The sequence below is a fragment of the Macaca fascicularis genome, chromosome 12 (assembly GCF_037993035.2).
Source record: "Macaca fascicularis isolate 582-1 chromosome 12, T2T-MFA8v1.1".
Taxonomy (NCBI): Eukaryota; Metazoa; Chordata; class Mammalia; order Primates; family Cercopithecidae; genus Macaca; species Macaca fascicularis.
In genome coordinates this window covers 129,830,633-130,118,990 of record NC_088386.1, presented here as the reverse complement: position 1 = coordinate 130,118,990, position 288,358 = coordinate 129,830,633, and the positions used below count along the sequence as shown (strand labels likewise).

Here is a 288,358-nt window from a genome sequence, read left to right as displayed (position 1 = left end):
ATAGGTACGGCAAGAATCATCTCCTATTCTGTGATTTCTCAATGATTTCGTTTACACTGTTCTTTGATGAATGGAAATTATCAATGCTAATGTAATCAAATTAATCACATTTCACCTTCCGGCTTCGCTTTTGAAGTTTTACTGATTCAACTGGTAATGACAAAAGGAGCCACTTTTATATTTGCACAGTTGATTACTTACAGACGGAAAGAAAAAGTGTTTAAGTCAAAGGTGCCAGCATCCCTCAGTCCTTATCCCATACACCAGAAGGGTGACAAGAAAACAGAAAAGGTCAATGACTGCAATGAAATTATGGGATACCTCACTGGTGAGGAGCAAAGCCTAGACCACAGCTGAGTGGGTGGTTTATCGTCTGCAGTTCTGTAGGAGGCGCAGGACGGGCGGGGGGTGAGACTGGAAGCCCCAGACCTCATTAGAACCCAGAGAACCCAGGAAACCATGAGACACTGTCTCTTGACAGCCTCCCAGGGGAGACAGGGCAGTGGGAGGGCAATGGCCTCATAGCAGCTACTCACCAGTCTCTTATCCTCTTGTGTTCTGGGAGGAACACAAGGCATTTTGCCAAGACTCAGATTCAGCTGCAGTTCAAGCCTTTGCCTGCGTGGCCAAGTGGCTACGTGCAAGGTTGCCAGTAACGATGTTCCTTGCTCTTCCAGGTTTGTTAGAGTTCCATCTTAACAAAGGCTTTTTCAGCACATTGGAGATAATTGCGTGATTTTCCTCCTTGAATGCATGAATGTGGTGAGTTACACAGATTCATTTTCTGATTTGAAATGTCCTCGTATCAGAGCAACCTTCTTCATCACAATGAATGAGATGTGCTGTTGGATTTGGGTAGCTGACACTTTATTTGGGCGGTTTGCTCCTACGTTCAAATATATAACGGGCCTATGGTTTTCATTTCATGAATTGTCCTTATCTAATTTTAGAATCAAGATTGCAGATGACTTATACAATGAGCAGTAGCCTATTACTTTTTATACTTTCTAAAACAACTTGTGCAATACAGAAATTAACTACTCTCTGAAAGTTTGTCAGGATTTACATGTGAAACCATCTAGATTTGAGTTCTGGGGAAGAGGGAGGGTCTTCAATGACAATTTCAACTTTTTAAATATTGCCAGTCTATTCTTGTTGTATTTTTTCTTTTTCCAGTTTGGCATTTTATTTTTTTCTGGGATTGAATCCAGTAGCTTTTCACATTAAATGTATACATGCTCCCAATAAAAAACTTATTGCTAGACTGTACTTATTTTTGTTGTTTATTTTGATTATTTGCCTCCTCTCCCTCCCTCTCTCTTTCTCTTTCACTCTCTTTCTCTTTCTCTATCTGCCTTGCCAGCAATTTATTTATTTTAATAATCATTCCAAAGAACCAGCTTTTGGTTCTGTTAATTTTTCTCTGTTGTTTTCCTGTTGTTGTTTCTCTGTTGGATTTCTGCCCTTGCCTGTATTCTACCTTTCTATCTTGTTTATTTGGATTTGCTCTATTGGTCTTTTTTCAACTTGTTGAGATGAAAACTTCATCAATTTATTTTTAACATTCTTGTTTTCTGATAAATATAAATTGATGAATGTCGTCTTCGGATACAACGTTTTGGATACAACAATTTGGACATGAAATGTTTTCATTGTCGTTCAGTTTTAAATATGCCTTAATTTACTATTTCCTTCTTAACCCATAGGCTCTTTAGTAATAGGTTAGTTTCCAAAGATATGGGATTTAAAAACCAGCCATTTGATGTTAATTTCTAACTTTCTTGTGTTGTAGTTAGAGAACAGAGTATGTAAATGTTAGTCCCTTAGAGCTCCCTTTATGATGGACTGTGCATTTTTCTGAAAAGTTTTTTAGATTTAGTTGAAAAGCACATGCAGTTCTTTTGCTTATTTGATACTGAGTTCTATATATATATAACATCTCAAGTTTATCAGTGGTATTGTGAAAGTCTTTGTATTTCTGCGTATCATGGTTATTTCTGAAAATGTTGCATGATTAATCTATTTCAGGGAAAGATGAGTTAAAGTCTCTCATACAGTTGATTTGCCTATTTCTCTGTCCTTTCATCAATTTTTGCATCTTATATTTTGAGGTTGTCCTGTTTGATACTTATAAATTTGTGAGAGAGATATAATTTTCATTCTATTGCACCTGTTACAGACATACAAATGTAAAACATCCTTCTTTGCTCCTTATAATTTTTTAATTTAAATCCATTTCATCAGATATTGAAGTTTCTACTTCAGCTTTATTCTGCCTTGTATTTAACTGCTTAATTTTTTTCTAATCCTTTCATTTTCAAGCATTATGTATCCTTTTCACTTTAGGGTCTTTTGTAGACAACATATTGTTGCAAATACCAAAGGCCAAGCCTTCATGACCTACTCAACTTATGGAGAGATGAGGACTGACTTCAGAGTGGACAGTCCTGAGCCGCCCAGGCGGTGGCATCCTGCCTGTTGGCACCACAACCTTCGTTTGCTCTTCTGGTCAGGAAGAAGCAGTGGAAGGTGCAGTCCCTGGGGTTGAAATTGATCAAGTCTGTTGACTTGGAGGAGGGTGTGAAGACAGGACTGACCAGGAGAGGCTGGGCAGCCACCACCTGTTCCCATGAGTCTCCTCAGCACCCACCCAGCAAGGATTTTGCCTTGCTCCATGGTATCCTATCCTTATACAAAATCAGCTGAAGATGGCCTCTGTGTGTTGGCCTCAAGCTTGTTTATTTCTTCACTACAGGCTGAGACCCGTTAGCTCAAAAGCTTGTTGGTGCCAAACTCAGATTTGTACACATCCAATTACTTTAAAAACAGCCCAAACAAGCAAATTTTTAGCCATGTAGAACCTGCCTGCATTGCACATCCTGTGGAACCTCACCAGAGCTTGTTCTTTATAGATAGAGTTACAAGGCCATGAGCCTATACTGCCCTTCAGACGAGATCAGGCGCGTTCAGGGTGTTATGTCCGCAGACCCATGCTGCTTTTCAGAGTTCTCTGACCCAGGGGATCTGCTGTGCTGCTGAGCAGCATCACCTAGACATGGAGGCCCTCTCTTCCACCCCCTTCTGCCTTAGGAGTTCCTTCGCCTCCCTCCCCTTGGGAGTAGTGACCCTGCAAAATCCTGCTGTGAGGGGCGTTCTCTACATGCAGAGTTGTCAAAGCATCCCCAGACAAAGCTTGTGTGTGCTGCTGCCCCATGTGGTTATATCTTTTTCCTTGATTAGCCCCTAAATCCCTCGAACTCTTATTCTGGTCAACGCTGGAAGCAATGGCTGAGACAGTGGTTACAATGCCTGCAGTAAAGTGGCAGGTAGTGACTGTGCCAAGGGTATGCTAGCAGGATTTGAGAAGCTGTTCTCTAAACCATCCTCTTACTGCTGCCTCTTCCCAACTTCCATGCCAGGCTAAGACTTCCACCTACCCCAGACAGTAGTTTAAGGAAGCATCTGCCCTTCTCCCCAGGGGCTTCTCTTGGTTTCACTGGTAATGTTAAAAACATTATTTATTTCTGTGCTTGTTCTCTGGCTTTTACCAGTTAAAAGAACATGTTTTTTTCTGTTATCAAAGTAATATTCAGTCTTTTTTTTAAGTAGAGAAACTTTAAAAAGTGGAAGAAAATGCAAATATTTTTATCATCCAAGACATGCACAGTTAACAGTTGGGTGCATTTTTTCAAATCTTTTTTCTATTCATTTTTTGTTTTAAAGTTATTATGATCATGTGGTACATTCAAAATTGTGCATAATGACATTCAAGTCTATTTTTCCCTGCTTGTAAAGAAATTGCATGCTCATCACAGAAAAACTGCTTCTTGGTGATGTATTGACTGTTCTCATCTAAAAAATATCCAAAGATTCAGGCCCATCATTATGAGTTTTGAAGATGCAGAATCTCACCACCCTAGTTTTTGGCAGTGAAAATGGCCATTATGTTGTTCTATGCATTCATGCTGTTTTTGGAGTGGAAAGAAACAATCTTTTTGTTTAGCTGTTCTCATGGCACAACCACATATAGCTTGGCCATTATTAGCAAGTATTAGAACAGAATGGTCATTTTTTTAAAGTAGTCATCAACACTGACAAGACAGTCCATCTGAGTTGAGAAAACAAATGGAAGATGTGGAGTTTTTGTATGTTTCCTTAGACCAAGGATCAGAAGTATCCCTCCCCTCACTATGCCTTGGTAAGACCCCGTAATAGCCTTGACAAGACCCTGAGAAGGGGGTTGAAAGACGCAAGTTAATGCTTCCACCAACCAGGAAGAATGACTGTTCCGTCAGAAACTGACAAAACTATAGCAAACACCTGTGTGCCTGAAAGGAGAGTCACAACCACAGCAAACACACAAGCCACCTGGAGTCCTGAGTCTGTGAGACCCCAGAGGGCCCTCCCTTTTTCAGTGATGTGCTGGAGGTGACTTGTACAAGTTTATGAGACCTGATTTTGTGCAAATCTGCCTAGCTCCATGTGCAGTGAATCGGTACCTCGAAATTGGCTATGGTGGTAGTAGTTACACTACAGAAATTGGCAAATACTACAAGTCAGCTTTTTTTTCCCACTCCCAAAGCCAATTGCTAATCATTCATGAGCAACACTGCCTTTGATGCTCTGAGACAACAGAATGTAGGAAAAACAAGTCTCATATGATGCGGGACTGGCAGAGTCCTTTGCTATACTCATGTGAACTGCAACTCCCCAGGTGCAATGCGCCACCGAGAAAGAGCCCACCTCCATGTCTGCTCGGTGGTTTCCTGAGTCTGGTACAAGTGGGAAGGGAGAAGGAGATGGAGGTGGGAGGTTAGGGGTGGAACATGCTGACTGCCTTAAACAATCGCTCCCATGTATTAAAGGAAACGCTACCAAATTGTTTTGTTTGTAAAGAAAGTGTCATTTTCTTCTTTTTTCTTTGCTCTGTGTCTGAAATCTATCTTATCAATTCATGTCTTAAATATTTTTGATATCTACCAGGTACGAAGCACTGTTCTCTGTACCCGCAATGCAGCAATGCACCAGACAGACAAATCCCTGCCTTTACACAGCTTATGCCCCAGGGGTAGAAACCATCAATAAACTCACAAAAACAAACAAACAAACAAAAAAAAAAACAAAAAAAAAAACACAAAAGCAAAAGGCAGCAGAAGTGCTCTGCTAAAAATAAAGCCAAGTCAGGTAACTGAGAGTGAGTGGAAAGGCAGCTTGGCTCAGTCAGGATGGTGGCCATGGAGATGGAGAGATGGCAACAAGTTGAGAGTAAGTGCCAAAGACACCTGACACTCCTGTAATCAGAAAAATGTAAAAGTCAATGTATTCATCCATTTTCATGCTGCTGATAAAGACATATCTGAGACTGGGTAATTTAGAAAGAAAAGGGGTTTAATGGACTTACAGTTCTACGTGGTTGGGGAGGCCTCACAATCATGGTGGAAGGCAAGGAAGAGCCAGTCATGTCTTACATGGATGGTGGCAGGCAAAGAGAGAGAACTTGTGCAGGGGAACTCCTTTTTACAAAACCATCAGATCTCATGAGACTTATTCACTATCATGAGAACAGCATAGGAAAGACCGGCCCCCATGATTCAATTACCTCCCACTGGGTCCCTCCCACGACACATGGGAATTGTGGGAGCCACAATTCAAGATGAGATTTGAGTGAGGACACAGCCAAACCATATCAGTCAGCTTAAAAAGAATATGTAGAAGGATCATCTACTTAAAATATGGAGCGTGAATAAGTAAGGAGCACCGAGATGAGCTATCAAAAAATAATGGAGACTTCTAAATGTCCTAGAAATATTACCAAAAACACGAAAAGGAGGTGCTTTTAGAAAAGCCACATTTATTAATTAATAATATTACACTGTATTCTTATTTATTTAGTTGTATTATGTTATAAATGCCAGCTTATATTATCCAGACAGCCTGTGTGTGGCTGAAATGATTTAACCACAACCCATCAGCTCACTCTGGGGTCACCTCCTCTATGTTCCTTTCATGCGCTCAATTCTGGAACTCAGTTTACTCTCCAAATGGTGGTGGCGGCAAAGGTGATGTAGCCCTTCTGGGAAGCCTTCCAGACCTCTCTGATCCGGTCATAGCCCTGCCGTGGACATCTGTGGCACTGCGTATCACTCCTTAGTAGTTAATTTCACTTCGTTTGTGTCATGAGATGATTGATGCCTGTCTCCTCCATCAGTCTGCAAGCCCCATAAGGACAGGACATGTGTTTACAGAGCCTGCCCTTACAACAGGGACTCCACCAAGATATCTTGATTGAATGGTAACTGCAGAAATTCTGAAGCCACATTTATAATTTCAATTTCCTGCCAGGCAGTCTCTTAAATACAATAAATAATGGACTTTATAAAAAATTGTATTAATTTACTGATTGAACAACTATATACAGAGCATCCACTGTGCACCAGGGACAATGCTAGGGGTATATGGCTGTGACCACCATAGTCACTATCCCTTTCTCATAGAGCAAACAATCATTTTCTCATTGTATACAATTTTCTTTTCAGCAGTATCTCGAGTGTGAGTTAATAATCTGCCCATGCCTTCATAAACAGAGCATGTTTAAAAAGCTGGTTAGAATTCCTTTGCACAACTGCTTATGAATTTTATGGATGTAACAACATATCTCATTTTCTTCCTGCATTGGAAAGGCTAGTCACTGCATGATGTTGCCTCTGCAATTAACATGAAACAGAAACCTTTGTTTAATTAGTGCAATGTAATTTGGATCAACTCTTTATTATAACTCTTCCCCCCAATATGACCATCAGGAGGTTCCTATGGTCCTGGCTTTGCCATGTTGGTAAAACCTTATAGAAACCTAGCTGAACCCTGTTGTGTTTATAGTCCAGGAAAATCAATTGAAAAATATCTATATTCCTTTGTAAAAACTATATGTCTGAAATTTACATCCTACTATTGTGAATTCCTTTGGAAGGTTGACAAACTTCACATTAGCTTAAAACTAAAATGTCCTATTTGTCAAGAACTTGGAAGAATGACTTTCTCTATGACTAGCTAAAAGAAAAACAGAGCACATGTTTCTTTATATTGTTTCTCTGGACATAAATTAGGTTTACATGAGAGAAGGATGCCTAAATTTGTATTCTAAATAATATAGGAAAGAATTCCAAAGCTATTGCACAGATTGGAGCAATATCCACAGCCATTTTTATTATCAATACATAAATTCCTTCAGATAAAATGTGTCTCTATTTCTTTTTTCTCTCTCTTTCTCAGTATATCTCCTTTCCATTCCTTCCACTGTCAACCTCTCCCCTTCTCACATCTTCACATAACCACACATGCATGGACACAGGCACAGAAACATGTCACAACATCAAGGGAAGAGGAAGCCATCCTGTGAGCACTGCAATCAACATTTTCCATCTTCGTTTTCTCTGAATGCATTTTTCTAGAGCAGAAGACTCACAGAAATAAAGGACAATAGGTTCCAAATCTGCTTTCAGCTCTACAGTTCCCAATTCTAAAAATGTCCATCAAAGCACGTAAATGGGACAAATCTGCATAATCATTGGAAATCAAGAATAAGTTCCTTTTCATGCTGGAAAGCCAGAGGGTTTCCAGACCCACGCCAGACTCAGTTTCCCGGTTGTAGCACATGCTCATTTCCGACAGCTGCCATAACCAAGCACCACAAGCTGGGCGGCTGGAAACATCCAAAATGTATCCTTTCACAGTCTGGAGTCTCCGAGGGAGAATTCATTCTGTCCTCCTCTCCTGGCCTCTGGTGTTGCCAGCAGTCCTTGCTGCTCCTTGATTTGTGGATGCATCACTCAAATCTCTGCCTCCATGGTCACATGGCATTTTCTCTGTGTGTCTGTCTCCAATTTCCCTCTTCTTGTAAGGACACCAGTCATTGGGTTAGGGCCCATGCTAATCCATTATAACCTCATTTTAACTTGATTATGTCTACAAAGACCCTGTTTCCAAATAAGATCATATTTACAGTCATGTGATTTTTGGGGAGATGCTATCTGATGCATTACCCAACACATGGAATGAGAACTTTGGGGGTGGTCATCATGGCTACCTCCCAAACATCCAGCCCACCACTAGGGAAGAGCCCTTTGGTTTGGTGGTACCATTCCCACACACATCCAGTTATTTTTTGTTGACAGTTGATACAGTTTCATCCTCTTTGTCACAGTGATTGATTCAGAAATCAATATGTCGTGAATCACTAATTAGTGATTAGTAACACTGATTAGTTTAGGAGTAGATGAATGACTCCATTTGGTTTCTTAAAAGGGAAGCCAAGACTTGTATCGATGGTCCAGGAGAGAGAAGTCTTTTTCCATCTCAATTGCCAAGGCACAATGATGCAAAGCATAGTGCTGCGGAAGCTGTTCAGCCAACACCAGGAACATCAGCCTAACAGTGAACCCAATGCAAAGAGGGAAAAGTGAAGCATCAGGGAAATGCATCTGGAGCTCTGATCACACCCGGCTGAACTGCCTCTATTGCTGGACTTCGTGGTTACTGGAGACAAGACTTTTGCCTTTGATGGTTTGTCAGTTTGAGTGGATTTTCTTTTTCTTTCTTTCTTTTTTTCTTTCTTTCTTTCTTTTTCTTTCTTTCTTTTCTTTCTCTCTCTCTCTTTTTTCTTTCTCTTCTCTCTCTCTCTCTCTTCCTTCCTTCCTTCCTTTTTTTTTTGACAGAGTCTTGCTCTGTCACCCAGGCTGGAGTGTGGTGACACAGTCTCAGCTCACAGCAACCTCCGCCTCCCAGTTTCAAAGGATTCTCCTGCCTAAGCCTCCCAAGTTGCTGGGATTACAGGTATGCACCATCAAGCCTGGCTAATTTTGTTTTTTTAGTGGAGACAGGATGTCACCCTGTAGGCCAGGCTGGTCTCGAAATCCTGACCTCAAGTGATCCACCCTCCTTGGCTTGCCAAAGTACTAGGATTACAGGCGTGAGTCACCACGCCCAGCTGATTTTCTTTTATTTATAGATGAAAGCATCCTCTTTGGTAAATTCCTTCTAAGAAAGAATACTTTCTACTGGAATATTCCAGTAGAAAGGAGAAGGGGCCTCCAACAGACATCCACTAACACCCTGGGGATATAGGACTGGAGGGAGGCTGGGATGAGGTCATTAGGAGTCTGCCCTGAACCCCCACTTTGTTGTTTTGTTTTGTTTTGTTTTGTTTGAGACAGAGTCTCACCCTGTCGCCCAGGCTGGAGTGCAGTGGCACGATCTCAGCTCACTGCAACCTCCACCTTCCAGTGAACCCCTTTTTGCTTCTGCAAGCAGCATAAGAGACCATGACAGTACAGGCAAGGATTGAAATCTTATGCACATGCCAGTGGCCACACCAAGCAGATAATTGGTCCAAAAATGAGGAGAACATGGTTTCCTTCAGTAGGAAATCCTTTCAGGCAGAGACCTGGGTGTGATATTTGGGAGATCCCCAAGATTTGATTCCTCTTATCAAAGAGCAGTGTGCAAAACCCAGACACATCTGGTGGTGGTAGAATGCGGGGGTTGAGCTTACTCATTGCACATAGTGAGCACTCAATAAATGCTAGCGATTGTTACTACTGCACGAGAAATCTCTTCAAGACATATTGTTAAACTAAAACTGCACATTATTGAACAATACACGCACCAAGATTAGTTTTATAAGGAAAAAGAGGAACCCACAATACATTCTGTATGTACAAGCATGCTGTAAATTATAAATTCCCCTAGACCGAGAGCAAGAGGAATACACACCAAAGTCAATAGTTGTTATCCCTGGAAAGTGAAGATGGAATGGGGGCTGGGAAGATGAAGAAACACTCTCACGTTTTACTACTGTTCTATTTTAATATACACAATTATACTATTTTACAATAAAATATGTACTCATGTACTTCCTTGGGTAATTAAAAATTATTTTAAAATGCTCAGACTCACTAAGAATTAAAAAATGCCTATTGGAAACACAGAAAGATGTTATTTTTGTCCGTCAGAGTGGCTAAAGTTGCAGCAATTTGTCATATCCGGGGCTGCTAAGCATCTGAAAAATGAACATTCCAATATTCTCTGAGTAATAGAATTGGTACATAGTTTTGGGAGGAAATTCGACATTATCTTTCCAAATTTAGATGTGTTTACATTGTAACTCTAAAGTGTCTGTTCTGGAAATTTATTCTCCAGAAACCCTCCCCGTTACACAAAAGATGGATGTTCAAGGATGTTCTTCGGAGCATCTATGATAGTGGAAAGTAAGAAAGAGTCTAAATGTTCTTCAACAAAGAATGGTTGAGGAAACGTTGGCTCATATGTAGTGCAGAGCAGTGCTGGGCAGCAGAGCTTCCACAGGTGACGGAAATGCTCCCAGTCTGCTCCCTCTCGCACAGTAGCCACTAGCCACGTGCGGCTGCTGAGCACTTGAAATGTGGTCATTGCAATGGAGAAACTGAATTTTAAGCTTTATTTCATTTTAATTATTTTATTTTATTTTATTTTATTTTATTTTATTTTTGAGACAGAGTCTCGCTCTGTCACCCAGGCTGGAGTGCAGTGGCGCAATCTTGGCTCACTGCAAGCTCCGCCTCTGGGTTCATGCCATTCTCCTGCCTCAGCCTCCCAAGTAGCTGGGACTACAGGTGTCCGCCACCACACCCGGCTAATTTTTTGTATTTTCAGAGAGGGGGTTTCACCGTGTTAGCCAGGATGGTCTCGATCTCCTGACCTTGTGATCCAGCCTCCTTGGCCTCCCAAAGTGCTGGGATTATAGGCGTGAGCAGCCACGCCCGACCCATTTTAATTATTTTAAATGGAAATAGATCCATGTAGTTAAGGAATACTATATTGGGCAGTGTGGGTCTGCAGACTACAGCTCAGCCTATAAAAAGGAGATAGATATACAAAAATTGATATGCAAAGGGATTTTAAAAATTGTTAAATTTTTAAAAAGCAAGTGCTGAGCCATTTTATACATCATGTATGTTTTTTGTTTTCAAATATTTGTGTAAGTACAAATATATGTAAGTAAATGCATAGAGAATGTTTTGAAATAATACATAGCTGCTAATCTTTGGGAAAAGAGTAGAAATGGGAAGTGTAGGCAAAGGAACTTTTATATTTGACTTTATATTTTATGACAGTGTAATAATGTGCTACTTGAGTAATTTTTAAAATAATTTTAGAAAAGCAAGAGATAAGTAACATTGAATAAATCACTGTGATGCATATGTAATATTTTGAATGTATTCACACAGTCCATTTCAAATGCCCCAACTTCTTGACATCTTTCTTGACTCTCCAACCAAATCTACTCTCTCCCTCCTTCAAAACCACAAGCTAGGACTCTCCCCAAGGCCCTTGTCATATTCTGCCTTAATTGTTCTCAAGTCTGTTTCTCCCCACGAGACTGTCAGTTCCTTGAGGGAAAGATAGTTTCTTCCCTGTCTTATTCATTGCACAATATCCCCCAAGCACATTGCCCTGCATGTTATGGATACTCTACTTACTTATGCATGGAATTGGATTTTGAAAGTCTTTTATGGAATCCAGTAATCATTATTCATTTTCTCCTTTTTAGCAAACATCCTTTTCTTTCCATGATTATAATCAATACCACTTTCCAGGGCAAATGTGTATTCTCTGGCTGATGAGCTCAGCTAGTTAGAATTCTGCATTCACAAGACCGTAATCCTGGTGAGTATCTGTCCTCTGTTCCGTGGCCACAAATGGTCCCCTAATTCCAGCCAGCTGTTACTAAAATGCCAGTTGTATACAATAACAAATATTAGACGGGAAAGCTGGTGGAATCTGCCTAAAACTGTCATGACTATTCTGGGTAAGGAGATATATTTACATAAGCATGCTTCATGAGGGTGATTTCTGCTCTCATCTGCCCTTCTCACTGACTGCAGACCTCATAAGGAAAGGAGACATGACTCGTTCATCTTTGTATCTGCTTCAGTGCCTTGTGTTACTTAATGCATATGTTTAATAAGGGCTTTTGGAATTGAATTCTACTAAAAATGAATATTTTGCTGGTGGTGTGTTATTGCAATACATGATAGCTAAGTGGAAAAGCAGCCAGAAAACCAATGTTTTTATGTGCCTTCTATGTTATAGTTCCTATAGTGGGCTTTGAATCCACACTATTTTAAACCTATTAATAGCCTGGTAAATTATTCCATCACCACTATAAATTTTTAAAATGAGGCAAACAAAGTGTAAGTTCAGGGACACTTGGATAATAAAAGGCTGAAGTGATATTTAAACTCATTTAGGATCTAAGCCCATAAAAGTTATTGTTATGACATAAAAACACTCAGTTTTGTAAGCCCAGATTATCCTAGTCTATAACGAGGTATCTGCATGGCCCAATATACCAAGATAGAGTCCATATAGTGTGTGCAAGTCCTAGAAGTGAATCAGCCACATATGAGGTAATTGGATTTGAATTGTGGTATAATTCTGCTTGTGTTTGTTTAAGCATTGCCTGAAATTATAAGACTATAACATTGAGAGGGTTGGTATCCATAAGATAGAAAAGGCAAGCCTAAGGAGAACAGAACTGTCATTCAAAGTACTTTTTTTTTTTTTTTTTCCCAGAGAGAGTCTTGCTCTGTTGCCCAGGCTGGAATGAAGTGGTGTGACCATAGCTCACTGCAGTCTTTAAATCCTGAGCTCAAAGTGTTCCCCTGCCTCAGCCTCCCTAGTACCTGGGACTACTGATGTGCACCACCTCATCTGGTTTCCTTCCTTCCTTCCTTCCTTCCTTCCTTCCTTCCTTCCTTCCTTCCTTCCTTCCTTCCTTCCCTTCCTTCCTTCCTTCTTTCTTTCCTTCTTTCTTTCTTTCTTTCTTTCTTTCCCTCTTTCTTTCTTTCTTTCTTTCTTTCTTTCTTTCTTTCTTTCTTTCTTTCTTTCTTTCTTTCCTTCTTTCTTTCTTTTAAGACAGGGTCTTGCTATGTTGCCCAAGCTGGTCTTCAACTCGTGGCTTCAAGTGATCCTCCCACCTCAGCCTTCCAAGTAGCTCACAAGACTATTTTAATGAAGTGGCACTGAAATATGGATGGCTTCCTTTATAGGATTTAGCAAACACAAATATGGGAAGGTGAGTTATGTTTTTATTTTCCACTAGTTCCAATATGAGAATGTTGCATGATACATATTCTGGGAAGATCTTTAAAACCAAATTAAACATCCAGACCCAGACAACCAACAGCCCATGCCATGTCTCCTCCAACTCCTGCAGACATATGAATATGAAAATCAAACTTCTTATTTTTCCTGAAGAAGCTGTTATGGGCGGCAGAAAAATGGCACCCAAAGGATGTCCACATCTGAATTCCCAGAACCTGGAACCTGTGGATATGTTACCTTCCATGGCAAAAGGGATTTTGCAGATGAGACTAAGTGAAAGACCCTGAGATGGAGAGATTATCCTGCATTATAGGGAGAGGAGTACAATATACTCACAGGACCCTCATAGGGGGAAAGCAGGAGTCAGAGTTGGAAATGGTGACATGGCTGTGGAAGCAGAGATTAGAATTTTGCAAGGCCATGGGCCAGGGAATGTGGGCAGCCTGGAGAAGATGGAAACAGCAAGCAAATTGATTCTTCCAGAGAGCCTCCAGAAGGAACGCAGCCCTGCTGACCCACTATAGGTTTCTGACCTCCAGAACTGTAAGAGAATAAATTCGTGTTGCTTTAAGCCACTGAGTTTGTGACAGTTTATTACAGCAGCGGTAGGAAACAAACACATTTGTCATCCTTCTTACAATAGTCAGAAAAGCTGTAGGAAACAAGTAGCTCATTCAAAAAGGGTACTTGAGGAAAATTTTATGAAAGAGTCATTTTCAAGGCGTGGGCGAAGTTGAAGAAAACCAGCAAGGGACAGTGAGGCGCCTCTGCATCTGTCACACCAGGGTTTGTGAACTGTTCAGGCTGGACAGTTCTTGGCACCCAGAGTGCAGCAGGAGAGCCTGTAGCCGCTGTTTGCCTGCAGCCTGGCACGGAGGCAGCCAGGGATAAGTGGCCTCACCTCTCCCTCCTCCCGTTCTTTGATCCTTTGCTGGTGCTGCTGCTTGGCCAAACCCAGCCAGAAGCCACAGCATTAGGGGCCCAGTTGAAATAGTCCAGAAAGATCAGCCCCGCAGGGCACAGAGTGGAAAGGGAAAGAATAGAGGACATATCTGGTCTTTCTCTACATTCCAGATCGTGGTGAATGGTTCCATCATCACCCAACCGCCCGTTTGGCAGCCTGGAGTCGCCTCTGCCTCCTCCTTTTCCTCCCGGCTTCAATAGGAAGATTCAGCTCACACAGTCACATAGATTCGCGCTATTTCTCTTATCTCTCAGTGCCCCTACTCAATCACAATGCCTGCACTGCCCCCTCTCAGAACTAACCACCCGCATGAATGGACAGTTATCTTTCTTCTCACACAGTTCTTCATATCATGACTAGATTATCCCTAAACAATACAGAGCACTATTTCACATGCTTTAAACTTACTACAAAAATGATAAAAGAAGAAAAATGATACCTTACTGGAGATGATATTCAGTAATTTGTGGAATTTTTTTTTTTTTTTTTTTTTTTTTTTTTTGAGATGGAGTCTTGCTCTGTTGCCAGGCTGGAATGCAGTAGTGTGATCTCGAGTCACTGCAACCTCCGCCTCCTGGGCTCAAGTGATCCTCCTGCCTCAGCGTCTCCAGTAGCTGGGATTACAGGCACACGCCGCCACGCTCAGGTAATTTTTTTTTTTTTAATTTTTAGTAGAGATGGGGTTTCCCCATGTCGGCCAGGATGTTCTTGATCTCCTGACCTTGTGATCTGCCCACCTTGGTTTCCCAAAGTGCTGGGATTACAGGCATGAGCCACCGTGCCCGGCCAATTTGTGGAATTTTGGCATACACTTTTGTTTTACATAATTGCATAAATTATATTTGTGAACCCCATCATATATATATATGAACATATACAAACATATTCCCGGATGGCAGATCTAATTAGTCTATTGTCACTGCTGTGTAGGACCCAGCTGTGAATTTTAAGAAGCGATGCTTATCATGATGCCCTGAGAGGAAAGTGGCTCAACTTTTCAAAGCGGGGAAAAAAAAAAAGTCAAGGTAGTTCCAAAATCTGTTGTAACCAGAAGCCAAAGTAAAAACCAACAAACAGCAGGAGGGTGAGTTGAGTGTCATGGCCACAAATCTCCATTTATCTCACTTTGCACACCTCAGTAGCATTCCTAGGATTTTACTTTTTTCACTAAAGATGTGCTGTAATTCTCCACTTGAGAAAACCTGCACATATTCTCGGTGCTTGGCAAGTTTATGGGGTGGTGATTTTGAGATATGGGAGCATTATAAAGCAGGACATTTGCTAGTACTGTTGTCAGAATTGGGAGAACTTTTGACAATAGAGCTAAGGCCAGAAAACAATCCTATGAGGAAAAGAAGTTGAATCGATAGGCTCCTCTGCTTACATCACTCAAAAACACAGCGGTTTAAAATGACATATGTGACGCGGTTTTCCTGATTATAAAGCAATATCATACGTTGGAGAATTTTAGAAAGCATATAAAAGTGTTTAAGGAAAAATACTCTTCAAAAAACAGCATGATAGAATTCTTTCCAGAATTTTTCTGTAAATACACTTACTTGAGATAGGGGCCTATTCTCTCTGTTATAATTTTGTTTCAATCAGTTCTTTTCATAAGCCATCATAAGTATGCCCCATGCCACCAAAACCCAAAAATCTCACCATAATTTCAAACCAATAGGGATTTTTTTTTTCTTTTTTTGAGACGGAGTCTTGCTCTGTTGCCTAGGCTGGGGTGCAGTAGCACAATCTCAGCTCACTGCAACCTCTGCTTCCTAGGTTCAAGTGATTCTCCTGCCTCAGCTTCCCAAGTAGCTGGGACTACAGGCGTGCACCACCACACCTGGCTAATTTTTTGTATTTTTTGTGGAGACAGGGTTTCACCATGTTGGCCAGGCCGGTCTTGAACTCCTGACCTCAGGTGATCTGCCTGCCTTGGCCTCCCAAGTAGCTGGGACTACAGGCATGTGCCACCACGCCCGGCTAATTTTTTGTATTTTTAGTGGAGATGGGGTTTCACTATGTTGGCCCGGCTGGTCTTGAACTCCTGACCTCAGGTGATCCACCTGCCTCAGCCTCCCAAAGTGCTGGGATTAGTCATGAGCCACTGCACTCGGCCCAGTAGGGATTTTTAAAAATGGCTTAATAGGTGGTGTCAGCACAATTTATTAACCAGTAGGAAGAAAAGAAAAGGCCGGGCGCCGTGGCTCACGCCTGTAATCCCAGCACTTTGGGAGGCTGAGGCGGGCGGATCACAAGCTCAGGAGATCGAGACCATCCTGGCCAACATGGTGAAACCCCGTCTGTACTAAAAATGCAAAAAATTAGCCAGCTGTGGTGGCATGTGCCTGTAGTCCCAGCTACTTGGGAGGCTGAGGCAGGAGAATTGCTTGAACCCAGGAAGCGGAGGTTGCAGTGAGCCGATATCATGCCACTGCACTCCAGCCTGGGTGACAGAGTGAGACTCTATCTCAACAACAACAACAACAACAACGACAAAAACTACAATACTACCACTAGTTCTCTCCTTACTCCAAAATAAACTCTAGATTTTAAAAAATTTAAGTATTAAAAAACAAAAATATAAAAGTACTAGAATCCAGCTTTAGGAGAATATTTATGATTTTGAAGTGAGGAAGTGTTTTCTAAACATGCCACAAGACCAAAACTCATAAAGGTTAAAGTTGGACCATAAAATATTAACTTCTTTGTGGAAAAAAAAAAAAATGAGCCAAGCTGAAAGAAAAAAAAATGACAAAAGAGGGATAAAGATTTGCAGGGAATGGGTTACTATGCAAAGAATACTTACAGTCAAAATTAGTTAAATGACTTAAGGGGTCTGTTCCCAAAAGGTTAGCTACATGTTCAGTATGACATAGTTCAGCTTTATCAAAAAGAGAGAGCGAGAGACAACTAAAGAAATCAAAGAAAGACAACCAATGAAATGCAAATCTGTGTTTGCTATCAGATTGCCAGATTGTCAATGGTTGGTAATATTGATGGACCCAGTGTTGATGAGTGTGTTGGAAAATGGGCACAGTCATGGCTGCTCACATTTCACTGGCCAAAGCAGGTCCCATGACCACATTGAACCTTAAGTAAGAGGGAAAGTCCCATTTTATTATGTTCAGAGAGAGGGCCGGTGAGTTCATCAACAGCCCCAATGACTACCATATTGAGTGTTGGAATACTTAACGTGATTTTTTACTTTCACCTTTGTACCTTTCAGTACCGTTGATTTAGTTCTACAATTAACATATGCCTTAAAACAAAAAAGTTGGTGGGATGGTTTGGATATGTGGCCCCACTCAAATCTCATGTTGAATTGAAATCCCCAGTATTGAAGGTGGGGCCTGGGGGAAGGTGACTAGATCATGGGGGTGGACTTCTTAGGAATGGTTTAGTAACATCCCCTTGGTGCTGTCCTTGTCATAGTGAGGGAGTGACTTCTCAAAGGATCTGGTCATTTAAAAGTGTGTGGCACCTCCTGTTCTTTCTCTTGCTCCTTCTTTCACCCTGTGATGTGCTGGGTCCCTCTTCGCATTCTGCCATGATTGGAAGCTTCTTGGGGTCTCCCCAGAAGCTGATCCTGCCATGCTTCCTGTACAGGCTGCAGAACTGTGAGCCAATTAAACCTCTTTTCTTAATAATTTATCCAGTCTCAGGTATTTCCTTATAGCAATACAGGAATGGCCTAATACAGTTAGTAAAACAGCATTATAAAAATAATTTACCAGCTATTCAGGAGGCTGAGACAGGAGAATCACTTGAACCCAGGAAGTGGAGGTTGCAGTGAGCTGAGATCGTGCCATTGCACCCCAGCCTGGGTGACAGAGCGAGAGTTCATCTCAAAAAAAAAAAAAAAAAAAAAAATTAAAATATTTCTATAATAACTCATTGTGTGACAGAATCATAATTTAGTAATCCGGTATCCTATCTCGGGCATTTGACCTTTTCCAAAGGTTTTGCCATTATACATAACACTATGACAAATATTGTATTGTAAAATAGCTTTACTTGCATTTCATTAAGATAGATTGCTATCAGCAGAATTAACAGACGAAATGGCATCTATATTTTCTGACTCTCCTTTTCTTATCTTTCACACAACAAAACATAAACTTCATGAAATAAAATGAAAGACAAGGGGAACCAGGAAACTGATATCTGGAAAAAATGCCTCATATGCTTCAGCAATCTGTAGTTTTTTTTTTTTTTTTTTTTTTTAATTTTGCAGATAATTGCAGTTTTACAAACTTTATGGGCAATTTTACAAGCGGTAGGGAAAGAGACAAATGAGACATAGTTAAGTGCCCTTCATCTTAACCAAGAAATCAGAGCATATACCCAGAAGTCTGGCGACCTGAGCCCCTTTTATCAGCTCCTCTACTTTGGAAGCACATCTGTAACTTTGGGCCTCTTGCTTAAACTCCCCAAGCCTCAATTATTGACTGCAAAAGAGAGATTAAAATGCTCACCACTCAGTGATGAAAAATAAATATTTTGGAGAGGTCTATTAAGGGCTAACTCTCAGGCAGGAATTGTTCCAGCTGCTTTTTTTGGTAATTTAATAATGTTGGTTTAAGAAACTGTTGCCAAGAATGGAGAAGGTTGTGAGTTCCACTGGACAGAAAAGAAAGAGAATCAATGCATCGATTAGAACACATTACTGTGTACGTTTCAGAACAACCTCCTTCTTACTTCCCACTCCCCTCCAAAGCCCAGGGAGCCAACCAGTGCTGGAAAAAAGGTTCTGAAAGGGACAAAGATAGATTCAAGATTTGCAAGTTTCCAAATTCGTCTTTGAGCAAGGATAGACCTCCTTCTTTCTAAATCACTGGTTTTCATTCACACAATTTGGACTCCCAGGAAACAGTTTCGGTTGTCACACATGGGATGTAATGGAGGGCGTGACACTAGCATCTTTTGGTAGAGACCAAAGCTGCTGCTAAGTGTACTATGATGCACGGAACAGTCCTCCCCCACACACCACACACAAAATCATCCATTCCAAATTGTCAATAGTGTCGTGATTGAGAAATCCTATTCTACACTGATGTAGTCTAAAATTTGATTCCATTTTTTCTCTGTTTAGCAGAGAATTTTCTCCAAATTTATACATCCATACTAATAACTTCATAATTTTGTTTAGATGTCAAGCTTGACCATAGGTTTTTCTTCTTTTTTTAAATTTTATGTTTTATATATATGTATTTTTTGAGACAGAGTCTCATTCTATTGCCTAGGCTGGAGGGTGATGGCATGATCTCGGCTCAATGCAACCTCCACCTCCAGGGTTCAAGTGATTCTCCTGCCTAAGCTCCCTGAGTAGCTGGGATTACAGGCACCCACTACCATGCCCAGCTAGTTTTTGTATTTTTAGTAGAGACGGGGTTTCACCACATTGGCCAGGTGGATCTTGAACTCCTGACCTCAGATGATCCACTCCCCTCGGCCTCCCAAAGTGCTAGGATTACAGGCATGAGCCACTGCGCCTGGGCCATAGTTTTTATTCTAATTTCTCATTGGTTCTAGCACTTAAGGCCTTTATTGGCACTGGCATTTTTAGCAAAATTTTAGAAGTAAAACAAAAACCAGGTGAAAAAATTTTTAAGTGATGCTTCGATTAGTGAAAGGAGTTATCTTGTAGTTACAATGTATTTAGAAAACAATACCCATGGAAATTTTGCTTATACAAAACCATACAATTTGGATGAAGCTATCCCCAGATGAAAATTCTGTTTTAAAAGCTTTTATTATGTGACAAAAAAAGAGAGAAAAATATCAATAAGCCAAGGATTTCTCTTTAGATCTAGAAAAGGAGGAAAAAGAAAAAAAGCAAAATCCCAAAGGAAAAAATAACGATGACAAAATCAGAAATTATTAATTACAAAAATGAAATAAAATTATTAAATAAATCCAAATTAATTGTTCAAAAAGGCAATGACAATATGCAAGCTTCCCAAACCGAGAGGATCATAAGACAACCTCAGATGATTGGTAAAATTGAAGTTCCCGGTCTTCCTATCACCCCAAATTAAAATCCAGAACATTCGGGGAGAGGCCCTGAAATCTGTATTCTTAGCCAACACTCCAGGTGATTCTTAAAAATGGATATCCTTAGGAAACCCTGAATGTAGTCACTTTTTAGCAAGGCTAATTAAGAAAATAGGAGAAAAAGTCCAAATATGGAGCTTTACACATGCAAGGTGATTCAGAACTGCATTTATGGAAAAGATTTTAAAAGTATGAGAGAATGAAATGTCATCTATTACCGGAAAACCCTTCTATGCCTGCTCTGAGCTTTGCTGCCATTTACATTCTGATAATGGATATATTGAATCTCCTAAATTTGTCCTCCTTGTCACTTATTTATCTCTACATGCCTGTCACTTATTTGTCTCTTCACTTTTGCTTTCTTCATTAATCTCTGCAGACTTTTCCTCTGAGAATTTCAGGGAATCTCATCTAACCTTCTCTGCCTCCACCGACATTTTTTCTTTTAACTCACTAGTTGTACTTTTTGTCAGGACGCCCTTTTTTTCTGCTCTTGTGTCATTCTCTACTCACAGAGACGGTATCCATTGAAAACACAGATTGAGAGCACGCCAAAGCTCTCCTCCTGCTTCCCGGAATAAGCCCATGTCATGCCCAGGAATTAGGGAGTCATGATAGGGATAGTATTTGCTCTGAGTTCCTAGACCAGTTTCTTCCAGAGCCATCATCACGGGGCTTTTCGATGTCCTGTTGCTTTTCTTAGCTTGCTTAGCATGCCGAGGGGTTCTGATCTGTATCCAGGGAGCACCGGCAGTGAAAGTGGCTTCCGTCAGAGACCGGGCGAGATTGTGCAGGATCCTGCTGGAAGTGTCTCAACCCAGATTTACCATGCTTTTTACTTTGGCAGGTCAGAGGTTGTATTCTCTGCAAAAGGCTTCATAGCTGTAATGAGGCAGGCTGGGTCAGTGGCCACTTCTTTAGCGGCTGTGGAGCCTCTGGTTAGCAGCTGGTGGTGGCAGAGCCCACAGTGTTAGCTCACTCCCGCCTGTACTTGGAGACACTGTGATGAGGGCCTCCATGGACACCCTGCTCCGGTTGCCAGATCCAGGACACTTACTGGGAGGGAGAGTGGCTCCTCCTCGCTGCCATGCCATCACAACATCTCCAGGGACACGCAGGGGCACTGTAACACTATGGGCGCTGCCACCCCTGGCTGCTAACCAGGGGTCCCACAACGGCTGGAGAATGTCCGGTGACCCAGCCTTCCTCGGAACAGCCATGAAGCCCTCGGCAGAGAAGATGACCTTGCTTCTTATCTCTGTAGCATGGACCACAAGGTACAGATGGAGGTTGCGATTGCCTCCCCAGGCAGTGGGAGACACACACACCTCAACATGTCCCCATTCCTTTCTCTCCGTCTAATTTCCCTTACATGAACATTTTGCGAAGTTTCTGGCATGCTGTTGAAATGCACCCTCCCCGGTCTCCAGCGTTCACGTATGTTCTTCTCTTCTGGGTTACTTTCTGGATTTGACATTGGGATGGGGGAGGCATGTTAGAGGCATATGCTCCCTTCGCTATTTTAACTGAAAAGCTTACAGTGTTCTACTAAAAGGGAGTTTTCTTTTTCTTGCTAAAAGTGGAACCAAACAAGATAGACACGGCACAAACGAGTATCTGAGGTGAGAAACAGCAGATGGCAAGGAAGGCAGCTTCCAAAGGTCTTGTGGCTCCACTGCAAGGGATGGCAGAAGGAGCCCAGGACAACTCAACCCTATCCCCTTTCAGATGGCGACCTCCCTTCTCTCCACTCCTCCAGGCGACTGCCCACCTTTCTGCGAACAGCGCGGTGGGAGGACCACCTTTCCACAATTCGAGTCTTTAAAGCAGAAGCCTCCCTACTACGATTTCACTTTACAGGGTCGAGGTCTGATTTTCACGGGAAACTCATGTCACAGATGCTTTCCCTTCAACCCAGATCCAGTTATTGGAAACAAAGATGTACATGTCACACACACACAAAAACAAAAAACCAGAAAATAGTTCAAACAAAGGGACAGGAGAAAATGAAAATCTCTACCATTTGTCAAAGGGCCCATTAAGCTCATTATTTTCTGAAAGGCAATCTTTCGGCCGTCTTTTGTCAGTTCCAAGTTTAGAATCGCACATTCAGGATGTGAAGGTGGAAATGAAGCTAAGAGGGGCTTGACTGTTGCTATTTTTAAGCCAGTCCACGTGTTCTCATGGGATGGGAGGGGAGATGCAAATATTCATTAGGAAAGGAGCACCTCATTGGCTGGAAGCTCTGCTTCTGCTGCCTCTAGCATTGGCACAGCTCGAAACCATTCCATAGCCCTCCCAGCCCCAGAACACCTCAGTGTCCATGGCTGGCTTCCTACTGTGGCTGCAGCTACTTCTGAACACCTGGCAGGGCTTCCCTGGCCTTACTACCTACAGTTCCAAGGGTCCCTGTTCAGTCCTCCCCTCTTCTCCATTCTTCAGCTTTTCCAAGGTTTCCACCTTTCGTGACATAGAAAAACGAAAAGTGAGCTCATTGTAACCCACAGGGCTGGGTATTCTTGATCCCCTTGACTGGGTAAGCAAAGCACTTTTGTTGGTTTTTCTAACCTGTTGGCCTCTGATACAAACAGCCCCTCTAGCAGTAGAGCTGGTGTTTGCAAGTGGGGCCCTGGAGCTGGAGTTCCTGGCTTTGAACACCTGCCCCACAATTTCCTGGTTGTATGACCCTAGAAAAGATAATTGGCTTCTCTAAGCCCCAGGATGATCAACATACTTACCCCAATAGAGTAATTGTGATGATCAGAAACTATTATTCATGGAATGCTGCCTAGAATGAATACTGTGCTCCAAAAATTCATGTGCACCTGAGATCTGTGAAGGTGACCTTATTTGGAAATAAGATATTTGTAGCTGTAATCAAGTTAAGAAAAGGTCATATTGGATTAGGGTAAAAAGAGGGAAATTGGGACACAGAGGCACACAGCGGGAAGATGGCTATATGGTAACAGAGACACAGGTTGGAGTGACCCTATCATAAGTAGCTATTACTTAGGACCAAGTGAAAGAATGTCAAGAATTGCTGGCAACTACCAGAAGCTGGAAAGAGGCAAGGAAGGGTATTTCCTTAGAGTCCTTAGAAGGAGCACAGCCTTGCTTCCAGCCTCCAGAGCTGTGAGGCAATGTCTGTTGCTTAAACCGCCAAGTTTGTGGAATTTGTTACAAAAGCCTTAGCAAACTAATTGTAGATCCTTTCATATAATACCTGGTACATAGTAAGTGAACAATCAATATATAGGTGTTTTTTATTAGCCTATCAATGTGTCTAGACATAGTAGGTGTTCAATAAATGTTTATGGAATAAAATATGTAATGTTACTACATCTCCTTGAAGTGTATGTTAAAATATATTTCTAAATAAGTCTTTATGCAGAAAAAATTATAATATTAGGATATTTAGTGTTAACAGCTTTTAAACAATTTTAAACCTAAGATTAGCACAACAAGTAAATTATGGTATCTCCATATGGCAGAATTATATATATTCTGCAATAATTAAAAAGCGTTTGTGGCCGGGCATGGTGGCTCACACCTATAATCCCAGCACTTTGGGAGGCCAAGGCACATGGATCATGAGGCCGGGAGTTTGAGACCAACCTGGTCAACATGGTGAAACCCCGTCTCTACTAAAAATACAAAAAGTAGCCAGGCGTAGTGGTGCATGCCTGTAATCCCAGCTACTCAGGAGGTTGAGACAGGAGAATTGCTTGAACCCGGGAGGCGGAGATTGGGGTGAGCTGAGATCGTGCGACTGCACTCCAGCCTGGATGACAGAGCAAGACTCCATCTCAAAAAAAACAATTTGTAAGGATTTTAATATTATTAAATATTTTGAAATAAAATATATTATTTCAATGTAGAATTTTTTAGTATCATAGAAAATAAGTTGTGATGAAGTTAAATGAAATAATAATATAACCCTATTAGGTTAATCTATATTAAAATATACATTAAAAGGTTAGAGTAGTTACCTATAGGTCATTATAAGTGATTCTTTTTCTTTTTTTGTGTGCTCATTTTCATATACATTTGCTATAGTGAGTGTGTCTTACACTGATAATAAACAGAAATTTTACCTTTAAAAAAAACCAATTCAGGTAGCAAAATATACATGTAATGTAACAGTATATACCTTCCCATTCTTCGTTATATTGTGCCATGGATTTTATAAACCAGAGTGATTTGTGCTTGTGTGTCTAAAAACAGTATTTGCAAAATGAATTACTTTGGACCAAGTTTATATCTACAGCATGAAGAGTAATCATTTGTTGGCTTGAAATGGCATTGTATTTTGCAGAGAGCTATGTTCCTGTGAAATATTGACTGAGGCCCTGTCTCAGCTTGAAAATATAAAATGTGTGAAATAAATCAATCAATAAGTACTATTTTAATGATCATGATGTGCTTGTTATTGTACTAGGTACTGGTGGTTGAAAAGAAATTTAACCAGAGAGTTTTAGAGTACAAAGAAGCATTAATGATCACTCATTTCAACATTCTACCCAGAAAATGAATGTTCTCTATTATAAAGCTAGTTGGGCATTGTGATAAAGCATAACTTTGGTGGACTCCAATGATGTGTTCATGTTTTATGTGGTTCCCTCCCCTTGAATTTGCTCTGGCCCAGTGACCCTTTTGCAACCAACAGAATGTGGCAGAAGTGATGCTACGCCAGTTCTGGGCTTAAACCTTAATCAGGCCTCGCAACTGCTCTTCTGTCTGGATGAAGGTAGATATAACATAAGAACTACTGGTGACCATCATGCTCTGAGAAGCCAGCCTAACCATGTGCAGAGGCCACATGGAGGAAAACCGAGGCCGCCAGCCGACAGCCCCAGCTGAATTTCTAGCTGCAATCAGCACTAACCTGCCAGCTATGAGTGAGGCCATCTTTGAGGTGGATTCCTCAGCCCCACTCAACCCACCCAGATGATGCCACATGAACTGCCCCTGCCGAGCCCTGCCCAGATTGCAGAATCATGAGAAAATAAATTTAAAAGGCTTTAAGTCAGTAAGTTTAGGGTTAGTTTTTCTTTGCACAGCAACAGATAACCAAAGCAGATATCTCGTCTCAGCTTAAACACTTTTAGGAACAGAAGACTCCACGCCTCATAAAGTAATCCATTCTGTTTCTTAATAGCAACAGTTATTAGAACACTGTTCTCTATATTTAACCAAAATCTGCCTTCCTGTCACTCACAACCTGTCTCTATGGTAAAGTCAGTCTGTGTGCCTGCCACATGGCAGCTCTTCCAGTTTTTTCAAAGAGTCATGGTCTTTATTCCCCACACCTCCAGTTCCCATTGCACCCCGCACACCCAGGTTGCACATGGACAAGTCTTTTCTTTCTAGACATAAACATCTCCAACTCTCTCATGTCCTGATTCTTTCCCTATACAGCTCAAACTCTTATTAGTAAACCAGATGCTACCTAGAAACACATGTGGGACCCACATCACTGTATAATAAAGTGATACCATCTAAAAGTGTTCCAGAGTGAAGTCAAGCAATCTTCTGTACGCATCCAGTTTGTCTTGTGGGTGGTAGGTATGTGTGCACATACATAAGGTTATTTTTGCTCTTGTTCTAAAATATTTCTGAGAGCATGGGAAATGGAATTACTCTGGTAGAACCACAAATTGAATAACTAGACCAGAATAAGTTATGGGCCTTGCATGTATCTGAGAGAAAATGGGTGGAATGTTCAATGTGGTCTCCCACAGCTGTAGAATGTGAGCCTTTCAATGTTTTCTTTGCCTTTCAATACATGGCTGCTCGGAAATATTTTTCTCAGATATTTACTGACTAGGCTGAGCAAGGGGGTTGGGTTGATTGGAGGCAAGTATGGAAGCAAGGAGAAGAGCTAGGGGCTTGCTGAAAGGAAGGCTGAAGCAGGCTGAGAACCAGAATCACAGGCACAGGGAGGCCTAGGGCCTGGGTGTCCCAGTCCAGCCCTGGGGCATCCACAGAAACAGGGCCTGTGATGCTGCCTCCTGGAGGGGAAAACAAGCAGGAGGTGGGACTGTGTGAGCAATGGAAGTTAAAAACTAACACAAGAACAGAAAAGCAAATGCCACTTTTTCTCACTTATAAGTGCGAGCTAAGCACTGAGTACACGTGAACACAGAGAAGGGAACAACAGACATCGGGGCCTACTGGAGGGTGGAGGGTGGGCAGAGGGTGAGGACTGATAAACTACTTATTGGGTACTATGTTTATCATCTGGGTAATGAAATAATCTGTACACCAAGCTCCTCCTACACGAAATGTACCCATATAACAAACCTGCACATGTACCCCCGAAACTAAAAAAATAGAAAGGGTACCCGAGGGATGAATGCAGAGCCTCGGCTGCTTGCCTATGATCTTCATAGATCCTCGGGGACTCACCCATGGATCTCCATGGACCCTCGGCTGCTCGCCCATGATCTCCATGGACCCTCAGCTACTCACCCATGGATCTCCACGGACACTCGGCTGCTCACCCATGATCTCCATGGACGCTCGGCTACTCACCCATGGATATCCATGGACCCTCGGCTGCTCACCCATGATCTCCATGGACCCTCGGCTACTCACCCATGGATCTCCATGGACCCTCGGCTGCTCACCCATGATCTCCATGGACCCTCGGCTACTCACCCATGGATCTCCATGGACCCTCGGCTGCTCACCCATGATCTCCATGGACCCTCAGCTGCTCGCCCATGATCTCCCTGGACCCTCGGCTGCTCACCCATGATCTCCATGGACCCTCGGCTGAGTCACCTACTTCACCCATGGATCTCCATGGACCGCTGAGTCACCTACTTCAATCCATCGGTGTGCAGTTGGCAATGAGATTTTAAAGCCTCACCCCCAGGCTTTTCTCAGCTCCTGGCTTTTAGGTTCCAGTTCAGGGGACCGCAAGGATAGTCACAAGAGCAAAACAGCTGAAAAAAGAGGTGAGATAAATCTCAAAGGGGACCTGAAGTTTCTTCCTCCCCCTTATATCCAATCTCTGCCTGACAACCATCCCTTGAGACCTGGCACTGGCCTCAGAGGAAGCAGGAAACCCGACGCCAGCCATCACCCCAGTGCCGTCCTGGTGCAGTCACGCTGCAGCGGCTCGTTTACACCAGCACCAGACTCTCAGCTGAGTGCTGTTAGCCCAGTAGACAGATGAGGAGGCAAAGGCTCCGAAGGGCCATGTGACCTGCTCATAGTGGCAGAGCCGGGTTTCAAAATCAAGCCTTTCTTTGCGCTGCACCACTGGGCTGCTCTGATCGGACGACCGCCTCTGCGTTGTGTTTCAGAAGCTAAAGGTTTTGCCCAAGGCCTGCCAGGGGTGGCCTTTCCCTCAAGTCATCAAGGCCCCAGGAGATCTTCAAGGCGCCTTGGCTCTCACCTACATGGAGAAACTCACAAACCCTCCCCCAGGACACGGCCAAGGTCATAAGAAGGTCACCATGTAGAGAGCCTCAGTGCCTTGGCATTGGTGACCCAGGTCTCACCATGTAGAGAGCCTCAGTGCCTTGGCATTGGTGACCCAGGTCTGGCTCACAGCTGCGTTCATCCCTGGGTGGGACCGGTGCCCACGAGACCGAAGCCTTTGCCTCCATGGCTTCCAACTGGATTTGGTGTTGCCCGGGCTAGTCTCCCTCAGTCTTCTCCCCTTTGTTCCTGAGGCTCCGGGGCTCCCCAGTGGGTCTTCAGGTAAGATAATTTAATCCTTTGTTGTAAATGAAATAGGAGAAGAGATGGGCTCCATCAAGCAGCAGCTAGCCATTGTGGCTTGCATTATTTATGCGAAAGATACGAACATTTCTGCCTCTAATCCTAATGAGATGACTTCGAGGGAGAACCCTGGGATTCATAAATTTGTCTACAGAGCAGAATTCATAATAAAGCCAAATGTGAGTGCAGAGTCAGGCATTTCTTTTGTGTGTGCGATTGTTACTTGAGAGACAAAAAGCTTCAGATATCAGGGAAAAAGAAAGAGAAACTATTTAGAGATGAACAGATGCAAATGTAAATAGTTACTGGAAGATAAATGGAAACGCCGGAGCCATAATGCATAGAAGATTTCAGGGGGAAAATTACAGCTCAGATCCAAAGAGGATCAGATAAGATAGACGATATTGCACGTAATTGTATTTTACACTAATCCTCACTGGGAAAGAGACGGAGAAAGCTTGACTTCATGTCTCCCTCCCCGGGTCTTCAGTTTCCCTCCGGTAACACTCAATTTGGAGTTACTTCTTTGATGTTGATCCCCAAACAACTGTCCACTTTTCAGCCGTCCCATGAGCCTGCCCGTCATGGCCCTCACCTGGACAGCTGTCGTCAGTCTTCTGGAGCTCTGCTGTTTACCCCCATCTGTTCCCGGGCTGCCAGGACCACCTGGCTGGACACATATCACATTCTACCTCTCTGGACTGCCTGTCTCCTTCACCTTGGGCCAGTTTTACATATCTGCTTTAACTCTCTCCCCCAACAAGCAGACATATATGTGTGCACATGCCCATCCACACAACACCCAGATACGCACAACATCTGTATACACACACACAACAGACACACACACACACACACACACCCCCCATCTTTTTTGGTACACTCTGGAATGGTAACCTGATCCAGATATCTGATTTCTCCCTTTGCCTGTTTATGACCCTGGAACCTGGTATGAACCACCCTGCCTTGCAGGTTTGCAGAGATTCTTCCACCCCACGGGCTGTCTCACTGTGCAACTGTAAACATGTTCCTGTCTACAACTGGGGACGCAGAAAGGTTGAAGTCAAGCTCATTCTGAATAGTAGAGACACAAAGCTGGAGTATTTTGAGCAGTCTGAAGAGAGACCCCTTCCCAAAGACAACTCACCTAATGCTTGTCGTGGAGTCTGAAATTGCAGCATGAATGAATCACAACACTGACATTTTAATCAAAGAGTAAATCTATGTGTGCATAACATAAAATACGTAAAAGGGATTGTTGACATTTGTCTGTAGGGACTTCAGCAACGTGCTCTTAGATGATGCGTTAGGGCTCCGTTGTGGCCTCCTCACTCAGTGACTCTTCAGACCTGTCTGTTGGAGAGGGTTCCGGCAGCACGTTGGTGGGAGGGGTAGGACCGGGTCACTTCCTCATAGATGTGAGTGCATTGGTCACTCACATCTATGAGGACTGGGAGGACAATGTGCTTTTTCAGCTACGGAGAGCTTGAAAACTCTAGAAGCTGGACAAATTCAGTTCGTTTCTCTCAAGGAAACAATGGCACAATGTCTAGAATATGCAGTGGCAGGAGTTAGCTTTTACTACATTCACTCAGATCATTTGTCAAGACATTCATGGGGCTCCAGAGAGCACCTGGTGGTTCTCAGTAGTGTGATCAGCGTGGGGGCACCATCCCTGTCGCAACAGGAGACAAGACGGAGAATGGGATTGGGAGTCAGCAAGAACTGGGTTCAATTCACTTAATGGTATACAGTCTTGAATTAGTAACTTAACCTCCTGACACTCGGTTTTCTTGTCTGTCAAGTGAGGCTGATAACAGAGCCTACCTCAGTCATTTGGCCAATGAACCCAGTGAACAGAGTGCAATCATCAGCACAGCACGCAGTAAATGGGGCCACACATCGGCAAACGCGCTCAGTCACTAAGTTTCCTGAATCATCCACAATAGAAACTCTCCCCAAATCGATCATCTTAGGAAATTGATGAGTCAAAGGCATTAATAATATTACTAATGACAAGTCATAGACAAACACCTTGGAGAGGCTTCAGGCTCTGGGGAACGGAACAGCAGGAGGAGCACAGGCTGAGGGAAGAGGGGGTCCCCAGGGGGATACCGACACCCTGACACCTTGTCTCAAGGTGAGTGGTTCTCACTCCAGTCAGGGGGGGATGAGAGTGGTCCTTCATATTTATTTTAAGAGATTTATTCTATGGGAATGGTATTTACACTCTTTAACAGTGGACTTTCCAACCACATTTTGGAACTCCAAGGCAAATAGCCTAACTTAGAAAGGTCCCGGGTGCCTGGTTTTGAATACTGATCTGCCTCTTCCTAGCTCTCTGCCTTTGGCAAGGAACTGGGCCACCTCAGCACCCCATCTGTGGAAAGGGGGTACCTGTCACTCCTGCCACATAGGACCTTGTGCGAGCTGGACAAGTTCACCCCTGCAGAGTGCTTACGACAGCACCTAATGTTCAGTGAGTGGCTATCATTATGATTGCTGTATTGTATTCGTTCAAACAATATTTTCAGAGTGCCTATTTTGGTGCATCAGGCGCTGGGCTCAGTGCTAGGGTGGTCCTCACTCTCTGCCTCCAGGGAGCTTGCACTCTTCCAGGCCAGTGCCTCCACTTCTGACCTGGGCCTTGTCCCCACTCAGGCTACTTAACGACACTCGGGGCATTCTCTCCCCTCTGCGTGCTGCATCATCCACTTTTCCCTGTCTATGAGATTACTCCCATCTGCACAAAAACATGCTATCGTGTCCTCCGTATTCATAAAAACTCCCTTGACCCACATTCTCCTCCAGCAACTAACCCATTTTGCCACTTCTCTTTATAACATGTTTCCTCAAATAATTGTCCTCACTCAAGGTTTCCCCTTCTTTCTGGAACCCTCTCCGTTTAGGTTTTTACCCCTATCCTGTCTGTGGAGCTGCTCTCTTGAGGTCACCAGGGACCCTCATATTGCTAAAACCAACAACCAACCCTTAGCCATCTTTTCTAATCTGCCAGCAGCTTTTGACCTAGTGATCACTTCCTCCTTCCTTGTGTACTTTCTCCCCTCATCCTCCAGACACCAGGCTGCTCCCAGTTCCCTCCTGCCTCAGTAGAGCACCTCCTCAGTCACTTCAATGGTTCCATTCAAATCCCCAACCTCTTCATGTTGGAACAGTTGAGTCCCCTCTCCTCTCTATCCACATTCACTGCCTAGAGATGTCATTCAGCCTCATGGCTTGAGGCATCCTCTGTGCTGACAGCTCCCTAATCTGTAATTCTAAACTGTTCCTCTTCCCTTAATTCCAGTCCCCTATCCAACTGCCTACTCAACGCTTTCATTCAGACGTGTAGTTAACATCTGATATGGCTTGGATATTTGCGCCCTCAAATATCACATTGAAATGTGATCTCCAATGTTGGAGGGGGCCCGGAGGTGTTTGAATCATGGGAATCGATCCTTCATGAATGGCTTGGTCCTCTCCATGAGTAATGAGTGAGTTCTCACTCTATGAGTTTGGGCGCATTGGCTCATGCCCGTAATCCCGGCACTTTGGGAGGCCAAGGCAGGTGGATCACCTGAGGTCAGGAGTTCGAAACTCGCCTGGCCCACATGGTGAAACCCCGTCTCTACTAAAAATACAAAAATTAACTGGGTGTGGTTGCAGGCACCTGTAATCCCAGCTACTTGGGAGACTGAGGCATGAGAATTTCTTGAACCTGGGAGGCAGAGGTTGCAGTGAGCCGAGATGACGCCACTGTACTCCAGCCTGGGCAACAGAGCAAGACTCCATCTCAAAAATAAAAAATAGGCCGGGCATGGTGGCTCATGCCTGTAATCCCAGCACTTTGGGAGGCCAAGGTGGGCAGATCATGAAGTCAGGAGATTGAGACCATCCTGGCTATCACGGTGAAATCCCGTCTCTACTAAAAATACAAAACATTAGCTGGGCATCGTGATGGGCGCCTGTTGTCCCAGATACTTGGGAGACTGAGGCAGGAGAATGGCGTGAACCCGGGAGGCAGAGCTTGCAGTGAGCGGAGATTGTGCCACTGCACTCCAGCCTGGGCAACAGAGTGAGACTCCATCTCAAATAATAATAATAATAATAAAATAAAAATAAAATAACAAATAAAAGAGTGTGGCACCATTCCCCACTCCCACCATATGATGTGCTCCTCCTGCTTCACATTCTGCCATGAGTAAAAACTCCCTGAGACCTTATCAGAAACCAAGCAGATGCTGGCACCATGCTTCCTGTAATATAGACTGCATAACCATGAGACACTTAGACCTCTTTTCTTTATACATTATCCAGCCTCGGGTATTTCTTCATAGCAATGCAAAAATTGCCTAACACAACATCTTCAGTTTAACATGTCCAAAGCCAGACTCTAATGTTCCCCCTACCTCAGTCTATTCCCCGAATGGCTTTCCCAATTTTGATAAATGGCAACTTCATCTTTCTAGTTGCTCAGGCTAAAGAGTTTGAATCATCCCTGCTTCTTCTTTTTCTCATATTTCACATCTCATGCACCAGCAAATCCCATTGGCTACACCCTCAAAAGATATCCAAACATGTCTGGGTTCCAGCTGTTTCTCTCGTTTTCACCACTACACTACCACCCTGATCCAAGCCACCCCACGTCTGACCTGGAGTATTGCAATAAAAGCCTCTGAGCTGTTCTTCTTGCTTCCTTCCTTCTCTGTAGGTGAATATTTTAAAACATCATCACCCCACTACATTTGGGGTGGTCTGTTTTGCAGCAGTGGGTAACTGTAACACACATCTTTATTTTATTAAGTAAATTTGGTTCAGGTCCCCACTCAGTAAGGCTCACTAAGGCTGTTAGGATATTCTATTTCAGTCATGTTTTGGGCCGGGGGGGGGGTTCTTTCATCATCCTTGGGATGTAGAACAAGAACTTTAAATAATTTTTTGTCCTAATTACTTTGTGAGTCATCCGTCTTCAGCAGGAAGTCCTCTTTTCAGGCAAACCCTGGGGTTTATCATTCACAAATGTTGATTGATCTAGGCTCTGTTCAGATGCAGAGAACACAGGAGGGAACCAGACAGAGCAAGTCCCTGACTGCTGGTAGCTTACCTTTTAGTGAAGCAGCCCCGCAGTAAATAAATCAACAACACTGACAAGTTTGAAACCTTCTTATTTACCGGGATGGGTTTGTTGATAAATCCATTACTTTACCGCACATCCTGTCATTGTGCAAACCATTGGAGGTCTTCGATATGCAAAGAATTCATAAAGGCAAACCAACAAGGAAGGATCATCCAACTCTTATAAACTGAGGCATGTGTGTGTCTTGACTAACATCTCCCGTGCAGTGAAGCTTTGTTCTCACTTTGGGATTGGTCTTTGTTTCCCCTGACACCTGCATTAGAAGTTTGTCTGATCCTTACCTCTGCCAATTGGTTATAATCTGAAAACAATCAGGACTGGAAATGCAGGAAACCTTGGTGTAATCTAAAAACCTATCACTAACGTGTGCCTTTCTCTTTTTGGTTAATTTCAGGCTTTAATTGCCCATGTAATTGTCATTTTTAATGTACTTGCAATCAAAGACACGGACAATAAAATTTAGGTCAACCATAGATTAAATTGTGGAAGAAATGAAATTTTCTAAATTTGGTCCCGTCTCTCTCTCTCCTTTCATCTTTGCCCCAAATATCTGCATTTCCTCCATTCATTCCTCCCGTTCCTCCTATAGGGTTAGATGAACTCAGGGGAATCACACAGCCTGTGGTTCCCCCTGAACTCCTCCTACCCCCATATTTCTGAGGTCTCCACTTCCATTCTTACCATCCAAGCACCTCGTAGGACACTTTCCAATTTAACAGGGAAAACAGCCCCTAGACTGTGCGTCATGGAGGGGCCTTCAGGGATGGTTTGGTCCAGTCCCCTCATTTTGAAGCTGAGGAGTCTGAGGACTAGAGAGATGGCGTGATTTGCCCAAGGTCAGCAGAATCTTGAACCTGGAGTGAAACCTTAGGAAGGGGATCGGGGAGGGGGTTTTTCATACACCTCTGACAACCCGGGAGAATTATGTTTTAGCGAAGGGGCCTCAACTCACACCCTGTAGGCAGTTCTAATCAAACTGCAAACTCTAAATATAATTCGTGTGAGTGTGTTTTGGAAATCCTTTTTACTTAGCTATGTCTTCAATGATTAAGAATCCTTTGTTGGGGCTTATATTTATTTTCCTTGAATCTAAAATGGTTATTTCTCAGGGGCAGAAATTTGATGATTTTTCTCTTTAACTTTTCTCTTTCAGCTCCTTCTAAGCTGCTTAAATTCTTAAAAATAAGCAGACTTGATTTTTACAGAAATAAAAAGGGATCTTTTATTAAAAAAAATTGAATATTTTAATGATCTGTCTCACTTTAATTACACAGGTAATCACAGGTTTGCAGACCTGATCTTACAAAATTGGGTTAAAAGCTAAATAAGCAAGATGATAAAAGAGTAGTTTTTTTTTTTTTTTTTTTTTTAATCTTAATGTAAACAGCCCTTGAAGCAATGTGAAAAGTCTACAGATATATTTTGGCCTGAGCACATCTTAGAGTGTTTGGTTCTTGAATCACTCAGGACTGACAAAAAGCCCTTTCAGAGAGCAGCGCAGGTCTGCTGGGGATTGATCTATCATTGAACTATAATTTTTAAGGACTTCTAGATTCATCTAGAAAGATGCAAAGAAACTGTTTGGAATTAGAGGAAAGAATCCAGGCAATTCCCAGGAGAAAAGCAATGAAATTAATTAAGGGTAGGCCTTTGCTGGGAAAAAAAGATTTAATAGAAATTTCCCTAGTAATTGTTGTTAAATGCTCAATATAAGGCCTAGCACATAGTCAGCACTCCGTAGACATTGGCAAGCATTGTTTTTATTATATATTCCTGTCAACCCAAAGCAATAAACTGAGGCAAAATTAATAGAATTTATTTGGGCCAGCAGCTTCCCAGCATACTCTTCCAAGTTGATTTCAGGAGCAAAGCAAACTTGGCCTTTGTTACAAGCAAAGTTTTAAAGGCAGAAGGGGGACGGGGAACAGGCTGATACAACGTTATTGTCAAATTCTCATTGCTTTACAGAAATAACATTGATTAGTGATTGGCTGTACATTGGTGAACGATAGAGTATATGGCACTTTATGGCTACTTGGCGTCAGTTAGTCTAGAGCCCACATAGCAGGTGGCTTCAAGAGGTAATTATTTAGCTCAAGAGGGAGTGAGACCTGACTGCTGTCACACGCTATCACATTTCATTGCCCCTCTGGGCCTGGTAATTAAGGGGGGCTCACATTCCTCAGATAAAAAGTTTCCTTTCTTTTTCACTCCTGAGGACCATAACTCCCAAAATGCTCTGAGCCTTGTCTACCCTGCCTCCCTGACTATCTTCATCACCTTTCAGCTGTGCTGCTTATGAGCAGAGATGAGCACTGGTGGGGAGGGGAAATGCAGCCCCAAGGAGAAGAGGTGACTGACCCACACAATTCTCTTGCTGATACAGACTCCAGGTGCCTAAGTTAAAAGATAGAGTGATTTGGAAGAAGAAAAAGAAAGAGGAGGGGAGAAGGGAGAAAAAGGTCATCTCAATTTTGTTTAGGGAAAGCCTGGGAATAACACTGGTTGAATCAGTCAACTGATGTTTATTTGTTTGCTTGTTAGATTCTACCCAGCTTTGTTTTCTGTTATGGTTGATGTTAATTCCTCCCAGATCATGGCATTAAGACTTTTGTTGGTTGTTACCACTTCATATGGCAATCAGTTTTACTATTTTCCTATTTTCTTCGCTGTTAGTGAGAAATTAGGAGACACTGTATTATTTTAAACAGGAGATCTGATAAAATTTCTGAGTGATTCTTTGAGCTGTTTTAGATTTAGATCTAGAAAGACATCAAGTGTTGCATCGAAAGGTCCTACACAGTTGATTAAAATACATATAGTGCATTATTTCTCGTGCCTTAAAATTATCTGAAGCATGCAATGCATATTCAGGAAAAGGATAAAATGACTGTGACTCAACAGTGACCAAGTCAAAAATTTTCGGGTAATAATATTCTATCTTATGAACAATTCTGAGAACTGATAATATATATTGCAATTTTAATGATTTGAAAATTAATATATCATATATGAAGTGAACCATATGCAACTGTCATTTTTGTGGGTCAAAAAAAAAAAAAAAAGAATTGTATATTGACAACTTCATATAGTTCATCCTAGGAGTTGGATTTTTTACCAAACATTTATAGAGCACCTAGTATGTATAGAACTCTGCTGTGGGGCTCATAAAATTGAGGAAGCCATTGCCCTTGCTCTCCAAAGAGGTGTGGACAACATCCTCGAGGAAGCTGCAGAGCAAGGTGGCTGTCCTGAGAGAAAACTCACCAGAGAATCGTTTGAGCTACTCTTAGAGGTGATAGTGACAGGTGGACAAGCGAGATGCAGAGGCACGTGGACATGCATTATTGAAGCTCAAGGACCCTACAAAAGGTGCTGAAGGTAACAGGTACCCTACTTCACAGAGAACAGCCATGACTGCCATGAGAAGCAATTGCTGGCAGTTGTATGCTCCACATGGCAAGGTCACTGGACAACGGCTGCTGACCAAGCTGTGACTGGTGGGGCAGCCAGGAGGATTCACCATCAATTGACAGCAGGTGGGCTCCACAGCCCACATCATAACCTGGCTCTGGTGGAGGGTGGTGACATCAAGGAGTGCCGCAAAAGGCCACCATCATTGGCCATGGCCAAGGGAACCAGCACTGGAAAAAGGGAGAATATCCTGCTGGGAAGATAGGGCTCCACCCACCCCACAGCAACCCACCCCAGGCATCCAGAGGAAGCAAGAAAATGTTGTTCTTTCATTATAATCCTTCACTCTGAAAAAACAGATAAACAATTTTCAAAAAATACCAAAAAAAAAACCACAAAAAACCAAAACCTACTGAGTTTGAAAACCCAAAATCTTAGGGTGAAGGCTCAGATCAGCCATAGAGTTTCACCTTTAGCAACCTTAGGATTCCCAGTGGAGACTATGGCCACAGTACAGTGTATACATCCAATGGCTACAGGAGCTTCCATCTTTTATAAACCTACTCAAAGGAAAGACAGGCATTTGAAATTGCTTGGATTTTCTCAGTGAGTATGTGCATTTTAATTTACCCTTAATAGTTTTGTGTTTGGCAGAAGGAAGCCATTAAGGAGAGTCAACAAACATCAAATCTTTTAAAATGTTTACGAGCCTGGGCAACATAGGGAGACACTGTCTTTACAAAAAGATTTTAAAAGTTAGCTGGGTATGGAGGTACGTACCTGTAGTCCTAGTTATTTGAGAGGCTGAGGCAGGAGCATTGCTTGAGCCCAGAGGTTGAGGTTGCAGTGAGCAGTGATCGTGCCACTGCACTCCAGCCTGAGTGACAGAATGAGACTCTGTCTAAAAAAAAAAAGTCCCAAACAAAACAAAAACACCTTTAAAAATATTTAAATATCAAAGTAAGGATGAGTAAAATGAATTGTAGTACAATCAGGCAAGAAACAAGATGAATTAAATACAATTTAGATAAATATATGGTAATTTAAGCTAACTAAAAGGGAAAAGGAGATTCTCTCTATTCAACCATTAAATTATCAATGAAGAAAGTTTCATGAGCATCTGTTGAGATGTTTACTATTAAGCCAGATACACAAATTGAAAATATTATATCTTGTAATTACAGGGAGGAGGATTCCAAACTGAGATGTTGAAAATCCTGAGATAATACAATCATTACTTTCTTACTAAAGAAAATGAGTAATATGGCTTGGCTGTGTCCCCACCCAAATCTCATCTTGAATTGTAGCTCCCATAATTCCCACGTGTTGTGGGTGGGACCCAGTGGGAGATAATTGAATCATGGGGGCGATTTCCCCCATGCTGTTCTCATGGTGGTGAATAAGTCTCACAAGATCGGATTTTTTTTAAGGAGAAAAGCCTGTTGCTTGGCTGTCATTCTCTTCTCTTGTTTGCCACCATATGAGACAAGCCTTTTGCCTTCTTCCATGATTGTGAGGCCTCGCCAGCCACATGGAACTGTGAATCTGTCAAACCTCTTTGTTTTATCAATTGCCCAGTCTCCGGTATGTCTTTATCAGCAGCATGAAAAGGGACTAACACAGTAAGTTGGTACCAGTAGGGTGGAGTGCTGCTGAAAAGATACCTGAAAATGTGGAAGCTACCTTGGAACTGAGTAACAGGCAGAGGTTGGAACAGTTTGAAGGGCTCAGAAGAAGACAGGAAAATGTAGGAAACTTTGGAACTCCCTGGAGACTTGTTGAATGACTTTGACCAAACTGCTGATAATGATATGGACAATGAAATCCAGGCTGAGGTGGTTTCAGAGGAAAATGAGGAACTTCCTGGGAAGTGGAACAAAGGTGACTCTTGTTATGTTTTAGCAAAGAGACTGGCAGCATTTTGTCCCTACCCTAGAGATTTGTGGAACTTTGAACTCAAAAGAGATGATTTAGGGTACCTGACAGAAGAAATTTCTAAGCAGCAAAGCATTCAAGAGGTGACTTGGGTGCTGTTAAAGGCATTCAGTTTTAAAAGGGAAACAGAGCATAAAAGTTTGGAAAATTTGCAGCCTGACAATGTGATGAAAAGAAACACCCATTTTCTGAGGAGAAATTCAAGCCAGCTGCAAAAATTTGCGTAAATAACAAGGAGCCAAATGTTAATCACCAAGACAATGGGAAAAATGTCTCCGGGGCATGCCAGAGACCTTTGTGGCAGCCTTCCCATCACAGGCCCTGAGGCCTAGGAGAAACAAATGGTTTCCTGAGCCAGGCCCAGGGTCCCTCTGCTGTGTGCAGTCTAGGGACTTGGTACCCTATGTTCCAGCGGCTCCAGCCATGACTAAAAGGGGCCAAAGTACAGCTTGGGCCGTGGCTTCAGAGGGTCCAAGCCCCAAGCCTTGGCAACTTCCACATGGTGTTGAGCCTGTGAGTGCACAGGAGTCAAGAACTGGGATTTGGGAACCTCCGCCTAGATTTCAGAAGATGTATGGAAATGCCTGGATCTCCAGACAGAAGTTTGCTACAGGGGTGGGGCCCTCATGCAGAACCTCTACTAGGGCAGTGTGGAAGGGAAATGTGAGGTTGGAGCCCCCACACATCTCCTGGGGCACTGCCTAGTGGAGCTATGAGAAGAAGGCTACCATCCTCCAGACCCCAGAATGGTAGATCAACCGACAGCTTGCACCATGAGCCTGGAAAAGCTGCCAACACTCAAAATCAGCTTGTGAAAGCAGCCCAGGAGGGAGGCTGTATCCTGCAAAGCCACAGGGGCAGAGCTGCCCAGAACCATGAGAACCCACCCCTTGCATCAGCATGACCTGCTTGTGAGACATGGAGTCAAAGGAGATCGTTTTGGAGCTTTAAGATTTGCCTGCCCCGCTGGATTTCAGATTTGCATGGGACCTATAGCCCCTTTGTTTTGGCCAATTTCCCCCATTTGGAATGGCTGTATTTACCCAATGTCTGTACCCCCAGAAGTAACTAACTTGCTTTTGATTTTACAGGCTAAATAGGCAGAAGGGACTTGCCTTGTCTCAGATGAGACTTTGGACTGTGGACATCTCAGTTAATGCTGAAATAAGTTAAGACTTTGGGGGACTGTTGGGAAGGCATAATTGGTTTTGAAATGTGAGGACATGAGATTTCAGAGTGTCTAGGGACAGAATAATATGGTTTGGCTGTGTCCCCACCCAAATCTCATCTTGAATTGTAGCTCCCATAGTTCTCTGATGTTGTGGGAGAGACATAGTGGAAGATGATTGAATCAAGGGAGCAATTCCCCCATACTGTTCTCGTGGTAGTGAATAAGTCTCACGAGATCTGACGGTTTTTTTAAAAGAGGAAATTCCTTTCACTTGGCTCTCATTCTCTTCTCTTGTTGTCACCATGAGAGACATGCCTTTTGCCTTCCACCATGATTGTGAGGCCTCCCAAACCACATGAAACTGGGAGTCCATTAAACCTCTTTGTTTTGTAAATTTCTGAGTCTTGGGTATGTCTCTATCAACAGCGTGAAAATGGACCAATACAATGAGATTTTTCAAATATGTGGAAATGTAGTCAGTTCATGGATAGCTGCCATGAGGCCCCTTTTATAATCTAGGGGTAAGGTAAAAGGCGTGTTTTGCAGGTAATATTAGTATATCTCTCAAATGTAATCAAGGAAACCAGTGTACTTCTAAAATTCACCAGGAAAAAAAAAATGAGGCTTCACTGAAATTTACCATGGAAGAATTAATCATTGATGAATAGATATAGATAGATGTAGATATAGACACACATATAGACCCACATAATATACATACACACACATATATATATCTCTGTGTGTGTATGTGTGTATATATATCCGTGTATGTGTGTATATATATCCATGTATGTGATGCAAAAAAAAAGTCATAATTGAACCTGTTACAAAATATTTGCCACAAAGTAACATGATTCAGGTGAGGGGCATAATGAATGGGTAGAGGAAATCCTGTTTCTGATGGCCACTGATAGTCTGGTCTCAAACTGACTCAACTGAGGAACAAAGGCTCATTAAGCTCATCATAACCGCTAAAATTGTATGTCCTATACCAAAATCTACAAAGCAGGCATTCAACAAACATTTGCTATTATTAACAAACGTTAGCTATTATTAACAAACGTTAGCTATTATTAACAAATGTTAGCTATTATTAATGAATGTTAGCTATTATTAACGAACGTTAGCTATTATTAAGAATTATGTTTTAAAAGCGCTCATCAGCTCCTCTTGTGCAGCTTATGCTCACTGACATCTACTTGGTGACTCCATTTCTTAGGCGCTTTGCCCTCTGAAGGGAATACAGCCATGGACATGCTAGTGGTTAGAAAGGTTAATCCCAATATTTCCAGTCCCCTTCCTTCCAGGCACTGTTTTTCCCTGCTCCCTGGAGATGTGATGTGGCTGCATGCTTTGCTTTGGCCCATGAGTGGAGGTGGCTGTGTTACTTCAGGGGAGAATGTAAGTAGCAGTGGAGGACTCTCCAGCATGCCCTCTCTCCGTCCCTCATCAATCATAGCAACGTGGTTGATGTGGAGGTGCAACACCAACCCATTGCTTGGAGGACAGCTGCCCTGGGCCTGCTGTAGCCTTTGCATCAGTGAGAATGAAGTCTTTGTTGCTTTGAGCCCCTGAGTTTAGAGCTATCATGGTGACATAGCCAGGCCTGTTCTGATCAACACAAACTCCAACAGTAACCAAATTTTAACGCAGGTTGTAATTCGATCTCTTCTAAGTGTTGTTAATATAAATAGGTTTCCCAAGGCCTCATCAATTTTTGAAGCAGTTAAGAACATGAAATGTCTAAATCTTCTAAGCCAAAAAAGAGGTCCTGAAACTGCAGAGACCCTGCTGGGGTACAAATTGCAGGAAGAATCAGCCTTGTCTCGTCAACATTCCTCAAACGGAGGATCAGGACGGGGCTGCAAACCTCAGCTCAGGAGAAGCTGTTCACCACAAATAGAGGAAACCAAACATTCCCTCTGTCCAGAGCAACTATGCACAATGCAAGGCGGTGTCAATCCAGCAGCCCCAGGCTGGGTGCTCTGGACAGAGCTTGACCCCAAATCAGAAAACTGAATAAGTCTCCATCATCCTTGATAGCCCTGACATAGCCCATAAAGTACCATAAACTCTGTGTGTGTGTGTGTGTGTGTGTGTGTGTGTGTGTGTGTGTGTGTGGCGGTGAGGGGGTGTGTCTGTGTGTGTACGATCCTGTGCACTGATTTTTATGCAGCCTGAAGTCTGAAAACCAGAGGAAGGAAAAAAGGGAACTTTTATATGCACATGTCTGGTTCTTAACTCATTTTGTCCCTAGGAACTAATCACATCTCTAGCAGCAGACCTGGGCTCTTTGAAAAGCTGTAACAAAGGACTGTGCCACCTCTTCTCATCCCACCATGTCAGTATTGCCTGCAGTGGTATCAGGACTACCTTTCCCTCCTGGGCTTCTGATAACTGCTGTCATAAACCCAGAAGTGGAGCTGTATGTTACATGGAGGTAAGAATCTAAGTCCATGAATAACTGACATGCACGGGTATAATTGTAAGGCAAGTATAGGGTTATTTGCCAATCTCTTACTCTGGTAAATTCTATACTGTCTTAGTCCATTTTCTGTTGCTATAATAATACCATAGACTAAGTAATTTATAAAGAGCAGAAGTTCATTTGGCTCACAGTTTTGGAGGCTGGGAAGTCCAAGAGCATGGCTCCAGCATCTGGTAAGACCCTCTCTGCTGTGTCATAACATAACTGAGGGCATTGCATGGTGGGAGGGCAAAAGCATTCCAGCTCAGGCCTCTCTCTTCTTATAAAGCCACCAGTCCCACCATGTGGATCACACCCTGATGCCCTTATCAAATTCTAATGACTTGCCAAAGGTGCCACCTTCAAATACCATCTACATATGAATGTATGGATTAAGTTCCTAACACATGACATTTGAGGGATATATTCCAAGCATAGCATGTACCATGGCCCTGAATGAGAAGAGGAGGATTAGGTCTTATTTTTGGCCTGAATTTTCTTCCCTCTTGGAGTTGATACTGTCAGCCCTATAAATCTGTTTCTGTGCCATGTGTTCGCCCACGGATGATGCTCATCTATCCTAGCCCATGACACACAGTTTCTTCCTTTATTAGAATACACTCATTGCAAAAAGACTCTGCCTGGAATTTCTTTCAAGAGTCCCAAGGCTTTACCTGCATTCTTAATGAGGTAGGACTTTCCTCCAACCACAATAAACTCTCCTTATATTGGGGACGCCGAGAAGGTCTAACCGACGCAGCAGAAAAGAATACTGTCCTAAATAAGTCACTGGAAGGCCCTCTGTGCAGAAATGATTCTGGCTCCTCTGAGCCATTGAAATGAGGCTGTTATCCGCTGCAGGTGAAGTTTGTGACCAGTGCGTTCTGCCAGACCAAAGCCAGACAAGGTCTGCCACCTATATGCTTTGGAAAGTAGCCTCAAGGTACAAGAAAATACTTGTCTGGTTTTGGCCAGCTAGTCCATCTCCATTTAAAATTTCTCCACTCCTGCAAAACAGCATGGAAGCCCCAAGTGAGCATGTTGAGAAAGGAAAAGAGACCTGTCTCTGGCTTGTACCCAGTAGGCTGGAGCTCAGGCTCAGCAGGGAGCAGGCTCCTCTTTATTTCCCTTCATTTTATATTGTTTTCACTTCCCAGGATGTCACCCTGGGACCCCAGGGAAGTCATACAGCTTGGACAGCAAAGAGAGAACAGCTCCCCAAGTGGTGGGGAGAATTGGATGAGACTGCACTGTATTGGGAGCTTGAGGAAGGCTCAAACGTAGTCTACTGCTTGTTTGAAGAAAAGGAGATACTCGGAAGGTGAAAGAAAGCCACTGCTAAATGTCCTTGAGTAGGAGTCAGCTCTTCTCATCCTATGTCTTGTCCTCCCAAGGCTACATACCTGGGAAGGAATCCCAAGAACTTGGACAAGTGAGGTTCAGAGTTGGCCTCAGCACAGCTAGGTCGGCGCCTGCCTCCTCAGAAGGACGGAAGGAAACACATTCACATCTCTTTCCTCTGTGAACTTGCCCTTGTGAGGGGTCAGCTATGGAATAAGCTCCCTTAGGGTAGAGTCTTCATGGCTGGGATCCTCCTGAAGAGGCTGCTCTGAAACCTAGAGGGACAAAAAGAGGAAGACTCTGGAATTGCATTGGGAGTAAACTACAGAACTGTGAAACACCAACATCACGTAACTCAAGGAAGATGGGCTTGAGTTAAGTGCTGGGGAAGCCATGGGGCTAATTTTCAGATTAAGTTTATCTAAAAATTGCTTAGTTTAATGATTAATCTGACAGCTGAGGTGCACTTAACTTCCAGAGAGAGAATAAACAGCCTTATTCTAAGCAAATATTCTGCACACATGATTGTCCAGACTTGATCATGAAGGGCAGACTCCACCCTCTTGCTGATCACTCTCTAATTAACTTTCCGTGCCCATCAGGGCAGAAACATGGTGAAAAGCATTTTGAAGAGTAAGATGATTCTAACCTGACTTGTCTGAAAAGCGATGTCAGGAGTTATGACTTCCTGTGCCTTTGATCTCCTTATCTGAGTCTGTCATCTAAGGGTGCCAATTAACATTTATAGTTTGTGGTTAGATGCCTTGGAAATGCTTCACTGAGTGTCTCCAGGAGCCCATGTCAATTATTTACTGGTCTTAATAAGTTTCTTTTTAGCGTTTTGATCCTTGAGGTCAATGCCAACTTAGAGCCCTGGCTCTGGATTACACCACTTCTTCCCATAGAACGATACTTGGAAGAAGGAATCATGAATGCTTTCACAGCCATTCCCTGAGACCTCTGCTTCACCTGGTTTGTTTGATAACTGAACCCGCAGCACAGTTCCCTCACGCCTTCCCCAGACATGGGTGAAAATTGTCCCCTGTGTATTCAGGGCAGTAGTTCCACAAGTGTTCTCACTGGTGAGGCACTGCATCCTCTAGTCACAGTCAACCCCCAGCAGGACCGAGTCCTAGCTCCTGCAGGGATTTTTCTTTTTTTTTTTTAGATGGAGTCTCACTCTGTCACCTAGGCTGGAGTGCAGTGGCGCAATCTCAGCTCACTACAACCTCTGCCTCCAAGGTTCAAGCAATTCTCCTGCCTCAGCCTCCCAAGTAGTAGGGATTACAGGCACGCACCACTACACCCGGCTAATTTTTTTGTATTTTTAGTAGAGACGAGGGTTTCACCATGCTGGCCAGCCTGGTCTTGAACTCCTGACCTCGTGATCCACCTGCCTCGGCCTCCCAAAGTGCTGGGATTACAGGCGTGAGCCACCACACCTGGCCTAGGAAAAATTTTAAAGACATGCATGAAAAAGCAACTTTATAAATAACAAGTATGCTGCTTGGCATTTTATAAGTACATTCTCTCCTATGATTCCTTTCTTCCCCCAGTGGTTCTCTGAGACAACCAGTACAGCCCTTACAGACCCAGTGAGGAAAGTCACTGCTCATTCTCCCCGGTAAAGGTGAAGATAAATGACCTCATGTGTGCCCAGGCTAACATTTGGGGCCATCTGGTGGCTTCCTCTCACAGGCAGCATGATCCTCACTCTTCCTTCAACATTGACTTTCTGGATGACCTTTGCTGACCTTGGGGAAGCACACACTCGTGAAAGTTAGAAAGTCTCCCTCGGTGTCTGTGAATATGATTAATGTCTGCAGCTCTCTCTGAACACACACAGCTTCCTGTTAATGAGAAGCAGAAATATGAGACAGGATGTGGTCTTCCCTATCCTGAGTGAGTCAAATTCTGGGCCCTAGTCACTCGGCCCGTTCCTGCTACTGTCTTGTCAGAGACCAGGACATAAAAAACACATTGATAGTTTGCTTTTATAAGTTCAGCACAGGGCCCAGCACAGCACTTTGCAGTTTAGTAGCAAGTAATTATATGTTTACTGAATGAATCTAGTGTATAAATTTTTTAAATTGATGGCCTGGTAAACAGTTAGACCTCTTTTTTTTTTTTTTTTTTTTTTTTGAGACGAATCTTGCTCTGTGGCCCAAGCTGGAGTGCAGTGGCATGATCTTGGCTCACTGCAACCTCTGCCTCCCAGGTCCAAGTGACTCTCCTGCCTCAATCTCCTGAGTATCTGAAATTACAGGTGTGCACCACCATGCCCAGCTAGTTTTTGTATTTTTAGTAGAGACAGGGTTTCACCATGTTGGTCAGGCTAGTCTCGAACTCCTGACCTCATGATCCGCCTGCCTCAGCCTCCCAAAGAGCTGAGATTATAGGCGTGAGCCACTGTGCCCGGCCAATAGGTAGACCTCTTAAGAAGAAAGTTCAATAAGAATTGTTGTAACATGTTTTATTGATTCTACATGTTTTTGAGTTTCAGTCAACAATGGGTTTGACAGGAATAGATGGAGCTCCTGTTAGTAAATGCAGTAGAATCCTTGCTATCATTGGCTTAACCATTCTGAATTTCCACAGACTGCCACGACACTTTCTCATTCCATTCTCCTGCCTGCAGAAAATCAACCTAATCTACTGTCACCAGGACCACACTGTAACTGCCCAGCAAGTTCTCTTCCCTGCTGCCCAGATGGAGCCAATTTATCAAGACAGGGGAATTGGAGTACAGAAAGAGTTTAATTCACATAGGGCCAGCTAAATGGGAGACCAGAGTTTTATTATTACTCGAATCAGCCTCCCCCAGAATTTGGAGGCTAGGGCTTTTCAAAAATAGTTTGGCAGGCATGGGGCTAAGGAATAGGTGCTACTGATTAGTTGAGTGTGCAGTCACAGGGGTGTGGAAAATGGTCCTCATGCACTGAGTCCACTTCTGGGTGAGGACCACAGGACCAGTTGAGTCAAGAGTCATGGATCCAAGTGGTGCCATCCAGCCCTCGAAAGTGCAAAAGCCTGAAAGACATCTCAAAAGACCAATCTTGGGTTATACAATAGTAATGTAATTTACAGGAATAATAGGAAAAGGTGCAAATCTTATGATCTCTGGAATAATGGATAGTAATTGTTCAACTATGCCTACATCTTAGTGGAATTCAGGCCCCTCTCATTCTCCTAACCTAGTGACTTTTCATTAGTGTTACAGAGACAGTTGAGTTTGGGGAAAGACTATTGTCATTTGAACTATAAACTAAATTACTCCCAAAGTTAGCTTGGCCCATGCTTAGGAATGACCAAGGGCATTTTGGAGGTTAAAGGCAAAATAGAGTTGGTCAGATCAGATTTCTTTCAGTGTCATAATTTTCTCAATGTTATAATTTTTGCAATGGCAGTTTCAATACTATGATTATTGTCAGTCCTTTTGCCTTTGTGGGTCCTTCTCATAATAATAGATTTTTGTAGACCCTGATATGGGCTAAGTTGTGTTTCTCAAAATTTCATATGTTGAAGCCCTAATCTCCAGTACTTCAGAATGTGACTGTATTTGGGGATAGGGTCTTTAAAGAGGGGATTGAGTTAAAAAGAGGCCATTCAGGAGAGTCACTTGAACCCGGGAGGCAAAGGTTGTGGCAAATTGAGATTGCGTCATTGCACTCCAGCCTGGGCAACAAGCACAAAACTCCATCTCAAAAAAAAAAAAAAAAAAAAAAAAAAAGAGATGATTAGGGTGAACCCTGATTCAAAGACTGGTGTCTTTATAAAAAGAGGAAATTTTGCTACAAAAAGATACACAAAGAGTACACGTGCACAGAGGATGGCTTTGGGAAGAAGCAGCAAGTGAACACCATCCACAAGTCACGGGGAGAGGTCCCAAGGGAGTCAACCCTCCTGGCACCTGGGTCTTGGACTTCCAGCCTCCAGAATCCTGAGAAAATACATTTCGGCTGTTTAAGCCACCTAGCCTGTGATCTTTTATTCTGGAAGCCCTAGAAAACTAATATAGTTTCTAACATTTATCATTCATTTTTGATGAGAAAAAAAAATTAAAACATTGTTCACCCTAAAAGTTCATTTTTTTCGTCTGGTTTTAGAAGAAATTGAAACATTTTTGTGGGCTCCTAAAAGTATCATGGACTTTCAGCCATGAGTTTCCTGTCCTGATGGAGAAGTTGGCCCCAATGATCATAGGACCACAGAGAATGACTGAACAGTTTTATGATGAAACTCATTTTCCATCCCTATATTCCTCATGAGTCTCTTTAAACACCAGCTCACATTTTATTATGGCCTAAAGCTAGACCACTGAAATAAAAGAGCTTGGCCATTTTATAACCCAGCCTCCTTAGAGAATCTCTGAGGAGTGAGATAATTTAGAAATGCTTTGATAAACACCAATTTAAAACTCAGCCACATAGGTCTCAGATAACTGTTCATAGTCTGAACAATGTCACTTCCAGGTGTCTGTGCCCCAGCAGTGGGTCATCATGCAAGCCCTTCATTAAATTCGCTTATGCCTTTGAAATCAAAATAGGAAATCAGAGGTGGAAATGATTAGCAAGAGGTCACAGCTAATGCTTTATCTTGCATGAAACAATTACATAAATTTTATGTGACTTTGCTGAGACAGAGAGTTTATTAATTGCATCAAGCATCTACTTGAGCTCTTGTTTTTACCATGACAATGGCTCCTGTTTGACAGGGCCTGGGCAAAATTGGGCCCAAGCAAGAGAAATTCTGTGGTGGGATATGGGTTCTTCCAGGATGCGGGGGGTGGGCAAGAGCATGTCACGTGGAAGGGAGAGTGCCTATAAGGACACAGGGACATGGAACAGGCACGTGGGCCAGGGCTGAGTCAGGAGTATGAGAAGAGGAGCCAGACTCAAAGGCAGAAAAGAGTGCTCAGGGAGGGTTTTTGATGCCACCAAGTAAAGGAGCACGAACTTTATCCTTGGGGCAAACTAGAGCCATTAAAGGATCTTAAGGAGGAGGAAAAGAGAATTAGTTTACATTTGGGAAAGAATATTCTGGGACAGGGTAGAGAATAGACTTAATGTGGTGAATGAGAATAGAAGAGAGAGCTTATCCGGAGGCCTATTAAGATGGGCCTTGCGGGAGATGATGGAAGCTCTGGCTATCTGTTGGTGATGGTTTTGAGTTTTATTCCATCCATCTGTCTTTGTGTACAGCTCACCTGATACAAGTTTAGCTCAAATGCCTGTTTAGATAATGCACGGTCAGACTGAGCCAGAACCCACCAGGTAAAGAACTTCTTTAGCTCTTCAGAAGATGTTAATGCCAACAGACCCGGCAAGCCCCTTCCTTCTTTTTGAAGAAAACAAATTGGCCAAACAGGGATGTTGGGGCAGGGGAATGGAAAGACATGTAGGAGTTGGAGAAGCCCTGAAATTTTTGGATGTTTTTGTGGTGTGAGTGGCCTGTGACCAAGTGCCTGAGACCTAGTCTGGCATCACACAAATGCCCAGGCTGCATGGATCACAGCAAAGAGGTACTTTTTGTTTTTTTCCTGAAGGTGAAATAAAAGTGTACCTGAGGACAGGCTAGGAAAATGAACAAGAGTATTATTGTAAAGCCCGTGCAGTTCCTAGAACATGCTGATGGGCACTACAAAGTGATGGGCACTACATGTAGCTGATGGGCACTACAAAGCACTCCAACTTTCCTAAACATTCTAAAAGGCATTTATTTGTCTTAGTTGGCTAGCCAGCCCAAACAAAATGCCACAGAGACTAGTGACCTAAACAACAGAAGTTTATCTTCTCACAGCTCTGGAGACTGTAAGTCCAAGATCAAGGCGTTGGCAGCATTGGTGTCTGGTGAGGGCTCTCCCCTTAGACTGCAGACGGCTGCCTTCTCACCATGTGCCCACATGCCCTCATGATATTTTCTTTGTGCATGGGCAGAAGAGAAGGAGAGGAAGCTTTCTGGTGTCTCTTGCAAGGACATTAATCCCATTGGATCAGGATTCCACCCTTATGACCTCATTTAACCTTAATTACTCCCTTATTTGAAATACAGTCACATTGGGGGTTAGGGCTTCAATATATGAGTTTGAGGGGGATACCGTCGAGTCATAACAATGTCTCTATGTGTCACATCTCAGAACTATGGTCCATCCAAGCCATCCTGTAGGTCAGGAATTGTAAGTGCTAGACAAGCCAAGTTTTTAAAATCCCTTCTTCCCTGCAATGAAAACTTCAAGGCTCATGCAGGCTATGGGGGTGACATTATACATGCTCTATCCCCCACTTATCATGTGAATTCAGGGTGGATCTTCACAGATCCCAATTCCCAGGAGGTCCTGATGTTTCCCAGAACATGACATGCGAACCTGTGTAAAGTGGGCTAACTAATGGCTCCCCAAAGATGTTTACATCCTAATTTCTAAAGCTTGTGAATGTGTTACCTTACATGGCAAACAAGGAACTTTGTTCATAGTGATTAAGGATCTTGAGATGAAGAAATTAACCTGTGTTATTCGGGTGGGCTCATGTAATCACAGAGTCCTTATAAGAGAGAGGTGGGAAGGTCAGAGTCAGAAGAGGAGATGTGAAAAACAGACGCAGAGGTGAGGGGCAGGGGGGATTTTGAAGATGCAATGGTACTGGCTTTGAAGATGCAGGAAGGGCTCTTCTGCCTAAGAATGCAAGTGGTATCCAGAAGCCGGAAAGGCAGGGAAGTGGATTCTCCTCTAGAGCCTCCTGAAGGAACATAGCACTGCCATCCTATTTTAGACTTTTGCCCTTCATAACTATAATATAATAAACGTTGTTGTCTTAATTCACAGAATTTGTGATAATTTGTTATAGAAGCAACAGGAAACTAATACGCTGTGTAGGAAATTGCATTTCATCTATCCCTGGGCTGCACAACTGTCCTTTCTGGTGGTGTGATCCTTCTGCTCGAGGGGCTCCACATTCAGCCAGCCCACGACTAAACTGCTGTACTCATAGCTTCTTCATCTTTGACAGGAATTTTAGTAGTTCACTGGGAGAGACTTTATCTGGAGATGCTATCTCAATGCAATTTTTAAGCCAGAAGTACATTACTACTGCAGTTTGGTAGATTTTTAATAATATTCAAAACAAGAATAGTTGGCATGGCAAAATATCATAAATATCACTTAAGCAACTCTCAGAGATGCTATTGCCTAAATAATTAATTGCGGTATTGCTGCTTTTGCTGCCCTTAGGTAAACACTGACTGTATGTGATATTTTATAAGATGGTTGAATCTGCATAATGGATCACAGTCGTATTTACTTTTGGTCCTTTTAAATATAGTATCCAAAGCTTCCAAGGAAATGCATTTAGCTTTAAATAAGCTCTGTATTATTGATTTGATCAAGTAATTGATGTTGTCCTAGAGTGACAGGTGAGAACTTAAAAGATGACCATTTTTAGCTCTATACACTGAAGAATGTTGTATGAACGAGAGCTGGGGAATGAGAACCATAGAGAGAACCGTTATGTGAATTACACAGGATGGTGTGATATACTGGTGAGATCTTTCCTTGTCCTGCAAGAGTTGCTGAAGGATGCAGCATCTTCCCTGAAGATGGACACTCCTACAAATGGTCACCACTCCCCAGCACTACCATCAGAGAAGAACTAATTCTCAGCAAGGGTGGGACTCCCTGTGCCCCATGGAAAAGAGAAGCCAAACTGGTTAGAGGCTTTGGACATTGAGAGAAGCTCTAGAAGAGCAAAGACTAATTGCTTTTTGTGCAGCAAACACAGAGTTTAAAGGACCAAAAGCCACACATTCCCCCTCATCTTTCCATGGGACCTCCACTTAAACGTCCTTTCCTTTAAGATCCAGGATACCATCGCTAATTCAGAGAATGGTGACTTCCTATGCTCCAAATTTGAGAAAGGGAAGAACGGATTGTTCTTTGGTGGTAGCAACAAGTAACCACCGTGATCAATTTTAAAGCCATTCCAATCAATCAGCAGCATCTTCACATCAGTAGCTACACCTCTAAAAGCCAACCAATCAATAACAGTTAAATCCCAGTAGCCACAATTTCACAGCTACAGGACAACTCACCTTGCCTCCAAAAGTCCTCCAATCCCTGAAGATCATAGTTCTCAAAACCCTATATAAAGTCAGCAGTTTGTTTCTTCAGAGAGACTCACATCTCCAACTGCATAGTCCTCCCTTGCTTACAGGGCAATGTATATACTCAGCTTTTGGTTCCAGATACCAAGTAGCCCCCTCTTTCTTCAATAGTAGTGGTCGTCTCTTGTTTGAAAGTAGCCAAGCCACTCACCCTACAGAGAAAGTCAGTAGTGTGCTAATACATTTTTAGTAGCCAGTTCTCTGGGTAGAAGACAACAGTCCTCGTGTGCAGCTCTTGCCAATTCCTGTGGTGTAAATGCTCCCAGCAGGACATATTTCAAACTACCAAGGAAATATCAATCTGCTCACAAAATTCCTAAAAATCTAATCATCAGCTCCTATGGGCTGGTCCAAGCCGGCTCCCGCATACCACTGACTAAGGGAGAGAGTTCCATCATTATCCCTGGTAGAGTGGACATCATTGGCCAGAGCTCCCATGCCCAGGTGCTCTTCCCACGTAAGAGCCCGAGCAGGATGCCTGCTGCAAAAGAAAATGCATAGCTGCTTCGTGCAGACAGAAAATCAGCCTTGGTCACAAGAACAGCACCTTGTCACCACCAAGGGGGGATTGCCACGGAAGGGAGCAATGGTTCCCCTTAACCCAAAGGGGATAGTCAATTGCCACATAGAGATAGAGAAGGGGATAGATTTTCCTCTTTCCCTCCTTAATGCCCCAGCCCCAGACCAGGAAGAAGGAGGCCAGACACAGCACCCTTCATTCCACACCATGACAGCCACAAGTGCCTCCAGCCTAGAGAGCTTTAGATCAGATATGAGACTGAAACTTTTAAATTGAACAAGATTGAATTGTAACAAAATGAGACTGCTTCAGTAACTGGACATACCTGGAAGGTTGTGGAGTCCAGCTGAGGTCGTGGGAATGGAGCTTGCTCCCTGGTGGAAAAGGCAGATGGAGCTTGACAGAGTCCAGATACAATCAGATCCTGTACATGAAGGAGCGAGGCCCCCGTAACAGCACCCCGGGGGGAGAGGCCTGAAAAGATGAGTCTTTGAAACGCCTTCCCAGTAACTTCAAGACCCCTGCCTCTCCATCTGACTCCATCCTCAGCTTCACCCTGCTTTACCATGGCCTCTTAGATATCGCCCCAGCCCCAATCCAGGGCAGGTTTAGGCTGGTGTACGTGTTGGTGCCATGTAAACCCCTGCTTCACGCAGTTCCTCAGGGATTCAGGATGCTGGCAGCTATGCCACCTTCACCATGTGGCTTCCAAAGTCAAGGTCACCTTGGACACTAACCTCCAGCCGGCAGATTGCCAAAGAATAATAGAGGTTGGGACATGGGGAGTGTCAGCAGGTCAAATCTGGAGATGGTCTACATCAGCTCTGCTCAGAAGCCATTGACAAGGTGCAGCTATGACCACACCTCCCTGCAAGCGAGGCTGGGAAATGTGACCTGGCTGGGGCTCAGGGAGAGGAGGAAATGGTGGGACACTCAGTTGGGAGTTCCTGCCCCAACTGCTCCCCTTCAGATGTCCTTGCTCCTGCCATTAACAAGTTTTTCCTTCCAACTGTTTCTTTCTTATGCACATTTCTGTATTTTTCATGGAATCATTGGCTGCTTTATAAAACTGCTTATTTCACAAGGCGTCTTATGAGCATCTTTCTTAGTCAACCGATACTTCCGAATTTTAATGACTGCACCATGGGCCACTGGGTGTACATGCCATCCTGTAGTTAATTAATCAGGCTACCATGTGACAGGACCTCACTTGTGTGCATCATTTTTCCCCTTTTTTAATTGAACGTCTCACTTACTTTCATTTTTTTTTTTAAAGTAATTCACATGCTTGATGTTTTGAGGCATTTCCTGACCACTCTGGTTGTTAAACACAAGCATGGAGCTTAGTGTATTTGAGGTTGGGGGAAGGAGGTGGGGACAGCCACACATCAAATAATCACATATATTAGTATATAATTACTAATTAAGATGTTATGATGAAGGAACGACGGTGGTGCTGGAGGGCATCAGAGAAGGTCTTGACTGAATGATGGAGGGATCGGGAAGGCATGGCCACAAAAGGCTTCTCTAAGAAAGTGACATTTTAGCTAAAATCTGAGAATAGTTCCAAGCCCTTCTAATCACTGTGGTTTTCACATTATCTTGCCAGTAGTCTAAAATTCGATGCTTCAAAAACTTAATTTGAAAGAGAAGATATTTTGTATCCAAGTAACACCAACAGCAAAAGAGACATGAATTTAATTCCTACTTGCAAAGCAGAGTCTCCCGGCACAGGAGGCTGCCCGTGCCGCTTCATGCCTGGTCTCCCTGGAGAGGACCAGATAGATGGTGCAGAGCCCCACTGTGCCAACCAGGGACCTTTGGGACAAGGAGCCAGACTGAACCCGGAATGTCCCAGCTGGGGGCCAACTGCTTCTGGGTAGAGTGATTTTGCCATTGTGCTGGCCCCAGAGGGCTGTGAAGACTCACGTTCAGCATGCCCCTTTGAGGGGTTTTACCAGAATTAAAGGGCTTTAATGGCTTGACCCAATTGTCCTGGGCTGTGGAGTTCTTTTTGGTTCCTAGTCAGTGTTCTCACCAAGACCCAACTAGTATAACAAACTTGCTATCGTTGCAGGAAAAAGAACTCACCTCAATGAAATGAGTCACTGGTTGGAAATGTAACCTGCAGGCATTGGAAGCTGAGGGAGTTCTAATTTCTCAAAGAACAAAGGCAGGCAATTTGACAGCTTTTGTTGACTGTCATAGAAATTTCCTGTGAGAGGGAGTCAGTTGCTTCATCCCAAGGAAGTCTGAAGAGGTAACACTTTTTTTTTTTTTTTTCAGTTGAACAAAATTCATCTAAAACATTTTGCAGCCAGGCGTCGTGGCTCACACCTGTAATCCCAGCACTTTGGGAGGCCGAGGCAGGCAGATCACCTGAGGTCAGGAATTCAAGATCAGCCTGGCCAACATGGGGAAAACCCATCTCTACTAAAAAATACAAAAATTAGCTGGGCATGGTGGTGGGCACCTATAATCCCAGCTACTTGGGAGGCTGAGGCAGGAGAATTGCTTGAACCCTGGTGGTGGAGGTTGCAGTGAGCCAAGATTGCACCATTGCACTCCAGCCTAGGTGGCAGAGTGAAACTGTCTCAAAAAATGGCATAATCCCCTCTCTGTCACCTACTTGTTGAATGTGTTGATGAAAAGAGTCAAGTTCTGTAAAATCTTTGAAAAGATTTATTCTGAGCCAAATATGAGTGACCAATGGCCCATGACACAGCCCTCAGGACATCCTGAGAACATGTGCCCAAGGTGGTCGGGGACAGTGTAGTTTTATACATTTTAGTTTTATACATTTTATGCATTTATACATTTTATACATCGGCATCAATCAAATTCATGTAAGATGAACATTATTTCTGTCTGGAAAGGTGGGTCAACTGGAAGCTGCAGGGCTTGGAGTGGAGGATTCCAGGTAGATTCAAAGATTTTCTGATTGGCAATTGGTTGAAAGAGTTAAGTTATTGTCAGAGTACTTAGGAATGTCTGGGTTAAGATAAGGGGTTGTGAAGACCAAGGTTTAATCATGCATGTGAAACCTCCAGGTGGCAAGTTCAGAGAGAATAGATTGTAAATGTTCCATCAGTAATTCCAAAAGGGAGGAGGGCATAACGAGGCATGTCTGACCTCTGACCCCCGCTTCCCATCATGGCCTGAACTAGTTTTTCAGGTTAGCTTTGGAATGTCCTTGCGGAGAGGAGGGGTCCATTTAGATGGTCGAGGGGCTCAGAATTTTTCTTTCTTTTCTTTTTTTGGTCTACAAATGACTTTGAACAAAGTTTGTAATTTTCTTGTGCCTCAGTTTTCTCATCTGTAGAATGACAATGATGGTAGTAGCCAGTCCATCGTGCTTATGTGAGGATTAAATACATTGATATGCGGAAAGTGCTCAAAATGGTGCTTGGCCATTTTGAGCGACATGGGTGTTATTAGAGGCATCCCGAAAACCATCCTGGGGGCTGCAAGGTAGGCCTAGGCAGCAGCCTTAGAGCACAGCCCCTTCTCGGGCTTCAAGAGCTCTTCCTCCCTGAGGCCCGTGGGGCAGGGTCCAGAGGCCACAGAGACCCGTTCCGAGGTCCCTGGCTGCACTGCACATAGCCCTCCCACCACTGCTGACCCCCTGGTCTCTCTCATGGGCTGTGCCCCACACCCTCGCCTGCGGTCACTGCGCGTGAATGTAAAATCTGCTGCACGGAAGGGTTGGAGGGTGTGATCCTTGGGTGAAGTCCTAATCCCCGCCGCCAGCCTCACTGATCTCCCACAGACAATCAGAATGACAATGGCCACCTCCCAGCGTGGCGGCCTGGTTTGGAGGAGCCAATCCCAGGTCTCAGGTCCCAGGCAGTTGTTGGGCCTTATCGATGCCTGATCGCCATCTAGTGCCCGACAAGAGTCACTGAACCTCTCCCATTACAAACAGCTGGTATCGGTGACTGCAGGACTGGAAGATTCCACTGAAGCCCTTTAGGCTTGGGGTCACCCATTTTAAGTATCCCTTCTAAAGAATCCCGGATCCAGTTTCTGTTTAGAGTTCAATACGGGACTCTGTTGCATTTTTTAACAACTCTAGGTGTGAAAATCCTATTCCTCGGCTGGAGTCTTCTTCCTTACCTTTTAACATGCAGTTTTACCCCAAAGGTCCCCAGAATGAATAGCAATAGAGAGGAGAAAGTGTCAAAGCGAGAAGGCCTGACTCTTGGTATATACTTGGCTGATATGAGATCACTGTTTCTAAGCAATCATTTCCTTTTCATTTCTTTCTGTCAAGCAGCTCCTGGATTTTGTGCACTGTGCTAAAATCTGGGAATAGAAAGGTAACAAAAAATGCACAGACTTTGCCCTCACCAGGCTGAGGCAAGGTCAGCTAAGAGAAAGCTATGGTCAACTGGATGGGAAGTGAGAATGAGAACCATGTCCTCAGTCCCCACTGTCCCCAACGATCACCAGGGATCACCCAGGGGCCTTTCAACCAAGGGCCAGACTGCCTCCCAGATGCTCACATCTGACTCTGCAGGCCAGGCAGTGGCCTTTGAAGCCCCCTGTAGTGCAGGTGCCCCGTGGAGGGTGGGATTAACCCCCATCCAAAATTGGTTAGGATGCCCAGACTGGTCCCTTCCGTTGTTAGGATGTGAAAAGGGTCACATAATGTGACTTTCTTGGGAGATCAAGTTGGGCTCAATACATTCCAGGGGGCTTCAGGAAACCAAGTAAGTGCGATAGCAGTGGCATTGGTTCTACTGTGGTTAAAAGTGAGCCAGCCAGGTTGAGGGTTCCTGCACAGAGGCCAGGATTTGAACTCCCCATGGGCATTCAGGCACCCAGGGAGAAAGCATCAATGTTCTCATCAACTTGCCTGGATGTGGTTCCGGGGGAGGGAGAGAGAACAGATTGAAAGCCATCAGTGGTCAAACATAAAAAAGGAAGTCTTTCTCTTTATTACGTTCCCCCAGGTCATTGCAGACAAGCCTGAGAACCGCTCAACTAGATGGTCTGTGCTTCCCCAGTCACTGAGGAAAAGAATCACCCTAGGGAGCTTCCTTCAACACTAATTCCCATGCCTCAACCCACACCCACTGACGAGAATTTCCAGGGATGAGGCTGGTCATCTGAGCATCTGCCCAAGGGGTTCTTATCATCTGGGAGGTTTGAGGAGTGCCCGGCTTGATTATGGCTCAGGAATGCACAGGTCACTTCCAGTGAGAGCCGCTTTCCAGGTGACAAGGGTTTTTACACACCATGTGACTGACCTTCACACTGTGAGGCAGAAAGGGGAACGTTCGTCCTCATTTTCAGATGGGGAGCCAGGAGCTCAGGGGCATCAGAGGAACCCCGGAAACCACAGTGCTGGGAACCTGGAGGCTCAGCTTCTGCGTCATGCTCCCCATCAGACCTGGCGGGCTTTGCGGTCATTCCTCTGCACTTACTTTTTCCTTCACTGTGCATATTGGGTCCTGCAAGAACAATCCCAAGAGATCAGGCCCTGGTCTGGAACAGGAATCAGCCATCAAGATGGCCCGGGCTCACTGCCAGGATATGAGTGTCTCAGCTGCGCATAACCCAGGAGGGGCGGTGCTGCCCAGCTGGTCTCCTCTTCTCTAAAGGCAACACAAGCAAAAGGCTTTCTTGGTGCAGACCCTAGTACTCTGGGTCTGGACTCCTGGGGGCAACCAGAAGGATTCCCTTTGGCCTTCTGAGCTCCTAGTTCCCACCACAGGTGCCATGTTCCTGTGTTTTGGATCTCACCATTTTCAAGCTGATAGTGGCAAAGATTCTCTGCTTGACCAAACACTAGTCAGGCTTCTAAAACCTCTGGGCCCGTCTGAGCTCTTTCTTGTAAAAACCAGTTTTAGCAAAGAACCTGCTAAATCAGTTTGGCAAGAATCCTATACCTTCAAATACCTGATTGCCCTTGATATCTAATCAGGTTCGTCATCCCCACCCTACCACCCCCCAGTTGCTGTCTGATCACCCTGGGCCCTTAGTGGTTTCCATCCACTCCCTCCACCATGTCCTTGGCTGTAAATTCCCACTTGCATATGTCATGTTCAGAATTGAACCTAATCTCTCCCCATCTGCAAAACCCCATTGCAGTGGTCCCAATGCCTATCTTGAGGGCTTCTTACATGCTTTCATAAGGGCCATTGAATAATTTTTTCTTTAACCATAGATGTAACTGCAAAAAAGTTGCAGAATCTCCTGTCACAGTGGAGCGAAAGAAGTGAACACTCCAAATGAGCCTCCCAGCCCCACTGTCCCCCTTGTGGTCCCCAATGAGTCATGTGAGGGATCAGCTGGATTTGGAGAGCTTGTAATTCAGCCACTCTTCAGAGAGAGTGCATCAGACACTAAATCAATTACTTCAGACATATGCTCTTGTAGAGCACAAAAACCTCTGACAGGACCACACTTGCTCAGCCCAGGAAACAAGCTACGTGTTTCTAGGGAGTGTGTTAATCCAGCTGGTTGGTAGGAATGTGAGTTTCTGCAAACCTACCGCATGGTCTTGGGCTCTGTAGGGAGGCAAGAGTGAGTAATGGCAGTGAGGGAACTGATTGTAAAATAAGATCCATGGCACACTTCATGTTTGGAAGGAATTAAAAATCCAGCTGGGTTGGCATAGCCACTTTTGAAAACAGTTTGGCAGTTTATTAAAAAGTTATGTATATACTTACGATATAACCCAGTAATTTCACTCCTAGGTGTCTATCCAAGAGAAATGAAAACATACATCCACAAAAGGGTTTGAACATGGATGTTCATAGCAACATCATTCATAGCAGCCAAAAGGCAGAAATAACACAAACGTAGATATACTGATGAATGGATAAACAAAATGGGGTACATCCCTACAATGGAAATTGCTCAGCAATTAAAAAGGAACAAACTACTAATACATGCAACCACGTGCTAAAACACTGTGTTCAGGGAAAGAAGCCAGGCAGGACAGACTACATGTTGTATTATTTCATTTCAATGAAATTCTAGAAAAGGCAAAACTATGGCAGCAGAAAGCCATAGATCAGTGGTTGCCTGGATGGGGATGCGAGTAGAGATTGACTGCAATTTTGAGAGGTAATGGAAGTCTTCTAACACTGGGTTGTGATGATGGTGACGCAACTGTAACCATTTACATTTCCTTAAAGTCATTGAACTGTAGATTTTTAAAAGTTATGTAAGTTATACCTTAATGAAACTGTTCTAAAAATCTAATTGAGTAAAGTGTAATACAACTCACACAGCAATTAGCAACACCATAGAAGTCTTCGGTTTTTAAAGCATTGCTTGATTTTGAACCTCACCTATGTATTCTCCAAGGCAGATTACACAGTGCCTGTGTCCAGAAGCTTCACGACTATGTGTGGAATCACAAATGAATGAGGGTGCTGGCCTGCATGCTTACGTGGTGCTAGGCACCGTTCTAAGTACACACGTTATCATCTCATTTAATCCCCAAGGTAAACCTAGGAGGGCGGCACTTTATTATTATTATGCCCATTTTACAGTTGAAGAAACTGGGGACACAGAAGTTGCTTAGCTTGTCCTAGGTCACAGGCAGGCCAGCAGTGGGCTGGAGATGGCACCCAGAACCCCTGTCTAAGTTGCCCCCTATTCACCTGCACCATGTATCAAGGGCTTTGATTTTCTCATTTGCCCCTGGCTCAGCCCTGTGGGGAGGCATCATTGCTCCCAAGGCTTACTTTGAACCGGGACCACATCCTGGATCTCCTCCGGTGGTTCCCACAGGTCTGCCCCCGCAGCCACAGCCTCCTTTCTCGCAGTAGGACCAGCGTTTCCAGCCCGGTGGAGGTAGCCCTGTGGGAACATCCAGCCAGCAGTGTTCACTCTGGTTTCCAAAACAAAGCAGGGCACCTCCTTTGCTGCTCCTCCTCCAGCATCAGTGCATATGAGTTTGCCAGAGCTGCCATAACAAAGCACCCATGGGTGAGTCCAAAACAACAGACATTTATTTTCCCACAACTCTTAAGGCTGGAAGTCTAGATGGAGGTGTCAGCTGGGTTGGTTCCTCCCGAGGCCTCTTTCCTTGGCTTGCAGGTGGCTGTCTTCTCCCTTTGTCTCCCTGTGTTCTTCCCTCTGTGTGTGTCTGTGTCCTCATCGCTTCTTATAGGGACCCCAGTCATATTGGATTTGGGGTCCACTCTAACGACTTCATTTAACTTAAGTACCTCTTTAGAGGCCCTGTCTTCACAGTCACATTCTGAAGTACTGGGGGTTACAAATTCAAAGTGTGAATTTGAGGGGATACAGTTCAACCCATAGCACTACGGGTGGAACAGGGACATAGAACTTCATGACTGCTGGGCCAGGGCTCTGAAAACAGAAGAAAGGAACCAGAGAAATGCACTGCTAAGCTGCTCTCTTGGACAGGGACCCTTCTGTCTCCCAGTGCCTCGGCATTTTGGGATTCTTGCAGTTAAGGAAACCCCAGGCCTTGCCTACTTGTTCTTCCTGGACCCTTCTGAGCTGGAAGTCCCTCTGGACATCTTATTCTACCATACTGTCATCTCCGTACTCTCTCAGTTAACTTTCCTCTCCTCTTCTGCCCCCAAAGTATTTCCATGTTCTCTGGAAAAAACTCACACAAAACTTTTCGTGGTTAATAAACCACCCCTATTGTAAAATGCTTTAGCAACTGTTCCTTTTCCATCCTTGCCTTAACAGAAGTCTGGCCACACCCTGAAGGAGGTGCTCCCCAGTGGTTTTCTAGTGGGTCCAATCATTCTCCTACACCCCCTAATCTCTCTTCTTCCTGCTGCCTTGACCCTGTTACTCCTCCCTCTTTGTAGCCAGTTGCCTACCAGACATCTCCACTTGACATCACAGCTTGATATAGCCAAACTTCACCATGTTCCTCATCTCAATGAATGACTCATCATCAAGCCAGTTGTGAAATACAGAACCCACAGATGGGGTCTTCACTCTGTCACTCAGACTGGAGTGCAACAGTGTAATCATAGCTCACTGCAGCTTCAAACTCATGGGCTCAAGAGATCCTCTCACCTCAGCCTCCTGTAGCCTATTCTTGATCCCTCTCTTCCCCTTACATGTAATCCCATTGGTTCTGGTCCCCAGCTGTCTCCAGAATCTTCTTCCAGTCTCTATTCATCCCTACAATCACTGCACTAATTCAGGGCCCCGTTGCCTTTCTCCCAGATAGCTAAAACAATTCCATATTTGCTCTCCCTGCCTCCCTCTTCCCTCACAATCTGTTCTCCACACTGGAGCCAAGGACTTCTAAAATGCAAATCTGAGATGTCATTTCTCTGTTTAAAACAGTTTAATGACTCCCCATTGCCCAGAGTAATATTCGAAATCTTTACCATGGATTATAAGGTCATTCATAATGGAAAAGGGATAAAATAAAATCTACTGGGTAAGTATTTACATTCCTTCTCTCCTGTGAGCCCGCCCACTGCCCTCCAAACACATGAGTACCCTCTAATGAAGGAAGGTACCGTGATCTGAGCTTTAATTTTTCCTTGCTCAGGGCAGTAAGTGAGCTGCCCAGCTGGAAGAAGCCTGGAACACCTAGATTGATTTGCTTCAAAACGAACAAAAGCAAGTTGTTAAAGAATTCACGGACCTGGCTTCCAGTCCCCGAAGCCCTGAAGTGAAACTGGGTTTGGACCTCTTAGCCACCTAGTAAGAAGCCTCGCCACAGGGAGCCATTGGTTCACGGGCAGTGCCCAGAAAGAGGCAATGTTCCAATGGAACCTATTACCACAAGTATCAAAAACAAATCAAAGCCACTGCCTGGAGAGGTGGCATAATTATTTCAGATGTGAAAGAAAGCATACGTGCGGAGCTTAAAGTTTTAAAAGACATATTTCCTTGAAAAGTATATCTATATACTCATTATTATATTCATCTCTTGGAAATAATAAAAATAGCTAAAATTTCTCAAGTATTTATTATATGATGTGCATTTTACAAACCCTCTTTCTTTAATCTTCTTACCCTTATTATGTCCATTTTGCTGGTAGAGAAACTGTGACTTCAAGAGATTAAGTAACAGGTGTACATAGTTAGTAAGTGGCAGAACCAGGAAACAAACCTGGACTTTCCTGGTTCCAAAGCCCAGGCAAGTGATTGTTACACTAGAGCATCTGACAGCTCTGTTGAGACAAGGTGAATGTCTCAGGTCAGGTCAGATTCCCTGGAAGCACAGCCTGAGTCAGAGATTCAGGTCAACGTGATCTATAGGGAGGGGTCTCTTTAGGAGACACCTGTAAGGGAAGGGGGGAAGCAGGAAAGGGGAGAGAAAGGAGGAAAGCAAGAAGATGGCCTCCGGTAAAGTCTAACCTTGGCTTAACCCATGGAGTGGGTGTGTGCTGGTGGTAGGGTATTTGGTACATAAAATGCACCATAGAATTACACCACCTTGAGGCAAGGGAAATGGGCTTTTATACTCCCTATATCAGTCAGCACTCATATAGATGAAGGATGAGTACCCCAAGAGGTAAAAAGAATCTAGCAAATTCTACTACTCCAAAAATACATGAACAATTAAGCAAACAAGCAGTGAAGTTTCTCAAAATCTCTCAATCTAAGTTGGGATAAAAACGTCATTCTTTCCTGCCCATTAGAACACATCTGAAATCTCTTAGATTTCCCTAAAGCATGAGGCCATAATCACAAAACAAGTGGCCAATGGCAGGCAGAAGTGTAATATGGCCCAGGATCCCTGCCCGCAATGTTCATGCCCTGAGTCTCCCTGTACCCTTTGAGTGCTGGCAGGACCACACTTCTTCTCATCAATAGAATATAGCAGAGTTGATGAAATACAGACTGTTACTTCCTTGATTAGGTTACATTATTTCAGACTCTACCTTATTCTGCGGCTTCTCCTCCTCTTTCCAACCTTCGAATACTGAATTCCTAAGGTTTGGGTCATGGTCCTTTCTCTTTTTAAAAATGATATTTTTCTTGAACTTTTCTTGTATTTCTATTTCACTTATTTTTCTCTTCCCAAGTGATTTTTAAATGTTCTTGTTGATTTAAATACCATTTTTATGCTGAAACACACGAGACTTATACCTCTAGGTACGACCACTCTTCTGAGGTCTAGACTCACATACCCACAGTTGATACTTCTAGTTGAATGTCACACAGTCACTTAAATTTAACATGTATAAAACACAAGTCTTATTTCCCCCAACTAGCCACACCCCCAAATGGATCCCCTCACATTTTAATTTAGAGCAGCACGATGCAAGCAGGGCTCATGTCAGAAGCAATGAAAGAAAGAGAGAAAGAGAGAGAGAGAGAGAGGGAGGGAGGAAAGAAGAAAGAGAGAGAGGGAGGGAGGGAGGAAGAAGAAAAGAAAGAAGGAAGGAAGGAAGGAAGGTAGGAAAGAAAGAAAGAAAGAGAGAGAAAAAGGAGGGAGGGAGGGAAGGAAGGAAAGAAAAGAAAGAAAGGAAAGAAAGAAAGAAGGAAAGAAAGAAAGAAAGAGAAAGAAAGGAGGGAGGGAGGGAGGGAGGGAGGGAAGGAAAGAAAAGAAAGAAAGGAAAGAAAGAAAAAGAAAGGAGGAAGGAAGGAAGGAAGGAAGGAAGGAAGGAAGGAAGGAAGGAAGGAAGGAAGGAAGGAAGGAAGGGGGAGACTCTATCTCAGCAAAGAGATTCTCCTGCTGGCCTTGAAGAAGTGCCAGCCATGCTGTGGGAGGCCTCTGGAGAGGGCCACATGGCAGGAAACTTTCAGTGCCCGCTTGGAGATCCTGACAGCAGCCCCTGCTGGTAGCCAGCAGCAAAACAGAAATCATCTTCAGCCCTAGGGGCACAAGATCAAAGCTGTCAACAATGGAAGAGGGCATGGAACCAGACTCTTCCCCAGTCAAGGACCCAGATGAGAACACAGCCCAGTCAACACTTGGACTGTAGGCTTGTGAGACCCTGAGCAGTGGACTCAGCTAAGCCATGGCCAGACTGCTGACCCATGGAGACTGTGAGATGCTTTAAACTGTTAAGCTTGCTCAGTTTGATAGGCAGCAATAGAACACTAATATAGTGTGATGTTGAGTAATGGACTGAATTTGTGATTCATGTGATGATTAACATTTATATAAGCTTAAATATACTCCAGAAATACAAGGATTATTATCATACCTGTAGGAAAAGGAATTAGAAAACTCTCATAGAGTGTGGCATAATTAATTCACTCAACAACATGTAATTAAATGCAGCAAAGTTCATTTTGGGACTCTGTACAAGACTTCATACCTATCATTTTAAGCAGACATCAGCACACAACAAATCATAATTTATCAAGCTATAAAGACACGTTGAGTCTCTAATTTGTTAATAAAATCTCACATTTTACATCTCGAATAATTGCCCCAAATTATTACGATATAATTACTCTATATTTTAGTAATAGGAACGTACTCTTTTTATTTTGTTTTAAAGAAAGATGTTTTGTGTTCTTTTATGGTTATTCAGGTGTGGCCACAAAAGGAGACAGAGGAGACAAAAATAACCTGTTAATATAATATTCACAGGTTCAAGAGACAGGAGGCACAGCATGCCACATAAGGCCACATGGGAAAGACACCAGGATGGTCAGAGGCAGAAGACATGAGGTTTAGGCCACTGTCTTTATTGGGGTTTCTAAAAGAAAAGCAAGGTAGGGCAGGGCAGCAAGAACAGCTTCCCAGTATGGTGAAACCCCATCCCTACTAAAAAAAAAAAAAAAAAACAAAGATTAGCCAGGCGTGGTGGCACGTGCCCGTAACGTCAGCTACCCAGGAGACTGAGGCAGGAGAATTGCTTGAACCCAGGAGGTGAAGGTTGCCATGAGCCGAGATCGCACCACTGCACTCCAGCCTGGGCGACAGAGGGAGACTCCACTATGTACAGAGAAACCCTTAAACTGAACTTAAGATATGTATGGAGGCAGCTTTAAGCTAAACTCAATTTAACAGGAGTAATGGCCAGGCGCGGTGGCTCAAGCCTGTAATCCCAGCACTTTGGGAGGCCGAGACGGGTGGATCACAAGGTCAGGAGATCGAGACCATCCTGGCTAACCCGGTGAAACCCCATCTCTACTAAAAAATACAAAAAACTAGCCGGGCGAGGTGGCGGGCACCTGTAGTCCCAGCTACTCGGGAGGCTGAGGCAGGAGAATGGCCTGAACCCGGGAGGCGGAGTTTGCAGTGAGCTGAGATCCAGCCACTGCACTCCAGCCTGGGCGACAGAACGAGACTCTGTCTCAAAAATAAAAAATAAAATAAAAAAAAAAACGGAGTAATACAGGGTGTTCCTTCCAAGGTTGCTGAGAAGATCTGCACTGCAGCAGGCCTAGAGCATCAGCAAAGATAGATTCTTGTTCCTGCTAGTGCAAGATAGATGTTGACTCCTGTCCTGAACCAATAGCCATTTCATTTGTACTGACCAAACTGGTAGTGAGTTCAGTGAAGGGTATGAGTCTTTGCCTAGAGGGGTGAGTGTCAGGCCGGGATTCCTCTGCACTCAGGGCTCCTGGCTTTATGCTACATCTGCTTGTTGTTAGAGAAACCCCAAAAACAGCCACTCTGGTGCATTCCCTGCCCTGTCCACCCTGTGGCCTGCAGAGAATTACAGTCTGTGAACATAAGTGTGGAGAGATCAGTCCACGTGGGGAGGGCTACGGGAGAGTGATGGGCTCTGGGCCTTCCTAATTGAGAAGAAATTGTCTGCAGAGCTGACTGACAAGTGGCCACCTGACTGCTTTGGCTTCTTGTTTGTTCGTTTTATTGTTTTAAAAAAGCAGCAGCAGAAAATTGTAGAGAATTAATTTTTTTTTCCAGTTCAGAAGATGAAGAATGTGTTTCTCAACCCATCTATAGAGTTTATACCATGGCAGAAATTTTACCTTGAAATTGACTTCTGGCTCTTCCTTTTCATATTTGACTATCCTTATGGATTTTTAAAGTGAGAGATGCAATGAAGCCATTGCAAATATAGCTAGTGTTCCTTTGTTATTCTAACCCCAACATTTAAGCGTTATTTCTCTGGCATTGTAAATATTTTTAAATTTTCTCTATATAGAGAATTCTCTGGCCGTGGTGCAGATCTTCACAGCAACCTTGGAAGGAACACCCTGTATTACTCCTGTTAAATTGAGTTCAGCTTAAAGTTGCCTCCATACATATCTTAAGTTCAGTTTAAGGGTTTCTCTGTACATAGTGGACTGTAACCTAATTGGACATGTAAGCAGGTTGTAACCTACCCCTGTGCCAATCACAGAGTTTCAGCCAATCACAGGCCGTCAACTGTTCACACTGTGTTCCAGTAAGGCAACGCGGAGCTATAGCCAATCTCTGGCTGTTTTCTGTCCCTCACTTCCGTTTTCCATAAGTCACTGGCCTTTTTCTGTCCATAAATGTTAACCAACCATGTGGCAGCCCCAGAGTTGCTCGGAATTTATTTTAGTTCTGAGGGTGTCCGATTCATCTGTTGTTCTTTGCTCAAACTTTGTCAGATTTAATTTGTCTAAAGTTTTTTTTCTTCTTCTTCTTCTTTTTTAAACACTCCATTCTGTAGATCTCAGAGCTAGTAAGTGGCTGAGTCAGGGTCTGAATCCAGGGCCTGGGCTTTTAACCACTGGGCCATATGGATTCCCAGAATTGGAAGTGCCTAAAAATTCTTGCAAATCGGCCATATATATATCTCCATTTATATCCATTTCCCAATTATATATATACACACACATGTATCTATATCTGTCTTTATGTTTAGATCTGAGAGCTGGAAGCTGCCAGACTCTAAAAGGAGAGGGGCAAAATCTGTTCCAGCTGTCCTGTGTGTCCTGTGTGTGGAGAAGCACTCAGCCTAGGTAGAATTCTGTATTCTTCATTTCTGAATGAACAGAAACAAAAAGAAAAAGCAAAAAGAAAAAAAGAAAGAAAAAGAAATAAGAAAACCTACTCCTGGGCCCTGGTAGTTTCTGCCTCAAGACGGTATGCAAATGATGATGCAAGTAATTAGCATTAGTAATTAGGAAATGTGTTAGAGACACTGACGACCTCTCCCACAGATGCCGTTTGCATCCCCAGCAGCAGAAAGATTTGTTTGCAAATTACTTTCCACCAAGTCTATTAGAATTTCATTTCTGGCCTATTTATTTATTTATTTATGCCACACACAATATTCAGGAATGCATTTATTGCTGTCTGGAGATGACTGTCACTGATGAGGACAAAGTCGCTTCCCGTCACTCTTAATACTGTCATTAGCATATATCCTGTAGTCTCACTAGCCCCCCAGGAGCTACTGTTTTGACTCCTCATTGAGTGATTTGCAAATTTAACCTCTGCTATCTGAGATCTCACCAGGTCTCTCCAGGAGGGACGTGGGTGTCTCCCTAGGAGACTCTGATACTGACATGCCCCTGCCTCCACCCCTGCCTGGACACCACACCATCCCTGCAGCCATCACGCCCCTCTCACCTTTAGCTAACAGCTCAGGGTTTTTCTTTCCTTGATTCTAAACCTGCCTTCTTCAAACTCAGGCCCTGGACTCCTGGTTCCAGGCCTACACAGAATATGCCCAGGGGATCACCTGGAGTAGTGGAAAGAGAATACATCTTTTATTCAGAAGCCAATCAAGTTATTTGATACAAGGCATGTCCTCCCTGAACGCTTTAAAAAAAAAAAATCCTTAAAAACATTTGTCTAGTTTATATCACAACCATCTTAGTATACGCCATCTCCCAATTTTACATCAACGCAACTGCTTCTAAAAGAGTTTACTTGCATTGTTTTTATTATACTATTTCTTTTAAGTGTACAAACGGAAAGAAGATGTAAATTTGTTATACTTAATGCCTTTATCTACTCCACAACCGAAACAAACCGACAAAATGATTGGAGAAAGCCCCAGAGGAAGAGCTGGACTGGCACCCCCTGGAGGCTGGTGGCGAGAGGCAGGGACAGCAGCAAGAGGCTGGCAGCTTGGACAGCCATCACAACTCCCAGGGACCCCAATCCCACTAGGGGGTGTGTGGTGGGTGGTGAATACCCCCAGGTTCAATCCGGGGGCCCATGAGAACCACCCTCTCCTCCCCCACTGAGGACTCCAAAAAGGAGCAATTGGGCAAGAAGGCACCAGGAAAAGATGGCACTGCCTACTAATCAGGCAGCGGGGGGCTCAGGGCGTAGATATGGCGTCATCGGAAAGGAGGCACATCTCATTCATTGATGGGTGTGTTAGGGAAGCAGGAGCATAGGAGAGCCAGAGCAACACCATTTTGAAATCAAGGCACATTCCTTGCTAGTCATGACCCATGGTCATAAGATGTTTACGGCTGAGGAAGCAGCTTGATAACACCTGCAAGGACACCCTCCTCCGACAGCCGACTGGCTGGCCCAATATAGTTATGCGCTAAATGTATTTACGCAGTAAATGCCATGGATCATTTCCTTTAAATCAGCAAAGTAATAAATGTTGTCATGCTGTCAGCCCACCTGCACGTAGATACAGCGTAGCTTTTACATAGATAAGACCCCTATGTAAGAAAAACTTAAAACAAAGAGGAGGCTTTCCTCCTCTTGCCTTCTGAGGGCACTCTACTCTGAGTAGCTTTCGATAAACTCTCTGTGTTCTTGCTGCACTCTGTGACTCACCTTGAGTTCTTTCCTGCGGGAGATCCAAGAACCCTCTCTTGCTGCCTAGATAGGGACCCCCTTCTTCTGGCAACAGGTGCAACTAGAAGACCAAAGGTCTCCCCTCCTTACCAATCACACTTAGTTTCCAGAAAGTAGCTCTTTAAGGGTGGAAAAGTCAGTTTTGATACCTAGTGACCATTATTTTGTATAATAATCCTACTCATACTTGTATTAAAGCCTTTTAAAAATAATATTAATACCATTATTATTATTAATTTTTCTTCCTCCTCTAAATTGAAAAGTGCTGTCTTCATTCCAATTTCTCAGTTAATGTTTAGCAGATAAATACATTCTTTCATAAAAGTCCAGACTTTCAAACAAAAATATGAAATTCATTTAGTTCAAATTATTCTTTTGGGCAGGGCGGTGGCTCACACCTGTAATCCCAGCACCTTGGGAGGCTGAGGAGGGCAGATCACCTGAGGTGAGGAATTCGAGACCAGCCTGGCCCATATGGTGAAACCCTGTCTCTACTAAAAATACAAAAATTAGCTGGGCGTGGTGGTGTGCACTTGTAGTCCCAGCTACTCAGGATCCTGAGGCAGAAGACTCTCTTGAACCTGGAAAGCGGAGGTAGCAGTGAGTCGAGATCGTGCCACTGCACTCCAGCCTGGGCATTGCAGCAAGACTCCATCTCAAAAAAAAAAAAAAAATTGTAGGACTTTGATTTCATCAAATTTGGCTACAGAAATCTGTACCTTCCAATTAGGAAATTAAAGAAATACAATTAGAGTAGGGTTCAGAAAGATGCTTTAAAATGTTTCCTTCTTTTTTGGTAAAAGTAGGAAAAGTCCCAGATTCTCTTTTTTTATTGATGTTATTATTATTGTAGTAGTCTGATACAATCAACCAAACTACCGAGAGTGATTCTGTAAGATGAGGAATGAACAATATATTGTCAGCCCCATCACATGGGGCCTCCCTCTCAATGCAGGACGAGCTTTCAGGGGCTACAGGCCCAATCATTTTCCCATTTTCCAACTGCCTGGCTTATTACCTCATCCTTTCTCCGGAGATTCCCTATATGATTCTAGGATATCTTTGCATTATTATTATGTGGTGATGTGTTTGCAATGTTTACAGCACTGTGCATCAGTGAGATGGTCTCTAGGAGATATCTGCAATCAGAGCTGTGAATTTTGATCTCTTGGTTCCAGATAAATGGTCACAGATATGTGTTCATCCCCATAAGTTGATAGGGGTGTATCTATGTATCTTTTACTTCATTGTATTGTTTCAGTGAATTACTCAAATCATTCTTTATAAAGTACTTATGCTTTCAGCATTTGATATTAATGTTACAGAAAGTAATTCATATCCCCATCTTTTTAATATTCAAAGCAAATTTAGGCTGGGCACAGTTTCGGAGGCCGAGGCGAGTGCATTGCTTGAGCTCAGGAGTTTGAGACCAGCCTGGGCAACATGGTAAAACCCCATCTCTACTAAAATATAAAAAATTAGCCAGGCGTGGTGGTGCACGCCTGTAGTCTCAGCTACTTGGGAGGCTAAGGTGGAAGGATTGTTTGAGCCCAGGAAGTGGAGGTTGCAGTGAGCCAAGATCACACCATTGCACTCCAGCCTGGGCAACACAGTGAGACTCTGTCTCCAAAAAGAAAAAAAAAAAAAAAGCAAATTATTATGGGGTACTTTTCAACTTTTGGATATAAGCCAAAAAGTTGGGATGAAAGCAGAAGGGCAAGAATAAGAAATAGGACAGAACTTGCTTTACTGGGCACTCTCTGTTGAGGGCTGTGCGTTTGTACAGTGAGCCAAGGGCTGGGCTCACAGTACTTAGCGTCCACCTCTCCGATGGCTCTGTCCAAACACGTAGGTTGTAGGTCAGGCTGGCTCTTACACAATCACATACCCGTTATTTGCAGAAAGGGGTAGGGTGAGGGAGGACAAGGAGAGAGAGGGGGAGAAACAAAGGATAGCTCAGAATCACCCTTCAGGAAAAAGCCTTACTCAACTCCAGAAGATCCAGGGCCAGATTAACTTCCTTTAAAGTGCAAGGGGAGAGGGCAGACTCATCTCCCGGAAGAACTGTGGAATCAGCAGTGACTTCTGCCCAAAGCCTCAGGACCAAATGCTGGAAGGTTAATGGGTGGCTAAGCTGGTGAGGGTCAGACCCCTTACCTGGTTCACGTAAGGCAATTGTAAAACATGTTCTAGATCACTCCATAACTTGGTTGACATGAGGGACTTTTTTGGGGCATGCATGAGTATGTTATGGATATTATCAGAAGTCCCTAAAGCTAGCCAAGTGATATCGTTGAATTAGTAGAAAACAGTACTTTGTAGATAAACATAGCAGTCTCTGGATGATCTAAAGTTAAAACAATGAAAAGTAATGGCAGCTCTCACTTATAAACCCCTTTCCTAATTCTGGATATTGAGCTAAGTGCTTTGCTGATGTTAACCTAAATTATCCTCAAAACAATTCTATTAGGTGGGCAGGGGAGAGCAGAGGAGAGGATAACTATGCCAGCTATCACCCACCACAACCTGAATGCACATCCAGAGTTAATTGCACGATAAGAATAATTGCTTTCATCTCTTGAGCACATCTCACATACTCCATGTTACCCAGGAAGCAACTGTGACCCAGAGACCCTAAGCAATTCCTCTGAGGCCATGCAGACACTAAGGAGCAGAGCAGATGCCAGCCCAGGGCATCGGACTCCTATGCCCATGCTCCTAAGGAACGTGGGGCCCATTTCAAGGTGGATCCTCAGAAACGTTCTGACTCCCATGCTGGGTACAGACGGGCTCTACCACCTACAAGAAAGAGAACCAAGTGCACGGTTCATTTTGAAGAAAGCCAAATTCTTCCATTTGAAGAGCACTTCTTTACTCTGATAGTGTCCTTTCTAACCTTTTCTTTCTAGTAGAATGTCCTTTCTTTGGTACATTGATGGTGCTAAGAGAAGTTAGTTTGTTTATCTTAACATCATTTTTAAAGTAAAACTTTGTCAACATGTATGGCCTCCAAAATATATATATCTGTGCAAATTACTGTGAGCCACATTATCCTAGGGTCTGTGAGTGACCCATCTAGCATCTGTGTCTCTCCTATGTGTTGGCAAAGGAAGGATGGTGACAAGGGCCCAGCACTGGGGGAGGGGGAGAAGATGCCCCCTGTGTCCTGGCCACAGAGCAGTTCTCACCTGGTCTTTCTCCATTACTGCTTGGTCAGGGAGTGAGGCTTGTGCTTCACATTCCCACTCTTGGGACTCGGTGCCCAGGTTCCTACTTCTCTGCTCAGAAGCAAGTGGCCACACCTTTGGACAGCAGATGTCCCCAGAACATGTGTCAGTGGAGGCCAAACTGAGGAAAGCTAAGTGCTGAGCTGTCTCTCTGTCCCTATTGCTCTCTTGGGACAACCTGAAGATCCTTCTTGCTTTGGGGCTGGGGGGATTCTGCCCCCTTCTTTCTCTTTCCAGTGGCCTTGCCTCCCCCTTCCTTTGCTCGCTCTCTAGTCTTTGACAATGGAAAATGGCTTCTGCAAGAATCTTTTCACTTTTGCCTAGGTGTCTTCCTTCAGAGGTTTCTGAGTCTTTGTCTCAAGTTTGAGACCAGAGTGGCCTGGGGGACCCAAGAGGGAGAGCAGAGGAGAAGCTAACTATGCCAGCTATCACCCCCCACAACCTGAATGCACATCCAGAGTTAATTGGATGATAAGAATAATTGCTCTTATCTCTTGAGCACTCACCCATTATGGGGTGAAGGGCAGGACGGAAGTCACTGAGTCCCAGCAACTCTTTGAGGGAAGTTTTATTATTCTGTTTTTATAGAATGAGAAGACTGAGATATAGTGAGTCTGAGTAAATTTTCCCAAAGTGTCATGTTGGTGAATTAGGATCTGTCTAACTCCAGATCCGTCTAACTCCAAAGCCAGTGAGTCTCATTCCATGTGCACCTCCACCATCACCAGTGAGCAACCTTCCTCCTTCCACCTAAAGACAGGTCTCTCATGCACAAGGAGGTGCAGCTCCTCAAGCGTCTCTGAGCAAGATCAGCTGAGCCCCTGTTACCTCCACAGAGAGGATTTCCTTGGTGAGAAAACTCACAGACCCTGTGGCGAATTCCAGATGTTTCAGTGGGCAAAAGTGAACCTGGCCTTGTAAAAGCCTCTCTGCATTTTAAACATCTTTGCCATATATCGCCAAAGAATCAGACTGGGATGTCTTGCTATCAGAATAGATACCACATACTCCATCTGTCCACCTGCCTTCAGGCCCCTCTGTGGAGAGCTTAATTTTTATGTGAGACTCGAATGCAGTTTTCTGCTCATGTCACCTGTGATGGCTCCCATAGGACCTGCCGGGGGCCTTCAGGTAGGCATAGAATAAACTAGAAAGACCAAGTCTCCCATCCAGGCAGTCCGAAAGTATCACCTGGATCCTGGGAGCCTGTACATTAAAGCAAAGCTCAGACTCCACTGTTCATGGGTCTATAGGGATTAATTCCAGAGCGTAGACCCCAAATCTACACCTCAGAACACAAGGAGATAGGGTATTGGGCCATGGGTTACAATTAAATCAGAACATACAAAACAATTCAAGGCCAAATGTAAGATGTCAAAGAACTTTGAATTTCAGATATTCAATAGGTTGAATATAGTTATCAAGGATGCATCATTTTAACATTTCGTCGTGCCTACTATTATGTCAATAACAAAATCAGTTGTGTAAAAAAATCTACTTATGATACAAGGAGTTTCTATCTGGAAAAACAACTCGAAAAATTTTCAGTAAATTAGAAATGAAATGCCTGAAATATAACTGTAATAATAATAAATTTGGACTAGATAGCTTTAAAATAAAACCATAGCTAATAAATTACTCACTCAAAATAAGTTTTTAAAAAGGATAAAATATGCCTGAAAATTAGAGTTGAAAATATTTGTTTCTTGTAAACCCGTGATTGCCATTAACAAGTTTTTATTTTCCCAAAAAAAGAAAAAAAAATTTGTGAATTATTAGAAATTAACCAAAGGTTAAAGGAGAAGAAAGAGCTATAATGATGAGCTTGATTTGATTTCTATAAAAATATCCAAAGTTCGATCATTAGCATATCTGTTATTTACTACTGCTATCTATTGTTTACAATGCTAGCATACTATTATTTACTACTATAGCAAATCACTACAAAACACAGTGGCTTAAAGTAACCACAATCATTTTTTATCTCGCTTGGATTCTGTGGGTCATAAATTCAGGAGTGGCTTGATTATGTGATTCTGGCTCTGAGTTTTTGGTGAAGCGGAGTCAGATTTCAATTGGGGCTGCCATCATCTGAAGGCTTGGTGGGGGCTGGAGAATCCAGTTCCAAGATGGCTCACTCATCTGCCTGGCAGGTCAGTTTTGGCAAGTCCTCTTCTCCCCATGGAGACTTCACTATGGGATTATTTGAGTGTCCTCACAACCTGATGCTAGCCTCCCCCAGGGCAAGTGACCCCAGAGAGCAAGGTGAAACCTGAAATACCTCCTATGTCCCAGCCCCAGAGTGCACACATTGTCACTTGTGCCATATACTATGAGGCATAAGAGACCAGCACTGATTCAGTGTGGGTGGGGATACAAAAGGGTATGAAAAAGAGATGAGAATCATTAAGGGCCAGCCATCTTGGAGGCTAGTTATTACAGAAGAGTATGGACTAAAATATCATGGGTGAGATCATCATTATCTAAGCGTATAAGATAACACACAGTAATATATCTTTTAGTGCAGTGAATTAACAGCAGCCAATCTAGTACTTTATATTTTCTATGGCTATCTTACTAAAAGCAATGTTGCTATTTTTTCATTAATGAATAGGTAGCTGAAATAAATGGTAGAAGTATTTTTACCAATCATAAAAGTATTTCTACAAAAAATCAAAATTCATTTTGATAAAATGTGGCATGGCCTGTGATAGTATGGGCAAAAGACCGGGCTATGCAAGTACAAAGGAGTCTAACCAAACTTCCTGAAATAAATGCCAATCACTGTATGCATATGATCACCATATGTATGTGCGTGTGTGTGTGTGTGTATACATAAATATATGTACCTACGCCTATATCTGTATATTTTTACACATATAATTTGAGGTTTTTGATGATTTGAATTATTTACAAAATGATATCACTATTGTTGTATCACTCAGGATTTGTTTCTGTTGTAGATAACAAAAAAATAGGCTGGGCGCAGTGGCTTACGCCTGTAATCCCAGCACTTTGGGAGGCTGAGGGGGGTGGATCGACTGAGGTCAGGAGTTCAAGACCAGCCTGGCAACATGGCAAGACTTCATCTCTACTAAAAATACAAAAAAAATTAGCTGGGCATGGTGGCAGGCGCCTGTAATCCCAGCTGCTCGGAAGGCTGAGGCAGGAGAATCGCTTGAACCCAGGAGGCGGAGGTTGCAGTGAGTCGAGATCATGCCACTGTACCCCAGCTTGGGCAACAAGAGCGAAACTCCATCTCTCTGTCTCTCTCTGTCTTTCTCTCGCTCTCTCTCTCTCTTTATATTTATATATATATATATATGTTTTAGCCACGCTATTATATATGTGTGTGCATATATGTATATAAATGTATATATGTACATATATACATACACACACACATATACACACACACACATATGTACACACACACACATACACACACACACACACACACATATATATATATATAATATAGTGGCTAAAACAAAATAGGAGATTTTCTCTCTTCCTTAAGAGAAAGCAAGAGGTCTGCACAAGGTTGGTAAAGTAGCTCTATAGTCACCAAGGACCCAAGCTCTTTCTCTCTTTCTACCCTTCTAATGTATGGTTTCCATTCTCATGTTTGTTTCATCGTCCAAGTTGGCTACTGGAGCTCCATCAATCTGAATTCTAGGCTATGAAGAAGAGGGAGAAAGAGGAGAAGCCAAAAGAGGACACAGCTCCCAGTGGGGCCAGTTGACTTTAAGGAGCTTCTCAGAAGTCCCACACGATGCTTCTGCTTATGTTGCATTGACCAGGACTTAATCACATAGTCATATCCACATGCAAGTGCAGCTGGGAAATGTAGTCTTTATTCCAAACAGCTAACATTAGGGTTATTTCTCTGGTTCTCTTAAAAAAAGACAAGAAAATGGATCTTGCGTAGGAAAATAGCAATCGCTCCCAATTTGTCAATTTTTATAAGACACAATTTACATTGCAGTAGGTATTGAGTAGATTTTTAAGTATTTGAAATACTGGAAGTTTATGAAACAAATGTATTAAACAATATCTCAATGATATGAGTTTATAGACATTGGTCTAAATTTGAATTATCATATTTTTACCAAGTGAGTGCTATACACTTTTAAAAAAATGATTCAAAGTGAAATGAGGGATTTTCATTTTCAAAGGAAACAAAAATACTGTTGTGATAATTTCAGAGAAATGATGAAAGTTTCAAAGAAGGTTGGAAGGAGTAAAAGGGTTATGCCAAAATTAATTTCTGAAGGGTTTTGAAACCAAAATAACCTTCCTTGTTGAAGAGTTGAGATATTCAAAAGGAAGATACGGGGACAAGAATGACTTAATCTTAAATGCTAATCTGCCATCCCACTTCTAACTAACCCCAAGTCTAGGAATGCCTCCAAAATGTTGTTGATGAATTACTCTTTATGTAGGAACACCTATTCACTGTAAGTTTTCTTCCAAACAATCCTTGATATTGTTGCAGAAATCATAGGCTGTGACAGCCGTAGCTACCCACACATTCCTTCCAGAGCACGTATCCTTTCTCCCCAGGCATAATCCCTGGGTCTAGGGGGTTATGGTGTGGCCATCTGCCTGTCTTGTGGCCACCCAAGACCACACTTCTGACTCTAAGTTCTCCCACTGAATCATCCCACACTGACAAACAGGATTTGTCTACCTTTCCCTTTGGTCTCTTGGTTCCTTCAGCATTTTGGGGGGTTGCTTTGCATATGTGGCTCTTTTACGAACCAGAAGTGTTTTATAGGAATGACGATTGCAGTGATGTGGTTAGTGTGTTAAGAGAACAGTAAAAATCAGTGTACAGGACCAACATTTGCGTATATAAAATAAAATTTTAATTTTTATGGTAATTTACAGAAAAAGAAAAAAATTAGAGCCATATTTAGATGAACGGAGTCATTATATGTAATATAAAAAACCAACTATGTGTGAGAATTTTACAGATTCATTGCAAAACCTCATCCCAGAAGTTCAATACACTTGAAGCTCTCAAATTATTTTTCTGTTGCTATCTAGCTAAGCAATCTTGGCTGTTTGTTAGATGGTCTTCAAAAGAAAGTTATTGGGTTGTCAGCACTAATAGATATTGGGCTGACCTAGCCAGTCACTAGAGTGAGGCTCATTTCCAATTCTTATTTACCTAAAACTATACTTACATAGTTCAAGGGGAAAAAATAGACTCGAGGCCCAGTGGCCTGAGACAGATTCCTATCAAGCAGAATTTGTAACCAAATTCATGGAGCCTGAAGGACTCACTGTTGGTGTACAAAATTTGACTGCTAAAACTGTGAAAGGGTAATGGTTTATTAACGTAATTACCCTATGAGAATTTTACACTTCAATTGCTGTGCTAAAGTTAGAAATGTAAGACATAACTCTAAGGTTTATCCTGTGTTTATAATTGGGTCTCTTTCCTTCTTTTTACAATGTTAAATTTTAAATATTAAAAGGTTATTTTATGACGATATTCTATTCTGTTCAAAACAAATAAATGGACATTTCTGCTTCTGGCCAAGATGGAGTAACAGCGACCCTCCTGTCTTAAACAACTAGAGAATGGTAAAAATAATGTTTTCTATAAACTGGGCAATTTAAAAAGTTCAGGGGCCTGTAGAGAAGGTAAGCAAATAATTCCCCAAGGTTTCTCCAGCTCACTGTCTAGAAGACGTTTCCAAGATTCAGCAAAGGGAAGAGAATCCAAACAGAGCCTGGTGGTCTCCCCGAATTGAGAAAAAGAAATTGAAGTTTGATCAAGAGGGCAAGAATTTTCAAGGCAAAATACTGGAGAGGAGAGAGCTACAAAGAGAGAGTGAGAGTTCTGGAGATTGCCAGAGAACAGCCTTCAAATCTTTGGCTGAGGGTTCATCTGTGATTATGGGAGAGGCAATTATCTGAGTCTGGCAAAGAGTCACCAGAAAGTAGAATGCAGAACAATTCTCTGAGCTCACCCAGAGCTGGAAATCATCTGTGTTCCCACCATCCAAAAAGACTTTGTGATACATGAGGCATTGGGTAAAACCCTCAGAGAATTGCTTTCCTCGTGGGGCTAGGAACTAGACCTAGATTAAAAGTTGCACTGAACAAGTCCTAACAAAGCTTAAAAGCAAGCCTTAAAAAATCTGATTCCAAGTAATTTAACTAAGTGATAAAACAAAATTAAACACCAGTAAGGAATTCAAAAAATCTAGCACTTGAGAACAAAAAATTTACAATGTTCTGTGTCCAACAAAAGTTACCACACGAAGAAGCATGAAGAAAATTTACTCATTAGCCACTGAGCCAGAAATGATAGACACGATGAAACCAGCAGAAGAAGATGATAAAAACATTTATAAATAGCCCACATATGTTCATGAAGGTATGGGAAAACATAAGTATGATGAGGTGAAAGATGTAACATAGGAAAAGACCCAAATAGAACTTCTAGAGACGAAAAGTAAAATATCTGAAGAGCCATTAACAGCAAATTAGACACTGCAGAGAAAAATATCAATGAACAGGAATACAAAGCAATAAAAATCTATTCAAAATAAAACAGACAAAAGATGGGAGGAAATAACAAGGGTATCCATGACTATGTATACTATTAAATGTTCTAACACACATGTATGGAATTCTAGGAGAGGAAGGGCAGATACAGAAAAAACATTTGAAGAATAATGGCCACATTTGAATTTTACAAATCTTTAGGAAAACTGTAAGTCCTCAGATCCAAGAAGGTCAAGTAAAATAAACTTTCAAACCATTTCAAGCCACTTCATAACCAAATTTCTAAAACCTGGTGATCAAAAAACGAACACTAAAACTTGTTTTAAAAATGACACTTTAGGGCCGGACGCAGTGGTTCATGCCTGTAATCCCAGCACTTTGGGAGGTTGAGACAGGAGGATGACAAGGTCAGGAGTTTGAGACCAACATGACGAACATGGTGAAATCCTGTTAGCCGGGCGTGGTGACAGGCACCTGTAATTCCAGCTGCTCAGGAGACTGAGGCGGGAGAATTGCTTGAACCCGGGAGGCCAAGGTTGCAGTGAGCTGAGATCACGCCATTGCACTCCAGCCTGGGCGACAGACTGAGACTCCTTCTCAAAAAAGAAAAAAAAAAAAAAAGACACTTTAAATAGAGGCAACAAAGACAAGGAAGACAGGAGTTATGCACATCAAAATACAGTAAAGCCATGTTTTTAAAGTGCTGAAAGAAAAAAAAAAACTATCAACCTAGAATTCATCGCTCAGTGAAAAACTTATACTGGAAATCCCTGAGGAACCATTAAAAAAGTAACGTGAAGAAGAATAACTACCATAAAAAGTGCTCAATCCAAAAGATATCAGGGAATAAAGAAAAATTACAAGGGAAATAGGAAATACATATAAAATAAGTCTCAGCATGGTAAATTTAAACCCAACTCTATTAATAGTTACATTTAATGTAAAAGGCTTGTGATCAACCTCACTGTGACAGCCTAATGATGTGTTGGCTTTTGTGGGCTACAATTCACAATATCTTAATCAAACATGAATCTAGGTGTTGCTATGATAGTTTCATTTACTTATCCTGGATAATCTGGGTGGGCCTTACTCAGTCAGTTGAAAGGCCTAAGAGCAGAGCTGAAGCCTCTCCGATGAAGAAGAAATTCTGCCTGTGGACAGCAGCATCCACCACGCCTGAGTTCCGGTTCCCCCTTCTCAGTGACCTGCCCAATAATGTCCAACTTGCCTAGCCAGTTACCACAATCACATAAGCCAATTTCTTACAGTAAATCTATTACTCTTATCTCCTACTGGTTTTGCTTCTCTGGTTGAAACCCAACTTGTATATCCATCAATTAAAAGGCTTTTGTGAATTGACAAAGCAACAGAATTCCACGGCATGTTGTTTAAGAGAAATGCATTTTAAATATAAAGGCACAGACAGGCTGAAAGTAGCATGATAGAAATACACACACACACACGTGTGAGATAGATAGATAGATAGATAGATAGATAGATAGATAGATAGATAGACAGATAGATAGATAGATAGATTTGCATTATATATATATAATGCAAATATCAATAAAAAACCTGGAGGGCTTATATTAATATAGACAGAGAATTTTAGAACCAGCAATATTAAAAGGGATTAAGAGGAAGCATTTTATAATGATAAATGAGTTAATTCATTAAAAAGACATAATAACCTACATGCATATGTGTCTAGTAACAGCTTCAAAATACATAAACAAAACAATGATAGAAATGAAAATAATTTGGCAAATTTGTAACTATAGTCTGGGATTTCAATCCTACTCTCTCAGTAAACTATAGAGCAAATAGACAAAAATCATTAAAGATATGGAAAATTTGAACAAGAGACAAAGGTAGGCCTTGAAATGCTTTTTGTGACTTATCCTTAGTTACACGCTGGCACCTCTGCCATATTCTACGGGGCACACAGGGCCAACTCTGATTCAGTGTAGAGGAGCCTTCACAAGGGCATAAATACCAGAAGATGAGATCACAGACAGTCATCTCAGAGGCCAGCTATTACTGGCCTCTGAGATAATAATATGAACAAAGATGTCATGGGTGGGATTATCATTGTTTAAGATCACAGAGTACCATATAGTAATATACTTTCTAGTGCAATGAAAGAACAATAGCAGTCTAACAGTTGACATTTTCCATAGGCATCTTAAAGCAATGTTGTTCTTGCCTGTTTATATTCAGGAATAAAGAGACAACTGGAATCAACGCACACCACTTATAAAAACATTTCTGCAACACATCAACATTGATTTTGATTAAATGGTGGCATGCCCTGTGACGGTACTACCAGTAGGAAGTGGGGCCATACAACTGGAAATGCAGCTTAACAAGAGACTTGCTGATGAATATATGAATCAATACATATGTATAATTAATGTGTGCATATGTATATATATTTTTTCATTCCCATCATTTGAGGCTTTGTGCTGAGATGCCCGGCAAGAGTCAGCCCAGAAGTTTACCACAGCTAGAAGCTGATGCCATCATTACAGAAGGACAGTGCTGGCATAGAGACGATTCACTGGCAGATGATGATAATAAAGGTGACAACCTGCCCTGCTTTTGAGCTTATAGAAACCAAAAGGTTTGAAGCATATTGAGATTGCAATCTTCCACTTATTCTTTCCCTTCCAAAACTACAAAGGCTTGCCTTTCCTATCCTGTGTTTGCCAAAAAGCAAAAGAACACTCCTCAAATACTGTCATCCGAGACATTTAGAACCTTTCATCAAAAAGACATGTGTCACAACAGGCCTACTGAGCCTTGCTGGCAGAGGAGGATCTCAGCTTGTGAAACCTGTGCATGTCTTCAACCCCTCTCCACTCATCATTCCCTTAACTCTCAGCCCAGGTACCTGTGATCCAGCATCACACCTCCGCCAGCCCCGAACCACAATCCTCACAAAGCACTGCCCAGATACGCAACTCAGAGGCTGGTCCCTAACTGAAAAGGACCCCCAAAACACCAACAGTTCCTCTACTGAGGTCAGTTTTGCTGTCCAGGTACAACTGGAAGACCATAGTCCAAAAAAAAAAAATCCCTGACATCTTATTCCTTAATCAGGGCCAAGCATATGATGGGTTCCCAATGAAAACAAACGAGAAAGTTAATGGCTACTCTTCAGACAGCAGGGGAAATCTATGATTGGTTTCTACCATTTGTATTTTTTGTTTATACCAGGAGTGGCCATGAGGATCCGGAATGTAAGGCTTCAAAGAACCATGGCTGTTTAGAGAAACCCTAGAATACCAACCGCAGGAAGCAAGGAACTCGTGATTTTCTCGCCATTGACTCCTCAGCACCTAGGACAGTGTCTGGCACCTAGTGGAAAGTTCAATACTTATGTAATGATATTTAATTTCAATGAAAAAAAAAAAAAATTTTGCTGAGACTTTCCTCCACAGCTCTTTGGACTAAGGATCTGGAGGCTTTACTTATTGTTAAGATCTATTCTTTCTTTCCCCAAATTATTTATATAGGAAAGTTCAGACACAAGAAAATGTTGAAAGAAGAGCAAAATAAACAATCACGCACTCACTATCTAGGTTTAATAATTGTTAACAATTTATTTGATTTCTTTGAACATTTCAAATACATTTACTTATGTTTATTTGTATATATAAGCATAAATATATAAATGTTTATACAAAAATGAAATGTATATATTATATAACATAAATATGTATATACATGTAATATGCATACAGAAATATGTACTTATTTGTATACGTAGGTAGGCTTGTGTATCAGCTAGGTTCAATCAGAAAAGCAGAGCCACTGTTTATCTGTATTTCTTCATATCTGCAAGGCTGTTCTTCATGTTTTATGCTGGAGCTTGAGGCTCACAGAGCAGGAGTCAAGAAAACAAGATGCATGTGGAATGTGGGAGACCAAGAGCAGGCTGGAACCCACTAGTGTGAGCTGGGCCTTCACCTGGATGGACAGACTGCTGGTCTTCAGAGAGCAGGTAAGTCTACCATTGATAGACTCCCTTCATTCTTGTCGCTTCCAACCCTGATGAAGTGGGTGTCCTAGTGAAGCCAGGGGTCCCTCCCTATGAAGATAAATGCACACACCTGTCCCAGAAGCTGGAACAGCTGGAGGAGGATTCCAGAGAAGGCAGAATGCTTGCAGGCCCCGCTGACTCACACCAACAGTTGAGGGGAAGGGGGAAGCCACGGGTCCCTCCTTATGAAGCTAAAAGCACACACATGACCCAGGAGCTGGAGCAGCTGGAGGAGGTCCCAGGGAAGGCAGAATGCTTGCTAACAGGTGAGGGGGAGAGGGGAACCACCTACTCCGTGATGATGCAACAGAGCTGCCAAATGGCTGTGGTTTCCCCTCTGCCTTCAAAATCTCCCATTTGTCTTTTGTGGTCCAATCTAATGTGAAACATACAGGAGAGGGAATCCTGGAAACGTAGTTCAGCTTAGTCAAGTTGACACATTATAAAGTCATGATTTCAAAATAGATTTCAAAAAATGTTGTCCCTTTACTTCTAAATACTTTAGCCTTCATGCCCATGGCCCACTCTTATATGGCAGAAGAGAACAGTGGACCAAGGAACGTACCACAGCCAATGCTCAGCTCTCACAAGTGGCGTGGATATAAGTGTTTGCAACAAGGCATGCGTGACTGCAGTTTGATGCTACTCTCATTTAATACAGTACCTTCTTTTTAAAGAAGATTTTGTTAGATTCATCTGGCCTGGTATGGAGATGATTTTTATTTTCCTCTTCTAAATGTAGAATGAAACCATCAAAATAATTTTGACACACACGAAACTTTTAAAAATTTCTGCAGGAAAAAGCACCACAAAACTTGTGGTGAGGACACTGCTTTCCAATTAGTAGCTTAAGCTTTAGGATTAACCTGTTGACAAATATTTTTTTCTCCTGTTCTCAAGCTATTACAGCAAAATTTCCATCCTGGAAAAGGCAAACCATTCCAAATCTTTCTTCTTAAGATCAATATTAGAACTCTTATGAAATATCACTCTCCCCTGCTCTGCTTTCTTCTCTTGGTACTGCTTGGATAGCCATTGCTAGAGGAAAGACTAAAACTATTTAAAAATTTATATATTTTCTCTCATTAGAGTCAAAATATCCCTTCAGCTGCAGAAACTTGAGCTGAATTAGAAGCAGCAGATGAAGAATTTTTAACCAAGCAAAACTCTATAGCAACAAGTAATTAAAGTTGATTATAATTGTAAGACATTTATTAAGGATTTCTTTAATTCCTATGGAAAATTCAACATGAAAGAACATGTCTCCGGATTTCAAGGCACACAAGTTGGCAACAAGTAAAACCATTCATGTTAGATTCAGTCATTCAAAAAGGGGTGCATATTTTAAGCTTGAGAAAAAGCTTTACTGTGAGAAATCCAGCAAAGTCCACTACCTCAATTAAGCCCCGGGTTGAATTCTGTGTATAAGCTGGTTGCAACCCTGAGTAGATTCTTCCTCAGTGACAACTTCATTCTTGGTGGTATGATTTCCAGACAGTGTGCAAAAGCTTATTTAACCCACAAACACTCACATTACATCTCTAATCATACTATTTTTACTACATCTAGCTGCATTGTTTTGTGAAAAATGCCTTGTGACTTCCAAGTTGCAATGTCAAAAACACATCTTTCCAGAACCTGAAAAGCAACTGTAGTGGAAAGGGGAGATGTTGGTCAAAGAGTAAAGAGTACAGAGTGAAGAGCACAGCTAGACAGGAGGAATAAGCTTTAGTGATCTGTTGCACAAAATGGCGACTATGATAAAACATAACGCATTGTCTATTTCAAAAAGATAATCATGTGTTGTATATTTCTAAGAGTAGATTTTAAATGTTTTCACAGCAAAAAAAGTATGTGAGGTGATAGATTGCTTAGTTAGCTTGATTTAATCATTCCATACTGTAAACATATATCAAAACATCACATTGTACCTCATAAATACACACAATTATTATTTGCCAATTAGAAATAATTTTTTTTTAAATTTTACTTTAAGTTCTGGGATACATGTCCAGAACCTGCAGGTTTGTTACATAGGTATACATGTGCCATGGTGGTTTGCTGTACCTATCAACCTGTCATCTAGGTTTTAAGCCCTGCATGCATTAGATACTTGTCCTAATGCTCTCCCTCCCCTTGTCCCCCACCCGCAACAGGCCCCGGTGTGTGATGTTCCCCTCACTGTGTCCAAGTATTCTCATTATTCAACTTATGAGTGAGAACAAGTGGTGTTTGGTTTTCTCTTCCTGTGTTAGTTTGCTGAGAATGATGGTTTCCAGCTTCATCCATGTCCCTGCAAAGGACATGAACTCATTCTTTTTTATGGCTGCATTGTATTCCATGGTGTATATGTGCCACTTTTTTCCATCCAGTCTATCATTGATGGGCATTTGGGTTTGTTCCAAGTCTTTGCTACTATAAATAGTGCTGCAATAAGCATACGTGTACATGTGTCTTTATAGTAGAATAATTTAGAATTTTGGGGGCATAATAATTTAGAATTTTGGGGGTATATACCCAGGAATGGGATTGCTAGATCAAACGGTATTTCTGGTTGTAGATCCTTGAGGAATCGCCACACTGTCTTTCACAATGGTTGAACTAATTTACACTCTCACCAACAGTGTAAAAGCATTCCTATTTCTCCACAGCCTCGCCAACATCTGTTGTTTCCTGACTTTTTAATAATCACCATTCTGACTGGTGTGAGATGGTTTTCTCCTTGTGGTATTGATTTGCAAAAAATAAATTTCTTAAAAAAATCTTTCTCTCTCCAATTAAAGTGATATGATACAGGTTCCTTGCTACTCAAAGTGTGGTCTATATATCCAGGAGTACCTGATATCATCTGGGAGCTCATTAGACGTGTAGACTATGGCCAGCTCTAATGAACTAGAATTCACATTTTAATAAGAACCCAGATCATTCACAGGGACATTAAAATTGAGGTGCACTCTTATGGATAATTGATTTAAATAATCAGGCAAAAGAATTAATGATTCCATGTTCCAACAGAAGGAGAGGGATGTTAGAGCTTGGCAAGAAACCTATCCATTCAAGTCAAAGGTCGTGAAGTTAACTTGGGGCACATTGGGACTTCAGGTGGCCAAACGCCACTCAACAATAACAATAAGCCTAATGTAAAAATAGAATTGGACATTGCAAAAGAAGGTGGAAGGGTCCCATTGAGGAGGCTTTGACACAATGAGGACATGGTTCAGTCTATCATTGTCCAACAGAGCTTTCTAAGGTATGGTAAGGTCTTGCTACTGGGCTGGGATTCAAGGAAAAGGCCACATTCTCTTGGGGGAGAAGTTGGGAGGAGCAGGGGAAAGCCAAACAATGCAAAGCAGTATCCCAGGCCAAGAAACTGAGGCCCAGAGAGACCAATGAGACTGCAACATGGGAAATGGGTGGCTCTGAAGATGAGAAGGCATCCAGGACTGAACCACCACAGACCAGCTGCTGGGGCTTAGATGCCATCTGAACCACTCTGCAACCAAGGTAAAGGCAGGACTCGGAGAAGGAAGCCACGGAGATCTAGTGAGGCTCACAGGGATGAAAAGCCACAGGCTCACTATGGACATCACTGGATATGAAAAGTCCCCCCAAGAACCTCTTCCTTTCACAAATGCACACCAGCATAACAAGGTGTCCTTGTAGAATGATCACTCGAATGCTTGTTGCTGGAAAAATGCCAACCCTAAGACAGAATGCTCCCTTTCCTTTCCTTTTTCTTCTTATCCTTTTTGCTGACTGTGTGAGAGAACAGCCCCTCTCCACCCCCATTAGTTGTGGTTGAGATAATACAAAACTGTACACACCTTTTGGTTTCTAGCTGCAAGACAGTGAAGCTTCAACTGTTGGCTCATCCTTTTCATGATATTTTTAAATACATTATTTATTTCTTTTTTTTTTTTTTTTTTTTGGAGACGGAGTCTCGCTCTGTCGCCCAGGCTGGAGTGCAGTGGCCGGATCTCAGCTCACTGCAAGCTCCGCCTCCCGGGTTTACGCCATTCTCCTGCCTCAGCCTCCCGAGTAGCTGGGACTACAGGCGCCCACCACCTCGCCCGGCTAGTTTTTTGTATTTTTTTTAGTAGAGACGGGGTTTCACTGTGTTAGCCAGGATGGTCTCGATCTCCTGACCTCGTGATCCGCCCGTCTCGGCCTCCCAAAGTGCTGGGATGACAGGCTTGAGCCACCGCGCCCGGCCTATTTATTTCTTGAATAGATAATAAGTGTCTGTGGGCCAAAACTCAGAAAATAGCAAATATTAAACAAGGGAAAACATCTCTCTCCTTTACCTTCTCCAATACACAGGTGTTTTGTCTCCTGGTTTTCATCAGCTGCATAATTTCGACATGCCGGTAACCAGATCGCTTTGGTCTTAATCCTACACCTTAATGGAGTCAGTCAGTACTCCCTGGTGGTCTTTTTTACCACATTTTTTTCCAGTAAAAAATTGCCTGAATGTCATCCTCTAGTAGTTTCTTCGAAAGTGACTCATGGGAACCACACTCCCTAAGCTCTTCCATGTTCAAAGATGCTTTTCTGCTCTCTTATTTATGATGCATGGTACAGACGGCTATAAAATACACGTTTTCTCTTTAGGACTTTATAGACTTTGCTCTACTGACTTCAAGGGTCGATTGAGGCTGTGAAGTGCTTTGAGCCAGGCTGATATTTTCCCGTTAAGAGGTAATTTGATCTCTTGATCTACCTGTCCAAAAGATTCTTTCTTTCTGTCTGACGTTCAGTAACTTCACTCAGATGAGGCTCCATATCAATGGTTCTGTAAATATTTCCCTCTAAGACACACTGTTATGATCTTTCAAGTTGAAGAGCCAAGTCTTTTTATTTTTAGTAACTGTACTTGGATACATCTTTATTTTTTATTTTTTGGTAGGAAGGTTGAATTTCTTTATGTTTTAATGATAGATAAAATTTACATATTTACTGTGTATGACATATGGTTGAAGTATGTACACATTGTGGAGTGACTGACTCTGGCTAATGAATCTATGCATTACCTCACATAGTTTTATCATGTTTGTGGTGAGCACACTTGACACTCACTCTCAGCATCTTTCAAGAATACAATATATTGTTAACTACAGTCACCATTGTATATCTAGTGTATAATACAATAGATCTCTTGAACTACTTCTCTAATGAACCAGAATTCTACATCCTTTGCACAACATCTCCCCAATTTCTACCCTTAACCTTCTTAAAATATGCAGTAACATATTTGGTTATCTTCTTTGGAGACATCAGTTATGGGTGTGTTTGAACTTCTTTGTCTGTCTTGCTTATTTCTCACTTTCTCTGCAATCCTCTTATGACTCTTGGCTCATATGAATTTTATTTTTCCCATCTTTCTCCATCTTATCATCCATTACTTTTGGCATTTTCGACATCAGCGCTCTGCACTGCTTCCCATCTGGCTTTCCTTCCTATAGTTGTTTTATTTCTCATCTACCCCTTTCAAGACCTCTCCCAATTCATGCTTTATCTCGTTCTCTTATCTGACCATGTCATCCCTGAGCTCCTATCTTTGGGCTCTGGTTTTCTAAAGAATTCTTTTTTTTTTTTTTTTTTTTTTTTTTTTTTTTTTTTTATTAAGGCAAGGTCTTGGTCTGTTGCTCAGGATGGAGTGCAGTGGTGCAGTCATAGCTCATTGCAGCCTTGACCTCCTGGGCTCAAGTGATCCTCCTGCCTCAGCCTCCCAAGTAGCTAAGACTACAGGCACACACCACCACGCCTGCATATTTCTGTATTTTTTGCAGAGATGGGGTTTTGCCATTTTGCCCAGGCTAGTCTTGAACTCCTAGGCTCAAGCAATCTTCCCACCTCAGTCTCCCAAAGTGCTGGGATTACAGGTGTGAGCCACTGTGCCTGGCTTATTATTTATAAAACTCTCCATTTCTTCACTAAGATTTTAGAAAATTCGCAGCGATTGGTTTAATCACAATGTTCATCTGACCCATGGCAATGTTTTTTCTGTGATGCTTGCTTATCTGCAATATATGTTTCCTGTTTCTTTTCTCATTTTTTATATATTGCTGTTGTATAGATTCTGTGCTGATTCCTTCTTCATTCAGACTCATTGTTAGCGAGCTAAGCTCCTGGACAAACTATAGGGAGAGGCTGCTGGGGCCTATGGACCAGGGCCTTTTCCCAGCCTAAGGGACTTTTTCCTCGTGTCCAGTGAAGTTACTCATGACGCAGGTTTATGTGTGAGTTTTTTGTGTTGTTTTAGGTTTAGTTTCCAATTTCCTCAGTCAAGAGAGATCAGCAGTTGCAAAGGAGGTCTCCATCCAGTCTTTGAACACACCTGGACATACACATAGACTGATTTTTACACAGTGCCTATCTGGGCCTCTCGGTCCCTTGGTTCCAGACTGGCTTTAGGGAAGATCATGTTGCTTCCCTGCATATTCCTTTCCACATTTCTAAACAGAAGTTTCGGGTTTTGCCTTTTATTGATTTAAGAGGGAAGTGTGGATAGAGTGAGGATAAGAAAGCTATCCTCAAAACCAGGGGTAAAGCCAGGATTGGTGCATTTTCTCTGTGAATGGGTTAGTTCATTTATTATTCTTTTCCCTGGAACTATGAGAACAGTTATACTTGACTGATTTTTTTTTTTCTTTCTACACTGTAATTCCTTCCTGCTATTCAGAAGAGTTTGCCAGACCCTGATAGGTAGGAAGATGGATGATGTATGGATGGATAGATAGATAGATAGATAGATAGATAGATAGATAGATAGATACATACATACATACATACATACATCCTGAAGTTACTGGTTTATTGGGAAAACTCAGGGAAGAGGCAGGAAAGTGAAGGGTAGCCTTCTTTCCACCAGAGCTCCAGGAGGAAACTGGCAAGACAGGAAGCAGCGGCCCAGGCCCTGGCTTAGAGAGGCAGGGGAGACCCTGGAAAGCGTTTGCTGCCCGTCCTTGTCCCAGGAATGGCAATGAGACTCTTGTTTCTGATTTATATTTTGGTAGATTGAATAATACCTCCCTAGCCCTACACTATGAATGTGTACTTTATATGGCCAAGGGCCCCTGCAGGTGGGATTAACTTAAAGTGGAGAAAGGTAACTCTGGACAGCAGCAGAGAGAGTTGATGCCGGGATAGCGTAGACACCAAAATCAAAATAGCGCTATTTATGGAGCACAGTTTTAGAAATTCTCCCATGTGACTCTCTCAAAAACGCTATGAAGTAATAAAGGCTCAGAGAAGTCAAATTTTTTGCTCAGAGAAATCCAGCTAAAAAGTAGCGTTGAACTGTAATGGAAATGTATGTCTGACTGTACACAAGGTCTCCCCTAGTAACTCAGCCATTTCACATCAGAGGTGGCTGACAGGAAGCAACCACCTGCAGTACTCTCTTTAATACAAAGGAGTCTCTGTAGTCCAGTGGTTTGGTGTGCGCAGAACTCGCCCGACCTGCTTCTCCCTCCTGGAGTCTGCAGGATGATAAGGACCTGTGCAGGGCATTGGGTACTCCTGCCTCCACCTTTCAACCTCTGTGTGACCTCCTGATGCTGATATCTCCAAGTCTATGGTCCCATTCTCTCTTCTCACCCCATCCCTTGACACGTCATGGAAAACTCCAAAGTGCAATAAACTTGGTGCCAAAAGAACCTCTTACTCTTTCCCCTACCTCCCCTAAACCTTTCAAAACTTCAGAAGAAATTTGAGCTTACTCCTTCTCAGAATGGAAGGAATATTAGAAGGAAACAATAAGAACGGAAAGGGGATGGAAAAACCAGCCTTGAAGCAGGGAGGAGAGGAAGCCAACATTCGCTGAACATATCACATGTCATGGTTGGCGTGTGTTCATTCTTAATCCTCCCAACCCACTATGGTAGGTAGTAACATCCCACCCTACAGGTAGGCAACCTGAGGTTCAGTGAAGGTAAATAACACAACTGAAGTCAAAAGACTCTTAAATACAAAACCACTTTCAACTCTCAATCTCCCTGGCCCACGCTCTTTGCCCCAGAGCCAGCTAACAAGTGGCCCTGTAGGTGAATCAAGCAGAAGCTCCTCTCCTTAAAAATATCTCACAGAGAGCCACATCTCTGATTGGGTGTTAACCAGGAGCCAGATTGCTAACAGCCCCCTATATTGGCCATGTCCACCATGCCTGCTCCCTGGAGGATAAAAGGGAAGAGACTTTGAACAAGACTGTGTGTATGTGTGTGTGTGTGCGTGTGTATGTGTCTGCCTTTCTCTCTTCCTCTGTCTCCCTCTTTTCCTCTGTCTCTTTCTGTCTCTGTTCCTTTCTCTTTCTGTCTGCCTGTCCCTCTGTCTCTGTCTCTGTCTCTCCGTCTCTCATCACCCTCCCCCTACCCACAGACCACAAAGGTTTTCCCCTCCACTTTACCATGGGCAGAAGCATTCACGGGGTCTCCACTATACGTCCATGGAGAAATAGGAAGTCAATTTTGAACTTTGAATCATACTATAGTTTCTAATTCATCAGTCACAAAGCAGTTTTTATTCATACTTGATACTTATGTTTCTAAATGACACAATTTAGAACTCTGAGAACAAGGGATTTAATTATTTATCCCTTTAAATCTTAACCACAAAACGTGTCTTGTTATCTGCCGTATCTCCAGTGCCAAGCGTAGTCCCTGGCATATAGAGCAGGCTCAATATATATGTAAAATGGTAGAGATATATATTAACACACATGTTCCAGAAAAGTGATTGAGTATGTAAATACAAGTATTGTGCACAAAATTTTATGTTAAATGTCAGCTGTGCTGCTGTTGTTTTTGCTTTCACCTACAGTCACAGCATTTCAGAGGACTGAGATCCTACCACAGATTTCCCTAAAATATCACAAAAGGAAATGATAAGAAGCCTTCATTTCTTCAATTGTCAATCTGTCTTATTTTGACATGGTCAAAAATATTACATTTCCAAAAATATATGAATCACAGAAAAGATAACCAAACATGGAGTCTTAGTTTAAGCAACAGTTTACCTACATTAAATATACTCTGCTCTTTTGTCCCTACAGATTTTTTTTTTTTTTTTTTTTTTTTTTGAGATAGAATCTCACTTTGTCACTCAGGCTGGAGTGCAGTGGCCCAGTCTTGCCTCACTGCAGCCTCTGCCTCCCAGGTTCAAGCAATTCTCCCTGCCTGAGTCTTCTGAGTACCTGGGATTACAGGCACCCACCTCCATGCCCAGCTAATTTTTGTGATTTTAGTAGAGACAGGGTTTCACCATGTTGGCCAGGCTGGTCTCAAACTCCTGACCTCAGGTGATCTGCCCACCTCGGCCTCCCAAAGTTCTTGGATTACAGACGTGAGCCTCCATGCCCAGCCATCCCTACAGATTTTAACCTATTAGATTAAGATAAGCTATCCTTTCTCTTAGTATCTGAAGATAGATGAGCCTCTATTGCTGACTTTAAGAGCCTACCCAAGAGTCCCCTCTGTCACCTGCACACTAATTACAGCTGGGACCAGACCCCACCACCGGTTTATAATGAACTCTATCCCAATTGAGCCTTCAGATGAGACACCAGCCCTGGCCAACACTTTGACTGTAGCTTATGTGAGACTTCGAAAGAGAAGATGGTAAGTTATGCTTAGGTTCCTGACCTATAGAAATTGTGAAATGGGTGTTGTTTTAAGTGACTAAGTTTGTAGTGATTTGTTATATAGCAATAGATAGCTAAATACAGCACCATTTGGAAAACAACCTTTTCTCAAACTTCTTCTATACTGTATTAGTCTCACAGAGCTTCTATAACAAAGTATCCCTAGCCCTCTATTTCTGTGGGTTCTGTATCTATAGACCTGACCAACTATGGATCAAAAATATTTGAAAGAAAAGAATGAATGCCTGCATCTGTGCTGAAGCATATACATAGTTTTTTCTTGTCCTTATTCTCTGGGAAATACAGTAGAACAACTCTTTACATAGCATTTTCATTGTATTAGGTACTATTACAAGTAACCTGGAGATGATTTAAAGTATATGAGAAGATGTACCTAGGTCATATGCAAATTGTACATTACTTTATATAAAAGACTTGAACATGTGTGGATGTTGGTATCCACGTGGGGTCCTGGAACCAATCCTCCAGGGATACTAAGGGATGACTGTGCCACAAACTGGGTGGCTTAAAACAACAGAGATTTATTGCTTCACAGTTTTGGAAGCTAGAAATCTGAAATGAATGTGTTAGCAGGACTGTGATTCCTCTGAAACCTGTAGAGAATACTTCCCTTTTCTGTGGTTGCTTCAGTCCTCGACATTTCTTGGCTTACAGTTGCATTAACTCTAATCTTGCCCCTGTTGTCACATGGTTTTTCCCTGTGCAGCTCTGTCTTCACAGACCCTCTTTCCACAAAGACACCAGTCGTATTGGATTAGGGGCCCACCTTAGTCCAGAATGACTTCATCTCAATTTAATCAGTCACATCTGCAGTGACCCTATTTCCAAACAAAACGACATTCTGAAGTACTAAAGGTTAGAACCTTACATATCTCTTTTTTTAGTGGGGCAATGGGAGGCAGTGAAAAATTCAATTCATAACCTCTACCAAGGATGCTTTTTACTAACATGCTACTGTAGCCTGAGTTAAACAAGCTTAATCTGTTTTGACTACAATGTTTTCACAGGGAGTAAAGGTTTGTGTTTTTCCTGATCCGTGTGAGACTGATTAAATAAAAAACGCAAAGTGAGAAGTGGCGGGGACATCCATCACTTAAAATATTTAGCCAGCACTCTCAAAACCCAGTGGTGCACAACTGCAGAGTCAACGCTTCACCGGATGACCTTTCTAATATTGCCGGTCGACATGGTTATTGCTCAGTGGAGGAAGGTGACAGAGCATGAAAAAGATGGCATTTTGTTTTTCTCTCTAATGCGAGTAATAGAAGAGCTGGGAAGTTTATGGAGATGGACGAGGACCAGTAGTTGAAGAAGAAATACAATGTTTTATATAGTTTCCAGATGAGTGTTTTATTAATGGTGACAAGACCTTACATTTAGATAATGCTCCACAATTTACATTGATATTTCCTCCCTAGCAATGTGCCTTTTACATAGTGGTTACCCAAAACGTGTTGGAAAACTGGTCACCACAATGAGGTTGGGGTGTAGAGCAGCTCAGGTGAGAAATGTGTTGGGCAGATGTTGTTATTTTCATATTCAGATGTGTGAGTAGAACCTGGAGATACTAAGTTATTCTGTTCAAAGTCATTTCCAGATGTTATAGCAGGTTGTCTGATGTGCTGTCTAGTAACCTTTGTTTTCAGTATATTGCCCGGAACAACAACAACAAAAAAAGGTGTGTTAATGAGGGAAGGAGTCCGGGGAAGAATAATGTAAGCCACGAAAAGGAGAGAGATAAAAGAGGAGAGAGGTAAAAGTGGATTCACCTACTCTGAAAAATGTCTCAGCCTGTGGGAGGAAGGGATGTCCACAGGCTTCCCTGGTCCTCTCCTTTCCCTGAGGAGGCACAGGCTAGAGCAGGCATGTGAGGAAGATATCCTCAGGAGGTCAAGGCCCTTTCTGAGCGTTTCAATAGCAATGGGCAGGAACATTCCAATCCAAAAGCAAGAACTAATTGGAGAACTGGACTCTCAATTAGCATGCCTGCCCATATCAAAATGCTAAAATGTTATTGGCCAGGCACAGGCAGGCACCTTGGTGCTTCTGCAAGCCTCAAGAAAGGTGTCAGTTTGGGTGAGGAGGCTTAAGCCTGTAATCCGAGTGCTTTGGGAGGCAACGGAGGGAGGATCACTTGAGGTCAGGAGTTTGAGACCAGCCTGGGCAACATAGCAAGACCCTATCTCTACAAAAAATTTTAAAAATTGGGTGGGCGTGGTGGCAGGCACTGTAATTCCATCTACCCTGGAGGCTGAGGTGGGAGGATCGTTTGAACCTAGGAGTTCCAGGCTGTGGTGAACTATGATCGCACCACAGCACCCTGGCGCCCTGTCTCAAACAACAACAACAACAACAACAACAAACAAAACAAATAAAAAACAGAAAAACCTCAATAAGTTGGGTTATGAAGATAACATGTCCCAAACAAATGCTGCCTCCCTGACTTTATCCATTTTCTCTGAACATTAAAGATGTCTCCGAGAAGCCTGTTTATCCACCAAAGCGCAGTGTGTTTAGAAAGGTGTGTGGAAGAACTGCTCCTGCTCGTAAGGACTGTGGACTATGAGATGGAAAGAACTGCAGACTGTTATCAGGAGACGGGGTCCTGGTTTCCGATCTTGCTCTAAACAACCAATCCTTTAACTTTGGCCTGTTGGACTCTGGTTTCTTGCATAAAATGAAATTTATTGAACACTGTAGTATATCATACTTATGACCCTTTTGCAATAACAAGCAGCCCAAAATGACTTAAACAGTAAAGAATGCGTTGGCTCTGGAAGTGCAGGATGGGTTTGAGGCTCAATTGAACCCTGTGGCTCTGGCTCCATGTCTCTGATTTTCTCAGCTCTGCCCTCTGCCAGGTGGCAACTTCATATTCAGCTTTGTAGAGGAAGGAGAGACCCGTAAAGCAGGAAAATGTATCCAGCAGGCTCCAGCAAACTCACTCTTGCTCAACGCGGGCCTGCATGGACTCCTGGGCCCATTTCTGAACCAGTCACTGGAAGGAACTGATGTTCCCAGCGCTGGCTGAGATCCCACCACTGGCTGAGACCACATTGGCCCAAACTGTGAAAGAGACAAAAAGGATGTTGGAACAGACTTTGTGCATCTACTGTCGAAGGTCTCTAAAGTTTCATCTAACTAAAGAGTCAACAAGTTTTGTGAAACAATTTAAAAAATTAAAACTTAGAAAAATCAAGGAAACCAAACTAGAGGCATACTATTAAAGAAACTTAATTCCAAATAATTTAGCTAAATTGTCCCTGGGCCTTCTCGTGATACTGTGTGCAATTTAAGGATGAACGTCTTTTAGTTTTTCATATACTTCAAAAGGGATGTTACATCATTCTAGCCATGACGATTTTACTAAGACAGCCTCTCTTCATGCTATATGGTGGTATTATCTCCTCCTAAAGAAGAGACACTGGGAAGAAGATGCTAGAAAGAGGAAGGCGAAGAGTTACAGTGCATCTGCTTTGTCCTTTTAGTGTGTGTGTACGTGTGCATGTGTTCATATGCATGTGTACGTACATGTGTGTATGAATGGGTGCATGTGCGCTTGTGTTTCTTTTTTAGAATCAAGGAGTGTTATTTAATAGTTATTAGCCAAAGTAAGAATGTTTTTCTTATTTGATTGTACTAATCAACCTCTTTCTAGACTAGTTTGTTTTTGTTTTTGTTTTTGTTTTTTGTTTTTTTTTTTTTTTGAGACAGAGTTTTGCTCTTGTTGCCCAGGCTGGAGTGCAGTGGTGCAATCTTGGCTCACTGCAACCTCACCTCCCAGGTTCAGGCGATTCTCCTGCCTCAGCCTCCGAGTAGCTGAGTACGGGCATGCACCACCACTCCCAGCTACTTTTGTATTTTTAGTACAAATACAAAATACCATGTTGGTCAGGTTGGTCGCGAACTCCCGACCTCACATGATCCGCCCGCCTCAACCTCCCAAAGTGCTGGTATTACGGGCCTGAGACACCGTGCCCAGCCTCTAGACTGAATTTTTAATGTCATTTTAAAAGTCTGTGTAATTTTGACCCTGAGTTAAAATTACACAGACTTTTTCTTTTATATAAGCTTATAAGAGGTCACAGGGCGCCTATAAACTTGCAATTAGTATTTGTGCCTCAGCACAATAGCTAGTTGGGTAATAATTTCATGATTTATTGTATTGTTTCTAATTATAACCTTGAGTATCAAGATAGTTGTTTATATAACAATCAAAAGTTTTATTCAACTGAAAAAAGCAACGAGCTCAGCTCCTGGTACAATTGCATCTGTTTAATATAATTATGACCTTTATGATGGTAATTTTAGCAAGGGCTTAACTTATGAATGCTGTCTTTGAGCACAGCACATGGAATGACTTGTCCAGATGATGTGGTTCAGACACATTTGCCTCAGTACTTGGGAATCGATGTGCAAGTGGCCTTCACATGGGCCATTTAAACGTTAGCAGGAGGATCAACTCTTGGAAGTCTTAGAGTTTACTTAGCCCACCGTCCTTGTTGCCCAGAATATGTCACCAAGTTTAAGTGACTCACAAACACTCCCAAGGAAAAAAAAATTAAAAGTTAGCAAAATACAAGTGGAATCCCAGATCCCCTGACTTTGGATGGACACAGTTTTCAGTAGCTCTTCTAGGCCAACTTCTTCAAAACAAAGATGCTCAAAGCCTTCTTGAGCTAACTTTACTGCCACAGCTGGTGGATTTATTTTATTAGGCATTAAAGAATAAGGACGGAGCTGACCCACACCACTTTTGTTCGCAGTACTTAAGAATAGTTTGCTCTATTTCAGAATTTGCTTTTAGAGTTGAGACCAATAAAAGAAAAGCCACAAAGAAGTACATTTTTAAATACACATCTGACACCAAATTTAAGGGATGTGAGCTAATTGTGACTAAAATATATTAAATGGGTAACCCAGACAGCCTAACTACTGGGTTGTGCCTGGTTTTCAGATGGTCGTTTTTCATGCTCACAAGGACTCATTTGAAATCATTGTTATATAAATGAATCATAGTTATTACATGTCTTGTACCAACTAGTAGAAAATAATATTTATGGAAATTATAGGCTTTGAGCAATAGGCTTCAGGCAAGAGAGGCACGTATGGTGCCAATGCAGAGGGTGTGTCTCTTGACCCAGCAATTGCATCTCCAGGAAAATTTCCTAAGGAAATTGTCAGATACTCAAAATGTATGTTCAAGTGTAGTTAATTTCTTATTAGTTACTGTAGTTCAATTTTCAAATATTAAATATTTTATGATAAAGAATAGATTGGCTTCCTCATACTACAGAATAATGTTCTGCCATTAGGAAAAATGTTTGTATTTTTGGAGGGGTATTAGTTTTCTGTGACTGCCACAGCAAAGTACTATGAACTGGATGGCTTAAAACAACAGACATGTATTCTCTCACAATTACGAAGGCCAGAATCCAAAATCAAGGTGTTGATAGGGACATGCTCCCTCCCGAGACTCTAGGAGAGGACGCTCCCTGTCTTCCCCAGCTTCCGGTGGCTCCAGGTGTTCCTTGGCTTGTGGTAGTATCACTGCTACCTTTGCTTTTGTGGTCACATTGCCTTCTTCTCTCTGTGTCTCTGTGCCTTCCTCTCTTCTTATAAGGACACCTGTCCCCTGGTTAGGGCTTATCCCAAACCCAGGATGATCTCATCTCAAGATCTTTGACTGAATTGTATCTGCAACAACCCTTTTCCCATCCGAGGTCACATTCACAGGCTCTGTTTGGACATGTTTTTGGGGGAAGGGGAATGAAGGGACCGCAAGCCAACCAGTACAACGAGTCAGAAAGGCAGTCGATATCACTGTACATGGTCCTCCCTCCACAGTGGAAGAACCCAGATATGTAACAGGATGCTAGGACAGGCCTGGAGAACCAAAATGACCAAAAGGACCCTGCTGCTAAGCCCATATGCAGAATTTTCAAAGGGAAGGGAGGAGAACTTGTGGCCCATGGCATGGAGCTCTTGGCAGGACCACAGATTTGCAAAGGGGTCAGAGGGAGGGAGGCTTTGGAGAACAGACTGTGAAGAGATCTCTGGAGAGAACAGTTTCCTTGCTGTGGAAGCCCACCCTTGGGAAAAAGGAAGGGGATGCTAGTGCTAAGCCATAGCCTTGGAGGGAAGTTAGTGATACCTGGTGTCCAATCCAAAACTGAGATGGAGAAAACGGACAGAGGCCTGGGATCCAACTGCCACTAGGAGGTGGAGGGGCCAGAGCAGAGCTGTGCAAGGGCTTTGGAGGAAGGACCAGGAGAGGGCTGCGCTCGGAGGACCAGCCTGGCCTCCAGGGTTTATGAGGACAAACGACACATGGGTGCTTCCTGGGACTACATGTGGGCAAGTGGGGAGCAAGTCAGTATATTCTCTTCCGGGGGCTGCCATAACACATTATCTCAAATGCAGAGGTTTATACCAACACATACGAATTTTTTCACAGTTCTGGAGGTCGAAAGTCTGAAATCTGGTTGTTGGCAGAGTTGCTTCCTTTGGAAGTTCTGCGGGACAATCTCTTCCATGCCTCCCTCCTAGCTCTCGGCGGCTTCAACACCCCTCGGCGTTTTCTGGCTTGTGGGCGTGCACCCCCAATCCTACCTCCTTCATCACATGGCCTTCTTTCCTCTGCCTCGGCATCTCTGTTTTCTCTTCTTATAAGGACACCCATTATTGGATTAGAAACCACTCTAATCTAGTATGATTTCATCTTAAGCAAATTTAACTAATTTAAACTTAATTAATTTGATTTACGAAGACCCTATTACCAAATAATGTCACCTTCTGGGGTTCTGCATGCACATGAATTTTGGGGTGACACTATTTAACCCAGGATGAGATGGGGTCACCCTGAGTCAGTTCACATGAGGTGTGGAGGGGTAAGAGACTCAGGGAAGGAGGGCAGGTGTGTTGGAGATTAGCCTGGGACTGAGCGAGGAGCCGCAGGTAATATTTGGAATGGAGCTGGGTCCGCTCTGAGCCCAGGGGAAAAGAACTCCAGGGAGAAGGGAACACAGGGCATTTCTTAGGAGCCCTGAGTGGAAGGACCAGATTACCAACTGCCAGGGCCAGGGCACCAAGCTACCCAGTTCCCTGCAAACTGTCCGGTCCCCAGCCTGTGCTTGCAGGGTGAGGGTGGATAACAGAACCACCTCCGTTTCCCCTTCACAGGTGCAGCTGCAAATGCAACTGAAAGGAAGAGGCAAGAAATGTGACAGTTGGCTTAGAGTGTTGACTGTATCGAGGACATATGCTAATACGTTTGTACTGATACGCACTATACCCATGTATCCTGCAACATGGCGTCATCCTAATTAAAGACATGAGTCTATTTTAGCACTGGAATTGACCACAGAGCTTTTAATTATCTGAGAGTAGCCACGATCAGCCAGCATGCCCATTCTTGGTCAGGGGAAGATTTCCCCAACAGATTTTAAAGGGAGCACAAGAGACACAAAATGTAGGTGGTGGGATTCTTGGTGAATTGATTTTTTTTTTTTTTAATCTGAAGGATCCTTTTACAATGCAATGTGTTTTCTTGGAAATCTGAGTTTTGTCCCCACAGAAGCAAACCAGTGAAGAGATGAAAATGGAATGTTCCTAACACCAGGTGTGGTTTGGAATGGAAAACAGTGACCTCACCCACCCTCTGAGACACCAGGGTGCTACGTAGACTGGGTGATGTCCCAGCGGGCCCCAGTCCAAGCGAGGGAAAGCAGGCGAGGGGAGATGGCGCGTCAGGAAGAAAGGAGAGGAAGAGCAGGTTGAGAGACACGGGAGAACATCAGCAGCTGCAGCGGCCAGGAGAGCTCTATTTTGGAAGAAGCTGCGGCAGCTCCTGCAATTCTGTCCACAGAAGGACACGCATGTTCCAATTTAACTGTGATAATTGACTGGAACCTGGAGAAAATACCAAGCCTTGCTCTCGTAGTCACAAGCCTGGGGCCCTGGGAGCCCACGGAGCCACGGTGCTTAGCAAACTCTGCTACCGAGTGCCCTCTAGCTCAAAACACCCGGAGCAGCTGGGGAACCAACCTTGGAAACCCAGCTTTGTTTCTCTCTCCCTCCTCCTCCAGTTTATTCACAAAGCCATTAACTCCCCCGTATCCTACTTCAGAGAAAAATAAGTCTCAGATTTCCTGTCTGTTCATTAATTTTGTTTTCCCTTTTGAGGCAGGTTTTATTTGGCTTTTCAGGATGCCAATTTTCTGTTGAGTGGGAGCCAAGGGAGTGTCTATTTGGATGTCAAAAGAAAGAATGCCAGGGTCACAGGTAAAGGGAAACTTGAAATGAACCCCAGCTCCTTGTCTAATCTCATGAGCTGAAAACTTCACGCCTTCGGTCTAAGATTTAGGCAAAAGTGTGAGTGTTTAACAGGGTCCTTTAGGGTAAAATAATTCCACACCCGCATCTGCACAGTTTCTGTAGCTGCATCAGACTCAGAGAACCAAGTTCTCTGGATTTCCTTATGAAGCCACTCAATGCACATTTTTTAGAAAGGCAGGCAGGACGGCAAGGGGGGCTTGCAATCGCTGTGTAAGAAGCAAACACTGGCAACATCTGATAGCCAGAGAGGTACATCAGGCCTGCAGTGTGGCTGTCATCCCCTTTGCTTCATATCTATCCGGAGAACTGCAATTCCATTGAATTTTTTTTTTTTTCTTTTAATAGAAGGGAGGAGACAGAAACCAGAGAGCTAAAATGTAAGTCTTGCTTTTGCCTCTTACTAGCAATGCAACAAGTTTTCTCTAAGCTATCTTTTCCTTATTGGTAAAATTGGGATAGTGATGGTAGCTACCCAGTAGGGTTGATTTAAGAATTAAATAATATAATACATGTAAGGTTCCCGCCTGGCCTGCAACATTCAACACGTGGCAGCCATTTGGATGGTTTGTGGTGGTTGTGGTAGATTGAAAAATGCCCTCCCTACCCACAAAGATGTTCACATCCTCATCCCCAGAATCTGTGAATATGCTACTTCCATTTTGTTTGGGCTGCCATAACCAAATACCACCGGTTGGGTGACTTAAACAGTAGAAAATTATTTTCTTACAGTTCTGGAGGCTGGAAGTTTGAGATCAAAGTGTCATCAGGTTTGGATTGTCCTGAGGCCTGCCTCCCTGGCTTGTGGGTGGCCGTCTTCTCCCTGTATCTCTGCATCATGTTTCCTCTGTGTGTCTGTGTCCTAATCTCGTCTTCTTATAAGGACACTGCTCATGTTGACCCACCTCTATGAACTCATTTTATTTTAATTTCCTCTTTAAAGGCCTTCTCTCCAAATACAGCCACATTCTGAGAAACCAGAGATTAGGACTTAAACATATGGGTTTTGGGAGACACAATTCAGTCCGTAACAGTTCCTTTACATGGTAAAAGGGAAAGGTGTTATTAGGTTAAGGATCTTGAGATGAGGAGATTATTCTGGATTACCCAGGTGGACCCAATGTAACCACAAGGGCTCTTCCAAAAGGGAGAGAAGAGAGTCAGAGTCTGAGAGAAAACTGGCCATACGATGATGGAAACCAAGGCTGGAGTTTCACATGGGGAAGATAGAGGAAGAGACCATGAGCCAAGGAATGCAGGTGGCCTCTAGAAGTGGAAAGAACGTGGAAACATTCTCCCCTGGAGCCCCCGCAGGAACCAGCCCTGCCAACATCTTGATTTTAGCCCAATGAGACTCATTGCAGATGTCTGTCTTCCAGGACTGTAAGGTAATACATTTGAATTGTGTTAATCTTCTAAGTTTGTGGCAATTTGTTTAGCAGCAATAGGAAACCAATACAAGTATAACTACCAACCCCCCAACCCCAAATGTGTCACATGAATCATGACATTGGGTCAGGCTCCTTCTTTGAAAATTAATAAACTTTAATTTTCAGAGAAGTTTTAGGTTCACAGTCGAACTGAGTAGAAAGGACAGAGTTCCTGCTACCACACATGCTCAGCCTCTCTCATGATCAACATCCCACACCACAGTGGTGCCTTTGTTACAACTGATGAACAGGCATTGACACATCATCACCCCAAATCTATAGTTTCATTAGGGTTTACTCTTAATATTGTGCATTTTGTGGGTTTGGACAAATGTATAATGACATTTTCCCACCAATATAGTATCATACAGAATAGTTTCACTGCCCTAAAAATTCCCAGTGCTCCAACTATCCATCCCTTCCTATCCCCAACCCTTCACAACCAACAATCTTTCGACTGTCTCCATAGCTTTGCATTTTCCAAAATGTCATATAGTTGGAATTGTACAGCATGTAGTCTTTTCAGATTAGCTTCTTTCACTTAGTAACATATATTTAAGTTTTTTTCCATGTCTTCATGACTTAATAGTCCATTTCTTTTTAGCACTGAATAATACTCCATTGTCTGGATATGCCACAGTTTATCCATTTATCTACTGAAGGACATCTTGGTTGCTTCCAGGCTTTGGCAATTATAAATAAAGCTGTTGTAAATATCCAAGTGTATGTTTTCAAATCATTTGGGTAAACACCATGGAACAAGATTGCTTGATCTTAGGGTACAAGTATGTTCAGCTTTGTAAGAAACCACCAAACTGTCTTCCAAAGTGGCTGTACCATTTTGCATTCCCACGGTAATGAATGAGTGTTCTTGTTATTACACATCCTCAGGAGCATTTGGAATTGTCTGTGTTTTGGTTTTTGGCCATTCTAGTAGATGTGTAGTGGTATCACAATGTTGTTTTAATTTGCAATTCCTTAATGGCATGTGATGTTTAGCATTTTTTCATATGTGTGTTTGCCATTTGTATACCTTTGCCATTTGTATACCTCCTTCGATGAGTTCTACTTACATCTTAAAGTGGAGTAGTATCAGTCTTCTGGCTTTCTTGTTGTTCTTGATTTCTGTATTTGGGGTTTTCAGCATCTTTATATACACTTTAGAATCAGTATAGATACCAAAAAATACCTTCCTTGGATCTTTATTGGGATTGTTTTGAATAATTCTGATTGTACATTATTATATTTGATTTGTTAATATTTTGTTGAGAATTTTTGCATCTATGATCAAGAGCGATATTGGTCTATATATTTTTTATTTTCTTGTAACCTCTTTGGTTTTGGTTTTAAGTTAATGTTGGCCTCATAGAATTAGGAAGCATTTTCTTTGCTTCTAACTTCTAGAACAGACTGTAGACAACTGGTATAATTTCCTCCTTAAATGTTTGGTAGAATTCACCAGTGAACCCATCTGGGCTTTGAGCATTCTGTTTGGAAGGTTATTCGTTACTGATTCTATTTCTTTAAAGGTATAGGCGTATTCCAATTGTCTATTTTTTAATGTGTAAGGTTTGGCAAATTGTATCCTCTAAGAAATTAGTTTGTTTCATCTAGGTTATCAAATTTGTGGATGTAGATTTATTCATAGCATTCCCTTATTGTTCTTTTAATGTCCATGAGATCTGTAGTGATGTTCCTTCTTTTACTGTGATATTAGTAATTTGTGTTATCTCTTTTCTTTTTTTTCTTTTCTTTCTTTTCTTTTCTTTTCTTTTCTTTTCTTTTCTTGTTTTCTTTGTTATCCTGGCTAGAGGCTGATAAATTTTATTAATCTTTTCAAAGAATCAGCTTTTGGTTTTATTGACTTTTCTCTGTTGAGTTCCTATCTTCAGTTTCACTGATTTCTGTGCTAATATTTATTATATTTCTTCTGCTTACTTTGGAATTAATTTTCTCTTCTTTCACTAGTTTCCTAAAGTGTAAACTTAGACTATTGATTTCAGATCTTTTTTCCTCTTTGTCATATGCATTCAATGCTAAAAAAAATTCCCCTAAGCACTGCTTTTCTAGCACACCAAAAATTAAGTTGTATTTTCATTTTAATTTAGTTCAATTTTTTTTTGTAATTTCCCTTAAGATTTTCTTTGACCCATTTGTGACTTAAAAGTATGTTGTTTAATCTCCAAGTATTGGGGAATTTTTCAGCTATCTTTCTGTACTAATTTCTAATTTAATTCCACTGTGGTATGAAAGCAGACATTGTATGATTTCTATTCTTTCAAACTTGTTAAGGTGTGTTACAGTTCAGAATGTGCTACATCTTGGTGAATATTCCATATGAGCTTGAGAAGAATGTGTAATATGCTGTTGTTAGATGAAGTAGTCCGTAGATGTCAATTACATCCAGTTGATTGATGGTGCTATTGAGTGCAACTATGTCCTTCCTGATTTTCTGCCTGCTGCATCTGTCCATCTCTGATAGAAGAATGTTAAAAACTCCAACTATAATAGTGGATTCATCTATTTCTCCAAGCAGTTTTATTGGTTTTTGTCTCACATATTTTGATGCTCTTTTATTAGGCACATACACATTAATGATTGTTGTTTTCTTGGAGTATTAAGTCCTTCATCATTATATAGTCACCCTCTTTAACCCTGATAACTTTCCTTGCTCTGAATTCTGTTCTGTCTGAAACTAATACAACTATTCTTGCTTTCTTTTGATTAGTGTTAGTATGATATATCCTTTTCCATAGCTTTACTTTTATGTGTCTTTATATTTAAAGTGGGCTTTTTTAAGACAAGATGTTTGGTCATATTTTGATCCATTGAAACAACCTCTGTCTTTAATTGATGTATTAGGTTGGTGTAAAAGTAATTGCAGTTTTTGCAATTAAAAGTAATAGCAGGCCAGGCGCGGTGGCTCATGCCTGTAATCCCAACACTTTGGGAGGCTGGGTGGGCAGATCACAAGGTCAGGAGATCGAGACCAACCTGGTCAACATGGTGAAACCCTGTCTCTACTAAAAATACAAAAATTAGCTGGGCATGGTGGTGCATGCTTGTAATCCCAGCTTCTCGGGAGGCTGAGGCAGGAGAATTGCTTGAACCCAGGAGTCGGAGGTTGCAGTGAGTTGAGATCACGCCACTAGACTCCAGCCTGGCAACAGAGTGAGACTCCAGCTCAAAAAAAAAAAAAAAAAGTAATAGCAAAACCCACAATTACTTTTGCACCAATCTAATATTTAGGAAATTGATGTTTAAAGTGATTAATTGAGATCATTGGACTAATATCTACCAAATTTGTTACTATTTTGTTTGTTGCACTTGTTCTTTGCTCTTATTTTTGTCTTCTACACTGTTTCTGCCTTTTATTTCAATTGAGCATTTTATATGATGCTATTTTCTCTTTTGTTAGCATATTATTTTTCTCTTTCTGTACTCTTCTTAGTGATTACCTCAGAGTTTCCAACACACATTACAACTAATCCAAGTCCACTTTTAAATAACACTTTGCCATTTCATGGGTAGTGCAAGTACCTTATAATAACAAAATATTCCTAATTTCTCCCTCTTCTTCCTTGTGTCATTGTTGCCATTTATTTCATTTATACATAAACATATTATATCTATATAAGAGCACAATGTAGCTATTGTTATTCTGAACAAACTATTATCTGTTAGATCAAATAAGAATAAGAACAATAAAAGTTTTGCTTTATCTTCACTTATTCCTTCTCCAATGCTCTTCATTTCTTAATGTTGATACAAGTTTCTGACCTATAACATTTTCCTTCTCATCGAACAACCCTCTCAACACTTTTTTCAAAGGCAGGCCTACTGGCAACAAATTCTCTCAATTTTCATCTAAGAATGTTCTTATTTCTCCTTCACGTAAGAAGGATAATTACATGCAGAGTAAAGAGGTGGGTTTCTTCTCTCGACGTTTCAGATATTTCACTCCACTCCCTCCCTGCTTGCGTGGTTTCTGAGAAAACGTCACATGTCATTGTTATCTTTGCCTCTCTATAAGTAAGGTGTTTTCTTCTTCTGGCTTCTTTCAGGACATTCTTTTTATCTTTGATTTTTCTGAAGTTTGAATATGATGTGCCTGGCCCAGGTGTATTTCTTTTGGGCATTTATCCTGCTTGGTGTTCTCTGGGCTTCCTGGATCTGTAGTTTGGGCGTCTGACATTAGTTTGGGGAAACTATCAGTCATTGTTGCTTCAAACATTGCTTTGTTTCTTCCCCTCTTTCTTTGTCTTCTAGTATCCCCATTACACATATGTTATGCTTTTTGTAGTCATCTCACAGTTCTGGGACATTCTGCTCTGTTATTTGTTTGGTTTTGTTTTTGTTTGGGGATGGGGGGTGGGGTTGGTCATTTTTTCTTTGCTTTCCAGTTTTGGAAATTTCTATTGACATATCCTCAAGCTTGGAGATTCTTTCCTTGTCTATGTCCAGTCTACTAACGAGCCCATCAACAGCATTCTTCATTTCTCTTTCAATATTTTTAATCTCTAGCCTTTCTTTTAAATTTTGTCTTAGAAGATATATCTCTCTGCTTACATTATCCATCTGCTCTTGGATGTTGTATATTTTTTTCATTAAAGCCCTTAGCATATTAATCCTAGTTTTGGAGTACTAAAAATTATTCCTGTACTGAAAATTCCAAAATTCCTGCCATATCTGACTCTGGTTCTGATATTTGTTCAGTCTCTTCAAACTGTAAGGTTTTTTCCCTTTTCGTATGTTTTGTAATTTTTTTATTGAAAGGTAAATATGATTCCTGGGGGTATTTTTCTCCAATGTTCACGGTGAGGATGCTAGAGCATCTCAGGGTGAAACACAAATGTGTGGAGACTTCCTTTGAGTGCATCCCCTGGAATTTTTAAAACTCAGACCTGTCCATCCTGAGCCTTCAGCAATTCATCAATTACAGCTCAGCTTTCCCTACCCTGGCGTTGTTTCCCCAGAGGCTTATGCTTGTAGATTCTGCTCTGGAAAGTTGTGACTCTCTGTATTCACCCGTCTATCTCTCCAACTTTAAGATCAGCAGTTTGTCCTGTGACCTAACTTCTCTGACAAGCCTAAGAATATAAGAATCTAAAAATCTTGATTTTTCAGTTTGTTCAGCTTTTACTTTTTGTTAAGACAGAGTGGAGACTTCTAAGCATCTTACGTGATGGATAAGAAAATTCAAGATTTTTATTTTTATGAAAGGGATTTCCTCCCAGTCAATAGTCCAAGGGTTCGGTCAGGGTGAACCTATTAGCAAGTAAAATATTGATTGAGAAACTGACCATTAAATATATTAATATAGTCACGTTCAAATAGGATGTAGAAATGAGTAGACAGCATTTGAAATAAAGGTCTGCACAACAAATAGCACAAAACAATAATGGACAGTGAAGGGAAATATTCAGCTTATTTTATTACTAACTTAAGAAAGTTAAGAAAATAAATGCTTGACACTTTGCATAAATTGGATCATAAAAGAATAATAGCCAAAGCAATCTACTACCAAGGAAGGAAAACATGGGAATCCATCACAGACATTTGGGACCCAAACCACGTCCTACATTATAAGGGCACAAAAATACCAGGAGGGAGATGTACAGACTTGAGCTGGGCAAGGAAGAGGTCAGCTCTGGGGCCCCACTCAGGGGTGGTACAGAATATCCTGGTGTGGTGGAGGGAACAGGTGAAGGTGGAATCGAAAGAGGGAACAAGAAAAGGTGTGGTTTGGGGGTACATATGCAAACTCATATGTGTGCGTTTGAGAAATCTTCAGGTCTCAGACTGTGGTTTCTGTCACTGACCCATTGCTGTTCCACGGAAATAAACGTGGTTGGAAAATCAATAAGAATGAGCAGGTTGAGGAGGTTTCTCTTTCTCTGCCTGTTGGTACCTCCAGGAAGACCGGTTCTTACCCTGGGGAGTCCTTTGGCAGGGTGATCTTGGGGGGCCGAACTGGGACTGTAGCAACTGTGAGAGTCCAGAGATGCAGCAGATGCACTCCTGCTGATCTGGGGAACTGGCTAGCACTGGATCAGGGAAGTGGGGGTGAAGTTGGTGAGCAGCTAAATATGTGACCCCAGCTCTCAGAGCTCCCGTAGTCAGAGGATTGTGTAACGGCTCTGGTGTATCTGATGCCCCATGACTGTTATGGACTGAATTTTTGTCTCCCCCTCAAAATTCATATATTGAAGCTCTAATCCCCAATAGGATGGGGATTACTTGGAGATGAGGTTTAGGTGAAGTCCTGAGGGTGTGGCTCCGTGATGGGATTGGCGGGTCTCCTTATAAGAAGAGGAAGAGGGGTCAGAGCTCGTTCTCTCTCCACTGCGAGTGCACAGTGAGAAGTCAGCCATCAGCCGGAAAGAGGGCACTCACCAGGAACCAAATCTGCCGGCACCTTGGTGCTGGATTTGCTGGCCTCTAGGACTGTGAGAGCCATAAATGTCTGTTGTTTAAGCATCCCAGTCTATAGTATCTTGTGATTGCTGCCCAAGCAGACTAAGACACTGCCACTGTTCCCCTGTCCCTGTCTAATCCTGGATGCTCCCTACAGCTCACCCCAGTTAGAGATTTCATGTGTTCCTTGGACCAGTGGCCCCAGCCACTCCCATAGCAACTGTAGCTGGGCCCCTAACTATGCAGTGCCACTCACAGCCTGTGTTTAGACATCAGGCCTCAGCCTGGTCTGCTAAATATCTGGAAGCGCCACTTTCTCACTCAAATTCTTCCTCTTGCCAAGCAGTCTGATCTGACAGGGGTCTTGAGCAAGAAAGAAAGATAGAATTTGTCATATTTGCAGTACATAACATTCTATAGAGTAATTCGTAACTTGCCCCTTTCCCACTTCTCTTACATGCATCCTTTTGTGACTACTAACATTCCAAAATCACTGAAGAAATGAAACAACGTATTGTGAAATGCAATATAAAATTATTCTCATGATCAAAATTAAATCTCTTGTCGCAACCTGGAAAGAAAAATAACATGGATCAGAATAGCCCTAGGAAGCTGCCTCCAAACTTGAGGAGGGCACCAGCTGATTTTCAGGCTGACACATCACCAAAGGTGACAACAACTGACTGTCCAGCTTCTCATACATGCGGTAACCTGGGCAAGGGAGGAACAATGTGGTGTACCTGTTGGCAACAAGTCAGGCTACACTGAAACATTCCAAGGATAGAAAACAAGACAGAACATTAAATATTTGAACTCTGGCAATTTTTAATCCCAGCTGTGAAGGGACAGGAGGGTAAACACAGTCCATTTATAAAAGGTGTGCACATTCACAGGGGCTCTAAATAATGCAACATTGTTTCGCTCGTCCGTGCTGCTGATAGTTTCATAGTGAAAAAGTCACTCCAGACAAGTTGGCTCCAGTCACACCGGCCTCTGGAGAGAGGCCAAAATTGTTCTGCTGCAAGCCTCCCAGTGGCACCCAGACATTTTAAAAGAGGGGCTTTCCACTGTTTGTGTTGTGCCGGGATTTCTACAGAGGTGAGAGCTGAGAGAGAATCCTGGCAGCAACCACATTCTGCAATCCCACAAGTGGGGACAGGTGTGCTCCACTCAAAAAAAGCCACAGTTCTCTTTGTTTAACAGAAAATTAATGACACACCTGGATTCCAGTCTGAAGGAAGTAGATCATGTTTGTTTTCAGAAACAGGCTCTGCTGAGGGTGCAGAGTATGTGGGTCCCACAGCCTCCATCTGCATCTTCTGTGACGTCTCAGTTGCTGCTGACAGCCGTGTTCCCCACTACGTGTATTTCTATTCCTATTGGTCTGCTAATGCCCAAGGAAAGGCAGTGTTCTGAGAAGGCATGGGCTGAGCTGGGGCCTGGTAGCCAGGTTAATGATGGAATTGCCTGCCACAATCCCAAAGGACACATTTCTACAACACATGAGACAGTTCTGAGGCCAGTACCCCTTACACACCCCAGCACTCTCCTGGGCCAATGGCCATGGCTAAGCAAGGATCTCACATTCCGGGCCTAGTATTTGTTTGCTACTATCCTCTTTCTTCAGAAGAAAGTGAAATAAAAATGAAGAGTATTTTTGCCAACTTTCCAGAAGAAAGTGGAAGAAAAAGGCTTGGAAAAGGTTGCTGAATTCAAAGATTGGCAGATTACAAAAATATGTAAATTAATATATATTACTTTAGATCCAGTTAATATTCTATTCAGACCATAAAGAAAAATCACACCCACCCTCCGAGGATGTTTAAAGATAGGTCCTTTACTAGACCAGAGTGTTGGAGGTTGTTGGGACAGGAGGCGATGCCGTGGAGAGACAATAGAGATGGAAGGGACTTCACAACCCGGACACCAAAACCAAACAAAGACAGCATAGAATAAACTACAGTCGGTTCTCACTTAGGGAGCTTAGTATAAACAACCTGAATGAAACAGCGGCGTATTTACAGAGTGGTAAACCATGACCAAGTGGGGTTGTCCCAAGAAAGCAAAGATGGTTCAATACAGTGATTTGTTAACAATGCATTCTACTTTTTTTTAATCAAGGAAGAACAAAATGAGATAATTTCAAGACATTTAGTAAAGTTCAATATACATTTGTGTTGTGAGCTTTTAATAGTGGAAGAACAGATGCAACTTTAATGTGCTTAAGAATATAGATCCTCTTACACCCAAACTGACGTCAGCATTGTCCGTGGTGAAACACTAAAGTGCTTCTTAGAATGCTGTCAAAGTAAGGAACGGGACACAGCGGAGTCTATCATCACTCTGGCATTTAGTCCTGTTGGAATAGACTCATCAAAGAAAATAGGAAAAAGAAAGAAAGAATGTTTAAAAAAATGAAAAGAAGGCAAAATTAATATTATTTGAAAAAGTTATGGCTGTAATACGTGGAATATTCAAGAGTGTCAGCTGAAAATCTATTAGTAACAATATGAAAAGTCAGCAGGAAGATAGGCCAAAATCTTAATATATGTTAGTCAATTTTATATTATGAAATATGATGACAAAAGATCCCATTTATAATAACATTGAAAAGAATTATAGCAATAAATAAATCTTAAGGGAAATATGCAGAACACATATGAGAAAATTCTTAAACTCCAGAGGGGCATAAAGGAAGACTTTAGTACATGGAAACATATATTTTAGTCTTATGGAGCAAAACTCAAAAATCCAAAGATGTCATGTTTTTCTAACTTAATTTGTAAATTTGATGTTATTAATTTGATTTGAAATGCTATCCGAGTTTTCTTCATAACCTGACAAGTTGATCCTACAGTTGAAATAAAATAAGCATATGAAAATATTCAGGAAAGTTCTGGAAAAATTATAGAAGAATTGGGGTGAGATAGCGACTAGCCTTATCAGACATTTAAAAGCTGTAATAAGTAAAGCAGTTTGCTATGGAGCAGAATTAAATAGCCACATCTACACCCAGGCACAAATGACTGATAATGACTTAGTGTATCATGCATCCAGGAAATAGTTTTCAAGGGTTCATGATGTCTTCCGCCACTGCCCTGGTAACGCATGTGGGCGTCAGTCCCAGCAGGAGACTGTGATTGGTTTGGGGGATTCTCACATCCTCAAATTCTTTCACTGCTCAATCAGCCCCAAAGCAGGCCTGGCTCCAGGAACGGAACCAATTTGGAGCACATTTCTAAGTAAGTGGCTTGGAGAACAAAAGCCCCAGTCCTCTGGACCTCTTCCTGGCAATACCTGCTTTGATAGAAAGCTTGCTTTGCTATTGATTCCCTAGACTGAGAAACCCAGAGGAAAAGAAGCAACAAGGGTACTTTCATGGGGACAATGATGACTGTGATACCTCTTACTCCTAAGGCACCAGATAATTCTTTTATTAATAAACTTTATTTTTTAGACCAGGATTAGGTTTCTTAAAAAGTTGAACAGAAAACAGTGAGTTCTCAGATACCCCCTTTCCCCACCCTAAACCTCACCCCACAGAATTTCCTCTACCATTAACATCTTGGCTTGAGTGTGGCGCATTAGGGTGTGCGCTCTGCATTGCACATCCTCCGGGTTTCCACAGTGCATAATGTCATGCATCTCCCATTTCAGTATAATACAGAGCAGTTTCACTGTCCTGAAAGTCCCCTGAGCTCCATGGATGACTTTTTCAAAATTAAAATAAGACACAGGCCGAGCATGGTGGCTCATGCCTGTAATCCCAGCACTTTGGGAGGCCGAGGCGGGCAGATCACGAGGTCAGGAGATCGAGACCATCCTGGCTAACACAGTGAAACCCCATCTCTACTAAAAATACAAAACAATTAGCCAGGCGCGGTGGCAGGCACCTGTAGTCCCATCTACTCAGGAGGCTGAGGCGGGAGAATGGCGTGAACCCGGGAGGCAGAGCTTGCAGTGAGCTGAGATCACACCACTGCACTCCAGCCTGGGCGGCAGAGCGAGACTCCATTTCAAAAAAAAAAAAATCAAACATAAAGAGAAAGACAGAGCTCTTCTGACACTGAGCTGCTTGCCTTTCTAATAACAAGAAATTTACAACCGTTGTAAATTGACCTGAAATACACCAGTCACTTTGAGAGTCCTCAACTCCTAAAATCCTTAGCTAATACCAATCTTATTAGTTTCTTTTATTTATCAAGGAAGAACAAAATGAGATAATTTCAAGACATTTAGTAAAGTTCAATATACATTTATGTTGTAAACACAAATCGAAATTGGCTGCCACAATCCCAAAGGACACATTTCTAAAACACATGAGATAGTTCTGATGCCAGTACCCCTTACACACCCCAGCACTCTCCTGGGCCAATGACCGTGGCTAAGCAAGGATCTAATATTCCAGGCCTAGTATTTGTTTGCTACTATTCTCTCTCTCCAGAAGAGAGTCCCATCTCTTCCATGGGAAGAGAAAAATTTCATAGTTAATGTTACTTTAAAAAACAAAAACAAAAACAAAACAACCACCAGGCAATGAAAGACAAAGTCTTACCAGAAAAATAAGGCATTTATTACAGATTGAAAGTGATCAGAAGAAAAATCACAGAATTCACAAAATCATTCTTTGTTGGAACTTCTCTTCCTTCCAGTGCATTTTGCTGTTAAGAGAAAAGGAGCATGAGGGTCAGACCACCATGGCATGCATTCACATTCCAGCTTTGGAGGCCCGGGACCCAGGACTCCTGGGCATTACTCAAAACCAGATCCGATGATACGAGACACTAGAGCAGCTATGCGAAGCAGCAGCTCCTTGAACAAACCAAAAGGGCGAGAGATGCCTACAGGAGGAAGAACAGGTAACTGGGTCTGGGGAGCAGACACACAGCCCCAGAAAGGAAGCTCAAATCTCATAAAGGGAAGAATCAAAGAGACCCCAAGCAGAGGCTGCAGCCAGGTGTTGGGCCCCAGGCTGGTCTGTGAAGGTGTTTGTGGCGTGAGGTCAGAAAGGAAGGAACCAAGCAAAAGCAAAAGAGTAGGCTGTCCACAGCTGCCATCGTGAGCGGGTGTGGGGCTGGAGATCAGGATACTCCCTCCAGCCATTCATCCATTTATCAATTCATCTGTTTGATAAACACGTATGCACTGAGCATTTGCTGGGGGTTACAAAGATCAATGAGGCATAGTTTTGACCTCAAAAATCTCCCACAACCTAGTGAAGGGGGTAGAAGTAGTTAGAGTACAGCTTGGTAAATGCCAATTCCAGAGACACCCATGTGCAGGAAACCCGAGGAAAAGGGTTCCTGGAGAGGACACGTACGCTGAACTCGGAGGATAAGCTGGGGTGGGGATACTGTATCCCAGCAGAGGGGGCCTGAGAGTGGAGGTGAGACCCAGACTCGGGCCCCAGGAGAACAGTCAGCTGTGTGAGGCTCTCCCATGTGACTCAGGAGACAGAAGCGGCACACAAGGCTGGGGACAGACAGGCAGCACACTGCCAGGTATGTGGACGAGGACTGCTGAGGCGCACACTCTGAGGGAACTCATCCCCATCCTCCGGCAGAGCAAGGTCCCAGACTCGTGATAAAACGACTCTGATGACAGTGCACAGGTGCCTTTGAGGGCAACAACACACAGCCACCAGGAAAATGCTGAACATAGCAGGCTGGAGATGCAGTTGGAACTGGAGCCAACAGCACGGAGCGGACAGAGCTGTGAAACATTTCGGAGGAAGGATTAGCGGACCTCGGTGACCAACTGGGTGAGGTGGGGAGGAGGTCTGAGATGCATCTGCTTCAGGCCTGGGGGCCCTTGGAAGATGGGTTGGAGACAGGGGGAAGAGTGACTCTCCGAGGGAAGAATCGCATTTTGAAGGTGGTATGGAATACCCAGACGAAGGTGTCTGGCAGGCTGCCGTTGACTCAAGCTTGGAGTCCAGGCTGGAGGAACAGTGTGGAGGAGAGGGGGAAGAATCCCCAGACAGCTGGGTGTCAAAGCCCTGGGGGTGCATGGCATCACCCAGGAGAGGGAAGGCCATGAGCAGAAGGAAAGCCAAGGTTGAAATCCTGGGGAACATCGTGGTTTCAAGGGCAGCAGGAAGAAGCCAGTCTGTGAAGAGCAAGAAGTCTTGGCCTGAGAGGGGACCAAATCTCAGAGGTCAGAAGGTTTCAAGAAAGAAGGAGTGGTCATCCACATCCAACGCGGCTGTGAGGTCCAGGAGGAGAAGGGGTGGACGTGAGGATGGGACAGCAGTGAAGTGGCTACAGAGCAGGGCAGTGTCGGGTGCAGGAGGAGAGACTGCGTGAGGCCCTGGGGAACTCATGCAGACGGCGTTTTTAAAAAGACAGGATGAGAAGAGATCAAGGGAGAGTAATGAGAAGCTAGGGATAAACGAGGGGCCCGAACCCACTCTGCAGTCAATCCTCATTGGTCACAGATGCTGTATTTGTGAATTCGCCTACTCACTGCTAACAAATAGTTATTTGAAATCCCAAAATCAGTACTCATGGTGCTTTCTCATTCATTCTCAGACAGGCACGGAGCAGCAAAAGATTGGAGTCATCCTTCCCACACCTTCCCAGCTGAGGTCAATCAAGGCAACGCTCTACCTCCATGTCTCAGCTCTCCTGCTGTCAACAAGTGTCCTTTTCGCGGTCTATCTAATGCCCCAATTTTTGCATTTTTGTGCTTTTTGTTCATGATGTCACTGTTTAAAATAGCCCCCAAGTATAGTGCTGTCAAGTGTTTCTAAGTGCAAAAAGGCTGTGATGTGCCTTACAGAGAAAATATATGTGTGTTAGAGAAGCTTCACTCAGGCATGAATTATAGCGCTATTGCCCATGAGTTCATTGTTAATGAGTCAACAGTATCTATTAAATACGGCATCTAAACAGAAACACACATGAAACAAGGTTATATGCTAATCGGTTGAGGAAAACGTTGGGAACAGAGGCTCAGAGAACTCTAACCCTGGATTGCCTATATGAGCGATAGTTTAGTATTCACTAATTCAATGTTCGAAGCAACTTTATAGATGATAGCTGCCTCAGATAACAAGAACCAACTCTACTTGACGCAGCAATTAATACAGTGTGCTGTGAATGTGAATCAGAGAAAGTGTAAATGAATACAACTGCACATCACCATGTCTGTGCCTCTGGAGTCTCGGTTGGGTCTTTTCTGTGTTCTGTGGGGCATCTGGCTCTCTTCAGTAGGGGGACTGTCATGGGAGACCATGATGAGAAGTTGTCACGAATGAATCTGATACCTGAATGTGGAAATCACTCAGAAAGCTGGCAGAGGTGGTGCGGGTTTTAGGGACCGGTCCTCCCACATAGTTGATGATAAGCAGGTATGTTTCTAACACTTTAGATCAGTTAAAGTCTTTGCCATCTAGTTGGTGACTACATTTCTAGTTTCACCCAACACATGACAAATGCTTCTTAAACAAATAAGCCTTGAAGTTTTGCCCTCTCATCCTATTTTTTTAAAATACGGAGATGTGAGAAAAACAGGAAAGAAGAGGGAAGAGGCTTTGGAAACAGACAGACATCAAGAGTTCAGTCTCAATCCCAACACTATCTCTGAGGGCAGGGGCCTCTAAATGCCTCTGCTTCCTCCTCCATGAAACAGAGAGAATGACAAGAAGAAAACTTCATTTGATTGTTCCAACGTTTATGCAAGGGAATGTACGAATGGGTCCAAACACAGGCCCAGGCATTCTTGAGAGCTGTGATATTCGTGGGCACAGAGGCTGGGCACAGAGGCCAGGCACAGAAGGGCATTTAATGGACATCTGTTGAATAAAGGGATAAAATTATGAGAATGATTCTTTTTACTATGCCCTTAATGACAAAAGGCCTCAAAAAGAACTGCCCCCTTTGCTGCTCTTGGGCATAGTTTAGGAACTCCACACTAACAATCAAGATTGTGACATAAAGAAAAATGCATCACTCACACTGCTATGGTTTGGGTGCTGAGGGTCTTCCGGCCACTACATAATTGAAAAGTCAGAACTATTCCAGCTACAAAGATAAGAAAGTCTAAGATTCTCAAAGAGATTTTTTTCAGCATGGGAGCTGGGACCTGATTTTCTACATTTCCTACCTTAGAGCAATAAATGAGAAAAAAATTCAGAGTATTTTATTTAAATATTACATTTCACTATCTACTCATATATCAAATCGTTTTCTGGCAACATGAAAGAATCCTAGAACAGTGTTGAGGGCTCTGGGGATTTCATAACAAATAGCCACAGTCTCTACCTTTAAAGAGCTCCCCGGTGGAAAAATGTCACTCACAATTTGAAAAGAGGAATTTTGATTCTGGTCATGCATTCATTCACTCTATCCTCCCAGTCCGATTGATTGTATTCTATACACTGTTCTTAGCACTATGAAATTGATGAAGGATATTTTTAATAATTTCATATAGACATATCATTAATAATATTTTTACTTCTTGTAAAACTGAAATAATTAACAAGGAGAATGCATCCTCAAAAAGTTTATGGTCGGCATGGTGCCCCATGCCTGTAATCCCAGCACTTTGGGAAGCCAAAGTGGGTGGATCACTTAAGGTCAGGAGTTGGAGACCAGCCTGGCCAACATGGTGAAACTGCATCTCTACTAAAAATAGAAAAATTAGCTGGGCATGGTGGTGTGCACCTGCAATCCCAGCTACTTGGGAGGCTGAGGCAGGAGAATTGCTTGAACCTGGGAGGTGGAGGTTTCAGTGAACAGAGATTGTGCCACTGCACTCCAGTCTGGGCAACAGAGCAAGACTCTGTCTCAAAATAAAAAGGAAGCTTGTGGTCTAGTATAGACCAAAAAAAAAAAAAAAAAGTAATAATAAACCCTTGAAGGAATTGCATCCTGAGAGGTTAAGGAACTGGATCACTATCGCAGATGGGAGAGCAGGCTCAGAATCAGGCCCATGGATTCCAGATCCCATCGGATTGGCCTCTTCACTAGACCCACTGTGCCGGCCTTACCAGCCTCATTCTGTGATTTCAGGGAACCCAGCATGGTGTAGAAACCTGTCCTGCTAAAGGTCACGGGAGGGCAGAGATATAACTGGGACTTCAGTCAAATCCCATGTTCAGGTCAGGGCTGCAGCTGTCTTTAAAAATAAATGTTTTGAGTGATCAACTTCTTCATAAAAAATCAGATGATGAATTTATATTGCAATACACATATGTATACACATCCAACGTTATCATGTTACAATAAACAAAATATAGCCAATCCACTGAGAACTCTATCCTCCCTGCCCCAACCCATGATATTCTGTAAAGAAAAAGAAAGATATCATTTACATTTATAGAAGAGGAATATGATGTGTCTGTTTCTTCATAATGCGTAGATTCTCGATCTCAGTATGGAGCTGGTTTTTATATTTAGAGTTGTGCCATACATTCAAAAGAAAACCTACCATTTGTGTCTTTCATCCAAGAAGGCCTCACTGGTGAATTTCCCTTCTATTTTAGTAAAATGTCAGTTGACTTCTTTCAAATCTCAATATGGTTAAAAATTAATTATACTATGCTTAACTTATGTTTTTGGTAAAAGAATTTCAAGAACCCAAAGTGAAGGATTTCATTCGCTTAAAAAATATTTACTGAGTGCTATCTATTGAGTGTGCTGGGCTATGTGCAGGGCACTGGGGGACAGTGGCAGTTGAAGTTCCTTGAGACTTCCTCTTGGGGAGTCTGGTAGTCAGATGGGTGACAGGAAACAACCAATTGCAGTGCCCTGTGATGAGGACTCTACAGAGGCCCAAAAAGGGACATCATCTCTGATTCAGTGGCGGTGGCTTGTGATGTCAACGTAGACCTCCAAAGGGAAGCGACAACTGAGCTGGGACCTGAACGGTGAGGCAGAACTAGTCAGGCGGATGGTCCCAGTAGAGGCAGAAGCTGGAGGGACTGCAAGTACCTCAGTGCCTCAGGAGCTGAGCAGCCAGGTAGGCTGGAGATGTGGGCAGACCCAGGTCATGAAGGCCACTGTGAGCTACACTGGGAGTTTGGACTTTATCCTGAAAGCATGCAGTGTTATGAAGACTGTAAAGCCCTTGAACACTCCAGCTTCATTATTAACTTGTGTGTGCACATGTGTGCATGTAAAATACCTATGCATGGAATTGATGTCTATAAGTCCTTCTTGACATTCCTCTTACGTGTGCCCTTCATGATAGCTACATTTGCTCCCATCCCGTCCCTAGTAACTGGGAATTTATACACATGTGAAACTCTGTGAAGCTCAGTGCCAGTGTGATAAACCAGGACTCCATCTCTAGCTTTCTATAGAACTGGGGCAGATAGGCTGTTCTTCCTATTGGGCCAGTGTCTAGCTGTTGCCCACCTCTGCTCAGTCCCACAAGTGAAGCAAGCATTAGTTTATGTGGGGCAAGGATCAGAGTCTCCTCCATGTTTCATGATAAACCTGAAGACAGTAAGCAAGGTAGACAGTGTGGGATCAGAACCTGAGGCAAGAATACAATCAATAGCTCATTGGTGATGGTAGTGAAGCGATGGACCAATGCCAGAGAAATGTGTGGGGGAAGTGAATAAGACCGGACCCCAATGTACATTCCAAGAAGATGAAGGATGAAGGGGAGTCAGTGATGCCCTCAAGAGTTTTAGCTTGAGCAAATTAGGTGGATGTAATGTCATCAATTAAGAAAGGGAGCTTGAGGAAGCTAGTTGAGTTTCAGGGACACCCAGGATACACAATGGCAATGCCACATAGGCAGTTGATATAAAGGCCTGGATCCAGACATAGAGTGTGATAAGAGACAAGCGTTTGGAAATAATTATGCATCATTGATAGTTAAAGTCAAGCAAGAAGAAGAGATAAAAGAGTAATCTACAGAATAGGGGACGAATTAAACTAAGGAGATCATACAAATGCTCACCAGTATTTAAAGTATACATCAGCCAGGCGCGGTGGCTCACACCTGTAATCCTAGCACTTTGGGAGGCTGAGGCAGGCAGATCACCTGAGCTCAGGAGTTTGAGACCAGCCTGGCTAACATGGTGAAACCCTATCTCTACTAAAAATACAAAAATTAGCTGAGCATGGTGGCAGGAGCCTGTAATCCCAGCTACTAGAGAGGCTGAGGTGGGAGAATCGCTTGAACCCAAGAGGCAGAGGTTGCAGTGAGCCAATATCATGCCATTGCATTCCAGTATGGGCAACAAGAGCGAAACTCCCTCTCAAAAAATAAATTAATACATAATAAATAAAATACACATCAAGAAAAGGAAGCTAGATGGTATTTCATAGATGTGAGGTGAGGAGGTTGAGGAAGCAACCAGAGACCACAGTTGTGTCAAAAAGTTTAGCAGGGAAGGAAGGATGGAGGGAAGGTAGTTGCTTAGATGGATGAGACGGGCCAAAAGAAGGGGCTGTGCCCTTGTTGTTTGTTTGCTCCTCAAATGGATAGACTTGATCACATCAGAGGCAACAGATACAAATGTCATGGGAAAAAGATTGAGGGTGCATGAGATTGAAGAGGCAATTGAGGAGAAGTCTTGGGAAGGAGGTCATAGAAGCCAAAAGGCAAAGATTTGAATAGTACATTGTAGATATTTGGAGGCCGGCAGTTTTAAGGCATTCACTCCACATAGCTTCTATTTCTAAATACACATGTGTGCACCTGCATTTTCTTACCTCAAGGCTGTTACTCAAAGTCAGCATTTATTCTTGCTCTGTGCTGGTGGTTTGGGTATCTTCTGTTTCCAGGAGGCAAAACCCTTCTCATGATCTCTAAAGATAGAAAAGGGAAGCATAGGCTCTGTCAGTCACATCAAGAGCTGAGACAGTGTGGACAATGTTACTACAAATTCATGAGAAGGATTGTGACAAGCATAACCTGAACCCATCTGCCATGAGAATACCTGAGGGCAAGATAACTTCATCTTCCTTATTCCACTCTCTCTCCTTCTCCCCTGTGTTGTGTTACAGCTGGGTCCAGTGCTCATTTCTCCCCACTCTGTATTACTACATGTGATGTCTCAGCCACCATGGATGCCCTCGAGGGCAGGAACTGCCACCTTTATCTTTCAGTCCTCCATGAGATCTACCCAGTGTTTGGCACACACATTTGTTGAATTAAATTAAATCATCATGTTCAAAGCAGTCTCCAAGACAGCTGCACTTCTGTGTCAATGATGCTCATCCAGGCCCAATGTGTTTTTAGATTTTGGCTTAGAAATCTCTTCCAAGACATATAAAAGAATTGGTCACATTAATTTATATCCATATAACATTTTTAGTCCCAAATGGCATTTGTCCAATGCAATAATCAGTTTCCAAGATGGCTTCCTGGTATTCACACTCCTGAGCAGTCCCTTCCCACACTGGGGCAGGATTGGCCTGTGTGTTTAATAATAAACTATGCAGGAGTGAAGTCATATCACTTCCAAGGTTAGTTTATAAAAGACCGTGTCTTCTGCCTTCGGTGCTCTTGCTTGCTCATTCTCTCTCTCTCTCTCTCTCTCTCTCTCTCTCTCTCTTTATCAAATCATCATCTCTGGCGGGATCCAGCTGTCATTATTTGAGAACATTCAGAAGTCCTATGGAAAGGTCACATGGGGAGAAACTGAAGCCCTTGGTCCACCAGCCTGTGAAGAACTGAGGCTTCCTAACAACATGTGAGTGGGCTTAGAGGTGGCTCCTTCAACCCCAGTCAAGCTTCAGATGAGATCACAGCCCAGTCAACATCTTGTCTGAAACCTTTTGATAGACTCTGAGCCAGAACCACCCAGCTAAGTTTCTCCTGGGTCTTTGACCCTCAGAAACTGTGAGGTAATAAATGTGTGTTGTTTTAAGCTGCCAAATTTTGGGGTAACTTGATACATAGCAATAGATAACCAACACACCCAAGTTGATTATTAATCTGATTAATCAGATTTATTTCCAAATATCTTTTGAATATTCCCAACACCAAATCCAAGGGCAAATGTTTGCCACCAGGACAGAGATTTAAAAAAAAAAAAAAAAAAAAAAAAAAAAAAGGCCATGGATTCTGAAGACAATTCCAAAGGAAAAGCTCATAAAAACGTTTCAGCGGTGGTCATGCTGTTATAATAACTGTATATTCTCCCAAAGTGACAACTTGGATGAAATATAAAACTGGCATTTAAAAAAAACAAGCATCAGGTTATAAGCTCTAGCACTTCAAATAAACTGGAGTATGTCTAATGAAGGTCAGACTTTGAGCTCACTGAAATGTTAATATCTGTGTTATTCATTTTAATAGGGAATGCTGAACATCAGGTGGATTTCGCAGCCCTTCTGGGAGGCAGCATGAAACAGGCACAGGTTTTAGATTCTGACAAATCTGATTAAAGTCCTGCATTGGCAATGTAGCCACAAGCAAATTAGGGAAACTCACTAAGCCTCAGTTAGCTCACCCACAAAATGGGAAAGAACACAGTGCTACCTCACAGAATGGTTGTGACACTGAAGAAGAAAATTGTGTTAAGCAATTAGTACAGGGTAGGCAATTTGCATATGCCAATTAATGCCATGAGTTCTTACTGCTTTCTTCATCTATAAAAGCAGGTAACACACCTGGTTGACAGGGCTATCATGAGGACCAAATGAGAAAACTGATCTGTACAGGAGTGGGACAAAATAACTTTGTTTCATCCATTTGGTGAGAAGTTTGGTTGAGTATGGCAAAAAGAAGATCATTAGACACGTTGTATGCCTGCATCAAAATATCTCATATATGCCATAAATATATGTACCTCCTATGTACCCATAAAAATTAAATTTTTCAAATTAAAAAATAGAAGGTTATTAGAGTTCATGCTACTTTTTAAATGCTCCAGAGAGTGTCAGAAAAAAATGGTGAATTCTTATTTCCTGAGCCAGATTTGATATTTTGATTCTTAGTAACTTTTAAGTCAGTTAGTGCCTCAAGGCATTCTTTTTAATGATTTGCAAAGCAAGTTTATACATTACTATTCTTTTCATTTTTACTTAAAATATTTTGTCTTTCAGAGATTTAACTCCTATGAAACTGGAAACAGCTATGAAATAGGATTTCTCAGGAGTCCAGATTGATCAGAAAAGGGTCTGGTAGCACAGCAGGAAAGAAACCACTTACCAAGTGACTGATCATAAAATTGTTCACTTGTGGACTCATCTGGAATGAGACCTGTAACACAGTAATAATCATAAGACAAGACTCCTCTCACTATTCCAGAATGTTCTATGACTTCATTATTAATGCCACAATATGCTTCTTAAGCAAAAAAGCAGTAAGAGATCACCACTGAGTTTTATTGCTATCAGCACTAATAGGAAAAATGCCTCCTAAATCATAGAACACTAACCCAACCCACTTTGTATTAAAAGCCACACAGGGAAAGAAAGAAGAGGAGCCCTTCCTCCCTGAACCAAGACATTCAAAGGGATGATCAGATCTAGTTGTATGGCTGAAAGACGATAGAATTCAGCCTGTTTACTCCTGATCCTCCCAGCTACACATTCTTAAGGGGAAAACCAACACTGGCTCTGTTTACTTGGCAGAGATGTTGGGGCCATCAAATGGAACGATGTATGGAAAAGCTCTGTCGTGAATACAAAGAAATATCTAAATGAATAGTTGTATCATTACTACCTAGTGATAAAAAGTAAGCAAAAGCAAAACAAAATATTAATTTTCTTTTTTTTTTTTTTTTTTTTTTTTTGAGACGGAGTCTCGCTCTGTCCCCCGGGCTGGAGTGCAGTGGCTGGATCTCAGCTCACTGCAAGCTCCGCCTCCCGGGTTCACGCCATTCTCCTGCCTCAGCCTCCCGAGTAGCTGGGACTACAGGCGCCTGCCACCTCGCCCGGCTAGTTTTTTGTATTTTTTAGTAGAGACGGGGTTTCACCGTGTTAGCCAGGATGGTCTCGATCTCCTGACTTCGTGATCCACCCGTCTCGGCCTCCCAAAGTGCTGGGATTACAGGCTTGAGCCACCGCGCCCCGCCAAAATGTTAATTTTCTATGACTGTAATTGTTGCAAGATTATATACATACGTATTTCTAGTTTTAAATGACTCACTAGGAAAGAACTGCAATATGAAGTTATTTTAAGAAAAAAAATTAAAAAGAACAAATCTTAACTTACCAAATAGAGAATTGTTTCTCCATTTACGAGATCCCAACATGTCCCCAAAAATCATCTAAAGAAATTCAGGCATCAGGATATTTCAACACATGAAAGAAAGAAAAAGAAAAGACACTGAAAAATGTAAATGTCATCTGGAAGACTCTGATATATGTTATATAATCCATTTTTAAAGAAATAGGCAATATATTATATTAAATAACTTTATATGGTATCAAACATGTAAGTCTAAGAAAGCACATGGGGAAGAGCAACCTACATGAAGTTTAAATTGCCCGCAGATCTTTCCCCAAGACTGAGAATGTACTGCCAAACATGGTCGACCTCCAGAAAAGCAAAACCCTGTTACACAGACTTGCACATAGACTAAGTTTAGGTCAAATTTTAGAGTTTTCTCTCTACAAAGTCACCGTAATATGTTCAGTAAGAAAAGGTGTCCACAAGAAGTTTGCATGAAACCACTAAAAGTCCATGCAATCATCGCAAAGTAAAGTGGTTGCTTGGCTCACAGTCTTTCTACCAAGAGTCTTGGTAGGCTGTCCTCCCCATCCTGAACAGTCACAGGTAGTCTCTTGGCCTCCATCACAGTCATTGGACCAGGAAGGGACACATACCAAGACAATTTAAGAGAGAAAGAGCATTCCTTTCAACAGATAGTGCTGATACTACCAGATATGCACATGCAAAAGAATGAAGTCGAACTCCTTCCTCACATCATATGCAGAAATCAAATCAACACGGAGCATAGACCTAATGTAAAACTACAGAAACAACAAAACAAAAAATTACTAAACTGGACTTCATCAAAATTTAATTTGGCTCTTCAAAGGGCACCATCAAGAAAGTAAAAGATGGCCGGGCGCGGTGGCTCAAGCCTGTAATCCCAGCACTTTGGGAGGCCGAGACGGGCGGATCACGAGGTCAGGAGATCGAGACCATCCTGGCGAACACGGTGAAACCCCGTCTCTACTAAAAAAATACAAAAAACTAGCCGGGCGAGGTGGCGGGCGCCTGTAGTCCCAGCTACTCGGGAGGCTGAGGCAGGAGAATGGCGTAAACCCGGGAGGCGGAGCTTGCAGTGAGCTGAGATCCGGCCACTGCGCTCCAGCCCCGGCGACAGAGCGAGACTCCGTCTCAAAAAAAAAAAAAAAAAAAAAAAGAAAGTAAAAGATAACCCACAGAGGGGGAGAAAATGTTTCAAAACAACTCAATAAAAAGACAAATAGTGCAATTAAATCATAGGCAAGGATTTGAACAGACATTTCTTCAAAGAAGATGTATAATGGCCAATCATTAGTCATTAGAAAAATGTAAATTAAAACCACAATGAGAGCTGGGCACAGTGGCTCATGCCTGTAATCCCAGGACTTTGGGAGGTGAGGCAGGCAGATCAGCTGAGGCCAGCAGATGGAGACCAACCAGGCCAACATGGTGAAACCCTGTCTCTACTAAAAATACAAAAATTAGCCATGCACGGTGGCACACACATGTAGTCCCAGCTTCTTGGGAGGCTGAGACACTACAATTGCTTGAACCCGGGAGACAAAGGTTATAGTGAGCTGAGATTATGCCACTGCACTCCAGACTGAGTGACAGAGTGAGACTCTGTCAACAACAACAACAAAAAACTACAATGAGGTACCATGTCACACTCACTAGAATGGTTAAAATAAAAAAGACAAGTATTGACAAAAATGTATAGAAACTGAAATCCTCATACAGTACTGGTGGGAATGTAAAATGGTACAGCTGCTATGGAAATAATGTGGCAGTTTCTCAAAAAGTTAAACATAAAGTCACTATATGGTCATTAAACATCGAGTTACTATATGATCCAGGAATTCTGTTCCCAAGAGAATTAAATATATGTGTACACAAAAACTTGCTCATGAATGCTTCTAGCATCATTATCTGTGATAGCCAAAAAGGGAGAAATAAACCAAATGTTGATCAACGAATGAATGGATCAATCAAATGTGGCTCTGTAAAATGGAACAATAAAAAGGAATGAAGCACTGATGCATGCTACAACATGGATAAACCTCCAGAACGTTATGCTAAGTGAAACAAGTCAGTCACAAAAGAACACAGGCTGTACGATTCCATTTGTATGAAATGATCAGAATGGACAAATCCATAGACACACAAAGTAGATTAGTGGTTGCCAGGTGTTGGGAGGAATGAGGAATAGCGAATGACTGTTATTAGGGTCTCTCTTCCACGTGATGAAAGTGCTCTGGATTTAAATGGTGGTGGCAGTTGTGAATATACTAAAAAGCACTGAACTGTACACATAAAAAGGGTGAATTCTATGGTATGTAAATTACATCTCCACCAAAATGTATTTTAGAAGGGGAGTATCAAAACATCACATTGTACACAGTAAATATATAAAATTTAAAATAAATTAATAATAAAGTTATATGTATAAAAGAACAAAAAAGGGGACACCTAAGCCAGGCCAGCAGGGGAAATGCTGAGAGGTTTCTCTAACTGGCAGCAGAGAGAAATGCCTCCTTTCCCTCCTAAGTACAGAGGACATAGTCTGGAGTAGCTTGAGGCTTTACTTCCTGCTGCAAGGAGGAAGCCTCTCTGAAATAAGGGTGGGCGTGGAGTGCGGGAGGCACAGTGACAGAGAGAGAGAGACACAGAGAGAGAGGAAGGAGGAGAAGATGGAGGAGGCAGAGAAGGAAGGAGAAGGAGAGGGAGAGGGAGGAGGAAACGGAGGAAGAGAGAGAGAGAGAGAAAGGTGAATGAGGGGAAGGAGGAACAGGGAGGGGCATAGGGAAGAGGAGGCAGGGAGAGAAGGGGAAGGAGAAGAATGTGGCACATACAGGACTGAAGGACCCTAAGTCGAGTTGTCCCTGAAGCCAACTTCTCTCCTTCCTTTCTGGGAATGTGATCCAGGGAATTACCTCTTTTTGGCTTAGACTACTTCTAGTTAAATATCTATCTCTTGAAATGAAAGGCAGTAAGTAAATTAAATGCCTGTCACCCCTCCCCTGAGCTCAGAATTCCTGTCATTATTCTTCCTCAGTTTCTCTCACTTGGACTATTTTGGGTCTCGTGTCGGAAACGCTAGCTGACTTCATCGTATCCACTCCAAATCAGAAGGATTTGTCTAAAGTCAAGCTCACTTATTAGAAACTGAAGAAAAAAAAAAAGAGAGTGCCAACCTACAACTGTACTACGTTGTACCCTTTCAGCATTGTACTCCTGATGGCGCCTGCACCAGTATAAGACTGAGTGAGTGCTTATGCACCATATGGAAAGCTTTTCTCCTCTACACATTTCTCTTTCAGGATTGTAAAAGAAATAATAAAAACTACAGTAATTCACATATCTATTTAGTCAAGGATAAGAGAATACTTGCAAATTTAGAAAATTATTTTCTCAATTTTATATTGTTGCTATACTTTAAAAAATTATGTCATGGAAAGTCCAAAGATTTTATATTCAGGTCTCTCATTATGTCCTTACCAGACTTACTCTAAGTCCTTATTAGTCATAATTTGGATTTTGGGGTTTATTTGCCATGGCTTCCATTTTTCTTTATCTTACATTCCTTACTCTGGAAATTCCTCTACATTCTCTATGTGTTTTTCAAGTGATCTTTATTTTTATTACTCTGGGAGTTTTTTTCAGTTTTGTTTCTTCTATTTCTTCCTTCCGACGATAATTTGTTTGTTCTATGACTAAATTTATCCTAATCTAATGTCTTTCATATTTATAATATCACCATTTTTTTCACTGAAAATGATTACCAGTTGTTCTCTCATTTCTTCTGTTTCATGCAAGAAATTCATTTCAGAGTTTCCAGGAACTACTCAAGTCTCTATCTGCTTTCTTCTTTCCTTTTGAATTGTAGAATTTTTTTAATTTGAGAATTTTTAAAAATAAATTTGCTCAAAAATGTTTATGATCACCTAAGCTTTAAGAACAAGCAACCTGGGAGTTTATTTTAAGATCTAGTTTTTTTACAAGGGCTGACTTAATATCTGAGTCTTCTTAGAAAACTCGAAATCGGAAGAAAAGAGAGTGGTCTTCACTATGCAATTAGAAAGTTGCAACAGATTTGTGGGCTTTGCAAACAACCAGAACCCATTTTCCCATTGAGGGGTGGAAGAGGCGTTAACTTAGCTGGCCATTTACTAAATTCATTTTGTGTTAAAGGTCATAAAATGAACCAGAATCCATTTCTCTCAACATTCACTACTAAGCCCTAGACCCAGTCAGCATTCTCTCTCACCTGTTATTTACTTCATATTTACTCCATATTTATTCTTACCTAGTTCCAATCTGTTCATCATCTGATTCGGTTACCCTCCTCCGCTCCCAACACACACACATTTAAAACCCTTTCATAACCCCATGTCTTCAGGATAGAGCCAGACATCCTCAACAGGACCCTCAAAGTCCATCTTGACTGCTAGTGTTCCTCCAGCTCCACCTTGTGCCTCTCTCCCCATGTTTTTCTCATTCCTGTTGTAATAGAGTTCTATCCATTTCAACCTACCAGCTTTCCTGGCAATTCAGGGTACTCCACATGATTTCCCCTATGCTTGAAATACCCTTCCCCCTCCACACTCTGCCCTGTTTGTTCTAACGTATACCTGCCTTCTGGATCTTGGCTGGAAGGTCAGTTCCTGGGATAAGCTGTCTGCTCCCCACGTGACCTGAATTCCTCTCACTATGTAGCCCCCAGTGCCTGCCTGACAGGGTAATTCCTGCTTAGTGGACACCTTTCCCCCAGACATGTCTATAAACTTCACAAAGGTTAGCACTGTGCTTGTCTTCCTCCCCACCATCTTTTTTCTCATATGAACCACAAATCAAGACTAACAAAAGACTTGTGAAGTGATAAGCATGGTCCTTGTCATTTCTGTGTTAGCTGGGCCACAGTGTATGAGTGTGTTACAACAGAATGTATTTGACTTCCTAAATATTTCAATAGGATCTAAGGAAGGAGGCCCATGGTACTCGCCCCAGCACTAAGAAACGAAGATTCTTCAACTATGGCTCCAGGACAAGTTCAGAGATCAGCTGGGAGATGACCTTCAGAAGTTGTCAGTGTGAATGGGATCAATCAATAAGGCCATGCTCAACTGAACTTTTTGTGGAGAAAGTCCTAATAAACTGTGTGAAGTTCTCTTTGTACCAATAAGGCCATCCTCTGTGATAGGAGTGTCTCAGTCATTAGTTTCATTACTTTCTAATTCTGAAACATACTTCCAGACAAAATAGTTAAGGCGTGAGTATGTTAATTATATGGGAAAATTAACTTTTATGTGTAATTCTTGAAGTAGAAATTTTATAATATTTTAATGTAATTTCCACTAGAGTTAAATCTTGAAAAACTGAACAAAAATATTAAACAGAAAGAATATGTTTGACAGAATCATCCATATAATGTTGGAAATATTTGAGAAATATCTGTCAATAATATTATCCTATTACACAGGAACAAATATGTCATGCTTTTATCCCTTAAGTGAAGAGATGGCCTCTTCGTATCATATTCTTGTCCATTTCTTCCCCAGTTTTCTTGCATTTATACAACAAGTATTTTGTGAGCTGTGTCAAACATTGTGCTGCATCAAACATTGTCCTGGGCTGACAAAAACAAACATTCCCTGCCCTCATGAGACACACAGTCTAGTAAGGAAAGCAGCCAATAATTGGACACATATATAATATAATTTCAAGGAAAAAATGTATATGTTATTAATATTACAGTATTATTGCAAATCACTTTCAATACAATTGAGAAAAAATAAGGGTCCTGCCATCCATTGAGTATCCCAGTGCCAGGCCAGATCCTTCATGTCCATCAACTTACCGGATTCTCTCAACAGCCTATAAGGTGGTCTTTATGACTGCTAGCATTTAACAGATGAAGAAGTCATGGATCATGAGGGTTAAATGAAAGTCAAGTGTCCTGACCTGGACTGCAGAGCTGGAAAATAGTTTTGAACACTGGTTCAACAAAAATGTCCTTCTTGATTGCACTAAACCACAGTGCCAGCAAGCCACATACTTAGATCTGAAACTTCAAAGGTTTGCTAATTGTTACTTTAAAGCCATTTCCCAATCCCAGGGAAATCAAGTGTGTGTGTGTGTGTGTGTGTGTGTGTGTGTGTGTGTGAGAGAGAGAGAGAATACAAGAGTGAAAGAATAGGCTGGGAGAAGTAGGGGATGTGGACAGTGAGGCTGTAGGTGTCCAAGAGAGAATGCCACTGTGTCAGCAGAGTTCTGCGTCCCCAAGCCCAGGCGATGACCCAACTACCCAGCAAACCACTCTGTTTTTCACAAACCCACACAGACCCTAAGAGCTGCGGTCTGAGAGAAGACAAGGCCCCGGTCATACCTCTTCGCTGCTGTAAGACTCGGACGTGGAGGAGGACCAGCTGCAGCGAGCATGCACGCCCTGCACCTGCTGGGCAGATACCTTCACGGTGCTTCTGCAAACAGCTGTGGGCTGGAAAAGACAAAGTGGTGAGTTCTCTCTTCAGCTGTTTGTGGAAAGGGGTAGCCTCCATCAAGTAAATCAGGAAATAATGTCAGGTTTGGCGAAATGACAAAGGAAGAAAATCTTCACAGAGGCATTTTATTTTTTCAAAATGAAAATTCCTCAAGACCGAAGCAGAAACAAATGAAATATTTAAATATCTCTTTGCTGTTTGACCCATTACAAGTCTCTAGAAAAAGCAAACATGTCCCCATGAGTGCTGAGTGGGCTGCCCTGAGTCAATTTTCATTCAGACAAAAAGAAATGATGAAGAACCCCACAGGACTTCACCCTTTTCTTCTTAGACCTCAGATTTCATTAGAAATAGAAGCTTCTGACACTTTGGTATGAGTCCTTTGTAAAACAGAGTCACAGCGAGTAGTTTCACAACAAATAACAAATCAAACAATCCTCTTTTAAGTAACAAAACCCACGAGCTCTAACCTCGGAATGCAAACACTTTGGAAAGCAAATTTCGGACTGCTGGAGTTGCCCTGTTCGGATGGGATTACTGCCCGTGGATGTTGACTAAGTGTCTGTGGAGACCAAAGCTATTCCAGCTTGGATGCCAATCTGCCATGTTACTTCTGATTAACCCTTTTCTGGGAATCCCTCTAAGATTTCCACTTTCATGTACATACTGTAAATCCTGGCCTTAGGTCAAATTCCCTACAGTATGTAAGCCCTGGATCTGGGAGGTAATGGCACAGGATCCACTGTCTCACCTCCACCTAAGATACGGGTTCTGTTTGTAAGTCCCTATGAAGTGTTTTGTTTTGGTTTTTTCTGGTAAACTGGATGTGGTAGCCTCTTTCTTCAGCCTCTCAGCTCCCTTGGCCTTTGGGGTTAGGTTTGCATGGACCTGCTCACCGTGGAGCAGTGGCTGTACATGTTCTGGTCATGAGAGACACAAAAACGAACATGCCGTGCTCCTGATCTCACTAAGCCTGAAATAGTAGGGAAGACAGGTGTCATTCAACAGTCAACGGCAAAAGGACGTGACATGTGCCAGGAACAGTCAGTGTTTCATAATCCTTTGTAAGAGAATTTTAAGTGTGTCTGGGATTTGTCTCTGGTGTTGTATTCACTTTACCTGATACAAATACATCCTCATGTTAAAAAGCAGGAAACTGAGGCACCAGGGATTAAGTAATTTGTCAGGATCACTCAGGATCTCAGACTCCACAGCTCAATGCTCAGCCACAGAGTAACACATCCCCCACCAGGGGACACCGTGTCCACACTGTTAGCGGTGGGGCCAGATGCTAGCCAGGCAGCGGCCAAGTTCTTTGTGTGACTCCAGGTCATGGAAGAAGTGAGGCTCTTCCTTTTGTTCATTTCTGGGAGGGGTCTTCTCCCACTTACCACATAGTAGTCCCTCTGGAAGGCACATGTAGCAGGATCTTCTCCAGAATCCCTCCTGCATGTAGTCTCCCGGATGCTGAACTCTAAATTCATGACCAAGCTGTTCTCATCCAGGACCTCAACCTTCACAAAAATAAAGTATCAGAGTGTGATCAATGCATGTCTGAAGTTTACGATGCTATAAACCATTCTTTCTGCCCCATGAGAAAAAAATTACGGAATCGTCCACCATGAAAGCAATACATTATCTTAGCAATCACCTAATTCCATGCCTTTCTTCTCCAGACCAGAGAGGAAAAGTGACTTACCAAAGTCGTACAATAGTTTAGTGACAAAAATGGAACCAGAAAGTAGGTGTGCTAACTCCAAGGCCAGTATGGCTTCTAACACTTTACAGTGACAATTGATACTCACTATTTGTGGATTCCGTATTGGCGAACTCATCTACTCACTAAAATTTATTTGTAACCCCAAAATCAATACTAGTAGCACTTACTTTGGCAATCATCTATGGACAAATGCCGAATGACAAAAATCTTGAGTCACCCAACGTGCACGTTACCAACAGAAGCCGAACAAGGAGACATTCTGCCTTCTTGTTTCAACTCTCATATTGAAAACAGGTGTGCTTTTTATGGTCTCTTTAGTGGCTTTTTTTGTTGTTGTTGCATTTTTGTGCTTTTTGTTGGTAGCTTTAGTGTTTAAGATGGCCCCCAAGCCTGGTGTGGAAGACCCCACTAGTGTTCCCAAGCACAAGGCTGTGATGCACCTGACACGGAAAATATGTGAGTGAGGTAAGCTTTGTTCAGGGAGGAGTCACAGTGCTATTGGTCATGAGTTCAATGTTAATGAATCAACAATATATGTTAATTTAAGTATCCTCAAGCAGGAATTCACACAAACAAGGTTAGTATTGATGGGTTGATGAAAATGTTGTGACCCGAGGCTCACAGGAACCGCACCTTCTATTTCCCCTAGGAGCAACGATTCTGTGTTTGCTAATTCGGTGTTCATGGTGATTTTATACAATGTAACTACTACAAGTAAGAGGAATCAACTGTACATATTTCTAAGTGTCATTTTCCTAAAAGACTGCTCCATAATTTTAAAAATAATTCCTGAAATAAATAATTAAGCAACAAGTGCATCTCTGCAGTACAGACTATTCTGCAGCCCTAGCTTCCTGCTTGAGCAGTTCTGATCTGTGAATGAGTGTAAATGATTTTATTCTCCTTTCCACAAAGGAAAATCATCTAAACTCTGACAAATCTGGGGAGTTCTGATGTCACAAAGTCCTGTGACTTCTTGAGTACTCACTGTGTGTTCAGTACCAGAGGCAGAGCAGGGAAGATGCCACGTGGCTTAAATTCCAGAGGAAGTGCCACACAGTGGACACATCAAAGAAAACTATACAAGATCCTCCCAGATAGTTATGGGGCTATCAAGAAAAACAACAACATGGCAATGGGGGTGAGGGAAGGAAGCAGCTGTTTTAGAGAAAATGCCAGAAAAATCCTCCCAAGGAAGGCAAATTTAAACTGAGCCTTGAAGGATGGGAAGGAGCTCATCCCGTGAATAGAAAGCAGAGCCAATGCCCTGGGACAGGGACAAGTCCGGCTCTTGTGGCTGGAGCAACCTGACCAAGGCATGAACCATACACTACAACTTTGGAGAGATGGAGCGTGTCAGACAAGGTATGGTCTTGGAGCTCACGGGAAGGTGTTTAGATTTCATTGTCACTGCAGCGAGATGCTATCACAGGGTTTTAAGAGCTGCATCTGAATCACTGTGCCTGCTGCAAGGTAAACAGTTTGGGACAGGAACAAGGGGGCAGCAGGAAGTCACTGGGGAGCCCACCATGGTCCAGTACCTGACAACACCCCCAGGATCCAAGTCACTTCTTCCCTCTTAGTTTCTGAACCTACCTTGCAGCAAATTGAAGTCAGCAACACATTGAACATACTACCCAGGAAGGAGAGAGATGGAGGCAGCGCTCTTTCTGTGAGAGCGAGAACTGCTTACAATTAGGGAATAATAGGCACATGCAGAACATTTTGTTTTGGATAAAAAGTGGCAAAACTCCAAGCTTAAGATGGGGATCTTTATGTCTCCTAACATAGGACACATAATGAGTGCTGATAAAAGCAGAATTTTCTGAAAACAAGTAGAAATAAAAACTCAACCTCACTGTGAATTACTGCCTCATATATTTATAATTTTAATATTTTGAATGTTAAATCTGAGTCTCATTAAAAAATTAAAAAATAAAAACCTCTCCCATCAACTGAAGTCCATTGTTTGGGGCCCTCCACTGCGGAGCACGCTTCAGCAATTCACCGGAAAGCAATTCGATGGAAGCAAACTGGCAACACGAAAGCTGAAAAGATGAAAATGCGGGTTTTTGGGGGGTACAGATCGTTTTATTGAGCTGTGAGATAATTTTGCAACCTCTTTTGCATCTTGAAGGGGTCTTTCAAGAATAAGGAGAAACACCTAACATTTTTGCTGCTTCCTTTGAACTCACTTTCTGCCAGTAAATTTCTATTCTGTGTAATTCAAAAAATGTGGGACAGCCTAAATGCTCAACAATAAGAAATCAACTGGAGAAAATTAAAAACCCAGCATTACTACTGAAATAAACTATGGTAATTTACAATCAGTATTACAATACGGTCTTTTCTTTAAAAATGCATTTTATACCTTCATATGAATTTAAAAACCTCAAAAGGATATCCTCTCATGGGTTTATAGTGAGTATTTCTCACAGAAATGGATAATGAATGTTATTTTTCATTTTCCCTTTCTTGTATTTTCTGACTTTTTGTAATAATTACATTTTGGTTTTTATTTTTAAAAGAAATACAAATATATAAAAATAAAAGACCCACAGCAATTCTGTTTGACAATTGTAACGGTTAATTTTATAGTGTCAACTTGACTGAACCATGGTGCCCAGATATTTGGTCAATATTATTCTGAATGTTTCTGTGAAGCTATTCTTTGAATGGGATTAATATTTACGTCAGTGGACTTTGAGTAAAGCAGATGACCCTCCATTATGTGGGTGGGCCTTATCCAATCAGTTGAAGGCCTTAATAGAATAAAGTCAGAAATCTTCCCATCAGAAAGGAGCTCCGCCAGCAGACTGCCTTTGGATTCAAACTATAAGTTGTCCCTGAATCTCCAGCCTGCTGGCCTACCTCGTGAGATTTTGTTTTTTCCTTTTGGACTTGCCAGCCTTTGAAATTGTATGAGGCAATTCCTTATAATAAATCTCTCTCTCTCTCTCTCTCTCTCTCTCTCTCTTTCTCTCTCTCTCTCTCTCTCTCTGTCTCTCTCTCCCCCACCCCCCGCCATATATTCATATGCATGCATTTATATATGTATACATGTCATATTGGTTCTGTTTCTCTGGAGAACCCTCACTAATAGGGCATCACTGGTCACTTAGGTTTTTCAAATGAATCCTTTATTAATGCACAAAAAGTAAAGATCAGAAATGACTAGCTGAGAATAATTTAGAAAGTCAAAAACCAAAAAATGCAAAGAGGTTGAAATGTAAAATGGACACACAAAAAAGGGCATGGAGACCTCAAGGATCCCAAACCTCCATGGCTTTGCCTCCAAATGTACCACAAATCTATCTGCTCCCCCCATCCTCCCTCCCCTGACTTGAGACCCCACACCAGCATCTCACCATGCTCAGTTTCTCCCCCACCCCCTACTCCACAGGCAGCTAGAGAGATTGTAATGGACTGTTTGTCCCCTGCCCCAATCCGTATATTGAAGCTCTAATCCCTGATGTGGTATTTGGAGGTTGGGCCTTTGGGAGGTTATTAGGTCTTCAAGGTAGAGCTCTAGTAAGTGGGATTAGCATCCTTATAAGAAGAGGCTGGAGAGTTAGCTAGCTCTCTTTCTGCCATGTGAGGATACAACAGGAAATCAGCAGTCTGCAGCCCAGAAGAGGGCCCTCACCAGAATCGGACAGTGCTGGCACGCTTATCCCGGATCTCAGCCTCCCGAACTCTGAGAAATAAGTTGGTGCTGTTTATGCATCACCTAGTCCATGGTTTGTTATGTGTTCATGGTACTTTGTTACTGTGGCCCAAGCTAAGCAGAGATGGTTTGCAAATGCAGATGTCCCCAAGGGTTACCCATTGCCCTTAAAACAGACCCCAATCTCCTCATAATCATGACCTAGGCATGTCCCACTCATGCCCACCTCTCTGACCTCTCTCCACTCCCACCTTTCTCTTCCAGGCTCACTTGGCTCTAGCCAGCCTCCCTCTCAAGGCCTTTTGTCCTTCAGGGCCCTCCCACTGACTCTGCCAGCTCACCCCAATATTTCCTCAAAATGTCTTTCCATGGTGGGAACTTCCTGTCACTGGAGTGAGTCTTAGCTCAAATATGCAGCCTCAGAGGACACTTTTGCCCCATCTGACTGCTGCCCCAGACTGGGCCTGTCATGTTAACCTGCTTACCCTACTCTACGGTACTCTCCACTATTGGAAATGAATTTGGTTTATTTAACTGTGTCCTCTTCCTCTTCCCCTTTCTTCTCCTTCCTCTCCCTCCCCATCTCCCTTCCCTCTCTTTCCCCGGTAGAAACTGCTCCCTATGAAACCACAGCCTGACTTGTCCTCTTTGCTTCCCCCTGCCCAGCACAGGGCCAGTGCCCACCTTTCCTTTCTCTGCTTGTGTCCACTGAGGGAACAGTCCAAGTGAGCCTATTGTCAAGGTTGGAGCAAGAAAACCATCAATGCTAAAGTCATGTGGTTTTATCTTTTCTCATCGTTTTTCAGATTTGGAGTCCAGGAGGTGAGTAACTTGAAATCAATTACAAGAATATTTGATCCAGGTTTGTTGTTAATACCCAGTTGTTCTTCACTCAGACCACACATTAGAATGAGCAGGAGAACATTGAAGAATATGAGCCCTGCCCTCAGAGACTGGGGTTTAAGGAGTCAACCATCTGTCCTGGACATCAGAAATATTTAAATATTTAAACATCATCCCACGCGATGATGATGTGTAGTCTGAGTAGAGAATCAGTGGGCTTGGTAAGCAAACCTGGGGGCAAAGCAGAAGGGCCCAACCCTTCTCCCTATAACCATTGAACTGTACCCCCAAATATTCATGACTAAACCACTTACTTGCTTTGAACATATTCTTAGAAGTGAAACTATGCAATTGAAAGTTTTAAATATTTACTAGTTTTAACGTTTAACATGCTAGTAAATACGTTTAACACATATTTCCAACTTGCTTTTCAAATACAATTTTACAAAATTACAAACTCTTAAGCAGTAGTTGTGATTTTTTTTCACCCTGTTATTCTTTTACCTTGTTATTCTTCTTTTTCACATTGCGATTTTAATTCTGCACCTTTCTTCTATTAGAGAGGTTGAATACTTTTCCAAATCTTTCTTAGTCTTTTGTATTTCCTCTTTTGTGAATTGTTTGTAACCCTAGTGCTAGTGATCTATTCACTCAACTCTTTCCTGAGGGCTTTGCCTCTTAGTGTATCTCTCGTGTCTACTAGGGTAGAGAGAATTGGTATATTTGGAGCCATCTATAGGGTGTTTATAAAAGACGTGGTTAATACACACAACATAAATGAAAATATGAAACACTCCCAATAGGAAAAATATCACCAGGAAAGATGAAAGGAAGAGAATCTCCCTTCCAGTGGGGGAAGAAATAGAGTTCTCAACAAGAGGGCATGGTGACTGTAGCTTGATCAATGAATTTGAATAATCAGAAAAGGGTAGGGAGAGGCAAGAATAGGCAGACCTCCAGGTAAAGGAGCAGTGTACTTGAGGTGGAGAGGCAACATTTTTCACGTGCTCATCAAGAGTCACACACATCACATATAAGTGTGTCTATTTTTAGGTGCATGTGTGTCTGGGCTCAAGTCTGGGTGACCACACCAAGATGGTGCATGAGCCAGAACACGCTCTGGTGGTTGTACCTCACAATAGCTCATCCCCACAGGCCAGATTTCCATGGTGTCAGTAATTGGTTCTCTTGCGATCTGTCTTCATGCTCTTATTCATCTAATACACTGCTAACTTTCTTCTGTAGTGAGCAATAGCTAAAAAAAAAGTAAATTTAAACTGTTCATCTGCAAGGTTGGCAACAAGATCCCGATTCCACATCACCACAAGTGGATTTCATTAAGTGCCCATGGAAACTGGCATTTGAAAGACAATATAAGCAAGGAAGAGGGTTCTGTATTCTGATCCAGGAGCAGCTCAACCTTTGGTGTGGCAGCTGACCAGTGCCTTCACACAACATCTCTGGATATTGCAAGTGACCCCCACTCTGGCCATGATTCTGGAATGGCACCTAAAAAAAACACAGCCCATAGTCTTCATGAACTATAACCAAACTAAAAAAGAAAACTGGGTCCATTTGATTCATTTCCTTGAAATTTGGAAAAGAGAAACTGGGAGCCAGGCTCTGAAGAAGATCAAGCTGAATATGTTGTATTTGGAGACTAAAACTAGGAAACCATGAGCCATCTGCTCTACAGAGTAGCAGAGGGAACAAGCTAAGAGTCAGTCCAGGAGGGATGGGGGAAGTCAGCAGGCAGACAGAGAGAAATCAACACCCATCTGGTCTCTGCTGCCTGGACCTTCGGCCGTGTCTTCATTCTCATTCCCATGCTGCCTGGCTGCACAGAGCCTTCATTCCTAAGACGTGCAACTTTATAGAACCTCTCTACCTCCCACCTTAACCTAAATTTGCTTGAAAATACATTCATTCCTACCTCCAAATGAGCCCCATGAAGATGATAATAAGGCCGTGAAATTACCTGGGGAACAGGAAGACAGGAGATGACTTGCTGCTCATGTTTCTCATTTCCTTTGAAGGATATTTTTACATTTCTTTCCTTGCATATCACAGACTTAGTCACTGGAAGCCCAAGTGATTACTCTCTCTCTAGCTCCCAAGGCTAAGAGGAAACAGACTATTACCAAATTGACAAGGAAAGGTGGATTTCTTTGGCTCAAAAGCCAGATTATTTCCAGTAAGTATTAGGAGCAGAGCTGCTGAATTTGAAAGGAGGCTCATTTCCAATAAATGAGAAGTTCTTAATAAAACACCTCAGAAAGAACCACGAGGACTTCAAGTACAAAAGCAAGATGCAGGAAACCAGAAGACAAGGTTAGAGAGGAGAATACAGCAGAAGAATCAGTCATCAAAAGTGGCTTGGAAAGCCTCATGACAAAAATTGTAATTAAATCCTTTCTCTGTCAAAGAAAAGAGACAGTATGAAAGACATGACTAGCTACTATCATTTTTAAACTGGAGAACATTTCTTAAAAGTATATCCAATGAACTGACAAAAGGCAGACAGCATTGGAAGGAGGAGTAGAGAGGACTTCACTGTGCACTTACTCTTTTTAATGAGCTTCTGAATGCCCGAAACAGATACGAACTCAGTGACTGGGAATTCACTTTTGCCACAGAGGCACTGAGGGCGTCCCTCAAGGAGGATGGATCGTAGTCGTACACTGGGAAACCTGGACATGCAAGCACATGGGGCACAGTGAGACAAGACACAGGCACCAGCGTGGCTCTGCATCATCCAGAGCAGGTGGCCAGGTTGGTGAATACCTTACCTGAGCAAGACCAGTAGTTCGTTCCAAGAGCAAACATAATCAATATCTTCATCATCATCATCATCTTCTCCATTCTGGAAATAATGATTGTAATTGAAAGACAGAGAGAGTGTCTCTCTACGTGTTTGGAGATGACAGTTCTTTCTAAGAGGAGCTGTCTTTATCAAACACTGGCTGCTGATTTTGACTGCAGCAATCTGTAACTTAAACAGAAACAATTGATCCTGGGGTCAATATTTTCTGCTGACTTTTCCTATGGAAATGTTCCAGTTTGAGGACACTTTTGAAGTTTGCAACTCACCAGGGAACTTTAGCCCAAGGCAAAAGGCATCAAGAGGCTCAGGATTCCACGTGTGCTGTTTATTTTGCTCTATTTTAATTTCATTCTTTTGGGGGAGGGGATATAATCTTACATTCAACAAAATGGTTAATCTTAAATTGTTGTGTATTGAGATCCCCTCATGGTTCTAAAGATCTTGCAGTTGACTGCTTATGAAAATAGTGTGTGTATAAGATCTTCTTGGAAATTATAACTTTGGAGACGATCATTTTATATATGGTTCCTAAATATTCAGAGCAAGTACAAGTGCGGTAAAAAACTGGGACACACCATCCTATTAACCAACCTTCTGTGCTACTGGACTCTTTTCCACATCACCTGGATAATCAGGTATTTACATATTGATGATTTCCATGCACTGTAAGATCCCGAGGTACTTTTTGAATGATTAAAAAGGAGAGCTACTTTATTGGAAGTACAGTTCGTGTTGCATATAGGTCATTATGTTCTTATTTGTGGATTTCATGCATAAGAAGCTGTGTTTTGGCTCAGAAAGACCTGGACTGAGATATTGGCTCTACCGTGTACCAGGTGTATACCCTTGGGCATGGCACTCAACACCTCTGAACCTCAATTTTCTCATCTATAAAATGGGCGTAAATGGTTAGATGTCAGGTGTGTTATTAGTCAGGGTTCTCCAGAAAAGAGAACCAAAATATACAGGGAGAGAGAAAGAGAGATATTTTTATATATATACTTTGAGTTCTGGGGTACATGTACAGAACCTTCAGGTTTGTTAGATAGGTATACATGTGCCAGATGTATACATAGGTATATATCTGCACCCATTAACCCAACATCTACATTAGGTATTTCTCCTAATGCTATCCCTCCCCCAAAACCCCACCCCCCAACAGGCCCCAGTGGGTGATGTTCCCCTCCCTGTGTCCATTTGTGCTCATTGTTCAGCTCCCACTTACGAGTGAGAACATACGGTGTTTGGTTTTCTTTTCTTGTGTTAGTTTGCTGAGAATGATGGTTTCCAGCTTCATCCATGTCCCTACAAAGGATATGAACTCTTCCTTTTTTATGTCTGCGTAGTATTCCATGGTGTGTATATGTGCCACATTTTCTTTATCCAGTCTATCATTGATGGGCATTTGGGTTGGTTTCAAGTCTTTGCTATTGTGAACAGTGCTGCAATAAACATACGTGTGCATGTGTCTTTATAGTAAAATGATTTATAATCCTCTGGGTATATACCCAGTAATGGGATGGCTGGGTCAAATGGTATTTGTAGTTCTAGATCCTTGAGGAATCGCCACACTGTCTTCCACAATGGTTGAACTAATTTACACTCCCATCAACAGTGTAAAAGCGTTTCTATTTCTCCACATCCTCTCCAGCGTCTGTTGTTTCCTGACTTTTTAAGGATCGCCATTCTAACTGGCATGAGATGGTATCTCAATGTGGTTTTGATTTGCATTTGTCTAATGACCAGTCATGATAAGCATTTTTTCGTATGTGTGTTGGCTGCATAGATGTCTTCTTTTGAGAAGTGTCTGTTCATATCCTTCGCCCACTTTTTGATGGGGTTCGTTTTTTCTTGTGGCTAGCCATATGCAGAAAGCTGAAACTAGATCCCTTCCTTATACCTTATACAAAAATTAAGTCAAGATGGTTTAAAGACTTAAACGTAAAACCTAAAACCATAAAAACCCTAGAAGAAAACCTAGGCAATACCATTCAGTACATAGGCATGGGCAAAGACTTCGTGACTAAAACAACAAAAACAATGGCAACAAAAGCCAAAATAGACAAATGGGCTCTAATTAAACTAAAGAACTTCTGCACTGCAAAAGAAACTGTCATCAGAGAGAACAAGCAACCTACAGAATGGGAGAAAAGTTTTGCAATCTATCCATCTGACAAAGGGCTAATACCTAGAATCTACAAAGAACTTAAACAAATTTACAAGAAAGAGAGATTTTAAGGAGTTTGCCCACACAATTGTGGAAGCTGGCAAGCCCAAAGTATGTGGTGTAGGCTGGGAGGCTGGAGCCCCAGTGAAGAGTTGCTGTTTCAGCCAATGGCAATTGACTGGCAGAATGTCTTCCTGCTCAGGGGACATCAGTCTTTTTCTATTCAGGCCTTTGACTGATTGGATGAGGCCCACCCACATAAGGAAGGGTAACCTACTTTACATGAAGTCTATCAATTTAAATGCTAATCTCATTTTTAAAACTACCTTCCCAGAAACGTCTAAAATAGTGTTTGACGAAATGTCTGAGTACCATGGCCTAGCCAAGTTGACACATTAAATTAGTTATCATAAGCAGATTAAATAACAACCTCTCAGAAGAGTACTTTGCAATTAATTGCTCAACAAAAGGGAACCACTAGTAAGAATTCAATTCAATAGATACTTTTAGTATCTGCTATGTGTAAGGCAACAGGTCCGGAGAATATCTGAAATGAACTAATAATCCAACCTATCCTTCATAAACAGTGCAAATGTGGGTGCCATCACAGGAAGTACAAATCCCTGGTGGAATTCAGAGAGAAGCTGAAGAAAGACTTCTTGGAGATGATGGAAACATTGGCAGTTTGTGTTCTTCTCTCAGGCTCAGTGCCCAGGAGATCATTTTTCTCTTTGACCTTGGCCTTGATGGATGCAAACTCATTCAACAGGAGAGAAGGAGCCTCAGCCCAGGACAAAAGACCAGAAAAGGGAACAATGGGAATGAGACAGCAGTCATTTGCCAAGAGATGTGGTGGGGAGCAGGGATGTTCTTTAAAGGCAGGCCAGGCACTGTTACCAACCAGGAGGATGAGGAGACCTAAACACAATAGATGTGCCCTGTAGGAAGGCAGGGATGCAAAGTTTAAATTACTGCTACCGTTATATAAAGCAACTTTATGAATCAAAGTATTGCCTCAGTTTTGCCTGCTCTCTTCACCAAGGGACAAAAGTATTCTTCTGATTAGTTTACATACTGACCAGGTCATGATGCTCTCATGAGTATTTACTGCCCTGACCCAAAAGACGTTCTTGCTACAAGTCTTACTCATCAGCACTTTGGCACAAAGGCATGTTTAAAATCCCTGGATAATCTCAGGTTCTAAATGCTCATTCATCTCACTCACGCACAACTCTGGATCCAACAGGTTCTGGTCACTCTCCAGCCTTATCTTGAGCCATCCTCCCTTCCCCACTAGGTGTCCTTGAGTTCCTTGGGGACACCAAATGACTTCTATCCCAAGGCCTTTCCACATGCTATTCACTGCATCAGACAATAATGACATTCCTCTTACATTCCCCCAAATCAGCTTCTCTCTACCAGTTAAGTCTCAGCTTAAAGAGCACCTCCTCAGAGAGCTTCCCTTGATCAAGCCCTGACCTAAACCACTCTACCCTCTACTCCTCCATGCCAGTTCCGTGCTTCCCTTGTTCCTAGCACTTACCGCAAATGCATAATGATCTTGCTGGTTTGCTTGATGTTGTCTTTCTCCTCTAGTAGACTCTAAGCTCCATGATGCAGAAACCATGATTGTCTTATTTATGGTATCCTGAAGCACCCAGATAGGAATAGGATTAAATATTTGCTGAATGAATGAGTGAGTGAATGAGCACACTTGGTCTCTCCGAACTTTAATCCAAGTCTTTCTGTTTGAAACCAGCACTAATTTCTGGTATGTAACAGGTACACAGAGCAGTGTGCTATGAAGTGATGACCATTAAAATTTGTAATTCTATTACTTTTAACCTGCTTTGAACTCAATTCCATTAGAGTCTTCCAGATTTAACTAATGGCACCATCTGGCACCAAACTCCATGGTCTCATTAAATGAGCAGTAGTAATAAAACTAATTGCAGAAGAGTAGAGGAGATTAAGGACACAACAATAAAATAATGTTGCCAGCACAGGGCTATTGATTTTGTTTGTAGCTTGCTGGTGTGGGGAGAGATTCTTTCATTTCTCAGATTCTCTTGGCTACAATTAAACGTTGGCACCAGACATGTGGGGCAGGCACTGATTAGTGCTGAAAAGTGATGATCTAAAAATGTCTCTGCAGACTTCTGTCATGTCTAGTAAACCTGGAAGATTAAATACAAGACATCTATTAAATTTCAGGCCATAATGATTACTTTTATTAGTCTTTTTCCCATCTGCAGAAATGTGTACAGCATTATTGCCCCCCAGTTTTGCGCTGCTCCAACACAAATTATTTAGGTAAGGTATTAAAAATTATGTGGCACTAAGTGAAAAGAGTTGTGTATAATAGCTTTTTTCTTAACATAGCCTCTGGAAATTTATATATAAAATTTACCTCAGAAAGTTTGAGAAGAGCAATTGGAAACCTATCAAATGAAGATGGGTGCGCGTGTACATTATAGACTAATAAGTTTCATCGCTATAATCTTTATTATTTCTTTCGAGATTGTTTCTTTTCATCTTGGTCATCTCTGTTATTTGAGAAAAATCATTGCATTTAGAGCAAATGTAAACCAAATCTTCATCTAATGCATAAACCATAGTTTTTGGAGCTGCTTTCCAATTTCATGTAATAGCATGATTTCTAAATTCCTGAACTCCACTGTCAAGATTTACCTTGATGGCCTATAGTTCACAACCCTTCCATGTTCAATGCTATTGTTACATTTATTTGGTAGGAACCACAGGTTAATCTGCTAAGGAAAGTAGTACAGATCAGCAGTTCTCACAGTGTAGGCCCCAGACCAGCAGCTTCAGCACCTCCTAGGAACTTGTAAATTCCCAAGCCTTATCCCAGACCTGCTAAATCAGGAACTCTAGGGAGAAGATCAGGCCATCTATGCATGTACAGGTCTCCCCATTATTCTGACTTACACTCAAGTCTGAGATTCACTGGTACAGAGTAATTGTTCTCAAAAGGGATGATTTTTGCCCATTAGGGGCACTTCACAATGTCTGAAGTCACTACCAATCGCCACAACCAGAGGAGAGGGTTCTACTGACATCTAGTAGGTGGTAGCTGGAGATACTACTGAACATGATTAATATAATTCACGGGACATCTGCTCACAAGAAAGAAATATCTGGTTCAAAATATGAATAGTGCCAAAGTTGAAAAACCCTGGTACAGGAAAGGACAAAGAAGAGTGAGCCCCATCCCTTTAAGGACACTTCCCAAAGCTCACACACAACATTAATGTTTGCATCTCATTGGCCAGAAATAAGTTACAGAGCTAACCTACTGTGAGGGACAGTAAGAAACGTAATCCACTCACTGAGAGGATAGATGTTGGAATAGTAAGCAAGACTTTGCCAACTTGAGTTGCAGAAACCAGGAAATTTGTGGTGCATAGTATAGAGATGAAGGGCATTTCCAGGAAGACAGTTGTGCAGGAGGCTAGAGAGCAATCCTTGGTTGGAAAGTCCCCAAGAAAAGATGAAATTAATAGAGTCCTTGATAAACAATATTCAGAAGAGATTTATATATCTGACGGAGAGTTTTAGAGTTTAATTTCTGATAAGTACAGAGAAAATAAAGCAAGTTTTTTCAATGAGGTGCTGCTATTTTCAGGAAAAAAAAATAAACATTTATTCAAGAAATGTTTATCAGTTGGGAATGTCTTGGTTATAGTGTGGTAACAAACATTTCCAAAGTCGCAGTAGCTGGAAACAATAAGGTTTCATTTTTTGCTTATACTACATATCCACCATGGGTTGAAAGAGGGGTTTTGTTCATCATAGTCACAAATGGATGCAAAGAAATGAAGCAACTATTTATTATTATGATGATGATAAATAACACATAGCAGAAGATCTGCTCTCTTAACAAACGTTAAGTGTACAATACAATATTGTCAACTACAAGTACAATGCCACAAAGCAGATCCCTTGAACCTTTACATCTTGCATGACTGAAACTCTACACCCATTGAACAACTCCCTTTCCTCCTTCCCCAAACCCCTATTCTCTAGCAACCACCACTATATTTTCTATTTCTGTGAGTTTGGTGACTTGAGAAACCTCATATAAATGGAATCATGCAGTATTTGTCCTTTTGTGATTGGCTTATTTAACTTAGTGTAATGTCCTAGCACAATGTTCATCCATGACATAGCATATGATAGGCTTATTTTTATGGCTAAATCGTATTCCATTCTATGTACATACCACATTTTCCCTATCCATTCATCCATCAATGAACATTTAGGCTATTTCCACCTCTTGGCCCTTGTGAACAATGCTACAATAACCATGGGAGTGCATATATCTCTTCAAAAACGTGATTTCAGTTCTTTTGGATAAATTCCCAGAAGTGAGATTGTGAATCACGAGGTAGTTATTTTTAAGTTTTTGAAGAATCACCATAGAGTTTTCTATAGAAGCTGCACCATTTTGCAGTCACATAAACAGTGTTGAAGACTTCCAACTGCTATACATGTTCACCAACACTTGTTATTTTCTGACTTTTGGATAATAACCATTCTAACAAGTGTGAGGTGACATATCATTGTGATTTTGATTTGCATTTCTCTGATGACTAGTGATGTTGAACATCTTTTCACATACCGATTGGCCATTTATATGTCTTCTTTGGAGAAATGTCTCTTCAATCTTTTGCCCATTTTTTCATTGGGTTATTTGTGGCTTTTGGCCATTAGGTTGTAGAAGTTCCTTATATATTTCACACATTAATCCCTTATTGGATGTACAATTTGCAAATATTTTATGCCATTTTGGAGGTTTTCTGTTCACACTATTGGTTGTTTACTTCACTGTGCAAAAGTCTTTTCGTTTGATTAATCCTACTTGTCTATTTTTGTTTTAGTTGCCTGGCTTTTGGTGTCATGTCCAAGAAGTCATTGCCAAGACCAATATCATGAAGATTTTCCCTTATGTTTTCTTCTAGGAGTTTTACAGTTTTAAGTCTTCTGTTTAACTTTTTAATCCATTTTGAGTTGATTTTTGTGTATGGAGCAAGACTAGGATCTTTTACACATGGATATCCAGCTTTTCCAATACCATTCATTGAAGACACTAATGTTTCCCCACTGTTTACTCTGGGCTCCCTTGGCAAAGAGCAATTGATCAGTTTTTGTACGGATTAATTTCTGGACTCTCTATTCTGTTCTGTTGGTCTACATGCCTATCTTTAGGCAAGAACCACAGTGTTTTCATTACTATAGCTATATTTTGAAATCAAATAGTATAACACCTCCAGTTTTGTTCTTTCTGAAGCAATCTTCTGTCTTTTATCACTATTCGATGTCCTTCCTTGTCTCTTGTGACAGTTTTGACTTCATATCTATTTTCATTGATATAAGAATGGTCACCCATGCTCCCTTTTGGTTACCATTTTCATGGAATATGTTTCCATTCTTTAACTTTCAGCCTATGTGTGTCCTTCATTCTAAAGACAGCATTTTGTATACAGTGTACAGTTGGATCTTGTTTTTTTAAGTATATTCCCCACTTGACAGCTTTTGATTGAGATGTTTAATCCATTTACATTTAAAGTAATTATTGATAAAGGAGTTACTATAGCCAATTTTTAATTGATTTTTGTCTTTTTTTGTAGTTATTGCATCCCTCTTTTCTTGTTGTCTTTCTTTGTGTTTTATGGATTTTTTTGTAGTGACATGTTTTGATTTTTTTAAATATTTTGGTATATCTTCTATCAGTATTTTCTTTGTATTTACCACAAGGCTTTCATAAGATATCTTGTAACAATCTATTTTAAGCTCATTGCAACTTAATTTCAATTGCACACAAAAGCTCTGCACTTTAATTTCTCCATGAAATACTTTATATTATTATTTATTAAAGAAGGATGCTTAGATTTATTTTTAATTTTTATTTATATACAATATTTGTACATTTTTATGAGGGTACATGTGGCATTTTGATACATGCATAGAATGTCTAATGATCAAGTCAGGGTATTCAAGGGATCCAGCTGAATGTACTTATCATTTATAAGTGTTAGGGACTTTTTAAGCCATTTCTTCTAGCTATTTTGAAATACACAATTTATTGTTGTTTACTGTAGTCACCTTACTCTGTTGTCTAATGACAAAACTTATTTCTTCTATCTAGCTGTATGTTTGTACCCATTAAACAACCTCATTTCATTTCACCCCTCACACACACAAACCCTTCCCATCCTCTGGTAACTGTCGTTCTATTATCTACCTCCATGAGATCAATTCTTTTAGCTTCCACATATGAGTGAGAATGTATAATATTTGTCCTTCTATGCTTGGCTTATTCTACCTAACTTAATGACCTCCAGTTCCACATATGTTGCTGCAAATGAGAGAATTTCATTCTGTTTTTAATGGCCAAGTAGTATTCCTTTGGTTATGCATGCCACATTTTCTCTATTCATTCAAATCTCAATGTACACTTAGGCTGATTTCATATCTTTGCTATTGTGAATAGTGCCATAATAAACATGGGGATCCAGGTTTCCCTTGGATGTACTGATTTTCTTTCCTTTGAATAAATACCCAGTAGTGGGATTGCTGGATTTTATGGTAGTACTATTATTAGTTTTTTGAGAAATTTTCATGCTGTTTTCCATAATGGCTATGCCAATTTACATTCTCACCAACGATGGATAACAGTTCTCTTTTCTCCACATCCTTGCCAGCATTGGCTGTTTTTTGTCTTTTAAATAATAGCTATTCTAACTGAAATAAAAGGATAGCTCACTATAACCTCAAACTACTGGGCTCAAGTGATCCTTCTTTTTTATTTTTTTTTATTACACTTTAAGTTCTAGGGTACATGTGCACAACGTGCAGGTTTGTTACATATGTATACATGTGCCATGTTGGTGTGCTGCACCTATTAACTCGTCATTTACATTAGGTATATCTCCTAATGCTATCCTTCCCCCCTCCCCTCACCCCACGACAGGCCCTGGTATGTGATGTTCCCCATCCTGTGTCCAGTTGTTCTCATTGTTCAGTTCCCACCTATGAGTGAGAACATGCGGTGTCTGGCTTTTTTGTCCCTGCAATGGTTTGCTGAGAATGATGGTTTCCAGCTTCATCCATGTCCCTACAAAGGACATGAACTCATCCTTCTTTATGACTGCATAGTATTCCATGGTGTATATGTGCCACATTTTCTTAATCCAGTCTATCATTGATGGACATCTGGGTTGGTTCCAAGTCTTTGCTATTGTCAATAGTGCCGCAATAAACATACATGTGCATGTGTCTTTATAGCAGCATGCTTTATAGCAGCATGATTTATAATCCTTTGGGTATATACCCAGTAATGGGATGGCTGGGTCAAGTGGTATTTCTAGTTCTACATCCTTGGATGTAGAGGAATCACCGCTCAAGTGATCCTTCTTAAGAGACTGATTATTACTGATTCAATTGTGTTACTTTCTATTGGTCTGTTCAGGTTTTATGTTTATTTGTGGTTCAATATTGGCAGAGTTTATGTGTCCAGGAACTTACCCATTTCCCAAAGGCTTTCCAGTTTGTTAGTGTATGGTTGTTCATAACAGTCTCTGATGATCTGTTGAATTTCTGTGGTATCAGTTGTTATGTCTGTTTTTTAATTTCTGATTAGGTTTATTAGGATCTTCTCTTTTTTTCTTGCTTAGTCTAGTTAGTGATTTATCAATTCTATCTTTTCAGGTAAGCAAATTTTCATTTTGTTGGTCCTTTGTATTTTTATAGTCTCCATTTTATATAGTTCTGCTCTGATCTTTATAATTTATTTCCTTCTACTACTTTTTGGTTTGGTTTGTTCTTGCTTTTGTAGTTCTTTGAGGTGCATCAACAGATCATTTATTTGAAATCTTACTCTTTTTTGATGTAAGCACTTATTGCTATAAACTTCCCTCATAGCACTCCTTTTGCTGTATCCCATGGGTTTTTGGTATGCTGTGTTTCTATCTTCGTTTGTTTCAAGGATTTTTTTAAATTTTCTCCTAAATGTCTTCACTGTGGTCTTTCAGGAGCACATTGTATAATTTCCATGTATTTGAACACTTTCCAAAGTTCCTCTTGTTATTCATTTTCAGTCTTATTCCACTGTGCTTTGAGAAGATACTTGGTATGATTTCATTTTTTAAAAATTGTGGAGACATTTTGTGGTCTAACATATGATCTATCCTGGACAGTGTTCCATGTGCTGACGAGAAGAATGTGTATTTTGCAGCTGTTGGATAAATGCTCTGTAGATGTCATTAGGTGAATTTTGTCTAAAGTACAGTTTGAATTCAATGTTTCTTTGTTGATTAGATGTCTACATGATCTGTATAATGCTAAGAGTGGGGTGTTGAAGTCCTTAACTATTTAATATTATCATATTGGAATCTATCTTTTCCTCTAGATCTAACAATAAGCACTTTATATATCTGGGTACTCAGGTGTTGGATGCTTATACATTTAAAATTGTTATATCTTCTTGCTGAATTGATCCCTTTATCATTATATAACTTTCTGTGTCTCTCATTACTGTTTTGGACTTAAAGTCCATTTTATCTGACCTAAGTATAACTAATCCTGCTTGCTTTTCATTTCTGTTTTTGTGGAATATATCTTGCTATCTCTTCATTTTCAGTCCATAAGTGTCTTTACTGATGAAACAAATTTCTTATAGACAGCATACAGTTAGGTCATTTTTAAAAATTCATTCAGCCAGTCTGTATCTTTTAAGTGGAAAATGTAACTCATTTATATTCAAGTTTATTACTGATATGTGAGGATTTATTCCTGTCATTCTGTTTATTGTTTTCTGGCTGCTTTGTATATCTTTTGATCCTTTCTTTCTCTCTTATTGTTTATCATTGCAGTTTTGTGGCTTCTACAGTGGTAACATTTGAGTCTTTTATCTTCCTCATATGTGCATTTGCTCTCCCAGTGAGCTTTATGCTTTCATGTGTTTTCAAGAATGTCGATATTATCCTTTGTATTCCAGGTTTGGGACTCCCTTAAGCATTTCTTGTAGAACCAGTCTATTGGTGATGAGTTCCTTCAGTTTTTGCTTTATTAGGAAAGACTTTATTTCTCCCTCATTTATGAAAGATTATTTTTTTAGGTACACTATTCTTGGATGGTGATTTTTTTCTTTTTTTTTAATTTACTTTTTATTATTATTATACTTTAAGTTCTAGGGTAAGCATTCTTATACACCAGTAACAGACAAACAGAGAGCCAAATCATGAATGAACTTCCATTCACAATAGCTTCAAAGAGAATAAAATACCTAGGAATCCAACTTACAAGGGATGTAAAGGACCTCTTCAAGGAGAACTACAAACCACTGCTCAGTGAAATAAAAGAGGACACAAACAAATGGAAGCACATACCATGCTCATGGATAGGAAGAATCAATATCGTGAAAATGGCCATACTGCCCAAGGTTATTTATAGATTCAATGCCATTCCCATCAAGCTACCAATGAGTTTCTTCACAGAATTGGAAAAAACTGCTTTAAAGTTCATATGGAACCAAAAAAAAGTCCGCATCTCCAAGACAATCCTAAGTCAAAAGAACAAAGCTGGAGGCATCACGCTACCTGACTTCAAACTATACTACAAGGCTACAGTAACCAAAACAGCATGGTACTGGTACCAAAACAGAGATATAGACCGATGGAACAGAACAGAGTCCTCAGAAATAATACCACACATCTACAGCCATCTGATCTTTGACAAACCTGAGAGAAACAAGAAATGGGGAAAGGATTCCCTATTTAATAAATGGTGCTGGGAAAATTGGCTAGCCATAAGTAGAAAGCTGAAACTGGATCCTTTCCTTACTCCTTATACGAAAATTAATTCAAGATGGATTAGAGACTTAAATGTTAGACCTAATACCATAAAAACCCTAGAGGAAAACCTAGGTAGTACCATTCAGGACATAGGCATGGGCAAAGACTTCTTGTCTAAAACACCAAAAGCAATGGCAGCAAAAGCCAAAATTGACAAATGGGATCTAATTAAACTAAAGAGCTTCTGCACAGCAAAAGAAACTACCATCAGAGTGAACAGGCAACCTACAGAATGGGAGAAAAATTTTGCAAATTGACAAATGGGATCTAATTAAACTAAAGAGCTTCTGCACAGCAAAAGAAACTACCATCAGAGTGAACAGGCAACCTACAGAATGGGAGAAAATTTTTCTACTCATCTGACAAAGGGCTAATATCCAGAACCTACAAAGAACTCAAACAAATTTACAAGAAAAAAAACAAACAACCCCATCAAAAAGTGGGCAAAGGATATGAACAGACATTTCTCAAAAGAAGACATTCATACAGCCAACAGACACATGAAAAAATGCTCATCATCACTGGCCATCAGAGAAATGCAAATCAAAACCACAATGAGATACCATCTCACACCAGTTAGAATGGTGATTTTTTTCTTTTAGCGCTTTGACTATATCATCCCGTTCTGTCCTGGGCTGTAAGGTTTCTACTGAGAAATCCTCTTTTAGTCCAGTGGGGATTCCCTTATATGTGGCCAGACTCCTTTACTATTTCTACAATTCTCTGTCTTTGACTTCACACAGTTTGATGTAACATGCTGTGGAGACTTTTGGATTGTATCCATTTGGAGATCCCTGAGTTTCCTGGATCTGGATTTCTAAACCTCTTGCTAGACTTAGGAAGTTTTTAGCTACTGTTTTGTTAAGGAAGTTTTCTATGCCTTTGGCCATCTCTTCACCTTCTGGAACACCCAAAATTCATATAATGGGTCTCTTTATGGTGTCCGTATGTCACATCTGCTTTATTCATTCTTCTTTCTTTTCTTCTTCTTCCTCTTTTTTTTTCTTTTTGGCCTGACTGGGTTATCTTTAAAGACCAGTCTTCAAGTTCTGAGACTCTTCTACTTGCTTTAGTCTATTATTGATGCTCTTGAACAAATATTTTATCTTTTTCATTTAATTATTTAGTTCCAAAATTTCTGGGGTTTTTTTTGTTTTGCTTATGATATTTATATCGTTGGTGAATTTCTTGTTTATATACTGAATGGTTTTCCTGATTTCTTTGCCTTGTTCATCTGTGTTCTCTTTTATCTCACTAAGCTTTTTTAATGTCATTTTTTAAATACTTTTCCTGGCATTTTATAAATTTCTGTTCATTGGAATATATTGCTAAAGAATTATTATGTTCCTTTAGAGGTTTCATATTTCCATGTTTGTTCCTGTTTCTTATATTTTTAAGTTGATATCTGTGCATCTAGTACAATGGTCACTTCTTCTAAGTTTTAAAAATGGCTTTTATAGGGAAAGACCTTCTCCTGACGATGAATCTATGGTGTTAGTTGGATAGGACATTTTAGCTTTTATTCTGGGTGTGTGCAGAAGTATAGTCTTGTATGATTTATTTGGCTATAAACAGCAATAGTGGTGTCTGATTTCTTCAGTGGCTTGGGCTGCAGTTATTAGTGGAGGCTATTGTGAGGTTTTGCTGGTAGCAGGGACACCAAGTGGACCAGTCTTTGGGCCCCATTGGTGGCAGTGGTTAGCTGGATGGGTCTTTCCTCAGGCCCCCAGGAGAAGTGCACAGAAATTAGAGGTGATGGACAAGACAGGGTAATTCCAGGGCCCCTGGGGATGTGCTTGGGTACTGGGATGTTGGGGGATACATGTGCATTGCCAGGCCAGGTAGGTCTGGCCTAAGGGCTCCTGGTGGTGTGCTTGGGTGCTGGCTATGGAAAGCAGAGTGAACTGATCCCCAGGCCCTCCTCAGCAGAGTGCTTGGCTGCCTACAGCAGTGAGAGCAGTGGTTGCAGGAGCCTGTCCTAGGGGCACGTGCAAGTGCATTATGACCCTGTTGCTGGAGGAAGCATGGCTGCTGACAGTAGCTGCAGCTGCAGGTAAGCAGTTCTCAGGCCCCAGGGAATACATGCTGCAGCTCTGCTGCTGAAGAGGCAGGGTTAATGTCAGTGGCATGCACTTCAGCCTCCATGGGCAACAGAAGTGGCTGCAATGGATGGTGGCTGAGTCTGTTCTCAGGGTGTGTATACAGCAGCCCTAATGCTAGAGGAGGCTGGAGTTGCTCTCTGTGGTAGCCACCCCATGTAGGCAGTTCTCAGGCTTTAGGAAGCACAGGCTTTGGCTCTCTTTGTCCCATGGGCAGCCACCATAGTGTCCTCCGCTGTCTATTCCCTCAGGTGCAAGATACTGTGTGTGCTAGAATGCTGGGGACCCTGCTGCTCCACTGAGTCCAACTGCCATTGTGCTGATACAGTCCTCTTCGTGCATGCAGTGGGAATGTTAGTGTGTCCCCAGAAATGTGAAAATGTAGGGGCTGTTGCGTCCCAGGGCAGGATGCAGTCTGGCAAGGGCTGAGCTCTCAAAATGGTGCCTTGCTACAGCTGCTTAGGATTGGGGAAAGGGGGCTGGTTGTGGAACCCAGTGTGAGGCTCCTTTCTGGAACGGTCTTCAGGCAGCTCCCTATGCTATCATAGGTCCCACAAGGGTTGAAGGGTTCTCCCATGGCTAGGGTTGCAGGAGTTCATGGTGGGAATGTGCACAGCTGGGGACCTTTTACCCTTTCTTTAGACTAGGGAGCCTCTCCAGACTCCCAGCCAATCCCAGTGAACTGAGGGCCTTGCTTCTGTCTCCTTCCATGCCTGTGGTGTTTTCTGTCACTTCTCTGTTAAATTCCAGCGTTCTCTCTCAGATGCTCTATTCAAAGGGTGATTATCTACTTGCTATTTTGATTTTTCGTGGAGGAGGCAAGCGTCAGATGCCGCTAGTTGGCTATCTTGAAGGTCCTCCTCGCACTGCCTTTTCGTAGACAGGAATATGGTGCCCAGATTGTAGGGTTAGTGGTAGAGACAGGTGCCTGAGCTCTCCACTGGGTTGTTATACACTTGGCCACTTGCCATGGCCATGGGGGTGATAAGACTCTCCCTTAGGGACACCACTATAGGTTTGGAGGGATTGGGAGCCAAGGCAAAGCCTAAGTAGGGAGAATAGGGAAAAGGTTCAACAAACATTGCAGGGGACTTTCTCTTGCCTTTGACTACAACTCCCTACCTCACCTTCTTCATGGCCAAATTACTTTGCCCTACCAGACTCAGCTCAGATCCCACCTCCCTTGCACAGTTTAATCCCATGCTCTCTGTCTCCACTCCAACCCCATGGGTCCTACAGCAGCTCCCTGCGATTTCCTCTGTTATCATGCCCTTCACACCGTGTTAATATCTTGAGTTTGTATTTCTCTCTCATTAGACTGTGGATTTTTTGAAGGCAGCAGTTATGTCATTTATTGCAAATAATTCAATGAATGATTGTTGAATGAATAAATAAATGTATAAAGGAATGACTGAGTTCAGATGAGGAAACTGGAGCTTTGCAACCTGCCCAGCTTCACATAACTAGTTTTGCCTGTACATATGTAAAAGTTATGTCTCCTAATTTCTCATCCAGGGCTTTTTCTACTATACTACTATACTCCACTGAACTCTGAATGTTTTTCCTCTTTAAGAGTCCCCTATAAAGATCAGCTAACACTCTGGGAGAAATTAATGTACCCATTTGAAAGGAAATAGACCATAGATTAAGAACATAGGAGGAAAAAATGACAAAATTAGGAGAAAAAGAGAACATTAAAACTTGAGTAAATAAGAGAGATGGTCAATAAAACCTTTGCTTATTTCAGATTATCACGTAGGAGTGATCTCAAGAATGTAGTTTGCCTATGAGTAAGGGAAACAGGGACTTATACTCAAGACATTCACATGTTTTATTTCTGCACATCTTGATACTAAAGTCTAAGAAATATACAGAATGAATAGAATATAATTAATTAATTAATGTCAAAAACTGTGAAGGGTCTGAGATTTCACCAAACATGCAACTAGCATGAGTGCTGAAAGAAGACACAAGATTATTTGTTAGAGATGAAAGACAGTTTATTACTTACAGCAGGTGCCAGAGTCTCAATGTTTTTTGCATTGGTTACTTGAGATACAATTCCCACAGAACAACACCAAAATAGCCATATTATTCCTGCATATGCAGTCAATTATGTTTCCAGCAGAAGAACACTGATCTGAGAGAAATGGAATCACTTATTATGGGCAGGAAGCACACCTGCCCTTTTCTTTAGAGGAAAACATTATCTTTATTATATTGGGAAGCTAGCACGTCTGTCCTCTGTTCTGAAGGGGGCCTTCATCTGTATCTTCCAAGGCTGTTCATTATTCAAAATGCTTGAATAGACAGATAGTCAGAAACAAAGCTAGTCAATATCTCTATTCATAAGATGTGCAGAAACATAAGAAACCAATGGATAGTTACCCCTCAATAATGGGCTGATTTCTTTGTTGACTCGCCTATTGAATAATATTTGGTAATTATGTGTCAAATACTGAGTTGCATGTGGGGGATACAATAGTGAGTGGACCTCGATATGATTCCTGGCTTCAGGGAGCTTACCCTTTAGTGGAGAAGATTAAATATTAATCAAATAATCTCATAAATGCACACAAAGTGGCAACAGTGATGAGGATTCTCAAAAGAGGTCAATGGCACTCAGGAGGGGCTCCACAGAAAGTGTCGCAAAAGTGCATCACAGAAGCATTGGAGGTAGGGAGTCAAGAAAGGCTCTCCTGAAAAAGTAGATCTTGAGATGAGACCTGAAAGGTGAGTCCGAATTAATGAGGCAAAGAAGAGAGGCCAGAGGTTTCAAGGCAGATGGAATAGAGCAAGAAAAGGGCCTGCAGCAGGAAGGAGAATGTCATTCCTGAGTGAAGGCGTCATACAGTTTGCTCAGCGTGGCCATATTTTATGCCTATTGTCCAAGACTAATTATTAACAGCATCTCTTTCCCTCTCCATAGTGTTCTTGAGAAACTGAGACAGTTAGAGATCAGAGAGGGAGAATATGTATCAGGTAAGGCTAGAAAGGTAAGTAGGACTAGAGACTTTTTTTTTTTTTTTTTTTTTTGAGATGGAGTCTCACTCTGTCACCCAGGCTGGAGTGCAGTGACACGATCTCGGCTCACGGCAAGTTCCGCTTTCCGAGTTCGAGAGATTCTCCTGCCTCAGCCTCCTGAGTAACTGGGACTACAGGCGCCCGCCACCACGCCCAGCTAACTTTTTTTTTTTTTTTTTTTTTTTAGTATCTTTAGTAGAGACGGGGTTTCACCGTGTTGACCAGGATGGTCTCGATTTCCTGACCTCATGATCTGCCCGCCTGGGCCTCCCAAATTGCTGGGATTACAGGCATGAGCCGCTGCCCCCGACCAGAGCAGAACATTTTGAGCCTTATAGGCTCCGGTAACAATCTTGTTCTTTAATCCAAGAGCAAGGGGAAGCTATGTAAGGGTTTTAAGTACTACATGATCAGAGTTTAATTTTGAAGAGATCACTTTGGTCTAGAGCTGGAGAAGAGTGAGAGGAGGGCAGGAATAAGTAGGTAAACAAGGAAGTGTCGAAGTTTATCACTGTGCTTCAGGCAAAGATAACAGTCCAAGCTGGACAAAGACGTAGCGGTAGGGAAGGAGAGAAGTGTTTAGACTGAAGAGATACTTAGAGGATACAATTAACAGGATACGAGAAGAAAAGTTAGAGGGTACCAAACATGACTCCAAGATTTCTGTCTGGTAGAAACATTAAAGAGTGGCAGGGCACGGTGGCTCACGCCTGTAATCCCAGCATTTTGGGAAGCTGAGGCGGGTGGATCTTTTGAGGTCAGGAGTTCAAAACCAGCCTGGCCAACATGGTGAAACCCTGAATCTACTAAAAATGCAAAAATTAGCTTGGCGTCAGTGGTGCATACCTGTAATCTCAGCTACTTGGGAGGCTAAGGCAAGAGACTCACTTGAGCCTAGGAGGAGGAGGTTGCAGTGAGCCTAGATCGCACCACTGAATTCTGGTCTGGGTAACAGAGCGAGACTCTGTCTCAAAAAAAAAAAAAAAAAAAAAAAAAAAAAAAAAAAAAAAAAGAATAAATAAATAAATAAATAAATTTTTTAAAAACCTTAAAAAATAAAAAACCGTTAAAGAGTGTACGTCGAGATGTCACTTGGCAGTTGGATAAGCAGAAAGGGCCTCAGATAGGAAACCTGGGCTGGAGTTATAAATCCAGGAATCAACAGAATCTAGACCATAACTGAAGCAATAGGTGTGAATGAGCTGACTCAGGTTCGTCCAGGAGAGAGCCTAGGACAGAGCAGGAAGGAAGGCCAAGATTCAGTGATCAGAGTAGAATGAATTGCAGTCAGAGGGGACTGAGAAGTAGCAGTCAATGGTATGAAGAAAACCTGCAGACTGTGGTTTCCAGAAAATCAACAGAAGAAAGGGTTCAGGAAGAAGGAAGTTGTCAACAATGTCAAATCTGCTGGGCAATGAGGTAAGAGGAGAATTGAAAAATGTCATTGGATATAAAGACATTGAGATCACTGGCCAGCTTAGAAGGAGGAGCTTCGCAGGGGAATGAAGCTGCAGCAGATCAGAGAAGGCTAAGCAGGGAAAGAGAGGGAAAGCAACGGAGACGATGAGTACAGGGACAACATTTCTGAAAACTCAGACTACGAAAGAAAGGAGACAGAAAGGGCAATGGGAAGAGGGAGGGCATAGGCTTTATATTGTGAGAATGGGAAAGGCTTGAGCAAATTGAAATACTTCTGATGAAAGTTTCCAGTTGAGAAAGGAAGAGTTAAGGGAAGGTGAGAGGAGGGGGTAATCACTACTACAAGGTTCCTGACAACAATGGAGGGGATGGCGTCCTAAGCACGGGAGGAGAGAGTTTACCTTAGAGGAAACAAAAGAACGCTCCTCCACTGCAGTAGAAAGGAACCCCAACCTTCTGGTCCAGGTGTAGGAAGGTCTGTAACTTGAAAGAGAGAGATTGAGAGAATTCCCGTTGGAATAGAGAAGTAGAAAGTCGAACTATTTGCCAAGACTACAGAAGGAGATTGGGGAACAGGAGGAACCAAAGGCTTTGAGGATGATGGAGGTCTGAAATGGCCATGACAGAGAGCAGGGAGTGGGTGGAAGGAGAGCTTCAGACAGAGCACATATTTACATGCACACACACGCATGCAAGCAAGGCAGGGCCCAAAGTCCTGCTAGTCCTCCTCTCCACGCTCGGTAAGTTCTCTCGAATGCAACCAGGCAGGCCCCCTTCCTTCTTTCCACTTGCCTGCCTGGAACCTTCCTGTTCCCTCATTTTTCTACCACCAGGTTCATTCCCACAACCAAAGACAGCCTGGTGAACCAAGCAGGAAACTCCACCCTTCCAAAAACTGTGAGAGGAGAGGGAAGTTGCCAACACTCATCATTTGACACCTGTCCTTTCCTCCCTGCCACATGTACAGAAATCACGTGAAAGGAACCCAAATGGTCAAGAAGGTCTGTTGCTGTTTGTTTTGACCAAAGCCATGTGCTCTCCTTCCATTTATTCTGGCAGTGACAAAATGTCAGTATTTCAAAGCAGAGAGAGCCTGCATAATTATTTGGTTCAAATCGTTCCTTTTTCTGACGAGAGAACTGAAGCCCAAGGAAGCTTCATGATCCGTCTCATCAGTGGGGTTTTCACATTCGTTGAGAATGTGAAATACTGGAGAATTAATCAGAGCACATCGGATGAAGAGGTGAGCCGTGGTGCTCAATGAAAATGAACTTATCTTCCTTCTCTGAACTCAAAAGTGCTTCCATTCAAGTCAAATGCTCTTCAAGTCTGAAAATGAAAGCCTCCTCTCTTTTAATGGGGAGAGAAATTGTGTCACTTAATTATGGAAGGATCAGCAGAGGAAACCTCATAACAAAGGAACCTAAATCCAGGATTCTGGAGCTCTCAGCAGTGGAAGGAAAATGATTCTCCTGACCTGGAAATGACCTTCCCTTGGAATGAGAGTTTTGTGGTTTCCTGACACTCTGAAGAATAACAGGGCTCAAAGTCCTGTGGCTTTGATGGGTTCTGAAGGGGCTGGGGAGGGGGGGCTGTGGGGGGAGAAGGATAGGAGGTTCTGCAGGGGACAGAGCTGCTGCTTGGTGTTGGTGTCCTCAGGCTGTCCCTGGGGAGGGGGCTGCTAGGGAATGGACTGGGGAGAAACCTGCAGGGGGCCAGGAACTCCAGTCTTGTCAGTTCTGGGTCACTGAAGGCACATTGCTTAGAATAAAGCATCCATAAATCGCCTTATGCATCAGAAAGAAACTGACAGCAAGGCTTGAAAGGACATCCATTTCTGGAATAATCCGAGAGTGCTGCAGCTTTAGCCGAGCAGATTCAATGGGGAGGAGGGGATTTTCATTTTGCAGTGGTTTTGCCTCCATTGGGAGGTTTATTCAGAGGACATGAGAGGTGAAGTTGAAGGCAAAAGCCCTCACCATCAACCCAGAGGGCAGTTTCTCTTGAATTCTTCACTCATCTCTGAAAAAAAGGAACCAGACATCATAGCCATTTGCCAGTGCAGAAATGAAAGCAAGAGACAAAGAGGAAACAATAAAAGGAGGAAGCCCGAAGGTAGGGTGAAAGGCACAGAAAACAGGGACAGAAACCCCGCGCTATTTACAGTCAAGTGATTGGGAGTTGCCATAGTCATAATAGAGACAGCGTGCACTTGGAAGCATTGTCTGTCCCTTTGTACTTACTTAAAAGCAATAAGGCAAAACGCGCACATGGAATTTCAGTTATAGCCACACAAAATTATTGCAAATGCTATTTTCCCATCTCATAACTTAAAAGGAAAAAAAAAAACCAAACGCTGCTAAAGCTCTTCATTTGGGGACTGCAGCTTTGTTGTTGGTTTATTGTTTTGGGTGTGTGCGGGCGGGGGGGAAGCACTCTACTGGGTGGAAAATCCACTTTGGGGTTGAGAGTGGGCAGATGTGCTCTGATACCCACACCCCGTGCAGAGGTCTCCTGTGTCCCTGTAGGAAGCCTCCCTGGGGTCTTTACCCCACAGGTGCAGCTCCCAGAAGGCAATTGGCTTGTTTTCATTTTTCTCAGGCAAAATCATTCCTGACGTGTGAAGGCAAATTTCACAGGATAACTGTGAAACATTTTGCCCAAAACACAGATTTTAAAAGAAGTTGGTAAGTGACACGTAACTGCAACAGCTAACACTTTATGAGTACAGACCTGCATGCCAGGCAAGGGTCCCAGCGTATTTCAGAGGCGGGATTTGAACCCAGGCGAGCCAGTTCAAACCCGTGCTCTCCACCACTAGCCCATATGTGTTCCATTTGCTTCAAACACTCCTCCATGATAAGTGCTATTTATCCCTTAGCTGGGTCCTGGGAAGCCTTCCTACCTTCTCCCCCATAGCTAGGTTGTGACTGCCTCCTACCTGCTCCCCTAAAGCCTTGCACTAAAGCCCCCATCATAGTTCATGGCTCATGACTGCAACTAGCTTGGACCTGGCTTTCCATGTGGATTGTAATTCCGTGAGAACAGGTTTAGGTTATATCTAAGCACATTATGGCACAGAATTTATGTGTCTAAATGCATACATGTGTGAACTGGTACAAATGTCCAGGGCTTTGTCCCACAAGAGCTCCTAGTCCGGGGAGTTGGGGAGACAGAGCTGTGATGGTTAATTTCATGTGTCAACCTGACTGGGTCATGGGGTGCCCAGATTCGTGGTTAAGCATTATTTCTGGATGTGTCTGTGCGGATGTTTCAGGGTGAGATTTGCACTTGGATTGGTGGTCTCAGTAAAGCAGATTTCCCTCCCCAGTGTGGATGGGTATCACTCAATCCGCTGAGGACCTGAATAGAACAAAAGGGCTGAGGAAGGCTGAATTCTCTACCTCTGCCTGACTGTTTGAGCTGAGACATTGATCTTCTGCCCTTGGACTGGGATCTATCCCATCAATACTCATGATTCTGAGGCCTTTGGACTCAGATTGGAATTACACACCACCAGCTTTTCTGGGTCTCCAGTTTGCAGATGACAGATTGTGGGACTTCACAGCCTCCATCATCATGTGAGCCAGTTTCTCATAGTAAATCTCCTATTGTTTCTGTTTATCTGGAGTCCCCTATACAATGACCATCATACCTTGTAGACAGGCTACAAGAGCTGCAGTCAAGTTTACAAGTAGGGTTCTGGCCTCACATAGGGCAGGACTGGTGGCCTCTGCCTGGGATTGCAAGGAAAGGATGCAATGGTGCTTAATTACGAATGAGTAATGTTTCAACCAGGCAAGAAAGAAGAAGGAGCATGAATAAAGAAATTATACAGCACTTTGGAGAATGGTGAAGAAGAGCTCAATTCAACCACATCAATATCCCATCCAGCTCCTGTAACAGGCCAGGCACTGTCTGGGTGTAATGAGTTAAACAAATCTGTAGAAGTCTCTTCCCTCGAACTTCCCAGTACAGTGAGGGAGGGAGATACATAAACAGATCATGATGGAACTTGATAACCACAGCTGCCTGACCTTGAATTGGCTACAGGGGTGTCAAGGCACTGAGCCACTAAGTAGGGTACGGCCAGGGCCTGTGACCAACAGAAGTCCTTGTCCAGCACCAGGTGACCTACAGGTTCTTCTATTTTCTACACGTGCCATGAGTGGAAGAGTCAGGAAGCCCTCACAGGACAAAGCTACCAGAGATTGCTCTGGGAGCAGAGGATCAAGGCAGGCTTTCAGGAAGAGGTGATTCCCAAGTTGGACCCCGATGGTAAAATAACAGTTTGCCAGAGAGACGGGTGGAAGAGACATTAGCCAGAGAGAACAGCTGAAAGTGGTGCTGACGGGGACAGCTAACATTCACTGAGCAGTTATAAAGGGCCAGCCCTGGATCTAGGGACTTCTCAAGTTATCTCATGGAATCCTCTGAGCCCTCTGAGGAAGGGGGTGTCATTTTACAGATGCAAAATGAAGGCACAGAAAACTCATAAAACCTTTTCAAAGTCGCAGAGCGTTCGAACAATGATGCAAACTTGTCCTACAGTTCTGAATTAGAGCACTACGCTGCCTCCTTTTAGGAAACCCCTAGAGGAAATAAAACAAAGGAGGGGGGAAGCCATGGGGAAGAGTGGCCAACACAAGTGGCTTGATTTTTCCCCCTGGCATAGAGTGCTGGGCAGTAGGTGGTGGGAAGTGTCAAAGGAGGACACGCCACTCAGCTCAGGACAGGAGGGCCACAAGGGCAGTTGGCATGAGGTCTGTGCCCAGACGGCTGTCCTTGAAGTTTGGGAACTAGGGAGGACTCTGGAATGCATCTGCAGAGGTCAGTAAGGGCCAGGCCACCGATGTCCATGAGCCCCATATTAGGAGTTAGGCAGGGGTTAGTACATAGGGAATCTCTGAAGACTTGTGAGCAGGGAATGGTTGGCTCCACCCTGCATTTCAAAAAGATACCCCCAGAGCAGTGTTGAGAATCAATGGGAGAGGTGAGAACTTGGATGGAAAGGTGTTTGAAGGATCTTGCTGCAATCTAGCGTGACGGGAGGCTGGGGGGCTCACAGGCCTGCCATGCTCCATGTTCTAGAAGGTCACAGGTGTTCTGAAGGTACAAGTGTTTTGATTTGTGTATTTATTTTCTAAATATTTGTACCATCCCAGCGAAAGGGTCTTCAAAACACACTCCCCCTAACACATTCCTCTACCCTGCCCCCTTTCGCTGTTCTTATTCTCCGTTAATCCTCTTCAGTATTTTCCCAGCAACTTCAAATGCCTCCCCCTTGCCTAATGCACCGCAGTAAGTGACCACGTGTAGCCACCTGTGTCTTGCCCCCTACCTTGAGGAGTTTCTTGGGGCATTTCTGCTCTACAAATACAAGACTGGTCTCCTTGGGAGGAATTCAGGAGAAGCCAATGTTCTCTGTCTTGTTGCACAAGCAAAGATGAGTGCCTCCAGGCACTTCTCTCCTCCTGAACCCCACACAGGAGAATCTCCTTATTCTGCATGTGAATCTGCAGAATAAGGAGATACACACCCACTTAGAATTCTGCCTTGTAGTGTTAACTTCATTTCTTAAATTAACCTCAACTACTAAAACAGATTGTAAAATGATGGAAGGCACAGGCTACCAATCCCTTTCATTTATTTTGAACCATTCTTATCACCAAAGAAGTGCCCAAAGTCAACATTTAGTGACAACATGTTACACATATAAAGGAAGACGGGAAATTTCTTCTGGTCAGGTAAGACTTTTGTAGGGGAAAAACTGGTTTTAAAAATTTGATGCTATAAATGTGTACGTGCAGTACCCTAAGCCCCAACTGACTCCCACTAAATTAATTGTGGTTCAGAGAGGCCTGCTTGGGTCTGATAAACAAATGAAGTAGGCCAGCTACTGTCACTTTTCCCATAAAGATTTCTATCTTCAAGGGAATAAAGGCTCGCCTGCTTGTGTTCAGGTTTGAGTTGGGAAGGTCAGAGGGATATGTACTCCCCGTATCCAGCACAAGCTCAACCCTGACTTCCAAGCCTTTTATTTGAGACCGAAGCTGCAACCAGCAACTGTATCCATGACAACAACACACTTCAGTCTGCAGGTGGACCAAGAAGCAGCAGTGTGGGAAAAGAGACATTTCCCAGATTCTTCCTGGAACGAATGTGTGTTTGGAGCAGGAGGACCCAGAAACACTCTGGGAACAATGTCTACAACAAGGAAATCATGTCCTTTGCTGGGCCCAAAGCTCCATTGTCACATGGTTTGTGGACAATTGACATTCATGTTGTCCCCAATACAGAGCAGAAGCACCTGTGAGCCCACATGAGGCCTCAAAAAAGACCCGTGACACATTGGGGTATCTCTGAGTCAATGCATCTGAAACCCCCGGGGCTACAGATGGGTGCCTGACTTGGGGGGGACGAAAAAGTGGGCCACAGAATTCAGATCTGGATATGCTGACAAGAACTGGAACCAGAGCGGGGAATGCATCTGCTTGCATTTAATCAGAATGCTCTAGTCATCTGCTTAGAGAAGTCAGCTCATGTAACTCTCGGAACCAAATCCCTATAGAAGTGAATCTCACCGAATTAAGGAATTTTATTTTTTCACCCTCAATAGAATGACAAAAGCAACCCATGACAATTCCTCCATTATTTATTTCATGAACACACTCATTAAACCAAGCTGCAGGATTCTCAGTTGTGCAAAAGTACACAGGACACATTTAGTACCATACACAAGAACGTAGCACCTTTGATTAGAGGTATGTTCAATACGTTATTGTGAACTACGCTAAAAGTAATGATTTTTCATAAGCAACATTCTCAGAGTAACCTGCAAAAACATCTACCAGATGAACTGGGTTGAAAACACTTAACGGTTCCCTCTCTAATGCAAGTTGCTTCTCAGTATTGGGCAAGTTTTCTGTCTTTAGTGTCAATGGGAGGATTTCTTTTGCAGCTGATACTGATGTAATCACAGGCCTATTGCTGAAGCTAACAGAAACAGTCAGTGGAAATATGAATATAAGGACAAATTCATTCAAAGGGGATCATCAAATAGGTTCTGCCAAATATGATTTCTGGGAAGTTTTAAATTTAATTTACTGGTCTTATTCAAATTTCCTGCTTGAATGGAGGGTAAGAGGTTGAGGCTGTTGTTTCTGCACAATCTTACGTACTGCCATAGACTTTATTTCTCCAGTCAGCATGGAGATGACATTACCCTCTTCTGGTTTCAGAAAAGGCAGACATTTCAGTTGCCATGGTGAAGTGAAAGTGACATTCTTTCACTAATAGAGAAACTTTGAATATTTCATTCATTGACGATTTTTGTCATGTAAATTTTGCCCATCTACTGTCAGCATCTGAAACCAGGAATTGATTGGCCCTATGAACAAGATTCCCTTTTAGGTCACTATTGGCGTTTAAGTAAAAAGGCATCTTTTACTTGTGTTAATTCCTTGCAAACATAGTGAATGTTGTGAGTAGTCGTTTTCACTGCTGCCCAGACAAAAGAAAAATAAACTTTTTAAATTAATGCTTTTGTAGTTTTTCTAATAGATCTTTTAGTAGCTTCTTTCTAAAATTTCCTCCTTCAGCCACTGAGTTTATAGTGTATTCACAGCTGAAAAACTAATTATGGGCATTTCAATTGCTTCGTGCACATCCTGCTCAAATACCACCACTTCCAGAGAAAGCTGGGACTACAAGTGTTCAGTAAGATAATCTCTCCAATTCTGTACTATTCCCTTCACCATCCACAATGTTTACTTATTTATTTTGAGTCGGAGTCTCATTCTGTCACCCAGGCTGGACTGCAACCTCCGCCTCCCGGGTTCAAGCAATTCTAGTACCTCAGCCTTCTAAGTAGCTGGGATTACAGGAGTGCACACCACATCCAGCTAATTTTTGTATTTTTAGTAGAGACGTGGTTTCGCCATGTTGGCCAGGCTGGTCTCGAACTCCTGACCTCAAGTGATCTGCCCACCATCCATAATATTTAAATAAGCATATTGACTTCTTCTTAAACTAAGGGTTAAATATTATATTTTATTTTAATAGTTTAGGTTCATGTATCTCATATCTTATGCTCAAGTTAATAATTCCTATTTGCTATACATTTACGAAAAAGCCTTATAAATGGTTTAATAATAAATATTTCTTGGAATCTAACCTTGGAAAATTTTCCCAAATACAGCAAAAAGATTCATGCACAAAGATGCTCATCCAATTATCAATTGGAAACAGTCTTCAATGAGCAAAATTATGGAAATCACTAGAGGTTGCCTATTATGCAATTATTGATATAATGTTTAAGAAGGCTATGAATACAATAAAAACATCTTTGATAAAATATTAAGTGAAAAAGCTTACATAAAAGTATATATGTAGTATGATAATATTCTGTAAAATTTTGTAAGATAATTGAGGCATACATAGAAAAAAAATAGACTGGAAAAATCATCCAGAAATTGTTAGCAGTGATTACCTTAAGGTAATGGGGGACAATGTAGGTTCTTTCTACATCTCTACATGGTCTAAATTTTCTATAATAGCCAGCTATTATTTTTAATGGAAAAAATAATAAATAAGAGGAGTATCCAATAAGAACAAAGTCAGTAGTGCCTTTCAAGGTTGATTTTGGGTGACTTTTCACATATTTAGGAATGGGGATGATTCCTTTAATAGGAGCCTGGTGAGTCCAAGAGAGCAAGAGACTGCCTCGTCACTCCTCTGACAGATAAGAAGCATCCTGAGAAATGAAAACACTTATCCTGAAGACAGCAGGGTCCTCTTGCTGCAGCATGTTTCAGAATCTGGCCTAATTTGGGAGACTTTTAAGAATATGCCAACTAATCAGTCACATAATACAAAAAAGGGAAAGGTAGACAATCAATTGGAAATAAACAAAGACACAGTACAGAGCATGACCAGGTTCTTATTCATAGGAGAGATGTTCTCCTATATACGTGTTCATCAAAAATAAGATTGAAGGAAAAAGGAGGTGGTAAGAACACACTCAAACTATCAACCTCCAGTCCCAGGCACTGAGACACAGAGAGAAACAGGCACCATTCTGGAGAAACACGTAAAGGAAATGTTCTTCCTTTATATCCATCTTCACGTGTGAAACCAGTCACACACTTTCTCAAGGTTTCAGCACACTAGGGTGATTAAAAATCATCCATCCTGTACCCAGGGTCCTGAAAATCTCTCATTTAGTAGTCGACAGCAAAATGGTTCATCAGCATTCCTTAATATGATCTGTAAAAACAAAGAAAGAACACTGTGTTAAGAATAGATTTCCCACTTCCATTCTCAGGCAGGATATGGTTTGCTTCAAAATATACTGGGAATATACTGGGAATAGATCCAAATATACCACCAAAGTTGAGAGATTTTTTTTAATAGAAGCAGCTCTGAGAACGCTTTTTTTTTAAAAGATGTGTATTCTGACCAGTTTGTCGGTGTGAACTGCGTGACTCAGGTTGAATGATCAAGGCTCAACTCATTCAATCTAGGTTAAAATCCAGAACGTTTCTGAGCATTTTATTTGCTCAGTGGTTTCTGCATAAATTTAAAAAAATGAATTAAAACTGAAATAACTTACAAAAATGTGGGTTTATGATGAGCCCCCCCAAAGAACAACTTAGATTCTTTTAATGAACTAGAACGTAAGCGCAGCAAATGCAAGAATCAATGGATTATGATGCAGGAAATGAACAATTTCCAGGGGCCTTCCTTAAGGTAAGGTCTATTCCCATAGTCTTCGAGGAGGGTGCCCACTCCTTAAGTGTGAAGATAGGAGAAAACAAATGGCTTGCTCTCACCCTGGATTATTACTTCCTTTCAACTTTGGTGTAAGAGAAGGAAAACAATAGACAATTACCTGTTTATTTCATCTCAGCTTCCTGGATCAAAGGCTGATTCAGGGATGGAGACGGGGGAATTGGCAAAGGCTTGCCCCCAGGGTCAGCTCCTCGCCCACATCAAATGGTTGCCAGTTCACTCCCACAAGAGGCTGACGCTGTCTTCCCTGACCACTACCCCAGGGAAAGATTACCGTCACCCCTCTAGAGAAAGAAGCCTCGGGAGGCACTGGCAGAGTATACCTAGCTGGTTGCCTATAAAGTTGTATTTTCAGTGACGTTAAGGATATGACAAACACACCATTCAAAAAAATGATCTTATATCTAGAATTAAAAAGCATACGAAAAATTGAACATGCCAAATTTGTTGTCTCTAAGACCACCAGTGGTTCTGAATTTTGGGGGCACCTGTTTTCTCACGGACTCTTTTGCTCCTCTTTTTTTCTGTGTAGACGCAAATATCTACACCTGCACACACATAAAAAGTAGGTGATGTCCTTCTCTCAGTTCCTTTTCATTCACCAATTACTTAATTCTCAATATGTCAATTAAAGTTTAAAGTTAAACAAAGGGCAAGTTGATAGGAAATCAGTGTGTCTGCCCATTTTACTCACAGCACATTTGAGAAAGAATGAGAGATGAGAAGATTGGAGATTTAAGAGGGGGATGTGTGTGTCTGAATCTGACTCTTTTCTGATGATTACAACTCTTTCATCACCTTTAGATGTGTATCATTTTAGTTGTTTTACGTTCCTGATTTTTTTTTTCTACATTTCAGCTGACAAACAAAATAGCATGTGTTTCAAAATCCAAATTGTAATTTATTATAAGGTTTAATAGTGTTTTCATTAAACACAATTATGAAAGAGTTGAAATAAGTTCTCCCTTAATATGCAAGGCTTATTTTTTTGAGCACATTAGGAGGCTGTACCTCCCTTTCAGATTACATCAAATATGCATCAATCTGGCTCTAACAAAACCCTCCATAATACACTGCTTTTTGATATGAGCTGTAACTGTCAGAACCCAAGGAAAAGAATTCTGAGACCAGAAAGATTGAAAGGAACCTGATGCAACATGATTTCCCCTATAGCACAATCATCCCATGAATATAAATTTCTGCAGCTTAAGTACTTAATGCATAGACAGTGGTCAGTGTATGAGGTCAGTGCCAGGGTCAGCACAGTTCTGAGCACTGAGCAGGTACTCAATAAATACTCATGGAAGGAAGGGAAGAGAGGAAGGAGAAAGAAGAGAATTCTTAATTATGTTTCCATTCCTTACAATTTGCTTTCTCAAAAAAAAATTCTAATCCAGTGGAATGCCCATTGCTGTTTTTTTCCTAACTCGACACGTCCCTAAAAACATTCTTAACATTTGGTTTTAAGATTTGGACAGGTAATGAGAAAACATAATAAAAGCAAATGGTAAGACCATGGACCAAAGCCTTGGGTTAAATTTTGCCAGTAAATTGAATTGCATTTTAATTGTGCAAAAGAACTATTGTTAAAAACCTTGAATGCCTCACCAAAACATTTTTTGTTAGCAAAAAGATGATTAACATATTTGTATATTCATAGTAATAAATATAATATGAGAATAAGACATTTTTGGGTGCTGATCTGTAAATACATTCATGATACAGAATTAAGGAAGATTAAAAAATAGCAGATCTTGGAACAGTGTGGCCTTGTCTCAATTCATGCCAAAATAGCTGTATAGGTTACAAGTGTTTTAAAAGGTCCTACAGGACAAGATACTTAAAACCTGTCCCTAACAATGCTAACCCCTGGTGTGGGGGCCAAAATTGGTAGGGAAGGTAATATGAGAAGGAATTTCAACTTGTTTCCTTCTGTATATCTGTAATTTTTTTTTTCACAATGCGTTATTTTCAAATTTGGTAATTTATGGAAATAACTGAGAAAAAATCATGATTTTAAATTAGTCTTAAAAGATGCAAATTTTCAGAGCAAAGTAAAAAGCCATTAGAATGACTCACCTTGCTATAATTAGATTTTCTCCATTAGAGTTCATACAGTTTTATTTTATTTTATTAGCAATTTCTTTCAGAAGACCCTTGAGATCATTAAGCTTGGAAAGAGAAAAAAATAGAACCAGTCTTAAGATAAATTTTCCAACTTTCATTTTTAAATTATTGCTCCGTGCCTTTTCTAAGAAACAGACATGTCTACTAAGTAGCAAGTATAGCACATCTAAAATAAGGCAGAATGAGAGTGGCATGTGATATTTCAGATCCTGATCATTGCTTACTTTCTGAAATCATATCACTAGCAATTAGTTAGTAAACCAATTAATATTAACTTTATTCAGAGGCAAATCATTAGTGGCTCCCAAATAGAGACAATAGATTTCAATAATACGAACAAGTAATACGTAAAAAAAAATGTTCTATGTAACTAACATTAATAAAATTATAAGATACTAATTAAGTTTTGCTTTAGTAAAAGTATAATACTAATAAAAATAATGTGATACTAATAAAATTTTTGCAAATAAAAGATCTCCCCACACACACAAAAAGAGCACACAATTTAAGTAAGAGGCATAATGAAATTAATCTTGATCCATGCATGTTTCACAAATTTATTACAAAAGATACATGAAGTCATTTTAAATTACATGTCATATTAGTACACTTGATAAAAGCAATTTCTGTATAGTTTGGTTTCTAATTTGCTATATCACTCACTCAAGAAACAAAAAATCTGTATTTAAGTTGGGCTTAATTTCAGTAGTAACCTTTTTCTTTAACTGTTTAAAAATAAAAGAACAAAATGAAACTATAAGTGCTAATGGCTTCCTAAAATAAATAAGGCATAGTAAGATCCATACCTTACAGACATAAGATGAATTGTATTGTTTTCTGGTATAATGAGATGGGGAAATTTTGTATTCCCTATAGGAGCTTTTGAGAGAGCCTTGTATTTGTTAATAGTAAAATGACTTTAGTAAGCTGTTTAAAGTAGAGCAAAAACTCCAAAAGCAAAATACATTTTAAAAAAGAGAGAGTCGAAAAACAATGGGAAAAAAATCATTGAAAGTAAGAGTTGGTTTTTTGAAAAGATAAACAAAATCAACAAACCTTTTTAAAAAAGGAAGAAGACACAAATAAATACAATCAGAAATGAGAAAGACAACCTTACAGAGAGGGCATAGAAACGAAAGGAATCCGAAGGGGCTAATATAAACAATTATATGCAAAAAGGTAGATAAACCTGGAAGAAATGGAAATATCCCAGAAATGTACAACTTACAAAGACCTGAATCAAGAAGAAATACAAAGCCTGAACAGACAAACAACAAATGAAGAAAAAAAAATCAGCAAACAAAAAGCTTTCAACAAAGAAAAGCCCAGGATGGCTTATTGGGAAATCAGATGGCTTACTGGGAAATTCTGGCAGACAGTCAAAGAAGAACAAATACCAAACCTTAGACTCTTCCAAAAAATAGAAAAGGGAACAAGTACAAATTCATTGTGTGAGGCCAGCATTATTCTTTTACCAAAGCCAGAAAAAGAAAACACAAGAAAGAAAACTATAGGCCAATGTTCCTGAGGAACATAGATACAGAAATCTCACTAAATTACTAGCAAACTGAATTTCAGAGCACATTAAAAGGCTCCGTGGTGACACCACCACCCAGTGGTATTTATCACTGGTATGCAAGGGTGGTTCAACATATGAAGATTCATCAGTGTGATACACCACATTAACAGAATGAAAGATAAAAACCACACGATCATCTCAATAGATGCAGAAAAAGAAGTTGACAAAATTCAAGGTCTTTTCATGATTTAAAAAAAAAACTCTCTCAACAAAATAGGTATAGAAGGAACTTACCACAACACAATAAAGGCCATATATGAAAAACCCACAACTAACATCATACTTCATGGGGTAAAACTGAAACCTTTTTCTCTAAGATCTAGAATAAGGCAAGGATGCCCATTCTCACCACTGCTGTTTAACAGCATGAGAAGTTCTAGCCAGAGAAATCAGACAAGAAAAAAAGAAAAGAAAAGCCATCTAAATAAAAAAGAAAAAAACTAAAATTATCTGTTTGCAGATAACATAATCTTATATGAAGAAAACCCTAAAGACTACACACACACACACACACACACAAACTGTTAGAACTGCTTGGCGCGGTGGCTCACGCCTGTAATCCCAGCATGTTGGGAGGCCAAGGTGGGCAGATCACGAGGTCAGGAGATGGAGACCATCCTGCCCAACATGTGAAACCCTATCTCAACTAAAAATACAAAAATTAGCCGGGCATGGTGGTGCGCACCTGTAATCCCAGCTACTCAGGAGAATTGCTTGAACCCAGGAGGCGGAGCTTGCAGTGAGCTGAGATTGCACCACTGCACTCCAGCCTGGGTGACAGAGTGAGACTCTACCTCAAAAAAAAAAAAAAAAAAAAAAAACAACAACAACAAAAAACTGTTAGAACTAATAAATAAATTCAGTATATTTGCAGGATACAAAGTCAACATACAAAAATTAATGGCATTTCTATACCTCAACAAAGAGCTATCTAGAAGGGAAATTATGAAAACAATCCATTAATATAATTAACAAAAGGAATAAAGTTCTTAGAAATTTAACAGAGAAGTAAAAGACTGGTACACTGAAAATTATAAAACATCGATAAAGGAAAGTTTAAAAGACACAAATAAATGGAAAAACATCCCATGTTCATGGATTGAAAAAATGAATATAGTTAAAATATCCATTCTACTCAAAGAAGTCTACAGATTCAATGCAATCCCTATCAAAATACCATGGGTATTTTTTTTTTTTTACAGAAATAGAAAAAAACAATCCTAAAATGTATATAATAACACAGAAGATTCTGAATAGCCAAAGCAATCTTGAGCAAAAAGAACTAAGCTGGAAGCATCACACATCCTGACTTCAAATTATATTACAAAGCTAAAGTAATCAAAACAGTATGGTACTGGCATAAAAAAGACATATAGACCAACGGAATAGAATAAAGAGCCTAGAAATAAATCCACGTATTTATAGCCAACTGATTTATCTAAAGGCATCAGTGGGGAAAGTCTCTTCAATAAATGGTTTTGAAAAAACTGAATATCCACATGTAAAAGAATAACATTGGACCCCTATCTCACACTATACACAAAAATCAACTCAAAATATCGGATCAAAGTCCTAAACATAAGACTTGAAACTGCAAAACTCCTAGAAGAAAGCCTAGGGAAAAACTTTCTTGACTTTGGTCTTGGCAATGAATTCTTGGATATGACTCCAAAAGCAAGGACAACAAAAGCAAAAATAATCAAGTGGGATTATATAAAACAAAATCTTCTTCACAACAAAGGAAGCAATAAATAAAATAAAAGGGCAACCTATGAAGTGGGAAAAAGAGATTTACAAACCATTTATCAGTAAGCACCTAATATCCACAATACATAAGGAACTCACACAACTCAATACCAAAAATACAAATAAACTGACTAAAAAGTGGGCAAAAACTTAAATAGACACTTCTCAAAAGAAGAAATTCAGATGTCAAACAGGTATATAAAAAGGTGCTCAGCACTTAATCATAGGGAAATGCAAATCAAAACCACAATGAGACCATACCTCACATCTGTTATGATGGTTATTATCAAAAAGGCAGATGATAAGTGTTGGCAAGGAGGTGGGAAATGGGGAACTCTTGTACACTATTGGTGGGAAGGTAAGTTGATATAGCTATTACAGAAAACAGTATAGAAGTTCCTCACAAAAATAAAAATATAGTTATCATATGATCCAGCAATCCCACCTCTGGGTTTAGATCCAAAAGAATTGAAATCAGGATCACAAAGAGATATCTGCCTTCTCACATTCACTGCTGCATGATTCACAATAGCCAAAATATGGAAACTACCTAATAATGTCCATCAAGAGATCAATGGATGAAGAAAATGTGGTATATACCTATAATGGAATATTTTTCAGCCTTAAAATAAGGAAAGAAATCCTGCCATTTTCCACAGCATAAGTGGAGCTGAAGGACTTTATGCTAAACAAAATAAGCCAGACACAGAAAGAGAAATACTGTGCTATCTCACTTATATGTGAAATCTAAAAGAGTCAAACTAATCGAGTCAGAGAGTAGCATGGTGGTTGCCAGGGGCTAAGAAGAAGGGGCAAATAAGGTGATATTGGTCAAAGGGCAGAAAATTTCTGTTATGCAAGATAAATAAATTCTAGAGATCGACTGTACAGCATGGTGACAACAGTTAACAATATTGGACCCATGAAATTTGCCAGGAGGAGAGATTTTAAATTAATCTCATTCCCTTACACATACCTACAACACTCACAGATGATAAATATGTAGAAGTAATACGATGTTAATTAGCTGGGCTGGGTTGTAGTGATCATTTTGCAATGTATACATGCATCAAACCATCAAATTGTACATTTTAAATATATGTAATTTTATATGTCAGTGATATCTCAATAAAGCTGTTTTAAAATAAATTTAAGAGATTCCAAAAGCTTTCTTGAGAAACAAAAGATTATCCTTAAAATTCTGTGTGAGCAAAAAGAAGGAGGGTTTTTTGGTTGTTCAGAAGGGGAGGTAAGAGGACAGAGGGGAAAATTTAAAAGAGACAGAGAGCAAGGGGAAAGGGAGGAGGAGAGGGAGGCGGTGGGACCACCTGAGTGATGGCCAAGGCTCTGCGCTGTGCAGTGGGGGTCCAGGCTGACGAACATCGAACATTCTGGACCCTGGGAGTCAGGTCAGCTGGTCCTGTATCCACAATTCTACTGCTTCTCCTCTGACCCAGGGCCCAGGCTGGGGCCAAGTCTCCCACCCTGTCCCTCTCTTCCTGCATCCACTGTTGCTGCCCTCCTCTATCCACTCTCTGCATGTCCCACAGCAGAGTCAGAACCAAGGTGTGGCTTGGGGAAGCTTTTGCCCAAACCCTAAGACGGCTTTCCATTAGCTTCCTCCAAAGTCACCCCAAATAAACTCTCAAATAAAAAACAAAACAACAAAACAAACTAAAATACTGTTTTCTCTACAAACACGCCACATAGAAGAGTTCCTACTGCGTCCAACTCCCCAACCAGATTGCTGGAGCCTCTCCTCCACGATCATTCTGATCACTCAGAGAGCACTTTGAAAGGAGGATTCCAGATAGGTCCCTCTTGGGTTTTAAAACTCCCTGAGCCTTCCCTTGCGTGGGAATAAAATCCAACTCTATAGAGGCAAGCAAGTTCCCAGGCAGAATAACCCAGACTCCCCTACTTCTTCCCACTGGGCTCTCTTCTGGTTCATGCTGCCCCTCATTGCAGCTGCTTAGAACAACCCACGGTTCTCTAGACTTAGGACCTTCACAGCTGACAACTACTACCTAGATTTTTTAAATGTTGGGGGTAAATAACACAAATAAATAAACAAGAAACTGTAAACAGATACGTTCTTATATGAGAGCTCTGCAAAGGACCCCTTTTGTTCATTTATTCATTCAATAAACATTTATTAAGGCTCTATACTATGGACAAGGTACTGGGTGGTGTAGATTTTGCCAAACCAGATGGGTCTTGTCTACCCACCGAACAGCCACAATACTGGAAGGTCTATGAATGTCATTATCCAGGATGCCATTCTCAAAATAACGTGATAGAATACCAAATATTATCTCCTCTTCAGAGCCTGGCAGGAATCTAGCATATAGGAATCAATTGTGATTTGAACCTGATTATAATTTCAGCTACCCAGCTCAGAGTGAGGGCAGGCACACTCTGTCTATGCCTGGAATTCGTATGCGTACTCACGCATTTCCAATGCCCTCCAAATAAAACAGGCAACAAATCAGAGTGGCAGCAAAGATGAGCATCGAGGCACACAGGCCCCCAGAAAGCTCTTTTGAGCCTTCCTTATGTTCCCTATAATTGTAAGCATCTTCAGCTGCCTCCACAGCTGAAAGAAAGAGAAGAGGGGGCCCTGAGTCAGATAAGACAGAAAAGATTTTAGACATCATGGAATTGGGACTTCAAGACGCTTACCTGGGCGATGCTTACAGCATAAGAAGCAATTCCATTCCAGCACCCAGCTCTTAGATAGTGAATTAAGAAAGCTGAATATAACTTCTTTTATTTTCTGACCATAACTACTGGCCTCTAGTTGAAAGCTCAAAGATATTAGTGACCAAAAAAAAAAGAAAAAAAATTCCAAACTATTAACAGATCCATACCTTTGTATCCAGTTGTCTAAATCGATGCCTCATTCTGCAAAGAAATTAATGAAAAACAAAGTGAACAAGAGAAAAAGAGATTGAGAGAGGGCTATTAGGCTCCATTTTGCAGTCTTTTAAATTAAAGTCCAGAATACAAGTCATGTTCACTCTCAGCTAGATCAAGAATCAGCTGCATTTACCTTTCTTTCTGATTGTCTTCCTAGTACCCAAACAAAGCAGAATTTTATCTCATCACAATTAGAAGCACAGCACATAAATACTATCTCTATTGATAGGGTGTTGAAAAATGACTTGTTAGTCTGTCTGTGCCTTGCAAAACCTAGATGTCAGAGTCTAGGGACAGAGGAGAGCTTAGGGCACTGTCTCTGCTGTTAAAAGAGAATGAGCATCCCATGCTTCTTTCAACAGCTGTATTGAACCCAGCAAAGGTATTCGTTGTGCTTATGTATACTCATATTTTGTTAGAGTAAAACTTGAGGTGTTTTGAGCTCTCAAGAAGAGTGACAGCTGTCAGTGAAGAACGTTAACCTTTACAATAAGAGCACACTCTACACACTTCACAGCATATTACTTGTGGGCCACCTACAGACTTAGCTATGACTTATCTATTTCTATAAGATGTTTTATCAATGTATTTCTTAATCACATGGATTTTATAACAGCTTCAGGCGATTCATAAATGAATTCAGGATTTTTCAGGGGCAGCCTGTAATAGATCAAGAAAATGGTTTGTCTATCTTCTCGTCTCTGTACTTCTTCACCACAAAGATAAATAGGTGTGTGGCACTTGCAAGATAATGCCAATGGCCCATGACCTGTGAGTCTTGCCAGAACCCACCTCTGCAGCTGCAGCAGGGGACCCACCCTCTTCTGGTTACCCAGTTTCATGGCCCTGCACTGCAGGCTCCAAATACCTCTTTCTCTCCCAGAGCCTTGAAGGGCAATTGGGATAGTAGATGGGTGTTTTTTCCCCTTCTCCAAAGGCTGGCACACACTTATGTGTTTGTCATCTTCAACTGCCCGGGTAATATCTTTGTGGTGGTATTGCTCTCTGTTGAAAATGCTCTTTACTGAGTTTGCTCAGATAAGCTGCCTACAATCTGTGGGCTTATGTCTAGAGGGAGCCTTGCAAAGTAGAAAGGGATGTCTGACATACTCCTCTGAGGTGTCGTTGGCTTTCGTGTTGATCTTGACAAGGTAATTTTCCTTCATAACACCCTCCCATGCCAAAGTCTCGTTGTCCTCATTTTTGAAACCTTGAATAATGAGAAAAAGAAAACATTCAAATTGTTTCCTTTGCCCCTTGCTTCCTAAATTAAGATCTTCTAGGCATTTTGTGAGACTCTGGAACTAAGAATGAGACTCATCCTGCACAGGCTGGTCTAACTAATGTTACCTCCTAGTGACAGCATCGGAGTGATGGAAAAGTAATGGCTTTCTCCGTAACAATGAGGAATTGAAGCTGCCTGCATGAAATAAGAATGCAATCTTTATTCTAAATAGACATCGATCCAAATCCTATCTGTGTGTTTTGTGACTTAGCAAAATCATTCCACTAATGAATTTAGTCCTCCCATTTGATATGTGCTCTTCTTCCATTTTGATGACATAAAAATGCTAAACCATTCAGCTAGATAATTGCTGATGAATTGTGTACCTACTCTCAACCTAAAATTGGGGTAGGAGATCTGGAGGAGAGGAAAATAAGCCCAAGGCATTGTTCCTGTCCTTCTGAAACATGAGACGTGGACCTCAAAGAAAATTCATCTAAGATAGAGCATGCCCTAAGATTGTTCTGGGACATATTCAAGTAAGATTCTTAGTTCAATTTATTATGGTGACTGAGCCTTTCAGATGATAAGACAACAAAAGAACAGATCCACATGTCACCTATATTTCAAGTACAAATGCAATGGATGTCAAACCTCCACACAAATTCACTGGGACAGGAGAGCACATATGCCCACACACACGTCCACTTGAAATAAATTTATGTCATTTTTAACTTTTGAGTTACCATTTAAATGTATTCATCAACATGTTAGAGTTTAGGAATAATTATAAGATTTCTCTGGATTTAAAAAGAATTAATTGGGGGTCAAAGACAGAACCAATATGCATGTGGCTGGATTAAAGCAAATTCTTTGTGTGTGTGTGTGTGTGTGTGTGTGTGTGTGTGTAGATGAAGTTTCACTCTTGTCGCCCAGGCTGGAGTACAGTGGTGCAATCTCGGCTCACTGCAACCTCCGCCTCCTGGGTTCAAGCAAATCTCCTGCCTCAGCCTCCCAAGTAGCTGGGACTACAGGCACATACCACCAAAGCCAGCTAATTTGTATATTTTTAGTAGAGATGGGGTTTCGTCATGTTGGCCCAGGCTGGTCTCAAACTCCTGACCTCAAGTGGTCTACCCACCTCAGCCTCCCAAAGTTCTGGGTTTATAGGCTTCAGCCACTGCGTGCAGCCTCGATTTAAGCAAATTCTACATAGCAAATATGGATTTATTTTTAAGTGTGGTTACTCATTTTACAAAATAATTCTTAACTAATTTTTTGAATTGTATTTTTCCCAACAAAGAAGTTTCAATGTCTTTTCTTCAAACAAAATCAATGAGGAAGTCCAACAGGAGTGCTTAAAAATCAGCACGGAAAGGGTAGACACTCCTGGACACAGACAGCCAGAGAGCAAGGATGACAAATTACCAAAAAATAAAAATAAAAAATGACCAACCTCTGTAACAGTCAAAGAAATGCTGATTGAAATGATGACATAGCATTTTCACTAACCATACTGGAAAATTAGCAGTGAAATAATGACTATATCCCGTATTGGCAAGAACGTGGATAAATAGTCCTTCCATATGAGGGGAAAATATGTCAATTGTTACTGCCTTAGGTTAATGGGGGACCAGAAGGTGGAGGAGGCGGGACAGGCAATATACAAAGACTTAAGAGGTACATACCCTTTATTTAGAAATTTCTCTTTAGAAATAACTCAAAGGAAAAAAGTATTCATTTGCTCAGAAACGAATGCATAGAACTCTTTAACAGCATTTTATGCTAGCAAAAGCATTGAAACAATCTACATGGTTAACAAGGAACTGATTAATTATGGTGCATCCATAGGCTGGAATACTACTCCACAGTTGAAGATTGTCATATAGATTAGATTGTTATTTGTGGATATGGAAAAAGTTGGCAATGTATTATTAGTTAAATGAGCAAGTTAGATTATGGATGTGTGTACACAGCGCAATCCAATCCCTACACACCCACACAAGAATAACAGAATAAACACCAGTGTGTTGACAGTATTTACCTCTGGATGGTGGGTTACATGTGCTCTTCATCTTTATTTGTGCTTTCCTATATTTTTCAAATGTCCTATAATAAATATGGATTGCTTTCTGAATCATGAAAAATAATATATTTTATGAAAAAGCAATTACTGGGTAGCATACTTTTTTATTACTTGAAAATGTCACCAAAAAAAGTACCAAAAGTCAAACTTTGGATTCTACTTATCTGAAAGTCATTTGAAAAATCCAAAGAAGAACAATTTCAAAATTAAACCCATGACGTCGCTGTCATTTGGAGGCAAAGCAAAGTACATGTAGGAAATGAATTGCCAACTAGAGGCCCTGCCACGTGCTGTGGTTTCAGGCATTAGTCATCGCCAAGGAGATGAAGCAAATGAGCAGGCAGTGACAGGCACCCTGGGGGGTCGGCAGTTAGTAAGTGGGGCTTCTGGCTCTCTCTGTCCCATTACCACCACACCACCCCAGGGTGGAGAAAGATCCTGTCCTTCTGCCATCTCCTATTCTCACTGTTTCTTTGTTTCTTCCTGAGAATATAAACTGTCTGAAGAGGGATAACATCAACAGTTACATCATTTCTCTGATTATTATGAGATCGCCACTCTCCCAGGGGCCCACTTGGGAGACAGGTCCAAATTCACTCATTCATGTCTGACTTATCTGGTGGCTTCCTTGAGCTGAAGCCTCTTGTCATTTGCTGGCCAAATTGGGGGATTTGTTTCCATTTTATAGTCATATTGTGCTTAATCAATAAATACGTTTTAGGGGAATGTAATGAATTTTGTCCTGCCTTTTCAACCTCATCCCTAATCTGGAGTACTGAATTTCCCGATTCTCCTGATCCTGGACTGAGTACAATGTATCTTTGGAGAATGGACCTTTATCCCATGCAGTCCCTTCCTCCCACACATCCTCAACCTGAATCCCACTAGTGATGGGCAGTTCACTACCTCCACAGAACAATTAATCTCATTTCCAGATAGCCCACACTGTTAGACATTGTTCTTTGTACTGAATCAAAATCTTCCTCACTGCAACTTTTATCCATTGTTTGTTTTTTCCCCTGAATCATTCAGAAAAAAGTATGACGCTTGTAGGGCTTCCGTTACATGAAGGCACAGAATGGCCCCCTAAGTCTTCTCCCAGGTCCTATAGCCACCAGCCATGACGTGGCTTCAAGACAGAACCAACGAGAGTCCTGAGGCGTGTCATTAAGTGTTTCTAGTATCTGGGTGCCATTTTTGAGTATAGTCAAATTCCAGATCTGAACTTCCAAATCCTCTCCCTGATATAAAGACTTTTTGTGCTTTTAGTTAGAATGGAATCACTTTGTCTTTCAAGGCAAAACGATGGAAAGAAAGACAGCAACTTATCCAAATTGTCAAAACACTTTCTTCATTAAGAACGGCAGTTACATATGTGTGATTGTTAATGACATCCCCAAAGTGACATTTAACATCTTAAAATAATGCTGTTAAAAGAGTTGACTATGATGATTCTTTAAGGTGTGACAGGAGTTCGGGGTCGTGAATACATTTGCATTCTGAAAGCCAGACTTTAGGGCTCACAGCTATAGGGAGAACACAGAAATATGTTATGATCAATATTTAAAGTAATATTTATGAGTACTTTGTCTCCATTTCTAAGTAGTTCAAGAACCCCACAAAAAACGATGCTTCTTGGCAAGTTAAATGTTTCTTAATTGCCACCAATTACCATGTCTAGGTTAGCAAAATTTATATTTTTACTTTCTGAATCTTCAAAATATTTGAGATTACACTAAAGGCACAGACAGAATCAGCCCTCTATGGAACATGAATCCAGTGGTGGCCGTCAGTGACCATTTTATCAAATACCCTTAGGAAAAAAACAGAAGGCAACACCTGTCCAGCAGCCACTGAAAGACACAACACCTGCGAACAGTAGAATGAGGATTTTAAAGAAAGCAGAGAGAAGGACCACCTAACCCTATTCCTTTAGTCACATGTACTGGATTCTCCCCTAGATTTTCCACTTCCAAATTGCCCTTGACTCCAAATTTCCTATTTTTCTTTTTTCAGTAGTGTTCCAGGTGGAAGCGGGGGAGCATCTCACGACCCTCCCCTCCGCCAACATCTTCCCCAAGTCACAGGAGTGAGCATCAGGACCTGAGAAGCCAATTCCACGAGGTGATTTGCGGGTCTCCCCAAACCGGCCCTGGGAGTTTCTTTGCTCACTTCTGCCTTGAGGGAAACAAGTCCAATCATCAATGAGGTGTCATGATGTATGTTTCATGGTTCTTGTCACCATTTCTTGCACTGTCGTGTCTCCTGTCTACAATTTTTCCTTCCTCTGGGATTCAGGATGGCACATTGTGACTTGGTGGGCTGAGGGCAGGGAGAGGGGGACTGTATGGAGCTAAAACATGGCTGTAGGATACAGCCCAAGCCTTACACTCGTCTCCTACAACCCTCAGTCCCGAGGTCTTCTCTGCCCTGTCCTCCTACCTCTCTTAACTCCCTCATCCCTCTGCCCACTCCTTGCTCTGTCGTGCCATCTCAGCCTCTGCCCCTTTGCCTGGCTAATTCCAATTCATCTTCTGGGTCTTAGCTTGAATATTCCCTTCCTCCATAAATATTCCCTGAGGCACCCTAGTCAAGGGTTTAAATGTCCTCTGTGGCCATCATAACCCCCTGCACAATCCCTAAAATTAGTGTTTCCCACACTTTTAAATTAAGGCCTTTCCATTTTCATTCTCTGTTCCCCACTCTCCCAGATGATGAGCCCTGCTCAAGGGCACAGATAGCTTCTATCTTATTTAGCACCATATCCACAGGGCCCACTATCATGTGGTAGGCTCTTGGCATGCATTTGTTGAATCGGCTCTCCTAGGCCCCCTCACTCCCTGCATCGCAGGCTCTCCATGAAATTATCTACCTCACCTCTGGTCTAGCTCCCACCAAATGATGGCCTCCAGGCCCAGCCCATGTGCCGTTGTTCATGGCTGCATCCCCAGAACTGAGACTTCATGTTTGTGCAGGACTGACCCCCTCCTGCAAGAGGACTGCTTTTACACTATTTATTTTTATAGGTGCTAAGCGGGGGGTGCTCCTTTTCATGCTGTGCTTTTCTTGCCTGTGCACAATTTCCACACATTCTTGTGCTCACTCAGTTTTCCAATTTAGATCTGTGGGTAGTGTGGGGTGCGTTTTACAGAACTCTGCCAAAGTGGACTGTGGCAGGAAATGAGGTTGGTAGACTCTTGCTTCTGAAATTTATTAGAACTCAATGATGTTCCTTTCTAACTTTTATCCCCCTACTTAGACATTTTATGAGCACTTTTTTTTTATTGGTTTCTGGGGACCATCCAGAATATAAGTGATGATAGGGTTTAGGACCCACTACCTCAAAATATGGCACCATGGCATATTGGATATTTTAAACAGAAAGAACTGGAGAAAAACCACACAATCAGGAAGGTCTCTCTGATCTGACTTTTCCTGCCCCTCTCCCCTGAAGCAGGTCATATCACCTAGGAAGGATTTTCTGACCTTCCCCTACAGCAGGTCATAGGACCCTCATGTGAGAGGCACCCTCCTTATACATAGAGGAAAAGAGTGTCCTCATCTCCAAAGACACAGGGATGCAGAGAGAAATGTGAATGCATAGGCCTTGCTAGGTCTCCCAGTTTATTACCATGGGATCATACTCTGTTTGCCCTATCCTATTTCTCCACAACCCTCCACTCTTCATTAAACCTACCATTAAAAATGTTCAAGTTTGGCTGAGAACAGTAGCTAACGCCTGTAATCCCAGAACTTTAGGAGGCTGAGGCAGGCGGATCACTTGAGGTCAGGAGTTCGAGACCAGCCTGGTCAACATGGCGAAACCTGTCCCTACTAAAAATACAAAAATCAGCCTGGCATGGTGGTGCACCCCTGTAATCCCAGCTACTCAAGATTCTGAGGCAGGGGCATTGCTTGAACTCCGGAGGTGGAGGCTTCAGAGAGCCAAGATTGCGCCACTGCACTCCAGCCCGGGGGACAGAGCGAGACACCATTTCCAAAAAAAAAAAAAAAAAGGTTGTTTCTTTGGATCTTCCTTTCCTTATGAAGGCTCCAATGCCACATAAAACTTAGATTAAATTTCTATGCTTTCCTCTGTCTTTTGCTATAGGGATCTCAGCCATGAGCCTAAGATAGGTAGAAGAAAAGATATTTTTCCTCCCTGACCGTAATGAGATAACCGAATAATTTATAAATATTAAGGAAGCCATTAGCCATTTCATTCCCAAATTGCCAAAGGTCATTTTCTGGAGCCAAGTTTATGCATTTTAAAAACATCGACATAGGGCCGGGGGACAGTGGCTCATGCCTGTAATCCCAGCACTTTGGGAGGTCGAGGCGGGCAGATCACGAAGTCAGGAGTTCAAGACCAGCCTGGCCAAAATAGTGAAACCCTTTCTCTACTAAAAATACAAAAATTAGCCAGGCTTGGTGGCAGGCGCCTGTAGTCCCAGCTACTTGGGAGGCTGAGGCAGGAGAATTGCTTGAACCCAGGAGGCAGAGGTTGCAGTGAGCCGAGATCGTGCCACTGTACTCCAGCCTGGACAACACAGTGAGACTCTGTCTCAAAAATAAATAAATAAATAAATAAATAAATCATCCACATTGACCACAGATGCTGCTCAGAAAGAATGTGCTCAGGAAAGGATTTTTTTAAAGAATGGAAAACATACTCGATCTTCAAATTACTTGTGAAAATATATCAATTTTGGAACAGTAGTAACAGAAAATCAGCTAAGTGCAGATTATGCTGAAGAAGCTCTTTCTTAAAGATCTGCTGGAACTGCCTGGGCATGGTGAGGATCAGGAAAGGCACCCCGGGGTCAGCCCATGTAACCAGCATTTTCCAGGCGTGAATGCAGCTGCAGATGTCAGGGCACAGAAAATTTGGTTTTAAATTGTTCAAGGCATCAAAGATAATGTTGGACTGCTCAAACTACCCAAGTCTGGTATGGTAGGTGAGTTAATGAGAGGTAAGCCCCCATGCACCTTGCTCCAAGGGAGCCACGCATTTCTGCTGTGATTTGGGAGTAGGACGGGCAGTGAGAAGTTCTCCTTCTTTTGATAGACCAGCGTTGGGTGGGGGAGGCACTCTCAGAGGACCAGCGCATTCAGCTCAGTGATGCCTAGAGTGGTAGGTGGCCAAACAGGGCCACAATGGCCAAACAGGGCCGTGGATTCTTCCACCCACCAGGCAGGCTGTCCTTCCCACCCAGAAGCGGAGTCACATTCTCTACCAGCTCCGTCTGGGTGGGCCTGTGACTTGCTTGGACTAATAGAATGCAGCAGAAGTGACGTCATCTGACTTTCTGAGCCACGGTCTCAGGGGCCTTGCAGCACCTGCTCTTTGCAGGAACCCAGCTGCTACGTGTGGTGACACTGAGACTCCCTGTGCTGCCTAGCCAGCCCTGCACGTGAGAATGCGTGTGGACGTCTGGACCAGCCAGCCTGGGGCCCAGCTTCCAACCACTGGATGCTTCAAGGAGCAGAGGCAGCCAGCCCAGCCCAGCCCAGCCCAGCCCTGCCCCACCCCAGGAGGGACCCACAGAATCAAGGGCAAATAAATGCTTTCAGGAAACCAAGTTTCGGGGTGACTTGTTACACAATTATATATAACTGATTCACTTAGAGACCTAAAATGGCCCTCTTTTATTTTTTTCACAAGAAGGTAACTGAAAATGAAAATCCTGAAGGTACCAAAGCATGGTCCAACCTGAGTCATTCACTCTACATCCCTTGTCAGCACACTGGGCCGTGTGAAGACCAGAAGGGTGACCAGCAGTCCCTGAAGCCAAGGAGGTTCCCAGAAGGCAGAAATTTCCATGTTACAATTAATAGTCCTGGGCAGATGGGTACAAGCTGCTCACCCTAACTGAACGGGGACACTCTGCTAACCTGAACAGGATGGGGTCAAGCTGCTCACCCTAATCAGATGGGCATAGGCTGCTCACCCTAACTGGGTGGGCACAAACTGGTACCCTAACTGGATGGGCACAAGTGGCTCATCCTAACTAGCTGGGTACAATCTGCTCACCCTGACTGGATGGGCACAGGTGACTCACCCTGACTGGATGGGCACAGGTGGTTCACTCTAACTGGATGGGCACAGGTGGCTCACTCTAACTGGATGGGCACAGGCTGCTCACCCTGACTGGATGGGCACAGGCGGCTCACCCTGACTGGATGGGCACAGGCGGCTCACCCTGACTGGATGGGCACAGGCGGCCCACCCTGACTGGATGGGCACAGGTGGCTCACCCTGACTGGATGGGCACAGGCGGCTCACCCTGACTGGATGGGCACAGGTGGCTCACCCTGACTGGATGGGCACAGGCTGCTTACCCTGACTGGGTGGGCACAAACTGGCACCCTAACTGGATGTGCACAAGTGGCTCACCCTAACTAGCTGGGTACAATCTGCTCACCCTAACCGGATGGGCACAGGTGGCTCACCCTAACTGGATGGGTACACGCTGCTCACCCTAACTGGATGGGCACTAGCTGGCACCCCAACTGGTTGGACGCAGGCTGCTCATCCTAACTGGTTTCCCAGGATGCAGGACTCTCAGTACTAAGATGGGGAAGTCCTGGGCAAACCACGACGAGATGGTCACCCTAGGCCCTCGGCACATTTGCCATCCTGAGTCCCTTCCTTCAGAAAAAAAATATTAAAAATATTTTATGACTTAGTTGGTATAAAAGAAATACATTAATACATGTGAGAACACTTTCTTTAATCTAAAGGCTCATTTTTTTCTTCTGATTTTTAAAGAAAACGTAAAGATGTTCAGGAGCCCCTGAGGTCCTGTGGGCCCTGGCACTGTGCCTGATGGAGGAGTTGGCCCCACAGCTACACCCCCACCCCAGAGATGGATCCTTGGCTTAGGTCTGAGGTTAGGGGGTGAGGAAAAAGGCCAGGGGTACCCTTTCTACCTTTTCTTTTGTGTCCAAACATCCAAACGAATAAAAACAGGTCCCTTCCTCCCTGCACGCTTAATCTGGTTGAGGTGTAACTGCGGGCTAGGAAGATTGTCTGGCTTAGTGATTCTGGGAGAAACCCAAGCCTGGTGTGGGCTCCTGCAGGGCCAGGAAGAGAGCTGGGTGCCAGCTGCCTGCATTCAAATGACATGCGGCTGATAGCTGCTCCCACTTCAAGGGTAGGGAGAGGTGGCTCGGTGGGGAGCTGCCTGTACCCCAGTTTGTGAGGACTAAGAAGGTAGGTGACCACATAAGAGTCAGAATGATCCACAGTCCGATGTGTGGATGGGTTGATGGCTGCCTTCCTGAAGAGATTAGTGTGTGGAGTCTGTGGGGTGGACCCCTGGAAACCAGAGGCTGGGGTGGGGGCAGCCACCAGAAAACATGGCCAAGTCCTAGGAGTTGGGGTCAGAGGGGACAGCCAGGGGACTCTCTGAAGGACCCCTGAGTGCCCACACAATCAAGGATCAGTTTCAAACATGTGCCAGGTTAGAGGGCATGGAGCAGCCCAGAACGGCATCACTAAGAAAAGGCTTTCAGCTGGCCTTCCCATCCTGTCCCTCTGTGCTCCAGCTGCGGAGGGTCAGTCCCCACAGCCGGTGAATGGGAAAGAAGGGAGGGAACAGCCCACTGCCCACCCTCCCTGACGGCCCCATCAGCTGGGAGGGGTGAGGGGGAGGGGGAGTCTCACCGCTAAATAGCAATTAATAGGCTGGTTAATATATTGAACTGCACGTTCCTCCCTTCCTTCCTTCCTTCCTTCCTTCCTTCCTTCCTTCCTTCCTTCCTTCCTTCCTTTCAGATGGAGTCTCGCTCTGTTGCCCAGGTTGGAGGGCAGTGGTGTGATCTCGGCTCACTGCAAGCTCCACCTCCCAGGTTCAAGCAATTCTCCTGCCTCAGCCTCCCCAGTAGCTGGGACTACAGGCGCACACTGCCACGCCCGGCTAATTTTTTTGTATTTTAGTAGAGATGGAGTTTCACCGTGTTGCCCAGGCTGGTCACGAACTCATGAGCTCAGGCAATCCGCCCGCCTCGACCTCCCAAAGTGCTGGGATTATAGGCATGAGCCACCGCCTATAATGTTTTCTCAAGTAAACAATGTTTTCTCAAGTAAAACAATTGTAAGATTTTTCCATTTTCCTAAGAAGAATCACAAACCCTGCTGGAGTCAGGTTTAAAGGTTCCTAGAGAATAAATTTCATGGGAACAATGAAAAGCAAAAACAAAGTCATGACTGGACTCTATCCCATGAATTCTGCCCGTTCAACATACTATTTACATTATTACATGATCTGTCCCAAAGTCATTCATTCCCCACAAAGTAGGCTATCCCGGCAGTTCCACAGTGCTTTCTTCATCTACGCTTCCTCTAGGGCAATTCATTGGTTGGCCTGATGCCTGATCTTTACAGATGTACAGATGTGAACAGTGAAAGAACTTGTGAATAACTCCTTCCTGTTGAGATACACACCAGGCATCTTTCCCTGAAATTAATCGCTGCTTCTGATCCCAAGCCCACATGGATAAACCACTCACAGCAGACAGAAGACTCCATGTTTTTCTCCTTACAGCAACACTTGAAGCACTTCTTCACCACCATGTAGAAGTAAGCGAAGACGACGAAGGGGAAGGGGATATTGAGGCGGCTGCAGTACTCCTGCACCAGGAAGTACCTCTGGAACTTCCAGACCTGGTCATTGTTCTCCTGGACAGTGCCCACCGTGTAGCTGGCGAGAAAAGAGAGAAAGCCAAGACTTAGCATCGCGCATGCCTCATCGCTAAACTGCCAAGTATGGCAATAGTGGTATTAAGCTGTTACTGCAATAGCTTAAGTCCAGACAGGAGAGAAGAACCCAGACTGATACAAGAGCCAAAATACCTCAGCAGGAAGTGAAAGTGGTCTTCAATTCATGCTGGGTCAAAAGTGTGTCTGGCTTTTAGTGTTTTGTTTTTTTAAATCACAAAAAAATGCTCAACAAACTTTAAAATTATTTTATTTCAAGATATTTCAATGACTCTCTTTTTGTGTTCATTTTCTCATGATGTTAGATACAAAGGGGTCCAAGATGTCAACACCCTTGGAACTAGCATGGTGGCCCTCATCCATGTCTAAGTGTAAACAGCCTGGGAAGAAAACAGCTTGTTAGTGTTTATCAAGAGCCTTAAGAATGTTCATCCCTTTGACCCAATGACTTTACTTCTGGGAACTTAACCTAAGAATAAGGAAATACTAAGAAAAAAAATATATGTAAATGAATATATATGTGTGACTATTGGCCACCAGCACCATAGGTAACAGCTGCCCCCACCTCCTACTCAAAGAGAAAGAAAGAAACTTAATGTTCATCACTAAGAAAATATGTCACACATTACGGTTAATCAATAGGATTACATTATGCAGCCATTAAAGCTATGAATAATTGTTTTACTACAGGGAGATGCTTATCATATATGTTAAGTGAAAATAATTAGGCTCAAACTTGTGCTTACAATATGGTTTCGTTATGCAAATCTCAGTTCACAAAGAGAAATAGATCAACCACAAATGGCGGTCACCTTGGGCATCACGTCTTGGGTGCTCTTTATTCTCTTTTCCATTTGCTTTCCAGCATGGCGAAATGAGTATGAATTACTTCCATAATGATTACAATGTTTATTTTGTGTCTTATTCCAAAATAGATAATGCCAAGGATTTCTCTGTTACAAATTAAACCAAAACTATAAAATAGCTAACACTTATTATAAACCAGACACTGTTCTAAGCGATCTGCTTAAATTAATTGGCTTTATCTACAAACAACTCTCTGATGTATGTCTATTATCTATGACGTCTATTATCATCTACAATGAACAGATCAGGAAATGGAGGCACAACAAAGGTAAGTGAATTGTCTGAGTCCCCCAGTTAGGAAGTGTTGAATCCGGGATTTGGACCCCACAATCCAGCCCCACGTCTATTTGCTTCACTGCTACATGATACCACCTCACAGAGGGGAGCGGGAAATGTTTTAAGCAATGCTCTATTTCAAAAAAGGGGTTTGAGATGTGCTTCATTTCCAAAGGATTTTACTGGGCTACTTGCTAGCTTAGCATTTTAGATAACTACAAAGTATATGACAATGTGCAAAGTTCAACCATCCAAGACATTTTTATTGCTAATATCAAATCATCCTTTCAAGAGCCAAAGAAGCTGCAACGAACTGTTTGAAGGCAAATCCTGATGGGGGAAGCATTAAATTATCTAAATTCTGGGGAACATCCTCAATGAGGTCAGGCAGAAAAATCGATTACATATGTTATGAGACCTCATTCTTGCACCTTAGTACATTACATTACATTAGACTTAAGTATCTTAAGCAAAAAAATGTCAGATATCTATGCAAAACACTAACCTACACAGACAATGGTTATGGCTTTGCTTAAAGTTTAGCTTCGTTTATCTTGGTGTTTAATAATGAATGGAACACTTCTGCAATCTACACTAGGGTCTGGATCCTGTGTAAGGCAGACTTGTAGCAAGTGCCTCTTGAACAGGGTGAGATCCTTAAAGGGAAAGGATTTATGTTTATTAAACATCTCTTACATGTAAGCTCCTATACCAGGCATGTAAATTGGTTGCTTGACTGATCCTCACATCATCCCTGAGTGGTAGATTGCTTAGGTGAAAAACAACCCGGACTGGGATGTATTACAGTGCAGCCAATCCAATCTAGCAGCCAGCCTGGCATTTCTTCTAAATGTAGGTCAGGTTGCTTTGAGGCTAATACCAAGCATCATTATCCACCCTCTCTAGCCCGCAGCTGGTTCTGTTGCCTACAAAATGCACTGCATGCTTCTGCTGCTGTAACGAGACAGGTGTGCATGCAGCAGCCCCAGATTAGGGAAGGCCAGGCTAAAAACTTGCCAGAAATCAGAGTTTACTACTTGGACCAGAACAACTTACCATTCAAATTATCATCCCTGGAAGTAACTTGAAATATTCGAATTTGGGGAATTTAACCTATAAATAAGACGAGATGAACGTGAAGATATTTTAAGCAATGTTGTATTTCCAAAAAAGAATTAGATGCTGTATTTCAAAAAAGGAAATGGAATATTTGACTATATATCTAGTAAAAAAAAAAAAAAAAAAAAAAAAAAAAAAAAAAAAGGATTATACTGACTTCCCAGAACTCTAACACCAAAGAAAAAATTAAAACAACTGCATCCATTTTCGTGCATTGATGTTGTTTTCTGAGGTACTATTCCAAAGGAAGCAATAAGTCCTATTGAAAGGAGAAACTTCCAGGATGCTCAGAGCAGGGGAAAGCATTCTCTCCGGCAAGTGGGCCCCCGTCTTCCTCAGAGAGCTGAGAGTGGAAATGCAGCCCAGCAGAGTCCATGTAGGAAGAGATTTATTGCACCATGGCTTAAGTGGCCACTTGGAGTCAGGGAAAAACATATCTTCTAGATCATCTAAAATAGGGATTGGAAAACTGCAACTTGGGACCAAGCCAAGCTCCTCACCAGTTTTTGTACAGTCCATGGGCTAAGAATGACTTTTACAAAGCAGGGAAGTGCGGGTGGGTACAGCATCACTGAATACTGCTTCTTTTGACACATCTGACCAACGACCCTAGCTGGCCCTTACAGAGAAAGTCTGCGATCCCTGAGCTATAGTGCACGTAGGCCAGTGCCCATGAATAAGGCTTTGTGTTTATAACATTCCCTACTTTAAAGAGCTCTGCCTCATATGTCACCAATCATTTGTTCCCCAGGACAACCAGGTTGACTGCATGGCCCCTCCTGCTGGAAGGGTACCTTCCTCTGTACCTCAAGGGCAAAGGTGGATCCAGTGAGCAGCAATGCTTTCCCAGACAAACAGCACACATCTCAGGGGGTGTGAGTGAACCAGCTGATAACTGGACATTAATACCCAAAAGTCATTTTGCATAAATAATGCATATTCAGGATCGGCTAGGCTGAGGTTTATTTATACACCGAGGTCCACCTGACCCGGATGGCAGCAACTTCCAAAATGTTCTGTTTCTCTCAAGTCAGTCCAGGACTCAGCCAAATAGACATGAGGGTTCTCCAGAGGGGGGCTCCTAATGGAGTGATGCTTCCACCTGCTTTCCTAAAACAATGTTTTTATTCTGTAGACACTGTTTTCAAATTCTGTAAAGGGGAGAGTGAACTCTGCAGAAAAGGATTTTCTGGGCCAGCACGTGCACACCCCCTCAGCAAAGCAAGCATCAGAGCGGCTTACAGACCATCTCTCATGCCCGGGGTCTCACCCGCCCCAACTGAGATGGTTCTCAAAGTCTCCTTGACAACCAGTGGCCATCTGGTGTTGTCCCTGAGAGAATTCTGCAATTTTCCCTTTGTGCATCTCTCCAGCAATATCTTGTGCCCTTGGCGTCCTGTCCCTGGCAAACACCCAGCTGGCTGGAGACGTGCAGTGACAGCTGAGGTCCATCTCCTGAAACCAGTTGAGCACCTTCAGCTGAGCAGGAGAGGAGGAGGAAGGAGAGGCCCTGCAGAGGGACAGCAGTTCAGAAACTCACTGAGATTGGAAATGCTACCAAGAGGGAATAGACATTTAGAATTCAGATAGCTTTGTACATAAATGAAGTCCAGAAGTACATTAAAAAAAAATACACCATGACCACAGAATAGGATGACTAAATATTAAAAACATTTATATCATTCATCATTTGTACAATACATCATAATACTAGATCAAAAGGAAAAATAGCATTTCAATAGCTGCTAGAAAGTCTTCTGGCAACATATAACATCCTTTTCTGACTAGGAAGAGAAAGAGAAAGGAGCTTAATAAACAAAAAAGAGGAGGAACTTTCCATGACATGATAAAAAAAAAAAAAAAAAGGTAATTTAGTAAGGAGAGTCATTCCAGAATAAATAAGGAAAACTTTAATATCCTTCCTATGTACCAAAAAGTAGTCACTGAAAAAACATAACAGAAAAAGTACCTTACTTTTTTTTCCCCCAACCATAAGTGGCTGAAAATAAATTAACAAGGAATCTGCCAGATGCATATGAAAAAGACCATAAAACTTTACTGGGAAATTATATATGTTTGAATGAGTGAAAATCATACCATTTCTTCTCAATAGTAGGATGCTAAATTCCCTTAAATGATTCCACAAAGCTAACATCATCACAATAAAATTCACAAGAATTTTTGGGGGAAGGAGAAAGAAGAAAGAATTCACAAGACAAGCCTTAGGCTCCTCTGTACAATTAAATATACAAGAAATGCCAGAAAAGTTTTGAATAAGAATAATGAGGGAAACTTGTACAACAGATGTTAGAATGATTAAAAAAAAAAAAAAAAAAAAAAAAAAAAAACTTCAGTAATCAAAGCCATTTGGTAGTAAAAACCAAAATATAAAGACAGATCCACAGAACAGAATGCAAAATCTGCAACAAAATTCACAAGGAAAAAGTAGATGCTAAAACAATGGCAGAATTTTCAAATACATTGAAATACAAGAAACTTGTCAGCTAGCTCTCTATCAGATGGACGCCTCATCCAAACTTTGCATAGATTTCATGCATTTTCCTTTGTTGCTCCTTCCCCAGCACACAGGCAATATCTAGCCAGTACTGCTCCATGGCCCGTGGTGACACTGACTTTTTGCTCTCTCTGACGCACTGGTGTGTATGTTAAACTGTGTAACACATCCTGGTTCCCCTCTCATTCTACAACATCAAAAAAGCAAGTACAAAGCCAACAACAGCCAACAGTAAGAGATGACCAGCGATTGGATCGCACTGATTTGGAAGGGATAATTCAGGTTAGTATATTGCTAATAGAGTAAGCAACTAAGACTGTGCCATATACCTGCACAAAGACCCATGAAATTTCTCTTCACCTTCAGGAAAATGTCCAAATTCTTTAATATGCCATAAAAGACCCTCCATGACCTAGCTCCTGCGCACCTTTCCACCCTCCCTGGCTCTTGATTCCTCCTCAGACTAACATTATCTCCCCTGCTTCTATATCTCCTACCAACACTCCGGGCTCTGGGTCCATGATCCTTCAAGCAAACATCACCCCCATCTAGAAGCTGCTGCAGATCCTAGGCTCCCCTAGCCAACAGTCTCACAATTAATAACTCCCTCCTCTGCAAACAGCCTCTCCATGCTGTTTATATTACATTATATTATATATATAATATTCAAATGTTTCCATGTCATCTCTTCCCTTAACAGCAGGGACTTAACCTTTCTCTGCCTCCCACTCCTTATGGGTAAAATGGCAATAAGGCTGCCTGCACCTGAAGCAGGTTGGATGAGGTGGTCAGAGCCTCCCTTGACAGGAAATAAGAAACTTGTCAAATTGATGAAGAGAACAAACCGCCTAACAGTGCACAGACCGCATCCTGAGCTCATGGTTAGAACATCCTACAGCAAAAAGGCAGAAGCAAAAGGGAAGAATCCCCACACTTGCACAAGCACAGAAACCTGTGATTAGTGTCCTTGGGCTGAACTGTGCTCATTATAATAGTAAAAAACGCACCCCCGGGTGGAGATTTAAAATGCTTATGAGACATGCGATGGATGTACTAGCACGTACAGCCGCTGCACGTGTGGGTCTAAGAAACCACTCCTAACATGCTTAATAGCAACACCCCTTCCCACCCCTTCATGAATAATCATGCAAATTTCCTATAAAGGAACATCCCCCACTATTAGAGCTGTCTTGCCTTTGAACGGCCCGTTCTGACCAGCTGCTAGAGTGTGTTTTGGTTTTGCAATCAACTCTCTTGCTTGCTTTTACTTTTGACTCACTTTCAAATTCTTTTCTGTCCCAAAGTCAAGAACCTGAACTAGCCCACCGGCTACACACCTACACAAAAATGAGTCATCATTAAATGAGGTGACCCCTGTAAACCACTTGAACCTGCGCCCAGCATGGGAAAGCTTCAATAAATATTAGCTATTGTTACTATTACAATTATCTGCGCTCTTCTTTCTATTCTTTTCACCCCAATTCAATAACCTCCCTTAGACTGTTCACACACTACTCAAACCTTTAGTTTGTATCGGGTCATTATTTTCTTCTTTCTACTTTTCTGCATGTTTATATTATTCCTAAGATCTGAAAAACATTTTTAGAAACTATTCGACATCAGGATATGTTTGACGAGTCCTTTTCAGAACTGCATGGGGTGAACTTATGTTCAGGACATGATGCTTATAAACGCCCTAGCTCCTGGTAAGTCGACCTGGAGTCATTTACTGACTTTAAGTTCACTTCCTGCCTCTGATAAGCCACACAGGGCCTGTGATCGATAATTTTAATGTAGAATAATCACAGATGTTCACGTCCATTTCCTTTCTCTGTTGAACACCATCTAGAGAGCACTCCAATACTCCTTCAGAATTCCCAAGGGTACATTTGCATTGCAGTTAATAAGGTTGCCATTGTGTATGGTTAAGCTTTTAAATGAGTATTTTGATGTGGTACCAGGGAAGGGTCACAGCCTGGGGCCATCTGCTCACGGAGTAAGTCCTGAACAGCTTTAACAATGACCAGAAACAGTGTTCCAAGGACTTAACCTAAGGATACCAACACGGCGTCTCTCGCTGTTCTGGAGCTCCCCGGACAGTTATTAGCAAGAAAAGGGCCTCTGGTTTAAGCCGGAGCTAATCGAGGAGGCTCCCCAAGGACAGGGATGTTGCAAGTTGTCACAGTGGGGCAACAGTAGGATGTGATGCAGTGGCTCTGGCCTCATGGGGAAGAGACCTGAGTTAAGCCAGATAACGCACAGCCAGGACCACAGTCACTGAGCTGTTGGGACTTCATCTCCTTCACCTGAAAGTGACAGACGAGGCTCCCATCCTGCTCAGCTCCAAATTCAATCATTTCATTATCAAAATGCAGGTAATGGATTACAAAAGTGTCACGGTTCTCGTGAATGACTCCTTCAGACAGCTCACAGTGCATAGATTCAAGAGAGCTCTAAATACCATGTGCCTCGCTGAGATTTACCGAGTTAGCATAACTCAAAGGCCATGGCTTTAAGAGCTGTCAGTCTTTTTGTTTAATGTCTGTAATTATAGTTAGTGGTGAGTTCTTACAGGACTATGCAGTGTAGCTACGATATCTTATCACTGTAAGGAAAGGCCTGAAGCCATCCCACTCCCCCCTCGCCTTTGCTTCAGGTTTTGGGATTGGTCTGGTTTTTTTCCCTCTCTTATGGAGACATAATCACCCATCACCTGCTGCTTCTCTCTGCAGCTCAGATGTTGGCCCCTCTGATGTTTGGACACCATTTGGACATCATGACATTAGCTGGCTCCCTGTGAGTCAGACAGGCTTCTGGATGCCCAAGTCCCTCCCTGCCACCAGCTAGGTGGTGAGGGAGAGTTTCACCTTCCCTCCTTAGGGCCATGTGGAACTAGCAGCCACATAATCTTCATGGCCCAGACACCTAGCACAGAGCAGATGTTCAACATTTACGTGATGATTCTCTTGCCGATTTGTTACTCACCATTGATGCTTCTCAGTATATAATACACCAGGAAACTAAGCTCATAACTAATAACTAAATAATGAACTAAACATGGGTAAGAACCCGTTTTTTTCATTCATTGAATAAACCCACAAAGTGCCAGGTGCTGAGATGGCAGGCACAATCTTCACCCTCCAGAGTTCACCGTTTGCAAGGAGAGAAGGTTGTTACTATGCGAGTAAAAAAGTGCCATAGGGGCTCAAAGAGTCTCTGTGTGAAGTGGGGAGGCCATCAGGTACCACCCTGGCAAAAGACGATTCCTGTCTCTGTAAAGAGCAAGCAGGAACTGGGCAGGAAGAGAAGTTCAGGATGGAACAGGCAATCCAGACAGAAGACAAGTATGTGCAAAGCATCAGGCATGGCAGATCACCCCGTTTAAGGACGAGCATATGGGAGGCCTGCCAGGGGACAGAGAGTAGGGAATGAACATGGTGGGGAAGCTGAGAAGCCTGAAATTTATCCTGAATGCTGTAGGGAAATACTGAAATCCTTTCAGAATTTTAAGCAGAACAATGACTGTGTTAGTCCATTTTCACACTGATGATAAAGACATACCCAAAACTGGGCAATTTACAAAAAAAAAAAAAAAAAAAAAAGAGGTTTAATGGACTCACAGTTCTACCTGGCTGGGGAGGCCTCACAATCATGATGGTAGGCAAGGAGGAGCAAGTCACGTCTTATGTGGATGGCAGCAGGCAAAGAGAATGAGAGCCAAGTGAAAGGGGTTTCCCCTCTAAAACCATCAGATCTTGTGAGACTTACTCATTTCCATGAGAACAGTATGGGGGAAACTGCCCCCGTGATTCCATTATCTCCCACTGGGTCCCTCCCACAACATGAGGGAATCATGGGAGCTACCATTGAAGATGAGATTTGGCGGGGGACACAGCCAAACCATATCAGCGACATTTTAGAAACACCACTTTTGGTCACAGTGTAAAGAAGACTGGAGTGGACTGCAGAAGGACATCTCCAGACACTGGGAGACCAGATCAACACACTGCTCAGTCCTTTTGATACGTGACGTCCCCAGAGGTATGTGCTTCCACACAGTCCTGCTCAGAGGGAGGCCACTGGCCAGAAAAGGCAGGTGACCCTCATCTGTAGTCCTTGCGCATCTTGAAATCTCAGGGCTCTATTTGACAATTGTCTTTTCCTTATATTCTTTTCTAAATTATGAATGTAATGTGTGATCATTGTAACCAGTGAAGTATATACTTGATTTTTAAAGTCCATGTTTTTACTGTTAGAAAACAATATTATGCTATAAAATTATTTGAAATTTGTTTTTATATTTAAAAAATATCATCCTTTCAAGTTAATAGATATAGATCAAACTTTGTCTTTTAGGAGCGGCATAATATTCTGCAGTGTGGATACAGCACACTTTCTTTAACCTTTCCCTAGTGATAGACATCAAATAGTGATCTAATAAACACCTTTGTACATACATCTTTAGGATAGATTCCCAGATGTGAGAGGTTCCAACAGAGGTTTGCATGTTTTTCCTTTAATAACTATTTACAAATTACTTTCCTAAGAATGGGAAGTGAGTCAGGTTCCCAGAAGCAATGTCCATTTCCCAGCATCATCCCAACACCAGAGACTCCCTTTAACTTTCGTTCATCTGCTGGGTTCAAAACAGTGTTTCATTGTTTCCATTTGAACTTTCCTATCCACAAAATTGAGTCCTTTTTTATATGCTTATTGGTCATTGGACTTTTCTTTCTCTGAATTATTTATTTTCTCTGACAAGTTTTCTATGTGTTGTCTTTCTCCTATAAATTCACAGGAGCTCTTTCTATTTTAGGAAATTCATCATATGCAAACATTTCCCCTAATTTATCAGTTATTTCCCCTAATTTATCAGTTATTATATGAAACTGTTTTATGTAATCAAATATGTTTATCTCTCATTCAGAGTTTCTAGGTTTCTGGTTTTGAATTAAGAGTTCCCTTCCACCCAAAGGTTTAACAAATAATGTATTAAATGTGCATATTTGTCAGTTAATTTTCTTTCTAACTGTGATGGGATTTGTGCACTTAAAATGCTGATATACCTTAAAGGAACAATATAAAACTAAGGCTCTCCCACTGAAACTACCACTGGGGCTCTTTGCAACCCTCCTAAGAAAGATGGAGAGGAAATGAAAAACATCATTTTCTAAATGTATAAAGAAGAATTACCCGTATTATTCCCTCCAACCTCATCAGGCATGAGCCCTAAAGGAGAGTCATTCTCCAGTCTCTGCTCTTTGTATTCTGATTTAAACTGAAAAATGTAAAACAGTAACTAACTAAAGTCTGAGTCCTGTAATCCTAGAATCCATACCACTGAGCCCCATAGCATATAAGGCACCTTGGAGACAAGTTAAACCACATTTCTGTCGCCAAGGGATGATGTTGTCACCAACCTCACGGAGCTCCAAAGAGCTTGCTAAATGGATGTCAAATACACAGCCTGGATTTGATGGAGATTGTCACAGGTGCTTGTCTTCAGTGTCAAATAAACTCAAGGCACAGCTTATATTTTTAATATGGTCCCTTTAAAAAGGCCCCACTCCCTCTAGTCCACCAATCCCCCAGAAGATCTCTAAAGTATGTTCCTCAAGGGTGGGACCTTTGCGATGCTACCAGCACCTCCGGCCTGGCCCGGGGCCTGGCCCCGGGTGGACATCAGTGAACATGTGACTGAACACATACCCAAACATGGCGACCAGCAGGTTGACCAGCAGGATGTTGGTGGATAACATGTAGATGCACACCAGGGGGATGGTGATCCACTCAGGGAACCGGGGCAGGTTGTGCTCATCCAGCTCCACGCACAGTGGCTTGGACTCATTCCCAGTGAAGGTGCAGTGGGCAAAGTCATACGTGGTACCTGAGGATGTAGAAACCAAGAGGCAAAGTGAGGATCCTCTGGAGGGGTGAGAATGATGGCATCCCCAAGGCCTCAAGAACGTGATGGTCATGAAATGTCTTAGGTCGTGTTCTAAGGCACTTTATCCAAACAAGTCACAGTCCTTAGAATCACCTGTTCATCCACTCAATGCGTATTTACTGAGCAGCTACTAAGAACAAGGGGCTTTGCAAAGATCAAGATAAAAGGAAGGGCCAAGTGAACGTGTTCTTTGCCCTCAAGAAGGTTCCAGCCTCTTTGGATAGGCAGATAATCAACCACACACATTTAAAGTCTCAGCCCATGAAAAGTGCTAAGAAGGACACACACAGTGCTCTGAGGGGCGTAAACGGAGACAGCTCATCCAGGAGCAGCTTCCCAAGGAGGAAGGGTCTCAGAACTGAGAGCAGAGGATTAGCAGCAGGAACATGAACTAATGGGGAGGGTGGGAGCCTAGAGCACCCCACAGAGGCAACAGCATGTGCAAAGGCCCTGTGGTGGGGGCGAGGTGGGGGTTATAAACATCAGTGGAAATGAGAGAATAAGATGTGCACCGAGCAGACACATTAACGTTTTACTTTTTTTTTTTGAGACGGAATCTCGCTCTGATGCTGAGGCTGGAGTGCAGTGGCACAATCTTGGCTCACTGCAACCTCCACCTCCCAGGTTCAAGTGATTCTCCTGCCTCAGCCTCCCGAGTAGCTGGGACTACAGGCGCATGCCACCATGCCTGGCTAATTTTTGTTGTTTTAGTAGAGGCAGGGTTTCACCCTGTTGGCCAGGCTGGTCTCGAACTCTTGTCCTCAGGTGATCCACCAGCCTCAGCCTCCCAAAGTGCTGGGATTACACGCATAAGCCACCATCCCCAGCCTATTCTTAAAATTTTTACACTGAAGTGATGGGAAGCCATGAGGCTGTTTTAGGCAGAGGAATGACACGTCAGATTCCCTTTTCCAAAGAATCTCTCTGGCTACAGCACAGATCAGAAGGGGCTCGAGGTGAAGGAAGGTGAGGAGGTTGTGCCTAAGACTCAGGCAGGCAAGCGATGAGGATGGCTCGCAGGGTGGCAGTGGTGACGGAAAAAACAGATTTCAAAAAAACATTTAGGAGATAAAAATCAACAAAACTAGTGGATGAATTGAATAGCGAGGAATGAAATCCGAGAAGGTGTTAGGGACAACACTGAGGCTTTTGACAGCTCTGTTCACTCAACTGTGTGGAAGCCGGCAGCAAAACTTCACAGGAGGACACTGGGGGAAGTTTGGGTCTGGAAGTGGGCATCAAGACCCTTTTATTAGGATGTGTCAAGGTGCGTCTGAGAAATCTCAGAGGAGGGGGCACTGGGTACAAACGACTGGCCTCTGAGAGCTGCTCTGTGCCAGAGATCCTCATCCGAGTGTGTGTGGGGTCATGCCGGCCAGTGAGAGCCCCATAGAGAAGATGTGCTTTACCAGTTTTGCCCATGAAACAGAGACAGCAAAGTGGAGTCACTTCCCCAGGGCACACGGCACATGAGTGGCTACCCTGGATCTGAACCCCACCTGCCAATTCCTCTTTAGATTCCGGTGGAACTAAAACCACGGACGTGGAGAGTTGTTATGAGGACGAAACGCGTCTGTTTCTGTAAAGCGGCAGGCACAGTGTGCAGACTGGGCCTGACAATACCAAGGTGCCTTTCCACCTCGGCAGGGGAAAAGAGCTGTTTCTAAGGTCTTGGAAGAGGCTTCAGCAGATGGGGCCAGAGAGACTTATGAGGCCGGGAGGATAACAGAGAAAACAACAGGCACGGAGAACTGTGACCAGGAGAAGCAGGCTCTGGCTCAGGGAAACCAGGACGGTTTTATCGCGGCAGGATAGGAAATGACGAGCCAAGGCTATTGTCAGCATCCTAAAGATGCTTCAGCCCGCCATCCAAAACACACACAATTTACATAGCCCCTCACTTTCCTTCTGTAAATCGGGTGTGGGCAAATTAAAACCATCTGTGCCACCATCAGCCTGCCTCCAAAAACCAGTTGGCAGTGGACTAACTAACGCCGGAAGTCTAAATTCCAGGTTCCAATGTGGATTTTCCAGTGTTGCTCTTTTTGAAAGAAACGGGAGCCCAGTCACTCTGTTACATGGGTGAGTACAACTCACAACCCTCGTTTCTAAACTAGTAAGCCTTGTTGCCTTCAATTACCAATTTTCAATTGTTATTGAAAATATCAGAATCACTATTTTTGAAAAGGTTTAACAATTGAAATGTTGGGCACCATCTGCAAGGCTGATGGAAAATCTTGCTTAAGAGCAAAGAAGAGGTTTCGAGGAGTTAGTTTTTACTGTGTGGTGTTAGAGTCTGTTTCACGTGCGTGCTTCTGAAGTGCGGTCTCTGGGGCAGCCCTGGGGGCTGGTTCAGGGAGCAAATGCCTCGTCTAAGCTGTTTCCACCTGAGCCAAGTCAGGCTTACCGTCCACGTCACTGGGCACCTGGCCGAACATGGCCAGGTAGGGCTCGTAGATGACCGAACGGAATATCCACCTCCAGCGCTGCTCATTCTGCCTGAGGATCCCTTGCCTGGCCACGCCAAAGGCCACCATCCACACCGCAAAGAGGAACAGGAAGAAGAACACGTCGATGAGCTGTCAGGGAGGACAAGACAGCAGAGTCAGGACTGTGCCCACAGTCGGCAAGCCCCTTGGCCTGGCCGTCCTCAGTGGACCATGGAGAAGAGCAGTGGTTCCAGGGCTCAGAGCATCTAAGTCACCCAGAGTTCACTGACTAATTGACAAAGGCGGTCATCATCATCTTTGGATCTTAGGACATCTGTCTTCCAGGGTTAAAACCAGTTTGATGCATTTTTGCTTACTGATCTCCAAACCAGCCCAGCAACAGCAGCTTTCTGAGTGGGAGCCCAGCTCTAGAGCAAAGGAGGAATCTAAGTTTTGGAGGACCTCTCTGTCCCTATACCTCACGATTTTGATACACTTTTAACCCCAAAATTATTTTCGTAGTTTGTTTGTTTGTTTGTTTGTTTGGAAAATAAAAGCTATCCTTATTAGACAAGAATGGACCGTTTCATTTTTTTTTTAATTTTGTGCACACATAGCATGACTTCATGGTGACTGGATGCCCCAGAAATGCTTTGAATTAAAACCACAAACTGAAAGAACCTCAATATTGGAATGGAGCTTCCAGATGAGCTCATCTAAATGCTCATCTGATTTAAAGACAGAAACAGTGGAGGTTTGGGTCATCTGGAAAACAAGTTTAGGAAAGCAACACCATCCGTGTGTAATTCTGTCTATTACGTGTATATATAACAAGCCTGCTATAGCCTTTCCCTGTATCTATATTACACAGTTACATGATTCAAGTTCCAATCCTCACTGTGCATCTAGCTCACCGCTTGTCTCTAGACAAACACAGTCCTCCTTGCACTCAACTGTCCCCATGTATAAAATTGGCATAAAAGTTCCTCCCCTGACCACACTCTTAGCAAACTGTCAAGACTCAAATGAATGTACATTGTAAAGTGTAAAATCTAAATAAGTATGAGGTTATTTGTTAACAATGCACTAAATGACACTGTTTGCTCCTCATGACCATCTTTCATTAAATTTTAACCTGGGAGAGGTCCCTGATGAAATACATCAAAGAAAGCAAATGTTACTGATGGTGAAATGCAACAGTCGTTCTAAGGACAAAATCCTCCTGTCAACCATTAAAAGAACTCTGGGCCCCACAAGAGAAATGATGACTACAAATATTCTTGACTCTTACCATCCTCTGCAGCATTATAATCTTGGGTCCTAAGTTTCTGCTTACAGTAAAAATGTGGATCAATCTTAGAGTGAAAATAATGTAGTCCAGACAGAAAATGACTCGTCCAGAATACAAAGAGCTTTTATTAGAAGAGTGGAGGCTAGGGGAAAAAGAAGGAACAGAATTCATGAGATATTGACAAAACATTCTAAAGTTTTGTTTCTAAAAATAACCCGATTTCAAGAAACAGGCAAGAGCTGGAAGGTTGAGTGAGTGCAAACAGGCCAGAAACACCACCCAGCAAAGGCCATGATCTTCTGCTTTCATGGACTCAAGTACAGTCAAGGACATGAAAAGCAAAGATATCTCACCAAACTGAGCTCTCAGAGGTTCCTGTCTCTTTAGCCTGCCATCCTCACACACTACTGCAGGAACCTAACCGTGCTATTGCTAACTTCCCTGGCTCACAAGGCTTCTATAATGATGCCAAACCCCAGCCCATCCCCGTGACCATTTGGGACTTCACCCTGCCAGCTTTCCCCTAATGAAACTTACCTCATTTGCACCAGATCATTTGATTAACCACCTGCTAATGTGCTCATTGAAAGCCATCTGTGCTTTCTAACTGGAATGATCTAGAATCATGTCCAACCAACTGTGGCTCAAATGCTGGAACTTTAAACCCAACCAGAAAGGGAAGCTATCTGAAGAGGAAATTGACATTTTTACCCCATTCAAATTGGAGAGTGAACACTCATTGTAAACCATCTCATTCTGTATAAGTGTAAATATGAATGGTTAAGCTTCTTTACAAAATGACATCATTTGAAAGTACTACTCACATATAATTGCTAGCTTTATCTTTTTTAAAAAAATTGAAACAGGGTCTCGCTATGCTGCTTAGGCTGGTCTCAAACTCCTGGTTCAAGTGATCCTCCCACCTCAGCCTCCCAAAGTGTTTGGATTACAGGTGTGAGCCACCATGGCCCAGTTGCTAGCTTTATCTTAAAAGTTATTTGGGGACAACAGGCCAGTTGGGATGCAGGCTAGGCAATGCAAACCATGGTTTGGGGCATACCCTAATCTCTCCATGATGTGGAATACACATTGTTTTTTTGGTGGTAATTTGTGGTTGGTTTTTCTAATCCCACACTCTGGCTGTGCCATTGAGGAAATATGCTTGTAACTGGAAGGGCAGACTCCACAGCCAGCATTCAAATAGAAGTTAAGTGCATATTAGAAGGTCATATGGCCCAACACGAAACAATGCTGTATGATATTTAACATTCTCAGCATCTTCTCCTCTTATTTGACCCAGCAATCCCATTACTGAGTATATACCCAAAGAAAATAAATCGTTCTACCAAAAAGACACATGCTCTCATATGTACATTGCAGCACTATTCACAACAGCAAAGACACGAAACCAACCTAGATGCCCATCAGTGGTGGACTGGATAAAGAAAATGTGATACATATACTCCATGGAATACTACACAGCAATAAAGAAAGAACATGGATGCAGCTCGAGGCCATTATGCTAAGCGAATTCACGCAGGAACAAAAAACCAAATACCATGTGTTCTCACTTATAAGTGGGAGGTAAACACTGAGTACATATGGACACAAATATGGGAATAATAAACACTGGGAACTCCAAAAGGGGGAAATGAGAGAGAGGGGCTAACTGCTGGGTACTAGGCTCACTACCTGTTGGGTACTAGGCTCACTGCCTGTTGGGTACTATGCTCACTACCTGTTGGGTACTAGGCTCACTACCTGTTGGGTACTAGGCTCACTACCTGTTGGGTACTATGCTCACTACTGGGTTAGTTCAACATATGCAAATCAATAATTGTGATTCACTACATAAACAGAATTAAAAGCAAAATCTACACAATCATCTCAATAGGTACAGAAAAAGCTTTCGATAAAATCCAACATCCCTTCATGACCAAAAAAAAAAAAAAAAAAACTCAACAAACTAAGCATTGAAGGAACAGACTTCAAAATAATAAGAACCATCTATGACAAATCCACAGCCAACATCATATTGAATGGGCAAAAGCTGGAAGCATTCCACTTAATAACTGGAACAAGACAAGGATGTTCACTCTCACTACTCCTATTCAACATAGTACTGGTAGTCCTAGCCAGAGCAATCAGACAAGATAAAGAAATAGAAAGTATCCAAATAGGAAAAGAAGTCAAATTATCTCTCTTCACTAATAATATGATTCTATACCTAGAAAACCTTAAAGACTCTGTCCAAAGGGTCCTAGGACAGATAAGTGACTTCAGTAAAGTTTCAGGACACAAAATCAATACACAATAATCAATAGAATTTCTCAGTTTCTATTTATTTCTCCCCATGATCAGGTGCAGAGGCTCATGCCTGTGACCCCAATACTTTGGGAGGCTGAGGCAGGTGGATTGCTTGAGCCCAGGCATTTGAGACCAGCCTGGACAACATGATGAAACCTCATCTCTACTTAAAAAAATAATTTTCCCCAAAGTCTATAAGAACAAAGAGAAAAATCATGCAGGACCCCTTTTAAATTACACATCAGTGGGAGGGGAAGAGAGGGGACTCAACTTGATGCTAACCAAGCTGCATCTCTATAAAGCAGACACAATGATCTTATGTAATAATCTCTAATGAGTAACAGACTTCCCTTGGGTTTGAAATGTCTGCAGAGCTTTTCTCCACTTTTGTACTCAAAACACGGAAAATTAGGAAAAGTGAAGAGAGTACTTACCGAAACACAATTCCTGCTATGAAGTAAAAAAGCCCCAGCGTGTCCATAACATTCCACAGGTCAGTAAAATAATTCACCCCATTTATGTACCACTGTGTACAGAAAGGGACAGAGAGGGACATTAGCAGCTTGGAAATATCAACCACTTCCAGATTTTTCAATGTCCACTCATTTTCTTCCAGGTCCTTTTTGAGCCAATGACGTGTTTGCTTATTCTTTCATATGCCAAGTGAGCCCTACCACACGCCCCACGCTAATCCGGGAGGATTGGAAAGTAGGTTGCACACTGGCTGTTCTGCTCTTCATGTCTGCTGGCAAAGTCAGGAAAAAGGATTGACGTATCCTCACCGTTTTTTCAACAGGAACCTGCAGAGGGTGAGTACACCCTCTGTAGGCAGATGTAGACTGTCCGGTCACCATGTACAATGGTACAGACTGTGCACTACACAGTCCTACAGAGAATTACTCATATTGTTGTCATCATAGATTTGTGTCATTACTGTAAAATTTTTCTGTCACATGGCAGTAAAACATCTTGATTAAAAGGAATCTTTTTTTAAAAATGTGCACATAGGTGCTGTATATAACATCTATGAGGACAGATGTGGTCACAGATATGACTGACAGGAACAGTGTGCCTCAGGGATTGATGTGTATGTGTTGGTCATGATTCTTGGAAGAAAGTATGTCAGGAAAATACTGAAACAAACAGAGCGTATCCTTTCTCTTTTCTCATTTTCCCAAAGAGGGAAAGGAGAAGACCACATCTGGATGGCTCCTATATCAATCCATAAACTGGATTTGGGTAATTCCAGAGTGACCAGCTAATCCTTTCATTTGTCCATCCATTCAAAATATATTTACGGAGAGCACATGGAATTCCAAACACCTGTGCCAGGCTCCCGGAGCACAGAAACATTGGTGCAATGCTAATTCTCAAGGAATCTGCTGTTTGGTGGGAAAGACAGATGTTAAACATGTTGAAAAGAAATGACACGAAGATCGGAATGGGGATAAGACCGAGGCCCCAGGTGAATTCAAAGAAGGAAACCCAATACTTGTGCAAGGCGGGGAAACAACACCAAAGAAATGTCAACAAAGCAACAGGGCACTTCTTAATGTTACTAAATGAACGCACCAATAGGAGTCCATCTGATATTTAGATATTATATTTCCTACTTTGCTGTTGAAACCACAGCCTAGAGAGGCTAAGGAACTCACTCAGCAAGTGGCAGACCTCACGATTCTGAACCCAAGTCAGTTGCTTCTTCCCACATCACTCTGCTTCTTCAGATCCCACAGAAATCCTACAGTCTCAGATGTGGAAGGGATTCAAGGCACATCATTCATTTCTCAAGAAGCATTTCCTGTCCTTCATTTGTAAATTCAAATAGCAACTTGAGTGGGCCAAGGGGGTGAGGGCACCCAGAAAATATTAAAATCCCCCAGGCTGGGGCAGCACCGTGGGGTGTGTCAACAGTCCACTCACTATGTGAAGACTCAACTCTCTCTCTTTTTTAAATCAGTATATAGGATGTTATTGCAGCATTTTTGTTGCAGGGAAAAGTATAATCTGGGAAAAAGATGTGGTCCTTCATTAAAGAAATATTGAATATATTACAATTATGTTTTTTTAAAAGGAACAGAGTGATGTCATTTGTCTTGGAGAGATTTCCACAAAGTAAAAGAGAAAGCAAAACGCAGAAAAGTATGGGAAACGGAATCTTGTTTTTGTAAAACAAAGAATGAAGAAAAAAGCCCCCAAACATACATATGCCTACTCTATTTCATTAAACCTCAGATTGTAAGAAATTGCAGTTTCAGAGATGTTAAAATGTGAAAAAAGAATGACATCTCAGATTTGATGTAATACAGTGTGTGTACATAGCACATGGACCAAATAAAAGCAGAAAGAGACACAGCAGTGTATTAACATAGCTTGAGGGCGTTGTCTTTAGAGTAAAGGTTGAGAAAGTCCGTAGGGAGACTAACAAAGAAGGAAAAAAAGGCTCAACAAGCACACACACACACACACACACACACACACGCACACACAATATAATATTCCATTTCTGTGAAATATGTGTGTTTACAAGAAACTAGGTTGAAAAAGAGATCTATGTCTAAGATTAACTTGCAGGAAAGCCCATGAGAAATTCTCAAAAAAAAAAAAGCAAATTGTAGGGTGATGAACACAGTATGATTCTATTTGGATAAAAACAAATAGAACACCTGCATACATTCCTCTCTTTATGGGCATGAAGAAGGTTGTGGAAGATCATACTCTAGATTGGGCAGGATTATTCTTTATATAGTCCCACTTGTGATAAGCATTATTACTTTGTGATTTTATAAAACTAAATAAAATAAAAACGGACAAAAATTGAGGGGAAACAGATACATCTTGCCGTATAGCTAAAATATGTTTGATATTTTCATTTGTATTACAATTGTCTCTGCCAATAACCATTATTATCAGGACCATAATAAAGGACAAGAGATCTGCTAATTCCTCAGTGATCAATGACAAAATTCAACTAGGCAGTCCACATGGTTTATATCTCTTAATGTATCGTCAACATTCTTGTCACCCTATTCACTCAGTTCAAACATTCTGCCTAGGCTCAGAAACCAAGGCAGACTCCTTCAGGGAGCCACAGGAACTGTCCGCTTTGCTGGTGTTAGCAGCTCCAGTGGCCCCTCACCAACAACCTTTTCCTCTTCTGGTGCCTGGTAAGATAAGGGGGATTGGGAACGTCCCTCCCTGCTGCTAGCTCCCCGCTTAATGCCCTGCAATAGGAGGCAGGTAGGCACCGGGAGACTTGCACTGCCCCAGCCCAACTTCAGCCCGGGAGACTTTCAGAAGCCTGACCTACATGAAGAGAGACATCAGAAATAGGTCAATTCTGAGGCTCCAAGTTACCATCGCAGGGAGAAAACCTGTTTTTAAAGGAAAAGAGGCCTCTTCTCTGACCGTAATGCCAGAGATAGGCTGTATTCACAAAATCCCAGGACACTGTGTCATCCTATCCATCAGGATTTGGGGATTCAGCATTCCTCAAGATTGAACGGTGCCCCCCATGAAGGCATGATGGGACTCATCCCATTTTAAATAAACATCCCCAATGTATGTTTAGCAGACCCAAGGATTATTTAGCAACTGTATTTGCACTTATTGACTGCCTCGTTTCAAAATTCCAAATTAGCATTTCGACATCTGCATTCAGGCAAAGGGACACAGGTACATACGGAAGCGCATGACTTTTTGACACCCAGACACAACTTAAATCAGGTCACACCCTGCTTGGGTTTTTGGGGTTTGTTTTTTTTTTCCTAACAAGTGTAAACTAGGTTAATTAAGACAGCACCAGGCCAGCAGAACTGTTTCTTAGAGGAAAGCAATCCCATTTAGGACGTCAAATGCATGAGTCTGCAGACCGGAAGAGAAACAGCGACCCCGAGTGTTGGATTCTTTTAACAGTAAGAATCTCCATGGCTATGTTCTACAGACCCGTTCATGCTGCAGAATCACAGCTGTGAGGCCGGAAAAGGCCTCGGATGGCAGAGCCACCTGGAACACACACTGCTGACCCTAAGCACAGGGCGCTTCCCATACTGTTGATTTCATACCCAGGATTTCTGAGTTAAAAGTGGCCCATTCAAAGGTAATTCTTAAAAATAACAAGAAGAGATACTTAGTAAGCATCCCCCCCATATCCAGCATCACCCACAATGAAGGCAAACAGAATAGGTAGGGGTCAACCAGGCCCAGGGAATTACTTACAGCCCGTTGTCCTTCCCCAGTTTTCCTGCGCACCTGCCCCTGTCTACTCCCAACCCACGTCCCTGCCCTGTGTCCTCCCTGAGCAAAAACACCTCATGCTAACTCTGCCCAGGGCCCTTCTCCAAGAAAAATGTACTTCTCCTGAGTCTCCTCCTGCATGACCCGAACAGGTGACTTAGTAGCTAAATGCACATAGGAAATTGGCACAGAGATGTCTGTGATTTACAGACTTTGGATTTCACTGTTGCAAGTCCTCTGGGCCAACCTCCCAGTAAATGTAAGACTCGCCCACTTAGTGCTGCTTGCCGATGCTCATCTCTTCTCCTTGAAAGCTCCCAGAAATCATCATGAACTGGTAGAACTCTCCACCGGGGAAGAGATCTTCGTCTGTTTGGTCCATTGCTGCCGAGAACAGTGCCTGGCACAAAGTAGGGGTGTGAAATATTTGTTGAAAGGAAGAATGCATTAATGAAATACTTGGATGAAGCCAAGACAAATCTCCCTGCACCTTCCATCCAGGCCAAGGTCTGCTTCCAAAGCAACCCAGAACAAGTCCTCTCTCAGATTCCTGTTTTTTGTTTGTTTGTTTGTTTTGATTCTTTTTGTTTTGTTTTGTTTTGAGATGGAGTCTCGCTCTGTCACCCAGGCTGGAGTGCAGTGGAGCAATCTCAGCTCGCTGCAAGCTCTGCCTCCAGGGTTCAAGCAATTCTACTGCCTCAGCCTCCTGAGTAGCTGGGATTACAAGCACGCACCACCATGCCTGGCTAATTTTTATACTTTTAGTAGAGATGGGATTTTGCCATGTTGGCCAGGCTGGTCTCAAACTTCCTGACCTCAGGTGATCTGCTCGCCTCGGCCTCCCAAAGTGCTGGGATTACAGGCATGAGCCACTGCGCCCAGCCTCTGGTTTCTTTAGATGCCTGAAGGAGTCAAACAATGTCTGGACTTGCACAGCAGCTTCTGAGCCTTAATGCAGCAAGGGAAGCAGGGTCAAGGACAGGTAGAGAAATGTTTGGGAGCCTGAGGGGTGAAAAGTAGCAGAAAAAGGACTTTTGACTTTTCATCAACCATTCTGAAAAGAGGCCACCAAAGCGCCCTCTGCCCCAGAGAACACCCTTGAGCCCCTGCCTGTGGGGCTGTGGACAGGGTTCCTCTCCAGCTCCCCAACGCTGGTCTCCTGAGTGTTACCATGGCCACCCCAGGGCACACAGCCCTTGGGTTGAACTATGAAGACCTTGCTTCATCAATCCTTTTAGTAAAAACACACACGCTTGTCAGAAACATGTCAGTGCCAGCTCCTGTGCCAGCCCCTGAGGACCAAATGTGAATAAGAAATAAACATCTAAATCAAATCATTCCCATGCCACACAATTCTGAGCAACAACAAGAGTATGTGTTAGGAACTGGAAAAGCTCAAACGAACCTCCCAGTGGAGTTGATGCAAGAAGAGATGCACTAGGGCACCATGCCAGACGTCCATCCTCTTATTCTCTAAATAACCTCTTGCAGGTCCAAAAAATTCAGTAAGTTACTACTGCACCAGCCATTCGTAATTCCAGCTGGTTTTTTCTCCCTCCCCACCTCCACATTTCTCCTGTCTCCCTCTCTCTCTCATTCTCTCTCTCTCTCTCTCTCTCTCTCTCTCTCTCTCTCTGCTAATTTGTGCTCATGACTCATTTCCCCATCAGGCTATGAATCCATTGTCACTTGATTCTACTCAGTGGCTACCTTTGAGATGTCAGGCTGGTCACCTGAGTCATGCAGTGTGCTGCTCCAGTTCCTACAGACCCTGTGCCTCTTCCAGCAAACTCTGCTGCCCCCACAGAGCTCAAGTTCCTGCCTGTGAGTGGCCACCAAGGGTTGGAGGCCTGTGTGACCTCCCAGGTGGTCCAGCTGCCTCTCCTGTAAGCTGTGCCGGTAAGGGCCTGCCAGGAACCAGCGGGCTGCCCTCCAAGGCTACCAATTTCCACAGACCAGGCAAAACCCTTTGGTGGCCGGACATGGTGGCTCACACCTGTAATCCCAGCACTTTGGGAGGCCGAGGCAGGTGGATCATGAGGTCAAGAGATCAAGACCATCCTGGACAACACGGTGAAACCCCATCCCTACTAAAAATACAAAAATTAGCTGGGCATGGTGGCGCGTGCCTGTAGTCCCAGATACTCGGGAGGCTGAGGCAGGAGAATTGCTTGAACCTGGAAGGCAGGGATTGCAGTGAGCCAAGATCATGCTATTGCACTCCAGCCTGGGCGACAGACCAAGATACAGTCTCAAAAAAAAAAAAAAAAAATTGGCACTTACCCTACTCTTGGGGCAGACACTGTCCCAGTTGTTTCCAGTACATAATAAGACATCAGCCAGCCCCTCAGAGGGAGTGAGAGGTAGGGGGTGTTGGGGTTCTTCCCCCTCCAGTGCTACAAAGCCCCCAATCTTACCCTTTTAGCCCCTCCCTCTTGCAAAAGCTAAGCTGAGAATGCTGTCTTTTTGTTCCTGAAGTGCCTTTGAAAAGGGTCTTGGTCATGGTCAACTACAAGCAAGAGTGGAGGACACCACGCCAGCTCAGGAGAAGGGAAAACGCAGGACCTCATCCAGAGTGAGCTCCCGCACCATGGCTCCAGGATTCCTAGCTGGATGAGGGCTGCTTCTCTCACTTTCTCACTCTGGTCTGGGCCCACCCCGTTCTAAACGATGAATTTCCTTCAGTCTTTCTCTGCTTCCCTCAAATAGAATATTTCCGTTCCCTCGCTGCTGGTGACACATACGTAGCAAATCACAACACAGAGCAAGGAAGTAGGATGGCAGCTAAGAGAAAGAGACTTGTTGTAGGTGTTACAGGTTAAATTGTGTCTCCAAAAATTCACACATGGAAGTCCTAACCCCCAGTACCTTGGCATGTGACATTGTTTGGAAACAGGGGCATTGCAGATATCACTAATTAAGTAAAGAGGAAGTCATGCTGAAGTAGGGTGGCCCCTGATCCAGTATGACAAATGTCCCCAGGAAGAGTGGAAATTTGGACACAATCACTCATGCAGGAGTCACCCCTGAGGACAGGGATCAGAGTGATGCATCGACAAGCCAAGGAATGGTGAAGCTTGCCAGCTGGCCGCCAAAAGCTAGAGGAGGGGCTAGGACAGAGTCTCCCGCACGGCCTTCAGAGGGAGTCAGCCCTGCCGACAGCTTGATCTCAGACTTCTGGCCTCTAGAACCATAAGGCAATGAACTTCTGTTATTAAAGCCATATGGTCTATGGTGCTTCATCTTGGCAGCCCTACAGACTAACACTGAGGGCATGGCCTGGGCAGAGCTGTGGATGGGACTTTCCAGGGCAGTGCATGGGACTCCCATAGGCCTGATCCGAAGTTAGGGAAATCCCCTGCACATAGCAGGGCCCTGTCCTGGGGGAAGAATTGCTGGTAAGTGAAGCCTGATAATCCTGCTGTTCAACACTGGCATGAGAAATTTAGCTTATGCTTCCTCCACCTGCATCCCAGCTCTATTCCCCATCTGCACCTCAGACCTACTAGGCAAGGAAAGGCAGATACAGGGCACTGGTGCCAGGACTATTCCCACAGGTCATACCCATGGCAGACATCACTAATCAATCAAAACACTCTCCTGCTGAGAACAGACAGACCAGGACTCTTCCCACAGGTCATACCCATGGCAGACATCACCAATCAATCAAAACACTCTCCTGCTGAGAACAGACCCTTGGAATCTTTCTCAACCCAGGACTGCTGGGAGTCACCAAAAAAAGTCTGTCAGAGTTGGCATGAAAGTTTAAGCCAACATAGGGTTCTTATACGAGTCAGTGACTCTATAAGGGCAATAAAAACACTCTTTGCCCCTCCAGATCTCTTGTAGCACATGGCATTGTACCTCGGAAACTGTCAGTGCCTAGCATGCACTTGCTGAATTGATGTATTTTTGCATTTAGGTTCAGAGGGGACAACAGTGACAACAACAGCAGTTCTCAAACAATTTGTAAACTGCTAAGTGTGAAAAGATTTTCTGGGATGACTTTTCATAATGGTTTAGGGATAACGCCACTTTCACCATCGACATTTATTTCTTCAACAATTACTAACCAAGCGCCTGCTACACATGAGTCCTGAGCTAGACTTCTGGGTTCAACAGTAGAGAAAGGATGCCAAAAATGAAGGTCCCAAGAAACTGCAGAAAAGCACCATGAATAATTCACACCAGCTCCCTGAAACCCACAGGGAGTTACATGACTTTAAAATATTGTCACTCTGACATGCTGGGCATTAAGATGCTCTTAGCTCAAAAGTCCTGCCAGCTCCCTGCTACTTATCATGCCATGGTAATGGCAAACCACTCCTGATGACAGCAGTGGGTTTACCATCCTGGGTCTCTCTTCTCTTCGAACACTCCCCCATTCCTGACTAATACATCTCCATCAATTAACATTCATTAGAGAGCACAGAATAAACTTGGTACTAGGAGATCTTACTGAATTACTAAGGGCGGGAAAATGCACCTTCACATTCACAGATGAGCACCTAAAGAGAACATTTATTTGGGGAAAATAATGACTTTTGAACTTCAGAAGCAACTTCTATACCTCTTGGCTTTAAAAAGATGCCTCCTACCGAGGAAGCGAGGGGATTCCTGCTGTCATGGCTGCCCTACCTGTCTCACTTCATCACAGAAGAGGACAAAGACCAGTGCGTACAGGACCAGCTCAGGGGGGTGTGGCACCGAATGGAAATCCATGAGCAGCACGTAGGCAAACAGCAGGAGGAAGGCTATGTAGAAGACCACATTCCAGGAGAAGACCACGAAGGGGGAGGTGAAGAACGCCACATAGTACCAAAGCAGCTTCTTGTGCTTGTCAACAGGCTTCTTCCTGGACCCAGAGATAAGGGCATCGTCAGCGTCCTTGCAAGCATGGGATGAGCACAGCCCTCCCCACTTCTAAACATAGATAAATACAGACTTGTAACCAGGAGGAAGAGACAGGATCAAAACTGTCCTAAGATGGGCCCGACCCCAATTCAATACCTGGCATTTTGCAATTAACAAATCCACATTCTGCCCCAGATATTAAAGACACAACCCCACCTCTACTCACTTAAGAGGGAACCCAGGAAAAGTCAGGGGAGAAACCAGACCAAATTCATAGGCACCAATGTGAACATCATAAGTTCTAGGCTTTTTAATCATTTACACGAGAACACACATATGTGGATGCATCTACACACACTGGCACACACACACACACACAATTATGTGCCTTGGTTTGTACCTAAATGATACAAAGCCACAGCCCACCAAGGGTATAATAAAGAGACACAGGATAATCTTCCAGTTCTTGGTGTCTCGTGAAATCTCTCCATACCATTGCTTAGAAAGAAAATTCTACAGGGAAACAAAGACAGAGAACAAGTCCTTATTAACACAATTATATGCAGGATGGCAAGCAAACTTTCTTCCCTGCCCCACGCTTTCCCCAAAATACACAGCTCTTTGAATTAATGCCCTTATTTTTTTTTTTGAGACGGAGTTTCACTCTTGTTGCCCAGGCTGGAGTGCAATGGCGCGATCTTGGCTTACCACAACCTTCGCCTCCCGGGTTCAAGTGATTCTCCTGCCTCAGCCTCCTGAGTAGCTGGGATTACAGGTGTGTGCCACCAGGCCCAGCTATTTTGTTTGTTTGTTTGTATTCTTAGTAGAGATGGGGTTTCTCCATGTTGGTCAGGCTGGTTGCGAACTCCCAACCTCAGGTAATCCACCCGCCTTGGTCTCCCAAAGTGCTGGGATTACAGGCATGAGCCACCACACCTGGCCAAACTTGGTTTTATTTTAACTCTTTTTCTGAGTTGGATTATGTGCACTTTAAAGTAATAGTTGTGTATGTTCAAATTCAATAAACCTAGGAATTTTTTGTCCAACTCACATTTTTTTACATAAGTTTAAACAAGTATCTTTCTGGCTCCTTTGTCTTCAATGATCACAAATTCACAGGCACAGCCAGTACTACCTGCAGAGTCCCCAAGGATTCATTTCTGGAGAAAGACAGGTGATGCTTTTGTCAGGAAACTAAAAGGAAGTTCGGAAGCAGGAGACTGTCGGTATCTTGACGTCAATTCAGGCTGAAATGCATGAAAAAGCTCTTCCCAGACTGAATCAACCCTTGACATTGGGATAGAAGGAACTTCCACAAAGGTGGAAGTTAGAAAACTCACGGCAGCTCCGAGAATTAGCAGGGAGCATAGACTCGACCACATCAAAGGATCCACATCTCTCAAAAAATAGCCCATCAAGCAGAAGGAGGTTGGTGTATCTCAGGAGCAGAGGAAAAGGGAAACCCAGGACCTTCTCAGTGTGGGCTTGGAGGGCGGGGACTGACATGCACCCCTGCAGCCCTGGGCACCTGCCCTGCCCTTGGAGGAGGATGGCTGCTTCTGAGGGCCCCTGCCTGGGGCTGCTCCAGCCAGGTGCGTGCTCGACCCGTGAGGACTAGTGTCCTGGAACAAGGTATCAGCTTTCAACAAACAACCAATTGCAGTTGGTGGGTAAAGGGCCAGCTGTTTTGCACTGGGCTGGGCAACAATGAAGCAGGTTCTACAGTTTCCCAGAGGTACCCGGCAGGCCAAGCCCCGGTGCCCACAGTGGCAACATCCTCATCAGCACATCACGTCTGTCCCTGTCCCTTCCCTGTCTCCCTGGCGCCTCCTGTACTTCCCAGGTTCACCTCCAGAATAAACTCCTTGCATTGAAATCCTCACTTTGGGGTTTACTTCTTGGGAGGGTGTGCGGGGGTCATGGGCAAGGAAGACAGGTTGTGCTTAGTCTTCCTCACTCTCCTATTCTGCTGGGGCCATCACGGAGTGTCACTGTCAGGCCCCAGTCACAGAAATTACAGCATTGGGTTGGGTTTCATGGTCACTGGCAGCATTCTGATGTCACACAGCACCTTGACTACTGAAAGGAAACTCCCTGGCCGGGCCCACAGGTGATCCTGTGGCCTGCTGGTAAGATTTTCAGTGAAATGAATGACCTGGCATCTGATTGAAACCTCAGGATCTGTGAACCTGGGCAGGAGTAAAAGCCAGCCTCCACAGGGCCCCAAGTTCTGGGACATACGCAAGATGGGGTTTGGGGCCCAGGAAGCCATAAGCAGAGTGTGGCCCACCTGGGAAGCCAGCCCAGCCTCCCAGGCACAGCCCGACTCCAGTACCAGCCTTGCTTCTACCCACTACACTGCAGCAGAGGCTAAAACTGAGCAATAGTAAGACCCTCTCTGTGCGCTCCTTGTCATGGATCAATGCTCTCATTTAACCTAGCTTAGTTGCAGTAGTAAGCGGGTTTTGTTCATAAACACTTGGCTGTATGATATGGAAAGTCCATGACATGAAAGTTGCAGGCAATCAACATGAGAGCCGATCCCACTGCTGCTACTTCCCAGCAGTGCAAGCTGGAAGGACATTCCAGAACCTCTCTGAGCTCCTGCATCCTCCTCAGTGAAATGGGAGGGCACCCATCGCCACAGGTGCTGTGAAGATGAAACGTGGCCTTGTGTATAACAGCTGTGGCTGACAAGCGTTGGTCCCTCCATCTCTTCCCTTCCCCCTCCCCTTCTCACACCCACATTTCTACAACTGGAACTGTGGATGAAAAGCTCCCCTCTGCAGCCTGAGACACCAGGTGCAGACTACGATTCATTCACTTCACTGCAGAAACCCTCAAGACTGCTTTTACCCATTTCACAATAGTTTCCCTACCACTATTACTACTAACTGCAGTAGCAATAGCTAAATAAAAGACCAATGCCTTTCACATATTATCTCCTTAAATCCTCACAATAACCCTTTATCCGCTACTCTCACCATTTTGCAGACGAAGAAACTAAGACTCAGAGAGCTCATGTGACTTGGCCCATCATCACACACTTCATTGGGGGTACAGCGGATGGAGACCCAACCAGTGGGATCCAGAGACACAGCTCATAATTGCGATGCTGTGTTGTTTACTTAGTGGAAACTCAAAGAATATTCTTTGTTCTGCACCATCTCTTAAAGCATGGATTTCAACCAATGCCTATATTCTGCCATCTCCCACATCATCACCAAACCACTCCTTCTATGGCTTTTATATTGGAGAATAAGGTTTGTTTTTAATATTTTTTAATGCCGCTGATAGCATCTGACATAAAAGCCCCATGTGGTCTGGAGGCTGAGCACGGTTTACCTGGACCCCAGGCTGGGCGATGAAATGCTGGTCTGTGGCCTCCACCGCCAGCTCCAGACAGTTGCTTCCACCCCAGGCTTCACAGGAATAGACCAGCAGCTGTTCTGCCAAGTCTTCATCGCTGCTGTAACACTCAGTGAAGAGCTCTGCAGCGACAGCAGCACAGAGAGAAGCTGGTGTCAGAGCTGCACATGACCACAGCTGTGCTGCTTCCACCCCCAGCCAACTCCTGAATCCAAGAATAGCCTGGGTGTGAGTCCATTCTTATAAAAGGCATAGAAAATGCCATCACAACACAATTCGTTACTGAATAGCAGGATTTTCTAAAGGCACAACAAACCCAGCAGAGCTCCTGATGGCAGCAGGTGGCAATACCTGCTCACTGGATTGAGACTGCATTGCACACAGGGAGTGTCTCTCTTTGACGGGCTTCCATCTGGGCTCAGGCAGAAGAGCCTCAGCCACTGAGAAGGGATCTAGACCTTCTGCACCTCCCCTGCTTCCATCCCCCCGTAATCAGAGCAGCCCTTCTTCCATCTCATGTGAACTCTACGTCTTCTTGGCAAGGTTGTTTGGCAGATAAGGCACAGAGAAAAAAAAGGCCGGGCGCAGTGGCTCACACCTGTAATCCCAGCACTTTGGGAGGCCAAGGCGTGCGGATCACCTGAGGTCAGGAGTTCGAGACTAGCCTGCCCAACATGGCAAATCCCCGTCTTTACTAAAAATACAAAACATTAGCTGGCCAAGGTGGCGGGCGCCTGTAATCCCAGCTACTCAGGAGGCTGAAGCAGGAAAATTGCTTGAACCTGTGAGGCGGAGCTTGCAGTGAGCCGAGATCATGCCACTGCACTCCAGCCTGGGCAACAAGAGTGAAACTCCGTGTCAACAACAACAACAACAACAACAAAAACCACTGACCTACTGCATTAGTGTGTGCTTACATTTCATGATCTAATGACAAAGAAATTGCAGTGTAGATCCTGAGAGGAAATTTTTTAAAAGTAAAAATATTAGGAGCCATTGCCTAATTGAGGCCATCCAGAAATGAACTGCTTTGAAATTTTAATAAATTAAAAGAAATAATTAGACACCTTTTTTCCAACACGGACAAGCTAAACTCATGAGCATGTTTACATTTGATAAGACACTAGACAAACCTGGATGCAAATACCACATTGCAAACTTAAAACTGTCAAGTGAAAATGGAAAAAACTGAGCAGTCCCGAAATTCTCATTTTAAATGATGTTTAGAGGCAGTCGGTTCCGGATTTCTCACATTCCTGAATGATCGAGGCCTCTGTGCAAAGGGCACTGACAAGCTTTGTTCGAGGACTGAATAGCAAACAGCAGTCAGGCATCCTGAGACATGCCAGGAGAGTAATGCTTAGTGGAGTATCATCCACTCCACGCAATAAGTAATCTCAGCTGCAGCCCTGATAGAAGCTCCGTGTCCCCTAACTTCAGTGAGCTGCAGCGCAACCATTATTAGAGTTACCCCTCGGGAACCGAGGCAAGGGGAAGCAACCCAAGATGCTACTGAGGCTGCTGCTTTTGCTACGAGTGACAAACCATGAGTGTCGCAGGCCCAGGGGCTGGGTCCTCTGGCAGTGTGTGCGTATGAAACTGGCAGGCTAACTGGTTAGTGTGCAAGTCAGGTAAAATCTCAGCCCTGTCACACTGTTGTAATGGCATCCAGAACCCCATCCCCCAACCCCCAAAAAAATACTCCAGTGCTCCCTGAGTTGCTTAGAACTGGGCCCGGGTATGGCCCTGGGTGGCCGTGGGATCAGGGAGCCCAAGATTTCCCACGTTCATTCTTGGAAAATTCCGTATATGCCAGGACCAAGGAACTTGTGGCATCCGGACCTTGTGGTCTGCAGCCCTCAATCAGGCTGGGGAGCCTGGATATGCCACGGACCTCCACCACCTGGCCTGTGAGTGCCACCGGCAATGTCTATGCTGCATGGCAGATCTGCACCCACTGCGGCATCCCACACTGTGGACTCACCGACAGCCCGCGTCTCGTACTCATTAGCCAGCTCCTCGGACTCCCCAGCAGCATTGATGTCGTTCTTCACTTTGGACAGAGTCTTCAGAAGCTTGCTGGCTCCCAGGGCTGCCAGAGTGCAGCCCCTGGTCTTTTTAGGGCAGTGGAGAATTTTAAGGTTAATTCTCTTTTTTTTTTTTTTTTTTTTTTTTGAGATGGAGTCTCACTCTGCCACCCAGGCTGGAGTGCTGTGGTGCAATCTTGGCTCACTGCAACCTCCGCCTTCTGGGTTCAAGTGATTCTCCTGCCTCAGCCTCCCGAGTAGTTGGGATTACAGGTGCCCACCACCACACCCGGCTACTTTTTGTATTTTTGGTAGAGACGGGGTTTTGCCATGTTGGTCAGGCTGGTCTCGAATTTCTGACCTCAGGTGATCCACCAGCCTTGGTCTCCCAGGGTGCTGGGATTACAGGTGTGAGCTACCTTGCCCAGCCTAAGGTTAATTCTTAATCCCCTGAAGTGGTCAAGTTAACATTAATGTCCAACAAGAATGTATTCATGGCAAAAGCAGGAAATAGTAGAATCAATTTGATGGGAGGGGTTAGAGAATGTGGCTGACATGTGCAAATGGAAATTGCTCTGGGGTCAGTGAGCCCTAAACTCTCCCTAGGAACTAGTCATAATGATTCAAAGTAAAATTTTTAATGAACATAAAATAACTTGGAACCTGAATACGTTCATAGTCTTGAACATAGAATTAGCATATAAAAATATTAAGAGTAATGCCATGAGAAACTGACAGTAAGACCATGATAGTGGGAGGTCTAATTCACTCTCATACTGGAATAGTTCAAAAGTTGAGTGGGTCCTGGGCAAGAACACAGAGGACTTGAACAATGTAACTTTAAGACTGAGTATGTGAATTCAGTATTCAATATCTAAGCTTAACTCTCAAAATAAAGTAATGTGAGTGTCCATAAACCATTTACAAAAGTTCTTACATGCTAAATCACTAGGAAAATTCTCAATAAACTTTCCAAAGCGGAATTTTTCATAGGGCCTACCTCCTGTCCCTAATGCAATAAAGCTGGAAATTAATTTTTAAAATAAAATGTGAATACCTCATCCACTTGGAAAACAATCACACACCCACACACACCTGAGAAGCAGGTGCCTACTGGACTGCCCCCCAAGCCCGACTACTTTCCAGGGACTGTCCCTCCCAACATGGAACAGAGGCCATGTTCATCTGACCTCAGACATCCCATTTCACTGATGATGTTTTATATTAGCATGTGAATTTTGAGAGGATCAGAACTGTTAAAACAAAGCATACATGTGGTGTAAATCTGTTGTGGGCTTGGGCACTTACCTGCTCCCAGATGACTTTGGAGAGTTCCTTCTTGTTCTGAAGAATGGCCCAGATGAAGAGAGCCTGCAGGGGGTGCCGAGTAATAGGAGACACGTCCTGGGGGGTTAGAGCATGTGGTCAGCATGTGCAAATGGTAACTATTCTGGGATCAGGAAACCCTAGAAGAGTGGCCCACATTTGGAGGGCTCTGTGGCTTTGTGCACGACTCCATTCTCATAGTACAGTGATGTGATTTTCATCTCTGCAACTCACTGAGTGGTCTAATTTTGACACCAAATCTTTTGTCTGTCATAAAAGACAAAGTACAGCTAGATGAAAAGGTATAAAGGGTGAAAAAAAGCCTTGAGAGCAATTTGAAAACGGAATGACTCCTGACAGGCTGAGAGAAAGCAATTCCTTCTCATCATGTAACTCTGTTTCTCTTCCAGAAAAAAATTATTCAAACTAGATTCCAACTTTCCTATGACTTAAGTTCAATTATCCCAACATAAAACTGTGGCTTATTTCTTTGGACGGTTATTCAAAGATTCGATGCCTAACCTATCACTTAGAATCCCAGCTCCTATTCAGCATTCTGTACCTTTAAGGGAAACTTTTCAGATAGAAAAACAACTAAATGGATATATGTAATATATTCCTTTTCAACTTCTTTACAGGTTTTACCAACATATAAAATGCATGAGGCATATTATGCATATTGCAGAGAAATTTAACATGAATATAGTTGAACAGAAGCTCTTTAAACACTTCCAATTCCTGCAAACACCTAGTGCATTTAGATTTTTGCCACACACATACACGCACTCTAAAAATTCCATAATTACAAAGGATAATGACCTAGTTTGGGTTTCCCCAGAAAAAATCTGAGACAAGGATTTGAGGCAAGTAGTTTATTTTGGACGTGATCTCAGAGAAACCAATGGAGACCTGAGGAAATGATATCAGAAAAAAAGGGAACCCAATAAAAGGTGCATTATCAAGCCAATTATCTTGGCAGATAACTAGAGATCAGCCCCACTAGCCAACTCTAGGAGCCAGAGTAGCGCACAAACCTTCAAGTCAGCTCCTTCAAGTGGGGGTATTTATACACTGCTGGGCTCGGATCAGGACAAACTTTCGGCAAAGAGTTACAGGTGCTGGCAATCGGGAACTGGGCCTTCCTGTGCTTAAAATGAGAAGTCCCGCGGGATTCTAGGTGTTACAGCCACAAAATTGTCTCAAGTGAATATCCAGATTTATCTCTTTGAAAATATGCACTTCCCACCTTTGCTCACAAAAGAGCACGCGAGCTGCTATTTTAAGCAGATCATGGCCGGTGAAGGATGACAAGAGCATGCAGCTATTTGTTTGCCCCTATTCCCTATTAGATACCTTCAGAAAGTATACCACACCAAGTTCTGTAATTAAGAAAACCTGAGGCCGGGCACGGTGGTTCACACCTGTAATCCCAACACTTGGGAGGCCAAGGCAGGCAAATCACCTGAGGTCAAGAGTTCGAGACCATCCTGGCCAACGTGGTGAAACTCCATGTCTACTAAAAATACAAAAATTAGCCAGGCATGGTGGTGCATGCCTGTAATCCCAGCTACTTGAGAGGCTGAGGCAGGAGAATCGCTTGAATCTGGGAGGCGGAGGTTGCAGTGAGCTGAGATTGGGCCACTGCACTCCAGCCTCAGCAACAGCGTGAGACTCTGTCTCAAAAAAAAAAAGAAAAGAAAAGAAAAAAGAGGCCAGGCGCGGTGGCTCACGCCTGTAATCCCAGCACTTTGGGAGGCCGAGGCAGACAGATCACGAGGAGAGGAGTTTGAGACCAGCCTGGCCAACATGGTGAAACCCCGTATCTACTAAAAATACAAAAATTAGCCGGGCATGGTGGCGAGTGCCTGTGGTCCCAGCTACTTGGGAGGCTGAGGCAGAAGAATTGCTCGAACCCAGGAGGCAGAGATTGCAGTGAGTTGAGATTGGGCCACTGCACTCCAGCCTTGGTGACAGAGCAAGACTCTGCCTCAAAAAAAAAAAAAAAAAAAAAAAAAAAAAGAAAAGGAAAAGGAAAAAGAAAAACTGCAACTAGTCTGAAATATAGTATAGTATAGAACACAAAGCAAGACATTAGAAATAGCAGAGACTCACCCTATAGACAGACGCCTTATCTTAAGTAAACGGAGTTAAAAAAAAAAATTAACAATGTCGATGTGTTAAGTATTTTATGGCAACAAGACAGGGAGTAGGGAAAATGGAGATATCTTGTGAGGGAAGCCTCAAAACATCCGAGAATTCAAGCAGGCAACTCTCCCAGTACCTACGTGGAGTTCTATGTCCATCTCGTCCCGGCCATTTCTGTCTTCCTTCCGGAAGCCTCTTCGGAAGTTTGCAACCAGTTTCCAGACAAATGTGAGGAGGGCATCATTATAGGAATTCTTGGCGATCTGCAGATTCCGGTACACAAGGGTGCTGAAGTGGTTGGAGAAGAGCTCAGTGAGGACATCGTGAGTGAGAAACTTCCGCAGGTTCAAGCCGTTCTCCAGAAAGAGGCGGACAAACTTGGGTCTGTCCTTTATGAGAGCCGTAAACATGACTTCTTGAAGGTCAGCAGACTAAGGAGAAAGAACAGCGACAGTACTAACACTACACAAATACGGTAAAGAAAACACTAGGCATTTTTCTTCCTCAGCAGCACCGTATTTCCAGTCACAGAGTAATAATACCTTCAACTTCTCTTTCAATCCTGTCTTGAGAATAAAATGTATCTTTTTTCCATTTTAACACAACAGAGGATTACAGTTCAAACCTCTAAACAGGGGAATGGCATGGTGAAATCTTTGTCTTCAGCTAGATGTGAATTTGGTTGTGACTTACCTCCTTGCTAAAGTAGAGATAAATACACCCATGTAGAGATGACATTGGTCAAAAATTTTCCCCAGTATCAGACATAGAGGAAACACTCGATCAGAGGGTGGGGGTGTGGGGGTAGTAGTATACCTGGAACCACCTCTCTGAAGTCAACAGTAGCTACCAGTTATGACCCAGCCACCACCGCTGTCTCTACACTGCACTGTGGGATCTGCTGCCCTTCACAGATGCCCAGGAACCTTCTATTATGGTGACTGCGTTCTCAAATACAGGTGTTAAAATAGAATGCATCAAACTATATGCAAACCACATGCCACCAAGCCAATGTCTGGTCATGTTACATACCAATAAGTCACTGGATCACTTGACAATAATACTTGATTTTTTTCTGTCTCTAGCTCTACTTTCTGGGCTTCTGACAAAACTTAGCCCATAGGAACTTACGGAGAATCTTAAGAAAGATCACCAGCATTTTGGGAGGCCAAGGTGGGAAAACCACTTGAGGTCAGGAGTTTGAGACCAGCCTGGCCAACAGGGTGAAACCCCATCTCTACTAAAAAAAAATAAAAAAAAATTAGCCAGGTGTGGTGGCACGCACCTGTAGTCCCAGCTACTCGGGAGGCTGAGGCACGAGAATCGCTTGAACCCAGGAGGCAGAGGTTGCAGTGAGCCGAGATCACACCACTGCACTCCAGCCTGGGTGACAGAGCAAGACTCCATATCAAGAAAAAAAAAAAAAGGATCATCAATGTTTCCTTCAGACACAACCCAGTGGACTACAGGCCACTCCAGCTCTCAGTCGTGTTCTGTGTGTCCTCCATAGCATTTCTCACAATTTTATTCCATTGCCAACATTTAAAAATTAGAAAATTCATCAAAATCCACATTTCTAGCATTAAAATCTCAAGAGTAAAAGCTGCCAGGCACAGTGACTTACACCTGTAATCCCAGACCTTTGGGAGGCCGAAGTGGGCGGATCACTTGAGGTCAGGAGTTCGAGATCAGCCTGGTCAACATGGTGAAACCTCATCTCTACATCTCTACTAAAAATAAAAAAGTTAGCCAGGTGTGGTGGCAGGTGCCTGTAATCCCAGCTGCTTGGGAGGCTGAGGCAGGAGAATCACTTGAACCTGGGAGGCAGAGGTTGCAGTGAGCCAAAATTGCAAAATTGCAAGCCAAAATTGCTTGGGTGACAGAGTGAGACTCCATCTCAAAAATAAAATAAAATAAAATAAGCTGGGCGTGGTGGCTCATGCCTATAATCCCATCACTTTGGGAGGCTGAGGCAGGTAGATTACCTGAGGTCAGGAGTTCGAGACCAGCCTGGCCAGCCTGGTAAAACCCCATCTCTATTAATAATACAAAAATTAGCTTGGCGTGGTGGCACACACCTGTAATCCCAGCTACTCTGGAGGCTGAGGCAGGAGAATCGCTTGAACCCGGGAGGCGGAGGTTGCAGTAAGCCGAGATCGTGCCACTGCACTCCAAGCCTGGGCAACAAGAGTAAAACTCCATCCCCCGCCGCCCCCCCAAAAAAAAGAGTAAAAACCAGCAGCTCCAACAACATGGGAACCATCAGTGGGAGCCAAGGGGCAGCTGCTTCCCAGAGCCTTGGATCTCCAGCTCCCCACGGTCCCCACCACTCCTCCCTGGGACCTACAGGCCCACTTACTCTCTTACACTGCATGCCTGATCCCTGGTCTAGGTGGATGTCTTCTGCCCACGGCAGCATTAACGAGTTTTGTTCCTGCCAAATGCTGGTCTCATGGGGATCACACATTGCTTAGAGAAGGAGTTGTCAAGGGTCCCTTGAGTCCCCACATTGTGGATCCTGCAGGGTTCAGCAAGGGAAGAGGGGGCTACCTGATTTCTCTTCTGTCCTTTAAGGAAGTGTTCCTCATGTCCAGCATTTCACTTTTCTTTTCTAAATCCATTGGCCTTTCCACTGGTCACACACTCGCTAGCATAGGGCAGTGGTTCTCAAACTTCAGTCAGAACCACTTGGAGGGCCTGGTAACTGCAGAATGCTGGGAGTCAATATTGGAATTTCTACAAGTCTGAAGTGGAGCCTGGTGATTTGCGAGGTAGCAAGTGCCAAGGTTATTCCCAGGTTGCCACCAGTCCAGGACTCACACCTTGAGAACCACTAGCATATGGGAAGAGGCTTTGCCGCCAGTCACATCTTTGCTTTCAAAACTTGAGTCTACCATTTTCCAGCCATATGACCCGGAATATTGTGTCTCTGAGCCTCAGTTTGCTCTTCTAAGAAACAGATGGTTGCCAGGATGAAATAAGCTAACACAGGTCAAATTCTTCTCAGAGATGCAAGTTCAGACCAGGCCCTCAAAAAACTATCAGCAACTCCCCCTGCCATGATACCGATGAGGCCCTGATTTCATAACCACAAAGGGGATCATCCATGCTGCAGACTGGTGTGACGGGCAAGTGAACACACATAGGGAAATTGCTTGGGGCAATTTATCAGTATTCCGGAGATTTTTATTTTAAAACAAATAATGCTTCACATGTGCCAATGCTCTAAGCACTTTAGAAACATTATCTGATTTAATCATCGTAACAGCCCAAGGAGATAAGTACTGCTATTATCGTCATCTCCATTTTCAGATGAGCGGTTGGGCACTGGTAAACACTGAACCACTGGCTCTCTCAAAGAAAACAGAAGCCCTGATTTGTAGTGTTTTCTGATTCCTACGGTGTAAATACTTCCATTGTGGCCAAGTTTCAGCTACCAATGTGACATCACTAAACACAGAATCGGGAAGAGATGTGGAGTGGCTCACCATCGTATAGCATCTCCAGCTTCCACATACAATACGCAGAGTTGGCCTTCAGAGCAAAGGTAATAGTAAATGTAATCAAATAATTAGAAAATGATATGTTTTGATTATTGATTACCTTTGCAATTCTATAGAATTCTATAAAATCTATGTAACTCTAAGTTTGAAAAATTCACTTTTTTTGGTTTTTGTTTTTTGGGTTTTTTTGTTTGTTTGTTTTGAGACAAGATCTGGCTTTGTTGTCCAGGCTGGAGTGCAGTGGTGTGATCTTAGCTCATTATAACCTCCAACTCCTGGGCTCAAGCAATCCTCCCACCTCAGCCACCTAAGTAGCCTGGACTACGGGTGTGTGCCACCACGCCCAGTAAATTTATATATATATATATACTTTTTTTGGTAGACATGGGGTTTCGCCATGTTGTCCAGACTGATCTCAAACTCCTGGACTCAAGCAATCCTCTCACCTTGGCCTCTCAAAGTGCTGGGATTACAGGCATGAGCCACTATGAGCAGCCAAAGATAACTGATTAATAATGACTGTATTTAACAACCAACTTAAAAAATCTCTAAAAATTTAGTAGTTGGCTCTTGCCAGCCAATACAAGCTGGCTCTAACATGCCACTGTAGGAGGAAACTGAGGCATAGGGAAGTTAAATAATTTGCCCAAAGTCATGCAAATGGGCTGACTCCAGAGTCCATTTCCTCAGCCATTGTGCCCTTAACCCTTAACCATCTTTAGCTGAGTTAATAAAATTAAATGTACCATTCATGACGTGCCTAAGTTTATTTGTACTATCTGACCTCACTTAAATAGAACATTTCACACACAGTAATTCATTTATGAATCAATTGACTGGATCTACTTATAGTTCCACTTTCCCTCCACTAATTAAAGCCTTGCAATGTGCAGCAGGGTTCATTGTACTGCAAACACCATACACAAGATAATGTTTGCTAAAGGAATGAATAATTTAAAAATTCATAAGCCATGACTTTATTTATGCTGTTCTCATTAAAATTGATAGCATGTTTCCTGAAAGTGTTTTCTGACCCTGTCTGCCAAGAATGAAAGTTATGAAATATATGCACCTTCAAATCTATACATACATGTATAAAAGTACGTATATTATCACGGCCCCCTAATGACTGAAATTAATTGGGAAAAGCCGAAAACAAAGAAGCAGCCTTATAAAACTGAGTGTGATGGTTCATAATAATTGTCATTGAACAAGGCTCCTAGGGCTGACCGCACTTTAGTTGTACACAGGAGGATACTGCTGGAAAATGCAATCCTAAAACACTAATCACATTGAAAAGTGAGAAAATGCAGTCTGCTGGAAAGAAAAAAAAAATGCTTTTTATTGCATGTGCAACTTCCATATTAAAGCTGCTCATGTGGCTAGGGGAGTCCTGGTTTCTAGCTCTAAGACAGCAGTCACCAATCTTTTTGGCACCAGGGGCTGGTTTCCTGGAAGACAATTTTTCCATTGACCAGGCTGGGAGGATGGTTTTGGGATGATCCAAGAGCATTACATTTATTGTGCACTTTATTTCTATTATTATTACATTGTAATATATAATTAGATAATTGTACTACGCTCATAATGTAGACTCAGTGGGAACTCTGGGCTTGTTTTCCTGCAACTGGACAGTCCCATCTGGGGGTGATGGGAGGTAGTGACAGATCATCAGGCATTAGATTCTCATAGGGAGCGCACAACCTAGATCCCTCGCATGCTCCGTTCACAATAGGGTTCGTGCTCCTATAGGAAGCTAACGCCACCACTGATCTGACTGAAGGCGGAGCTCAGGCAGGAATGCGAGCAATGGGGAGCTGGTGTAAATACAGATGAAGTTTCACTTGCTTGCCCACTGCTCACTTCCTGCTGTTCCTAACAGGCCATGGACCTGTAACCCTGCTCTAAGACATTCACCGGGGAGCGTCAGTCAAGTTGTTCTCTTTGTCTCTTATGCATCTCATTACAGACAGTTATCTAATCAGAACTTGGCTAGGCAGGTGGGGGCAGGGAGCAAGAGTGCTGCCGTCTTGATCTGTAGTTAAGCTACTTTCAATCATCCAACATATATTTTTCCCATACATCTGCCCACGCACATCCAGGAGGAGATCTGCATCTCTGCACCCATATGGGGAATCACCCTCATGTTGTGGCTGAAGGCACTGTGGAGTTGATATTATTTTAGACCACTTATTTTTATTATCTCTTCACAACAAACCTACTAAGTCAATGTTATGACCCCATGCTGCAGACAAGGAAATAAAGACTCACCAAACCTGATATTCCGGAATAGAACAATCCTTTAAGAGATTCAGCATTGAATCTTGCTGGAAATGAACCAGCCATTGCCCAGACCACTGTGCAGACCCAACACTAGAATAACCCAGGAGAGCTTCGTGCTCACCTCCCATCGGCGGTCATTGGTGAAAATCTCATCATTGGCTAAGTCCAGCTGGTTCCACTCCAGCAGAAGCTTCAGCTGCCCATTCCAGTTATCCTTGTCTTGCTCATTGGTGCTGAAGGCTGTAAGAGGGCAGGAAAAGACTCAACTCACCAAAGGCCCAGAAATAAGAGTCAGAACCATTCAGTGTGGCCATTTATCAGAGCTATTTATCACAGGTGATGCTGAGCATGTTCTTTTACATTCAGACACTCAAACTGTCCTTCACTCTATCTTCACTCATTCTTAACCACATCCTGTATGTCCCAAAGTTTATAATGGGGATCAACTCAGGCTACAGTAACGTTTTTCCATTGAATATCCTAATGGTGTAATAATGGTATATTAAGGTTTTTCCCATAGATTCAGATTCCATAGCATTATATTTCAAGGCCATATCTGACTTATGCTACATCTAAATCTATGAAACAATAAGCCACCTTACAACATTGTTATTCTTGTCTTTTCCAGAGCTAATATTTTCTGCATCTACGTATCTGTACAGATATAATTCCATTTTAATAAATACTTTTATAACCAAATGTCTGGCAAGTACAATAAGAATGATTCTAATAAATTGCTAATGCTTTAATTGCACTTCCAATGTGCCTAGCTCTACTCTAGCTAATTTACATTTATCAGTCACAAATTCAAGTCTAGACAACCCAGGATCTATTTACTATGGGTAACATCCACTTTATGGAATTCTAAAGCAGCAAAGATCCTGAATGAGAATATTTTAACCTGAGTTTCATTCATAAGCTTCAGGAAATTTGTAAACTCCTGAAATTAAATGCAAAATTACTTATGTGTGAAGTATGTGTGCATATGTGTACAAATATGTAGAATGCTAGGACAAAGACCCATAGTTCTGCCATATTCTCAAAGGAATCTGAGGCCCAGTAAAAAACTATTTTCAACCACTGTTAGAAAAAGCTCTTTGGAGACTACTGTGATTGTGTTTGACAAGTATTTTAATGACATAAAAATTATTATTCTACCAAATACATATGACCAAGGAGATTCACCTCACCAGGGCAAGTGTAGTTATTCTAGCTTCCAATCTAAGATCATCAAAATTAAGCACAAGCTTGCCTTTCAATAAAGCTGTTTTATAAAAGAAATGTACCTCATGAAAAGCCACAGAAGGCAACACAAAGCTGACACTTCAAAAGGAGCTATTTTTTACTCACCTTTATACAGAGCGTAGGAGATGGCATTGCTCACAATTTCGTCCCCAGCTTCTTCCATTTTAATAACTGTTAATAGGTGAGAACTTTCAAGAATTTCTTTGAGCTGGTGAAATTAAAGAACAAAGTTGTCAGCCAACAGATTTTAGGCATGAGGAGCATAAACTTCTTTCTTTTTGTGAGAGATCTTTTTTAAAAAGACCACCTGTAGTGGAGTTCCAGATCAGCTTCTCATTTCGGAATTGTAATGAGTCCTTGACTACAGTGAGAATAAAGTACCGGTTATATAAGAGCACACGTATCAAAAAGCCCCTATCAAAAAGCTGAGAGCCTCATTTGACTAGGGATGTGTGCGTCTGTGTGCACGTGCGTGTGTGCATGTGTGTGTGTCACAAAGCTGACACATGGCAGATGCTCAGTTATTAAACGACTGAGTAAATCAAGAAGGGACAATAAAAGACCGTAGACACCATCCAAGTGTGCCCATAAAGATTTAAACGATAGGAAATAAAAGCTCAAATGCAAACAAGAAAGAAGACTTGGAAACTGGAGAAAAAGATTAAGAATTTTCTACATTGTCCTTTGTTATTTTTCTATAATGTTTAACTTTAAGACATTTTAAAAAGTAAAGAACCCCGTAATTCCAAGGTTACGAGCACTGGCGAGCCCAGCAGGAGCTTGGTGAGTACGGCCCCTTCTAGCCAAGGGAGCAAGTCTGGTTTCCTTCCATTAGACTGAGTTTGAGGCAATGGTGGGCTTCCCTGGCGACACTTGGAAATAAGGATCTGGAACTGCAGAGGCTCCACTGGGTGGGAGACGAAGTCTCAGCATCTAGCTGTTTGAAGATGGCAAGAAGAGCACTTGGATTTGGAAATTAGAAGGTGAACTTTTGAGGCTGCAGCTGCCTGGGAAAGGTGGCGATGGAGGTCTTAGTTCAAAGCACGCAGGTAGTTGATGAATAAATCAATGAAAACTGCAGGAAAAGATAAACCATGGAGATTTTGAAGGAGAGGGTGGACGGGAATGATAGCGTGAAGGAAAGGCCGTCTTCATCCGTCTGCAGCCTTTGTTCAGGCTGAAGAATAGGGGTCCAGCTAGGACTGACAGGCAGGGAGGAGGTCTGAAGGTCCCCAAATTCTGGGGCACAAGGGGAGGTGGGCAGAACCAAGGAGTTATTTTTCTTTTCCTTTGAAATAAAAAGGAAGAAGAAGAAAATGAATATGTATATCAAGTAAACCGATGGACCCCAGAGACAGCTACAGGGGCCTCCTAGCTGGGACTCCATCCCGCACACTCCTGCCTCCTCCATCCTCTGCCCCACTGCTGCCAGAGTGAGCTCTCCTGAACACAACTCCCATCTCGTTTTCTCCCTGCTTCAAACCTTTTAACAATATCCCATTACACTTGAACAAGACCAAACAGGGCCCAGGGAGCCTCCTGGGCTGGGCCCTCACAAGTTCTTAGTTCCCACTCACCATTTCCACCCTCATGGCCGTCTTTCACTCCTCAGGCATGCCTCCTACCTCAGGACCTTTGCACATGCAGTTCCCACCACCACCACAACCCCAGCCCCCACGTCGTTAACTCTCCATCCTTCAGATCTTGGCTCTCATGTCACTTCCTCTGGGAAGCCTTCCAGAAAGCCCCACACCAGTCCAGGCTCCCTCAGCACCTGCCTTTCTGTATCCATGTTACCTTTCTTCTGAACACCCATTTCAGCTTGCAATTACAGAATGCATTGTACTGTCATCCCTCGACATAAACCTTTTTTCAACTTCTGTTTTGTCTATGAGAACACAGACTTTCTGTTGTGTACGCAATTCTTTCTGAAGTGCCTATTTCAGAACCTGGCACGCAGTATGTGCTCAACAAATATCTACTGAATAAATTAATAAATGAGAGTTAAAGATGAATAAATAAATGAATGATATCTAGATTGGTTGATAGATTGGAAGACTGTGAAGGGTCAAGTTCTCAAGAAGTTGACAAATAGGCATGGGGGGAATAACCGTGGTGGCTTTTAGGAGAGGAAGGTGTGAGTCCAGTGGGAGAGGTATAATGCGTCACTTAGAGTGATCAAGAAGCTGGGAGTCCAGGTTTGGGGCTGCTTGTCTACATAGTCAGTGAGGACACCCAGGACTGCCCTGGAAAGTTGCCTAAGTAATATTTGCCTGAATGTATACATTCATTAATTAATAATCCCACTCTTGAGCTTGGTCTTTTGGGAAATCTGTACCAATTGCGAAGCCCTTTATGAGTGCCTAATTAAAATTCTAGACTAATTTTTATTATTGATATATGTCTTCTGATTGACGTGATTATAATTATGATATATCATTAGCATATTCAGTATGAATATGAATTAGCTATGAATTGCAGAAAGGATAATATAATCAAAGAAGGTACAATATGCCTTTTAGCCTATTTCAGATGAGTTGCCTGTAACCGTTTTCATGAAGCAGAAATCAAAATCCCTTATAAAGGGTGTGGTAACCCTTCAGATGGCCTCTGTTCGTTGGACACAGCCTGGTCAAGACCTGGCAAGCCAGCTTGTACAAGGAGTAAGAGGAAAGTCACTGAAGTGGACCTGGGGCTGTCTTTGGTGGATAAATTAGGAGTCATCTGTTTCTTCCTCTATGGGGATCCCTGAACTGACCACTGAATTTATTCCATCCGTCACAGGAAATGACGTTAAGAGTGGTAATCAATATGCAATCAATACGCAGTGTCTTACTTTGATATGTATACTTTGGAAATGGCCTGTTTATATGCTTTTTTTGATTGTTTGTTTTGGTTTTTTTCCTGAGATGGGATCTCACTGTCACCCAGACTAGAGTGCAATGGCTAGCAGCTCACTGCAGCCTCAAACTCCCTGGCTCAAGTGATTCTCCCACCTCAACCTACCAAGTAGCTGGTACTAGAGTTGTATGTCTGGGTAATTTTTGTTTGTTTGTTTGTAGGGACGGAGTCTCACTACGTTGTCCAGGCAGGTCTTGAACTCCTGGCCTCAAGCGATCTTCCGGCCTTGGCCTCCCAAAGGGTTGGGATTACAGACAAGAGTCACTGCACCCAGCCCTGTTTATATGTTCAGAACTGACTCAAAGTAGTTAAGTATGAATGCCTAGAGAATCAAAAATATATAAGCACTTTGGAAAGCGAGTGCTGCTTTTCCCAATCAACAGAATTCCATAGGGAGAAGCCTCATCACAATTAGCTGCCTGGTCAATCTCCACTCTTTCACTTAGCCCTACTCAGGGTTGGGGAGCAATATTGGCGTTGCCCAGCCAGCCCTCTCCTTCTCTCACTGGGCTTTGCTCCTTGCAAAGTACTAGTGCCCTGGTCTGCAGCCTCCATGTCTAGCCCAGCAGGGAGGTCAGCAGGTGTCCGGGGCTGCCTGTGTCAGGGTGGGCTCATCTGTCTTATTCTGAGACTTAGCATATGCAGGTCCAATGTTCTGCACCTCAAGCCACCTCTTTCAACTTTGCCTTCATCATCAGTAAGGCTGATATGTTTATCTCTTTTTGCCAGAGTCTTTTGTCTATCTCTCTCCTGGACTTGAATAAGATATTACAACGTCCCAGTAAGAACATTTGTATAAAACCATCAGTTTTCCCTTTTTCAGTAAACTCTGAAAAATGCAATATCTCAAGTAGAAATATCATACACTTGGTGAGCCATGTAACTTATTGAACTTCAATTTCTAGCAAGTCACCTGCTGAGTCTGAAAGGCACGGAGAAAATATTGAATATATACGGCTGCTGGTGGAGTTGGGCGTTTAAGGCATTCTCCCTTCTCACAAACTAGTCTCATTTTCTCAGCCTCCAGACACGGTCCCAACAACTCACCCATTTGATCCAACTCTCAGTCTCCTCCTCCGGCAGCCGGGACACCGTGCGGGGTAAAAAGCGTACCAGCTTCTCCTTGACGGCAGAAGATGTCAGGGCATCCTCCACCTCCACCAGGCTGGCGATCACATCAGCGATTTGGCCCGAGCCTTCCACCACCACACAAGGAATTTTACTTTTGATGGAAGTATTGATGGCCTGGAGGAAGGAGACAGAGTCAGGCAGATCAAAGAGACCTTGGTCCATAGAACCCAGCTCCGGACTAAGGTTCTGAGCCAAGCTGGTAAAAACACATGGACCCATCCCTACATTTTTTCCTTTGGGGTTTTTATTTTAATTCAGAAGCAAATCAAAAGTTGGCAATTGCTTTATGAATGAGAAATGTAACCTGCTTTATGAAATCTTGCACCCACAACGAGTTCCATAATAAGAACACATATGACTAGCTTAAGTTTTCCATGGGTAAGTGCTTTAAAATATCCCTGTACACAAAATCGATCATTCCAAGTACTGACATAATAGATTTGAGTGGCACGTATTAAGACTGTATTCAGCATTACTGTTGATAGCTTATCTGAAAGAGGTTAGTAGTAACCAATACTCATACTTTTAAGGTATGAAAATAGCTTAAAAACAGCAACCACATGTTTTATGTGATGTTTACTCACACATTTCCCTCCTCAAATAATTTCCCCTGCCCCTGTTATTAAAAATGAATAAATATATCTTCTTTCTGGATAAACACCTAGCACACTTTTATGACCTTTATAATAACTGCAGAGGTCAGCAGAGGAGGATCATATTTTAAGGATTCTAATCACTGGACAGCAAGATACAATGATCTACCTAGAGGTACAAAAGAAATTGAAAAGCACTTGTTTTTAGGTCTGAGTGCTTTCCTTAGAGAAGACATCACATAGAAAGCCAGATGTGTGGTGCCACGATTGGGGACCACAGAGGGTGAGAGTCACAGAGCAGGCTGGGGTCCCTCTGTGTGCCTCAAGTGTCTGCACCACAGGCGGTCGTGGGTGTGCTGATGGGGGCTGAACCAGGAAGCGATGCAGAGGCACCAGCTGGGTACTTTCTTTTTTTCTTTTCTTTTTTTTTTTTTTTTTTTTTGAGACTAAGTCTTGCTCTGTCTCCCAGGCTGGAGTGCAATGGCGCAGTCTCGGCTCACTGCAACCTCTGGCTCCTGGGTTCAAGCGATTCTACTGCCTCAGCCCCCTGAATAGCTGGGATTACAGGCACCTGCCACTGCGCCCAGCTAATTTTTGTATTTTTTAGTAGAGACGGGGTTTTGCCATGTTGGCCAGGCTGGTCTCGAACTCCTGACCTCAGGTGATCCACCTGCCTCGGCCTCCCAAAGTGCAGGGATTACAGGCCTGAGTCACAGTGCCTGGCCCTGGCTGAGTATTTTCTCCTAGTTCCCCTCACCTCTCCTGTCCCCGCTACTGTAGGTTGTTAATTGGCTGAGCAGACGGCACTGGAAACTGCCGTAGAAATGCAGTGCCCTAGATCAGCAGCAGCTCTCCAGTCTCCCCCTACACCCTAAGCCAAGAAATCTTCATTCCAAATCTAATATTTGCTCTGGTAAGATAATAAATGTAACCGTATTTCAATGACTTTTTCTCCACCCCTCTTCCTCTTTGATGTGGCTGCTTTTTCAGATTCGAGCCATTTATGCTGGAAGTTGCAATTTTTTTAATTTTTGGTGATCACCTTGGCGATGACCTTGAGCAGTAGGATATAAATAACTCCCACATGCTTAGCGTTCCAATAATGGAACACTAGACATAAAAAAGGTTTTGATACACTGACACACACTGAGAAAAATCTCTATTTTCATGTTTCCTTGAAGATTTTTATTTAACCATGGTCTCAATTGTAAATCTCATAGTAGATACTCAATAAATATCTGTTGATTGGATGAAGAAAAAGACCATTGTTACATAAAAGAATAACGAGAAGTACTAGATGATGATTCCAGATAACTTTGCCAGCACTTACTTTTAGCTCTAGGGATTTATTCTGATGAAAGATCGAGGGTCACAGGTATCTTTAATCTATTCCCTGTCTTAGAGGTAAAATAGGGTGTGTAAAAGGAGGAATATGCAAATCATTGTGGAAATTCATGAAAAAGATGAGTTAAAAATGACTTTCTTGTGCTATTCCTAGAAAAATGAGCTCTTGAAAATTGTTTACAATACTTACTAAAATGCAGTCATACTACCTATGGGGTACTATGCTTATTTATTAAAACTACCTATGGGGTACTATGCTTATTACCTGGGTGACAAAATAATCTGTATGCCAAACCCCGTGACATACAATTTACCTATACATAAAACCCACACATGTACCCCTAAACCAAAAAGTTAAAAACAAATAAATAAAAATATAAATGAATAAAAGGTTTTGATTCAAGTGGATTCTCAAACAAAAACAAACAAACAACAAAAAACGTCAAACAGAAGCCTGGCTGCAGGCAGGATGAACTCAGTCATGAGTCCACACAGATTGGCCGGGAAGTCAAATTCCTGCTCAGTTGCTCAATAGTGCAGGTGCAGAAACATTCAAGAAGTTTCCATGATCTCAGAATCACTTAGGGTTTGGGATTCCATCATGTGACATACCTGTATCCCCACACGGCATATAAATGGGCCTTAGGTGGTCTGGAAACATTTGATTTGAGGGCAATCTGTGTGTGTACGATCATAGCTCATCTCAATGTAGATGGGGTGGCCATAGCTTTCTCATATGTATGCTGATTACAATCTTTAAGTCTCCTGAGTTAATGTCACCTCTTCTCTTTGGCAGGTTGATTGTCAGGGCCAACACCAAGTACACAGGCTATTCATGTCACTGAAATTCTCCTCCCAAATCTTCTTGACTGAGGAACAACTGGAGTCTGTGAGGGGAATGGTATATGGAGGGAAAACACTACCTACTTGCTGTAGTAAAATGAACTAGGTTAGATTAGATAAGCTCAAATCCCTGAAAATACAAATTTGTTGGATAGGTTTATTAACCAACCTTCTAGAAAACTAAATCAGGACTCACTTTCAAAGTCTCTTTTCCACCTCCTTGGGCAAAACACACGATGGGGATCTTGCCACCGTAGTTGGAATCTGTAACACATAAAAAGTAAAGGATATTTTGAGCTCATTGGAAATACTCATCTACCACTGTGAAAAGTTGGACCAAGAGCTTCTGCCCCGTGAGCCACGGTGTGGAGAGACAGCTTCACATCTCACGGACTTGAACGTTATCTACTCATGAAAGACGGACGAGTGTTTTCGCCCCACGCTAGTAATAGCATGACATGGGTCATGTTGCAATTTGTCATTGATACTTAAAATACATATTTAAATATTTAAAGCCCGTGCATTATTTACCTTTGCACCTATAAATTAAACTAGGTTTAAGTTTATCCTTATAATAATGATGCTCTCACTCATTTGCATAATCCTATGCTTTCTTGAGTGAGTGAGAACTTGGCATAACCAGTGGTCTTTCAACAGAGTTTATTGCATATATAGTTTCTTCCCTCGTGTATGTCCGATTGTGAAAGGAAAATAACTGAGAACATCTCCAACAAGTTCCTGCCATTATGTCTATCACTAAATCACAAGGTAATCTTGTTTCACGGCAGGACACGTCTCAATACCCTGTCCACAGGAAGAAAGAAAGTACATGTCACTTAACTATGGCAAATAATGGCTTTCACTCAACTATTGCATTCTTCTCTTGAGACCACTGTTTTCTGTTACTCAGAAGTAGCCAAGATTCACAAAAGTAAACCATACCATTGTTAAACTAGTAGGTTAGTTTTATCTTTTCTCTCCTAGCTAATTGCATTGTTTCATAAACTCATATTTGTCGTCGCAGATCGTATTTGGTCTTAAATGGTATCTACCAGAAGAAGACAGCCAGCTCTTGATACTGACAAACTACAGTGGAAGATGGCCGTATTTATCATTGCCTTCAGCATGTTGAAGGGTACATACCACAATGACCCTGGCAGAAGCATTCCTGGTGTGTTGAAAAAAGAAGAGAAATAACAGTTCTTTGGCAATAAAAATACCTGATCAGGCGTGTTTCTCATGCATCACTCAATAGTTGGTAGCGATTGTTGTTGATGCTGTGGCTGCTATGGTTATTGTACATGTCTGGTGTCCTACTTCCTAACCACTGACCTTGAATAGTGCGCTCAGAGATGTATTTCTCTAGCTGATTCCGGAGCTTTGCTTCCACGGTGGGATGTCCATGACAGCCATTGTCCACGAGCAGCAAATGCGTGTGGTTGTTGTCCAGGATATACAGAGGGTCTCTCGTGAAGTCATCCATAAGGTACTGGGCTGAAAAATAGCCCTGAAAAGTACAGGGAAGCTTGTCTTTGAGACTGTATTATCAGTCAAGATACATGGTGATATTTTTACATATTCATACGAAAGCTAATACTTTAGGTTCAATTATATTATGCCTCCTCCCAGATTTAAAAATTCTGAATTTTTAAATTCAGAGGGATCTTAGTGATCTTATAGCACCGACTTCCTTTTAAATATGAGGAAATGGAAGTTCAAAATGGTAGTGTCACGTGCTCATTTTCTCATAAATGGCCAGAGACAATGTAAGGATCAGATTCCCAGTCCCATTCTTGGTTCATTGCTCCGTGCTCTTTTGCAAAAATTCAACAAAATTGAAATTCAGCATTCAGGAAACTGTATGTGCAAATGTGTGTGTGTGTGTGTATTTGTGTGTGTGTGAATACAGGTAGAAGCAGACATTGAAATGCACACATACATAGTTGTCTGGAATCTATCATATGCCATGACCCATGCCAGGATCTAGGGATTAGAAAATGAATGAAATAGTCTTTGCACTTGAGAAGCGCACAGCAACAGGACCACAAAAAGAAGTAATTAAATGGATACTTTGTCCCCAAAATACCAGAGGATAAAAAGCTGCTTGAGGAACATAAAGAAAGGAATCCTTACCAAAAACGTTCCTCACTCTCAAGCTCCATTCAAAGGCATTTAGTTTTTAAAGTATCAGGGTTGCATTAAAAAGTTTTCAATCTTAACTCCAACAATAGAATTTAATAAGTTTTAAAAATAATATCACCACCAAAACTCAAGGAGAACAGAAGGAAAAAATAGTATTCAGAAAGAATTCAGAGTTTTGCTGGTGATATGATTTTTAAAATGTATTAATTTGAATACTGTAGTGGTTAAAAGATTGTGCACCATGGACCTGCCACTAACGAGATCTGTGCACTAAGAAACTTTCTTACTTTCTGTATGCCTCACTTTTCTCATTTATAATGAGAAGGGAACAGTAGTACTTACCTCATAGTTTTGTTATGAAGATCAAATGAGTTAATATACGTAAAACACTAGAATAGAACCTAGTACACAGTAAGTACTATTATATTAACATTAGGTTTTGTTATTATGATTAATGAATTACTTATTAATTTTAATTTTCCTAATAAAGGTATATGGCTATGCATTTTACTTTGAGTGCGGCTTTGGCCATACTGATATATTAATATATATTATTCTCAATAGGTAATGTTTTCATTTGCATTGCTTTCTAAGTTATCTGATATTATATTTTTGAAAGATCATTCTAGATCCTACATTTGTTTACCAGATGGTTGGGATAGTTGGTTGTTTCTTAATTTCCAAATGATTGGCAGGTTCTTTAATCTTCATATATTCATTTCAAGTTTTACTTGTTGCCAGGAAATGGGCCCTATAAGCAGCCTCTAGGGAGATTTTGAAGTCTTTTCTCATTCCTATTCAGGGGTAAAAATACCTACATTTTCAAGGCTTTTTGTGAGTCTGTGAATTAACACATGTACTGCATCTACCATGGGGATAATTACACAACACTGCATTGACTCCCGGACTCCCGTGCCCATTACAAATATTGCTAATTGATAATGGTATTCTTTCCCACTTAGCCTGCCACTGTCCTCAAAAGCCTGCTCTAGGCCACTCTCATCCCTGAAGTTGGCATTTTATGTGAAACCATTTTGCCATCCCTTGTTGAGCATGTAATAATAATAATAGAAGCTACCATTCACTCTGTACAATTAGATAAATCAGTCCCATAACAATATAGGTTATTATTATAAAAAACTTGAAGAAGGGAACTGGCTCCAGACTATGCAGCTCGAAAAGGAATGATTACTCCAACCCCAGCTTCTCTGTCTTCGAAATGTACCCTCCTCCCCCTCTACCATGCTTCCTCCTTGAAGATGCACAAAAAAACACCTCCCACTCTCCCCTGCCCCTTATATATCTCAAAAATGGTAACCAAGACACAAAAATAAAATAATTCTAAAAGAAGAATCACAGCAATTCCAAAAATCCTTAACATTTGCTGCTTCTAAGGAGCCCAGATGGGAGAAGGTATAGCTTAAATGTGGATATCTGAACATTTGGCCCAAAGCTTCTGGGCAGAGAACACCTGTTGCTTAAGAAGGTCCTCAACTACTAGAAATGTTGTTTTCAAAATGCTACACTTGATACAAAACCCATATGTCTACCTTGTATTTTTAACATGAAAGGCTCATTATTCTCTAAATATGTTCACAGGAAACATTTGCCGGGTGGAGGCTGGGGGTTGTCTCACAACCTTCTTAATGCCAAATTAACCAAGGACAATATCCATTGATTTGTATTCCTCTGAGTGTAGCCAAGCAATCAAGATACTGCGGTTGGGCTTGAGCCCTCCTGAAATGGATGTAAGCCTTGGTTATAAAGAATAAAGAACCTGACTGTGATATGAGATTGCTGAGAACACATCTTAATGAACAAAGCAACATTCATTGTTAACTCTTTCCCAGCAGTTAATTATGTACGTCATCCTTGTTTTCAATTCCTTTAAGGTCCCAAAGACACTCCTTGCAAGGCAGACTTCCCCATGGTCTGGCTCCATCACAGAGCCCCAGGGTTCAGGCCACAGGCTCATGCCATGGTCTTTCTTCCATGTGACCTAGCAGACCTCCTCCTGTCCCACCCGTACCTCAGCATCACAATTCCTGATGAGGGTGTCCCGGTTGGAGACCATGCCCCAAGCTGCCACGCCAATGGCCACAATATTCTCCTCTGAACTCCTGCTGATGGTGTTATCTCTCACCACCTCCCCGATGTACTTCATCAGGCCATAATGGGTGCCTCCCGTGAGAATCCAAGCACCTGTCAACACATAGGAACAGTAAATGGTCAACCGGCACTGGGCAAAGTTTCCATTCTGGACTCACAGACCCCTAAAATCAAGTCCCCATCCCTGTAGGCGTCAGGACACAGCACTGGCAGCTATGTTGTATGGCAAGGAAGAAGAGGGGACCTCAGACAGTGCTGCTGAGAAGTGTTCACTTAAAAATACAGATTCTTGGCCAGGCGCAGTGGCTCACGTTTGTAATCCCAGAACTCTGGGAGGCTGAGGCGAGTGGATCACGAGGTCAGGAGTTCATGACCAGCCTGGCCAAGATGGTGAAACCCCATCTCTACTAAAAATACAAAACTTAGCCAGGCGTGGTGGTGGGCGCCCGTAATCCCAGCTACTCAGGAGGCTGAGGCAGGAGAATTGCTTGAACCCGGGAGACGGAGGTTTCAGTGAGCAGAGATCACACCACTGCACTCTAGTCTGGGCAACAGAGTGAGACTCCATCTCAAAACAAAACAAAACAAACAAACAAACAAAAAAAAAAACAGATTATTGACCCTATTCCATATCTACCTCATCAGGCTCTCTGGGAGGTGGGTCCAGGGAATCTGTCTGCATCTTTAACCAGTCTCTAGAGGACTCTCATGGACAATGAATGTCTAACCAGAGCCTCTAAACAAGTTAGGCAATGCCACCATGGTAAGTCGGGCACTCTGCTCCTGGACCCCCATATTGGTTGGATTCGAATGAATCTTCCTTGGATAGCCTTTGTGTCAATAACTTTGCTTTATAAAACACAATTCTGTATGCTGGCCTTTTTAAGGTTTAGATCTGATTATCTTCTCAATGCTAAGGGTTATACAGGGTTTTATTGGGGAGGGGCAAAGTAGAATAAATACTATACCTACAAAAATATTATTTAGCATAAAACTAGAATCTAAAGTTGGAAATGACCCTAGTATAATATGCTGCCCAAGTACGAATCTACCCTCAGAGCGGTCACTGGCCTCTCTGGATTAGCTCTTGTAAGAAAGCATCAGGAGCTGAGAGGCAGCCCCCTCCTCCAATCGTTAGAAAGTCCCTTTGTTGACTATTTCCATTCTCTAATTTTACTACAGTCTTCACTAATGAGGAACAATTTTAGTCATCTCCACATCAAAGTCCTTCCAATATTTTCAGGTAAGTATGATGTGATCCTTAGAAGTTTTACACCTACTTCTTTTAACCAGTTCTTACAGGGCATAAATCCAGCCTCTCAGCACACGGTCTCCTTCCTCTAGACAGATTTTGACACCGAGGGCTAACCTAATCAAGCCTGCCAAACTTCACCTGCCTTGCTTGCTTTTAACTGCTTCCATCTAGTTGATTTTAAAATCTATGTAGCTAAAAGTCATGTAGACAAACAATATATAACTAAATCACCACTAGTTTCCTTCTAGATAACATCTCTGACACATACGTCACTATGATAACAGTTGCTAAAGTTGTTTTTCAGGAACTAGCGAGCTGCTCTTATCCAGTTCAAAACAGCTGAGACTGTTGACTCTTCAACTGGGCGTGCACATATGCCCAAAAGATGACCTTTCAATGTCAGAGGGCCAAAACTCCTCCCTCAGATCACGCTAACACTGCCATTTTCTGAACAGGTGTCCTATGAAGAGCCATGAACCCTGACTACACCTGCACAAACCACCAATTACCTCATTCCTTCTCCACTGCCTATCACCTTTCCCCACGCCATAGAACAACCGCCTCTTAACTCCTTAAATATCCCTAATCCTTATCTTTGAGGAAGCAGATTTGACAACTGTTCTCCCATCTCCTGACTGGGCAATCCTTTTCTCTTTTGCAAAACCCATGCTTACAGTGATTGACTTCACATCCATTTCAGCCATTTAACGTTCCCTTTTAAAATGAGACAATGGGAAATGAAGGTAGCACTCCAAGTGGACAACCAGCAACAATGAAACTATTCAACTTCTTCAATGGCTTCACTTCATCTACATAGAAATAGGCGTCCCAGCCCAGGGATTTTTTTTGTCTGTTTTGTTCTGCTGTATTCTAGCACATAAAACAATTTCTAGCACATTATAGGCATCCAGTAAGTATCTGTTTGGTGAATGAACAAGGTGTGTTCAGGATTTAGTAGCAAGGAAGCTGAGTTGCTCAATTTTGTATCAAAGTGACAACCCACAGTGTCCCCTCTGGTTGGTCAGGAAACTGAGAAAAATAAATGGGAAAAACAAAACAAAACATCTCAGTTTCTTCCTGACAACAACAACAAAAAAAAGCCCACATCTAGATTAGGACACGTTTCCTTAGTTCTATTAGTCAATATTAATTCTGCATAAAAGAGGTTTTTGGTTTTTTTGTTTGTTTGTTTGAGACGGAGTCTTGCTCTGTTGCCCAGGCTGGAGTGCAGTGGCCGGATCTCAGCTCACTGCAAGCTCCGCCTCCCGGGTTTATGCCATTCTCCTGCCTCAGCCTCCCGAGTAGGCGGGACTACAGGTGCCCGCCACCTCGCCCGGCTAGTTTTTTGTATTTTTTTAGTAGAGATGGGGTTTCACCATGTTAGCCAGGATGGTCTCGATCTCCTGACCTCGTGATCCGCCCGTCTCGGCCTCCCAAAGTGCTGGGATTACAGGCTTGAGCCACTGCGCCCGGCCAAAAGAGGTTTTTAAATGTTAAGGCTGGATAAACTGAATCTAATCATGAACAAACATCAACTAATTCCACTTTGAGAGACAGTCTACAAAGCAATTGGCCTCTACTCTTCAAAAAATGTAATGCAAGACAAGGGAAGGCTAAGAACCAGTTCCAGATGTAAGAAAACTAAAGAAGAAAAAAAAAAAAGCAAAGCTAAATCGATTTGGAATACAAATTGAGAAAAAATAATGTTTGCTCTAAAGGACTTTGTTGAGATAATTAGCAAAATGTGAGTGTAAACTGTGAGATAGCAGTATTGGTCCATGGTAACTGTTCAGGTTTGAAAATCATATTGGGCTATGTGAAAAAAAACCCTGTCCTCAGGAGGGACATGCTCATCTACTTAGGGAGTTAAGGATCATGATTCCTGCAACCTGCTTTCAACAGTTTCCCCCAAAATCATATGTAGATATTTATGGAACAAGATGAGACAAATGTGGGAAAATGTTAACAACTGGTGAATCTAGGTGAAGAATGTACAGATGTTCATTGCATTATTTTTGCAACATTTTTGTAGATTCAAAACTTTTTAAAATATAAAGTTAAAAAGAAAGAAAGTGTTTCAAGTAACACAGCCTTAGTTGCTTTGACCTCAATCAGACACAGGATGCTTACAATTTCTCAGGCACCGTCACTACTTTCAAAAGTGCATCACCGATCTCACAATTACAGACCAAGCAAATTACAACTGTCCTTTTCAATTCGCCAGAACCGAAACTCTGGGGAAAATTTTTCGTGTGTTAATAACAAAATGAAAATCTTACAAGATTTAAAAAATTCCCCTAAGGAAGCACCTTAACGCTGATTTAGAGTTACTTTGTGACGCTCCCCCACTATCTGCCAGAGCTCCCCGTCCATTCATTTGAGGATATTGCTTTCAACAAAATAACGATTAATCAGATGGTTCTAGCAGCATCCGGATTCTCCGGAAATGCACACGGGAACTGCCTCCTCTGCTCCCCAAACTTGGTGCAGCCCGAATGGAAGAACCGGGTCGCTGCTCCGACCCCCACCTTTGGACTGCGCGATGTAGATGAGCCGGCTGAAGATCTTGCGCATGCGCGGCTTCAGGGCGAAGTTCTTGGCGCCCCCGGTCACGGAAATGACCAGGTTGGGTGTTTTCAGGTGCCAGTGCTGGGTCAGCAGCTCGTAGAGGGTTTCTGCGTCCGTGTCGCAGGACAGACGGATATACTATGGGGGGAGGAGCAGAAGCATCAAGATAAGCCTGTGTTCTCCTGAGGTCGGGGTTTAGCATCCGCGCCAACACCCCGCCCACGCTTGCCTGCTTCTAGAAGAGGGGCGGGGTGGGGGCAGCAGGGATCGTGGCACTGGGAGTCCCAGGCGGGGGCCATGCCAAGGACCCACGAGGAATGGAAGTGTGAAAGGAAAATAAATCTTGGGGCCGGAAAATTCAAGCTAGGAACTGCTTGGGACAAACCTGCCTCCCACTCTATTCAAAGTCACCCCTCAGCTCGCAGAGATGAATGCAGATCTGATTCCCTCCTTTGGAGAGGCTAATCAGAAACTCAGAAGAATGCAACCGTTTGTCTCTCGTCTACTTATGACCTGGAAGCCCCCTCCCGTTTCGAGTTGTCCCGCCTTTGCCTGGTGAGTTGTCCCACCTTTCCAGAAGGAACCAGCGTTCATCTTACATATGTTGATTAATTGTCTCATGTCTCCCTAAAACGTATAAAGCCAAGCTGTGCTCTGACCACCTTGGGCACGTGTTGTCGGGACCTCCTGAGGCTGTGCCAGGGGCGTGCGTCCTCAACCTTGACAAAATAAACTTTCTAAATTCACTGAGACCTGTCTTAGATATTCAGGGTTCACAGAAGGAAAGCAGAGTTGTGGGGAGAGCGGGGGCGCTGCAGGGGCCCGGAAAAGCCCCATAGGCCACGTGGAGAACTTTGGACTTTGTCCTGAAGGCAGAGGGGTACCTTGAGGCGTTTGAAGCAGAGTAAGAACAGGGTGGGCTTTGCATTTAGGGAGTCCTCCAGCAGCCCTGCTGAGGCCACAGGGAGGTGAGCAGAGCTGCGGGCAGCAAGAGAGGGCATCGGCCCATTCCGGGGCAGAGGCCCTGGGGAGAGTCAGCAGTGGATGGGGCTGAGTCATCTCCCAGGGATGCCGTGGGGGTTTGGGAGATGAGAGGCCCGGGCCCTGCAGGAGCAGCCTGTGGACAGTGCTTTCATTGAGACTGGGGGCACAGAGGATGCAGGAGAGGTTGTTTCCCATCATTAAACACCTTGGCAAAACCTTGCTGGAGAGCTTGCACAGTGAGTATGGAGGGAATGCATATTCAGGGCCATATGTGCCTCAAGAGTACACAGAGCTAAACAGTAGGGTTCACAAAAGCATTCATGGGGCCCTGGGTAGCAATGGGGCTCAAGATGGGTGTGGCATGGATGCCTGCTTTGTGTGTGGACACAGGAGGCTAGGTGATAATCCAGTCCTTACCTGTTGAGTTTTCCTGTTGAGCATAGCCTAATAACTGCTGTCTGGCTTTTACAAGATGTCTCGTTTTTTGCAGTCTTTTTTGGTGTTCACTAACCATCTCTCCTGCCTCCATCTTATTAGACAATTCCAAGTAAATCAAGGTAGCCCAGGTCATTTTGGCCTATGAATTAGCTACCAAAGCAGAAAACCACTGCTTACCTTCCCTTTCTTCCCCAGTGTCTCAAACTGAATATCCCCAAAGGCGTCCGTAGGAAATTCCTTGGTGTGTTTCTTGTAGTTCCATTTCTCGCTTTGGTTGATCTGGGTGCCCTCCATGTGCTGGCTCTGGGCATAGCCACACTTGCACACATTCTCCCTGATAAGCACGGTGATGTGGACAGGAAGGAAGGATTTCATTGAGCCTGCTTATGGAAACTGGCATTGTTAACTTAAATAGACACACAAAGGATACCTTCAAGTCTTATTTTCAGACTGTTTTCATCATCTCAGTCGCTTGCGTAGAAACTAGTTTGATGTGGACCAGCGCAGTGGCTCACGCCTGTAATCCCAGCACTTTGGGAAGGTGAGGTGGGCGGATCACTTGAGGTTAGGAGTTCAAGACCAGCCTGGGCAACATGGTAAATGCCCATCTCTACTAAAATACAAAAATTAGCTGGGTATATTGGCGGGCGCCTGTAATCCCAGCTACTCGGGAGGCTGAGGCAGGAGAATGGCCTGAACCCAGGAGGTGGAGGTTGCAGTGAGCTGAAATCACACCACTGCACTTCAACCTGGACGACAGAGCCAGATGCCATCTCAAAGAAAGAAAGAAGGAAGGGAGGGAGGAAGGAAGGAAGGAAGCTAGTTTAATGTTTTATCCCTGTTGTTTATTGTCTCTTCACCAACAAGCTGGCTCTGTGATAGGACAGAACAGACCCCTGCCCTCATGGAATCTAGCTTCGGTCCATGGGACTTATGAGACTGAGTTTCAGAAATCTGGAAACTTTATTCAGCTTCTCAAACAGTTCATAACCCACAGGAGCCCTGAGTTGGCCTCAGCACCTCAGCACCAACCCTGCCAGTTTGCCCAGCCAGTAAGGCTCTTCTGAAGCGAGGTGAAACATCCTTCCCATGGGCCGAACTCACCGGGAAGATGCATTCCTTTGGCAGAGACCCAAAATGTTCCAGACTCTAGAGAGATCATCCTTTCCTTATTGGACATTAGCTGCTAGAGAGACTTTCAATAATTTGGGGTAGATGAGGACAAACTGTGCGGTAAATGAACACAAGTTCTTCTCATTAAAAATGCAGTGGAACTAAATTCATCCATTAGGTGACACAGAGGCATAACAGGAAATTGGAACAGGATAAAAAGATACGCAGTCAGTGGTAAATCCTCTTGCCCTGTGCCTTTGCCAACATACCACTGTCACTCGACAGATACTGACTGAAAATCCACTCTGAGTCAGCCCTGGGCTGAGCTTCACAGTAGCCCAAGATGAGCTGGATGTCCTTCCTGCCCTTAAGTTGGTCTCTTAGGAATAGCTAAGCACGACAGCTGGCAAAGTGCAGAGGGACAAACAAAACACCTCCTTTCACTCTCGCACAGCCCCTCCCCTGTCAGGCTTGCCATGAGGGTTGGAAATGACGCAGAGTGTTTCGCTGGGCCTGGAATGTGGCACCTGCTCCCTCAAGGTGACTTAGGTTATGGTGGTGCCATACATGCAAATCAAGGATTAATGAAGGCAGTGGCAACAGAAAAGAAGCAAAAATGCAGTTAAAAAAAAATCTAAAAATACATTCTATGACTATTTGACCTCTCTATCGAGGGCATCCTGAGAAATGTGGTCTCCAAAGACAGGAGCAACAACCACCAAGATTCCCATTTAGCCAAAAACAACTCCCGCTCAGTGAGGCACTGTTCACCCTCCTCCCAGCTTCCTTCTGCCTGCCCCACCCACTTGGTTCTGCATCTCTCCCTGCTGTCTCTCTGACCAATCTTTGGGCAAGATCCAAGGGTGCTAGGGATTCGAGGGGGCCATGGCCAATGGAGAAGGAGAACAGAGAGTTCTGTCCCGAGAAGGCCAGAGAGCAGCAAAGTGGGAGACATGTTTGGTCACTGAAACAGGCCCTAAGGGCACAGCTCTCCTTTTGTCAGTGGGTGACTCAATGCCCTGATTTGCCCAGGACAATCCCAGTTTACACCTGTTGCCAAAGTCCTGGTAGGATCGGTGCCTCCATCACTCTTATCCACGTCCTAGACCCCACAATAAAGTCTGTGGCCACGCATTCACCACTCACCTACTAGGAAAGGCATCCCCCTCTGCAGATGTGGGTCAGTACCAGGATGCAGGGTCAGATAACAAGATTCAACCCCACTCACCCCCAGCATCCTTGTGCAGTGCACAGCCCAGGCAACCATACATGGTGACTCTGGAGCAAGGATCCCCTGCACAGGCTGAGTCAAAAATATATAAACTGAGGAAATCCTGTTAGGGTTTGCTTCCAGCTGGACTCTTTATCTTATATTCTCTGTCCCCATGTTTCTGGCACATCAGGGCATTTAGCAAATGTCCTTTGAATGAATGAAAAAATGAGTGAATAAATACATTGATTGATCTTCTTTTAAATAGTTTGTATCCTCAACGATTTTTGTAAAGTAGATATGTTTTCCTTCCAGAATACAAGCTTAAGTATAAATAACTGTTCATGGCAAGAGAAAGGCTGTATTCTCAAGGTCTTCTTCACTGTTCACCTTATTTAACATATGGCAAAATGTAGGATTAATTCTAAAAGCACTCTGTGGTGGGAGGTCACATTTTCGTTTACAAGCTGGTAATAGTGATATGCATTTCTATGACTGTTTCTAAAAACACAACAGGAGCAGAAATGAGTTACCTTATGGGCAAATTTTATGACCACTCCAGAAGCAGATAGATTCCCAGCCAAATTGTGGCCAAGTTTCTGCTGCCTGGATGCAATTGGCTTCAGCTGGAGCTGCTCTGCTAATAGTGATCTTCTTGAAGTACTGGAAGCCCAGGGTAACTACCAAAGCCACTCAACAAAGAGACGCTATAATGAGGAACAAATGCTTCTCAGCAGCAATCCTCACAAGGAGCTTGCTCTCCTGGGGGTTGGGGATGCTGCTGGAGATACATCAGGGCAGGTCCCTGCTAGAGATGGTGCATTGACACAGACTCCAGTGAGACTGTCTCTTCTCTCCAACCTCGTCTACACAGTAGGATCAAGATGAGCCTGTTCATATAACTGAATTGTGGAAATGCTCATAATTGACAAGCCCAAGGATGGGAAGTTAATCCAGGATTGACATAGGCATCCCTTTCTTAAGAATTTGAAATTAGGACCAAAGGAGCTGCTCCCATCTCTCTGTAGGTCTGGGCCTGTGACGTGGAAGATCAGGCACCACAACACAATCATAGCTACTCTGAGAAAGAAGAGGACAGGGTGTGTAGGGACAGGCGGAGTCAGGAACGGACAGAGGAGACCTGCCGAGTACCCCTCATCAGTCACTCTTTCTAACCACTCCAGAGGCCTGGCCACTGTCTGATCTTAGGTGGCATTTCTTTATCCTTATAGTAAATCCCTCTTTAGGTGTAGGTAGTTGAGCTCCTTGTAACCAAAAGTCTTAATTTACCACACAGTATGAAAATGATCCCTATTCGAAATATTTCTCCAGGCATTTAATATTTTCTAAAGCTATACAAATTGAGCTAGAGACTGGATCCAAAATCACCCTCCAGCAGCAAACTCGCCTCTGTGTTGGAACAGTTCCCAGGGCATCACTCAGTGTGGCCAAGAAAATGTCAACCAGGATTGAGAACGATGTTCTCAGCCCTCTCCTTTCCTAAGTGTTAGGGCACTTCCTGAGCCCAGGCTGCTTCCTCATGCTCCTCTTCTCTCTCCATGGCCTCCACTGTCCCACCATCCTTTGGGATCTGTCCACTCACCCAAGCTCATTGGAGGATGGGGGAGAGAATTCCCTGAACCACCTGTTCTTGCTATAACTGAAAACAGACTGTTGAGCCCTTTTCCCTGCTAAGGGTAGGGGTGTGTCACAGGTGACCTTGACCAAGAGAGCTGCCTGGCAGCTCTGGTCTGTGGGCTGGTAGCCCTCTAAGCACCAATTTGTATGAATTGGTTTATAAATGGAGAAGAGAGATTGCCAGGAAGGCATTGGGAGTGCAGATACCTGAAGGAGGAATAGGGATGACAGGAGAAATGAAGAGGACAGGAAAGCATCAAGACCCTAGTTCTACCCCCTTGGACCAAGTCTGAATCCTGTAGTACTACACTGTCCAGTATGGTAGCCACAGACCTCACATGGCTGTTTAATTTTGTATTTAAATTAAGTGAAATTAAATAAAGTTAAAAACATTCCTTGGTTGTCCTAGCCACATTTCAAATGATCAATAGCCAAACGTGGCTAGCGGCTACTGTATTAGATGGTGCAGACATAGAATACTTTCACCATGGCAGAAAGTTCTGTTGCACAGTGCTGCTATTGTGAAGGTAGCATTCTTTCTGTTTCTACCTGGAACCCAGCATGGCCAAGGAAGTGAGAAGTGACTAGAACAAATCCAGACCTAGGAGCTTACTACCCATAGTGTGCCAGAAGGTGGCTCCTAAGCTGGCAGCACATCTCAGAGGACACAGCAGCAGGGGCAAATGTGCGGCACCATCTTGCAGTGGCATCCACAAGAAGTCAGAGTAGAGAGGCAAGGGTGCGTTGGGCTTAGCACCAGGGTGGCAACCCTGGAAACTCTCAGGAGAGACTTTGGCAGCTTATGTCATCTAGTGTGGCAAGTAACAGCAAAACCAGGGTATCAATATAATTAATCGTCACTTCACTTGATGCCCTTGTCTGATGGGTAACTTAGATTACATGGAGTGTTCTCACTACCTATGGAGAGAGAGAAATAATAAATATGGGGGATTCAAAGATTATAGAATCCTGCATCCTTGCATCCCTTCTGAGATGGGAACTGAGGTGTTCCTGTGCTCTGCTTGTGTTGCTGAGGGCTGTGGCTGCCCACCACATCTCCCTTCATTTTGACCCAGACTTGAGGTGTAATCAAGCACTGTAAGGTGGACAGCCATAGGTTTCCCTAACCTGCATCTACTTCCCCTTCTGCTAGTAAGTGCGCCCTGATTTTCCCATGAGGAATCATCCCTTTCTGCACTGGGTTCACCTGGACACATCACCCAAGGCTTGCCAATCAACATATTCCACTGTCCAACACAACTAATCCATCCTCCAGCCCTAGGGGTTAGTTTAGAGATAGGCACATGGCCCAAGCCAGACCATTAAGAGCCATGAACATCAGCCCAGGACTTTTGATGGAATTGCTAGGAGCAAGGCCCTCTTTGCTGTAAGTGGCACGTGGAAAGCTGATAATGCACAACCAACAATGACCATTTTGCCTCCAATAGTGAGGAGCCTGTCCATCAGAGAAGGACAGAAACAACAGGTGGAAAGAAACAGAGTCTTGGCAACATTGTTGAAGCCCTGGATCGGGCTGTGCTTTTCAGCCACAAGATCCCATTATCACACCCCACAGAATCCCCCCTCCAGCTTCCACTTATGCCAGTTAGATTGAACATCTGTAACTGAGAACGTGTTGAGGAATTTGTTCTGCCCAAAGCAATGTCATTCTTAGAAAGGGAGGCAACTGAGGGTATAGAAAAGGCACAGCCTTGGAATCAGAAAGCCTGGGCTCAAGTCTCTCATCCTTCTTCCACTGGACATGTGACCATGGGTAAAATACTGAACCTCTCTGGGCCTCACTTGCCTTAAAGATAATAACAGCTTCCTTGCAAGGAGATTGATAGTATTAGCAACCCAGTATGTAAGTCCCATTCATGAAACATACAGGGGATAAATAGTGGACTTACAGAGCTTATACTTTGTCGGAATGACTCATGATGCGTAAGTTTATACCAGTGACAAAGCAGAGATCTCTTAGTTTTTCTGATGTTCATTTTCTAATTCACATGGAGTAAGAATTATGCTCTGAAGTATTATGGTAGGTATTTTATATGCTGTGTCACTGAATACCACCACCACCCATGAGGTATACTTTTGCTAGCTTTTTAGGATAAGAGAATTAGCTTTAGAAAAGAGAATAATTGGCTCAAGGCCAGCCAAGTCAAGGTCGAAACCAAAACTGGTTCCAAAGCTTTTTTCTTATTTCTGCATCCTTCCTCTGTTCATTGCCTCTGTTCAACAGAGGGTCTTTTCATTATAAATTACAGCAGCAACTTCCAATTAATAGCTAGACTGTTTCCTGCATTGCCAGCCAACAAAAAAAGAAGGGGCAGAGAGGAATAAGGAGAGTGGGAGGTAGGATTAAAGTTGTTTAATTAGATTCAAATGCATCTTCTGCATAAGGGGTGAGCACTAGTCGACCCATTCACTCACTTGCTCATCAACATTTATTGAAGATCTCCTGTAGGCTGAGTTGGTGAAGCCTGCTTTTGTAACCCAGCCTTAATGTTCCAAAACACATGAGACTTAGAGCAGATGAACACTCAGTTAGAAGGAAAGACCCAAAGTCAACAGTGGGGAGGAAAAGCCTGACGGAGGAGCCAGTAAGATGGACATATGTACACATACATGGTATTGCCAGCCAACTGCTGTAAAACAACTTTCCTCACCAAGGTCACTCAGGTGGGTTCCCAATCTCATGGGAAGACTGAAGAGAGTGACAGCCTCCCTCAGTGACTTTTCCCACTATTGCCAAAGTTGAAAATACCAAACAGAATTGTATAGCTCTAAGTAACAACTACAAGCTCCTTGCCAGATCCTTCCTGCCCACACAATGTTTCTGAGAATTATGAGACGAAGGCATCTTTAATAATGAACCAGTGAGCATTCGTTTGTTTGTTGTAATGGTGGTTGATAATTTTTTTGAACATGGAAAGCAAAAATGGAGGGAAAATGGTAGCTTACGTGGCCTTGGAATCTTTGGTAAAGAAGACACATTCTCGTTTCTTAAAATTTGCTTGAATAAAATTCGCCAAGTCCTTCGGAGAGAGCACATTGAATAACACATTACTAATTCATTCTCACCCCTTGCTGATATTAATGAATACCAAATATGATGTAACCCCACTTCAAGGGCTTTAAGAATTTACCACATATTCATAGCATCCAGCATTGGTTCATGCCTTTAGAATACACAAAGCTTTTTTTAAAGATGCAGACATTATAATTTTTATAACTAAATGGAAAATTTTTCTAAAAGTATTTTGGGCTTATCTTGTATATAAACAGTATTATAAATAAATATAAATCATGTTTTAAAAACATAATTAAACATAATATAAAAACATATAAACTATGTTTTTCCACCTCTAAGGCTACCATGGAGAATATAGGCATTGGATGATAGTTTTTCATAAATAATATATCAATGCAGATTCCCATTCCTCTTATGCTTGCTGTTTAAAAGAAGACATATTCCAAAAACCCTTCATAATTGTATTTATCCCTCCATGAGCGAGGTAGTTAGGCACATCTGGGACCTAATTCTGACAAAAAACCAAAAGCCTTTATAAACCAAAAGCTTCCCTTAAGTTGGCAGAAGCAAACTATTTGGAAACAAATGAAAACTCCTTTAAAAATACCTACACTCCTCAAAGTGGAAGAAGGTATTTGCATCATGTAGGAAACATCATAGGATTGGTAGCCAGAATATGTAAGCACCGTACATCAGTAAGAATGAGACAGGCAATCCAATGGAAAAAAATATGGCCAAAGACAAGAATAAGCATTCATTGAGAGAGAATAAACCATAAACACATGAAAGGAAGCTCAACCTCATTCACAATGAGCAAATGTAAAGGAAAACCACAGTGAGATCCCATTTCACACCCACCAGGTTAGCAAAAATATCAAAGGCAATAAACACCCAGCATGGTTGAAGGGGAGGGCAGTGGGATTCATGCCCAGCACGGATGGGTAAGTAAACAGATACAGCCATTCCCGAATGTTGTCCACTATTGCCAGTAAAGTTACCTCCCTGAGGAAGAGTCCCTGGTGGAGAAAGGCAGGATTGTCCCATGAATGACTTGCACACTCAGAATGCCTGGCAAAGCTGCCTGGCAATAAATTTTCAGCCTCAGAGGGCTGCCTTTCCCTGGGGAGGTGGGGCTGCTAGGAGCTTCCTCTCCCCAGCAATCCAATGCCACTTCCCACAGCTCACCAGATTACTGGTAGCTGGAGTTCTCAGACAGCTTTACACACAGGTGGCCTCATAAGACATGCCACTGACACCAGAGCCAGCCCTGACTTCTTATCCCCCCCCCCCCTCCACCAGCAAGGCTGCCACTAGCCATGCACTGCAAAGGGGGAAGTCCCCTCTCCTGGATGAAGTTCACAATGTGCCCCCTTCCCTTTCACCCTCTGCCCCTGCAAGTCCTATGGTATCAGAGAAAGGTGACCACGTGCCTTATCTTCCCAATCCTTTGAACATAAGTTTCCCCATAAGTCCTGTGTCTTAAACCCAGACCCCATGAAAGAGAGATGTTTACCTTCACCCACCAAGCCTCAACTCAAAGAATATTTTCCGGGTAGACATGGCTTCCACATCTAAGAATGTTAAAAGCGGTATTGCTCTTAATAGCAAAGCCCGGAAACGCACATGCTATCCCCCTTAGGCTGAATAAATAAACATAAGCACACAGTGGGGCACAGCACAGCCGTGAAATAAATCAACAATGGTTACACATCTCACCGTGGATGAATCTCAAAAACAGTTTTGAGAAAAAAAAAAAGGAACTCACAAAAAAATACTCATAGTACAATTCCATAAATGTTCAAACCAGAACGAAACTGAACAATGTATTGTTTAGAGAGATGCATATACTCAAGTCATAAAATTATAAATAAAAGCAAGGAATGGGTAACACAAAATTCAGGATAGTGGTTATAACCTCTGATAGGAGAGAGGAAAAGCCAACTGGGCGGCCACATGGGGGCGATATGCTATTTCTCAAGTGGGTGGTGGGCACAAGAGCATTCATTTCAATATTCTTTTTAAGTTGGAAATTCACCTGTATACATTCTTTTCTATGTATCTTTCAACACAAACATTTTGAAAGCAAAAATAACTTCAATGCTCACCTGTACAGTTTTGAAAGTCTGTGATGCCCATTTTTACTTGTAATTTTCTCATCCACTTAACTAATTTCAAGTCTACTTAACAGGAAGGAAGAAAACAGCTGTGGAAGCTGTGTAATCAATGATCATGAAGGAAGGGTGATGATTTTTAAAAACTGCTTTGTTGCTTAAAAAACCCTCTGAAAATGCACTTTGCAGAGGTGTGCGTGTGCTTGGGGGCAAAAAGGAACCCCCCAGAGCTGAGATGCTCCTGCGTGGCCTCAGCAGTTCTACCCATAGAGATGCCTGCATCTGGGAGGGGGTGACCTGCAGGGGCTGAGGAGAGGAGACCCATCCAGCAGGAGGTCACAGCAGCAGGCTCGAGAAAGAGTCAGCCTCTGTCCATCTCCCAGGGCTCCGATGCTGAGGCCAGGTGGATCCCTCCAGAAAGGCCCTCCCAGAGGTGCTTCGTCACTGGGGTTGAAGGAAGAGAGCAAGGGGGTAAACACTGGAAAAGCTACCACTGCCCTTGACCCACTGTTTGCTTCTCCCGTGGCCAGGACTGAGGTGAGACTGGGGAGCAAGTGTAAGGAGGTGCTCAGTCCCTGCAGGCATGCAAGTGCAGGGGCAGCCCCTGAGGACTGGCACCTCCTTAACTTTTGCATCAGGGGTGCCTCACTTGCCTAGTCCGGGCCCTGGGAGGCAGACCCAAGCTGGGGGAGAGCAGGTTTTTGTGTGTGTGTTTGTGTGTGTGTTTTCTTACAGCTCAATGATAGATCACAAAGTCAGCCCCCATGAAACCCACCAGTGAGATCAAAATCCTAAACAACACCCCAGAACTGCCCCCCACCACCAATTCCTACTTTCCAAAGCTAGGCACTATCCTGACTTTTTAACACTGTAGTCCGGGAGAACTGGATGTCAGGCTGGAATGTTGTCTTAATTTCTTGACAAATGAGAGTGTTGGACAGGATCTGAGAGCGGGTGGAAAACCTGCAGGAGGGAACTCAGCCCAGTGTCAGCAAAGCCAGGCACAGAGTGGCAGAGAGGTGCTAAGGACACACCTCCCGCTGGCACCTAACCCAACTCCAGCTCACCCAAGAAGCCACGACTGGGCACGTCTGTGTCCTGAAGGCAGCGTAGAAGCTGGCTTGGAACCAGGAGAGACGGTACGAAGGAGTGCAGCTAGGAGGCCATTGCAAGAACAAATGCAGATGGACCCAAACTGAGACCCTGGCCATAGAGCTGGAGAAGGGACTGAGATTCAAGACCCAGACCAGAACCAAGAGCACTGAGCATTAAGTAGTGAAAGGGATTGTGAAGACATGGCATTTAAAATTTCCTAAAAGTCAATGTGCAAATGCGTGATTTAACGCCTTATGAAGGTTACAGCGAAACCTTTCAAACAGGTGATGCGCATGACTTACGCTTTCACTGTAAGACAAGTCTGTGCTCCGAGATGCGCTGGAGTACAGGGTCCGGGTGCTGTCCAGAGTACCGTTCCTTCTGTTCCTCATGCTGAGCTTGGCTCCCCCAAAGGACATCTTTTCTGTGGCGATGGGTGGAGGGGATAAGTTTGGGTTACAAACAGTAAAAGGGCTTCCTTCAAAGTTTCACCCCAATACTTCTTTCCCTCCACCCTCTCCCCTTTGCCACATGCAATGTCCCACACTCCATTCAGCCCATCACAGTAATTGTGCCCCTGCCCCTAATTCCTCTTCACCCTCCAAGACCCAGATAGTGTTTCCACCCCTCAGCCCATTCTCCCTGGACCCTCACCCCTGAGTCAGGATCCCTTCCTGGGCGCCCCCTCTTTGCAGTGGCCGAGTGCATGGCCCCACCAGACTACAAGCTCTGAAATGGCAGTCTGTACCACATGCATCACAGTGCACTACATCTGAGGGGCTTGCAATAACTACTTGTTAAGTAATAAATTGAGAATGAGGGGAATCTACAGAGCAGTCTATGGCTAGCAGCCTGTATTGGCCAGAGGACTTGGACCTCAGGCAGAAGAGAAGACCCCTGCCCCTGAAGGGTGCTGGGTAGGGCTTGGGGGTCAGCATGCCCCAGGTCATCCTGAAACTCTAATGCCCAAGACTTCCCTCTTGGGCTCTGGAGCAGGCTGCGAACCTGGGCATTGCAAAACCTGATCTGTCATGCAATGCTTCCTCGGGTCCCCGCTCTGTTTTTCTCACTCTAAGATGCCCCCATCCCATATTTCAGGAGGCCCCTCTCTCCTCGTCTCCCAAACTCTAACTCAGACCCATATCCCAAGCTCGAGACAGAACCCGTCAATACCTACTCAACCTCTAGGGTTGTCCTGCAGACACAGTAAATGAAAACACCATCCTGCACGCCGTGTCTCCCTGAGTCCCCTCCTCCTGGCTCCAAGCTCCTCCCTGTCTGTCCCACCACATCCCAGTGGCAGTCCTTCCTCCTCACCCCTTCCAAGGCTCTCGCGTTGTCTCTGCACTTGGCAAGGGGTCCTGCTGGTCTCCACCTCTCCGGCCCGGCTGTGCCCACCTCCCTCTCTCTCTGGGCCTGCCTTTCCTATCTGGGGTCCCACACCCTGTCCAGAGCCCTCTTCCCCATACCCCTCCAGCTGTCATCTCCTGCTCATCCTCTAGGCTCAGCTCACTCATCACTTCTTCAGAGAGATGCCCCACAACACCCAGGCTGGGCAAGCGTTCACCTGCCTCTGTAGCCCCTTCAACCTGCACCAAGCTGCAGGCATCATGATTTGTTCAATGGTCTGTTTGACCCCTGTTAACTTGCTGAGGCCAAGGACTGTATCTTGTTCACCACTAGACTTCCAGGGCCTGGCACAGCGCATAAAGGAGATCTGCATGAATATTTATTGGACGAATAATTTGATTGAATCGATACCCCCTCACAAATCCTCCTTCGGTTTGCAAACTACTTCCACATCACCTTCTATAACTCCCAAAAGCAGAAATGTCTAAGACACAGAGCAGACCCACCACTCAGCCACACTCCGCTCTCAGACCCTCACCCCAGCGACCATGACTCCTCCGTCCAGATCGCCCATCCCAGGCCAGCCACAGGCCTCCCACGCCACAGAGACTGTCACTGCTTTAAAACGCACTCCGAATGGTTGGTCTAGACTGTTTAAAACAACAAGCGCTTCTTTTACTTCTCTCCCCAGGCATTTCAAAGAGAAGCTGAGAGTATTAATTGGCACTTTACATACATTATTGCAAAACCACAAATCAATCCTGCAAGGTATTCACTATTATTCCCTTACAGCAAATTGCTTCTAAGTAGGGCACCAATGCTTAGGAAGTGACTGCATTTGCCTTGAAATGAAAAACTGTTTATTTCATTGCACCAGAAAAGGGGTATTTTTGCCTTCAAATCACATTTCTATCAAACAAAACATTGGGAAGTCATTTAACAGATGCAACAAATAGCCCTCCTCTGACATTCCGGATGCCTTTCTCAGCAGCTGGTAGTCTCAGCTGGTTCTCTGAGACCAGCTGATATTCAAGTTGGTTGACTCTGGGTCTTGGCATACAGTCTTAGAAAACAGCTATCCCAGGACTGCAAGTTTGTTGATCTTCTAGACACATTCTGGCAGGACTTCAGTCTCGGAAGTGGAAGAAGCATTGGAAGAAGGAACCTAAGGCCTGAGGCCCAAGAGAAGCAATATGGGAAGAGAGCGCCTGGGGCCCTGGAGAGTGAGGGAAGGGGTCTGCTGAAAAGGAGATGCCCCTGAAAAAGAGTGAACGGGAAAGGCAGGCGGAGAAAGCCGATCCCTTGGTGCATCACGTGCCAGGGAGAAGTAACAAAATCACACTGCCAGATCCAGTGATCCAAAATTCCCTGGAAAAAAATGGGCAAAGGGCTGGGATGTCCATGCCCAGCATGAGTCCTTCTGCTCCTGACTCGCCCACCTTGGACTTTTTGGTCAGTGTCAGGAGAAGGTCCCTGGGGATGATCTGAGCACAGCAAAGCCTAGGAGGAACCCGTGAGAAGCTTTTCATCCACGGGGATGTCTTTTTATTTCATTCAACACTTTTCCCCCCAACACCATAAAAAGAGTTCTGTTTTTATTAGAGTTTTGACCTGATAAAGAAAATCCTGATGGCAGCCTCCCTGCTCTTCTTTCTGCCCGGCATGTTCCCCTGATTCTGAAGTCCTGGTATTTTACTGATTCTAACCAGAGATACTGGTCCAAAATTTTTACATTGATCATAAGCTCTCTTTACATGCATACTCAATTTTGGCTGTTTTTGTTTTTTTCCAGCTCTGGACAGTTTGTTGTTGTCATTGTTTTATTGTTTTCTGGCTACAGCCTCCACAGGCAGGAGAGAGAGTGAGGTGCTTCCCCAGGCACGATGGAAGCTGAGACTAGAAGTCTCAAGACCCACCAGTGAAATACTTAATTGACAGTCATCCTTATTTCTAATGAAATTGGCACCCTAATCAGGTGTGGCAAAGACTGGCAGCATCGTGTGACCCAATGTCAAACCAGAGAATGTGCTCAAGATGTGCAGTGGATGCCGACCCATGGAGCCCCGCGTGGTAACCTGGTGCCAGCAGCATTGGGTAGGCAGAGCATTGGCAGCAGGGGACATGGCAGCAGGGGACGTGGGGCTGTGTTTCTCCACTTTAACCCACCCCACCAAGGAAGGAAAACCCCTTGGTACAGCTGCACCAAACCTGGCTGTGGCCATTGCTAGAGGAGCCATGGAGAACACTGGAGATTCATCATGTCAGTAACAGGCCTTTCAGAAGAAGAGAATGTTCTACTTACAAGAGACACAGTCATCAAAAAATCAACAGAATAAATCTTCCCTGAGATAAAGAAAGATGTGAGTCTTCACAATAAGAATCTCACTGGGTCCGCTACCAAGCAAAAGTAACAGGGCCGGAGGTATCCAGATGAAATCATTTAAGTATAAGAATAAACATAAAAACGGCCAGGCATGGTGGCTCACGCCTGCAATCCCAGCACTTTGGGAGGCCAAGGCAGGTGGATCACGAGGTCAGGAGATCGAGACCATCCTGGCTAACACAGTGAAACCCTGTCTCTACTAAAACACACACACACACACACACACACACACAATTAGCCAGGCGTGGTGGTGGGCGCCTGTAGTCACAGCTACTCGGGAGGCTGAGGCAGGAGAATGGCGTAAACCTGGGAGGCGGAGCTTGAAGTGAGCCGAAATTGCACCACTACACTCCTGCCTGGGCGACACAGCGAGACTCCGTCTCAAAAAAACAGAATAAACATAAAAACATACAAGCAATATAGCAGAAAAAAATTACTAAAGGAGGAAACCAAGCTGGTATAAAACTTCTCTTCTTCAATACTATGAACTAGAAGAAAATGGAACAGTGTTTATATTTTTTTAAGAGGGAAAAGATTGTGATCTAGGAATCGTATCCTGAGCCAATTCAGCTGTGAGTGCAGTAGAAAGACACACTCAGGAATGGGAAACAAGGAAGGCAAACACTCACATAACTTTAGGCAGTTCAGGAAAGGGAGACAGAGAAGCTGAAGGGAAAATATCAGATATAAATAATAAGTAGAGATGACGTGGTAGAGGTTCGTTTTCAGTGTAAATGCTTATATTTTATCTCAGTGCACAAAGAATTAAAGAAACTTACTAAAATATTACATAAAACAAAGGAACCAAAGAGAAATAAGTGAGCTAAGGATAAAATAAGAGAAAGAGACTGGTTAAGTGAGGGGTTTATCCAGCCACAGGGGAAGCCTGTTCCGAGGTCCTCAGGGGGCACTAGAAATCATGCCCTAAACTTACTAATGGCCAAAGCAAAGGGATTGTAAAAAGAAAATACGATTTTAGGACCTTCCGGGTTGATTATGCCAAGGGGGAAAGTGAAGCTCTGAAAACAGAGTCACATAACATGGCTATTTTTGCACAAGCCTTTCTGACTGACCTTTGCAAGGGTTGTGCAAAACCAAATGATGTTACTCCTTAACCAGATTCCCTGTCCTTCATTTTAACCTAGACTTACTGATGTTGGAGACAGAGACCCTTGCGAATGTAACCTCTTTACAATTGACTGTTAAGCAACCCCCTTACAGTATAAACAATAGTAGTCAATCAAATCTCACATCTGTGCAGCAGACTTCATACAGAAAATGTGTTTCTGGCTGGGCACGGTGGCTCACGCCTGTAATCCTAACACTTTGGGAGGCCAAGGCTGGTGGATCACTTGAGGTCAAGAGTTCGAGACCAGCCTGTCCAACATGGTGAAACCGCATCTCTACTAAAAATACAAAACTATTAGCCGGTGTGGTGGCAGGCACCTGTAATCCCAGCTACTCAAGAGGCTGAGGCACGAGAATCCCTTGAACCTGGGAGGTTGCAGTGATCTGAGATCACGCCCCTGCACTCCAGCCTGGGTGACAGAGTGAGACTCCATCTCAAAGAGAAAAAGAAAAAAAAAGAAAAGAAAAAAGAAAATGTGTTTCTGTTCAGCACCCCTGGTTTTGCCTGTATAAATGATCCTCCCTTTTCCCCATCCCAGGAGCAGTGATTACCATCCTTTGCTGTCATTCTGCTATCTGGATGGCTGCCCTCATCTTTGCACTTGAATAAACTTTTTAAATTGGATCCCGAGCCTTTTGATTATTTTAGGTTGACAGGATGAACACAGTCAGTTACAAGCTTCATGGCATCCATGAACTAACTTCAAACCCACATTCCCTGATACGGAGACCAGGGTGAAAAAAACTCCTGCATTTGGGGACAAGTAGGCTGGGGAGGATGGGGCGACTGTAAAGGGGCAGGGTGAAGGGGCTTTTCCAGTGATGGAACAGTTCTGAAATTTGGTTGTGGCAGTGGTTATGCAAATCTACTCATGTGATAAAATTGCATTAAACTATACACACATGAATGAATGCATGTCCAAGTGGTGAAATCTGGGTCCGGGCGTGTTAGTTCATGCCTGTAATCCAAGCACTTTGGGAGGCCAAGGCAGGTGGATCACCCGAGGTCAGGAGTTCGAGACCAGCCTGGCCAACGTGGTGAAACCCCATCTCTACTAAAAAGAATAACAAAAAATTAGCCAGGTGTGGCGGTGGGCACCTGTAATCCCAGTTGCTCAGGAGGCTGAGGCAGGAGAATCACTTGAATCCAGGAGGCGGAGGTTACAGTGAGCCAAGATCACACCATTGTACTCCAGCCTGGGCGACAAGAACTAGACTCCATTTCAAAACAAAAAAGGTGAAATCTGATAAAGCCTTTGCCTTGTGCCAATGCCAGTTCTCTGGTATCAATCTTGTATGATAGTTATGTGAGATGTCACCACTGAGGGGAACTGGGTGAAGAGTACACAGACCCTCTCTACACTTTTTCCTCTTCCACTTCCTGTGAAACTATAATTATCTCAAAATAATAAGTTAAAAGAAAAATGTCTATGCCAGAAGGACACTGGGCCACATAGTGGTAAATATCCCTGCACAGCCATGCAATACTTAAGGCACTAAACTTAGCCTGGTTGTTTCTTAGAATGTCCTAAATGCAAGTTGAAGCTATGCCATTAAAGCACAATTCAATGGAGTTATCTCCATGGCAGGCCCAAAGGATGGGACCTTCATAGAGAACTAAGGATTTGTCCAGTTCTAGGATTTACTTGTTTAACTATGTAAAGCTTTGCTTTCGTGTCCTTAATCAATAATCTCAATTATTTCTATTGATGGTCTTTACTCTCAAAAATTTCAAATAGGCCTGATGAATTTAATGGACTCTTAGTGACCACCATAGAGATAACCTCAGTAAAAATTAAAATCAAAATGGACTCTTGAAATACCGTTCACATTTTTTCAAAACTTCGCAATAGACCTACCGTACCTATCAGGAGAGACAGCACTTACAAACTAAGGACCAATAGCTCCTACAGTTTCTCACACAGGAAACTATACATCACCCTGCAGCCTGACTCACTGGACTCATTAAAACCCAGAGTGCTGGGCCCCACCTCAGAGCGTGAGATGTCTGGAGTGAGCCCCAGATTCTGTATCTCTAGCAAAGTTCCCAGGTGCTGATGAGGTGGCCTCAGGACCACATTTAGAGGACCACCGGGCCACAGATCACACCAAGGACCCCCTTGTTCTTAAACTACAATAAAATGTTTCCAGAGCGTGTAATCAAATCTTTTCAAAACACATGCATGTAATTGATGGGATGTTCAAGAGGTGATATCATGTCAATTTTGGCTTTGTGTTCTTGTGTAGTCACAACTTGAACGTCTGAACATTACAATTTGTCCTGCTTGCACATACATACATCTCCATCAGACCAGGAACACCATCCAAATGTCAGTAATAAATAACTGCTATGTATTGTGTCATGTCTATTATATGCCAGGCACTGTACTTGTAATAAAATAATAATCTATGTAACTCATGGGAAGATGGATCCATGTATATCATGTGTTTCTGATGATCCATGTAAATGATCATGTAAATGATCCATGTAAATGATCCATGAGTTACATAGATTATTATTTTCTCCTTTAGATGGATGACAAACCAAGGCACAGAGAGGTTAGGAATCTTTCCCAAAGTCACACAGCTGATAAGTAGAGGATGCAGAATTCAAAATCAAGCAAGCTGGCCTGAGAGCCCAATCTTAAACATTAAGCTAATTTGTGCCACTTTAATACAGCTTTGGGAAGAAATAGATGGTCATCTTAACAACGTGAGCACACTGCCAAAATTTAAACAAAGGATTACAAACCTCATTTTGTTTGTTGAGGGGAGAGGTTGGCCATAGTACTGTTTTTATTATCAATGGTCATGAATAATTTTAAATAGTCTAGAAGTCACCCATGAACAACAGAATATTCATGCATCCTTTGAACTCAATGCAAAAAAAAAAAAATAGTGTGCTATCTTATTATCCTAAGAAAAAAAGGCTTCTGGCGTGTTTTATAAGTTGCTTTTTAGCCCACCTATCACTATGGTCACATCAGTCCTAAAGTGTCATTTTCAAGCAGGATTGTCTAGTTCTAAGTCTCTTTCTGATTAAATTGGGGTGGGGGAAGAAACAAGATGTTCTCCTTTGCACACTGAATGAGAGAGGAAAAACTTGTTCATGCTCTAAGGAAAATGCTTCAAAGGGCCCCACACCAAACCCCAGCCATCTCCACTCTTTGAACCATCAATTATTCATGAAATGGTGAGTATAACACTTGCAGAGGCTTCAAATGTAAATGACACCATCCAGAGAGATCTCCTCCACTCTTATTTTGGCAGGGGCATGGCAGTGGTGCATACAAGGGTTCCAATAACCTGAAAGGGTCACTAGGCACCTGTGCCTCCACGTCTCAGCCACCACCAGGAGAGAGTTAAGATTTATTTTGTTATAGGCATTATCCTGTTTTTCTAATTGCCTCTATCTGCCAAATTTTTTTTAAGTTTGAATAGATGGATGAAAACTAGGAAAATAGCAAAAGCCATTGGAGGTTCCCAAAGTCATTGACCCCAAGGTATCCTGCTCCAAAAAGTAGAAGTGAGAAACAGGAGGTAGATACAAGCAGCAGGTGATGCTCCAAGATGCTATCACTGAGAGCCTTTTAGAATAAGAGGAAAGGCGGGGACCCTATGGAGCCTGGACCCCTACTGTCTTCGCAGATGCCAAGAATGATATCAGTTCTTAGGCAAGACAAAGATAATAATAATTATTATTATAAATTGTAATGTAATTATATTATTTATATAACAATTATATTATTTGTAATATAATTATAAATATATTCATAATAATAATAAACAGCTTTTTTCCAAATTATAAAGAAATATGCACCCAAAGTCACAACCTTGGAAGTAAGTCCCTTGCACTGTCGAGATTTTGACAAGCTAAAACTTCTATCATGATAAGTATATTTGTGTAGCACATATAGAATAGACTTAAGGAATAACCACTTCCTTATGTTCAGCTCAAGAATCCTAACACTGAAAAAGTCAGCACTGGCAATAGTGGGCTGAAAATTAAATGGAAATAAAATCTTTAATTATTCATGCAGCCCTTCCGTGTTTCTCTCTTGCCTCTAAATAATACAAATGATGAGCATGTTTCAACGGGCTGGAAGAACGGAAGGAAACACTGTATGTACAAACAAGCCAAATATACCCTCTCCTATCATTATCAAAGAATATTTACTCTTTGAATGCATTATCTCCTGATGTTAATTTACATTTCACCATAGTCTTGATTCAAGAAAAACTTGTTTTATTATGTTCCCAATAGGATTGCTTCAGATAGTCTGTTGCAGAGTTCAGATGCCAGTGAATGTTTCATTAAAGCTCATTTAGGGAGTTTCTAACTCTTTCAATCAGAAAAAGAAAATTGTAACTCTATTTAAAGTCATTCAAAAATCCGGCAAAGATTTCCACATTTCTAAATAAATCTGAGTGAGGATTAGATATATCTGTGAACCAGCATTTTGCTTATGCCCACAACTCTTTGAGGAATTTAAATTTTTGTCTTCCTTTAGTTTCAAATCTTCATAGAAAACCTACATGATGCCCCTCCCAGAGACACAAACTCATACTATTCTACAAGTTACAGCAATGGCAACATTTAAGGAGAAGCAAAAAGCAAATGTTGATGACATACCGTAAGTGATGGTTTTTATCAAGCAGGATTTTCTTTCACCCAAGGATCCTGCTGGTCTCTCCACACAGGGGGAGGAAAGCTTTTATAACTGGAATCTTCTTAGCCCCGCCTTCTTCTCTGAGGTTCTTTTAAGCAGAGGAACAAAAAACTTAAGCCACTGAAATTGCAAGAAGACTCCTAAAGCCTCCGCGCACAGTAGCAATTTAGCAATGGAATACGAGTAGGGAATGGATAATTAGCGAACGTGATATTTTAAATGCTAACAAAGAAATGATACCAAATTCCCAATCTTAGCTTGACAATAACACCATAGTATGAAATCATTCTAATATTTAATTTCTGCCATTAATGGCACATTTAAAAACCGCAAATAAAATGGGAAATGCTTATTATAGAAAGTGATGAAAAAATTAATAAATTAAAAGCTCTTAATTAAGATTAGGAAAAAAGTTATTAGAGGAAATTTAACCAACATTGCTTTTTCGCAGATTTTGTGAACTTTCCTCATACCAACTAAATGCAGTATTGAGCCAGGCAAGAGGGCATCACAGAGGTGAGCAAATCTAACTTTATTAATTTACAGCTATTTCCTGTCCCCTTGAAATGATACTTTGGAAGAACTCTCCTAGAAGAAATAAGTAACAATTGTCAGTGGGCAACTTTTGGTCATTTTACTTAAATCATGTGCCACAAACATAAGAGTTATATTATAACTAATGTTCCTTTGTGTTGGACATTGTTTCTATTATGTTATTTTCGTATGAAGCATATGTCATAGAGAAATACAAATAGGAGAGTGTATTTTAGGAACTGACTGCACAAGACATACACTTGCAAAAAGGTTAGAGATGAAAGAGGAGGAGCGTGAAGGGGATTTTTACAAAGGCAGAGAGATTTGAGCAAGGTCTGAAAGGAAGGATAGAGTTGTAGTGATAACTCCCGCAAAAAGCATGTTCAATTCACGAAGAAAACCCCCGCGACAAAGAGACAAAAGACTTCAGACAGAGGTCTCAAACTCAAATATTCCAAGCCTCAGACAGGTCATAAAGATGAAGGGAGCAGTCAAGTGTAAGGTAGTAGGGAAGGGTGGGGGCTGTGCAAAACTGGAAATGATAGATTTGAATGAGGACCCGTGTAAGAAAAGATCCGGCCAGAAATGGAGAGAGAGAATCAGAGAAATCTCAGAATTACTCAGAATTACTCTAAATCTCAGAATTACTCTAGTCCAGATCAGTGGATCCCAGGACTAAAAACTACCATACCCAGCATGGTCCCCAAGCACAGCTATAGCACTGCACAGGGGAGCAGGTCGATCTGAGGAGCGGAGCAGCAAAATGAACTTTTTAGCTGTTAGAAATATTGAGCAAGCTGGGCACAGTGGCTCATGCCTGTAATCCCAGCACTTTAGGAGGCTGAGGCGGGCCGATCGCTTGATGTCAGGGATTCAAAACCAGCCTGGGCAACATGGCAAAACCCTGTCTCTACTAAAATTACAAAAATTAGCCAGGTGTGGTGGCATGTGCCTGTAATCCCAGCTACTCTGGAGGCTGAGACATGAGAATCTCTTGAACCTGGGAGGTGGAGGTTGCAGTGAGCTGAGATCATGCCACTGCACTCCACCAACCTGGGTGACAGAGTGAGATTCTGTCTCAACAAAGAGAGAGAGAGAGAAAGAGAGAGAGAGAGAGAAATATTGAGCCAATTAATTAAGCTCATGTGGACTTCTCTCATTCATTTTCTGGTTATTAAGCAAATATTTTGTTCTATCTCAATTTTTATTCCAAATCCAAACTTGTTTTATCCACAACAGATAATGTATGATCTGGCCTGAACAAGTTGTATTCAAGTATCTTTAGCAAGTCCTTAAAATCATACGTGAATGGATCCTTGCTGTGAGTAAGCATCCTCATGAAACAGGAGCGAGAGAGATGGAGATAGAGAGATATAAGTAGAGGTGTACGTATATAATGTACAGATTTGCCGTTTCATCCAAGACGCCACAAAATGCCCAATTCCTCTAGCAAGGTAGAAATTGTTTTGGTTTTTTCTTGAAGTTTTTTTTTTTAAGACGCCGGATTGTTGCACTATCTTTTAATGCCAGAAGGTGGCTGCCCTGAGCAACCTCGGTCACACAAAGCCATTTCCAGCCACTTACCTTCTCAAAGCAGGTTTCAAAGGTGAATTAACGGCATTGTCCTTGCTCATCCCTGAACACCTTCCTTCCCCACTAAGATGAGCAGAGCCATTCTGCATACTTCCAGCTAAATGTGTAGACTCAGACTCTCAGCTCGGCTTCCCTATTTTTTGTGCCATGAGAAAACGTTGAAACGGAACAAACTGTAGATGGACGATGACGATGGTTACAGAGCAGTGTGACTGCATTGTTGCCACTGACGCTGCACTTGCAAATGGTTAAGACAGCAAATTTTACGTTATGTGTATTTCATCACCATTAAAAACAATTTTTAAAAATATTCAGTGAAATCGGCTCTGGATTTGAACACGGTCCCTGACACTTGGCTACTTATGGGACCTTGAGCAAACTCCTCACCCAAGAGCCCAGCTCAGTAAAGTGGGACCCTATCACCCGTTTGGATTTTATGGGGGGAATCCTGAAGGACCAGCCATGCTGGATGTACCAACCCAATTAGAATCCTTCTTCCCTCCAATACCTTTAGTCGCTTCCAATTCAGGTCCACGAATTTGGGGTTTCGCTTTGCAGAGGATGGAAGCGGGAAGCGGTCTTTCTTGCTGCTGCCAGCCCTGCAATGAGAGTGAGGTGCCTGCCTCCCCTGCCGATGGTGAGCCTCCACCATATGTTCCCAATAGTGTTTTCCAGTGTGTGGCTTTTGCCCACCTGCACCAGCATTTCCGGGAGCACAGGCTGGAAATGAAGCTCCAGGGCCCACCCTAGACCGTTGAACTAGGATCTCTTGGTGGGTCTGAAAAACATGGCAATTCTCCAGTTGAGAAGAAGTGCTGTTAGAAGAAATGCTGTCACCCAACAGGAACAAGGTAAAAACACAGCCTGCTGGGTGGGGGTGAATGTGCTGTGCTGGGATCGAAGGAGAACAGGCAGGAACTTGGCAAAGACACAGAGAAGTGGTCACACCACCGGGGGGAGGCTCTTGGATTTCATCTCCAAGGCTCATTGCCTGGTGTTGTCTACACAAGGAGGGCGAGAAGGAAAAAAAATAAAAGGTCAATACAAGCAATTTTGCCCAGAGCTTGGGCTCCTTCTGCACCATACTGGCTCTGAGCTACTGAGATCCCTTGGGTTACAGGAGAGCTTTCCTAGCAACTTGTGTCCTCAAAGAATCCCTCTAAAAAGCAGTGAATTGCCTGTTCACTTCCAGAGAATGGGCAACCCCAGGGCCCAGTAGCCCCCATGCCTCCAGCCCGCTTGGGCCACACAGCTCCTTCAGACTCTGGTCTCTCTGTGTCTCTTCTGGCCTCAAGCAAGAAGTTCTTTCTCCAGTCCTGAGTTCAAGGTTCAATGGCCAGATGGCCATTGGCCTCAGGTTGGATTGTCCTTGGCCCTTTATTTAAGCTTCACATCTTCCCAGATCCCCTGTGGGTGACCTCACGAGGCATCTATCGAGCTCCATGCCTCTTTAGAGATTAAGTTTGTATTGAATAAATTGGGAATGTGAAAATATCAGTACCAGCCCCAGGGAACTATCCTTCTACCAATGCTATAAACTTAAAGAACTGTCCATGAGCCTGAGTAATAAAACGTGACATTTTAATGGGTATATGAAGGGGACAGATGCTTTTATTCTATTACAATGGCTGTAATTTTAATGAGTTTTTCACAATTTGCTTTATTCAAGTGAGGGTTTTTATAAGATTGTCCCAATTCTTATTCTCTTGTTCGATCTCAACCGACGTGATTTACTCTTTTCTAACTATAAATGAATCCTACTATTGTATTTACATAAATGTCTTTATCATCATTGTTCTTTCTTTTTAACCTGATATAGTTGCCATTCTGAACTCTATCTTAAAGGAATTATTTTCATCCTTTCATTAAATGTGAAAGAAAGCTGATTTTCTTTTGCCCACTGCCATCTTTCTCCAAGGAAGAGAATGGAACATGAATGGGGCCTTGCAGTAATAACCACAGATCTCAGTTTCTATTCTGACATGATTAGTTACTGTAGGAAAAACACCTCTTTTCTCAGTTATCCAGAAGACATTCAGGGGAATACCATTTTTGTACTTAAGCATATTAAGGAAACTGCACAGAACAGACTCAATTGTGGTGAATGTTAAGGTGCATATCCCAATGGCCTCACTATATAAGAATTAACATCTTGCTCAAAGGATTAAGCAATTGGCATCTTAGTGGGTCACTGACGGAACCAGGGCAGAGTTTTGGCTCTCTCTGATGTGTTGTATAATGTAAGTTACCAGGCCCTACACTGATGAGTCTTTCTGATGTCACAGCTTTTGTGACACTGCTTCAGGCACGGTACTACAGTAGTGAACATGGCAGATCACACCCCTTCCCCAGGGAGCCCACATCCCAGACAGGGGGACAGAAAAACAGCAAACAAAAATGCCAGTAGTGCCAAGTAATATAAAAAATAAAACAGGGGAAAGGAATAGACAGCGGCAGGATGGGTTTTTTTTCAGATCTGCGGTCCAAAGAAGTCTTTCTGCAGAGGTAAGAACTGAGCAGGGACCTGAGTGAAACAGGAGAGCCAGAAAAGAGGACCTGGTGGGGAGCAAATGCAGCCCAGGCAGACAGGAGAAGCGAAAGTCTGGAGTGAGCTTGCCAGGACTGAGTGAAGGCGGTAGAGAGAGGAAAGAATGAGTGGGAAAATAGCCAGGAGTCAGATTATATGGGACTTTGTAGGCCCTTATAAAGGTTTTGGCTTTTATTCTGCATATCGTGGGAAGCCTCCCGGAGTTTTAAGCAAGGAAAGGAGTGATTTTGTGAGTCTTTGAAACCATCCTTCTGGCTGCAGCACACACAAGTGACTGGGAGGTGACCGGGGGACTGGTGGGGTTCTGTGTTGCCCGGTGGTCCAGGCTAGAGATGAGCGTGGCTTGGACTTCCTAGGGTGGGGCCATGGAGGTGATGAAATGTCCTCAGATTTAGGGTGGTTGTGATGGTAAAGAGTCAGCACAATGGCTGATGAGTTGGAGAAGGACACGTGGATGACTCATGGGGGATGGTATGTCACTCCGGCAGGAGGCCTAGAGGAGAGCAGCAAGAAGAGCAGAGCTGAGTCAAGACACCCAGGGGACAAAGCAGGAGCTTTCGACTCTTTCATGGTCGTGAGGAGCTTTCCTCAGTCATCCCAGGTGCAAGGGGCCACGTGAAGCTTTTCAGCGAACTTTCTATCAGGTATCCAAGTTACTTCGCATGCAAGAACCCACACTAGAACTTGGAACAAGAATAAACAGTAGGTGATACAGGCAGAAATAGAGATGGAGACAGAAATGGAGTCAGAGACAGAGATGGAGATGAGAATGGAGGTGGAGATGGAGTTGGGGATGGAGAGAGAGAATAGAGATGTCAATTAACAAAGACCAAGAATAACACAGACTCTGAGACCAAAGGATTTGATGTCCACCTACATAAATGTAAACAATGCCAATTTGCCTCATACCTTTATACTAAATCTTTCAGCGTAAAGCAGAATGCCATAGTCATTAAGTGTTCTGTCTCAGGAGGCACATCAGCCTGTATTAAAGCCCAGGTTCCAGGGCAACCTTGGGCAAGTTTCCTGACCTCTATAAGCCTAGTGTCTTCACCTCTGACAATAACACTGCCTGCAGATATCTGTAAAGCACAGGCCTCCTAAAGAGTAAAGAATCAGTAAATGTGAACCACTGCTGAGACAGAAGTCAACTCCTTATACAAGACCGTGTTCTAATAGCAATGTGTTAACATCTCTCAACTGTCAGACAAGTTCCTTGACTCAAGCTTGTCAATGATGTCGATGAGCAAGGAATTAGAAAGAGGAGATGAAAGGTAAAGTAGATAATTTCAAAGAGGCTCAGAGGAAACTGCATTTAAATATCTGCATTCAAATACTACTAGACAAAGCAAACGAGGTGAGGGGAACTGGGCTTTTGGGGAAATATTTTTGCCCTGACTGCAGCCCAACGGTGCTTCAGCTTTTGAGTGTGGGAGAAAATGAAACTACTTTGTATATTAAAAATTCACATAGTTGTCCATTTGGCCTATATGACCTTGGCCTATATGACCTCTATCCCAGTTTAGAGCTCCTGGCAGTAAGAACCTATTTCTTCCCTTTTATCTGAATTACCGAAACTTTGCTTGAGAAAACAAAATAAGTTCTGAGTGATTTCTGACCACTTTTATGTGGTAATGGCATGGGAAGAAAAACACATTCCAGGCCCACTTGGGTTAGCAGAGCTGCTCCATCTTCCTTCCAATCTGGGGGACGATAAACCCATCCCAACACAGGGAAGATGCCGAATGTTACTTAAAAGCATGAAGGCTATGAGCGGTGAGGTGTAATGGAAAAGGGAACATGAAAAGCAATGAACAATTAGGATTATTAGAAATATTACCATCCCGCAGAGTGGTCTCTGAGTGGAGATGGGTTCAAATGTCAGAGACAAAAATAGCCAAGCAGCCCCAGATAATTGAATATTTGCCCCCAAAGTAACCTGACGGGAAAGATATTTTCCAAGGGACGAACGGGCTCCACAGAAAGCTGGCCCCTGGGAACCCTGTCCGGTATCAGCTGGCTGCCAGCCTCTGGACTGGGGACTACAAATTCAGACATGATTAAGGCAAAACTCCACATGCAAGGAATTCAGTCTTGTAAAAATTGAGACTGTTAGCTAAGGAAGAAACAGGTACCTATTATTAGGAGGTTCGAGTCTGTTTTGATGTGGTATCCAACAAGCAAGGATCTGTTCAGCTTTTGCCCCTTATATCCATACTGTAATAGTGATATCGAAGCAGGAAGGTGTTCGACAATTTTCCCAATAAAGAATTTCTATTTTTAACGTTTCTCCAATCACAAACACTCTCTCCATTTATGTGCATGGGTGCACACTCCCCCATGACATTAGCTAACATTTGTTGAGTACCTGGTATATGTCAGCACATTTCTAAGTGTTTTACCTGTACTGACTCACTGAAGCTTCCAAGAAACCTGTAAGTTGGTGCTACCGGTATCATCATCCCCATTTTACAACTGAGGCACAAACAGATTAAGTAATTTACCCATGGTCACATAACCAGCGAGTGGTGGAGACAGGCTGGAAGTCCAGACCATCTGGTTCCAGGGTCTTTTTGCTCACCGTCTTTGCTGAACCTCATGAGGCGCACGTGTGCACATGCACACACACATACACACATGCACGCACTCAGAGTCACTCAGAGTAAGAGACACGGGGAGACAGGTTGGCCCAGATGAAGCTCAAAGAGAAGTTGGGCTGTTCCAGGAGCCTTCTTCAGTTATACCTTAAGCTTAAGGTGGGAGAAGTCATGTTTTAAGGAATCTCCAAGGATTATCCTTAATGTCTCCCTTCACGTGTCTAATAAGCACCTCTGACTTAATAGGTCCCAGAGTGTTTGATTCCAAGCCACACCCTCACTCCAAACCTGCATCTCTTCCCTACATCAGCTCTTTACACTATTGGCCAACTAATTGCTCAGACCGGTATCCTGGAGTCACCTTTGGTTCTTCTCTTTTTCCCTGGCCCAGTCCACCAGTAACTCTTGTCATTTCTGCCTCCAAATCTGATTCAGTGTAGTCCAAATCTGACCATTTCTCTGGTCACTGCTGCTGACCTCCTTCATCCAAGGTGCCACCATATCTTTTCTAGAAGTTGGTGACAGCTCCTAGCTAGTCTGTTGGCTTCCAATTTGTTCACAGGATCCATTCTCCACACCCTCTTCCAAAGTCATCCCTTCAAAGTACTTCTTGGATTATATCAGTCCCCTTTTCAGAACTGTCAGGTGGCTTCCCACTGTAGTCAGAACAACCGATTGCATATGATGGTCTACAACAGCCACTCCAAATGATGGTCTAAAGCAACCCACTCCAAATGATGGTCTACAACAACCCACCGCACATGATGGTATACAACAACCCACTCAAATGATGGTCTACAACAACCCACTCCCTATGATGGTCTACGACAACCCACACAGATGATGGTCTACAACAACCCACTCCCTGTGATGATCTGCGACAACCCACTCCAAATGATCCCTATGATGATCTACAACAACCCACTCCTTATGATGGTCTACAACAACCCACACAGATGATAGTCTATGACAACCCACTCCCCATGATTATCTACAACAACCCACTCCCTATGATGGTCTACAACAACCCACTCCCTATGATGGTCTACAACAACCCACTTCAAATGATGGTCTATAACAACCCACATAGATGATGGTCTGTCACAACCCACTCCCTATGATGGTCTACAACAACGCACTCCCTATGATGGTCTACCACAACCCACTCCCTATGATGGTCTACAACAACCCACTTCAAATGATGGCCTACAACAACCCACTCAAATGATGGTCTACAACAACCCACTCCCTTTGATGATCTACAACAATACACTCCAAATGATGGTCCACAACAACCCACTCAAATGATGGTCTACAGCAACCCACTCCCTATGATGGTCTACAATAACCCACTTTAAATGATAGTCTACAACAACCCACTCCTTTTGTGGTCTACAACAACCTACTCCAAATGATGATCTACAAAAACCCACTCCCTATGATGTTCTACAACAACCCACTCCCTATGATAGTCTATAACAACCCACTCCCTATGATGGTCTACAATAACCCACTTCAAACAACTGTCTACAACAACCCACTCCTTATGATGATCTACAACAACCCACTCCAAATGATAATCTACAACAACCTATGACCCTGTCTATAACAACCTATGACCTTGTCTCCCTGTGCTCTCTCCCTTGATTCCTTCTTGGGCTCTTAGTGCTTTTCATTTTATATATACAACTCCTTCCCCTAGATCTTCTAGTACCTGGCTGCCTAAAAATGTACAAGGCAAAGGGTAAGAGCTCAGGCTGCAAAAGAGGACTGCCTGGGTGAAAATTCCAAATTCACCACTTTACCTGTGTAATCTTGAGCAACTTTCATAACTTCTCTGAGCTTATTTCTTCATCTAGAAAACAATGAAAATAGTATCTACCCAGAGTTCTTGTGAAAACTAAATGAGTTAACCCTATGTAAAGCACACCTAGCAATATTTTTCTTAAGAACTGTTCACCATTGTGATTATAACTATTAATACTATCAATATTATTATTAACAGCAAATAAATTATGATTTGAGCTTGGACTTTGAAGAGTCAGACCACCACTCACCATTGGCTATGTGAACTTGGTGACCTCTCTGTGCAAATAGAAAATAGAGTTTTCTTCTTTGTTAAGTAGAAATCTGACAAATGTAAGTGTAACTAATGGAAATTTATATCATCCTTGGAGATATTTAATTAGTTAATATAGATAAAGCACTCAAAACAGTGCATGGCACACAGCAAGCATTCTGAAGTGCTCATCCTTTTTTTTTTTTTTTTGAGATGGAGTTTCTTTCTTGTTGCCCAGGCTGGAGTGCAACAGCATGATCTCAATGATCTCGACTCACCGCTACCTCCTCCTCCTGGGTTCAAGTGATTCTCCTGCCTCAGCCTCCTGAGTAGCTGAGATTATAGGCATGGGCCACCACATCTCGCTAATTTATAGTATTTTTAGTAGGGACTGGGTTTCTCCATGTTGGTCAGGTTGGTCTCAAACTCCTGACCTCAGGTGATCTGCCCTTCTTGGCCCCCCAAAGTGCTGGGATTACAGGCGTGAGTCACTGTGTCTGCCCCATCACCATCATTATTATATTCTGATTATTATTATCTTCTTCCAAGTGTCTGTTCAGTCATTCTATCATCCAGAGACCCCTGCTTATCACCCTAGCCACTTTGTCATGTCAGGTTGCCTTGTTTTTCATCATTGCATTGACCACTACTTTACATTAGTACCTTCAGTACAGTGCTACACATCACTGATGGTCTCTCTCCCCTTCTAGCCTTTTCACCAGTGTGTCCCCAGTGCCAGAAGCAGAGACTGGAACATGGTGGGACTCAATAAAAGTCAAATGAACAACCGTCACATTTTTCATGTGTGGAAAGGTTCTGTTTGCACGAGGACTCTGTTCCCTGGGATTGTCATGCTGCTATGCAAGTTCATGGCCACCCATCATTGCACATCAAACCTTAATGGAAGGTCTCAGTGATTTTCCCCTAAGTGCATTTTGCTGTTCTCAAATTGTTGCTGCTCGAGCAGCTGGCTGCATAGAAGATGGACCTCAATGGCAATTCTCCTTTGGCTCATGTGCTCAGACACACCCTCTCATATTTACCTTCTCCTTTTACTCATTGATTTGTTCTTTAATTTATTACTCAATTCATTCATTAACCTAGCCCTGATTGAGCGCCAACTATGTATGGGCCTAATGCAGAGTACTGAAGTTACAAAGATTCATGCGAATTGGTGCCCACTTGTAAGGAGTTACAATATAGCCAAGGAGGAAGATACAGAAATGGAGAATTAAAACGCAGTCGGTTTACTGATGGAGGTATGCACTGTTTTTATAGGAGTCCCCAAAAGGGACAGCACATGGCCCAGGGGAATGAGAAAAGATGGAGCATGAACCAAAACACAGGGTGAGCATCAGCAAATCGATGTGTGTGGCTAGAGTTTGGAGTAAGGGGTGAGATGTATGTGGAGGAGAGGAGATTGAGTAGGTGGGCAGGGGGACTTCGGTGGCCTGGCAGAGGACTTTGGAACTCATCTTGCAAGCAGCACGTAAGCACTGAACAGCCTTGTCACAAGACCAATGCCAGATTTTGGATTTAGGAGATTGCCCTGTGTCTCTCTGGTGGTCAAGTCAAGAATGGAAACAAAGGAACAATATGGTCCCAACAAGAGGTGAGGAGAGTGATAGTGATGATGGAGAGAAGGGATGATTTTTTAAACTTTAGGGGGCCTGGATGATTGATTGACATAGGATATGAAAGAAAAGGAAGAATTAGCTGAGCTTCCTAGTTCTTTCATGGGAGACTAGTTGGAACTCCTTCTAACTCACTATCACTGGGATCACTGCAATTGCAGTAGAAACTCTTACCAACACCGTCAGAACCGGTAGTCAGTTTCTTTGAAGAGCATCAAGAAAGTTAAAGACTCTTGAGAAGGTTCCATTTAAATTGCTGTGGTAAACAGAATAATGGCCCCCAAAAGACATTTGCATCCTAATTCCTAGAACCTGTGAATATGTCAAGTCACATGGAAAGGGGAATTAAGGTTGCAGACGGCACTAAGGTTGCTAACCAGCAGATCTTAAAACAGGGAGATTATTTTGGACTATCTGGGTAGGTCCAATGGAATCACAATGGAAAAGGGAGACAGGAGACTCAGTATCAGAGAAAGAAATGGAAGTAGAATCAGATAGATGCAACATGACTGGCTTTGAGGACACAGGAAGAGGCCATAAGCCAAGGAATATGGGCAGCCTCTAGAAGTTGGAAAAAGCAAGGAAATCAATTCCCCCTTAGAGCCTGCAGAAGGAACGCAGCCCCACCAACACCTTGATTTTAGCCCAATGAGACCCATGCTGAACTCCTGAAGTACATAATTGGAAGATAAGAAGTTTGCGTTAAATCAATTTCATGATTATGGGGGACTTCATTTTACCACTTATGAAGCAATTTCACATATGCTAGCTCACTTGGTTCTGCAATGCTGTGAGGCAGGTTTTATGGCCCCCATTATAAATGAAGTAATTAAGGCTCAGAGAAATGAAGGTACTTGCTCAAAACCTCTCAACAATGATATGCTGGAGCAGGGACTATGTTCTGGGCCTGTGTAGGGCCCTTCCTCTGCCCTTTGTTGCCTCTCCTATCTTGAGTGATGTTCTCACACTGAAAACCACCTCTATGGATCAAAATGTGGACAAATGCAAGATGAGAATTTTCTTTTATTTGAATTCTGAATGTAACAAGTAAGGAAATTGATAGCCGCTTCATTAATGGCAAGAATATTTATTTAAATGTTCTCCAAACCCTTGTCTTTCTCCCTCCATTCTTTCTTCCTTTCTTCTTTACTTCTTTTCTTCTTTCCTTCCTGATGTTAGGTATAGTGGAAGTTACAACAATAAATGAGACTACTCTTCCCTCAGAGGGTATAAAAGGTAGCATTTGACCACAAATGGGCATGTTATAAGTAGAGTGTCACAAAGGCCAAGGAATCCAAGTCCCTAGAGCACAAAACACAGTACAAGAAAGCTTTGAGCTTTGTTTTGAACCTATCATCTTTGATCAATCACAGACTGTGGATTAAGGATTAGCCCCAATTTATACATCTTTAGCCCTTACACACACATACAAAAGTTACAACTCTTGTGACAACAAAGACTGGATGCGCATCAGCATGGAGTCCTGGGAACCGTGGCTGCATTCATGTGTGTTTTTACTTTTGCTGCCTCTGAGTACCTTTTTCTTAATCCTGGAATAGGATGCATAATCCAGGCTCAAATATATTCATTGCTTTCTTGTTTCCCATAAACTATAAACAAATGGAAAATTAGTTCCCGTGTAATGCTGTATCTCAGGAGTAAACAACCTGTGTCTCTGGTGCCCAACAGCCTTGGAGATGGGTATAATCTGCAAGATCCCCGTGCCTCCCATGGTTCCTGATACAGCCAGTGCCCAGTAAATATTGGTGGATTGATGAGTAGCACAGCACCAGGGTTACTTCAACGGCCATGCAGCAGACGATGACGTAGACCTAAAATCAAATACAGATTTTCTGCCTGTGCTGCCACCATCCTAGATCTTGAGTTCTTTTCTTGCCGTCTTTTGAAGGTAAGAAATCTCCTTTATTGGGAGACTCTTGTCTGAAAACAACTCTATTTCTAGGATCAAGTAACAGAAAGTCATTAAATGTGGACATACAAGAGGTCTCATCCTTTTCATGCTGCAGAGATGGAACAGAAATGTGTAGGAGGACTTTTCTTCACAACAGGCTGCCTTCTCTTTCAGTAATGTGAAAGGATTTTGGTAATTCTAGTGTAACCACTGAGCCCCACCATGGATATTCAGACTTGGAAGTTGCTAGATCTTCGCCCCACCCTGTGGCACATCTGTTGTGTTTAAGGAGTCGGAGAAATTTTATTCACCAGGTCCCCTTTTAAAGAGAACCGTGCACCAGTTTGCAAGTAAACAAAAACCTAACCCAACCCAAGTTTGCTTAAGTAAATAAGGGATTTATCGGTTCAGGAAGTTTAAAATAGTAGGGGCATATTGTATTCAGCAGCAGCTCGATCAAGGGCTCAGGTGACCACGACTTGGCTTCTGTCTCTGTGCTTCTTGGTTTCAGCCTTCTCCATCTGGGCTTTATTCTCAGACATGAGGATCTTGCCTCCACTCATGGTTGTAAGACGGTCACAGGAGCCAGAACTATCATCATCTCACATGCAACAAAAATGGGGAAAAGATTGTCCACTTTTCAGACAGCACAAAAAAAAGTCTTGGAATTGAATCTTGAGGTTTCTAATTGGCCTGAGATCACAGATCTACTCTAAGCAGTTGCCATTATAATGGCATGCAACTCAATGACCACAGGACCATTCCAGAGGTGCTGCAGAGCAGGGATCACCAACTGAGAGCCAGTGGGCTGAATCCAACCCAGAGATGTGCTTTGCCAGGCCAGCATGGTGTTTTCAGATTTTTTATTTAAACACCTTTGGCTGATGTCTCCACTCTTCAGTTTCCTGAAGACCTTCCTACTCCACGCTCAGCCTGATTTACATATTGATATTACTGCCTGGTTTGGGAAGGTATTTAATTTTGCACACTATTATAGATGTTAACTTAAGAATTCTGTGTAGCTGAACTAAACAATCATTGGGGATCAATTACTTCGGTGTTCCCAGTATCTAGCATAGTACCTGCACACACAGAGGTCATGCAAAGGTGCTTATAGAATTATACTCATTAATCTACTGATCACGGGGTCAGGTGCAATGACCCACACCTGTAATCCCAGCTACTCAGGAGGCTGAGGTGAGAGGATCACTTGAGTCCAGGCTGTAGTGGGCTATAATCACATCACTGCACTCCAGCCTGGAGACAGAGAAAAACCTGTCTCTGGAAAAAACAAAACAAAACAAAACAAAACAAAAACTTCTCAATCAGAGATTCTATGGGACTGGGGGATTAGTTCCAGCTTAATCAAACATCAACCATAGGCCTTGGGCAAATCTCTGTGCTTGAGAAGGACACAGTGAAGATAAAAAGGATCACGTGCCTATGTAAGTACCCAAAGGCTGTATCTGTAAGAGGGCAGGCTGGACTCTGTGACAAACAACCCTTATCTCTGAGGATTCATGCAAAAAAAGTCTATTTCTTTCTCATGCCCAGTTGAATGTGGGAGTTCAGCAGGCAGCTATTCACTTGGGATTCAAGGGCCCGCCTCTTCCATTCTGTAGTTCTGGTATCCCCTGGGCCTTAGAGCCCCTCTGAGATCATCCGTTAAATCCAGCAGAGAAGGGAAAAGAGTGAGAGTTTGAGAGGCTGGGGCTGGAAGTGACAGCTATTACTTCCAACTACATTGCACTAGCCAGAACTCAGCCCTGTGGCAACACCTACCTTGAAGAGTGACTGGGAAATGTCTGGCTGTGTGACCAGGAAGAAAAGAAAATGAGGTTCATGAACAACTACCCAGACTCTACGCAAAGCTGTAAGTCAAAGGAAGGGCTTTATTCACCTTTGATTACAGCCTCCACACCTTTATCCTGGAGGCCTTGATATGACATTTAATGCGCTTCATGTGAAACTAGGCCTCATAATTCCTAAGCCTCATAAAATTTAAAAAGCTTGGCCATCATGAAACTTAAACCCCAGATGGCCACGGATAGCCCCCCGATGTTCCCAGAACCCAAACAGAAAGACAATTCCGGGAAATAGCCTCATGGGGTCCCACCCTGATAGCCTCATGGGGGTCCCACCCTGCCTCAATGTCCCCGATGTTCCCGGAATCAGCAATTCCAGGAAAGAACCTCCTAAGGTCCCGCCCCAACCAATCAGAACAAGATACCTTGCTCAGGCCATAGACAGACCCAATTACCACGCGCCTAAAGCTTTGTTTGAATTTCGCGCCCTAAGCTGTGTTTAAACTTGTGTTTGCCTATATAAACAACCTGTAACAAGCACTCGGGGTCCCAGGGCCAACTTAGAGCTTGGGACCCTAGCGCACTAGTAATAAACAACTCTCTGCTGTGAATCTCGTGTCGGTGATCCTTCGCGGCGACCCCTGCCCAGGAGAGAATCGACAGTTCGGTTCCAACACATGGAAAAATCAAAATAAGAAAAATTTCCCTTTTTCATTCTAAGATACAAAGAGTTCAATTTTTCAGGCCAATCATGAAGAAAAAGAAGGGTAAGAAGAGAAGAAGAGAAGGAATAGGAACGGCAATGGGAAAAAGAAGTAGAAGTGAGTTTGTTCCGCAACCACTTGTTTTCTGGGATTCTTATATACAGTTGCATTAGCCAAATCCCCTGGCTAAAGTTATAATACTGGATGTTGCTTATCATGTGTCTTTAATTATAAGGAATCATTTTTACTTACAGAAAATAGAAGGCCGGACACAGTGGCTCACACCTGTAATCCCAGCACTTTGGGAAGCCGAGGAGGGCAGATCACCTGAGGTCAGGAGTTCGAGACCAGCCTGACCAACATGGTGAAACCCCTGTCTCTACTAAAAATACAAAAAATTAGCCAAGCATGGTGGCGAACACCTGTAATTCCAACTACTTGGGAGGCTGAGGCAAGAAAATTGCTTGAACCCGGAAGGCAGAGGTTGCAGTGAGTCGAGATCCTGCCATGGCACGCCAGCCTGGGGAACACAGCAAGACTCCATCTCAAAATAAATAAATAAATAAATAATAATAATAATAAAGTAGAACTTGCCAATGTACAATATTTAACAGAAAATAGGCAATTTGTATATTCCAAAACACACTGAAAGAAAAACACTATATGAACTAGTTCTTCATTGGTATGTGTAATGTTCAAAGCTTCCATACTCTTCTGATGATTTCCTAAGCTTTCCAAAGAGCTTTCCTTCTTTACTACTCTCCCCATACAACACATGTGAACCAAAGGGCACACACACACCTTGGAGACAGATCTCTTAACTTAGATTGTACCAATTAATTTTCAAATGCTGTTAGTAATTGTACCAAAAGCTCTAGACTTCAGTTCACTTAATTCGCTAAATCACTCTGTGGAGTAGGTATCATTATTCTGTTTCACAGATGAGGAAACTGAGGCTCAAAAATATAAAGTAACTTGCCCAAGTTGCAGCTTGCTAGCAAGGGTCAGAGCCAAAAATGGTGCCACAGTCTACCTGACACTCCACAACCCATGCTCTTAGTAACAAAAGTCAGGTTCCTGATTAGGACCAGGGGATGGTACTGGCTGCTGTCATTGATGATTTGCTTATTCCTGTCATTTGTCTGAATGATTGTTTTGGGGAAGTGAATTCAGAACACTAGCTGAAATCTCCGTCATTGCTTACAGAGTTGATTTCTGTGTGGCATCATATGTCTACACTGTACCCAATGGCCTACACCTACACTGTAGATGGCTTGGGCTGTAAACTCATTCTCCTGCCAATCTGGACCTGGCTTCTGCTCCTGCAAGCTTCAGAAGAAGGACGTTCTGCTGGGGCTCTGTGGAAGCCACATTCAGAATGGGAGGCAGCTGAAGTGTCCTGACGGGTGTTCCTGGTCATCCCAATCTTCTTCTTTGGTGTCACCATTTAAGGTTATAATGTCAGGCAGAACCAGAAGATATAAAAGAAGCACTGAATCCCAAGCTTCTCAGATGCCCATATTGACAGAGAAGTTCTGCCACTGAAAGCAGTTAAAAGCAATTATTGAAAGCAATTTAAATTCTAAATACACTGAATTTTAGAGGAAAAAAACCTGCAATGAAACGTCACTCTTATGAAAAATATATGAGGTGGCTTCCAGTAATTATAGATCAGTGTGGATATGTTTCTTTCATCAGCCATTAATTTATATCAATTATTTATTGAGTCCTGTGATGTTGTGTGCTTGAAACCACTTAGGACTGGGTACTCAAATGTGTTCTTTAAAGGGACAGATTATAGATTCCATTTCAAGATTCTTTTTTCTCCTGTGACTTACATGGAAAGAAAGAATAAGCAGTTGAGAGCAAAAGCAGTCCAATCCTTAAAATGAAGCGATTTCCCCCACCCTTAAAGTTATGGTGAGAATTTTTACAACTTGTTTTTTGCCAGTAGCTTTTCCAGTTCCATAGATGATGCTATTCTTAAGAACGCTCTTGGTGGTCCCAAATGATAGCTATCTTAGGAATTGTCCTGACTCATATATCTGCATATTCCTGATTAGATGACCTCCTGGGTGTCCCAGTCATATGCATAATTATAAGATCAGACCCTTTCCAGGTTTCTTCACAACATCTGGTCACAAAAGCATGTGGAGGATCTTCAGTTCCTAGGCAACATGAACTCAACACTCAGATCCAGCTGGTGACAGCTAACATACCGCTATTTTATTCTCTTTTTACTTTTGAGCGGTTTTCTGTTCTTAAGTTTTCAATGATAACAAAGGCGACTGCTCTACACAGAATGGAAACTTCCTAAGTGTCAAGGAAGAAGAATTGTGAAAAAATGATGAAGGTGGCTCAATGACAGAAGTAGTAGCCTTAGCAACATTGGCAAAAATTGCTTTAACTTCAAGATGAGCTAAATTGCATGGACCCACTAATTGGGAAAACTATGTGCCAGGCTGGCTCAGAATGCTCAATTCCAGCCTGCCTGGCACACTCCCTTCAGCCTGCCTGGCAGAATTCAAGTGAGAATGATGCTGGCTTAGCCAAGGATGGAAAGGACAGGTGGTGAGAAGTGGTTCTAGTAACCAAATGTCTGTTCACATCTTTTATCACTTCCTGTTATGCATTGAACTGTGTCTCCCAAAAACCCACATGTTAAAGTCTTAAACCCTAGTACCTTAGAATGTGACCTTATTTGGAAATAAGGTTCTTGCAGATGTAATTAGTTAAAATTGGGTTATACTAGAGTAAGGTGGGCCCTGATCCAATATGACTGGTGTCCTTACAAAAAGGGGAAATTTGGAGACAGACAAGTATACAGGGAAAACGTCTTGCACAGATGGAGGCAGAGATTAGATGATGCTTCTACAAGCCATGGAACACCAAAGACTGTGAGCAAACCAGCAGAAGCTAAGGGAGAGGCAGGGGAATAGATTCGTCCTCAAAGCTCACGAAAGGAACCAACTCTATTGACATCTTGATCTTGGACTTCTGGCCTCCAGAACTATGATCCAGTCAATTTCTGTTGTTTAAGCCACCACATTTGTGGTGTTTTGTTACAGCAGTTCTAGCAAACTAATACACCCCCTAAGGTAAATTCCTGCAAGTAGAATTTCTACCTCAAAGGGAAACATGTACTAAACCTTTTGATACATATTTCCATCCACAAGGGTTGTACCTGTCTGCATTCCCGGTAGCAGTATATACAAGTATTCATTTCATCATACTCTTACTAACACAGGAATTCAGAATTTGTTCTGTAACATTTCACAGTTTAATAAGTAAAACTATCTATTTCTTATATTTTAATGTTCAGTATTTGATAATTAATACTTGGATATATTTATATGTTTATTGATTCTTTTGTGAATTGCCTGGTCTCCCTCCTCCTTTGCCCCTTTCTCTGCTGGCCAGCTTGCCTATCATTATTGATTCATAAAAATCCTTTATATATTAAAGCTACAGACCCTTTTCACAAAGAGATGCAGACACACATATACACACAAAGTGAATACCTTATCTATTCAAGTTTTTATTTGCCTTTTATTTTTGATAGTCTGTATCTGTGCTAAGACAGCACCTCTAGCCACATGTGGCTACTGAGACTTGAAATATGGCTGATCTTACTTGAGATGAGCTATAATAAATAAAATGCATGTGAGATTCCAAGGACTTAGCATGAGAACAAAGAATGTAAAATATCCCATTAATAATTGTTAGTATTGATTTTATGTTGAAATGATAATGTTTTTGATGTATTGAATTAAATAAAATACATTGCTGAAATTGATTTCATGAATTATAATTTTCAGTTTTTAATGCATTTATAAAAATTTAAATTACACATGTGGCTCACATTTATTTCATACATCATATTTCTATTAAACAGTACTCTTCTGTATTACAAAATTATAATGTTTTGTATGTGTAAGTTCTCAATTTCTTTTATTAAGTAAAATCTATCTAATTTTTTCTTTATACTTTTGGACTTCAGTGTCAGGCTTAGAAAGTGTTTCAAACCCCAAAATTTTATTAATGGTCACCTATAATTTGTCCTAATACATTTTACATTTGCAAATTAATTGTCTACTTAATTTGAAATTTATCTTTTGCTTATAATGAGAGATTGGAATATACTTCACTTTTTTCCTAGTTGTATTGCTTTGTTTCTGAAACTTGGTCTATTCATTTTCTAGTCATTATTGCTTCATAAAGTATTTTGACATCTCATAGGACAAATATCTCACATTGTTCTCTTTCAAAAATTTACCACCTAATTTCATATATTTATACTTCCAGATGCACTTTAGAATTTCTTTTTTTTTTTTTTTAAGTTTTTTTTTTTTTAATTTCAGTAGGTTTTTGGGGAACAGGTGGTATTTGGTTACATGAGTAAGTTTTTTTTTTTTTTTTTTTTTTTGAGACAGAGTCTCTCACCGTCACCCAGGCTGGAGTGCAGTGGCGCTATCTCAGCTCACTGCAACCTCCACCTTCCGGGTTCAAGGAATTCTCCTGACTCAACCTCTTGAGTAGCTAGGACTACAGGCACTGGCCACCATGCCCGGCTAATTTTTGTATTTTTAGGAGAGATGGGGTTTCACAATGTTGGCCAGGAGTTAATAAGTTCTTTAGTGGTGATTTCCGAGATTTTGGTGCACCCATCACTGGAGCAGTGTACACTCTACCCAATGTGTAGTCTTTTATCCCTCATCCCCCTCCCACTCTTTGCCCCGAGTCCCCAAAGTCCGTTATATCATTCTTATGCCTTTGTCCTCATAGTTTAACTGCTGGTCCTCATAGCTTAGCTCCCACTTATGAGTGAGAACGTACAATGTTTGGTTTTTCTTTCCTGAGTTACTTCACTTAGAATAATGGTCTCCAACCATCCAGGTTGCTGCGAATGCCATTATGTTGTCCCCTTTTATGGCTGAGTGATACTCCATTTTATATATATATATACACACACACACATACACACACACACACACACACACCCCAAATTATGGTGTATATATATATATATGTACAACCACAATTTGGTGTGTGTGCATATATATATGTATATATATACACACATGTACACCACAATTTATTTATCCACTAGTTGATTGATGGATGGGCATTCAGGCTTGTTCCATATTTTTGCAATTGCAAATTGTGCTGCTATAAACATGTGTGTGCTAGTATCTTTTTCATATAATGACGTCTTTTCCTCTGGGTAGATACCTAATAGTGGGATTGCTAATGGGATGCTACCATTTGGTAGTTCTACTTCTAGTTCTTCGAGGAATCTTCACACTGTTTTCCATAGTAGTTGGACTAGTTTACATTCCCACCAACAGAGTAAAAGTGTTCTCTTTTCACCACATCCACACCAACATTTTTTTTTTTTTTTTTTTGAAACGGAGTCTCGCTCTGTCGCCCGGGCTGGAGTGCAGTGGCTGGATCTCAGCTCACTGCAAGCTCCGCCTCCCGGGTTTACGCCATTCTCCTGCCTCAGCCTCCAGAGCAGCTGGGACTACAGGTGCCCGCCACCTTTTTTAATTTTTTCATTATGGTCGTTCTTGCAGGAATAAGGTGTAAATGAAAAAAAAAAACTGTTAGAAAATTTATTGGGATTATGTTACATGTAGAAACTCTTCAGGATGTTTGCAGCTGTTTTAATAATGGAGAAGAAGGACAACAGGAGCCCAGGGTTGGGGCATGTTATGTAACAATGGGGACCAGTTATGTAAGTATTGGCACGTCCCAGGTGGATCTCTACGAGGATGTGTATATATTTATTTGACCTGGAAAATGCCCAGATATTTTATTACATGAAAAATATAAGTTCTGACACATGAAGTTTAGCATCATTCCCTTAATGTAAACTTGTGAACATAGATCTACGTGTGTTATTTCCAAACAGACTTACCCCAAAGGGTATAGTCATTTCTAAGTGGTACAATTCTTATTGTCATTTCATTTTTCTTTGCATTTTTTCTGTATTACTTGACTGATATTTTACAATTAGTGACTCGGTTATTAAAAACCAAAGGCTATAGCTAAATATTTAATTGACCAATTAATTCAGTAATCTTGAATTAGACTTTTTGCAATACTTTATTTTGTCTTGCCATTCAGAAACATGATATAACTCTCTATTTTTCAAATCTTTTTCTTCCGCAAGAAAAAACTGCTGTTACAATCATATATGCTCTCTGTATTTCTTCTTATTTGTATTCCTGATTCCTATGCTTCTGTTTTTCCACTGCTTTTATAATCACTTTTGATAGGTGGGAAAACTAGAAAGTTTGGTTTATATATTTAATTTTTTCAATTCAGCCACCTAATAAAATTCCTTAATTAATTCTAAATGTTTCTCAGTTGATTTATTCTCTTGAGTTGTCACGGTAGACAATCTGCAGATCGTCTGTGTATTCTTTCTGAAGTTTAAACTCTCTTCTTCTTAGACACTTAGGACACTGGGCCACTCTGAGGATAATGTCGAGTTAGAGTGTTATTAAGATGCATCCTTGTCTTGTTCTCTAAATAGAAAGGTGCCTTTTATTTTGTCATCACAACTGACTGCTCTGGGCTCCTGCTGGAGCACACTGCCTTGGTGTCGTGGGTGTGCAGCAGGCCCAGTGCACTGTCCCCCCTCCACTCACCGCTGGCTGCTTGGCTGTAGATAGGGATAAGTTGAAACACCTCTAAGGTAACTTTGTGTGGGTATGTGTGTTTGTGTCTCTTTGTGAAAAGAGTTTTAGCTTTAATATATAAAGAATTTTTATGAATCAATAATGATAGGCAAGCTGGCCAGTAGAGAAATGGACAAAGGAGGAGACTGGAGATTTATCCTTATCTACAGTGAAGCAGCAAGCTGTGGGTGGGAGCAGATGCTGTGGGGAACGCGTGTTATTTTGTTTCTGAAGTCTCTGTATCATCCCCAAGTGGGGTGCAGGAAGAGATGCTAACTCCTGAGGAGGAATGGGCTCTTGCTGAAAGTTCTGGGAACCCCAGGTTTCTGGAGATACCAATCTAGCCATCCTCATCTCATGTGTCAGAGTCCCATTCTTTCCCAGTCAGTACCCTGAACTTGGCATAAAAGATCTGCTTTGTTTGGGAATGCCATCTTCTCAGGAGTTCAGCCATGCTGAGCATTCGGTCCTGGGCCTGTCCTCAGGCCTCTCTGTCTTCCTCCTGCAGAAGATGAAGCTCTTTCTATGCTTTCTTTGCTCTGTCCTCGTATTTTTGTTTCCTATGTCCTGGACCATCAATCAAGCTTAACATAAGTCACCCAATTCAATTGTCCTTAGAGCTACTACTTCCCCCATATTTCACAACTGCCCAAAACATTGACCAGTTAATGCACTCCCTTCCACCGCTCTGCCATCCATCCATTCCCTACCAGACAAGTGGCAACAACTGGACCTCCACTTCGTGCC

At 42.7% G+C, this 288,358-nt stretch overlaps 2 protein-coding genes and 2 long non-coding RNA genes across 13 annotated transcripts; 2 read left to right on the top strand and 2 right to left on the bottom strand.

Moving 5' to 3' along the window:
* Positions 1–622: 622 nt before the first annotated feature.
* LOC123567995 (uncharacterized) lies at positions 623–4,879 on the top strand. Its single transcript, XR_006691196.2, has 2 exons — positions 623–762; positions 2,347–4,879. It is a non-coding gene; the product is annotated as an uncharacterized lncRNA (long non-coding RNA).
* Positions 4,880–112,866: 107,987 nt separating this feature from the next.
* SPP2 (secreted phosphoprotein 2) lies at positions 112,867–139,098 on the bottom strand. Of its 8 annotated transcripts, none has more exons than XM_005574688.5 (9): positions 138,943–139,098; positions 138,719–138,843; positions 133,587–133,691; positions 131,315–131,437; positions 129,809–129,919; positions 123,442–123,496; positions 122,434–122,484; positions 119,988–120,083; positions 112,867–116,110 (listed from the first exon to the last, which is right to left on the bottom strand). In XM_005574688.5, exons 1-8 carry the CDS (start codon positions 139,013–139,015, stop codon positions 119,998–120,000), a joined length of 729 nt encoding a protein of 242 aa, XP_005574745.3. In that variant the 5' UTR covers positions 139,016–139,098; the 3' UTR covers positions 112,867–116,110; positions 119,988–119,997. The 8 variants fall into 8 exon arrangements, with proteins under 8 accessions (XP_005574745.3, XP_005574744.3, XP_005574747.3 ...); XM_005574687.4 differs by having other exon boundaries at positions 112,867–112,976; XM_045367953.3 differs by lacking the exon at positions 112,867–116,110 and adding an exon at positions 116,443–117,602.
* Positions 139,099–164,198: 25,100 nt separating this feature from the next.
* Positions 164,199–256,512, bottom strand: TRPM8 (transient receptor potential cation channel subfamily M member 8). 3 transcript variants are annotated; one of them, XM_065526284.2, is made up of 25 exons: positions 256,311–256,512; positions 252,733–252,806; positions 245,982–246,138; positions 244,343–244,520; positions 240,480–240,652; positions 237,641–237,815; positions 236,505–236,572; positions 233,445–233,642; positions 229,602–229,704; positions 228,373–228,491; positions 222,606–222,896; positions 220,303–220,398; positions 218,952–219,081; positions 216,944–217,089; positions 213,999–214,111; positions 213,383–213,599; positions 204,943–205,034; positions 202,202–202,343; positions 200,889–201,060; positions 198,244–198,421; positions 187,550–187,740; positions 176,835–176,934; positions 175,676–175,709; positions 169,433–169,524; positions 164,199–166,828 (listed from the first exon to the last, which is right to left on the bottom strand). In XM_065526284.2, the coding sequence occupies exons 1-24, from the start codon at positions 256,425–256,427 to the stop codon at positions 169,474–169,476; spliced, it is 3,315 nt and encodes a 1,104-aa protein (XP_065382356.1). In that variant the 5' UTR covers positions 256,428–256,512; the 3' UTR covers positions 164,199–166,828; positions 169,433–169,473. The 3 variants fall into 3 exon arrangements, with proteins under 3 accessions (XP_065382356.1, XP_073866655.1, XP_065382355.1); XM_074010554.1 differs by lacking the exons at positions 213,999–214,111; positions 218,952–219,081; positions 220,303–220,398; ... (9 more) ...; positions 252,733–252,806; positions 256,311–256,512 and having other exon boundaries at positions 216,944–217,088; XM_065526283.1 differs by lacking the exons at positions 169,433–169,524; positions 213,999–214,111; positions 218,952–219,081; ... (10 more) ...; positions 252,733–252,806; positions 256,311–256,512 and having other exon boundaries at positions 216,944–217,088.
* LOC102130492 (uncharacterized) lies at positions 244,391–269,550 on the top strand. The gene is made up of 3 exons (XR_006691194.3): positions 244,391–244,937; positions 265,991–266,055; positions 268,225–269,550. It is a non-coding gene; the product is annotated as an uncharacterized lncRNA (long non-coding RNA).
* Positions 269,551–288,358: the final 18,808 nt, after the last annotated feature.

Bases quoted from the DNA above. Each gene is read 5' to 3' on its own strand.
- SPP2 (XM_005574688.5), bottom strand. From the start codon at position 139,015: ATGGAGAAGATGATGATGATGATGAAGATATTGATTATGTTTGCTCTT. The intron at 129,920-131,314 runs GTAAGTGGGAGA...TGTCTTTTCCAG, and splicing joins TCCAGAGGGACTACTATGTG to CCCACAGCTGTTTGCAGAAG. The intron at 122,485-123,441 runs GTAAGTTAAGAT...ACTGTGTTACAG, and splicing joins GAGAAACAATTCTCTATTTG to GTCTCATTCCAGATGAGTCC.
- TRPM8 (XM_065526284.2), bottom strand. From the start codon at position 256,427: ATGTCCTTTGGGGGAGCCAAGCTCAGCATGAGGAACAGAAGGAACGGT. The intron at 244,521-245,981 runs GTAAGCAGTGGT...CTCCCCCCATAG, and splicing joins CACTGGGGAAGAAAGGGAAG to TATATCCGTCTGTCCTGCGA. The intron at 237,816-240,479 runs GTACGGGTGGGA...TGTACTTTTCAG, and splicing joins TCAGGAATTGTGATGCTGAG to GGCTATTTTTCAGCCCAGTA.